The sequence below is a fragment of the Malaya genurostris genome, chromosome 2, assembly GCF_030247185.1.
Source record: "Malaya genurostris strain Urasoe2022 chromosome 2, Malgen_1.1, whole genome shotgun sequence".
In the NCBI taxonomy this organism is placed as follows: Eukaryota; Metazoa; Arthropoda; class Insecta; order Diptera; family Culicidae; genus Malaya; species Malaya genurostris.
The window spans coordinates 116,850,404-117,094,196 of NC_080571.1; the positions used below are offsets into that span (position 1 = coordinate 116,850,404).

The following is a 243,793-nucleotide window of genomic DNA, read 5'->3' on the forward strand; positions in this document are numbered from 1 at the left end:
TAAAATAAAACCGAGTTAATTGCGGAAACCGTGCAAAAGAACCGCGTGGAAAATTTGACGTAATAATTCCAAAAACCGTTGATTTGAGTATTTGTTTGTTTTGTTGTTGATAAAATGTAACTGTTTTTTCACAATGAAAACGAAAATCTGAAAACCAGCCTGTGGTTACGAGAAGGTCTAGTCATACTTGATAAAACACATTGGATGACAAATTAAAATTAGAACACACAGGAAACACGTTGTACGATAATCAAAAAAATCTAAATGGCTCATGCCTTATGTTTAATGATTTCGGTTTTCAAAAAAAAAAAACGATAATACGTACAATTTAAAACGTTCGACTAAAGAAGTACTAATAATACCATCCATAAACACTTTCACTGCAAATAAAGCTTGAGAATAAGTTCTTTTCAATTCCGAAGTTTCGATGTGTAGTAAACACTAACGATCTTAATAGTCATATTTTTAATTACACTGAGTGGAAAGAAATGAGTATTGGATGAAGATCTATGCACGCAGCGACAGAATTAAAGGGGAAGAATTCATAGAGATGAATATGGATCAAATTAGAAATGGTATTACTATGGCTATGGCTGAAGAAACTCATTTAATTGGTGTAAATCATAATACTACTAGAGTTATATTATTCAATAGATTAGTAAATCCGACTATTTCTTCAACGCTACGAAATTCTCGATAATATCAATGACGATGCTGATATCATACACAACAACTGAGCGGAAGAGACGTTGTCGTGTAATTTACATCAGGGCTGAAGATCTGATGACTAATTAATCATTTTATGGAACGACAGTCAATGATCTCGTGAATTATTGAGTGAATGATTTCATTTAATTTTTAAACAATTTAAAGCTCTAATAATCGTTTTCTTACAGACAACCTGTTCCCTTTTTAAAAATTTTCTCAAAAAACAAATGACAGTGCTTTCTAAACTCTCATCAGAAACCGTGGTAATTGCGAAAACCGCGTAAATAAAAACCGCGTTAATTCCGGAATCCGTGTAAAAAAAACCGTGTATAAAAATACCGTGCGAAAAAATGCCGTGTAAAAAGGGATCTTAGTGTATAGAAATACGGATTAGTTTTTGTTTGTTTTGATTATAAAGGCTTTAACCTTAAGGTCACTCACCACCTCGGAACAGAAAAACTTGTTGACCCTATGTTCGGGTGTTGAGATTCGAACCTATGTAGGTTGCACGAATGGCTTTGACTAGCCCATTACGCTATACCCGTCCCCAAATACGCATTATTTTTTGTGATTGAGTGCAGAGGGCTTGCGACACGTATTATTCGATAGTATAACAGGCACTTTAGCTTGATGAGTGGATGTCAAAAATAACTTCGGTTTGTCAAAATTCTTTAAAAGATTTACAATATGGTAACTAAACATTGTCATATTTGATATTGAACTTATTATTATTATATGTTTATTATTGAGGCCTAATTTCAACCTCTATTTGTCATACGCCGGAGTCTATATCGTGCTTCATAAGGGCGCAGTTTCATTTTCAGCGAGCAAATGTTATTCGTTTTTATGTCAATCAGGTTATGTATGGCATTACCCACCCGCTTTTTTTACACTGGTTTGTTTCTTATGCGAATCAACAATTATGACTATTGATTAAAGCTCTGCGAAGTCATTAATAATGTTGTCTTGAAAAATCGTGTGAAAAGTCGTGTATATTCAAGCCGTGCAAAAAAAAAATGGGTGTGGAAACAAAATTGGGTTGAGTGAAATTTGGTCTACCAGCAATAATAAAGGGTGATTTTTAAGAGGAATACGATTTGATTCACGAAAAACAAACACAAAAATTTTTGAAAATTGATGAAATCTTTATTGGAATCAATAAAACGATCAAAATGTTTTAAGGTGATTTCATACAAATGTTGGCCGCGGCTACGCTTTAGATGACCCATGCGCAAGGTCCAATTTTGGCACACTCTCTCCAACATTTCGGCCGGTATTTCACGAATAATGCCACCGGCCCATAATCCACACGAAACAGTGACTTTTTTTTGGATGCATTATTGGTAGCTCTTGCAATGCTTCTGGCTGGCCTTAACTCCAGATGCGGCAATTTTGCTTGTTGATGTATTCATTCAATCAGAAATGAGCTACGTCGCTAAACATATTTTTTCGATAAAAAAGTGAATCTTTCTCCAACTTTGCAGCGCCCATTCATGATTAAGACTAAACAACGATTTTTGATTAAAATATAGACCAAACTAAACAAGTTTGTCTATGACACAAGACACGATTCACACTTGATCTGCCAAAAACAGTGTTGCGAAAAGATACTAGCAAAAAATCACCTTTTAGTTAGGAGGCTGGACCCCCTTGGGATGACTTCGTGGTATAATCAAAGTCGATTCGTACGGAAACCAGCTAACATGACATACAAACTCTACTAGTACACACTCTTAATTACGATTTGAATGTTTGTTTCATCCGAAAATATGCAATAATTTTTGATAGGACTATAAGACCTTGGAATTGACCCAATAACGGAATAACGGTTTAGAATCCAGTTTATAAAATTTTTTACGGTACCTTTCTATATGAGAAAGGCAAAACACAAAACTCTGTAAACAGAACGGTTAAATTTTATGACTTCTACCCGGTGAACGACCAAAATGGTTAAAGCCGGGGTAAAATAAATTATATAAAAAAAAACCTTTTAGTTGTAAGAAGTTCTAATCGATTTAATTATAAAATTGTTTTGAATTCTAAAACATCATAATATGTCATATTCAAACGATTATGTTGCCAAAAATATTTCAAGAATATTCTGTGAAATTTTCAAGCCAATAGGAACAATACTTAGCAAGTTATGGGCCTTTATTTTATACTGCGAAGAAGTTAATGCTCGGCGCACAGACCCAAGATTTCTGCTTTTATTTGCTTAAAAACTTGACAAAACATTCTTAAATTGTTTCATTATAACCAACAATAAAAGAAAAATATGATTTGTTGAAAATGTTAGACCCTACGGGCTCCTTTGAGTAATAAATTGTTTCCATTGAGTTTATAGACAAAAATCTTCAAAGTCGTTTTTCTCGAAAGTCCGCGTCCATCGTCATTCAAAAACTACTGCACCAATTTTTTTTTCAAATTGTAAAAAACCAGATCTCAACGTTTTCCTTTTTGTTGTTTGTTACTTTGGGGAGGTTTAACAGCTTTTTCGTGAAAAATCGTAGATTTCACTTTGAACAACCACAAAAAAACTCAAACAGAAACGTTGGAGTCTAGAAAAACAGCTACTCTAACTATGCTGCTTTGATTTGTTCACTTCTGATTAGTCTGCGCAGAGATACAATGGACACCGCAAATCATGACTTTTAAAAACTGTCCTCAAAAATACCTCTTCATCGACTTATTTCTTAATCTTTTTCCACGAAAAAAATTACAAAATGTTGTTCGAATGATGCTTTTTATTATGCTCAATGTTTGAATTTATTTTGTTGAACTATAAATCTGAAAAAAAATCGCAAAAACGATGATTTTTTCCATCATTTAGACCCTAGTACTCCTTAAGTACTAAAAAACAATTGCGAAGCGGTTGAATTGTGTTTCATTTTACTTCCGATTATCGATCCATCACGCAACTAATCTACAGCTTGCTGGATAGTAATTACTATGAGGTATCAAGGTTTTGACGAAGCTACCGCAGAGACAGGATTCGAATGCATGCAGGATAGTTTAATTAGCAAAACGACTTCCCCGGGTAGAAGAAAGCTACGGGTTCGAGTCCAGTAGGTTTTCGCAGTTTTCATATCATAGTTGTATTTGCATGTCATTTTTTCAATCTGTTTGTCTCGTTAGATATTAATAAAATTGAAAAAAATGCATAAATCAAGGAAAAAATATTCGTGATTTCCGGTGAAACGACTCACGTATGAAAACGTTTTATCATTTGAACACTAGAAGTTTATATATTTTTTTGCTTATTTCGGTAATAGTTTATCGTATTATCATATTGAGCCAACTTATTGAACAATTCCTCATTTAATCTAATAGTTTTTCATGTCTGCGAAATGCTGTCAATTGTGTGTGAAACAAATCATAAATTCATACCTTCATCACTCTGTCACATTTGACAGTTTACCCTATTACGTTTTTTTTTAACAACAGGATAAGCGAAGGGTTTGTTTATTTTATTCGGTGTTGAATTGACCATTTCGGAATCTGTCAGAACCAACTCCGGTGGATCAGTCAATGCCAATACGGTGTTTACATATGTTGTGCGAATAGTGTCTAAACAAGTTCAAAGTAAATATAATCCGTATCAAAATCGCATCTATCCACACTGATACGTGCTAATTGGATATCGAATCAACAGAAATGGTCCGGCTGGTACCGGGACGGCATACTAAAGAGAGTAGTGCAAACCGACAGCAACAGCGGCAGCATCCTCATCTGCGCAAAACTCGACTTTGTGTTGCTTCGCTTCTTCGGTTCTGGCTGCTATACAACACTGGCAATGGGTGGATGATGATATCCCACATGACGCTACAGGGCGGGTGGGATCGGACGGGGTGGAGCACATCAGCAACAGCAGCAGCAGAAGTATATGCGATTTGTTTGTTATGAACCAGCGGAGAGACGACAAAAATCATCAGTCGCCGCCGTGGGATCAAGGAATAAAGACGTCGGCCGTTATATTGGATTGCGTCGCCCCTTTTTCTCGGTTGCGTTCGGTTTTCCAATCATTTCCACTATATCGCTCTCTCGTGGGCACTCGATAGCACTTATATTTTTTTTTGGCCACCGGCAGACCGCGAACGGATTGACGAACGTACAAACGGACGGATTGTCGGTAGTGGCGCTGTGGTCCGAAGCCAATCACACCGGCACTGGTGCGTCAGTCCAGATTCTGCGGTCATTGGCGACGGTTGATGCGTACGGGTCATCCACCATTCGGCGAAAATTGGTCGCGTCCAAAATCAACGATCAACGTGCGACTTTGATGTTGGCGCGCGGTCATCGCGAAACACGAACTGGGACAGAGTTTAGTTACTAATGGCCCAACTGGTGAAAAGTTCTTCCGCTCCGAACGATACAAACGAGACACGACTGCGGTACCGTAAAATCGATTCTTCCGGTCGTTTGGTCCATTAAAACCATCCACACCGACAAATCGAAGCTACTCTAAAAGAAATCGATCATAAAAAAAACGTTGCCGCCTCGATTCGAACAGCTACCGGCCTAAGCAATTAAAAACTGAAACGTGAAATCACAAATCGTAGAACAAAAATTGATGCACGGTAAGAAGTGAATAACGATCCAGATGAAACAGTGAGAGCGGAATCAATTAAGAATATCTGTTCCCATAAATTATGAGATTATGGTAATTGAGTGTTTAGTGTGTAAACGATGCATGTTTATTCTGTGTTGATACGCCCGTTTATTGAATCATAATTACATAGCTCCGGCTTTGGCCGATCGCTCGTCGAGTCTAGTGAAGTCAGTGCGAATACACGGTGCCATCGTTGGTGGAAGAAGATAGAGGGCAGGTAAAAAAAACGTAATAAATTGTGCATCAGAACAGCTTCTAGGGCCACTTTTTGTACGATCAGCCAACGACAGCCTCTAGGAGCCATCCGCTGCCACCGGGACTGTCTACTGGGATGGAAGCATAATAGTCGAAAAATGTGTAAGTCTTTTTTTTTGTTTGCAAATGAGTTGTAATAGCCTGTAGCTCGTTCACAAGAATAAATGCTGTAATGATGTTTTCTGGTGCAGAAGTTATTCTCATAAATTGAATACAATTCAACGAACAATCGCTCTTGCGGAAGGAAAAGCTGCATCAACTGCACTGAATGATCTTGTTGGACTTTATCGTGGGATGGATTTTTTTTCCTTGTTGCTATGCAGTTACAAATTGATAGGTGGAGTGCACATAGCTATCCAAGGATAGTTAGTTCCTTTTAAGCGTTTGTTCGATCGATCAGTAAAACGAGTTGATTACTTTCGGTCATTAGGCGGGCAATGGCATGATAGAAAAATTTGAATTCATTTGCAAGTAAAACAAATCAATATTGTAGTTTTACGAATTTCACTAGACAATATCGAATGGTAAGAATGTTGGGTATAATAAATAATCGAAAAAGATAATGAATATATCAGCCACTTTTGCGAGAAAACGTAATTGAATTCAAGAATAACTAAAGATGTGTAATTGTGAATTTCTATTAAGTGTACTGCATCCTTTTTATTTTGATTTTGTTAATTGTAAGTGGCTTTATCTTTTAAACGTGGAGGAGAGGAGAGAAAAAAATACAAAAGAATAAACATGCTTTTTTTCCACTTTGTGGTGCACTTTCTGTTTTTTCTGACTTTACTTCGAAAACTAACAGAGTAATTTCACACCAAACCGCCCAGAAATGGCAAAATTCTGGCACGACCCTCTTGGATATGCATGAGACTTTACATGTAATGATAGGTATAGCAAATGAAGTATTTTTCAATGGTCTAGAGATTTTCTTCACTCAAGATCAATTTTTGAAAAGGGCGTATGTGTTTTTAGCCAGATTATTTTCAAACAATTATAACTAGATATCTATAGATTTTACAACAAATATGTCTAAGAAGTAGTTGTAGGTAATCAATTTAAATTTCTAGAAAAAATACACTGATAAAAATATCTTCCATTTTATCGTGAAATCGAAAATAAAATTTATTTTTGAAAATTTTCAATTATTTTAAGTATATTTTAAAATTTAATTTAACAAAAAAAGTTAAGTTACAAGAGATTTAATGAATGTTATAGAAAATTGGAGAGATGATAAAAACTTTCTAACAATTTTCAAAAAAACATATTTTGTTAGTAATAAATGTATCTCAGAAATGAAATATTATTTTCCAAGCTACGTTCAATGAAAAAATTTCATGAGAATACGTCCTTTTTCAAATTAGTCTGGGTTCTCCATGGCCAAGTTTATTATTTTTGTAATTCTCATGAAATTTTGAATAAACTATTCTTTGACATCAAGACGATGCGAGCTTCTGTTTTCGAGGTAGAGATAGAAATTATTTTGTATCATTCTGCTGAAACGCGTTCCACGGAGTGGTTTCTTGAGTCGACCGAATAGGAAAAAGTCTCAGGGAGCCAAATCAGGTGAATTCGGTGGTTGCTGAATGGGTTTCGTTCGGTTTTTAGCCAAATGTTCACGGATAACGATTGGGTGATGGTATGTTATCGTGTTGCAAGAACCACGAGTTGTTTTTCCACAAATCTGGTCTTTTTCGAAGTATTGCTTCACACAAATGTCTCATAACGCCAAAATGATACTACTTGTTGACGATCTGGTCTTATGGAAGAAATTCATGATACACAACACCCTTGTAATCAATGAAAACTGTGAGCATCGCATTCTTTTACGACTGAAAACGACGTGGTTTTTTCTGTTGCTGCTCACAGACTCACGGCCTCTTCTGAAACGTTCGTGCCACTGATAAACGACTATTTTCTTCAGAGTATCGTTCCCGAAAACTTTTCTAACATTTGCAATGTCGTCGCACCATTGAAACTGTTTTTAACGTACCGATGCGTACCGGTTTTGCATCATTTTATATAAAAGTTTGAAAGTTTTGATACTCATCGCCTAATAAGTTCGGAACCGAGAGTTGGATGGGGACAATGAGAACTCTAATTTGAATCATGATTAGTAAAAATTGCTGAGGAATCAAAATGATAAATAATATAAATCCCAAAGTAGTATCCACTAAGTAACATGTTCTGCACACTAGATGAATTTACCAGTAGGTTTATAAAAATTTGCACCTGGCTTCACCACTAAAAATACTCATGAAAATTAAAATTTTTCACTTATTGCGCTGTGATACCGAAACCGGAAGTCGAGGTGGTCAAAAGGTGAGATAACACATGGATCAATAAGTCCCGAGACTAAAGCAGAGATGGCGCTCGTAGTAAACCAGTAACCACGTCTTTCTAGAGTACTAACCTTTGCTTGAAATGGGTCAAAATTTTAAGTCGATCCGACCAGAAACAGCTGAGTTATCGAGGTTGGAGTAAAGTCGTTTTGTAGTTTATTTAAAAAATGGAAAAAAAACCGAGTTTCGTGTTTTGATAAAACATTGTTTTTTAATGGGTAAAAACACCGTGCAAGCGAAACAATGGATTGAAAAATGTTATCCGGACTCTTGTCCATCAAAAGCAACGATTTGTCGGTGGTTCGCCGAGTTTAAACGTGGTCGTACCGACACAAATGACGCGGAACGCTCGGGTAGACCTGTGGAAGCCGTTACACCGGAAAATGTGAGTGAAGTGACAAAAATTATAATGAAAGATCGTAAAGTGCAGCTCCGTGAGATTGCTGAGATGACACAGATATCATATGGAAGTGTATTTACTATCCTTCATGAAAAATTGAGCATGAAAACGGTTTTTTCCAAGTGGGTGCCGCGATTGCTTTCGATGGAACAAAATGCACTCGGCCACAAGTCGATGAAAACAATGGCGAAATTGAACGAATTGGGCCTTGATCTGCTTCCCCACCCCCCATACTTGCCTGATTCAGCCCCCACTGACTACTGGTTCTTTGCTGATCTTAAAAAAATGCTCCAGGGAAAAAGATTTGGCTCAAATGAGGAGGTCATCGCTGAAACTGAAACTGAAACTTATTTTGAAGCGAAAGATAATTTTTTTCATAAGCATGGTATTGAAAAAGTGGAAAAACGTTGGAACCATTGTATCACCCTAAAAGGTGATTATGTTGATGAATAAAAAAAAAATTTTGCAAAAAAATGTTGTTTCCATTGTTAGTCTCGGGACTTATTGATCCATGTGTTAATTAAGTGCTCACATGTTCCTATCCCATGCTTCCCCGTGTGTCTATGATGACATTTGGTCAATACAACGGTGTTGACTGGGTGCTATCGGCTTCTGTGTTAGTAGCAGAATTAGAGGGTGCGAATTGGTTCATAGGTAATAATTCATTTGAAACGGAAAAAAATATTGAAAATTCGCATTCCTTGCAATTCATAAATAAGCATTTTGCATATCATTTTTATATAATTTGACGGGTAGAAATTTGAAGTTTTTCAGAATTGGCGAAGTGAGAACTATTGCTACGTTCGGTTTTAATGTGGAAACAGTGGAATATATAAATATTTACTTTACCGTCTGCGATGTAGGCGATCAGGATAAAATTCGATCTATGTGGTGTCATTATTTTCAAAACACACAAGGATTAATTTCTGTGGTTGAAACGAAGCCTTTTCAAACAAAAACCATCCCAAAGCCCCTTTCTTTTTCTCACACGGAACGACCGAAATTAGCTCTGCGCCTAATTCGTATTACTGTTTTTGAATTAGTTGATTCTAACAACAAAATTTCCAAAATAACTATAAAATTAGTTAAAATGTAGAATTTACTGTGCTGAAAAAAACTCTTATTTTTAGAGAATGTGTTTAGTTGGCGAATATTCTGGACACAAACCAGCAATATTTCAATCCAACACGAAATTCTCATTGACAACTAATTTCGTTATTAAAATCAGAAACTTTGATTCTATTTATCTATCACCGTCATTACTGAAGGACAGCAGTGTCAAAGCAAAACAATCCATTAAAAAGCTAAAAGGGACAGTCTTGTTGAAACTGCTCGCAAATTGTTTAGATGTTTTTCGCATGTGTTACGTAAACTGTTAGTGGAAAGTGTATTTATTCAGAATTTGTGCGCACTTGAAGCGATTGTGCGTAATAATGTTTTTACGCGGAACAGTGATGTGAATTTCGAATGTTTCACTCTAATTGTGATGAAGGTTTTTTGTATCTTCAAACCTTCCGAGCTGCGCCGTCCGGTGTACTATTTGTATTCGGTTTTTGTTTTCCGAGTGCTCAAAGTTTTCAGTGAGAATGAAGAAACAGTGATTTAGAAGAAAAAAAAAATTCAAAAAGATGTTTACGTTTCGTTTATGTCTTTTTCTCCAACACAACATCGTATTTATACCTGCCAATATAGAAAAGACAACCGCGTCTGAATTTTTTTCGGCAGTAGTGTGCCATCTAGTGGCTAGTAGTCATTAAGGTGTTACCGTTTCGGTGACAGGGCGCCATATAGCTGCAGATTGCAGAAGCCAATTCAACCATTCATATTGGTTGAAAACAACATTATATTTCTTTAATTCAACTAAAAAATTAGTTGACTGGATATGAAGTGTGCCTTAGCTAAGAAATGACAGTACGTTTAATTTGTGAATTCAACTAAAAAAAATAGTCATTTCAACAAATATTTTATTATTATTAAGGGAATGAGAATAAAAAATCTAAATCAGCAAAAGTAAGATTTTTTTAGTTGTCTCAAAAAATAACTAACTAAAATCAGCAAATCAACTAAATTTTTCGCGAAAATGCTGATTTCGGTCGTTCCGTGCATAGGGCGAAGTATTTCTTACACACTATTTGTGTAATTAATAACTATTAACTGTCGTATTAACTAATTAAAATTATAATATCGATCTGGGTTCCTTTGACACCATTTATTTTTTAATAATTTTTCTGCTATCAAATATCCTTTTCCCGTGACACTTGTGGAGTGCTTAGTAGTATATACGGTTTCTAGTAACAACAAGTGTTGGACTAACATACTTTCCTATCCCTAAACGGACCTACCACCGGACCTGGCCGACGCTGGTCATTGACCAAATGAACTCTGGGGTTATCAAAAGTTGCACATTGAAGGTTGATATTCCTTTCCCAGGTTTGATCTTCCAGAATTTTTCTGTGCAAGATCAGCTGATCCCGATCAGTAACGGAGTAGCAACCAGGGGTGGCCGCCCAAGCTCAAGCTGAATATCGGAACTGGAAGTCGGATCTGGATCAACTTTTTAGGCACTATTCAAAGAATTTGAAAATCTGTTATTTTTTCAAAAATTGGTTAAAAAGTTTTTGAGAAAATTGAGTGCGCATTTCCTCATACATTTCCACATATTATCTTGTTTTATTCAATATTATAATATACACGGAACGACCGAAATTAGCTCTGCGCCTAATTCGTATTACTGTTTTTGAATTAGTTGATTTTAACAACAAAATTTCCAAAATAACTATAAAATTAGTTAAAATTGAGAATTTACTTTGCTGAAAAAACTCTTAGTTTTAGAGAATGTGTTTAGTTGGTGAATATCCTGGACTCAAACCAGCAATATTTCAATCCAACACGAAATTCTCATTGACAACTACTTTTGTTATTAAAATCAGAAAATTTGTTTCTATTTATCTATCACCATCATTACTGAAGGACAGCACAAAAAAACCAAAACTGAAATGGGTATTATTAACAAGTTTATTAGCCAAAAACTCATGAGAAGTGTCAAAGCAAAACAATCCATTAAAAAGCTAAAAAGGATAGTCTTATTGAAACTGCTTGAACATTGTTTTGATGTTTTTCGCATGTGTTCGATATATCTTTATTTAAATTTCTAAACCGATATGTAAAAATGTCGTAAACTGTTAGTGGAAATCGTATTTATTCAGAATTTGTGCGCACTTGAAGCGATTGTGCGTAATAATGTTTTTACGCGGAACAGTGAAGTGAATTTCGAATGTTTCACTCTAATTGTGATGAAGTTTTTTTGTATCTTCAAACCTTCCGAGCTGCGCCGTCCGGTGTACTATTTGTATTCGGTTTTTGTTTTCCGAGTGCTCAAAGTTTTCAGTGAGAATGAAGAAACAGTGATCTAGAAGAAAAAAAATTCAAAAAGATGTTTACGTTTCGTTTATGTCTTTTTCTCCAACACAACATCGTATTTATACCTGCCAATATAGAAAAGACAACCGCGTCGGCAGTAGTGTGCCATCTAGTGGCTAGTAGTCATTAAGGTGTTACCGTTTCGGTGACAGGGCGCCATATAGCTGCAGATTGCAGAAGCCAATTCAACCATTCATATTGGTTGAAAACAACATTATATTTCTTTAATTCAACTAAAAAATTAGTTGACTGGATATGAAGTGTGCCTTAGCTAAGAAATGACAGTACGTTTAATTTGTGAATTCAACTAAAAAAAATAGTCATTTCAACAAATATTTTATTATTATTAAGGGAATGAGAATAAAAAATCTAAATCAGCAAAAGTAAGATTTTTTTAGTTTTCTCAAAAAATAACTAACTAAAATCAGCAAATCAACAAAATTTTTCGCGAAAATGCTGATTTCGGTCGTTCCGTGTAATTTTTAGGCACACTGCTTAAGCTCTAAGATGAAAAGATAATTTAAATCAAAATACAAGGACATAAAACGGGTCTGAGAATTGAGCTCGACAAGCCTTTCGAAGTTTTCAATCACCAGAGGATTCAAGATATCGCATCGGATTAGCAATCGATATGAGAGATCCCAGAATCGATTTTTCAATGGTAAGACGCCCGCGAGCACTTCGAGACTCATCGTGTGAGTCGACTGAATGCAACCTAAGGCAATACGCAAACAACGATACTGAATTCTTTCCAGTTTAATGAAATGGGTGTTCGCGGCGGATCGGAAGCAGAAGCATCCATATTCCATTACGGACAATACCGTTGTTTGATAAAGCCTGATCAGATCTCCTGGGTGGGCACCCCACCAAGTTCCGGTTATTGTACGAATAAAATTGATTCTCTGCTGGCATTTTTGTTTCAGATACCTAATGTGACATCCTCAGGTGCCTTTGGAGTCGAATCAGACCCCGAGATATTTAAATGTGAAGACCTGAGCTATGGTTTCACCTCCTAGTTGAAGCTGTAGTTGTGCTGGTTCTCGTTTCCTTGAAAATACAACCAGCTCAGTTTTCTCCGTAGTGAACTCGATGCCCATTTGAAGAGCCCATGTCGACAAGTTGTCGAGGTTATCTTGCAATGGTCCTTGGAGATCTGCAGCTTTGGGTCCTATAATAGACACAACGCTGTCGTCGGCAAGTTGTCTTAGCGTGCAAGATGTGTTGATACATTCATCAATGTTGTTGACACATATTTCCTAGTAATTCGGTTTTCACAGTGATTGCATAGTCTTCTTGTATGAGAAAGGCAAAATTGGATAAAAGTTAGGTTTTTGCCTTTCTCATTTAGAAAGGTTATACAATCACTGTGAAAACCGACTTTTGAACCGAGGCTCGGAGGGCCGAGTGTCATATACCATTCGTCGAGTACGCAATCTGTGTGTGTAACGTTTTTTTGCACTAACTTTTCTCGGAGATGACTCAACCGAATTTCACAAACTTAGATTCAACTGAAAGGTCTTGTGGTCCCATACAAAATTCCTGAATATTATTTGAATCCGACTTCCGGTTCCGGAGTTATGGGGTAAAATGTGCAAAAAAAAAAAGAAAATATGTGTTCTAACTTTTCTCATAGACTAACTTTCGACCGATTTTCACAAACTTAGGTTCAAATGAAATGTTCTGTGGTCTCATATGTAATTCCTGAATTTAATCCGGATCGGGAAGTATAGGGTAAAGTGTATTTAGACGGTCAAACAAACCGATTTCGGTAATTGTTTTAAGAATCGAAGAAAATTATTTTGGAGAATACCACAGTATTATATATGATAGTATGATTGATATGAGAAAGGCATCATTACACCACTCGGTGGATTAAAACAGGTTTTTAAAAGACAGTCTAAATCAATTTGAAAAAAAATAAAAATGCAAAATGGCTTCTTGTGATAAATTCTACATGTAAAGAAAGTTTCATTAAAATCTGAGAGCCTCCAAATGCGATTTGGCGTGAAGTTCGTCCAGTTTTTTCTTAATATCAAAAACGATTGTCATGAGAAGCTAAATTGGTAGGTTTCATGACGGTAACGGATTGCTTTCCGTGTTGTTTTACTCTTTTGTTGTTTCTTGTATCTCTCATATGGATCAACGTGAAGTCGTACATCGCGAATTGCATGCCATGATTCTAGACTTTGGGTGTAATGGAATTGTCATATATTATTTGTTGGATTTCATTTCAAGCATCTCAGATAGGATGGATTTTAGAAAATTTTAAGAATTTACGCCCGTAATTCAAAATCGAATTTGATGGTGATTGAGCCAGACCGGTTTTATTAAAAACAGCTCAACTTAATTGTACACTCTTAGAAAAAATGAAATTTACACTTGACGTAAATTCAAGTATGCCGTAATTTCTTCGGTGATGACACAATATTACATCTACTAACATGTAAATATAAATTTTGCGCCTGTATCGTTGTAAACTTCAGTTAAATTAACTGTGAAGTTAATGATATTTCTTATCTTTACATGCTATGTATTATGAATGTAAGTGAATCGCGACGCTCCTTTTATGTGCATCTAAGAAGATGCAACATTTTTTAAGTGTGTAGTTGACAAGAACTGTACCTTTTAAAAATGTACATTTTTAGAAGCAATAGTTGACTTTTAGAGCTGATAATGAACCTATTCTGTTTTATATAAAACAAATCCCAAAATTTGTCACAATCTTATTTTATTTTTTTGTACTTTAAAATATTGATTGATTTGATTTTTTGTGGCAATTGCATAGGTATACTTCACATGGCTAAACGGAATAAACCGAATAACCAACAAAATTTCAACAAGCAACTATCGTTTCGATTGATCGCTTCATCGTTAAATTTAACAAGGATATAAATTCCGACTATCAGAGGTGATAAATTTGGTTCCACACATCATCGGTGGACAGATTATAATCTACACACGAATGTTACCCATCGTGTTTTCATTCCATTAACATACACTTTATTGTTTTACGACAGGCAATTTACGTTTTGCTTTCATTAGTCCATTACCAGTTGCGCGATTGGAGTGGAAATTATTGCCACTACGGAAGCGATTTGGAGAGCAATGCATTCGTGTGGAAAAAAATATGTATTCTATTTTTCTACATAGACTGAACGACGGATACAGTTACCAATGTTTCAGCTGCAAAATGGGGTAGAATTCTCCGTAGGCAACTGAATGACGTATTTTAATATCCAAATTGAGCAGCAGCTGCGACGAAGGCTGATAAACAATTTCTGCTTTGCCTGAGTAACAGAATGTGACCAACATGTTACCAGCTCTGAAAATAGTCGAAAATGAAAATGATTGACGATAGTTAGAGACTATTTTCTTCAGAGTATCGTTCCCGAAAACTTTTCTAACATTTGCAATGTCGTCGCACCATTGAAACTGTTTTTAACGTACCGATGCGTACCGGTTTTGCATCATTTTATATAAAAGTTTGAAAGTTTTGATACTCATCGCCTAATAAGTTCGGAACCGAGAGTTGGATGGGGACAATGAGAACTCTAATTTGAATCATGATTAGTAAAAATTGCTGAGGAATCAAAATGATAAATAATATAAATCCCAAAGTAGTATCCACTAAGTAACATGTTCTGCACACTAGATGAATTTACCAGTAGGTTTATAAAAATTTGCACCTGGCTTCACCACTAAAAATACTCATGAAAATTAAAATTTTTCACTTATTGCGCTGTGATACCGAAACCGGAAGTCGAGGTGGTCAAAAGGTGAGATAACACATGGATCAATAAGTCCCGAGACTAAAGCAGAGATGGCGCTCGTAGTAAACCAGTAACCACGTCTTTCTAGAGTACTAACCTTTGCTTGAAATGGGTCAAAATTTTAAGTCGATCCGACCAGAAACAGCTGAGTTATCGAGGTTGGAGTAAAGTCGTTTTGTAGTTTATTTAAAAAATGGAAAAAAAACCGAGTTTCGTGTTTTGATAAAACATTGTTTTTTAATGGGTAAAAACACCGTGCAAGCGAAACAATGGATTGAAAAATGTTATCCGGACTCTTGTCCATCAAAAGCAACGATTTGTCGGTGGTTCGCCGAGTTTAAACGTGGTCGTACCGACACAAATGACGCGGAACGCTCGGGTAGACCTGTGGAAGCCGTTACACCGGAAAATGTGAGTGAAGTGACAAAAATTATAATGAAAGATCGTAAAGTGCAGCTCCGTGAGATTGCTGAGATGACACAGATATCATATGGAAGTGTATTTACTATCCTTCATGAAAAATTGAGCATGAAAACGGTTTTTTCCAAGTGGGTGCCGCGATTGCTTTCGATGGAACAAAATGCACTCGGCCACAAGTCGATGAAAACAATGGCGAAATTGAACGAATTGGGCCTTGATCTGCTTCCCCACCCCCCATACTTGCCTGATTCAGCCCCCACTGACTACTGGTTCTTTGCTGATCTTAAAAAAATGCTCCAGGGAAAAAGATTTGGCTCAAATGAGGAGGTCATCGCTGAAACTGAAACTGAAACTTATTTTGAAGCGAAAGATAATTTTTTTCATAAGCATGGTATTGAAAAAGTGGAAAAACGTTGGAACCATTGTATCACCCTAAAAGGTGATTATGTTGATGAATAAAAAAAAAATTTTGCAAAAAAATGTTGTTTCCATTGTTAGTCTCGGGACTTATTGATCCATGTGTTAATTAAGTGCTCACATGTTCCTATCCCATGCTTCCCCGTGTGTCTATGATGACATTTGGTCAATACAACGGTGTTGACTGGGTGCTATCGGCTTCTGTGTTAGTAGCAGAATTAGAGGGTGCGAATTGGTTCATAGGTAATAATTCATTTGAAACGGAAAAAAATATTGAAAATTCGCATTCCTTGCAATTCATAAATAAGCATTTTGCATATCATTTTTATATAATTTGACGGGTAGAAATTTGAAGTTTTTCAGAATTGGCGAAGTGAGAACTATTGCTACGTTCGGTTTTAATGTGGAAACAGTGGAATATATAAATATTTACTTTACCGTCTGCGATGTAGGCGATCAGGATAAAATTCGATCTATGTGGTGTCATTATTTTCAAAACACACAAGGATTAATTTCTGTGGTTGAAACGAAGCCTTTTCAAACAAAAACCATCCCAAAGCCCCTTTCTTTTTCTCACACGGAACGACCGAAATTAGCTCTGCGCCTAATTCGTATTACTGTTTTTGAATTAGTTGATTCTAACAACAAAATTTCCAAAATAACTATAAAATTAGTTAAAATGTAGAATTTACTGTGCTGAAAAAAACTCTTATTTTTAGAGAATGTGTTTAGTTGGCGAATATTCTGGACACAAACCAGCAATATTTCAATCCAACACGAAATTCTCATTGACAACTAATTTCGTTATTAAAATCAGAAACTTTGATTCTATTTATCTATCACCGTCATTACTGAAGGACAGCAGTGTCAAAGCAAAACAATCCATTAAAAAGCTAAAAGGGACAGTCTTGTTGAAACTGCTCGCAAATTGTTTAGATGTTTTTCGCATGTGTTACGTAAACTGTTAGTGGAAAGTGTATTTATTCAGAATTTGTGCGCACTTGAAGCGATTGTGCGTAATAATGTTTTTACGCGGAACAGTGATGTGAATTTCGAATGTTTCACTCTAATTGTGATGAAGGTTTTTTGTATCTTCAAACCTTCCGAGCTGCGCCGTCCGGTGTACTATTTGTATTCGGTTTTTGTTTTCCGAGTGCTCAAAGTTTTCAGTGAGAATGAAGAAACAGTGATTTAGAAGAAAAAAAAAAATTCAAAAAGATGTTTACGTTTCGTTTATGTCTTTTTCTCCAACACAACATCGTATTTATACCTGCCAATATAGAAAAGACAACCGCGTCTGAATTTTTTTCGGCAGTAGTGTGCCATCTAGTGGCTAGTAGTCATTAAGGTGTTACCGTTTCGGTGACAGGGCGCCATATAGCTGCAGATTGCAGAAGCCAATTCAACCATTCATATTGGTTGAAAACAACATTATATTTCTTTAATTCAACTAAAAAATTAGTTGACTGGATATGAAGTGTGCCTTAGCTAAGAAATGACAGTACGTTTAATTTGTGAATTCAACTAAAAAAAATAGTCATTTCAACAAATATTTTATTATTATTAAGGGAATGAGAATAAAAAATCTAAATCAGCAAAAGTAAGATTTTTTTAGTTGTCTCAAAAAATAACTAACTAAAATCAGCAAATCAACTAAATTTTTCGCGAAAATGCTGATTTCGGTCGTTCCGTGCATAGGGCGAAGTATTTCTTACACACTATTTGTGTAATTAATAACTATTAACTGTCGTATTAACTAATTAAAATTATAATATCGATCTGGGTTCCTTTGACACCATTTATTTTTTAATAATTTTTCTGCTATCAAATATCCTTTTCCCGTGACACTTGTGGAGTGCTTAGTAGTATATACGGTTTCTAGTAACAACAAGTGTTGGACTAACATACTTTCCTATCCCTAAACGGACCTACCACCGGACCTGGCCGACGCTGGTCATTGACCAAATGAACTCTGGGGTTATCAAAAGTTGCACATTGAAGGTTGATATTCCTTTCCCAGGTTTGATCTTCCAGAATTTTTCTGTGCAAGATCAGCTGATCCCGATCAGTAACGGAGTAGCAACCAGGGGTGGCCGCCCAAGCTCAAGCTGAATATCGGAACTGGAAGTCGGATCTGGATCAACTTTTTAGGCACTATTCAAAGAATTTGAAAATCTGTTATTTTTTCAAAAATTGGTTAAAAAGTTTTTGAGAAAATTGAGTGCGCATTTCCTCATACATTTCCACATATTATCTTGTTTTATTCAATATTATAATATACACGGAACGACCGAAATTAGCTCTGCGCCTAATTCGTATTACTGTTTTTGAATTAGTTGATTTTAACAACAAAATTTCCAAAATAACTATAAAATTAGTTAAAATTGAGAATTTACTTTGCTGAAAAAACTCTTAGTTTTAGAGAATGTGTTTAGTTGGTGAATATCCTGGACTCAAACCAGCAATATTTCAATCCAACACGAAATTCTCATTGACAACTACTTTTGTTATTAAAATCAGAAAATTTGTTTCTATTTATCTATCACCATCATTACTGAAGGACAGCACAAAAAAACCAAAACTGAAATGGGTATTATTAACAAGTTTATTAGCCAAAAACTCATGAGAAGTGTCAAAGCAAAACAATCCATTAAAAAGCTAAAAAGGATAGTCTTATTGAAACTGCTTGAACATTGTTTTGATGTTTTTCGCATGTGTTCGATATATCTTTATTTAAATTTCTAAACCGATATGTAAAAATGTCGTAAACTGTTAGTGGAAATCGTATTTATTCAGAATTTGTGCGCACTTGAAGCGATTGTGCGTAATAATGTTTTTACGCGGAACAGTGAAGTGAATTTCGAATGTTTCACTCTAATTGTGATGAAGTTTTTTTGTATCTTCAAACCTTCCGAGCTGCGCCGTCCGGTGTACTATTTGTATTCGGTTTTTGTTTTCCGAGTGCTCAAAGTTTTCAGTGAGAATGAAGAAACAGTGATCTAGAAGAAAAAAAATTCAAAAAGATGTTTACGTTTCGTTTATGTCTTTTTCTCCAACACAACATCGTATTTATACCTGCCAATATAGAAAAGACAACCGCGTCGGCAGTAGTGTGCCATCTAGTGGCTAGTAGTCATTAAGGTGTTACCGTTTCGGTGACAGGGCGCCATATAGCTGCAGATTGCAGAAGCCAATTCAACCATTCATATTGGTTGAAAACAACATTATATTTCTTTAATTCAACTAAAAAATTAGTTGACTGGATATGAAGTGTGCCTTAGCTAAGAAATGACAGTACGTTTAATTTGTGAATTCAACTAAAAAAAATAGTCATTTCAACAAATATTTTATTATTATTAAGGGAATGAGAATAAAAAATCTAAATCAGCAAAAGTAAGATTTTTTTAGTTTTCTCAAAAAATAACTAACTAAAATCAGCAAATCAACAAAATTTTTCGCGAAAATGCTGATTTCGGTCGTTCCGTGTAATTTTTAGGCACACTGCTTAAGCTCTAAGATGAAAAGATAATTTAAATCAAAATACAAGGACATAAAACGGGTCTGAGAATTGAGCTCGACAAGCCTTTCGAAGTTTTCAATCACCAGAGGATTCAAGATATCGCATCGGATTAGCAATCGATATGAGAGATCCCAGAATCGATTTTTCAATGGTAAGACGCCCGCGAGCACTTCGAGACTCATCGTGTGAGTCGACTGAATGCAACCTAAGGCAATACGCAAACAACGATACTGAATTCTTTCCAGTTTAATGAAATGGGTGTTCGCGGCGGATCGGAAGCAGAAGCATCCATATTCCATTACGGACAATACCGTTGTTTGATAAAGCCTGATCAGATCTCCTGGGTGGGCACCCCACCAAGTTCCGGTTATTGTACGAATAAAATTGATTCTCTGCTGGCATTTTTGTTTCAGATACCTAATGTGACATCCTCAGGTGCCTTTGGAGTCGAATCAGACCCCGAGATATTTAAATGTGAAGACCTGAGCTATGGTTTCACCTCCTAGTTGAAGCTGTAGTTGTGCTGGTTCTCGTTTCCTTGAAAATACAACCAGCTCAGTTTTCTCCGTAGTGAACTCGATGCCCATTTGAAGAGCCCATGTCGACAAGTTGTCGAGGTTATCTTGCAATGGTCCTTGGAGATCTGCAGCTTTGGGTCCTATAATAGACACAACGCTGTCGTCGGCAAGTTGTCTTAGCGTGCAAGATGTGTTGATACATTCATCAATGTTGTTGACACATATTTCCTAGTAATTCGGTTTTCACAGTGATTGCATAGTCTTCTTGTATGAGAAAGGCAAAATTGGATAAAAGTTAGGTTTTTGCCTTTCTCATTTAGAAAGGTTATACAATCACTGTGAAAACCGACTTTTGAACCGAGGCTCGGAGGGCCGAGTGTCATATACCATTCGTCGAGTACGCAATCTGTGTGTGTAACGTTTTTTTGCACTAACTTTTCTCGGAGATGACTCAACCGAATTTCACAAACTTAGATTCAACTGAAAGGTCTTGTGGTCCCATACAAAATTCCTGAATATTATTTGAATCCGACTTCCGGTTCCGGAGTTATGGGGTAAAATGTGCAAAAAAAAAAAGAAAATATGTGTTCTAACTTTTCTCATAGACTAACTTTCGACCGATTTTCACAAACTTAGGTTCAAATGAAATGTTCTGTGGTCTCATATGTAATTCCTGAATTTAATCCGGATCGGGAAGTATAGGGTAAAGTGTATTTAGACGGTCAAACAAACCGATTTCGGTAATTGTTTTAAGAATCGAAGAAAATTATTTTGGAGAATACCACAGTATTATATATGATAGTATGATTGATATGAGAAAGGCATCATTACACCACTCGGTGGATTAAAACAGGTTTTTAAAAGACAGTCTAAATCAATTTGAAAAAAAATAAAAATGCAAAATGGCTTCTTGTGATAAATTCTACATGTAAAGAAAGTTTCATTAAAATCTGAGAGCCTCCAAATGCGATTTGGCGTGAAGTTCGTCCAGTTTTTTCTTAATATCAAAAACGATTGTCATGAGAAGCTAAATTGGTAGGTTTCATGACGGTAACGGATTGCTTTCCGTGTTGTTTTACTCTTTTGTTGTTTCTTGTATCTCTCATATGGATCAACGTGAAGTCGTACATCGCGAATTGCATGCCATGATTCTAGACTTTGGGTGTAATGGAATTGTCATATATTATTTGTTGGATTTCATTTCAAGCATCTCAGATAGGATGGATTTTAGAAAATTTTAAGAATTTACGCCCGTAATTCAAAATCGAATTTGATGGTGATTGAGCCAGACCGGTTTTATTAAAAACAGCTCAACTTAATTGTACACTCTTAGAAAAAATGAAATTTACACTTGACGTAAATTCAAGTATGCCGTAATTTCTTCGGTGATGACACAATATTACATCTACTAACATGTAAATATAAATTTTGCGCCTGTATCGTTGTAAACTTCAGTTAAATTAACTGTGAAGTTAATGATATTTCTTATCTTTACATGCTATGTATTATGAATGTAAGTGAATCGCGACGCTCCTTTTATGTGCATCTAAGAAGATGCAACATTTTTTAAGTGTGTAGTTGACAAGAACTGTACCTTTTAAAAATGTACATTTTTAGAAGCAATAGTTGACTTTTAGAGCTGATAATGAACCTATTCTGTTTTATATAAAACAAATCCCAAAATTTGTCACAATCTTATTTTATTTTTTTGTACTTTAAAATATTGATTGATTTGATTTTTTGTGGCAATTGCATAGGTATACTTCACATGGCTAAACGGAATAAACCGAATAACCAACAAAATTTCAACAAGCAACTATCGTTTCGATTGATCGCTTCATCGTTAAATTTAACAAGGATATAAATTCCGACTATCAGAGGTGATAAATTTGGTTCCACACATCATCGGTGGACAGATTATAATCTACACACGAATGTTACCCATCGTGTTTTCATTCCATTAACATACACTTTATTGTTTTACGACAGGCAATTTACGTTTTGCTTTCATTAGTCCATTACCAGTTGCGCGATTGGAGTGGAAATTATTGCCACTACGGAAGCGATTTGGAGAGCAATGCATTCGTGTGGAAAAAAATATGTATTCTATTTTTCTACATAGACTGAACGACGGATACAGTTACCAATGTTTCAGCTGCAAAATGGGGTAGAATTCTCCGTAGGCAACTGAATGACGTATTTTAATATCCAAATTGAGCAGCAGCTGCGACGAAGGCTGATAAACAATTTCTGCTTTGCCTGAGTAACAGAATGTGACCAACATGTTACCAGCTCTGAAAATAGTCGAAAATGAAAATGATTGACGATAGTTAGAGAATGTAATAATCTGAAGTCCAATATCATCCAACAAATGGAAAAGAGTCATTAATTGAAACAGGTGGGAAATTAAGTCGTGAAAATATTGAAACCTGACAATTCTTTTATTTAAGAAAGCTGTGTGATTTTCTTCTATTATCGATTGATATTTCCTTTGCGGTGTTTGAATTCAAGTATGTTTGCATTTCAAAGTCACCAAATCTATAATCAATCTGATAAAGTGTGGAAACCGAGAGCTTCTGAAATCGAACGCGAATAAATTGCCATTACTAGGTAGGAAACGGAAACATGTATTTACCAGTTTTCATGCAGAAGGATTCACGGAAATCCAATGCCATTGTATGAGTAGAGTGCGAGAATGCGAAATCGGCACTTTATTGGTCTCCTAGGGATTTATTTATGGCTATCATCGACCAGCTTCGATTGAGCCCGTGTCTTTTTTTCCTGCCTCAGTTGGCTTCAGTTGCTGCCGATCGTTTTAATGGTTCCGCGGATGATCGAAATGGGGCATTCGGATGTACATGAAAACGCTGTCGGAAACCTTTTTCTATTTGAACTTACAACATCTATCAAATTCAAATTGGTGGGTCGTGAATTCAGATAACGAGACAAGCTTGTTTTCCTTGAATTGAAAAATGTTTAGTAATTGACGAGTTAGATTTGCTATGGTTTTTTTTAGTTGGGCCATTTTTCCTTTCTATAGAATCACTGTAGAAACCACGTACAACCAAGCGTTAATTTACGAGGTGTTCGATTCACGTTGTTCTTTTTACAAACCAAATTTCAAATACGAAAAAGCTCGATAGTATTTATTATCTGTCTCTGAAAAGCAACAGGAATCAAGTGGCGGAAAATCATAGCCAAGCCAAGCGTTCGTAGAAAGTCACAATTTCCGGATTGTGTTCTTTTTCTAATTTCAATTACCAGATGTTTTCAATGTTTCAAATTTGATTTGTCTGTCTTACTGAATAGTATCTCTGTGCAACAAAATGCTTTGTTTTTTATACAAATCTCCGAAAACATTTCTTCTTATCTATCAGAAATAGAATTTCTAAGAATGTTCAAGAATATCCAAATTAAAAAAATTACTGATGACCTAATTCGTCAATGAGTCCCCGGTCTGACAGACAGATGACGTCACTAATAAAAATTCTCTCTAGCGTTCAAAAGAGACATCGTTCAAATATCATTTGTCGAAACTACATAACATTCGATCAATTAGGATGTTAGTTATTATGCTTTTAGTTGCGCTACTTTTAGAAAATGAGAGAAAATGGAGAAAAAAGAATTTCGTGTGAGCAGCCCACCTGGGTTCGATCCCCAACCCCGCACATAGGTTCAGAAAGCTTTTCTGTGAATGACCTTGAGATTAAAACCTGTGACTTGCATTCTCAGCAATACTACTGTGGTGTTCTTGAAAAAATGGCTCATTGAATGGAAACAGGGAAGTTTATTCGGGCTTAGTTACGAGCCAAAACCAGAGTTTTTTCAAAGTTATTTGCAGCATCAGTCTAAATGACGGTTTGAAATTTTAAACACATTTCACTCTCTAGTTTCGGAGTACTCTTTATTTGTGCTTTTTGTTTGTGGTCGTCAAATGGTGAGATAACTAAGTCCTCACAAGTCCCTATCTCATACCTCCCCGAGCGTCTATGATGACATTTGGTCAATAGAACGACGTCGACTGGGTGCTGTCGCCTTCTGCGTTAGTAGCAGAATGAGAGGGTGCGAAATGGCTTGTAGGTAGAAGCCCATCCTAAAGTGCTATGTTTATCATAGTATATTACAGCATATAATTCTGTTGTTTATTACATCATGTATTATTATTATTTATTATTATTATTATTATTATTATTATTATTATTATTATTATTAGAAGAGCGTAACTTACACTGCGACATTAACTGTTATATTGTATAATAGCTTATTGTTTCATATATTATCGTCTTACACTATTTTATGTTGTTATATACTATGTTGTATGGTATTATACTGCATTGCATTATATCATATTATATTGTATTATATTATATTATATTTTATTATATTATATTATATTATATTATATTATATTAAATTGTATTCTATTATATTATGTAATATTGTATTGCATTAAGTTGTATTATATTATATTATAGGGTTTATTATTAGTAGTACTACGTACCTCTGTGCGAAATATAAATTTGTTTTCCTTATAAGTTATCATTTTTAAAGTAACCTTTAAACTGGTTCCTGTTTCATGCCTACACGTGTTTCTGTGATGACAATTGGTCGAGAGAATGCGTTGATGGCAGAATGAGAGGATGAGAAATGACATATAAATTGAAGTAATATAATATCATAGCATATCGCAACATATCATTTTATTGACTCTATTATTTATTATATAATTCATTGTACTATATTTTATTGTTTTTTATTATTATTTTCATTACTATATTTATTGTTATTATTATTAATTCGTCATCAATAATAATGAAATATATTTTTTTATAGATGTGGATATTATTTTTGTTATTAGAAAAGAAATATTCTACTTCCTGCAGTATTGCGAAGATAGAAGAGCATAACTGACACTCTACATTAAATTTATTTTTCTATATTGTTTTATAATATATTATATTATATTGTATGACATTGTATTATATTATATTAAATGAAATTAAAATCTATTATATTATGTTATATTATATTATTTTGTAATCTACTATATCATTTTATGTTATATTAATTTCATTACACTTTGTTTCATTGTATTTATCAATATAAAACATTTTGCACGGGGGCGTAAAGGGGAGGGAGCATCAGGGCATCGGACGATTTGATGACTAGACGAGGGATTGTGGATAGCCAGCCCAAGTCACTTGAAGGAAACTTGTTTCCTTCTGAAGGTTTGAAATGAGTCTGACGCGCCCTTCTCAAACAAACCATCAGGCGGGTTCAAGCATGTATAGCGATATGCTTCATCCATGCACTGGATATTATGGTTGGAAGAGCATCTTTTATTCCCGCGGAATACGAGTAAGAGACTCTACTTACATATCCGCCCAACCCTTTTTGTTCGCTTTTCGGTAACAGCTATAGTAAGAAGGTGAATGGATGAGTCATATCGGGGCTACTGTAAGTCTACCCGCATCCACTGGCAAATCCTTGAACTGATGGTGGCTTCACTTCACATCACATCACTCTTTATTTGTGCCTTTTGTTTGTTGAAATCAATTGAACCATCTCAGAGAAAAGTGAGTGAGCTCCGTGTTGGAGATTTTGAATTATATTTCTGGTACATTTGGCACCGCACTCGGCCATCTCGGAGAAAAGTTAGCGCATATTTTTGTCACATACAAACACATACGTCTGCAGCCATTTTCTCACTTCGTCGAGCATAATCGGTTCAAAAATCGGTTTTCACAGCGGTTGAATAGCCTTTCTATATGAGAAAGGCAAAAACTGAGCAAGCAAAAATTAAAAGGAACTGTACTTGCTATTTTTCATTAGTACTTGATTAGTACTTAATTCCATGAACTGAAATTCGTATTTTTACCATATACACCATATTCGTCAGATTTAGCCATTGTGTTTTGTTCTCATATTTGAAAATTAAACTGGTTGGGAAAGGATTTTCATCTTCGCTGAGATTGAAACGTTTTTAGTTTAAAAATGTTGAAACGTTGTTGGATCAATTATATTCGTCTTCAAAGAGAGTATATTGAGGAATAAAATCAAATCAATTTCTTATGCCACCTAGTGGTGTGATAATGCCTTTGTCTTGTCATTCACGCACTCTTATCAAAACAATTTTTTTTATTAGGACAATTTCTAACACGAATTCGGGCTCATTTTTGATACAAATTCATCCAGATCGATTTGGGTAGATAACAAAAGTATGCTTCAGCGCTTACGTTGCATATTCGGCACTTACGGTTGCATCACACACACACATTTTGCGTACTCGACGACGGTTCCACTGTATGAGAAAGGCAAAAAATTCAAATTTGTTGTCGAATAGAGCTTCCGAGTCCAAAGTGACAGGTCGACATGTTAAAAAAGTGCACTCGACTTTGTGAAAGAACGCATAACCGATTTTCTTTAATTCAGATTCTAATGAAAGGTCCTACGGTCTCATTGTCTGCTATTGAATTTGATCCTGATCCGACTTCCGGTTCCAAAGTAACGAGGTAAAATGTAAAAAACAGTGGACTCCGGATTTACAAAGTGGACGATTTTCTGAAAGACTACTCAACCAATTCTAACAAATTGTTGTTCAAATAGAAGGTCTTACAATACCATAGAACCCTACCAAATTTCATCTGAATACGACTTCTGGTTCCGGAATCAGGCTGATAAATATAAAAATTTCATGTTCAAGAGCATGTTTTCATGCATAACATTAAAAAATCGATAAAAATACTTTCAACTAGCCGTATATATGTTTCATTAAACAGGTTTGGTTAGTTGATGACCAAATTCAATAATTTTGGATGAACGGAGAATCACTTCAATTTCTCAGATACGACTGAATCGATTTCCTCAAGCTGAGATTCAAATGAACGGTATTATGTTCCCATAAGTATGTATAGAATGTTGTCCGAATCCGACGCCCGATTGCGGGGTTAAGGGTTAAGTACGTATGAAATTGCAACTCGTCAATTAGAGTGATAATGCAAAAAAGGAAACATTTTTCAAAACTTGGTTCAAAATTGTTTCAATTTATAGGTTGTGTTAGTTATTTTTCAGAAAACACGTCAAGATTGTTTGTTTCAATTATAGCGGTTTTAACCTTAAGGTCATTCACCTCTTCGGACCAGGAAAGCTTTCTGACCCTATGTGCGGGGTTGGGGATCGAACCCAGGCGGGCTGCGTGAAAGACATCGTAATCAGGAATCAGAACAAATCGCTATAATTGAAACGATTCCAATTTACAGGTCTGTTACTTTCCAATTCCAATTTAAAGGTAGTTACTGGACACACTAACAGAAATAGTGGTCAAAAACTCCAAAAAGAAACTCATTCCATTTTCTCAGCGACGATACAACCGATTTTTACAAACATTTACCCAAATAAAAGGTATTCCGGATTTACAAAGTGACCCAAGTAGCACACGTTATTACACTTCAATGACAGTAACTTATATGACACAAATTCATGGAACAAGTTGAAGACTTTGAAACATGCATTATAACTGCTATGTAACCAGCAGAGCGTAAGAGGCGGAACTTGTGCGACTTACCAAGGGTTGCCAAACAACTTCTCAGTAAAGAATATTTGATTTGATTCAGCGCGCACATCAGTCACAATGAAACAAGTTTATGTCAAGTTACAATTTGTTGATATTTTCCCATTCAACATTTACGACCAAAAATTGGCATCCGATAATAAGAGCTAAAATATAGAATTCAATATTTTTTAAACTCACTATATCTACTAAAAATCTAAGTACTTACTCTTACTCTTTCAGTCGTAGGCCACGCGGGTCTCTGCTGTATACAGGAGGCGTTTCCATTCAACTCGGTTCATGACTGTTCGTCGCCAGCCTCGGTAGCTGCGAAGGGTGCGCAGGTCGTCCTCAATTTGATCGATCCATCTTGCCCGCTGCGCGACTCTTCTTCTTATACCGGTCGGATCATTATCGAGAATCATTTTAACCGGGTTGTTCTCCGACATTCTAGCAACATGCCCGGACCACGAGAACGAGGGTTGGTCCTCCCAGCAACTGGTGCAGTTCATGGTTCATTCGCCTTCTCCACGTACCGTCTTCCATCCGCACTCCGCCGAAGATGGTTCGCAACACCTTCCGTTCAAAAACACCTAGTGCGCGTTGATATTCCGCAAGCATTGTCCAGGACTCGTGCCCGTAGAGGATAACCGGTCTAATCAGCGTTTTGTAGATAGTTAACTTCGTACGACGTCGAATTTTGCTCGATCAAAGCGTCCTGCGCAGTCCAAAGTAAGCACGATTTCCTGACAATATGCGTCTTTGAATTTCTCTGCTGGTGTCATTATCGGCAGTCACCAGTGAGCCCAAGTACACGAACTGGTCGACCATTTCGATTTCATCACCACCAATCAGAACTCGTAATGGGTGGTTGACGTTATCTTCTCTCCAGCCCCTGCCTTTCATGTACTTTGTCTTTGACACATTGATGTCTAGTCCGATCCGCTTGGTCTCAGCTTTTAGTCCGATGTACGTATCTTCCATCTTCTGAAAGTTGCGTGCTATAATATCAATATCATCAGCGAAACCAAGTAGCTGGACGGACTTTCTGAAAATCGTGCCACTCGTGTCTATCCTCGCTCTTCTTATCACACCCTCCAAAGCAATGTTGAAAAGCAGACAGGAAAGGCCATCACCTTGCCGTAGCCCTCTGCGAGTTTCGAAGGGACTCGAGTTTATCCCCGATACTCGAACAACGCACATCACTCGATCCATCGTAACCTTAACTAATCCTGGTTTGTCCTGGAATCCGTAGTCGTGCATGATTTTCCATAGCTGATCTCGATCGATTGTGTCGTAGGCTGATTTGAAATCGATGAATAAGTGATACGTGAGCACATTGTATTCGCGGCACTTTTGCAACACCTGGCGGATGGCGAACAATTGGTCCGTGGTAGCACGTTCGCCCATAAATCCTGCCTGATATTGTCCCACGAATTCGTTTGCAATCGGTGAAAGTCGACGGCATAAGATTTGGGAGAGTACCTTGTAGGCGGCGTTCAGCAGAGTTATCGCGCGGTAATTGTAGCAATCCAGCTTATCGCCCTTTTTGTAGATGAGGCACACGATTCCTTCCATTCATTCCTCCGGTAAAATCTCGTCCACCCAGATCTTGGTAACGACCCAAAGCAGTGCTTTCACTTTCACCGTGTTTTAGTAGCTCGCTTGGTAGTTGGTTAACGCCAGCGGCCTTATTATTTTTCAACCGGCTTATCTCCTCCTCGACTTCTTGGAGGTCTGGGATCGGCAGTCTATCGTCCTCCGCACGCGTTCCCAAATTGGTTACCGCGCCGTCACTTTCGTATTCCGCCACATCGCCACATCGCTCGTCGAAATACTGCTGCCACCTATCGATCACCTCACAGTCGTTCGTGAGAAGATCCCCGTTGGTGTCCTTGCACATATCGGCGTGTGGCACATGGCCTATGCGCGAACGGTTCACCTTCTCGTAGAACTTCCTTGTGTCATTAGCACGGAACAGCTGTTCCATCGCTTCGCGATCTTGGTTTTCCTGTTGACGCTTTTTTCTACGGGATACCGCGTTTAGTCTGTTCCGCGCCTGTCTGTATCGCTCCTCGTTTGCTCTCGTCCGGTGTTGTAGCATGCTCGCCCAAGCTGCATTCTTCTCGGCCACTAACTGTTCACATTCGTCATCGAACCAGTCGTTCCTTACGTTCGGAGCCGCCGTACCTAGCGTTGCTGATGCAGTGCTACCTATGGCAGAACGGATGTCTCTCCAGCCATCTTCAAAAGTAGTTGCACCAAGCTGCTCTTCCGTTAGTACTGCCACTGCCAACTACTGCGCGTAATCTTGGTCTACTCCAGCATTCAGGAGCCGCGCGATGTTAAACCGCGACATTCGGTTTCGACGTTTGGTAGCCACCGTCGAAAGTTTTGAGCGCATGCATACAGCAACCAAGTAGTGGTCCGAATCTATATTCGCACTGCGGTAGGTGCGAACATTGTTGATGTCCAGGTAGCTTTGTGGATATTCTTGCGGGGAAAGAAGGTGCTTCTACTACCATTCCTCGGGAGGCCGCAAAGTTGACACACCGTTGGCCGTTGTTATTCGATGCGGCATGCAGGCTGTTCGGCCCGATTACCGGTCGGTACATTGCCTTCCTTCGTACCTGGGCATTCATGTCACCGATGACAATTTTTACGTCTCAGCGTGGGCAGCCGTCATAGGCTGGTTCTAGCTGCACGTAGAACGCTTCTTTCTCGTCATCGGGTCTCCCTTCATGTGGGCAGTGCACGTTAATGATGCTGTATTTGAAAAAACGGCCTTTAATTATCAACTTACACATTTTAGCGTTGATCGGTTGCCACCCAATCACTCGCTGACGCATCTTGCCCAGCACTATAAAGCCAGTTCCCAGCTCGTTCGTTGTGCCACAACTTTGGTAGAAGGTAGCCGCTCGATGTCCGCTTTTCCACACCTCCTGTCCCATCCAACAAAGCTCCTGCAGCGCTACGACGTCGAAGTAGCGAGGATTTAGTGCGTCATATATTATCCTGTCGCAGCCTGCGAAACCTAGCGACTTGCAGTTCCATGATCCAAGTTTCCAATCGTAGTCCTTATTTCGTCGCGTGGGTCTATGCCGATTGTTCCGGGTCGTATTCTCTCCTGTATTATTCGTAATAAATGTTTTATGGGCGGCTTATTAGGCCTACGCCAACCCCCTGTCTCGCCGGAGGATCATCGTGCTTGCTCTGTTTAACGTCCCAACTAGCATTAGGACGATCCCGTTGGTGGGGTTGCCTCCTTGGATTTAGCTGGACGGGATGCAGCATTTCATACTCAACCGCTGGATACCAGAACAGACGCTGTTTGAAGCCGCTCCTAACATGGAGTACAGACGCTCCGACATCCTCTAAAGAGGACGCCCTTCCCTGTCTGCATACGATTAATATTATTGTCCGGGATAATGTACGGAAGCTTTCAACCGACACTGTAATTGTATTTCTTTGTTGCATCACAACGAATACGGTAACCGATATAAAATCATTACTTAACTTTGTTTTATAGCGTGTCAATTTTTCATTATCAAATTTTGTTACGGTGACCAGTTGGTTACTAAAAACAGTCAATGCGAGCACGACGTAAGAGTTAGATTACCGAAAAGTTACGTTGGAACTTATTGTAACTTAGTATAATGAGATGTCAATTCGTAACATTATTTTGACTCCATTGTCACCAGCATAATACGACTTGCTTCGTCGTGTTTGTCATGCGACCATTATGCAGCATCTGTTTCATTTTTATTTTTTATGAACAAGTTACATGTGCTACCTGGGGAAGTGTGTTTTGAGAATTTCAAACCTTCATTAGAAGCCCCCTTAACGCACATGAAATATTTTTCGCTTCTATAAAAATCGTTGTCGATTCTTCAATTATTATTAAATCGATGTGTTTTTTTACTGAATGTTAAAAAACTTATTTCCAAGGCGACAAATGTGTTCCTGAACGAAGACAAAAAAAAAGAACTGTCAATCGACGTATAGAAAATAGAACACATAATAAATGTGTTATGTGCAACGTCAACTTGTGCTAAACAAGTACACGAAATCGTTTCGTAGAATACCATAACTAACTATATATTTTACTATTCTGATAATCAAAACAATTAAAGTAATAAATTAGATTACGATATAATGAACCGAACTCTTCGTTTATTAATTTCTGAGGACCATCGGGAAAAATATTTCCCATATGAAATTATAGAAAACTTATGCACCCTGCTTTGTTTTTCTGGTGATATTTTCTTACTTTACACCCACAATAGCTAAAATATTGTATTGTAAATAATTGTTTCGTCCTGAACATCTTATGGTCGTGAAAGGGTTAACAAAGCGGGAAAAACTCTTCTAATTTTGGCTCAAAGCTATTTCAATTGGTAGGTAATACTAGTTTGGGCCCCACCGAACTCTCCAGTTTCTATTCACTGAACAGCTTTTTGAAAAACTTTACATCGTTATTTATGAGAACATAGGAACAAAATAATTGGTTCCTGATATGGGTTTGCTCGTATAATAATTATCATGAAATTCCCTAAATAATTGTTTTTAGATATTACGAAAAGCAAAAGAAACTTCTTTAAACACTCCTCAAGTTACAGTTCCGGCTGTAACAATATTTCGACTTTCTCTACCATACTAACTTTCTCATTTCTCATTATACACCGAGGTCTCGTTTTACACGGTGGATACGTATCGCGTAACTTCGGAAATCCGCGTAAAAAAGCCAAAATGTCTTAGAAATGCATGAAACGTCGAGAACAGATGTAATAAGAAAAAAAAAAGTTTTTAAAAAAATTGCAAATTTTCCAAGTGTTAGAGAGTTGACTTTCGGGATAGCGCCAGATCTCGTCGTTTTAAACCAAGAAAACCGCTTAGCTTCGGAAATCCGCGTAACCTCGGAAATTCGCATAAAAAATAGCGTAGCTTCGGAAATCCGCGTAATAAAAACTGGATAGAAAAAATTGCCTGAAAGTGCGTAGTTTCATATTGTTAATACCAAAATCATAACTGATGATTCACGGAGCTCTTGATTTATAACTAGCCTACGCATATTTCATGATTTTAAAAATTATTTATAGAAAACTACAGAACTTCGGATGTACGCAAAAAGTGCTATTATTACTTAGATATATTAGCTCACCAGCTTAAAATATCAAATAGTTGTCTGTAGATAGACTATGTACATAAATTAAGCATAATTTTATCAATTAGATTTCCAATAACTTCCGTTCAATATCGAAAATGTCCTGTACTTGGATTGTCGAGTGAACTGAACTCGAGCCGAACACCTCGCCAGCAAAACATAGTAACACATTCTATCAAATCAAGTGAAAGTAAATTTTCAAATCTATTTCACTAGTCATCCGGATTAATTCCTAACAGAGTCTGTCATGCAAAAATACTTCCCATAGTTGAAAGGATCAGAGAAGAATTTCAATCAACTCGCCAGAACCAGGTTCTTCGTGATGCCTAAAAGACAAGTAGCTCGTAAGGATAGAAAATCCTCATCACGAAATCGATTGTCAATCATGTCCGAGATCTCCCGTTGTAGTGAATTACTGCTGCTGACAAGAACCTAATTGCTTGGTTCTCTTGCGTGTGGTTTTCTGTTGATTATCGTATCAATCTTTTGAACAGCCTGGTATCAAAAGTCTGACAAAAAACAATATTTCCTTCGAATATAGGATTTTACTTCGAATAGTTGCGTCCTTTAAGGCTAGCTTGTGGTTGTCACTCACAGGACTTGATGAATGGGTGGATGAGTTGATGGATGACATAAGAAGAACTCTCATTTTGAGGGTCTAAAGTTTGCTGTACAGTGCATACTCATAAATGTGTTGCTTCAAATAAACGATTATTTTTTATCGTTAGGAAAACCAACTACTGTAAACTTGATCGGCTGTTTTCGCGGCCCGGCTCATGATGTTAGTACGGTCTTCTGTAACAAATGTACGTTCAAACATGTCGAGAAGCGTTGTTTCGAAAACTTTTACCATTAAATTTATGTGCTAGGTTGTTTTAGGGCCAACGGTCCGATGTGAAGTGTTGTGAACATGATTTATGCAAATACGACCGAAAAGGCGATAGTGTGGAAATAATACTGCAAATCGGAAAGGTCAACTGGAAAAATGACTCCTTTTGCGTCCCAGTCTTCGGCATCCGAAGAAACGCATCGGGGGGTTTGGGCGGTTAAACGGTTAAACATTTCGGACTAAGACAGTAAAAGAATCTCATGCCACTTTTGACGAAATAAAAACTTGCTGCATTGATTATTGATTTTTGAAGCCAGCGGAAATCTATTGTACTAGTTTTGGAATGACACGATTTGTATGAATACGACTGAACCGATTTTTAACGCGAGACATGTTTTGATTTTCAACAGTGAACGTTAAACGATAAAAATTATAAAAAATAAAGGACTTCCGTTGGAAGATTGATAGCACTCTTCACTCTGCTCCAGTCAAAGCAAGCAAGCCGTGTGTTTTCCAGCGCAAAATGAATTTAACCAAGGATAATCCCACTTAGTTCTAGCTTCGATTTCGTTAGAAGCAACAATAACGAAACAGCAACGAAGGACAACGAGTTGCGATGTCAAAGCAAAACAGTAATGGATTGCAATCTGTAAATACAGATAACGGCCTATCAGTCAGAACCACGCAAGCATCGTGATAAAAAGTCAATTCGTTGAGCTAGTCGATTTTTCGCGAAAGAGAAAAATCAAAAAAGCTTCAATTATTAATGTTTGTTCAAAATTATTTATCAAACTATTTAGTAACTTTATCCAGTAAAATGTCGGGGATTTACTTTATCCATCCCCGGTCTGGCAGACAAATGACGTCACTAATAAAAAAATTAAAGGATTGTATGCAAGACACGACCTAGCACGATTACACATAAAATGAAATAATTCTAAGGTATCCATAATAAATACAAAAATAAAGATGATAGTGGATGCACTTAACAGTGACAAATCACAAACTTACTCTACTTTTAGTGTTTAGATTTTTTGCGAAAGATCAAATTGACAGTTAGATTCTTTCAAAACATTTGATTCTACTCTAATTGATGCTTTCCAAAAATTTTTACGTTCCAAATTTTTGAAAAATATCCTTTAAATGAAAGTGAATTTTGATGATTTCAAAGTTTCTCAAAAGACCAATTTTGGATAAGAACAACCTCAAGATATGAATCTGGACAAATGAAACGATTTTATATTATATTTTCAAGACAGAGAACGTACAAACTTATTCATTTTATAAACAGCGACTAGAGAATATTTTATATATTTTGATTGAAAAATGTGAATAACCGTCAACCAATAAACTCAGTAATAGTATAATTTTATTGATCCTTCGCTAAAAAGCGTCGATAATCTTCGGAAAGTGTCTGAAATTGGAATGGCAGCAATAAAAGAAGAAAATATGTGACATATTTTGTTATTTTCACTTTTGCATATTAAGGAACCAATGCATACGCAACCAAATTCCTTTTTTTTTTTTTTTTTTTTTTTTTTTTAAATAACTATTTATTGGAATATGAGTTAAAATTAAATTATTAAGATTTAAATTGGGTGTTCAGCCACAAGTGGTGACTTTTCAGCCCTGTTATATATATATATATATATATATATATATATATATATATATATATATATATATATATATATATATATATATATATATATATATATATATATATATATATATATATATATATATATGATTTGGTTATTACCATGAAGACATCATTTGCTTCCGCAATTCTGAGATTTTTGTGTAGGGAAAATTCTAAACCTACTTGTATTGTGTAATGGGGAAAAGGAACTTATATACGAACTTACTAACTAATACAGAGAGCGAATCGATTCAATTGAAGATTGCATCGATTTTTGTCGGAATTTGCTTATAATATTATGTGACATTACATCTAATGGTTCTATATTTGTGAGTCTGTGTAACTCATTTGTACTAAACCAGGGAGGACGCTTCAGAATCATTTTCAGAATTTTATTCTGAATCCTTTGAAGCGTTTTCTTCCTGGTGGAACAACAGCTTGACCAAATTGGTACCGCATAAAGCATGGCTGGTCTGAAAATTTGTTTATAAATTAACAATTTGTTTTTTAGACAGAGCTTAGAGTTTCTGTTTATAAGAGGATATAAACATTTAATATATTTATTACACTTTGCCTGGATTCCTTCAATGTGATCCTTGAAAGTGAGTTTTTTGTCATACGTTAAACCTAAGTATTTAGCTTGATCAGACCATGTCAATTCCAAGCCATTCAATTTGAGAATGTGATTATTGTTTGGTTTTAGAAAAGAAGCTCTTGGCTTGTGAGGAAAGATAATTAATTGCGTTTTTGCTGCATTTGGTTTAATTTTCCATTTTGACAGATAATCACTGAAAATATTTAAACTTCTTTGTAGGCGACTGCAGATCACTCTTAGATTTCTACCCGTGGCTAACAGACTTGTGTCGTCACAGAATAGCGATTTCTGACAACCAACGGGTAGATTTGGAAGATCAGAAGTGAAAATATTATACAAGATTGGAGCTACACTCGAACCCTGCGGAACACCGGCTCGTACGGGTAGCAATTCAGATTTACAATTCTGATAGCTCACCTGAAGAGTACGATCAGTTAAATAATTTTGAATCATTTTGATCAAATACATAGGAAACTGGAAATCAGACATTTTTGCTATTAAACCTTTGTGCCAAACACTGTCGAATGCTTTTTCTATGTCTAGAAAAGCAACTCCAGTGGATAACCCAGAAGATTTATTTGATTTTATCATGTTCGTTACTCTGACAAGTTGATGAGTAGTTGAATGTTCATGACGAAATCCAAACTGCTCTGGTAAAAAAATTGAATTCTCATTTATATGAGTCATCATTCTTAACAAGATAATTTTTTCAAAAAGTTTACTGATAGAAGAAAGTAAACTAATTGGGCGATAACTTGATGTTTCTGCTGGGTTTTTATCAGGTTTTAGGATAGGAATTACTTTAGCGTTTTTCCATCTTTTTGGGAAGTAAGCTAATGAAAAACACTTGTTGAAAATTTTAACCAGGAGTCTCAAGGCAACATCGGGAAGATTTTTAATAAGAATATTAAAAATTCCATCATTACCAGGAGCCTTCATGTTTTTAAGTTTTCTAATAATTGATTTAATTTCATCAAAATTCGTCTCAATAATGTCATCGTGTGATAACACTTGGGTTGAAATATGATCATATTTCAGTGAGACTTCATTTTCAATAGGACTCACAACGTTCAAATTAAAATTGTGGACACTCTCGAACTGCTGAGCAAGTTTTTGAGCTTTTTCGCCATTTGTAAGAAGTATTTGATTTCCTTCCTTGAGAGCAGGAATAGGTTTCTGAGGTTTCTTAAGAACCTTAGAAAGTTTCCAGAAAGGTTTAGAATATGGTTTAATTTGTTCAACTTCTTTAGCGAAATTTTCATTTCGCAAAAGAGTAAATCTATGTTTAATTTCTTTTTGTAAATCCTTAACTATGTTTTTCATAGCAGGATCACGAGAACGTTGATATTGTCGTCGACGAACATTCTTCAACCGAATGAGCAGTTGAAGATTGTCATCGATGATAGGAGAATTTAATTTAGTTTGAGCTTTGGGAACTGAAAGATTTCTAGCTTCGATAATATAATGATTCAAATTATCAATTGCTGTGTCGATATCCGCAGAATTTTCTAAAATAGTTTCATGATCCACATGATTTTCAATGTGAGATCTGTAATCCAACCAATTTGCTCTATGATAGTTGAAAATAGAACTAATTGGATTAATTATAGCTTCGTTGGAAAGTCTGAATGTTACAGGAAGATGATCTGAGTCAAAATCAGCATGAGTAATCGGTTCACTACAAATGTGACTTTGATCTGTTAGAACCAGATCAATTGTAGACGGGTTTTTCACGGAAGAGAAACAAGTAGGATTACTGGGATGAAGAACTGTAAAGTAACCAGCTGAGAGTTGATTATGAAGTATTTTACCATTACTGTTATTTTGCCTACAATTCCACTGGACATGCTTAGCATTTAAGTCCCCTATTACGAAAAATTTCGATCGATATCTTGTAAGTTTTTGCAAATCGCCTTTAAAGAAATTTAATTGTTCGCCGGTGCATTGGAATGGCAAATATGCTCCAGCGATGAAATAAATTCCATGAATGGTTTCAACTTCGATTCCCAAGCTTTCAATAACTTTAGTATTGAAAGAAGGTAAAATTCGATGTTTAATTTGCCGTTGGACAAAAATGGCAACTCCACCACCAATTCCAGTAAACCTGTCAAATCGATGAACCACATAATGTGGATTACTTTTCAATTTTACATTTGGTTTAAGAAAAGTTTCTGTCACAATGGCAATATGAATTTTGTGAACTTTGAGAAAATTATAAAATTCATCTTCACTTGATTTCAAAGATCGAGCATTCCAATTTAAAATATTCAAATAATTATTTAACATCACTGTTAAATTTTAAATTCATTATAATATTATTTGCAAATTTCCATCCGATTTGAAATGCTTCAAAAAGTGATGAAGTCGAATTCATTTGGATGATCATTTGAAAAAGTTGATCTTGTAGGTAGATCATTTTATTTTCAGTTATATCGCCTAAATCGACTTCATTTAAAGAAGCGAATGGCATTGAAGGAATATTTGTAGGTAGACTGCCATTAGAAGAAGATGATTTGGCCGGTCTACCTATTAATAAATTGTTTTCGTTAGAAGAAGAACTGCAAGGCGGTCCTGTGTTTTGATTATTTACATTAGAAGAAATAGGAGATAGATTTCTACCTAATATACCAGCATAACTGACATTAGAAGAAGATGATGACGAGGTCGATCTACCTGTCAATAAATTGTTTTCGTTAGAAGACGAATTGGCAGGTGCCTTAGAAGAATTTTCAGGTATGTTCTGTAAATTTAAGGTCGTTGATTTGACTTGTTGTCTAAGCGAACGAGCGTTTAAAATTTTTTCCCTGACAGGACATTTCAAATAATTGGATTTATGATTTCCATTGCAATTTGAACATGAAAATTTATCAGTGGTTTCATTCATTGGACAAGCGTCTTTCGAATGCGATTTACCACAATTCAAACACCGTATATCCATATGACAATTTTTGGTTCCATGACCGAAGCCTTGGCAACGACGACATTGCGTTAAGTTTGCAATACGATTATGCCGTTTATAATGTTCCCAATGAATTTTAATGTGGGAAATGAAACGTACTTTTTCTAAAGTTTTCAAATTGTTTACATCACTTCGATTGAAGTGTATTAGGTAAAGTTCATGGGAAATTCCAGAGCGTGGTTTAGAAGTACCATTCGCTCTTTTTTTCATAAGTATTACTTGGGAAGGGGCAAAACCAAGCAATTCTTTTAGTTCATTTTTAATTTCATCAATACTTTGATCATTTGATAATCCTTTCAAGACAGCCTTGAAGGGTCTGTCTGATTTTATATCATATGAATAAAATTTATGAAGTTTCTCGGACAAATATCGAATAAGACGTTCATAATCTTCCAATCCATCCACCAAGACTCGACATTCTCCTCTTCGTCCGATTTGAAATGAGACTTTTACTTCCGGGAGAAAAGTAGAAAGCTCAGTACGGAATGCTTTGAAGTCGGAAATCATCACCGTCACTGGTGGCATAGATTGATGTTTCTTCCCAGAACGACAAGCGTCCATTTTGGGAATTTTTGAAGAATTTTCTTCTATGTCGCTACAATCGGATTCAGGAAGAATCTCGTAAATATTGTTAGACGGCATAGGATCAACGGAAGGGAAATCCGTCCGTTGTCTTTTATTTTTACATTCAGATTCTATAAGATCGTGAATGCTATTAGAAAAATGTTGAATAACGGATTGTGATTTATTCCGTATTGAATTATTTTTAGCCTTAGGCTTGTTGCCTTTCCGGTTGGACGCAGGCATTTTTGAAATTAATGAAATTTTAAATTAAATTAACTAGGCTAAATTAGTCTTCGATTAGACTCCTAGCTAGCCTTAAAAAAGGCTGATTAATTTCTTAGTCACTCTAATATCACTCTTTGTATCACTTAGTCACTCTAATATCACTCTTTGTATCACTTAGTTAGTGATTCAGGTAGCCTTGAAAAAGACTGAAGCCTTGAATCAATGAAACTCTAGGTAGCCAGAAAAAAAATTCCAGGAGCCAAGAGCTATACGCGTGCGGTGCGAACGACTGTTCAACACCGACTGAACCAAATTCCTTAATTTTGCTCACTAACCTAACTAACTTGATATTATTAATACATGAACAAACATTTCCATAGTTACAACGCTTGTAGTGATAAGACGCTTGTTGTTTTGATGTAAATGATAATTGAACTAAAACTGGCGGTGATCCGAGTTCAGCGAGGATTCAAATGATACATGTAATATCGCAGATCAGCTTATCTTGAGTTTATCTTTGATACTATATTTTATTGCGTCTGGTAATTCTATATATGTGAGTCTGAGCAACTTATTTGCACTAAGTTCCGAACCTTTTGAAGTATGGGACATTTTGTTCAAATTGATACTGCATAACGGTTTGCAGTGCATTGCATTGTTTTTGTTACACTTAGTCTGGATCCCTTCTATGAGATTCTTGGAGGCAAGATTAGACCAAAATCTTATGGTTCATAAGACTGAATCAATTTCTAACTATTCAATCAGGTTTCACGATTATTGTTTGGTGCAATAATAGGGTCTGAAGATATGCTGTCCCGGGTTGGCGGTTCAATGCATAGGACGCTGGTCTTACAAGCCAGTTGTCGTATGTCCGAGCCCCGACCTGGAAGGATTCTTAGTGTCAATAGGATCCATAGTACTAGCCATGCAATGATTCTGTACACTAATAATCGGCTGCGAAGTATGTAGAAACAGAAAGGCCAAATTCTATAAAAGGAATGTAATGCCAAGAAAAAAAGATATGTTGAGAGATAGTTCATTGTGCTTAGCCACATTCAATGAAAAAGAATTATCTATGATTTTCATCATAACACAACTTTATATCGAACATATTTGCGCGCCATCGTGATGTTCGTATTTAAATGGAGATTTCAGTATGCACACTGCCGGTTGACAAATGAAAACATTTTTAAACTTTTTCGAATCAAGTTAAATGAGAAAAAATCATCAATAAATCAAAAAGATACAAGCGCTTCAAATTAGGTTCGAAAAACCTATCGCCGATAGTTCTAAATTGTCCAGCTAGTTACCGGAGATTCAAAATAAACAGCTAACTTGTATTCAATACCAGTGAATACCATAAAACTTTTCATGAAGCAAAAAAAGTCTCAATTTCATGTGTTATCTAAGAATGTCCATAAGATGCAATGCATTTTCAGTTGTAGCAACGGAAATATATATAAAGTACCATCACTTTCCTTTCGTAATGTAGTTGGGATCGAAATAATGTTATAACCCAAAAAAACCAAATCACCAGATCTCCAAAGTAGACAGTGACTTTCACAAACCTCATTTGATAAAGCCTTTTAAGATTAATTAAAATTCATCATAAATTGTCATTACCACTTATCGGGCCCTTTCCTTCTTGCGACCCGTATACCGACGCGTTTCTACAGTCAATGAATTCTTCTGACTGTTTTTGCGCACGAATTGCCATCGTCATCGACTACTATGAAGATCAGCTTATCGTAATCGTCGGATTTACACATCCAAATGAAATCATTGCAATAAATTAAAATTTTAATTTCAATTAGCGTCACAATCGATCCAGCAAGACGGCGGCTGCTCCCGCATATGGGACCCAGGAACAGCTGCGCAGATCCCTCGAAGTTGTGTCGTGATTGTGATCTCTTGTGCTGAAAATTCTTCACATACAAACAAAATTTGAAAGTTTCATCCAGTAACTTTTGTATGGGATTGGAATATGATACTGAACCATCCTAATGATCATAGGATGGTCACGAGTGCTAAAGTTTGCATAAATCTTCAGGAAACTTTCTGTTAAAGTTTTTTTACCTTTACAAATAATTTGTTTGTCAAAATCCTTCAATCAAAAATGTATCGCCGGGTTCTTAACGGATGTTATGAGAGAAAGGTTTGTATGCGTGTTCGTTTATCTAAGTTACATTATCAGGTGCGTACCCACAAAAAAATTTGGGGTTGTGTTTTCATAATATAGGGGAGACCGTGGTTAAATCGGACACATTTTAGACATTGAAAAAAACATCCATTACAAGTGGATTTTTAACCAAGTCATCTCTACCATGTATTTTCAAGCGCGTTTACAAAGTCAATCCATGAATCGAGATAATAGCAGGTTTATAAGATATTTATGCTGTCCAGTTTAACCACGTGTCAGGTCTAGTCCCTGTTTGCCCTAATAATCTCTTGACTTTCGGGAGAGTGTGTATATGCGCCTGGACAGAATAACTGAACCAATTTTCAAAACCTAGGATTCATAAGATGGATCGTATGATCCCATAGTACGCCATTAAACTTCATCCAGATGAAACATTCGGGTCCGGAAGTATAAAGTGAAGTTAGAAACAGTCATTTAGACCGACGATGAAAAAACGCAAAAATTTGGTTCAAAACAGTTTCTTGCTTGGGAGTTTTCCTAAATATTGAAGGTGCCTTTGATAACGTGTCTTTCAATTCAGTTTTGGAAGCAGCCCGTGGTCATGGCATACCTTCAAGTATCACAAATTGGATACACGCAATGCTTAGTAATCGACTTCTTTGTTCATCGCTTCGGCAAGCAGAGATTAGAAAGCTGAGTGTCTGTGGGTGTTCTCAAGGTGGTGTACTATCCCCACTTTTATGGAACCTAGTCGCTGATGGTTTGTTAAGGAAACTCAATAACCTTGGGTTTCCGACTTATAGTTTTGCCGACGATTATCATATATTGCTGACCGGTATAAGCATTAACACTCTCTTTGATTTAATGCAGCAAGCCCTGCGATCTGTTGAACAATGGTGTTGTCAGGTTGGATTATCTGTAAATACGGGTAAAACATCAATGGTGATTTCCACTCATCGTAGGATAATCACAACAGCTCGTCCGTTACAGTTCTTCGGTTGATCAAGTTAAATACATAGGAATTATTCTTGATTCAAAACTGAATTGGTCTGCTCACATTGACTTCAGGATTAAAAGAGCTTGCATGGCTTTCGGCCAAAACAGACGAGCTTTTGGAAAATCATGGGGATTCAAACCCAGATATATTCATTGGGTCTACACAACTATCGTTAGACCAGTTTTAGCATATGGATGTCTTGTATGATGGCAGAAAGGAGAAGTCGCGACAGTTCAGTCAAAGCTAAATCATCTTCAAAGAATGGTCCTAATAGCGATGACAGGAGCATTCACGACCACTCCTACTGCTGCTCTAGAGGCGCTACTGTGCATTAAACCACTACACGTGTTCCTAAAACAAGAAGCATTATCTTGTGCATTCCGTCTTAAGGATACAGGGCTTTGGAACAGTAATCCTATAGACTATGCTACTAGCCACACTCGCTTGTGGTCTCAAATGGTTACCTGGGATGAGTATTTACTCGCTCCTAGTGACCTAACTCTCACATGCAGTTTTCCTTTTAAAACATTCAATGTGAGCTATCCTCTTCGTGAGTGATGGTTGTCTGGTTATTTGGAACGACAACTTGATGAACACATAGTTTGTTATACAGACGGTTCTCTGTTGAATGGTCGTGCTGGTACTGGTGTCTACTGTCGTGAAATGAGACTAGAGCAGTCTCATTCACTTGGTAGATACTGTACTGTGTTCCAAGCAGAAATCTACGCGATTCTGTGTGGAATGCAATCGGCACTTCAGCAGAGAATCTGTGGTAAACGAATTTATTTTTGTTCCGACAGTCAGGCAGCTTTTAAAGCACTCAGTTCGAATGATTCACGGTCGAATCTAGTGATCGCTTGTCGAACTCAAATTGAAGACCTCAGCATTTCAAATGCTGTTTACTTCTTATGGGTACCCGGCTATTCTGGTATTACTGGAAATGAATGGGCTGATGAGTTGGCTAGAGCTGGTGCAACGAATAATTTCGTTGGTCCTGAACCAGCTTCATCATTTTCAACTAGTTGGATAAAGCACAAGATTCGTTCTTGGGCTGCATCCAAACATGCCAGCTACTAGCGCAGCTTGCAAACTTGCGCTTATACAAAAGCATTTTTACCAGATTTAAATCTGAAAATGTCTACTGCATTTTTTTGAAAGTGTCTACTACATTTTTCCAAGCATCATTGCAGTATTCTGGTCAGAGCTCTGACTGGACATTGCAAACTCAATTATCACATGGCTACTATTCAACGTGCTTAGTATTATTCGTGTGATTTCTGTGAATGCGATTACGGTACTTCATATCATTTGATATGTAACTGTCCCGCATTGACGCAACTACGTATCCGGGTTTTTGGTTCTCCATACATGGTTGAGTCTGTGTATGCGGAGCTAAAATTAAAGGATATTCTCTCGTTTCTCACCCAATGTAGTAAGGAGCTATAGTCAGAAGGGTTCATCGTTCTTCCTGGAGTGAATGAATCCTTTCTGTATTTACCTTAAATAGGGTTTAGCAGATTATTTGGCATCCTTTATGGGGTACCGAATTTACTTCTGCTCGTACATACTGCGAATCGTTCTGCATTCTTCCGTGAGTGCAGAATGGTGTCGCTTTTGTAAGATCTTTAAATCCTCTCGGGGGTTGGAGGTTTTATTAACTGTGCATCGTTCATTAGAAAGAACACACATAGTAACAAACCAAAATAGGTTATACAGCAGACTGTTCGGGACCTCGCAGAGGTTCAGAATTTACTTCTGCTTCCACTAAATGTGATCCCCAGCAGATTGTTCAGCATCCCTTAGGGGTGCAGAATTTACTTCTGCTTTTTTGTGTTTTCGTGTCGTCAATTTTCCCCATCCTCCTAGTCCAAACCTTACCATTTCCCTTCAATCCTTCCCTCTTATATATCGGGAAAATGATGCTAAAAACAAATTGATAGCAAGGCACAAATCTCCAAATATCAAGGGGAATGTGCCATTTGAGCCAATTTGTTCTGATTCCTGATTCCAGTCTAGCCCCTGTCTGCCCTAATAATCTCTTGAGTTTTAGGAGGGTGAAGTTAGAAACAGTCATTTAGACCGACGATTAAAAAACGCAAAAATTTGGTTCCAAACAGTTTCAATTCATTAGTTCTGATGGTTGATACACAAACAAACTTTTTTTGTTAATTTTTTTATAAACATTACGAATAGGCATAGAATTCACTCAAACTATAGACAAAAATTCTGAGGCCCTGAGAGCCAAGTGTCATATACCAAGTGTTTCAATTGATGGTCGGTGACCAAACAAGCTTCTTTCAGCTATACCGATACTCGGTTTTTGGTCTCAGATGTTCCAGATATAATGATCGATACCTTTAAATTGTACCGCACTTCGATTTCTCAAAAATGGCTGCATCAATATGAAAAATTTAGAATTAAATGAAAGGCCTTAGAATTTTTTGTCAGACTGTTTTATTTTTACTGTCTTTGGCTACTTCGATTCCAAGATTCCGGTTCCGAAAGTAACGGATATAGTGGTGAAAAATTCAAAATTGACTGCAATTCGTTTTCTACGAGACGGCAAGCCGAATGTCATAAGCTAAAATTCAAATTAAAGGACTCATATTACTGTGGGCAAAAAATAGCAAGACTTTTGAGTTACATTTCGCGCGAAAACCTTATTCGTCGAAATTTTTTTTTTCTAGGTTGGTATGACTGCCAGTGACATCTGTGCCAAGTGTCACGTCAAAATTTTCATTAGTGTTTAGTATACGTCTGTCTTTCTGAAGAATTAAAAGTGCAATCGGCGATTTTGACATTGTGTGAAATTATTCAGCAAAGAGGTTTTATTAAATTTTGTGTGCGGAATTAAATTTATTGTAGCGAAACATTCAAAATGTTACAAAAGGCTTTCGGTGATAATTATATGTCGCGAGCAGCTATTTTTGATGAGTACAAGTTGAACAACTTTTGCCGGGAGCGCATTGACGATGAATCACATCCAGGACGGCCATCAACATCAACTGATGATGAACACGTCAATAAAATCAAAGAATTAGAGCTCAAGAATCGAAGATTAACAATCAGAGACCTCACTGGGATCGTTGGAATATCTGATCCAGTAAAAACCATTTTGAAAGATCATTTGGGCATAAGAAAATATTTTTCAAAGTTGGGCTAAAAACATTTCCAGTTCATGTTAGTTGATGGCCATAAGAACCATTTTCGGTTATACTGGTCCCTGAATTCCGATTCCGGAAGTACCGTATATAATGTTCAAAAACTCCAAAGTCTAACTCACTTCTTCGAAATCTTATAGACTCTTAATCGATTTCCATATACTACGGTTTAAATGGATGGTCTTATGGATTCATTAAACATTCGTCAATTTTGCATTTCCTATAGCATTGGCAACATAATTTAGTCGCCAATATGACTTACTTTACTATGGGGCGCCTTTTCTAAATTTACCCTCTGAGAGAGTGATAAGTTTTTGATCGTGTTGCATCTAACGTATCAACATATTTTTTGCTATATGACATCGGAAATATGATCATCAATTTATGATAACATTTTCAGTTTTATGACATAATCCCAAATAATTCAAGATTAAAGTTTTCTGAAACATTTAGTATCAACGTATGTCTTACAGAAGACAACTCATGACGCCATTTCATTTATGCCTGTGTAGGTATAAAATGGTAGCACTTGATAAATTTAGTTCATTCTAGCCTGCGCTTGAGTTCAGAGCTCAGTTCCAGTTTCAGTACCAAGAACTCAGTTCAGTATTGAATAAATTCGCACAAAAAGCAGTTCTACTGTGGGACGTTCGCTGAGCCAGTTTCGCTTCAAATAAGAACGATTGCATCATCCTGCTGCTGGTCATTTACATTGGAGCAAAATACAACGAAAAGTGAACAACGATGGAAAACATCATACAAAACCAGCCCGTCTTATGGCTCCAAATGTTTGCGAAAGAACTATTTAGATTACATCTTTGCAAATCAAAGTTAAAAATTAGTACAAAACATGAATGATTTGATTAGGTTCGCGAACTTCACACAAAACGAGTGCAAATAAAACCTTAAATATAATTAAGAATTATTCATGTACATGTAACAATTGTAGACATAGCAAGCAAACAATTCATGGAAATATAAAAAATGGTGTTATAATTAAATATCCAAGTATCTCAAGAACAGCTACTTTTAGAAGAAAGGATATCATGAACAAATTTATTTCCTTTAACCTGTAGAATAATATTCTACTGTTTAAATGATTATCTTTCAACGAAAACTTGAAATTTCGAATATATCTGTAAATTGTTTTAGCTGTAACTTATTCATTTTTCAAAAGGCACGGATGGGATAGCCATCAATATGTAGGTTTCAATAACAGCTTTAAAATAAAAATTATCAAAAAAATAAAATTAAAACCATGCTTTTATTTTATTTAACTTTTCGGAATATTTCTTAATTATTGAGAAAAAAATCGAAATTTTTTTTTCAGTGTATATTTTTTTTGAGTGCCCTACTGATTCCCTAAAACTTCTTCCTGGACGCCATTTCTATACGATGAACGGTTTCCGAATTACAACGAGACTCGTAAACTGTTTTAGCAGTAACTTCTTTATTTTTCAAAAGGCACGGATGGGAGAGCCATCAATCTGTAGGTTTTAATAACAGCTTTAAAAAAAAATTATCAAAAAAAAAAATTAAAACCATGCTCTTTTTTTATTTAACTTTTTCGGATTATTTTGTAATTATTGAGAAAAAAATCAAAAATTTTTTTCAGTGTATATTTTTTTTAGAGTGCCCAAACGATTCCCTACAACTTCTTTCTGAACGCCATTTTTGTACAATTAACGGTTTCCGAGTTACAACGATTTGAAAAAGGCAATTCTGGTGAAAGGCAAAAATACATACGCCCTTTTTAAAAATAAGTCATGAGTCGGATTGACCTCTCCATCGGTTCAAAACTTATGGTTTGCCATACTGAAGCCATATGCAAAGTTTCATACAAATCGGAAAAGTTCGATTCTGATTTTGTCACTTTTTCGTTTACTCATTCCTGGAATTGCTCATTTGGGAAAACACTTTTTAACAGCGATTTGCGTTTTCAGTGTGCAGTAGTGGAAGTCGTCAAATCTCTCAAAATGCCTATATATGGGCCCGGAACAGTAATAAAAATAAAAATCAATCTTCGCATTTTCATTTTGAAGTGCTTATAGATGCTAACATTTTACAGGGTTGTGTGCAAAACTCGACCGATGGCGATGACAATAAAAATGCAGTAATTGAAACATTAGTGAAATTTCTATCATATTTGGTATTGGACTTTTTTTTATTATATATCTTGTATCTAGTCCAACTCGAACCTATATTTGTCATTCGCCGGAATGAATATCATCCATGGTTGGCGGTTCAATGTATAGGGCACTGGTCTTACAAGCCAGCTTCGGTATGTTCGAGCCCCGACCTGGAAGGATTCCTAGTGTCAGTAGGATCGTAGCACCAGCCATGCAATGGTTCTGTACACTCTGAATCGGCTGCGAAGTCTGTTGAAACAGAAGGTCAAATTCCACTACAGGAATGTAATACCTAGGCTTTGCTAGGAATGAATATCGTGCTATATATCGGCACAGTTTGACTTTAACGATGCAATATTACTCGCGGAACACGTCAATCCGGTTATGTCTCTGACATTACCCATACGCCTTTTTCGATTATGACGTAACATCAAAGTATTTAGGATATATGACATTATCTATACATTTTTATTATTAAATCGATTTAAACTGTTTTCAACTACAACTACAATTTCATTTGCACTCAAAAATGCTCAAAAAAATACGTATATTCACTGAAATTTCAATTCTACGTCTAACATTTTTCGACATATACATTGCCATTCTTCCTAACCACAATTTGTGAGGGACAAAAATGTGAAAGTAAACGTAATTTTTGTATATCATTTATTTTACCCCGGCTTTAACCATTTGGGTCGTTCACCGGGGCGTAAATTTTTAATGATTATTAATGAAACTGAATGCTTTCAAAAATTATTCCATGAAAACTGAAACACCGAAGAATATTCATGCAAAAAACACATGCGGATTGATGAATAATGTATCATCTCACTGCTAGGTGGATTAACCACGTTTTCAATTAGAGTGCAAATGCAAAGTATTTTGAAGAAACCCACAGTGATGTTTACGAGAAGCAATGTGATAAGGACATCATTCAATTGTAGTACTATTTACTGAAACGAAGGGTTGTTTCTCATGTAAGGCTGCGAAAGAATTCTATTCGGCCCTTATTTTATAATCTCAATGGACTGAACTTGTCTCATCTTTTTTCCGGTATCGCCACGAACTTTTGTTTTTTCCTATTTTTTTTATCCAAACCACAAGAAAAATTACAAGAATTTCTAGTCAAAATCTCAAATTATCTGATGCTCGTACTATACCTGCTTGTCCAAACCTGTCGCAGCTCGCTTCAGTCGCACCGACCAGAGATGCCTGGTCATTTTTTCAAAAATATGTGATCAAGCCAAAAACCTGGCGAGCAAAAAAAAGGTCTCACTACCAACACGCTCTGTACCTGTGCTAAACTGTGCTCGATTTCAAAAATCTGTGAAAATCTGTGATTTATTCCAGAATCTGTGAATCATTTTCAGAAATCTGTGAAAATCTGTGCAGAAAATTGAAAATCTGTGACACAGATTAATCTGTGAACCTGGCATCCCTGGCACCGACGACATCACACTCACCGAACCCTGCTGCACCATGCCGATTCGCTCACGTATAGTGCACTTTGCATACAGCGCGCGTACACAAAAAATCAAATATTTTAAAATCCCTATTTGAGCACAAAATCATTTTTGCTGATTATTATGAAAACCAATAATATATGCAACATTTTAGCATTGAAAAGAAACAAAAATCACGTGAAGAAGGAACTTTAATATCAATTTCTTTGGAGAATTTAAGTAAAAAGTTTAGTAAAATTGAATATTTTTAAACAATTTTATCTTCGTTCTATGACAAAAATAGTTGTTTATCCATTTGCAGAGTATTGTATGATTCGAAAAACAACTTAAGTTTCAGGAAGCATTACAATGAAAAGGTATATTAATATTTATGTAACTAAAAATAGTATAAAAAATTCGAATATTGACATAATATTTCACGAACATGTTCGTAGATACTAATACTACAGCACACTTATTAAAAAATCGGTTACCTCGTGAAAAATTGAGGGGACACTTCAGAAATTTTTACTCTTTGTTTCTTGGGTGGTACCGGTTAACCCGTATAGTTTATTCGCACAGTATACTAAAATGCTAGTCCCTCGATTGAAATTCAATAACTTTTAAAAAAATTTCACCAACTTGAGTTCGATCTTAAATAATCTTCCAAAAACACTACTGATCTTTGACTGCAAATTTTTTAGTTACCAGTTACCATCTCAAAGTAAAATTTATCAGGCTAAGTTCGATGCGAGCTTGTGTTTTAACGGAATTCGCAGCAGATCCCTAAGTTTACAAGAAAAATACATGGCTGGTGCTACGATCCTACACATACAAATAATCCTTTCTGCCTGGAGCTAAAAGTTAGTTACTAAAAAGCAACCGGCTATTAGACGTTTTATACGGATTCATTTGTCTTATTGATTCGACGAAAAATCTGACATCGAAAAGCTGCTTAATGATATAATTTTTTTCAACTTCCATAATAGTATTCCATGTTGATTGCAGTGTTGCTTCATGTTGAAAGTGAAGTAGCAAATAATTTTCTAACGGCTCAGAACATGTGCTATAATTTCAGAGCACATTCACGAGTCAATGTCAAAGTTGGAAAAGCTAATATGATGAACAGGTAGTGAAATAATTTAATAGCAAAACAAAAACATGCACACTGACACAACACCTCTCCTGGTCCTAGTCTCTTCGAAGGAAGCAGGCCAAGTGCGACCACCGCCAGTTGGCTGCTTGTGAAGTTGAGGGTCTTTTTTCCAGCTGGATGCTTCAGGATGCGTTCAGGCGAGAATTGTTAAATCACATTTGTGGCAGAGATTTGCTCTGAATACAGCTCAGCTACGGTGTTTAACCGGCAACCAACTTTGCAAACTGCGTTTATATGGTATTTGTTTTCGAATAATATCATGTTGAGGTACAAGGGGACAATTAATTCAACAAGATGAATTCTCAGTCTAGTTCCATGTGTGATCTTGATTTGCATGATAGAGTTTTGGGATGTATTGTTAAGTCATATCTGGCAGCTATTGATTAATTTCAAACCATAAACAGGACTGTTTGTAAATATGCTATTGAACTAAATTTTGAGTAAGTATTCATTCGCATAAAAATGGTGGATGTGAGCGCAGTCCAACATTTTTAATATGGGGATTTATCAGTAACGCTATCAATACAAATGTGTAATTTTCACTCGTTTATATTTTATGTGTGATGCATTTTTGGCACTGCAAAATACTTGTCTTATTTGCACTGGTCTTCCCTCACATTACGAGTTGATCAAACATTACCCACTGAAACAACTAAACAGTTTGTAAGGGATAACATTGGGATAGGTTTTTAGGGCACTTCGCTTACAATAATTAGCAGTTCGTCGTTCCACGGGAATGTTTAGGGACTTCATTTCAATGGATAGTAGCTATGAGTCAGTCGCAGCGAAAGCCGTCGCAATATAGTTTGGTTCCAACAGAGATGGCCATTTTGCTGCGTATTGGTAATTGAATTTGGCATTTCCAATCTTCCTACTCAATAGGTTTTCTTATTGAAAACCCTGATAGTCCCTCTTGTATCTCTGGTTTACCTAATGATCCTTCCTGAATCTTTTATATTTTTATATATCTATTTATTATATCTTGACTTTAACTACTGCGAGTTGCCGGGGAATTTTCTGGGTATATTTTTTAGTGCTCGATCGATTTATATCAGAATAATTTTCAACTAACGACTTTATAACCAGATTATCTTAAGTTTGCTGATCGCGCACATAAAAAAAATCACTACTGATTTTATCACGAAAGGTAATAGCCAAGAAACATATGTGAGAAAGTGAAATGAGCTCTATTTCATTACATTTGATTACTATTGTCGGTACTTCTGAAACTACAAAATTTTTCGCGATTCTCTGTACCGAATTCGGACATGGATTAAATTCAGTGAATCATTTATGGGAATCACTCTGTAATTCCGGAACCGAAAGTCGGAATCAAATGAAATTCAGGAACTTCGTATGTGATCATAAGCCCTTTCATTCGAATCAAAGTTTGTGAAATTCGGCTCAGGCATCTTCGAGAAAAGTGCGTGACAATATTTGTCACACGCACACACAGAGATTTGCTCAATTCGTCGAGCTGAGTCGAATGGTATATGACATTCAGTCCTCCGGGCCTCGAGTTAAAAGTCGGTTTTCGCAGTGGTTGTATAGCCTTTCTATATGAGAGAGGTAAGAACATGCTCAATCTCAAAGCATCTAAAATCTGAAACTTGAACTTCTCGTTACGACTACCGAAAAGCAAATGAGAGTTGCGACCTGAGCGTTTGAGGTTTTAACCACGCAGAAGGTGCCCTCTCCGTCGCTGCTGGTTGATGGTTTAACTCCCACGACGTCTGCTTCCATCGAACGCACGAAAAGAAATGATCGATTTTCACCACGGTTCCCCTTTTATACGCATTCAGTTGAAGATATGTGCCTGACTACTTCAAAATCGTCGTCCTTGCGCGAAAAACTCAAGCGAAGGTAAAGAGTTTCCCACATTGTTTTCAAATTTTGAGAAAACTTAATTTTTGAGTTGTTTGTGGTTATCTCACACTGTTCAAAATATTATCCTAAATTGCTGATCATATTTTTGATGAAATGGTCAAAGAATTATGTTGCTACCATTAATACAAGTCGAGATATTCACGATTAAGTTCTGCCCATTCTTCCATATGGCTAATTTTGAAAAGGCACCCCATAGTAAAGTAAGTCGTACTCACGGCAAAAGCTTACGGTTGGCACGACTAAAACTAAATCCACAGCACTGGTTGACAGAGCTTAAAATTGTCATGCATTCTCAATGAAAGAAACCATTCCAACAGTCTCATTTTCAATGTTTTACTGTCTCATTCGTAAATGACCGACACCAGAACAAAAGAAAAGAGACGAACAAGGGGAGAGTCGCTTAACACAAACTATATTGTGCCTCTAAAAACATCCGTGATATACTGTGAGTCTAAGTGTGCCACGCTGTGCTCCATGAAACAGCTACTTGTCAAAACTGTGCCCTTTGTGTGCCGCAACTGTGCCACTGCATGAAAACGAAAGTGGCAATATTGATAAATGCACCAACGCATTGTGTTAATGTGTGATTGGCACGTTGTTCTAAGCGTCCTCCCCTTGGAGACGAAGCATTCTCGTTTCTCATCGAAAAAATGAGAGAGTATAATTGCCAACGTCACTCTTTCCTCTGTGACAAGACGAAATCAAACTAACGTCTCCAGGTAGTAACAGCAGAATTTCAATTGTCATTCTTCCATCGATGTATTGAAAATATGTGACGCTTGGCTATAAAAAGTGACTAAAATATGGCAAATCGAAGACATTACATCTCAACTTCTTTGGAAACCAAAACTACTACAAATTCGAGCACCAACAGGTAAAAGTTATTGTGAAACCTTCTTCTGTCATTTTCAATTCTCACAGCTTCGGTTGAATATTGACACTGCACATTATGAGATTTTCACTGAAAACTGCAAATGACTGAAAGTGCAAATGAAAGAAAAAACACAATTTTGAAACCACTGTCACGCTATTTTTTAGCCAATGAAAACGATTTTTATTAGCACTGCTGGTTGATACGAAAATAACATTCACAGAAACCACAGCACAACAGCTCAACTTCGTTTATTTCCAACTGACTTACTTACCTTACCTAACAGCTATAGGCCTGGGGTGTCCTTTGCTGTATCAAGCATACACACCAAAAATTTTGGAATTTTATCGATGACCTTTTTTGCAATATGACGCAATCTATCGAAACCTAATCTGAAAAATAACTCAATTTTCAATGCCACAACATGTAAAGAAATTATTTTTTTTAGTTTCCTAAAATTGGAGTAACAGCGTTTTAATATTACCGCCTTTGAAGTAATTTTACTGAAAATTTGTTTAAAACAAGTAATCGTATAGCCTTCAATGTTTACTTGTGTAAAATTACATTTCTCAATACCTGAAAATACGTTATCGTGTACCTAAAATTCTTCTTTGAGAGAACAACAAATTTCTCTTCGCGCGGGTGTCTAATTGGATTTATTGGAGAAATTTTTCTCAGCTAAACGGACAAAAATCGTTCATTTCTCGAAGAGCAATAAAAAGTTTGGTGTATTAGACAGTTATTCATCGGATTACGATATATTTAAGTTTTTGTGCTGTTCTTTGGGAGAAAAGATTAAGGACGTTATTATTCAAAAAGAGGTAATGTAGAGGTAATGTAAATTGAGCGAAATTACATCATCATTTTATTTATATATTCCTTCCAGATGGGCACTAAAATTGATAGCGTTACTACTGACTGTTCAGGTCCAGTACTCGTTGCTGTAGATTGCGGAAATAATATGTGGATGCATTATGTATTTGCGGAGCAAGTGTGCTTAAGCGAAGGAACCGAATTATTGATTGTCGCCATTATGGATTTGATGTCTATTCATTACGTACATAATTTCATGTATATAAAACAAACATCGAAGTTCATGGAGTTCATCCAGGAATACTTTCTTAAGATTCTCCCCATAAGTGGATCTAAATCAAATGCAACACGCAAGGGACAGCAGCAGCGAGTAGTTAAGCGCCTAATAGAGGCTATCTCGAATCATACGTTGGATTCCTAAGCAATATCAGTATATAGGTGTCATGTTCTATCTATATAAGTCTACATACATTCCGAAGAATCGTTCTTGTTAAACCTTGTAATTTATTCTGTAAAGGTGAAAATGTTTCATTAATTGAACTGGTAATTCAATAAATACAATTTGCTAATGAATAGCAATGTATTATAATTTAAAATAATCGTTATTTCTTTAGTGCATAAAAACCATGAATTTTAATGCAAGATCTCGTAAACTTATGTCCCATTGTGTAAAATTAGTACTTATTTTAATTTTACACGACAAAAATCAATTCATGGTAAAATTACAGGTTTGTAAAATTATGTGCCAAGTAAAATTAATAACACATTTAAAAATGGGTTATTTTTGACGCTCGAATATGTCAGTCACAGATGATTTAAATTTACACGATTTTTTATAAGTGTGTACGTCTCCACGTAACTCGGTCCATGGCTGCTCGTCGCCAGCCACTCAAGGCCCGGATGCTTCTGAGATCACCCTCCACTTGATCGATCCACCTCGCTCGCTGCGCTCCTCTTCTTCTTTCCAACTGACATTTACTGCTTTTTTTCTTCCCCTTGATAGAACAAAGGCAGGAATAGCACCAAACAGTAACTGAGGTAAATTAAGATCAATGTATCACTATAATCGAACAATTCTAAAACGAATTCACAGATCAGCGACGACGGGTAGTAAGTAAACTTCGGTAATTATAACAAGTAATAACAGCGATAAATATATCACAAATTAAAAAGTACAAGGATCAGCCTCATGGGGTTGTTCGAACCTTTTATGTGGAACAAGACAACCAAAATTTCTAATGATCTATAATTAAACAGTTCAATCAATCGTCACACTTTTGAATCCTCAATTGCACGAGAATCGGCTTGAATTGATATTGATTAGGAACCAACACCGAACATTGTTTGTTTTATAGCCGACGAAATTACACCAGTATCCCAAATGTATGCAAATATATCTTTTGCATGTGTTCAAGTTTTGTATGCAAGCAGTTATTTTTATAGCGTTAAGTTTCTCTACCATTTTGCGATTTCGGTTGAAGCGATAAACTTTTTCTCATTATCAATCGAGTTCATCTTATATAAATTGAAAATTAATCTTAAGCACTCAAAATTTACCCTGGGGTAGTTGTCAATTTCTCAGGCAAAAAGACAAAACATGGAATTTCATCCGAGCTTGCATGTTTTCTGTCTTGTTGTCTAGCAACAACCTATCTCCAGTATGCTACGCGTAGGTCTGAAACGTTAGCTATAATTTCGCTTCTATTTATATTCCGCCTGGTTCCAACAGCTTTTGCATCGATTAACCAATCAGAGGGATGCTTTCCCTTTGATATATCTCTTACTCCTTCAAAACCGTCCTCTATGGCAGGAAAATCCGACATGCCGGAGATTTTTAGCAGACAAAATAGGACACTGCTCGCTACTAATCAAAATTTCAATCATTTATAATTGAAAATACGTGGCTTGATACATTCAAATCTTAGAAATATATCCAATCAAATAATGAAATAATAATAATAATTGATACAATATAAACAGAGCTGTAATTTCTACTTGTATTTATCCTTGAGATTCTGATTTGCACCCCTATATAGAAAATAAAGATGTGTTCCTCATCAAAACGGTTTTTAGTAGGAACAAAATAAGCGTTGCCAACGCACCTATACGATACAATACAGATCACTATGTGGTGTGAATAAAATTCTTACTAATTTGGCATTCCTTATTGCTATTGCGTAGTGAAAACTATAATATCAATGTGGTTACAATCCAAATTTTGTATATTCATAAAACCTTCATCTTACATTCATTTTATTGCGATTCGAACAACTGGTTGCGAAATCGAACACGCATGCGTGCAAATTAACACAAACTACCAATTTACCATAATTTTCACATTGACACGCGCTATCTTCAATTTTAAATTACTGTTGTCACTAACTTTCACACGAAAATCAATTAGCACTCATGTCTGATCTTGCTCGTATGTGATTTTCTTCCACGATGCTCAAAGTTGATCGAATGACACAATGAGTGATCTTACATGAATTCTAGCTCAATATTACTACCGATTTTGTATGACAGAAGATTAATAACGATGTTGATCGATGTGATTTGATCAACTGATAATCACTGATCAACTGATCTTAAAATGATCAGATCAGTAGTGATTTCTTTATGACAAGCGATTTTCTTGGTAGTAACGATTTTATCCAAAAACACCCTCCGAAAAAAAAATCCTGGGTACGCGCCTGATTGAAGTTTAAGTTTATAGGTCAGTTTATGCGCAAATAAACTTTCTTGTTATTCTAGATTCAATGAAGTTTTTCATAGATTCGCTTAGTAATATTTGTGAAAATAAGAGTAATATGAGAACGCCATCTGTACATCATTAGGTGAATGAAATTGTTTCAATGGAGATTTTATCAATTTATCAATTTATGGAACTTTTCAACCACGAAATAAATTTACTGTGTGTTGACCCAGGTTGGCGATTCAATGCATAGGGCTCTGGTCAGGCAAGTTAGTTGTCATATGCTCGACTTGGAAGAGTTCTCAGTGTCAGTAGCATCTGTACGCTATGGATCGGCTGTCGTGTATGTTGAATCAGAAGTAAAATGTATTTTGTTTATATATGCAAATAACGTTGGTCCATGACTCAGGCAGGTGTTAACTCATTCGAATTCCGATGACCCATTTCATACACAGAGCAAATCGTGTTCCAAGGTCACCGCTCTATCGACTAGCCCCGCCTCAATGTAATGTTTGCGTGAAATGGATTCAGCCATTACATAAAGTTTTCGATCTCTAGCAAATGGCAAGCAATCGAAGTGTAGTTAGTTTATGTTTTTCTGTTTTGTATATACAATTAACATTTTCCGATCTTACCCACACTCCAGTTTGCATACAATGTCCTATTGCTTACCAATTGTATCCAAATATTCAGTCAGGACATAGAACGTTATTGCCTACATCTTAATACTTTTCCTATAGACGCTCCTAAACAAAACACTATTAATGAGAGTAGAAAAATTATTCATACCCAAACAGTTACTTTTATTCATAAACCGTATTTAGCATTATGCGTCGCATTATTTAAGGATGCGATGAAAAATGCTAATCTATGAACAATGCAAAAGAATGATACAGATGTTTTTTATCAAAACAAGTAAACTTAAAGTCTAGATAAATTCAAAACCGCATTAACGAGTTCAAATATACTTCTGCAATAGGTCTTCAAGCTGTTTCAAATGAGAAATGAAATACAAAATAATTTCTCATCCTTTCATTCTGACAATAACGCAGAAGGCGATAGCACCCAGTCGACGTCGTTCGATTGACCAAATGTCATCATATGTTAGACACACGGGGAGGCATGCGACAGGAACTTGTGAAAACTTGGGCTGTTGACCATCTGACGAATTATCTTAACTTTTTAGTTAAAATTTGACCGGCGAGCAATTAGACTGTCGGTATCGATAGCATGGTTATTTTTGATAGCTCGATAATTATTTTCTGACGCTAAAAAAAATCTGGAAAAACCATTTAAATTTCCAACCTTTGGTAAAAATTATTTATGTGTAATTTTCTATTTTACTTTCAGTATGGCATCTATAATTTTCTATTTTACTTTCAGTATGGCATCTATGGCAAAAATTTTAATATATGTCAGACGGAGTAAATTTTTCTCAAAACAAAGTTTTCACGAAATAAGTTTTTCTCGAAGTTACACTTTGTTACACTTTGTTGCAATGATTATACCACTTGTTATCGTTTCATTTTCAGTGCCAAATAAACCCAAGTATCTACCCACCCGTCAAACCTTGAATTGGGCCGTAGTTTTAGTTAAATTTAACTTCTCGATAAAAATAATTATCGAAATGTCGAACTTTAATCACAAGTTCAAATCCTTCGCGAAATGTTTCACAGCCTTAATTATCTCATATTTTGAAGATTTTGTTATTTTAAAATCATGTATTTAAAGTATCTGTAGCAAATCTCGGAATCTTGATATTTCTCCAACAATTGACCCAGGCGGTAATATCCAGTGTGCTAATAGTCGTGTAGTAATGAATTAGAAATTTTTGATTGAGCCGTACATGATAAATGCCTCTTTTCTAAATGATTAAGTTATTGAATTTACCCCAATAAAGTAAAAATTACAGTTCCTTGGTCATTGATCATCACTGTTTTAATTAAAGTTTTCCAATCCTCTAACACTCAAATAGAAACAGATTTGAGGGACACGTGTTTACTTTTGCAAATCATAAATTTCTATTAATCTAAAAATCGTAAATGTCTACGTTCCAATTACGCAACTGATTTAACGCAACCAAGTGCAATAAAACGCGCACTCGTTACCACTTTACACGTTTTCTTGAACTATCAACTAGCATAAATACGACGATCCATAGCCATAGCCGCAACGAAACTATTATAATTAGATATGATTGGCGAAAGAACCGATTTGATGTATTTGGTTTACGACGGAATTCATTTGCGGCGACGTCTGACGCATATTTCCCTCAACAAGTGCCGGTGTGGAAAGATTCATAGCCCTAAAACCCGGACTCATTACTTGTGAGCGGTGTGTGTGTGTGTGCGTGTGTTGTAACGATGTAACGGAAAGTCAGAGCTGAAATGGCTCCCATTGGACATCATCCGCTATAAATCTTTCAAACACCAGGCAATCCGGCTCGAATTTCCACAAGACTGCTCACTCGCTAGGGGCTCTTGGGACAGGTCCCTGCGACGCTGGTTTGCTTCCACTTCGGAGCACTCATTCGGGCGGACAGGATGTACTTGTAAACGACAAACAAGTGCGAATAAGGAGATATAGATGAACCTGGACAGGCACCATTCTTCATCAAGCCATTCCGTCCTGATATTATAAAAATCGCAGCCGAGATTCATCAAGTGTCAGCTGCTGGCTGATGCTGACTTGAGTCGTGTTTCCGAATCTTGTTGTTGGATTTAATCAGACAGGTCCATCAGATGGCATGGGGTGGTTCGAAGTTGATAATTCAATTGGCTATGGGTTTTAGCGAAACATAGCACTTTACGGCTAAGTCAACAATCTTAGCCAATTTACTAACGTGTGTGGTCATTTTCTTGTTCTATCACGGCTAAAAATGACTACGCCCCGCAAATGTCAAGTTAAAACTCCTCCCCCATAAATCATAGCTCGTCATCATACCTCTTGACCAACGTGCCAGTAATCATGTAATTATGGAATGCTCTCAGTACCACGCATCTTTTCGCACTTTACAGATCATGATATAATTGCGAACGTTTGGTCTTCCTTCTCTTTTTCTTCTGTCTCTCCGTTGCACGCCTCGGCGATGTTGCAAAAAAAAAACCCATTCTGTAGAATTATTAGTAAGGCACGAGCTGACAGTTTACCGGTGGTACGACCACCATCGTGGTGTGGAATTGCCTTCGGGTCATTTTCAGTCGTGAGTACCGTTCAGTAGAGTTCCCCTGGCAATTCCCGAGAGTGCTGAATGCATCGATTATCGAATATATTTATCTGTGACCGTTAGTTTTGTCGTATTTGCAACCGAGGCTTACGTTTGTAGAAGGCTTGAGTAGACATTCTGATCTAGAACTTGTATGATGGAAACTACCATCCAGTAACATAAACATAAAAACGTGGAAGAAGCAAGGCGGAGAAGGTTTGAGCAGAAACTGCGCAACTGAAATATCTTACGGATTATGCTTTTTGCTATGTTGACTGGTTTTTCTTGGCGAACGATGCGATTCTGTTGGTTCCATGTCCCAATGGGGACAGTCTTGATCTGGCGCAACAGCAAAAAAACCAGCAATCGATCTAGCGTCAGAACGGCAGAAATCAGACAAAATGCCATATATTACTAAAACACTTTCTTCTCTGTCTGCCACGTTATGTCTTACCATTTCCGATTGTGGTTGATGCTTTGATTGTAGGAGATGCTATCTGGGGGTAGCAAGGCGTTAGCAGTAACGAGTTCATTCATCTCGCACGATGACATTTGTCTTTCTGGATTTCGGTGTTTGAAAAAACCTAAACAAATAAACTGCTCTAACTTGAGAATTGTGATAGATATAACCAAATTTGTTTTCTATACAATTTTAGATGTTAAAAGCAAAAGTTTTGTCAAAATAAATGATACATGAATTTTTTGCTTTTCTCATATAGAAAGGCTATGCTATCGATGTGAAGACCAACTTTTTAACCGACACCCTGAGGGTGAGAATTTCCAGGAATCTGAAGGAAAGTTGTAAGATTTCTAATATTCCCCATATTCATCTTCAATATGACAAACCATTTTTTCACAGTTTTCATATCACTCTGAATCTGTTACTCCCTGCGAATTTCTCGTTAACTCGAACAAATCTCGATGAATATTCGATTAGGTAATAAGTGAAAAACAAAAAAAAAAGTTTATCTCTCTTGTTTAACTTTCTTTTTCAGTTATCACGGACTGGCGCGTATCCATATTTTTTTGGAGGGAGTTTCAGAACATGATGATTAATTTCCATACGCATAGAAATTTGAATATTGACTTAAATATTGACATTATCAGATTTGAATGAGTCTTTTTGGACGTGCAGAATTGTCATATTTGATTCTTTGTTATTCCAAAATTTATCTAGACTGTCTTTTGAAAAGGGCTAAACTCTTTTAACCATTTTTATTCAAATAGTTGACGAAAAATGATAACGAATGCAAACAAGTATTATACTGTAGATTTTCACAAAATTAGCCGAATTTTTTAATGAAAATTCAGAAAAACTTCTATATCGAGTCCTGCATTGGAAAAAAATAACATTAAAAATTTAAAATCAATCAACAAAAGTATACATTTTTCATAAAAAAATGTAACAATGTTTTTTTATCGAAAACTAAACTAAACTGAAAGTCATTATTATCCAACAATTTGATGAATCTCAATGTGAGAGGAAATTTCAAAGAATACTGGTTGCCCGATATTTGCAAAAAGTATCAGTAATGATGAAGAAAAAGTTTTATAAAGGTTTGAATAAAAGTTTGGTTCAACATAGATAATTATGTTCCCTGCCAACCTTCCATATATTGTAAGATTAGCGATTTGAAGGGAAAAACCCTTTTTTTTTAATTTAAAGATATTTTATTCAGGCCTATTTGCGTACAAGCTTTACGTGGCCGATTTAGCTGAGTTTTTAAATAATTTTTTTTTTGTATTGGATCTCGTTGTCACCCTTCCATTTTCCTCCTGCGAGCATTGAGGGGCAGTTTGTTCACGGTTCATCTCGTCAATCATTGCCGCATCGGTGGTATTGTTGTTGTACATTGTTTGCAGTTGCTGGTTGGTTGGATGGTAAGTTGTTAACTGCAGCTGGTGTACTTTGTTCTATAGGGGATACGTTGGATGGTTTCGTTGAAGGGGATGCTTCACTGTTGTTGGTGACTGTTACAGGTGTGCTGGGATTGCTTGGGGTTGGTGTGAAGGAAGCACCGTTGTCCTTTGGTTTAGTTGTCTCCTTGTCCAATTTATCACATGGCTTACCGTAGTGAACAGCTTTTTGGCAATATTGACATGTGGCCATCTGATTGTCATAGGTAACAAGTGATTTGCACGAGATTCTTGTATCCTGACCGAATGTCACATAAGAAGGTATAGACCTCCTCAAGCGCATGCGTAACAAACGTACACCATTTAGAATACCGGGGAAAAAAATCTTCCACTTTTCTTTTTCGATAGAGAGAATCTCTCCGTATTGGGACATAGTTTTGCGAATATAAGGATCGTTGACGCTTGAGGGAAGATCATGCACACGCACTTCTATAGCACTATCTTCCATATATACTGGAATGTTGTACTTGATATTTTCATGCGCCACATAGTACACATTATTATTGTCTTTAGCGAATTGAATTGCATCCAACTCTTTATAGAACTGGATATAAACAACATTATTGGTCTTATTGCATTGAAGTAAATGTACACGTTTAATGTCAAGATGCAATTGCTCCTTAAGCAAACCTTCAAGTTCTCGTATCGAAGATCGAATTTTGCACTGTCTGAAGTCAACAACAATTGTATTCTTTCGTGTCGGCGGTAGTTTTTGTTCGTTTGGTTCACTCATTTCGAGGTCGTTCTATTGTTCACTACACAATACTGTACTTGGTACGTGAAATTTCCGAAATCGAAAAAAAAATTTTGATGCCAGAAGGCTTAGAATTGCATGCAACGTCGAGATTCATTGTCATCTCGAAATTTTTTTTTTAAATCGACTTCTTGGGACTTAGAGAAAATATCAATGTTTTCTAAGTCACAGAAAGTTGATTTTTTCAAAAAAAAATTCGGCATACATATACATATATATATATATATATATATATATATATATATATATATATATATATATATATATATATATATATATATATATATATAGCTTCGAAAAGTGCACACACAGAGACATTTTCCGATCTCGTCGAACTAAGTCGAATGGTATATAACACTATGGGTCTCCGAGGCTCCGTTCGAAAGTCGGTTTTCCAGCAATTCTTATACCTTTCTATAGGGAAAGGCAAAACTTATTCTAACAAAAACTTTTTGTTAGCCAGCACTAATACTTTCTGCAAATATCGGGCAACTAGCAACAGGGTATTCGGCGAAATTTTCTCTTCAATTGAGTTCATCGGAATCTTGGATGATAATGACTTTCATTTTAGTTAGGTTTTTAATAAAAAGACACTGGATAAAAGAATCGGCTTGGACAAGAAATAGTTTATGCTTTATTTTTTTCAATGTGCTCATCTTGCAATGCATGATCAATTGGCAGGGAACTTAATCACCTATCTTGGGACAACATTTTATCATAATCAATAATGATTTTGTTTTGTAAATTGATTTCAAATTTTGAAAGTAAATTTTTTTCAGTGTAGGACTCAATGAATTTTTTTTTCAGATTTATATTAAAAAATTTGACTGATTTTTTAAAAAATCACTAGTAAAACACTTTTCTGTAGGGCTTATAATTTTCGACAATAGCTCTTTGAAACAAATTGGTTAAATAGTTCAGCCCTATTCAAAAGACAGTCTGGATCAATCTTGGGAAAAAAATAAAGTATGCAAAGTGACTGTTTGACAGGAAGTTCCATTCAAATCAGAGAGAGTGCTGCTAACATTTGTTTGAGTTGGCGCAAAATTCGTCATATTTATAGCTTCATAACATAATTAATTTTTCAAGTTTCGGGAGGGGTTTGAACCGCCAAAACCGCCCTTGTATACGCGCCTGATCACGGAATATTCCTGCATTTTGCGATGATATCTTTTGTACAGATGAAAAGATGATGGTTTTAGTGGTCGTTCTTTGCAAATAGTTAGCAAGAAGGATTGGTAAGAGCACCTTAATAATCGAAAGAGAAAGTAAACAAAGAGATTTTGTTATTTGCACTTAGGACCTAATCTAATGTTCATTGAGAAATGTGTCCCCTCTCAGAATTCAATGAATATGCAAAATATCTGGACATGCAGACTTTGTCACAAAAAGCTACTTTATTTTATTAAAACTGATTTAGACAGAAAAGGACCAACCTTTTTTTTACCTGGAAAACCCGACTTACGAACAGAGCACAGGAGACCCCTAGTGTTGTATACCATTCGACAAGATTGAAAAATTTTACAGTGTGTGCACATTTCAAACGTTTTTTAACGCTCTGTTTTCTTGGAGATTGTTCTACCGGTTTTAACAAGCTAAGGATCGTTTGAAATCTACTGTTGAGTAATTGACCAAGTTTGAAGATCACTTTGCTATCACTTCTGCTTTTAGAGATTTAATACATAAGAGAGCTCAGGGTGGCGGAAATGGTAAACGCGTATGCACGGATTGCATAAGAATTCTTTTTCCAAAAAATCATTTGTTCTGTGAGTTTCTCATTCATTTCCGATAAAAATATTTTGTAAATTTACATCTATTGTCATTTGGGGCAGGCAATTGAACATAAAGTTACTGTACAATTCTGTACGTTTTGTTATTTAATACACGGATAAAAATTTATTACCGGTATCATGATTTTTTAATCATGCAATCATGAACCATGCCTTCTCATGAAATTTCATAAGCAAAATGATTGATATCATGAAAATTTTCATGAAAGATGTGTTATTGTGCATGATACCAACAATTTTGCTCATGGAATCATGACCAGTGGTGGTAAATTGCGAACCGAACGCCGATGCTTCTTCAAGTTTACTCAAAAATGTTCACCGAGCGTAAGCATGCGATAGGTTCGAAAACTATTCCCTCGTTTAATGCGAAGGTGTTCTGTGCTCGGTGTTCGGCGAAGCAATCTTTTTCGAACTGTTCGGTTGGCGGACCATCGGCGAGGGTCGAGTAAACTGCGTCCGATACGATGCTTTGTTGATTTCAAGTCTCGCATCCTGGTCAATGCACACGTGATCAGCACAAAAAAAATTCTTTTGCTCGATTGATAAAACGATCAAAAGCAATTCAAATGGTATTATTTTGGACATTATCAGTGTGCGTAGGGTGGTTCGATATGGAAAATAGTAAGTTTTGGATCTTTTGCAAATTTTACGGTTTTGGTTATAGAATCTATAACAATAAGAATTGAATATTTTGGAACATTTCAGCAATCGTAGAGTGGCTCAATATGAAAAGGGATTTTTTTTTATTCTTGCAAATTCGATGTTTAATAAACTGGTGAGTCAATAGCAAAGAAAATTAAGTAATTTCAGCTACTTGCAACGAGTTTTTCTATTTGAAAAATTGTAAAATTTTTGACTAATACCAATTCGATGGTTTGTTGATTGTTGGATCAATAGCAGTTCGAATTGAATAATTTTGAGCATTTTCGGTGAGTGTAGGATGGCGCAATATGAAAACTTGTAAGTATTTTGACTTTTGCTGATGAAATGTTTCATTCAATAGTGAATTGATAACAATTACAAATTGCTCATTTTTGAAATTTTCAGCGATCGTAGGGGGGTTTAATATAAAAATTTGAAAATATTTTGATTTTTTGTATTTTAATGTTCAATAGATAAGCGAATCAGTAGCAGGTAGAATTGGATGATTTTGGACGTTTCTAGCGAGCGAGCGACGTTTGTTAATTTTGGATATTCTCAGCGAGCGCTGGATGGCTTAATATAGAAATTGTAATTTTTAAACTATTTACAATTTCATGCCAGCGGTAAAGCGGGAACCGAGCACCTTTATACATATTTGTTTAGAAATGTTTTCCTAGCAAAAATATGCAAAAGCTGTTCATTCGGTTTATGGTAAAGTTCGCTTGCTGTTCGGCGGAGCAATATGTACCAAACCATTCAGTTGGCAGACCATCGTCGAAGCTCAATTGAGCTCTATTCGATGCGTAGTTTTATTATTTATGGTTCGATGAAATGCCTACCTACAGCATCAATACTAAATTCTATTTCAGTTGATGAGCAAAGCAATAGCGCGTTAAAAATTACAATTAAAATCACAGACACTTCGACGATTTGCATGTTTAAATCCGATGGTTCACCACCACTATTATTTATATATTAATCAATACAGCATCCGATTTGAAAAATAGTTCACAATTTCTCATATGAAGCTGCCTTACCACCGAATAAAATGCTTAAAATTCTAATATTCCAATTGCTATCTATTAAACATTGAATTAGCAAAAGGTAACGTATTCCCAATTTTTTTATATTAAGCCATTCCCGCCCACAAGATATGTATAAAATTATTCTATTCGAATTTAATTCATTCATCAATCAATAAACCATCGGATCTGCAAATTCAAATACTAACATTTTTCAAATAGGACCACACAACGATCGCTGTAAATTGGAAATCCTATTGGAACTGCTATTGATTCATCAAATAATAGGACATTTAATCGACATTAGTCAAAAATTTTAAAATTTTCCAAATAGCACCACCCTACGCTCGTCGAAAATGTCCAAAATTATCAAATTTACATTGATTCACTATTAAATGGAACATGAAATCAGCAAAAGTCTAAATATATGCAAATTTTCATATTGCACCACCCTATGCTCGATAAAAATGTAAAAAATTATTTCCAGAATCAACAGACCATCCAATTAGTCTAAGATACAATTTTTGTCGATTTTTCAAATAGAACCACCCTACGGTCGCTGAAAATGTTCAAAATTGTTAAATTTTAATTGCTTTTGAATCAATATTTAATAAAACATCAAATTAGTAAAAATCAGAAATTTACAAATTTTCATATTGCGCCACCCCCGCTCGCTGAAAATGCAAAAAAATAATACAATTCGAACTGCTATTTATTCACTAATCAATAAAGCATCGAAATGAGATTAGTCGAAAAATTTTCTACCCTACGCTCGTTGTAAATGCCCAAAATTACTCAATTTTAATTGCTATTGACTCATCAATTTATTCAATATCGAATTTGCAAATGTAAAAACATTTTCAATTTATCATATTGAGCCACCCTACGCTCGCTGGAAATGTACAAAATTACCATACTCTGCTAAGCTACCCAAAAACTGAAACGTCCAGCCGCAGCTGACAAAGTTCGGTTCATCCGAAGCAACAGCCTATAGTACTCGAATCGGATGTTCATGAACATAGTAACGATAGGCTCACAAACTAAAGCATCGGTTCTTTCACTATCAGCATCGCTTCTTGGTTCGGCGATGCTTGCTTGAACGATGGTATCGGCAAATTCATACTCGCGATGGTGGTTCGCTTTTTGGTTCGGAACGAACACGTTTTGCGTGTTCGGAATCGATGCTTTACCACCACTGATCATGACTTATTATTCACGATAGACATGATTCATGATTTCATGATTTTTAATCCTGGTAACGGAAATGGATTTTTACCCGTGTAGCAAATATAAGCATTAAATGAAAGATACAGTTCTATTGATTGAAAATTCAGTTTTGCATCGATGGTGGTTTTTAATCAAACTTTCTATTCAACCCATGTTACTATTGATTCACATTACTATTGATTTCACATTCTTTTCCATGTTACTATTTATTCACATATCGTGTAAATTTCATTATTTCTTTCTGTGTAACCAAAGTGGCTTTTTATGATAAAGTCTATATGTCGAGAAAGTTTAATTAAAATTTTAGGGAGTGCGGCCAAATCCGAACACGATTTGGCGCGAAATTCGTCCATTAGAATCTCTTACTGAAAATGAAACACTGATTAGCTATATTTAAAATCAATTTACAAAAAAAAAATACCAGTTACATAAAATTGTGTCCCAAGGTAGTTAATTAATTTCCCTGTCAACCTTTCATATGTGGGAAGAGAGGCATTTTTAAAAAATATTTCCTATCAAAAACTTTTTCTCATCCAATACTGATACTTTCTGTTAATATAGAGTAACTAACAACTTGTATTTGTAGTTATTTTCTCACAAATTCTGTTTTATTGAATCTTGGATGAGAATGACTTCCAGTTTAGTTTAGTTTTGGATGAAAAGACACTAGATAAAGAAATAAGTTTGGAAAAAAAATAGTTCTTGTTGGAAAACTTTTTTTCTTTCAAAATGCCCATCTTACAATGTATGAACGGTTGGTAGGAATCACCTATCTTGGGACAACTTTTTGTCAATATAGAAAATATTTCTTTGTGGAAATTGATTGAAAATTTTTAAAGTCAATTTTTTCAGAATAGGACTCGAGAAAGTTTTTGTGCAGTGTTTTTATTCAAAAACTTAACTGATTCTATAAAAATCACTGATACAACATGTTTTTGTAGGATTTGTCATTTTTGGGCAATAACTGTTTGAAAACCTATTTTCACTTGGAGCTGTTAGCGGAATATATTCAATAGTGTCACTATTTATGTACCATTTAATTCCACTATTTCACTGTCACGTTATTACACTTTCACAAAGTCGTTATACTTTAATGAAGCATAACAAACGTTACAATACAGATACGCGTATTTCGGAATGTTATTTACATCCTTCTTCAGGGTATCGGTTTTATAAAACCGCTTCATTAAAGTATAGTGACTTTGTGAAAGTGTAATAACGTGACAGTGAAATAGTGGAATTAAATGGTACATAAATAGTGACACTATTGTTTGAAAAACCTTTTTCAATCCACCTAGTGATGTAATGATGCCTTTCCCATATTACTTATATTTTCAAAAATATCATTAGAAGATTCTGTGAAGATTTTTTTTCCAATCTTGAATAAAATAAGAAACTTTCTTAGGGTATAAACTAACATAACCTTTTCAATTTGTAAACAGTTATATAAATATAAAGTTATATAAATATAAATTTTGATGTGGCCACCCTGTACACTATACGAAATTGAACAAAGCACGCTGCGAACAAAGCCGAACGTAAATCGTCATTTTGGATAAGGATGAAATTGCACAGTATATTTACATACAACGAGTTTTTGAATAATTTGAATTTGAATCATGATTCGTGAAAATCGGTTTAACCGTTACTGAAAAATAAAAGTGAGTTCCGTTGTTGGAGATTTTCTTCACTATTATCGTTGCTTTCGGAAGCGGAAACCGAGAACTAATAGTCCCAAAGTAATTTTATATATTCACTAACTAACAAGATCTGCAATATATGAATTAACCAGTAAGTTATAAAAAATGTGCACCTCGTTTCGCTATCGCTTATAAAAAAAAAATACTCATGAAATTGAAGATTTTCATAAATCGCACTGTATTACCAGAACCGAAAGTCGGATCTCTATCAACATTTCGGAGTCTTTTAATGGAATTTAAAGACCTTTTAATTGCTTCTTAGTTAGTGAAAATCGGTTAAGAAATTTTCGAGAAAATTGAATGCGCATTTTTTAATAAGTTTGCACATATTTCCTAGTAATTACGGAACCGGAAGTCGGTCCCAAATGAAATTCTAAAAAAATGTATGAGTCCATAAGACCATAAGACCTGAGAAACATGTGTGACTATTTTTTTCTTTTTTTTGTGCATATCACCCTGTAGTTCTGAAATCGGAAGTCGGATCAAAATGAAACTCAAGAGCTTTGTATGTGACCTTGAGACCTTTCATTTGAATCTAAGAATTAACACACAAATACACACAGAGACATTTAGTGATCTCGACGAACTGAGTCGAATATCGACGACGAACTGAGTCGAGTATATGACACTCGGCCCTCCGGTCCTCGGTTGTGAAGTTGGGTTTCACAGCGATTGCATAGCCTTTTTATATGAGAAAGACAAAAAAATGGTTAAAAAAGTTTGTCCCTTTTCGAAAGTTAGTCAATTTTGGAAAAACAAAGCACGCAAAATGGCCAAAGTCTACATGTCCGAAAAGTTTGATTCAAATCCGAGAAAGTGTGTCCAACTGCGAATACGCCTTGGCTCGAAATTCGCCGTGAATAACAAGGGGAAGCACACAGTTCGAAAAAGTGTTGTGCTTTTACATCTTATACGATGCACATAAATGGAGGGTCGTATTTCACACAAATAAACATTCAAGAACATGTAAAATTTTATGATTTGAAAATTACTTGGATTGAAATCGAATGAAATAAAAAACAAAAGATCGATAGCAGCAGCGCGACTTGAACCAAGAACCATCAGATCACAAAGCACATCAGTTAATCGACTGAACCACAGAAACCCATAATTTATACATATAAACTCATACAGTGACACTTGATAGCCGAGTGCAAATTACATTCGGAGCATGTAAAATTCTGTACGAGTGGAATATTACGTCATTTGGGATATTTAGTAGTTATGAATTGTTTCATTTGTAGAATTATGTCACCTGTAAAATTCATAATTTTGTCTGTGCATTATTATTCCACTAGTTAAATTAGGAATAGGTTTTTAAGGAACATTTGTTATTCTAACGAACACTTCTTGTACAAACAGGATATTTTTGTCCAGTGTCTTTGATAAATATTACTAAGCGATTTTTTGAAAAACTTTTATTTTAATCTTGAATAAAAACGAAAAAAGCGTACACTATCGTAACCCTTCCAATTTATAAAAAGTTTTGATCCGATTTTTCGTTTTCTTTTGCATTTTTGCTATTCATGACGGTATGCATTTTAAACACAAACCGTTCCGAAACCGGAAATCGCATCCGAACAAAAGTCAATAGCAGTCTATGACACAATGAAACCTTTTATATGAGTCTTGGTTTGTGAATATCTACTCAGCCATCACCGAGAAAATGTTGAGAATAAAGTTTTTGAGTTTTTTACCACTATTTCCGGAAATTCCGGAAACAGAAACCAGCAACCAACACAACTTACAAATTGAAAAAATTACGAGCAAAAATTAAAGGATTTTTTCTTTTGCATTGTCGCTCTAGATGACGGATCACAATTTCATACACACTTAACTCTGTATATCCGGAACCGGAGTTCGGATCCGAACAAAATTCTATGCTTACCTATGAAAAATCAATGTATTTGTTCATCAACTAACCAAACCTGTTCAATTGAAGAATTATATGGCTATTTGAATATATTTGACTCGATTTTTCCATGCCATGTATAAGAACACTCCTGGAAATTAATTTTTTATACTTATAAGGCTGTACTTCCCGAACCGTAAGTCGTTTCCGGTAAGTTTCGGAAGGATTGTATGCGATTGTAAGACCTTTCATTTGAACCTAAGCTTGTGAAAATTAGATGAGCGGTCTTTAAGTGCTCGAGTGCACTTTTTATCATTTTGCACATTTTACCCCATAACTCCGGAACATGGATCCATATGAAATTTAATAGAATGTTATGGGACTACAACACCTTCAAGTTGAATCTAAGTTGAAGAAAATCAGTTAAGAAGTCTCTGAAAAAAACGAGTGCATTTTTCATTTTTTTGTACATTTTACCCCGTTTGAATCTAAGGTTTTGAATATCGATCCAGCCATCTTCGAGAAAATCGTGTACACATCTTTATTATATGCACACATATATACACAGACATTTTGCGTACTCGACAAACTGAGTCGAATGGTAATACTCGGTTGTATCACCATTCGACTCACTTCGGTACACATGTAGAATTAATATGATACTATGGTTTTGCTCAAGAAAGTATGTTGATGCATTAAGGCGTTTAAGAGTTATGCAATGTTTTTGAGATTTTTGAAGGTATTTTTAAGACTAATTTAAATAAGTTAAAAAAATAACACCCTTCCAATTTTTTCTTAAATTTTTATTTATATTATGACCTTTCCGGTACCACATAGGATACATTTTCATCGATCTGGCATCTAATGAATATTGATATTTGAAGCTTGACTAGTTTTTGATGAAAAAATAATCATAACTTTTTACTGGTAGCTCATATGAAAAAGCTTGGTTAAGCAAAATTATGCGCAATAATTAGTACAATAACTCTTCTGAAGAAAACTTTTCCGTAGAGCATTTCACAAAAAAGTTAGAACAAAAATAATTGATTTTTCAGGAGCCACCCTACTTTTACTCGGGAAAATTGATGTAACTCGATCAAATGAAAAGCTAGAGAGGTGATTTTTTCAGCAAAGTTGCTCAAAATAAAATATCCTACAACTTTATTGTACAACAAAATCATTTTTGAGTTCAATAAGGAAAGTTAGATTTCAGATTTCTATCTTAATGTGGACCACCCTAGTAACATTTTTCTTCAAAAGGTGCGCCATTTGATTACAAACAACTTTTGTGAAGACACCAACTACAAAAAAACTAATATTTAATAGTGAAAATATTTTTGTCACGCTAATTTTCCGTTTCGGACCATAGTGCATTAAATCTCTTGCTAGTAGTTTTAGTGTTTGCATAGTAGGAGAAAATAATAATTATTGATTGAACTTGATCCAGTACTTGGGTAGTCTTCTAAGCTTATCAATCCAATCTTGTTGAAATCAAGTACATGAAAGATGAATGCAGAAGTAATTGGAATTCTAGGTTAAATTCATGAGAGATTAAATTTATAAATAAATGAGCCAAAATGACCAAAAATTCTTTGCTTCATGGGGTATGACGAATTTATTTCACGATTTTTAAGCTGTTTTTGTTATACACGATGATTAATCAATTAGCTGGTATCTGCATGTGGATGGTGATGAACTATAAAAAAAGATATAACATTTTTTTCCGTTTTCACCCGGCGAGCATCCGACAACGGTCATTACATCAACCCGGGACCGGTCATCTGTTTCCAGCAGTTAACTCATTCTCTTCTCTTTCGTTTTTTCGCCTCCCCGCAGCGTAGTGATTAATCAATGCACGTCAATTTTCTCAGAAAATTTAATTCCACCTTGCACGCCAAAATAATGGTTTCTCTTGCGGGGGAGCGCACATTAGAATGAACGAACCGCGTACCAGTCGGGGTGATTTGGTTAACTGGAAATGGATCGCAAACTGCAACTCCATTGAATCCGTTGTCGGCTGTCGAAGGATTAAATCGAATTTAAAGGCTCGGAGAAGTGATTCATGCTACTTGTTGCTTGAGTTAGATCTCAGCACTGGCACGTTTCAGAGCACACCGCAGTCACCGTCAATCTTCGTCAGTGAAAAGGAACAGTTGCTCGATTCACCTGGGGTGCATTCACATGTCGGAACGTACCGTGGATGGTTGAGCTTGATGTACAACTTTTGGAGGAACAATTGCTGATTTTTATTGTTGAGATCACGTGTCAGATGCGGAGAAGCGAACGAAGTTTTCTACTAAAGTTTTTTTTATGAGATTGAGTTAGTTTTTATCTTGTTAGATTCTGCCCTCCGTTTAAGTTATAACTAAGCAAATTTGGTGAAAGGTAGCAGCAAATAATTAAATCACAAAGCAGAAATAGTGTTAGTGCTAGTTTTGGAGTGACACAATATTTGAACTGCTCTGCCGAGAGTCCAAAGTCCACAGATCTTCAAATTATAGTTTCAGTATAGTTTTTCTGTAACAATGCAGTTATTTACTAGCTGATTTCAACAATTTGCGCAGTCAGAGGCTTGATTTATTGAACATCAGTTTGTTTCAGAACAGATCGGAACAGATTTGCTTTACAGATAGAATGCAGAACGATTCGCAATATTTACGAGAAGATGTAAATTCGGTACCCTAAATGAGATAACAAACAATTTTCTAAAACATTTTGTGGTCAATACAGATAAGATTCTTTCGTTTCAGGAAGAACGATGAAACCCTCTGACTATAGCTCCTTACCACATTGGGTGAGAAACAATAGAATATCGTTCAATTTCGGCTCTCCGTACACAGATTCAACCAAGTATGGATACCAAAAACCTGGATACGTAGTTGCGTTAATGCGGATTAGTTATATATCAGATGATATGAAGTACCATAATTGCCATTCACTCAAATCATACGAATGATAGTAGTAGACATGTGGTAGATGAATTTTCAACGTCCTGTCAGAGCTATGTCTAGAATACTGCAATGAAGCTTGAATAAATGCAGTAAATATTTTGACGTTTTAAAATTCAAATCTGGTAAAAAGACTTTATCCTGAGCGAATGCTAGCAAACTTCGCCGGTAGATAGCATGTAAATTGTAGTATTTTATTAATTGTTTGTGAGATGTTTTTAAATAATGTCGGCTTAGTAGATATAACAATGGGGAAGGCTTGTTCGCGGTAAAATCTGGACACAAAAAACTACAAGGATCAGCCCCATGGGGTTGTTCGAGCCGTCGATGTGGAACAAGGCAACCAAAATTTCTAATGATCTACAATCAAAAAGTTCAATCAATCCGAACCAACACCGAACATCATTTGTCTTGATTTGCATTTGTTTTATAACCGACGAAATTACACCATTATCTCAAATGCATGCAATTATATCTTTGTACATACTTGCGATTTCGATAAAGCTCTCTTCGCCAAGCTTGTGTTCAAGTTTTTTATGCAAGCAGTTTTTTTAGCGTTAAGTTTCTCTACCAATCTGCGATTTCGGTTGAAGCGATAAACTATTTCTCATTATCAATCGAGATCATCCAGAATTTATCCAGGGGTAGTTGTCAATTTCTCATGGGGAAACGACTTAACATGGAATTCCGAGCTTGCATGACACAAGATCAGAGCATACCAATTAAGGGCTTAGGCCAGTGTGTTTTAAAGGACTATTTTCACGCTTCAAATCTGATTTTCTTAGAAATGGTGACGAATATCAAAAAACCCAACAGACAATCTCTTAGAAATTTAGTTTAGATTATTCTGTGAAAATTTCACAATGATTGTTTGAGTTTAGCGGTCGGGAAAGTCTTTTTTCTGAAGGAAAAGTTGCATAACTGAAAACGGCAACTTTCAACTTGTTCATTGAATATCTCGCCTTCAAAAGCATTGATCAAAAATCTATCCTGACAATGTCTAGATAATTTAGTTTAGATGCGATTAGTGCATAAAAACATACATGTTGTCGCGATAAAAATTAAGTGAATGTTATTTTTGTAATGGTAAGTACGTTTCTATGGCGGCACCATTTTTCTGCTCTTGTATCCTGGAACGTAACGAAACATGAGAGAGAAATAAAATCGGCTCATCAAGGCAGCCAAACAAGCGGTAGCTTTATTGGATTTTATGTGATATAGTCAAACTTGTAACCGAAAATATCAAAACTTCCTTGGCCACCCGGCCACATCGAGAATCATTTTACACATTTACGAGAGAGCATGGAGAGAAATGTAATACGCACAGCGAGCGACACGGTTTTGCGCTAACAACTGGCATCAGCCCGTAAAACTTCAAATCGTTTTTTGACACGTTTTTGTCTTGCTGTCTAGCAACAACCTACCTCTAGCATGGTAGGAATAGGACTGAAACGTTAGCTTTAATTTCGCTTCTATTTATAGATTCGCGTGCTTCCAACAGCTTCGCTTTTGCATCGATTGACCAATCAGAGCGATGCTCTCTCTTTGATACATCGCTTACTCCTTCAAAACCGTCGTCTATGGCAGGGAAATCCGGTATGCCGGAGATTTTTTGCAGCCAAAATAGGACACTGCTAGCTATTAATCAACATTTCAATGATATACAATTAAAAATACATGGCTATGAACATTCAAATCAATACGTAGAAATATTTCCAATCAATTGGTGACATAATATTAATAATTGATACAAAATTAACTGAGCTGTAATTGTTCAAAACCTGACCACATTTCTACGTGTATTTTTTTTGAGTTTCTAGTTTGCACCGCTATATAGAAAACAAAAATGTGTTCCACATTAAAAATTTTGAAAGAAACAAACTTGCTTTTAGTTCAATCCAAGATGCATTTTTTATTCGTTTAATTGTGCAGACTTTGCCGGTAGAATGGCATGTTTTTTTGTCATCTTAAAACTATCTACAGTTACTTAATTAGACTGCACTAACCCTGGTTGGCGGTTCAATGCATAGGGCGCTGGTCTTACGAGCCAGTTGTCGTATGTTCGAGCCCCGACCTGGAAGGATTCTTAGTGTAGATTCAGTAGGATTTGGCATGGCATCAGCCATGCAATGATTCTGTACGCTATGAATCGGCTGCGGTGTTTGTTCAAACAGAAAGACGAAATTCCACAAAAGGAATGTAATGCCAAGACTTTGTTTCAATTAGGCTGCATTTGGGTCTGTGCAGACTTTTCTGCAGCCGAATTTAGCTGCTTTTGTTTAAGACTTTCGAATTTTTTTAATAGTTGTAGCTTATTGTTTATATATATTTATTTATTTATTGATTTAGGAGTAAGGGAAAAGCCTACTTGAGCTGAGATTCTTTCATTTCCCTTCTCCAACAGGCATAAAACCTTCTCATATTTTGTACACTGACGCTACTATATTAATAACGCTATTGAAATAGTAAAATTAATAAATTTAGCAGGAAAAGAATCTGATAAAAAGGTTTTTGACAGTTTTGCGAGATGATTGAAGATCGAACTCGTTAGAGCAACTGTTGAATAAGCGGCACATACTGGAGCCTGGTTCATTGAAACCGAAGTTATTTCTAGAGCGAGGAACTCGGAGCAATTAAGTTTAGCATTCAGTAATACTTATAAATCCTTGATTGATGACCGTTTTAGGACCGTTTGCGAAAAAGTCTAATCATACGTGATCGTTGTTCTTTTGCGAGAGAGGTAGATGACGGAACATTTTGAAGTGTTCAACACCGTCCTGTTAACGTTGCACCAATTAAAGAATAAATTTAATTGAGACTGAAAGAAATCGGTGTCATCAGGATTCTTAATGAGACGAAATAGCTTGAAATCATCGCACTTCAACGAAACTTTAAAATCATATTAGAAATATGAACGGCCCCAGATGACTTCCTTGTGAAACTCCGGAACTTGCGATGAATGATGAAGTAACACAGTCACCTATTTTCACTGACATAGTGGGACCCGCCAGGTATGATTCAAGCCAATTAAGGAATGATCCGCTGCATCCTAACTTATCAGGCTTGGGAACTGCTATCTGGTGATTGATCTTATCGAGAGCTGCGTAAAAATCCGTGTGAATAGCATCTACTCGATGTTGTGATTGCAATGAGCAAGTAATGTAAAACGTATATGACACAAAAGAGAGAGGAGTTCTCTCTTTACGAGAGTCCAATACCGCTATATAGGTCGCAATTCCGGGCAATTAGGTGGACTTTATTTCATTCCAAAAGATCTTTGGCGTTGTGACAAGATGCCGAATCAGCTCAAAATAGCGATAATCATCATGGCAGCGTAGGAATGGTAACAATCACTTCTTTAGTAATTCTTGGCAGTATACTTCTTTGTTTTCCGTTCCGGTAACGATGAATCTTTGGCTTAGTCGACACAGCTCCATATTGCCTGCCAAACCAAATATTTTTTAGTAAACTAGACCTTCTCCTTTGTCCTTGAATGCTTCTACTCCGCTCCGTTGTATGATACTATAAAAATGAATTGTATTTCATGGCCCTTAACAAAATATATACAGTCTGGCAATTATCGGCGCTGTGTGGAGTTTACCAAGAGAGAATCGCCAGTTGACAATTATCGCAGAAAATCGAATCGATGATTCGAATTGATGATTCTCATACTAGGTTACAATATTTCAAAATCCTTGTGTGGAGCATTCACATACGTTTTCATAGATACAACTTATACAAAGGTTATATGCACATAGTTAGAGTATGCGGCAATAGTAAAATGATTCTATCGCAATTATTCACTGACCGTATAGAATCGGATCTAAAAACGAGAAAAAGCGACCGTTTGTTGCTTCAGAGAGAATCCCCACAGCAGCGTGCTAACCCATGATGCTCAGACGGGTCATCGAGAGAAATTCGCTCTCGCACTGGTGTCCATTCTATGTTAAATGAACCATGCCGGTTTTTTGTTGCTGAGATGATATCCGTCTCTATTTGACGGCATTGTTTGAATCGTGTAAAGAGTTGCTAGAGAACGTTCTTTGATACGATAAAAGCCATCCTTGCTTGCAGAAAAATCAAGCTTTTTTGCAACTTTGCTTACTTTATCCAGATTTTCATTGCGACTGCTCACAATTGCTTTTCGCACTTGCTCTTCTTTTGATGCCATCTTCGGTCTAAAAGCTCTTAGCATCTCCGAACATTGATTTTACAAACTTAACAGACATACGTTCTTCAATCTGCGAAATATATCACGTATTGATGAAGTGTTTCCAGAGACATACGTATTTAGGAGTGTCCAAATTTTGTCGCGAACAAATCTCATTGCGCGCCCTGAATATTGAGGTTGTCGCCCTAAGACGTTTTGTTTCCTTGTGAAGATTTAGAGGGGTGAATGTACTTGCGTCGCTCATGAGTGGTTGATTGAGGCATGCGAATCGGATGTTTTTCGTTCGATCAGTTTATCTGTACAATCGTTCTTCGTTTTTCTACAATGATAAAAGCGCTCCCGGGTGAACTGCGAGTAGTAAGATCGTTCTTATAAAGATATTTAATACGAGTGTTGTTACTTATGTATTTAGCTTAAAAATTAAAACAGTATTATATTTGATCGGATATGGCCCTCCACGCAATTTATTCTTCACGGAAGTGAACACATACAAGTCGTTAGGTGCCAAGTCAGGGCTATACGGCGGGTGGCCTATCGATTCGACGTTTTGGGTGCTCAAATATTCGGTTGTTTGAGCCGATGTGTGAGAGCTTAACATACATTATCGTGGTGAAGAATGATTTTGGGTCTTGCGTTTTTTTTTTTTAAATAATTATTTATTGGAATATGAGTTAAAATTAAATTATTAAGATTCAAATTGGGTGTTCAGCCACAAGTGGTGACTTTTCAGCCCTATTATATATATGATTTGGTTATTACCATGAGGACATTATTTGTTTCCGCAATTCTGAGATTTTTGTGTAGGGAAAATTCTAAACCTACTTGTATTGTGTAATGGGGAAAAGGAACTTATATACTAACTTACTAACTAATACAGAGAGCGAATCGATTCAATTGAAGATTGCATCGATTTTTGTCGGAATTTGCTTATAATATTATGTGACATTACATCTAATGGTTCTATATTTGTGAGTCTGTGTAACTCATTTGTACTAAACCAGGGAGGACGCTTCAGAATCATTTTCAGAATTTTATTCTGAATCCTTTGAAGCGTTTTCTTCCTGGTGGAACAACAGCTTGACCAAATTGGTACCGCAAAAAGCATGGCTGGTCTGAAAATTTGTTTATAAATTAACAATTTGTTTTTTAGACAGAGCTTAGAATTTCTGTTTATAAGAGGATATAAACATTTAATATATTTATTACACTTTGCCTGGATTCCTTCAATGTGATCCTTGAAAGTGAGTTTTTTGTCATACGTTAAACCTAAGTATTTAGCTTGATCAGACCATGTCAATTCCAAGCCATTCAATTTTAGAATGTGATTATTGTTTGGTTTGAGAAATAAAGCTCTTGGCTTATGAGGAAAAATAATTAATTGCGTTTTTGCTGCATTTGGTTTAATTTTCCATTTTGACAGATAATCACTGAAAATATTTAAACTTCTTTGTAGGCGACTGCAGATCACTCTTAGATTTCTACCTGTGGCTAACAGACTTGTGTCGTCACAGAATAGCGATTTCTGACAACCAACGGGTAGATTTGGAAGATCAGAAGTGAAAATATTATACAAGATTGGAGCTACACTCGAACCCTGCGGAACACCGGCTCGTACGGGTAGCAATTCAGATTTACAATTCTGATAGCTAACCTGAAGAGTACGATCAGTTAAATAATTTTGAATCATTTTGATCAAATAAATAGGAAACTGGAAATCAGACATTTTTGCTATTAAACCTTTGTGCCAAACACTGTCGAATGCTTTTTCTATGTCTAGAAGAGCAACTCCAGTGGATAACCCAGAAGATTTATTTGATTTTATCATGTTCGTTACTCTGACAAGTTGATGAGTAGTTGAATGTTCATGACGAAATCCAAACTGCTCTGGTAAAAAAATTGAAATCTCATTTATATGAGTCATCATTCTCAACAAGATAATTTTTTCAAAAAGTTTACTGATAGAAGAAAGTAAGCTAATTGGTCGATAACTTGATGTTTCTGCTGGGTTTTTATCAGGTTTCAGGATAGGAATTACTTTAGCGTTTTTCCATCTTTTCGGGAAGTAAGCTAATGAAAAACACTTGTTGAAAATTTTAACCAGGAGTCTCAAGGCAACATCGGGAAGATTTTTAATAAGAATATTAAAAATTCCATCATTACCAGGAGCCTTCATGTTTTTGAGTTTCCTAATAATTGATTTAATTTCATCAAAATTCGTCTCAATAATGTCATCGTGTGATAACACTTGGGTTGAAATATGATCATATTTCAGTGAGACTTCATTTTCAATAGGACTCACAACGTTCAAATTAAAATTGTGGACACTCTCGAACTGCTGAGCAAGTTTTTGAGCTTTTTCGCCATTTGTAAGAAGTATTTGATTTCCTTCCTTGAGAGCAGGAATTGGTTTCTGAGGTTTCTTAAGAACCTTAGAAAGTTTCCAGAAAGGTTTAGAATATGGTTTAATTTGTTCAACTTCTTTAGCGAAATTTTCATTTCGCAAAAGAGTAAATCTATGTTTAATTTCTTTTTGTAAATCCTTAACTATGTTTTTCATAGCAGGATCACGAGAACGTTGATATTGTCGGCGACGAACATTCTTCAACCGAATGAGCAGTTGAAGATTGTCATCGATGATAGGAGAATTTAATTTAGTTTGAGCTTTGGGAACTGAAAGATTTCTAGCTTCGATAATATAATGATTCAAATTATCAATTGCTGTGTCGATGTCCGCAGAATTTTCAATGTGAGATCTGTAATCCAACCAATTAGCTCTATGATAGTTGAAAATAGAACTAATTGGATTAATTATAGCTTCGTTGGAAAGTCTGAATGTTACAGGAAGATGATCCGAGTCAAAATCAGCATGTATAATCGGTTCACTACAAATGTGACTTTGATCCGTTAGAACCAGATCAATTGTAGACGGGTTTTTCACGGAAGAGAAACAGGTCGGATTACTGGGATGAAGAACTGTGAAGTAACCAGCTGAAAGTTGATTATGAAGTATTTTACCATTACTGTTATTTTGCCTACAATTCCACTGGACATGCTTAGCATTTAAGTCCCCTATTACGAAAAATTTCGATCGATATCTTGTAAGTTTTTGCAAATCGCCTTTAAAGAAATTTAATTGTTCGCCGGTGCATTGGAATGGCAAATATGCTCCAGCGATGAAATAAATTCCATGAATGGTTTCAACTTCGATTCCCAAGCCTTCAATAAGTATTGAAAGTATTGAAAGAAGGTAAAATTCGATGTTTAATTTGCCGTTGGACAAAAATGGCAACTCCACCACCCATTCCAGTAAACCTGTCAAATCGATGAACCACATAATGTGGATTACTTTTCAATTTGACATTTGGTTTAAGAAAAGTTTCTGTCACAATGGCAATATGGATTTTGTGAACTTCGAGAAAATTATAAAATTCATCTTCACTCGATTTCAAAGATCGAGCATTCCAATTTAAAATATTCAAATATTTATTTAACATCACTGTTAAATTTTAAATTCATTATAATATTATTTGCAAATTGCCATCCGATTTGAAATGCTTCAAAAAGTGATGAAGTCGAATTCATTTGGATGATCATTTGAAAAAGTTGATCTTGTAGGTAGATCATTTTATTTTCAGTTATATCGCCTAAATCGTCTTCATTTAAAGAAGCGAATGGCATTGAAGGAATATTGGTAGGTAGACTGCCATTAGAAGAAGGTGATTTGGCCGGTCTACCTATTAATAAATTGTTTTCGTTAGAATTATTTACATTAGAAGAAATAGGTGGTAGTTTTCTACCTAATATACCAGCATAACTGACATTAGAAGAAGATGATGACGAGGTCGATCTACCTGTCAATAAATTGTTTTCGTTAGAAGACGAATTGGCAGGCGTACCTGTTTTTTTGTTTTAAATTCGAAGAAATAGGTCCCTTAGAAAAATTAGGCGTGGCATTTGTAACGGCCTTTTGATTTTCAGGTATGTTCTGTAAATTTAAGGTCGTTGATTTGACTTGTTGTCTAAGCGAACGAGCGTTTAAAATTTTTTCCCTGACAGGACATTTCAAATAATTGGATTTATGATTTCCATTGCAATTTGAACATGAAAATTTATCAGTGGTTTCATTCACTGGACAAGCGTCTTTCGAATGCGATTTACCACAATTCAAACACCGTATATCCATATGACAATTTTTGGTTCCATGACCGAAGCCTTGGCAACGACGACATTGCGTTAAGTTTGCAATACGATTATGCCGTTTATAATGTTCCCAATGAATTTTAATGTGGGAAATGAAACGTACTTTTTCTAAAGTTTTCAAATTGTTTACATCACTTCGATTGAAGTGTATTAGGTAAAGTTCATGCGAAATTCCAGAGCGTGGTTTAGAAGTACCATTCGCTCTTTTTTTCATAAGTATTACTTGGGAAGGGGAAAAACCAAGTAATTCTTTTAGTTCATTTTTAATTTCATCAATACTTTGATCATTTGATAATCCTTTCAAGACAGCCTTGGAGGGTCTGTCTGATTTTATATCATATGAATAAAATTTATGAAGTTTCTCGGACAAATATCGAATAAGACGTTCGTAATCTTCCAATCCATCCACCAAGACTCGACATTCTCCTCTTCGTCCGATTTGAAATGAGACTTTCACTTTCGGGAGAAAAGTAGAAAGCTCAGTACGGAATGCTTTGAAGTCGGAAATCATCACCGTCACTGGTGGCATAGATTGTTGTTTCTTCCCAGAACGACAAGCGTCCATTTTGGGAATTTTTGAAGAATTTTCTTCTATGTCGCTACAATCGGATTCAGGAAGAATCTCGTAAATATTGTTAGACGGCATAGGATCAGCGGAAGGGAAATCCGTCCGTTGTCTTTTATTTTTACATTCATTTATTCCGTATTGAATTATTTTTAGCCTTAGGCTTGTTGCTTTTCCGGTTGGACGCAGGCATTTTTGAAATAAATGAAATTTTAAATTAAATTAACTAGGCTAAATTAGTCTTCGATTAGACTCCTAGCTAGCCTTAAAAAAGGCTGATTAATTTCTTAGTCACTCTAATATCACTCTTTGTATCACCTAGTCACTCTAATATCACTCTTTGTATCACTTAGTCACTTAGATAGTGATTCAGGTAGTCTTGAAAAAGACTGAAGCCTTGAATCAATGAAACTCTAGGTAGCCAGAAAAAAATTCCAGGAGCCAAGAGCTATACGCGTGCGGTGCGAACGACTGTTCAACACCGACTGAGGGTCTTGCGTTTGTTTTCCTCATTTCACGATAAACTTCTGATAAACAAATGGTGGTATACCAATCAGAATTGACGGTCTTACGATCCTTTAAAGACACGGTAGCGATATGTCCATTTATACAGAAAAAACAAGCCATCATTTTGTTTCAAGTGCTTCGAGCGCCAAAATTTTTTGTTGGATTTGGTTCTTCTTGGAACACCCATACAGTCGACTGCTGTTTAGTTTCGAGCTCATATGAGTAAATCCATGTTTTGTCACCTGTGTAGATGTTATACACTAAATTTAAGGCACCACGATTGAATTTTTCAGCATTTTTTGGTACCAATCGACACGAGTCTTTTTTTGAGCGATGTGAACAAATTTTTTTCACGACTAAGTGCTGTAAGTAAACCTCGATGGCTGGTGCTACACTGCCCAAAGTCGAACTAAGTTGATTGGAGCCCTCTTGTCTTGATAATCCACGACGAAAATCGTAGTAAATCATTGCACGATAGTGTTCAGGATTCAATTCCATTTTTAGTTCTGAAGATGGTAATGCTTAAAAATGTTAAACTTTATGATGGAAACGTCAAATCCACCGGGCAACACTTAGTGGCTAAGGCTAAATACATCAGTAACAACAGATTTTGAGTTAGCACTGTTTCTGTTAAGTAACATGAAATAAAACGCAGTTCAAACGATAATGACATACGTGTATAACTAGGCCATACTACAATAATATTTAAACTGCAAAGTATACCCATATTCTATGATTCCGGTTAGGAAGCGGATAGCGACTTAAATTCGCATCGTGGAACGCGTGATTATGCTATTGATGGTGATATTATGTCACTTACGATTGTCAATTAAAAGGGTGACGAGAAAAATTGAATGTGCGAAAAGATGGTTGTACTCACGGCAGCCGGCTGTGTGGAGTTCTAAGAATTATGATATTTTTGTCTTTTTCAGATAGAAAGGCTATGCATTCGTTGTGAAAACTGACTTTACAACCGAGGCCCGAAGCGCAGAGTGTCATATACCATTTGACTCAGTTCGTCGGGATCACAAAATGTCTGTCTGTGTGTATGTATGTATGTATGTAAATAATAAACTTAGATTCAAATAAAAATAAAATAAATAATAAACTTAGATTCAAATGATAAATAATCATAAGTTTCATTTGGATCTGACCTCCGGTTCCGGAATTGCAGGGTGATATGCACCAAAAAAAAAAGAAAAAAATGATCACACACGTTTCTCAGAGATGAATGAACCGATTTTCTCAAACTTGATTTCAGATGAAAGGTCTTATGGCCTAATACAATTTTCTTGAATTTCATTTATATCAGACTTCCGGTTCCGGAATTACATGGAAATATGTGCAAATTTATGAGTAAATTCGCACTCAATTTTCTCGGAAATTTCCTAACCGATATTCACAAACTAAGAAGCAAATAAAAGGTCTTAGGATTCTTTAAAAAGTCCCCGAAAAGTTTATCCAGATCTGACTTCCGGTTCCGGTAGTACTCGCCGGTACGTGCGGCTTTGTTCCGTTCGCAGCGTGCTTTGTTCAATTTCGTATAGCGTGCAGAGTTGCCACATTTAAATTTATATTTTTTAGGTGAAAAAAATGTCAATTTCTATATCTTTTAATTAGTTTGTACCTACATGGTAGTGTTATTACAAAATCATGATAACGATGCTTTTCTATAAAAGTACATTTTTTTATATTTTTTTTTATCCAGGCCAATTCGCGTACAAGCTTTACGTGGCCAATTAAGCCATGTTTTTATTAGATAAAATAATTTGTTTACCGTTGGATCTCGTTGTCACCCTTTTTTAGGGGGAGAGTAGCTTCCATTTTTATCTTGCGATGATTGAGGGGCACTTTGTTTGTTGCTCGTCTTGTCCTCCATTGCCGCATCGGTGGTATCGTTGCTGGTTTCCGTTTTTGTCGTGAATACGACTTACTTTACTATGGGGTGCCTTTTCAAAATTTACCCTCTGAAAGAGTGATAAGTTTTTGATCGTGAATATCTCTTGATGTATCTCACGAATCAATATAATTTTTGCTACACGCCATCGGAAATATGTTCACAATTTTATGATAAAATTATCAGTTGTGTGACATAATCTTAAATAATTCAAAATTAAACTTTTCTGAAATTATTGGTATAAACAAGTATCAAAGAGGATAATTCATAAGGCGCGTTTGCCTTTCTCGTATTTTGAAAGCACATAGCTCAGTGATATGTAGAAGGATTTATATAATCTAACTACCAATAGAATCGAAAATTTTCAACTTGAACGTGTATTGCAACAACATTGAAGTTTTTCAATAGTACACTATTGAAAACCTGTCTCATTTGACCCATGTCAACACCAGCCAATCAGAACGCGTTCTGAGGAAGAGAACAAAATATCTGCTGCTGTACAACAAATCGTTCGAGAAAAATGTTCCGAAAAGTTATGAATATCGTTGTGAGTTCCTCAATTTGGTCCTTCTGAATGCTAGAAACGAAATGAAATGATCGACATTAAAATTCTGTATGCGGCTATTTTTATAGCCTTTAGGGCCGCGCATTGGTAAAAAAGCTACAAACGAAATCACGTAAAAAGAAGGCTCTTAACAAAAATTGGATTAGTTTGGATTCTATCGCCACTGCGAGCAGATGTATTTTGTGTCGTTTGCAAAGCTAGTTTCGCTTCCGACAAGAGCGATTACGTCACAGCTGCCAGTCATTTGCATTGATGAAAAAACAACGGTGGAGAGCATTACACAAAATCAGCCGTTCTAATGGCTCAAAAGTTTTCTAAAGAACTATTAATATTTGTTGTTCGCAAATCAAAGATAAATATCCTCAGTTTAGTGAAAATCTAGAACAGCTTGGTTAGATTTATGAAATTCACAGTAATCGAGATCAAGTGAAGCTTTCTTTGTTTTTGCGAAAAATGTTCCAGAGTTTAATGTCGTAAAGAATTTCGCAATCTGACCCCTTTGAATGCTAGAAACGAATCCCTATAGCATGTTGATAATTTTGTTCAATAAATTAGACCTATTGTATCATTGGTCAACCCAGCGAATTAATGTTTTCTTTATTGAAAGATTATAATCGGTTGTAAACGCTACATCTACACCAACCATATCAGTATCGCACCCACGTACAACAGTTTAGCCTGGAATTAGATGACGGAAGTCAGCGGCATCCATCGGAATTCGAATTCAACTCATCACTCTCCATCACAAACGCTTTCATAAAAGGTTCTTTTCAGAACCACCATTATTTTATCATAAGGATACTATACTGGTTATTTCATAATATTTGTTTTTCAGAATGTTAAATTTAACTAATCTGTACTTTAGTTTAGGTGCATCGTTTCAAATTCTACATACAATTTCATACAATTGATCAACTAATTGGTATTCGGAAGTGTTAAGGAACATGTCAGTTGTCTTCGTATTCAAGACATCCAGTTATGTCTCTGACATTACCCACCCGCCTTTTTTCTTCGTTTTTCTTGTAATTCGCAGTTTTGGGTTCGTTGTTAGTTGCTGTAGACGCGCCTTGTTGTCCATTAATTGCAGTTGCTGGTTGGTTTGATGGTGGAACAGGAGTACTGCGCTCACTAGCTTCCGTTGTTGGGCGGTTGTCCTTGTTTTTGTTTGAAGATGTCCTTTTCGCAGTTTCAGTGCAAGGTTTGCCGTAGTGTGCAGGTTGTTCACAAAACTGACATGTAACCAGTTGATTTTCATACGTAATCAGCGTTTTACACGGAAGTATCCCGTCTTGATCACAAATGATGTAAGATGGAATTGCTTTACGTAGTTGCATACGTACCACTCGCACGCCACTCCGGATACCCGGAAAAAAATTCCGCCATACTTCCCTTTCGATGGAAAGAACTTCACCGCGCAGCGACATACTTTCCCGAACAAACTGATCGCTGGTCTGCGGGGGAAGGTCATGCACGCGTACTTCTATGGCATTGTCCACCAAGTACACAGGGATTTTATATTTAACATTGTCATGATCAACACTGTGCACCCCGTTATAAACCGAAGCAAATGCAATTGCATCTCTTTCACGTTTGAACATAATGTACACACAGTTAGACGCCTTGTTGAATTGAATGCATTCGTTCTTTAAGTAAGATTTGTTGCTCTAACTTTGCAGCGCTTGAAATCTATACAAATTGAATTTAATCTTGTAGGCCAAGGTTCAGGCTTTGTTTAGTCGAATTTGCCCATTTCGTACACTCTATTGTTCACTACACTGTATTGTCTTTGTTTCTATCGTCTCGACCGTAAGCAATTTTCGACTGTGTCGGATGAGATGCGAACACGAACTGTGCAAGTACACTTTTTGCCGTTCTCATACAGAAAGTTTATGTAATCACTTGAAAAATTAACTAGTGAAAATTGGCCCAGAGGGCTAAGTGTTCTATATCACGTAAAGTGTGTTTAAAATTGCACACCGTCATTTAGAGCGACGATGCAAAAAAGGTCCATTTTTTCTAGATTTGGCTTAAAACTGATTCAATTTGTAGGCTATATTAGTAACTTACTAAACGAACCGACTTCGGCTATACTGGTTACAAGCTATCGGTTCCAGAAGTACCGAAAATAGTGGTGAAAAATCTGTTTTAATCCACCTAGTGGTGTAATGATGCCTTTCGCATATCAATCATGCTATCAGTATTATATTCTTCAAAATATTTTTTTTCGATTCTTAAAACAATAACCGGAATCGGTTTGTTTGACCGTCTGCTGATAAAAACTATCAATTGGAGAAGATTTGAGTTCGATTTAGAAAACTTTTTACGGTTTTTCGCCCTTTTCAGTGATGGTTTAAAATTTTTAACACACTTTACCCTATATTTCCGCATCCGGAAGTCGGATCCGGATGAAATTCAGGAGTTACGTATGGGACTACAAGACTTTTCATTTGAACCTAAGTTTGTGAAAATCGGTTGCGCCATCTATGAGAAAAGTTAGAAAACATATTTTCATTTTTTTGCACATTTTACCCCATAACTCCGGAACCGAAAGTCGGATCCAAATAATATTCAGGAATTTTTCATAGGCCTTGTAAACTTTTCATTTGAACCTAAGTTTGTGAAAATCGGTTCAGCCATCTCTGAGAAAAGTTGGTGCACCTATTTTCATAATTTTTTGCACATTTTACCCCATAATTCCGAAACAGGAAGTCGGATCCAAATAATATTCAGGACCTTTCATTTGAATCTAAGTTTTTTGAAAATCGGTTCAGCCATCTCCGAGAAAAGTTAGTGCAAAAAACGTTACATACACACACACACACACACACACACACACACACACACACACACACACACACACACACACACACACACACACACACACACACACACACACACACACACACACACACACACACACACACACACACACACACACACACACACACACACACACACACACACACACACACACACACACACACACACACATACACACACACACACATGTTGCGTACTCGACGAACTGAGTCGAATGGGCCTCGGTTCAAAAGTCGGTTTTTCACAGTGATTGTATAACCTTTCTATATGAGAAAGGCAAAAAGTTTGAAACGAGACTCACACAATTTTCTCAGATATGATTTGAGCGATTCCCTCAAACAGGTTCAAATAAAAATTCCCATAGACTCATAGGTTGCTGTTTAATTTCGTCCGGGTCCGACTTCTGGTTCTAGAAATAAAGTGTGTTCAATCATTTAGTGCGACGATGCGTATAAAGAAAAATTCTTATTAACTTGACATAACTGTTTACAAATGTAAAAGATTATGTTAATTTATACCAAAGAAAGTTTCTATTCAAAATTCTTTACAGAATTTTCTAATGATATTTTTGAAAATATAATATATGAGAAAGGCATCATTACATCACTAGGTGGATCAAAAAAGACTTTTGTTTCAATTATAGTGAAACCACCTTAAGGTCATTCGCTGAAGAGGAATTCCGAAAGACTCGGTACTCGCTGAGAGTAGGTCATAATAGTAAGCTATAGTGAAAAATCTTCTTTTTCGTCTGGTGTTAAAACTAATGCTCTATTTTTATACCTCTACTGCAATTTCTTGCAAAAGTTGTTGCCTAAAGGTAGTTTTTCGGTTGATATCACCAAAAAACGCATGATATGAAGATAAACAATTTACAATGTAAGTTTTCCTAAGAAAATGGTCCAAAAAGCTTTCTATATTTTGTTGTCTCATTCACACAATTTAAAAAGGCCACCCTACACACTTCGTAACTTTATATTATTTGATTTAAGCTTTCCGAAAAGTATATGTATGTGCCTTTTGGTCTGCGACCCTCCTTCCTATTAGTAGTTAAAGTTAGTGTATATAAAAGTTTAAATGTTAAATTACTTTTTAGGGAAAGGCCAAACCGTCCACAGTCTTCAACGAAAATGTGTAATTTTACGATTTTAGTAATTGTCTCGAACATAGTAGACACTAAAAATAATTGCGAAAAAAGTTATGTACAAAAAATTGATTTTAAGTGGTTTTAAACGAAAATGCTTCATATATCCGAAACTTTCTGTGTTAGACCTATAGCTTCTTCGGCAAAGTATTTTCTCGTTAGAAGTTCTAAAACTTTGTAGAAGACATCGTTTTTCTATCTCTTAACTGAAAAAAGTTGTTGAAATGAACTTTTATCGTAGTAGGCTTTGCACATTTTTATTGTGATTAAATCACTAGATATATTTTTGTAAATGAGTTCCCCAAAGGAACTATATATATCGGATCAACGGTTTAACAGCTAGAGAATTAAGTTCACGTTTTTGTCGATTCAAACCACTGTGCACCGTGCACACTATACAATTTCAACGCATTCTCAGTAGCCGGCTAAGGCTAATATTGATTAACTAACTACCCTTTGCTGTGATGCATGTGTAAATGCAGAGGATTTTTCGGTTTGTAGTAGCACATCGAACAAACCATCCTTCCCTACCCAAGTAGATCTGTACTCGGACGTGACTGGTGTCGGTATAAATCAGTTGTTCCAGTATATACGAGGTCTGTTCAAAAAGTACCCGGAATTCTAATTTTTCTAAAAAAATATTTATTTATTCGTCTACATCTATATGGCCCCCTTCAAAGTAATTCCCCCTAGATATAATACACTTATGCCAGCGTTTTTTCCAGTCTTCGAAACACCCCTGATAGTCACTTTTTGTAATGCTCTGTAGCACTCTCAGCGATTGTGCCTTTATCTCTTCAATCGATGAAAAACGCTGCCCTTTCATGGGTCTCTTCAACTTTGGGAACAGGAAAAAATCACACGGAGCGATATCTGGTGAATTAGGAGGTTGGGGCATGATTAAAGTCTTGTTTTTAGCCAAAAAATCACGAATAAGCCAGAAAAGTTTTGGAACGAATTTTGCTGCCACTCGTTTCATGCCCAAAACATTTGAAAAAATATGATGGCATGAGCCAACTAATATGTCAACTTCATCAGCAACTTCTCTAATAGTGATTCGGCGATCATCCATAATCATTTTTCCACTTTTCCCACATTTTCATCGATTATTGACGTGCTGGGTCGACCGGAGTGTTCGTCGTCTTCAACGTCTTCGCGGCCATCTTGGAAACGCTTATACCACTCGTAAACACTTGTTTTTTTCATAGCAGACTCACCGTAGGCTCTCTGTAACATTTCGCACACTTGGTTACACTTTATTTCATTTTTCACGCAAAATTTAATACAAATTCTTTGACTCTTCAATTCTTCCAATTTCACCATACATTAGGGACATATGTACCAACACAATAAAAAAAAATTTTTGACCACCGGACTCTCCAGACGCGCGCAATTAAAAAATTCCGGGAACTTTTTCAACAGACCTCGTATGTGGTTCCAGCAAAACCGTTTTACTAACTCAATTGATCATGATCATTAACGGAGTAGCGACACTTGGGCAGCCTCCAATGCTAGTGCTTATACTGCGTATTTCAGTGCATGTGTCATTGCTCGATTGTTGTATATTCATTGCTGACGGACCATGATAATCAATCTCATTTAGGAAAATAACAAAAGATTTAGTTGTATTGCGATCGTGAGCTTTTCCGTCTCTTTGTAAAAGGTGTCAAAATGATGAACTGTTTGTGTTGAATTTTTTAAATTGATCCTAAATAAGTTTGTTAGTTTAAAATTAAAATTTGTGCTGTAGAAAATTTCCCACATATTTCCCCTATACAAACAATGAAACTTTCAAATATAATTTTTGTTTAGTTTCACTGGCTCTCAAATGAGATCCAATATTTTCGAAGAGCGCTCGTAGGAAATGAACAACTATTAGCTTCAGTTGCGAACCATTGAAGTGCAAATGTGTTATTCAACCTTCTTTTGGTTCCAAATTAAACATCACCACATTGCCGAGTAGCCGCGTGAAAGCCGAACCTTCCGAACATTTTCTCCTTTGCGATGACAGATTTCTTGGAACTGTTTCGTCACTGGCAGTGGGCACACGTTCTCTCATCCATCTGCTCCTCAGAGTCACGCAAATTAGTACCGATCGTAAATTCGCTGCTGTCGTTTATGACACTCGGCTGACAAATTCAGAATATGTCAAGTGCTTAATCTTGGTTCCCTTTTACAAACTGGCTGTTTACGCCGGGTAACGACCCTGCCGTCCTCGCCGCGACCCGCCATGTGCGATTGACGCCATTTAGTAAAACGCGAAACGTTATGACCGACAAAACACAAGCAATTTCTGTCAGATGTACTTCGGAGACCGTGGGTTTCGGTCCGGAATGGCACGGTGAATGTAACCGCATCAACAGCAGCCACGGTGATTTACATTTTTCCATTACATTTCAATTAAACGGACACGCAAAGTTTGTGTTTTTCACTTTGAAGTTTTTTTTTCTAATTGAACGATTCTGTTCCGAATACTAGTTTATAGAAGTAATGTGTTGAAAAGCGTCTATAGTTTGTGAAGTTGATGTGATTTGATTCGATACTTTGCGATTTTTGTTTCACTTCCGAGAAGGTTCCTCATTGATCTACGTTTCTGCATTGATTATTCTGAGTTGGAAAATAGATGTATTTAGACTTGCACGTTCGCATACTCGAATTAACGAGTCGAATAAAATAACTTTGCACAAAATACTGCGATAGTGAGAGGCACAGTTTTCAGCAAATTAAAAGCAGAATGTAACGTTCAGTGCATTCCAAGTGATGAATTGTCAATCCATTAGTCCAGCGGTCGCAGCGGTTTGGTTGATAGCACAGCAATTATTCCATGTCTCCAAGCCACAGGACAATAGTCCTCGGGACCAACGGGGGCGACGGCGGTACTCGTTGCCAAAGGGTGTCACTGTCCTCAATTTCTGGTCCATTTCCCCATTGTCAATTGATATCCACCTTCTGCCCAACTTGGTGAAAGCATCTGACAGCGATATTACTCTTCCCGTAGTGCGTCAACATCGGGGAAGCCGGCACTGCGCAGCGGCTGGTGGCACGGCACAATGCGAACATTCCGCCGCAAGAGTGTCGTTTTGGCGTAGTGGCGCGACGGTCAAATCGCAGCTTGGGGTTTGTCCGATGTCAAGATGTCTAGATGGCAGTTTGTTTTATTGTAAATTTTTGCGCTTCCTTTCGTTTATTCCTGGCCAAATGAGATTCGTATGGTGAGTATTTAGCGTTTTGTTGCCAGTCGTTGTCTGTCGAGCCAGAGAGGACAGGCGACGTGTTGTTGGGACGCAACTGCATATACGCGAAATATTTGGGTGAATATCAACAGCTAACACCTTAAGCCGGCCGACAGTATCGTGTTTCACTTGTTCACGCCAACTCTTTACACGGTTTCACCAGCAAGAAATCAGTGATTGTTGCCCACAATGCGTCGCATTATCATCATACATTACGCCATCGTTAATTCAGTTAGGGACATATCCTCTTTGCATATATTCAGCGGAGTCGGAAAATAAATCATCATCGGGTAATTTATCAGCAATCAAAGAGAATGGGCTCGAATTCAACACATTCCAACCTCAAAGAGTCTATGTTGGGGCTGCAAAAAATCCATAAATAGCTTCGCTCTACTAATTTCTTATCAATTAGACTGATTTAAAAACCTAACAGAACTACACTAAGGTTTTTTTATGCGGTACGTACATTCGCATAAAAAACTACTGTGTAAAGTGTATTTTATTTTCTGGTTACTGCAACGGTTTGTTGTGTAATATGGGGTCGGTGTTCAAAATATGTACACGATTCTAACGAGTATTAATCATTAAGGGGCAGGCACGTATCCAGAGAGGGGGAAGAAAACGAGCTGCGACCATGCCATTTTAGGGCAAGATTCTGCAGATGTGAAATACACAGAAAGAAATAATGAAATTTACACGACATGTAAATCAATAGCGACATGTAATAGACATGGGTTGAATCGAGATTTTGATTGAAAACCTTCATCGATGCAAAACTGAATTGGATTGCATTGAACTTTCAATGAATATAACTGTATCTTTCAATTAACGCTTAGTTTGCAATTAAATTCTATTGAAACCTACAGAATTGTAAAGTAACTTTATGTTTAATTACCTGCTCTAAATATGTGCATGAAAATAGATGTAAATTCCCAAAATATTTTTATCTGTGTATATTCTGCCACTGGATCCCGCACATATACCTATTGAGAACAAAAAAGACGAACGCAAGTGCGCTCCGAATACATGTTTGGCTGAATTCATTATTATACGCCAGATTTCGGTTTTCTGGGAGTACAGCACCACAAAACAGTAAAAATTTAGTATTAGCATGCATTAATGAAGCGATTGAACACCGAAATCACTGTGAAATAATCTTACATGAAGAACATGAGCATCGCTACCATAGGTAAAATCAACGGTTTAGGATTCCCTGTTCACATGATTTGGCTACCTCGAACTATTATCTGGCCTTAAACCTCACATACTAAAGTCTCTATTTTTACTAAACGATATTAAAATTTACCAAACTTACGGTCATCTATCAATGATCTGACGGATTATCGGCAAATGCTTTGTAAAAGTTACGAAACATTTACTGACACGGCCTCTAAACTCTAAAATGACATTTCTTTTGTCGAATTATACCTATTTCAAATCGTTCGCCGAGTGATTTAAGTAAATTAATCGAAATAATAAAGAATAACAGTAACCAATACTATACATGCATAAGAAATACACGTTTGTCAAATAACACAATTTTCGAAAGTGAAGATGTGAATATTTCTAGAGAAACCCCATGAGGTTGTTCGAGCCATTGATGTGGAACAAGGTAACCAAATTTCTAATGATCTTCAATCAAACAGTTCAATCAATCGGCACACTTTTGAATCCATAATTGCACGAGAGTCTGCTTAAATTGATCTTGATTAGGAACCAACACCGATCATTGTTTGTTTTATAGCCGACGAAATTACACCAATATCCCAAATGTATGCAATTATATCTTTGTACATACTTGCGATACGGATTTTGATGTTTAAGGTCTGAGGACCAGGGCTTGCATATTGAAGCAACGAATATGAACGAAAGGGTTTCACCATCTGTGTTATTCACACACATTCGTATGTCAGGTAGAATTCACAGCGCAACCCAAGCCAGGAGAGCTGCTTTGTTCGTTCATTAGTTCATGAATATGCCCGCTTGCTGAGACCTATGCTTCATGAGGTTAGCATTTGATGAATGGTTCTCATATTGTAGATGCCTATGAGGAAACTAGTTTCATAACTTTTAGTTCCGATGAATATTAATTTAAAGAACATTGCTTTTAGTGTTTCTAGGATATATACACAGTGTAAACTGCCAAGAAACAAATTGATCGTTTTGAAAATGGGCTCAAATGCAAAATTTCTGCTATAAAATGTTTAAAGTCTGTTTGAAATGTGATCAAATTTGGTCTTGGAATGCGAACATTATGTTAAAAATGATTTCTGTAAACCTACTTTTTAAAAATAAACCGTAAACATTGCCTATATGGCGTTGCTTCGCGTCTTGTAGCACACCGTGAGGCAAGGTCTTCTTTCTCGTACAATACTAACGAGAGTGAACCCTTCATTTCATTACATTGTCATGGATTGCTTAGTTCATGTGTTAACTGAGAATGAGAGCACAGACAATTTACTTGGCAAGGGGAATTGGTCTGCTCAGTAGCATATACTCTCACGCATCCAGTTTCTCTCTAATATAGGTCTCTCATTCAGCTATGTCAAGCAAAGTGTTCACAGCAGATATTTTTTGTTGCTTCGTTCGTTTGAGGATTCACAATACAAGCCCTGCTGAGGACAGAGGGTCGCGTGTTGAGTTTTAAATCGACCACGTGGCTCGCTCAATTCCCTTAGCGCATCATATTTCTTTTGTACTCTCTCGTATATGAGCAAACTGTACCGGGTCGCCACATTTCACAGAATATTCTCAATCAAATTTCGAAGACATTGTCAGGTGGGTTTTTCTATATTCTGCACCGTTTCCAAGAAAATTTAATTTGAAACGGGAAAATAGCAAAAAACCTACCACTTTACGGTACTGTCCTCAGCCCTTAAGTAAGGGCGCCAAACGAACAGCATACAGGTTTCCATTTTCCGATATTTAAATTTGAGTTCAATATCATGAAGTCAAATTATAAAACGACTATAAGAAAAGAAAGTGATTAAAGTTTTTTATAATTCGTTGTTTTCCTAAAATTCCAGAAATGTGAGTTGTATCTTCTTGATAGATATAATTATTGCTTTCACAATGCACTGAGACAACAGGATCAGCACACCTCAGCTGCCACTTCAAATTAAGACCGTTAACTCAAACACCAAAACTGTTCAGCTCTCTACTTTTTAGAACGATTCCATTCAAATTAGAAGGTTGTTTTCTGTTTTCTTTCGGCTAAATTTTTCATAAGCATTTCCAGTGGTATACTTTTGAATGATTTTTTGGACGGGATTTTGTGTAAATTTTTCTCGAAACGACCTCCACATTTCGTCAATTGCTTCAAATTGCAAGTTCGTCTTCAATTGGCCCAAACGCGATTTGAATTATATCAACTCAGAGTATTCCGAAATTTCAAATTATTTTCATTTGAGTAACTATGAACAGTTTCGTCCAATGTACTCAAACCATCCCGTTTGTTTCTGTTTTTAAATTTCATCGATTGAACCGAGATTTGGGAACTCATCGACATGTTTTACCTATTCGAATGATTCACTCTCTTGCTCATAAACCGTCAAACTGATTTTGTTGTGTTTTGCTTGAATCATTTGGGACTTTTAAGAGCAGGAAAAAACTGCTGTGTGCCTGATTTGGGGAAAAATGTTGAGTTCGAATCACAAACAATTGTTAGATGATTCATTTTTACAGAACACTTTACCATTCTACTCCACGAATCTCGAGCAATCATGAGGGTCGTTCGATTATTCTAATTTAAGAGTATTCGAAATAATTTCCATCCAAAGATAATTTTTGAGCTGTGAGAAATTCACAGGAACAGCTACAGGTACAGAAATAAAAGGAACAAGTACAGAAGCTAAGTTCAGAAAAAAATAAAGAAGGTACAGGAACAAGTGCAGAAAGTACAAAACCAAGTACAGAAATAAGGGAAACAAGTATAGGAAGTACTGGCACAACTGAATGCCGAAGTGTGCAGGGGTCCGCTAGTTGATAACTAAAAAGACTAACGCAAGCGCACTCCGAATACATGTTTGACAGGATTCATTATTATACGCTAGAGAACAGAATGATTACCCGACAAGGGACAGATGTCGGTACAAGTGCTTCGAGGCGGCACGAGTGTCTCGTAGTGAAGCTCAATGGGCCGGAAAGATGTTGGTTTTCTGGGAGTATGTCATCTCAAAACAGTAAAAATTAGTATTAGCGTGCATTAATGAAGCGATTGAACACCGAAATCGCTGTGAAATGATCTTCCATGAAGAACATGAGCATCGCTACCATAGGTAAAATCAACGGTTTAGGATTCCTTGTTCACATGATTTGGCTACCTCGAACTATTATACTTAAAACTCTATTTTTGCTCAACGATATGAAAATTTTTCAATCTTACGGTCATCAATCTGAGCTGACGGATTATCGGCGAATGCTTTGTAAAAGTTACGAAGCATTTACTGACGCGGTTTTTAAACTCTAAAATTTCTAAACTACTAACATTTCTTTTGACGAACTCAGCAAAAGCTTTACCTATTTTAAGTAAATTATTATTATTAATGTCATTTATTTATCCCCGGCTTTAACCTTTTAAGTAAATTAATCAAAATAATGAAGAATAACAGTAACCAATTCTTTACATTCAGAAGAAATACACATTTGTCAAATAACATAATTTTCGAAGGTAAAGATGTGAATATTTTGTCATTTATAGAGGAAAAATTGTGGTGCAAAATGATTACTGTGGACCAAAATAGATAATAGACCAATTCCACCGCTAATGACAGATTTTTTTGAAATTTGGTTTTTGTATTGTTTTGATTTGGCTCAAATTTTGCATAAGCGGTATTCGTGGCCAAACGAAATAAATTGCATCATTAATTTGTCCTTTTTACTCTATCCTTACTTTTGGGAAGGGACTAAGCAAAAATGCTTTGAAAATGTTCAATAATATATGTTTCAGAAACGGTGGGACCGATCGCAATGTTCTAGATAATAATAAGAACTATGTTACAAAATTTAGAGCTGTTGATTAATTTTTTTTTGTTTGACTTTCGTTTTTAAAAGAACATCTTAAATTCAAATATTTCAAAAAAACATGGTGTCTAAAGTAAAATACTGTCAAATTTCTAGAATAGAGAAATATTATTTTGAACAGTTACATATTTTCAAAATAATGTAAAGTTTTGAAAATCATGACAAAAATTTTTTGTGCATTTTCCAACAAAATTTTATGATACAACGCAAAATGAAAAAGATAACATTTAAAATTTTGCTATATGCTACGGTTCTCGAGGTACGGTGGTTTGAAAAAAATATCGGGAAATTTTTTTGTAACGAATTTGGATGATCTTTAAATCTTTGCGCATGTAAAAGTACCGCATCAGACTCGCCTAACAACCTATTCCAGGTATCATCCAAAACATACTCCTTAACGTTTGACGATATCTGGCGAAGGGGGCACTCGCCCCGGGCGCAACGTTTTAAGGGGGCGACAATCTAATCCTTGGGACCTTTTTTAAGTCCTTTCATTTGGATCTAAGCTTGTGAAAATCGGTTTAGCCATCTCCGAGAAAAGTTAGTGTAGAAAATCCTTAATCCATTTCTTCGCGTTTCGCCTTCGGCTCATCATTGCTTAAAGCAGTTCAAATTGAACTGCAATCTCGTGCCTAGTAGTTCAACTTAAGCCGCTAAGCAGACGCAAAGCTTGCACTATTTAGGCAACCCTTAAATAATATAATACAGGTGTTATATTATTTCTGACCTCTCAGGCGTAAACGAATGACGGCTTATTACTGGCCGTCGTCAGAAATAATATCTATTTGAATCTAAAAGTGTGACAATCGATTGAACATTCCATGATATGTCGAAGTAAGTTCCACTTTAGAGTTTCCGGTTATTTAAGGCCGAGAGCAGAGCCGGTATCCAGGAACCAGCATAACCCAAACCGATTCGTATGGCCATACGACGAATAAATTGCAATAGTTTTGAGTCCAACTCTAAAGCTTTTCATTTTCTATATCGGTTTGAATTTTAAAAATTCATCATCCTGTAATTTCGGAATCGGAAGTCAGAATTGGATAAAATTAATTAATTTTGTCTTTGTTGATCTGGCTTTTTTTGAGAAAACGATTGAGTTTTGAGATACTGGAACCGGAATTCGAAAATCGGAGTAACCGAAGTCAGATAAATTCATTTGATCTTGATTCATCTTCAGTGAAATTATTTGTCACACACGCATTTTCTGATCTCGACGAACTGATGCGAATGGTATATGGGTGTTATGTTCTTCCAACATTTATTGCTGCAAGTAGTTTAAATCAGTATGTCGATGTCGATACCTCCGTTAAAAATGGACGGATTTTAACAATCTATGGCTGACAGCGAATTGGAACCATAGAACCAAAAATTTCGGTTTCAAGCCCATTGTATGCAGATGACAGTCGTGCCACCGTGATGGTTCGAACTCGACAGGTACTCGATTTTATCATAAAATCGTAGCTAGTTATAGTGATTTTGATGTGGAACACATCTTTATTTTGTATATAGGGGTGCAAATCAGAAACTCAAGAAAAAGTACACGTGGTCAGGTTTTAAACACTTACTCAGTCTATTTTGCATCAATTATTAAAATTATTTCATCATTTGATTGGAAATATTTCTATGTTTCGATTTGAATGTATGGAGCCACGTATTCTCAATTATATATGATTGAAATTTTGATTGGTAGCAAACAGTGTCCTATTTTGTCTACTAAAAATCTCCGGCATATCGGATTTCCCTGCCATAGACGATGGTTTTGAAGGAGTAAACGATATATCAAAGGGAAAGCATCGCTCTGATTGGTCAATCGATGCACAAACGAAGCGAATCTATAAATAAAAGCGAAATTCTACCTAACATTTCAGTCCTACGCGTAGCATGCTAGAGGTGGGTTGTTGCTAGCCAGCAAGACAAAAAGTGCTGTAAAAAGATTTGAAGCTTTAATTGGTATGCTCTGATCTTGTATCATGCAAGTTCGAATGAAATTCCATGTTATGCCGCTTCGCCTGAGAAATTGACAACTACCGCAGAGTAAATTTTGAGTGCTTAAGATTAATTTCAAATTTATATAAGATGAACTCGATTGATAATGAGAAAAAGTTTATCGCTTCAACAGAAATCGCAGAATGGTAGAGAAACTTAGCGCTATAAATATAACTGCTTGCATACAAAACTTGAACACAAGCTTGGCGAAGAGAAGCTTGAATATCGAAATTAATATCGCAAGTATGTACAAAGATATAATTACAGACATTTGTTATATTGGTGTAATTTCGTCGGCTATAAAACAAATACTAATGATAAACAATGTTCGGTGTTGGTTCCTAGTCAAGATCAATCTAAGCAGGCTCTCGTGTAATTGCGGATTCAAAACTGTGACGATTGATTGAACTGTTTGATTGTAGATCATTCGAAATTTTGGTTGCCTTGTTCTACATCAATGGTTCGGACAACCCCATGGGGCTGATCCTTGTAGTTTTTTGAAGAGATTACATTTTGGAAGCGGGACAGGCACAGGAACGGAGCCTTCCTGGGTTCGATTCCCAACACTGCCAATACTGAACATAGGGTACAGAATGTTTTCGGATCCGAACAAAGTAAAACCAATACATTTTTAAGAACACTGCATAACTCAAACTTAGGTAATAATTATTGAATTTGCTTACAATCCGGCTGTGTTTGTGTTAACAATTCTTTTCGATCCTATGTTCAAATAGTTTTGATAGTTTAAGTCACACTAATAAGTAGAATAAAGTATCCATCGCATCGTTTCTTGAACTTCTCTCATTCATTAAGTTATAACGAAAATAAATACACTGTCGTCTTTTTTGCCTTTCTCATATAGGAAGGTTATGTAATTACTGTGAAAACCGACTTTTTAGCCGAGGCCCGGAGGGCCGAATGTCATATACCATTCGAATCAGCTCGAAGAACTGAGCAAATGTCTGTGTACGTGTGTCTATGCAACAAAACTATACACTTTCGATTTTCTCGGTTATGGCTGGACCGATTTTCACAAACTTAGATTCAAATAAAAGTTCTCTTGATCCCATAGGGTGCCATTGAATTTTACCCGGATCGGACTTCCGGTTCTGTAGTACCGGGGTAAAATGTGCACAAAATAGGAGGAAAAGTGCAGTCGCTTTTCTCAGAGACCGCCCAACCGATTTTCTTCAACTAAGATTTAAATTAAAGGCCTTACAGTCACATAAATTGCTATTGAATTTTATTCAGATCCGACTTCCGGTTCGGGAGTTACAGGGTAAAATGTGCAAAGTGAACTAAAGACGTGCAATCGATTTTCTCAGAGACCGCTTATCCAATTTTTACTAGCGTAGGTTCTAATGAAAGGTTTTACAACCCCATATAATTCAACTCAATTTCATCCGGATACGACTTCCGGTTCCGGAATTACGGACTACACTCAAATAGCCGTATAGTTCTTGAATTGGACAGATGTGATTAGTTGATGACCAAATACATTGATTTTGGGTATACCGGATCTTCGTACCAGATTCCGGAAGTATCGAAAAACAGTGATCGTGTACTCCAAACCGAAAAACTCCATATTTTTAGAAACGGCTGAACCGATTTTCATAATCTTAGATTCGATTGAATAGTCTTGGTCCTATAGTCTGTTTATGAATTGGATAATATGGATCGATCTTTCGGCTCGAGAGTAACAGGGTAAAATTAGCAAAAATATGAATGATCTTAGAGATGACTGGACCGATTTTGATCACACTAGTCGCAAATGAAAGGTCTCCCCGTCACCCAGAACGCTAATGGTTTTTAGATCGGTTGTTTACTTTTTGAGTTATACGAAGTTTTATGTCAAAATTTTCAGTTTTTTGACAGTATATGTCACATTTGACCTTGAAAACAGAATATGTTTCCAGACTTGGATTTCGCACGGTAATAGCAAAATAGACTAAGCTGTAAGTGTTTAAAACCTGACCACATTTCTACGTGTACTTTTCTTGAGTTTCTGATTTGCACCCCTATATACAAAATAAAAATGTGTTCCACATCAAAATCACTATAACTAGCTACGTTTTTGTGATAAAATCGAGTACCAGTCGAGATCGAACCATCACGGTGGCACAACTGTCATCTGCATACAATGGGCTTGAAAACGAAATTTTTGGTTCTTTGGTTCCAATTCGCTGTCAGATTTAACGGTTTAAGCAATGTTCATATCCTTTCTCATGCGATAACACCAGCATAAGTGAACTGATTCGTAAGAATTTTTTTTATTCAACAATATAATTTGCAAGGTAGAAGATTCGTAAGAATGTAATCAAACTACAATAAGCAGCGTTTCATTCCCTGTTTGACGGAATGTCAAATTATCGGTTCTATAGAGAACTCGTAACTAGAATTATATTTATTATTGAATACAACGAAATTTTAACGGGTTCCGATTGTATTCGTACTTCGAAAACTATAAGAATCAGCACGATGGGGTTGTTCGAGCTATTTTCAAACAAACAGTTAAATCAATCGCCATACTACTTCATTTTGAATAAGTGGCTTGATACATTCAAATCGGTACGTAGAAATATTTCCAATCAAAAGTGAAAAGAATATTAGTAATCGATATAAAATTGACTGAGCTGTAAGTGTTGTAAGTGAGTTAATTTCTTTAATCACATACTGTGTACTTCAAAATTATGTAATCATAGCTTAACATATTGTTGAAAACAACGCCCTCATAACAAAGAGAGTTAGCTTCAGGAACTAGCATCCATAGCAGGGAGTTGGAGCGGACACGAGATTTTAATTTAATTCAATAGAAAATCATTTTCCTTTAGGCTGTCTTCCTATACACATTTTCAATGTAATATATCACAATCAAAACTTTTCGCCTTCTATTCATTTCCAGATCATCAACCGTTCGGAAGACGCTACCGCTTGCCAACCCACGCCGCCCATTGATGCAATGCCGGTAAGCGCTGTTATGAAACAATGCTGCCACTTCTCACCTGGGCATACTTACGCAAATACGTTGCGTTTCATCACCATCTGGAGTCTGGAGCATACCAATCTGTCACAGCTTTCACGCAACTTTCTGGGAACGCCAAGCATGAATACGGATTCCAACATGCTGCCACCGAACGAGACCATCAATGTCGGAATGACGACGCCTCCGATATTGGGGGAGTAAGACCTGGTGGTTCAGTTCATCATAGCCAGCAACTTAGCGTGGGGCAAGGTATCAAACTACCCCTGGAGGGGGGCGGGACCGAGATCGTAAATCTAAATCACCGCAACGCAAACGATAGCAGCACTTTTATTATGCGATTTAGTGATAACAGTAGCAGTTTGTTGATAACCGAGCAAAGTGCTGTCATCGAGGTGAGTGGAGTGGCTGGTGTCGGCATTTCTTGTGGCCGCGTGCCCGCACTGGTCTGTGGTGATCCGGGGGCGGCATCCAGCGGCGGGGTGGCGGGTGTTGTGCGACCTTCTGGTCCCACTGGGGCAGGTGATGCGCTGAGTATGAGCATCACCCCGGCACTTTCGCAGGTAGGCAAACAACTTTTTGATCGCCGCGAAAGCGCCGATTTTATATCAAATCGTTAAATTTTACAGGTCTTATTAGCGCCCACATCGACCAGCGGAACTGGTGCCGTCATATCCGCTGCTGTCGCGGCCACCAAAGTCGGAACGGCAAACGAAAACGTGACGAGCGAAGAGATAAATTCCTTTTATTTTTATGAGGTAAGTTTGCTTTATTTTCAGATTTTCTACAGGATATTTTTCTGCATGTTGGCAAACAATGACGCCGTTCCGCACTCATCCGATGTGAGTGTGTGCGAAATGTATGAGAGTACAGTCACTGAACAGTTTTGTCGTGAACAGCAAAGTGAAAATGTGCTTACTTTTATCCCCTTTAAGTGGCTCATTAAATCGTTATTAAATGTGTTATCAATTTATGAAGTCATTTCTTAGAAGTACATTCCCAACCGAGTTTGTAGGGTTGCGAGCCTAGAGAACCATAATCCGGTGTAATAAAAATATCTCAAAAGAGTTGAAAATCTGTTCGCCATTTAATAAAACATGCCACTCTTTCTTAAGCTAACATAGAAATGATTACATTCCCAAAACAACAGCCTTAAAAGCTTACTTATTTTCTTCGACAAAGTAATCAAAAATGAACAAATCCGATTTGACTATTTCTTGCATCGCACATCGTAAATCACTTTCTTAAGCGACTCTTGCAAATATGACTTTTCAAAAGTACATTTCACTAGCACAAAGCACCGTAAGTTTCGTTCACGGGCTCGTCCATAGCATAGCAACAAAAACAATAGGCTCTTTTAGTATTACCGGCTTTCAACGAAAAAAAAGCAAACAAAGATAAATGGGAAAAGGTTTCCCCGAGTTTTCGTTGTTCCTATTTACTGCATAGATGCTGCTGACAGCGACAGTTTTGAGAATCACTCACAATTGAACTCTAGAGATATGGAGAAAGTTTTCTGCGTGTACACATCCCTCGTGCTCGTGCTCCATCATGAGTGCGAAAAGTGATAGAATACGGAAAATGGCACAGGCGCTTGGAAAATTGTCAAATTCTGCTTCTGACAAAATTCATGCTATTAGTTTTCCGGTTGTACTTAAGACCAAATAACATAACTGGAGTTTATGAATTTAGTTGTTTGTCATTTGATCGGTTGACTTTTTCATAATATTTACACTCTTACCAGGCGGTACCTAATTTTGGGTCGAAACCTACCCAAATTCAATTAAAGTGCATCTCCGAAATTTTTAGGCAAATGTAAGATTTCTCAAAGTGTTGTCATTGCAACTTTGGCAATGATCGCTACCTATTTTTTTATGACCAAGTCAAAGTTTGAGTAGATAACGATTCAGTTACTAACCACTAATTTTGGTTAGCTCATCGACAAGGCACGATTTCTCCTCAAAACAAAAAAAAAAAGGGTAAAGAGTAAACTCGATTTTCGGTGTAGGTGCTACTATGACTTAATTGTTTGTGGGACGGGTTTTGGCGATAGACCTACACAGAAATTGTTCACAAGAACCCGTTCCATTCAACTTTGTTTGATTGTTTGTTTGAATATTTATGAGGATGCAGCGTGCTTCATATGGTGGTAAAGGGAATGCTGTCCAGTTTAATTTACGAATTGAATATAAAAGAAATTGTTTTTGAATAGATTCGATGCGTTCTTCGTAAATAATATTGTATGGATTCCATACTAGGCTGTAATATTCCAAAATAGGTCTGACATATGTAGTGTATACTAGTTTTATTGTGTATGGGTCCTGAAAGTTATGACTGAAGCGTTTAATAAAGCCCAGCATGCTATTTCCTTTATTGATTATGGTATTGTAGTGTTCCACAAAAGTGAGCTTGGAGTCTAAGATTACACCTAAATCTCGTACAATTTTACATTTTTCTACAAGTTGATTTCCTAGATGTTTGTTTGTAGATATAGTTTCATTTTTCCTACTGAAAGTTATTGAGTTTTTTTACATTGAGTTGGAGTAGACTTTTGCAACACCAAATGTGGAATAGATTGATTTCGTTCTGGAGTATTACAGTGTCGTTGATATTTTTAATTTCCATGAAAAGTTTCATGTCGTTTGCATATATAAACACTTTCAGATTTTTGAGTATGAAGGAAATGTCGTTTATATGTAAAATGAAAAGGAAGCGGACTACATGTACACGATTCGTTAAGTATGATTTGAGCCATTCCAGAAGAGTATGTTTTATGCCATATTTTTGTAGTTTGTGTAAAAGTAATGGTATGTCAATACGGTTGAAAGCTTTGCTAAAGTCAGTGTAAAGAGTTTCTACGTAGTTGCCGGCGTCCATTGCATTCAGTGTGAATGTAATAAATTCTAAGAGATTTGTTGTAGTTGAGCGGCCCTTAAAAAAGCCATGTTGTTTGTTTGTTATTACATTTTTAAGTTGATGAAAAAGTTTTTCGTTTACAATTTTTTCAAATAATTTTGGAATGCATGAGATAATGGCTATTCCACGGTAGTTCCGAATGTTACATTTTGCACCAGATTTAAATATTGGTACAAGAAAAGAAGATTTCCATGCTTTAGAAAAAGTACATTTATTAAGTGATAAGTTAAAAAGTAGTTGTAGTGGTACTGTAAGTTCTTCAGCAAGATTTTTTTTTAAATGTTGGTGGTATACTGTCAGGTCCAGGCCCTTTTGAGGCGTCTAAGTTTTTCAGTGCTGTCGAAATGCCATGTTCTGATAGATAGTTTACAGAGATGGAGTTGGAAAATGCAGGTATGAAAGAGAAGTATTCACGGTCACGGTCAGTTTCTGAATAAGATGTATATACTTCTTGGAAAAAATTTGCAAAGTGATTGCAGATTTCTGTACTATTTTTCCCTACATGTTCGTCGAGGTGCATTTGAGATGGAAAATTGTTGCTTTTTAGTTTACTTTTTGTGTAGTTAAAAAAGTTCTTAGGGCAAGTCTTTATTTCGTTTTCAATTTTGCGGTTGTATTCTTCGTGTGCTGTGTTAATGGCTATTTTGAGTTGATTGCATAGATTTAAGTAATTTTGAAGATGAGCATCACTTTTTTCTTGTTTGTAAGTTTTGTGTGCTTTTTGTTTCCTATTTTTCAAATTTTTTAGTAGTGAATTGAACCATACAGGTAATTTGCTGTTATGATTTTTTCTTCTTCTTTTCATGGGCAAAGTTTCGGCTAATATTTTGTTTATAATGTGACAGAATTTGTTTACATCGACGTCGACATTTCCTTCTGTACTCAGTATGTTCCGCCAATTTATTATACTTAGTCTACACTTGACTTCTTCAAAGTCAATTTTATTGTATTCCGGCACTTCCTCATATTCCAAGTCGTAGGGAAGGGATGCATTGTGTGTAAATAATGAATATTCAATTGCGGTGTGAAATGCTTCATTTTTCCATAATGGCAGGTTTGATGCATTCACACAAAAGTCTTCTGTGCAATTTGTGAAAAGAAGGTCTAAATATGCGTTACGTTGATTTTTTACGGAGTTTACTTGATGTAGGCCAAAATTAGAAATTTTGTCCAAAAAGTAGTGCAATGTTCCGTTTTCTCCTACGACTGGAAGTAAGATTGATTCATTTTCAATGTCAGAAATGAAGTCCGCATTACGTTGATTGAAGTCGCCAAAAATATGAAGCTTTACTTCAGGTTCCATATTTGAAATAATTGTGTCTAAAGAATGAAAGAATAATTCAAAAGAGAATTTGTTCGCATTTTCGGGTGAGAAGTAGACAGAGCAGTAAATATGTTCTTCTCCCAATATTGACACTTTGGCCCATACATGCTCAAATTCTTTATATTTAGGAGTAATAATTTCTTCAGAAGTAAAGCAAGAGTTTATGGCTATGAGGACTCCACCTCCAGATTTTTTCTGACAGAGAGATAAATTTCGGTCGTGCCGGAATACGTTAAAATTATTTCCAAAGACTTCTTCGCTTCTAACACTTTCATCCCAGCTGCTTTCAGTTTCAAGGATTACGTCGAAAGAGGAGGTCATTAAATTTTGATGAATTTCTTTCATTTTGGCCGGGCTTTTCATGCGGTTGAAATTTTGGCAATAGACAAAAATTTCAGTCACATTTTGTCTATGAAGCGAAGAAGTTTTTGAGAATTCTGGAATACTTACATTACTAATTCCTGTTTCTATTCCTTCGTCAAAGGGCGTCGTTATTTCCGAAAATTCGGCCTTGTAAAATTGTGTTCGGCTTCCCGGATTAGTTGGAGTCGGCGGATACGTTCACTTGTCAAAAATTTCCCATAAGAGTCCAGGTCGGCCAGCGCTTCCTTAGGTTTCATTCCATATTCCTGATGCACTTCGATGAAGATTCGTAGGAGGTGGTCAGGTGTTGTTGGAAGGCCTTCTGATGCTAATAGCATTTTTATACTAGTTGGTATCATACCCTCGATGCATACTGTAGGTTGTTGATTTTTCATGTATGACAAATACAGACGGACGACGTGCATTATTTTCGGGTCACGAAGCCTTGCTTTTAAGAAGCGTTCGTCGCCATTTGCAGATTGTGAAGTAAGACGTACAATTGGAGGACGCATTGGATCAATTTCGAATTGGCTGTCTGTATTCATGTCCTGTGATATTGCAGATGTATTTATGTTCTGTGATATTGAAGATGTGTTCACATAGTTAGTGGATGGTGCAGCTTCGATGTCATTACTTCCTAAGACCGGAGTAGTGTTGTTTTGAATACTTCTTGTTCCTTTGTAAGGGTTGATTGTTTCACCTTTTTGAAAATTTATGAATTTTGAGGCAATATCTGCACCTGGATGCCCGGAGAATTGAACCCGTGCAGCTGCTAGTAAGTCCTTGTCCAAGGGTAAGGTATATTGTAATGACATATTATTGTTATTGTTGTGGCAGGTATTGTTACTATTAGTGTTCAAGTTGCTGTTGTAATGCACATTATTGTCGTTGTTGTTGTTGTTGTTGTTGTTGTTGTTGTTGTTGTTGCTGCTGCTGTTGTTGTTGCTGTTGCTACAGACAGACTCTCATAGTAACACAAATTTTTATATAAAATGGGAATTTGACGATTCGTTTGGCTCCCTAAGAAGTATTCGCCGGTCTGTTACTATGAGAGTCTGTGGTGTAGTTAACTTACCTAGTGTGCGAACCAAAATCTCATTATCTTTTACCAGCTGAATATTGATTCCCAAAATATGTCGGTAATGTCTCGATGCAGAATCAAGCTTTAGTGATATCAGCTTACCGTGAGTTTCATTTTGAATTGCTAGACGTACTCGCTCAGCTGCTTTACATAGATGCAACTTTATATTCGTCGGATTGATAGTTGTATGCAAAGATTCGGAAATTGGATCAAGTAACAGTTTGAGTCCCTCCCACTCAAAGCAGTTAGCGATCATTTTTGGTTTTCTGATGAAGGCCTCTGTAGAACGCATTAAATCGTTTTTCAAAGCGACTTCCGGGTGTTGTGTGCAAAAATGTCGTACAAAATTTCCAGCGTCCCAGTTTTTTTTAAGTTGAGAATAGCGACAACCGCTCATGGAATCAATCGAACAAAATAAATTACAGTTTTCTTCGTGCACTAATCCACGGGCTATTTTTTGCAAATGATGTATATCGTTTTGCCGTACTAGCTTTCTTCATTTTATAATCCTTTTATTTTATACGCAAACACTAAAAAAAGTTTTGATAGGCATGCAATTAATATGAACGATATTGACAACTTGTTGAAATCGAGAGTGAACACAAAACGAATGTCAGTGTTTTAAAAGGGGCGAAACTCGCACAAGTAAACAAACTAAACTATTGTAATCATTGAAAAAAGGATTCAAAGAATGAAATTCTAGTACAAATATCCGAATTCTATGAAATTTTTTATTTTTGCGAAACGAAAATATTTATTTTCCTAACCAAGCAGAGCGACAATTCAATCACCATGGAAAAAGACCGAATCTTATTTTTCGTGAAATTCACGAGGGAGAATCATTATAATTCATCCATGTAGAATTTCAATAAACAAACCGAAAAATAAGAAAAACTTTATTTTGTCGAAACATGCGATTGAAATCGAAGTGAGTTTATCAAATCTCAAACTTCTAGTGAAGTTTTTCTTTATATAATATTGATAAAGTTTCGCCTTTCTTTAAAATCGTCATGTTTTTTATGGGTGACTTGCTGAGCATATCGTTGTTGCTTCACGGATATAAGAATGCTCTCTTCTATTTTTTAATGTGGAACACATTTTTGTTTTCTATATAGGCGTGCAAACTAGAAACTCAAGAAAAATACACGTAGAAATGTGGTCAGGTTTTGAACAATTACAGCTCAGTCAATTTTCCATAAATTATTAATATTATGTCACCATTTGATTGGAAATATTTCTACGTATTGATTTGAATGTTCATAGCCATGTAATTGTAAATGTATATCATTGAAATGTTGATTAATAGCTAGCAGTGTCCTAATTTGTCTGCAAAAAATCTCCGGCATACTGGATTTCCCTGCCATAGTCGACGGTTTTGAAGGAGTCAGCGATATATCAAAGGGAAAGCTTTGGTCAATCGATGCTAAAGCGCAGCTGCTGGAAACACGCGAATCCAAGCGCGAATCTATAAATATTAGCAAAATTATAGCTAACGTTTCAGTCCAATGAGTAGCATGCTAGAGGATGGTTGTTGCTAGACAGCAAGACAAAAAGTGCCATAAAACGATTTGAAGCTTTAATTGGTATGCTCTGATCTTGTGTCATGCAAGTTCGGATGAAATTCCATGTTATGTCGTTTCGCCTGAGAAATTGACAACTACCCCAGGGTTAATTTGGAGTTCATTCGATTAATTTCCAATTTATATAAGATGAACTCGATTGATAATAAGAAACTCGCTTCAACCGAAATCGCAGAATGGTTGCAATGGTAGAGAAACGCTATAAAAATAACTGCTTGCATACAAAACTTGAACACGAGTCTGGCGAAGAGAAGCTTAATAATCGATATTCGTATCGTGTACAAACAAATAATTGCATACATTTTGGCTATTGGTTTAAATAAAGTTTATATTCTGGGTTTATATAAATTCAATATTCTGGGTTTGCGTGTTCGGTTTTGGTTCCTAATAAAGTTCAATCTAAGCAGACTCTTATGCATTTGCGAATTCAAAAGTGTGACGATTGATTGAACTGTTTGATTGTAGATCATTAGAAATTTTGATTGCCTTGTTCCAGATCAATAACTCGAACAACCCCATGGGGCTGATCCTTGTAGTTTTGTCGTGAATACGACTTACTTTACTATGGGGTGCCTTTTCAAAATTAGCCATATGGAAGAATGGGCAGAACTTAATCGTGAATATCTCGACTTGTATTAATGGCAGCAACATAATTCTTTCACTATTTCATCAAAAATATGATCAGGAATTTAGAATAATATTTTGAACAGTGTGAGATAACCATAAACAACACAAAAAATAAGTTTTCTCAAAATTTGAAAACAATGCGGAAAACTCTTTACTTTTGCTTGGGTTTTTCGCGCAAGGACGACGATTTTGAGGTAGTCAGGCACATATTTTCAACCGAATGCGTAAAAAAGGGGAACCGTGGTGAAAATCGATCATTTCTTTTCGTGCGTTCGATGGAAGCAGACGTCGTGGGAGTTAAACCTTGAACCAGCAGCGACGGAGAGTGCACCTTCTGCGTGGTTTAAACCTCAAACGCTCAGGTCGCAATTCTCATTTGCTTTTCGGTAGTCGTAACGAGAAGTTCTAGTTTCAGATTTTTGTTTCGCAATATAGGTTTAGAATTCAGAGCTTGTGTGCTGAAACTGGATTCTGGAACTGTATGTTATTCCGGAACTGATTTCGATTTCGAGTTTCATAATAGCAGTTCTAGAATTGAAACTGGATTCTGAGTCTGTTATTGGTTCTAAATTTAGTTCTTGAACTCAGGGTTCAGTTCTTTATTCCAGACTTCTTCTATTCGGTTCTTTTTAGAACCATAATAAAACTCCTAAAAAATTATGCGGAATTTTACTTTACTGTACTCTATACAACCCATTCTGGTAGTCATGGCGAAAATCGTCTTCAAGTTTCAGAGCTTAGTTCCGGAATATGGGTTTAGAATTCATAGTCTGCGTGCTGAACTAACTCAACTCGTCACTTACTATCACGAACGCTTTCATAAAAAGTTCTTTTCAGAGCCACCATTATTTTATTTTAAAGAACTATACTGCTTATTTCATAATATTAAATTGCGTTTCAGAATGTTTAATGTAACTAATCTGTAATTTAGTCTAGGCGCATCGTTTAAATTTCTAGTAATGAAAGAGGGGAAAGTTGCACAAGTCAAACAATCGATCAATCACCAATTCGAATTCGGAAGCATAAATAAGGCGTGTCATATTCGTATTCACGACATCCAGTTATGTCTCTGACATTACACACCTGTACTTTTTTGTTTGTCTCGTTTTAACGCGCATATAGTAAAAGCTGTGGCTTCGACCACGTGGGACATATTGTCAACATCAGCTGATGTACAATTCAACACGTGACCGACTGTTGCCGCGCCTATCATAGTACCCAAGTGTGGCTTTCATTTTCATAGTTTCAAAATATTTTCCTTCGTTCGAGAAGTAATCGGAAAAAGTGTATTTTTTATTTCAGCAGGGAATAGAAGAATGAGAGAGAGAGAACAAAATGCGTCACATGTCTTTGACTGAGTATACTTCTACTTGGTCATAGAACTATCGAGTATCTCATTTGACAGACACTTTGAGCGAACCGATTACAGTTGACGATGATTTTAGTCAGTCTGTCAAGGTCATTTGACATGACTGACAATTTGCAGCTCTGAATTTGAAACTAAATCCGTCTAAAGCACTAGAAGAAATGAACGATTTTCAATCAAAGTTTACCTTTTAATCGGAACTGCTATGTGCCTGACTAACTCGAAACCGTCGTCCGGGTGTGAAAACGGCAAGCAAGCGTGATGAATTTTCCTCATTATTTCCAAAAGTTTTAGAAATCTTTGTTTTTCAATTATTTATGGTTTTCTCACGCTGCTGAAAAATTAATTACAAATTCCTGATCATATTTCCGATAGTTTGTAGAAAAACTACAAGGATCAGCCCCATGGGGTTGTTCGAGCCGTTGATGTGGAACAAGGCAACCAAAATTTCCAATGATTGACATTTTCAATAAATCGTCACACTTTTGAATCCGCAAATGCGCAAGAGTCTGCTTAGATTGATCCTTATTAGGAATCAACACCGAACACGCGAACCCAGAATATAGACTCTATTTATCGTGATTTGTATTTGTTTCGTAGCCGACGAAATTACATCAATAGCCCAAATGTATACAATTAAATGTTTGTACACGATACGGAAATCGATGTTTAAGCTTCTCTTCACCAAGCTTGTGTTCAAGTTTTGTATGCAAGCAGTTATTTTTATAGCGTTTCTCTACCATTACTACCATTTTGCGATTTCGGTTGAAGCGATAAAATATTTCTTATTATCAATCGAGTTCATCTTATATAAATTAGAAATTGGTCTTATGCACTCAAAATTTACCCTGGGGTAGTTGTCAATTTCTCAGGCGAAACGACATAACGACATAAACGACAAACGATTTCATCCAATCTTGCATGACACAAGATCAGAGCATACCAATAAAAGCTTCAAATCGTTTATGGCTCTTTTTATTTAGCTGTGTAGCAACAACCTACCTCTAGCAAGCTACGCATAAGACTGAAACGTTAGTTATAATTTCGCTTCTATTTGTAGATTCGCGTGCTTCGAAGAGCTTTGCTTTTGCTTCGATTGACCAATCAGTTCCCTTTGATATATCGCTTACTCCTTCAAAACCGTCGACTATGGCAGGGAAATCCGGTGTGCCGGAGATTTTTTGCAGACCAAATAGGACACTGCTAGCTAATAATCAACATTTCAATGATATACAATTCAAAATACATGGCTATGAACATTCAAATCAATACGTAGAAATATTTCCAATCAAATGGAGACATAATATTAATCATTGATACAAAATTGACTGAACTGTAATTGTTCAAAGCCTGACCACATTTCTACGTGTATTTTTCTTGAGTTTCTAGTTTGCACCGCTATATAGAAAACAAAAATGTGTTCCACATTACAAATTATGTTGTTGGGTTAAATACATCAAGAGATATTCGCGATAAAGTTCTGCCCATTCTTGTACAGGGTAAATTTTGAAAAGGCGCCCCGATACTTAATCTTCTCTTCGCCAAGCTTGTGTTCAAGTTTTGTACGCAAGCATTTATTTTTATAGCGTTAAGTTTGTGTACCATTCTGCGATTTCGGTTGAAGCGATAAACTTTTTCTCATTATCAATCGAGTTCATCTTATATAAATTAGAAATTGATCTTAAGCACTCAAAATTTACCCTGGGGTAGTTGTCAATTTCTCAGGCAAAACGACATAACATGGAATTTCATCCGAGCCAGCATGACAAAAGATCAGAGCATACCAATTAAAGCTTCAAATCTTTTCATGGCACTTGCTGTCTAGCAACAACCTACCTAGGAATGTCGTAATATCGATCGATTAATCGAGTAATTGATTATTAACCCAGATAATCGTGTAATATTTATTCGCTTGGCTTGAAAATAATATTCGATTATTGAGCTAATCGAACAATTAAAAAACCTGTTTTAATCCACCTAGTGGTGTAATGATGCCTTTCTCATATCAATCATACTATCATATAAAATACCGTGGTATTCTTCAAAATAATTCTCTGCGATTCTTGAAAGAATAAACAAAATCGGTTTGTTTGACCGTCTACTGATAAAAACTATCAATTGGGAAAGATTTGAGGTCGGTTTTTAAGGTTTTTCCCCATTTTCAGTGATGGTATACAATTTTTAACCCACTTTACCCTATATTTCCGGATCCGGAAGTCGGATCCGCATGAAATTCAGGAATTACGCATGGGACCACAGGACCTTTCATTTGAATCTAAGTTTGTGAAAATCGGTCGCGCCATCTATGAAAAAAGTTAGAACACATATTTTCTTTTTTTTTGGAAATTTTACCCCATAACTCCCGAACCGGAAGTCGGATCCAAATAACGTTCAGAAATTTTTTATGGGACTTCAAGACATGTCATTTGAACCTAAGTTTGTGAAAATCGGTTCAGTCATCTCTGAGAAAAGTTAGTGCATTAATTTTCAAAATTTTTTGCACATTTTACCCCATAATTTCGGAACCGGAAGTAGGATCCAAATAATATTCAGGAATTTTGTATGGGACTACAAGACCTTTCATTTGAATCTAAGTTTGTGAAAATCGGTCGCGCCATCTATGAGAAAAGTTAGAACACATATTTTCTTTATTTTGCACATTTTACCCCATAACTCCCGAAACGGAAGTCGGATTCAAATAATATTCAGGATTTTTTTATGGGACCTCAAGGCCTTTCATTTGAACCTAAGTTTGTGAAAATCGGTTCAGCCATCTCTGAAAAAAGTTAGTGCACTTATTTTCACAATTTTTTGCACATTTTACCCCATAATTCCGGAACCGGAAGTCGGATCCAAAGAATATTCAGGAATTTTGTATGGGACCACAAGACCTTTCATTTGAATCTAAGTTTGTGAAAATCGGTTCAGCCATCTCCGAGAAAAGTTAGTGCAAAAAAACGACATACACACATACGCACATACACACACACACATACACAAACACACATACACACACACAGACATTTTGCGTACTCGACGAACTGAGTCGAATGGTATATGACACTCGGGCCTCCGGGCCTCCGGGCCTCGGCTCAAAAGTCGGTTTTCACAGTGATTGCATAACCTTTCTATATGAGGAAGTCAAGAATCTTATAGTAATAATCGAATAAATAATCGAGTAATCGATTATTAACCCAGATAATCGAATAAATTTCAATCGATTAGTTTCAAAATTATACTCGATTATTAAATAATCGAGTAATTCGAAATTTCCGACATCCCTAAACCTACCTCTGGCATGCTACGCGTAGGACTGAGACGTTAGCTATAATTTCGCTTCTATTTATAGATTCGCGTGCTTCCAACAGCTTCGCCTTTGCATCGATTGACCAATCAGAGCGCTGCTTTATCTTTGGTATATCGCTTACTCCTTCAAAACCGTCGTCTATGGCAGGGAAATCCGGTATGCTGGCGATTTTTAGCAGACAAAACATATTAATATATTAACAGAACATATTAATATAACTTTCTCCACGTCATCGGAGATATAATCAGCAATTTGTGATATAATGTTCAGTAGTATGATAACCTCTAATAGCTCGAAATTAATTTTTCCTAAAATGCTTTATAAGTTAAGAAGGTGAAAAGGTGAATCGAGTACCAGAATTCTGAAGTTTAAAGCCGATTTTCAGAACTTGATACTAAGCTAGGATTTCTGAACAAACAATTTGGATCTAAGATCAAGATTTTGATTCTACACCTTAGATCACACTTTGAAAAAAACGTGTAAATTTACGTCTTTATGCACATTACGACACTCCTTGTAATTTACTTAAATTTACATTTAAAAGCATGTAAACTAAATCATATCACTTCACTGTTAATTTAGCTGAAGTTTACATCAATACAGACACAAAATATATTATTACATGTTAATAGATGTAATATTCTGGACTTGGATCTCAATTTTTAAACTGAATACTGCAGCTGAAATTGAGGTTCGACAAGATTTCTGTTAGGAAAAACAGGTTCAAAATATAGTTGTATTTCCTGAATTTAGTTTTAAATTCCGTTCCAGAGATCAGGAACAAAATTCTAGACCCAAATTCAGGTCTATGATTTGGTTCCAAAATTCAGTTCCATAATTTTAGAAGTGTAACTGAATTCAGCAACTAGTTTCTAAAGATTTTTGAACTAAATTCCGGATCTGAATTTCTGAGCTGATTTCTGGATACTGAATCCCAATTGGAAAACTGGACCGAACTTCTGTAAGTAAAATTCAGCTGTGGATCCGAAACCAGGTCTACAGTACAGTGCTAGGATTCAGGTTCCGGACTCAGATCCAAAACACAGTGATCAGTTCTAGTTTTTTTTTATCAGGAAAGCCGTTTGCCGAATTCAGGTACAGAATTCAGTTCTAGTATAAAAAACTAAGTCCTTGAATTTAGTTCCAGCATTCGGCTCAAAAATTCGGTTCCAGAATTCATATTCTCTAACATCAATGAAACCTAACGATAAATTTAATTCGTATTCACGTCATCCGGTTCTGTTACCTACATTACCCACCCGTCATTTTATTATCTGGAACGGCCCTTGTTTGAATATTCAGAATTGTCACAAACTCAATACAATCAGGAGATAGAATTTCGAGAGTATCCTACTACGCTTTGCTGATCGGGAAGGCAACCGCCTTGGGTCAAATGCCAACAAATTTTTAGTTCATATATTGTTTTCTTCGTGTATAGATAGTGCATAGAAGCGTCCTTAGTATTCAAGTCAACAAAAAGTTTTCTACGTTGCATTTTCGTTATCATTACGTTGCGAAACTAACCGATAGCTATCTGAATCTGAAGCCTGGGTTGGCGGCTCAATGCATACAGAGCTGGTCTTACAGGCCAGTTGACATATGTTCGAGCCCCGACCTGGAAGGATTCATAGTGTCAGTAGGATCCTTAGTACTAGCCATGCAATAATTCTGTACTCTAAGAATCGGCTGCGAAGTATGTTGAAACAGAAAAGCCAAATTCCACAAAGGGAATTTAATGCCAAGACTTTGCTAGCAATCTGAATCAGTGCAGAAATTGTATGTTATAATCTTGTAATATCTGTGTTACAACTATGTGAATTCACAGTAACGATATGAACAGAAGGACTTATATTCAGCTAGTAGATAAAAGCATAGCTGTGCTTAAATATATGTTTGAATTAAAAAACGATAACGATGTTGTATTTGGAAACCTGAAGAACTATTTGGTAACTAATTATGCTGTGTAGTCTTCTTGTAGTCATTAGCTTTTTCAGAATCGAACATAGCTAAGCTGCGTGAAAAGCAATCATCTTACCCATCATATTATGTGATTGTGCCATAACTTCGTGTACTTCAACAAGAAATATACTATTTAACCAATACAGATATGTACATTCTGATGAATAAGCAATATTCCCTCAATTGGGAAGTAAAAGGAAACCACAATGCACCTGAATTTGCCTAATCACTCGATGTCACGAAATAATTGCTACCGCTAGTATCAGTTTAAATAACCACTAGGCAGTCACGCGATTCAGGTGGAAACTCGAAAATAATACCTCCATTCATCAGCGAACGCAGAAGTTATCTGGCATGGTAAGGATCTGCGCTACCTCCACCGAACATCCATTGAAGCCAAATAAACCGATCGATGACGGCGGCGGTAAACGACACGGCTGTAGGTAATCGAATGTTCCGCACCGCAGCCGGTGGGTTAATTGGTTCTGATGTTTCATACTCATTGAATTGAATCGCTGTCTGACTACCATCAGCATAAATTACGCTCATCTCAAGGCATGCAACGCAAAGGTTCGGTAACATGCCCTACCACGAAGAGCGCTGGTTGTCATGCCATCCTATGATGCGATACGACTCTGGCAGCCACCCGGCCGGTCGACTTACCAAACATACTTTGCTTCATGCTATTTTTCCTGCAACGCGGCAGTCCTAAGAGGACTCAGGAAGGTTCGTACGTTCTTTAAGTTTTGCATACGGCGTTCAACCATAACCAACCAAGAAGTTTAATCGAAGGGGACAGCGATCTACGGTGCGAAAAGTTGGTCATGTGCACGCGGTGTGACGGCTGCTGTTTACGGGAAATTGACAAGAAAATCCGTTGAGTTTGTCACGTGCAGAAAAAACAAACAATTCATTTTCAATAAGGAATCTGTTATTGCGAAACAAAATGTGAAAAATATTGCGATTTTGAATAGGCTGACAGTGTAGGACAGCGATGGGGAAATTTCTTTTCGAGCCTCGTGTTACGATATTTTGTAATAGGAATAGGTATTATTTCGTCATCGCAATACCATGATTGAGTTTATTGCACATGAATATGTTGGGTACAATAAACATTGTATACGTCGAAAATTAAAATTCCGAGTTCGCCCGAAATGCTCTGCAGGAATTCTGATAGAAGATGGTCGAATAATTTGCCAAATTTTACTAGGTGTGGAAGGAGTTCTTTGAATGTGACAAATGCTGTTAGCCATGTATAACAACCACAAGCCCCGAAAAGTTAGGAAGGTCTGGAAGACGACAAAATTTTGAAGAAAGAGTAGATGAAATTGCTTGAGGAAGATGGCGAAAGTGTTGCACAGAGTTAGATGGGTAGTCTTAAGCCCTAGGTGCGGGATTTAGCCTTAAAGAGGAGCTAGAATAAATCAGCATTGCAAATACTTGTCTAATATGTGTTTATTTATTCTGACAGAGTTTCAAAAATATTCGATTTAAGATGAATTTTTATTGATCATTTTTACCTGTTACATTGTTTTCGAATGCAGTCTTTCGTTAAAATCAAACCAGTTAGAATTTTAAATATGTAGGACGTTAAAGTATAAGCATTTATCTTTCATACTTAACATAAAATATTTTCATCACCATTCGACTCAGTTTGTTGAGAGAAGTATTGTCTGTTTGTGTATGTGCAAGTGACAAAAAAGTTCTTTTGATTTTTGTACAGATTGGACTTACATTTCCGAAATTACAGAGAGATATGCCAAATAAGCCACCAAAATGAGCAGTCACTTTACTCACACACCTAGAAAAAATCGTGTAAATTTGTCTTCAGAGACCGAATATGAGCGTCTAAAATGACTTAATTTTACAGCAAATCTTATATTTAATGCATTCTGACATATTTTTAAATGCTAAAACATGTAGATTTACACGTTTGCTTGAAAGGCAAGGTATGTTTGACGTATATTTATATTATTCTTGTAATATTCAGTCGTTTCACGGATTTCGTTCTTCTGAATTTTGTCATATGTGGATTTGCGTTATCTGTAAATTTCATAGTTTTTGCTGTGCAGTGATGGCTAAAGTGGCTCACCGGAGTGTGATGGAAATTGAGTTAGCTGAGTTGTTACATTTGACATTTTCAAAATTGCAGTATTCGTCAGTTGGAGCCCAAAACTTGGCTTAAGCTATACCGGCTCCAGAATAAATATAAAAATCTTTTATGTTGTGGCAATTTCATTTGTTATGGTATGTGTTTAATTTAATGATAAACACGGTTTTCCTTAAACTACAGAGTATTGTACACAGATGATATGATTTGTTGTTCCAATATAGATAATAATTATTTTATAATATGCTGTAGTAACAAAAAAAATGCAGGTGGTTAAAATAATTAAAAAGAACTTCTGCTGAACCTTATGACATGAATTAACTATGACTATTACCGTTGTAGTATAGTTTTATAAGGTTTTATTTAATAATGCTTCAACCACCTACTATAATGAATAAGTGAATTCAAAAGTTTTATTTCGCGTCTACCCAACTGTATTACTCTAATCCACATTTAAAATAGCTCTACCTTCTATGGAACATAACATCTACTGTTTCCAACCAAATATACAATACATTGTGGTCCATCATACGCATTATTCAATGTTAATATTATACTCATTGCTTCCCGTGTATATTTCTGTATAAAACGTTCATTTCGACCTAAGTACCAATGAGAGTTTCTCTTTGTTTACTTTTCTCTCGATTAATGAGAAATATTCCTGTATTTTTCGGTAATTTATTTAGTGCAGATAAAAAGATGATAGCATTTGTTATTAGTTTCGGCAAATATTTTGAAAGAAGGATTGCTAAGAATACCGTAATAATAGAAAGAGATAGTAAACAAAGAGAATTTCTTATTGTTACTTCGGTCGAAATGAACATTTTATACAGATTTAATTTATGAATAGTGCGGACCATTGCAGATTCTTGGATTCTTGGATTCGTTCGGTTTAATAATTATCAGTTCGTAAAGGTACTGGCACTGTAGGTAAAATATATTATTTTGTCCCAGCTCTACATCATACACGAGAAAATTTTTCATTTGTCACAAACCAATAAAATAAACTACTGACGTTTGTAATTGCATGTAAATGCATGACTAACTCAAATACAGCTATAGCTGTGACAGTGACAGATCATCTCTAGAATACAATCAAATTCACTAGAATTACGTTCATCAATAGAGTTGAAATCAAGGTTAAATTAATGAAACGAGAGCAACGCAAAACGTTTATAATGTTTTACCTTTCTCATAAAGAAAGGCTATGCAATCACTGTGAAAACCGACTTTTTAACTGGGGCCCGAAGGGCCGAATGTCATACACCATTTGATAAATATCTCTCTCTCTCTCTCTGTGTCATAAAAATATGCACTTACTTCTCTCGGAGATGGCTATACCGATTTTTACAAACAAAGATTCAAATGAAAGGTCTCATGGTCCCATTGTCATCCCGAACCGACTTCCGGTTCCGGAGATATAGGATGATATGAACCAAAATAATGAAAAAATATGCACTCACTTTTTTCAGAAATGGCTGAACCGGTTTTCACAAACTAAGATTCAATTAAAAGGTCTTGTAGTCCCAAAGCCTGCTATTGAATTTCATTTGGATCTGACTTCCGGTTCCGGAGTTACATGGTAATATGTGAAAAGTAGAAAGTGTGCATTCAATTTTCTTTGAAACAGCTCAACCGATTTTTACAAACTAAGATTCAAATGAAAGGTCTTATAGTTTCCTAAAAATTTCTAGAACATTTTATACCGATCTGACTTCCGGTTCCGGAGCTAAAGCGTGATAAATGGAAAATTACCATTTCATTAGTATTTGTTCACAAACGATGGTCAAAAACAGGTACGAATCCTATAAAACTGTCAGATAAATTCTTCTAGTTTGCAGAGCTTGTTAGTTTGTGGGCACAAAAGCTTAATTTGGCACTACTGCCCCCCCCCCCCTTTCCTGTTCCGGAAGCACCGAGAGTGGGGCATAAAAACTTTAAAAATAGAACTCACTTCGATTTCTCAGTCAATTTTCAATTTGTTGTGGATACTACTTCCGGTTTCTGAACTACATGGTAAACAGGAATAAAGATTGCATCGATTTTTGTCGGAATTTGCTTATGATATTATGTGACATTACATCTAATGGTTCTATATTTGTGAGTCTGTGTAACTCATTTGTACTAAACCAGGGAGGACGCTTCAAAATCATTTTCAGAATTTTATTCTGAATCCTTTGAAGCGTTTTCTTCCTGGTGAAACAACAACTTGACCAAATTGGTACTGCATAAAGCATGGCTAGTCTGAAAATTTGTTTATAAATTTGTTTTTTAGACGAAGCTTAGAATTTCTGTTTATAAGAGGATATAAACATTTAATATATTCATTACACATTGCCTGGATTCCTCCAATGTGATCCTTGAACGTGAGTTTTTTGTCATAGGTTAAACCTAAGTATTTAGCTTGATCAGACCATGTCAATTCCAAGCCATTCAATTTGAAAATGTGATTATTGTTTGGTTTAAGAAAAGAAGCTCTTGGCCTATGAGGAAAGATAAATAATTGCGTTTTTGCTGCATTTGGTTTAATTTTCCATTTTGGCAGATAATCACTGAAAATATTTAAACTTCTTTGTAGGCAACTGCAGATCACTCTTAGATTGCTACCTGTGGCTAACAGACTTGTGTCGTCACAGAATAGCGATTTCTGCCAACCAACGGGTAGATTTGGAAGATCAGAAGTGAAAATATTATACAAGATTGGAGCTGCGCTCGAACCCTGCGGAACACCGGCTCGTACGGATAGCAATTCAGATTTACAATTCTGATAGCTAACCTGAAGAGTACGATCAGTTAAATAATTTTGAATCATTTTGATCAAATAAATAGGAAACTGGAAATCAGACATTTTTGCTATTAAACCTTTGTGTCAAACAATGTCGAATGCTTTTTCTATGTTTAGAAGAGCAATTCAAGTGGATAACCCAGAAGATTTATTTGCTTTTATCATGTTCGTTACTCTGACAAGTTGATGAGTAGTTGAATGTTCATGACGAAATCCAAACTGCTCTCGTAAAAAATTGCGTTCTCATTTATATGAGACATCATTCTCAACAAGATCATTTTTTCAAAAAGTTTACTGATAGAAGAAAGTAAGCTAATTGGTCGATAACTTGATGTTTCTGCTGGGTTTTTATCAGGTTTGAGGATGGGAATTACTTTAGCGCTTTTCCATCTCTTGAAAAGCACTTGTTGAAAAATTTTATCAAAAGCCTCAAGGCAACATCGGGAAGGTTTTTAATAAGAATATTAAAAATTCCATCATTACCAGGAGCCTTAATGTTTTTAAGTTTCCTAACGATTGACATAATTTCATCAAAATTCGTCTCAATAATGTCATTTGGTGATAACACTTGGGTTGAAATATGATCACATTTCAGTGAGACTTCATTTTCAATAGGACTCACAACGTTCAAATTAAAATTGTGTACACTCTCGAACTACTGAGCAAGTTTTTGAGCTTTTTCGCCATTTGTAAGAAGTATTTGATTTCCTTCCTTGAGAGCAGGAATTGGTTTCTGAGGTTTCTTAAGAACCTTAGAAAGTTTCCAGAAAGGTTTAGAATATGGTTTTATTTGTTCAACTTCTTTTGCAAAATTTTCATTTCGCAAAAGAGTAAATCTATGTTTAATTTCTTTTTGTAAATCCTTAACTATGTTTTTCATACCAGAATCACGAGAACGTTGATATTGTCGGCGACGAACATTCTTCAACCGAATGAGCAGTTGAAGATTGTCATCGATGATAGGAGAATTTAATTTAGTTTGAGCTTTGGGAACTGAAAGATTTTTAGCTTCGATAATATAATAATTCAAATTATCTATTGCTGTGTCGCTGTCCGCAGAATTTTCTAAAATAGTTTCATGATCCATCCATTCATCTTCGTTGGAAAGTCTGAATGTTACTGGAAGACGATCTGAGTCAAAGTCAGCATGTGTAATCGGTTCACTACAAATGTGACTTTGATCTGTTAGAACCAGATCAATTGTAGACGGGTTTTTCACTGAAGAGAAGCAAATCGGATTACTGGGATGAAGAACTGTGAAGTAACCAGCTGAGAGTTGGTTATGAAGAATTTTACCGTTACTGTTATTTTGTCTAGAATTGCACTGGACATGCTTTGCATTTAAATCCCCTATTACAAAAAATTTCGTTCGATATCTTGTGAATTTTTGCAAATCGCCTTCAAAGAAATTTAATAGTCCGCCGGTGCATTGGAATGGCAAATATGCTCCAGCGATTAAATAATTCCCATGAATGGTTTCAACTTCGAGTTCCAAGCTTTCAATAACTTTAGTATTGAAAGAAGGTAAAATTCGATGTTTAATTTGCTGTTTGACAAAAATGGCAACTCCACCCCCCATTCCAGTAAACCTGTCAAATCGATGAACCACATAATGTGGATTACTTTTCAATATGACATTTGATTTAAGAAAAGTTTCTGTCACAATGGCAATATGAATATTGTGAACTTTGAGAAAATTATAAAATTCATCTTCACTCGATTTCAAAGATTGAGAATTCCTATTTAAAATATTCAAATAATTATTTAAATTCATTATAATATTATTTGTAAATTGCCATCCGATTTGAAATGCTTCAAAAAGTGATGAAGTCGAATTCATTCGGATGATCATTTGAAAAAGTTGATCTTGTAGGTAGATCATTTTATTTTCCGTTATATCGCCTAAATCGACTTCGTTTAATGAAGCGAATGGCATTGAAGGAATATTAGTAGGTAGATGTCTACCTGTTACACTAGTATAACTACCATTAGAAGAAGATGATTTGGCCGATCTACCTATTAATAAATTGTTTTCGTTAGATGATGAACTGGATGGCGTTCCTGTGTTATTCAATGAAAAGTTATTTTTGTGAACTCCACAGTAATATTTTTGATGTTATGAGCAAGGATGGCTTCTCTTGTATCAAAGAACGCTCACCAGCAACTCTTCACATGATTGAATCAGTGCCATCAAAAAGAGAGACGGATATCATCGCAACAACAAAAACCCTGCATGGCTCATTTAAGATAGAATAGACACCAGTGCGAGAGCGAATTTCTCTCGATAACATTTGTGAGAATCAAATGTTAGCACGCAGCTGTGAGCAGTGCGGTAAAATTTCATTTTCAATCGAATAAAGTAAGATGAAAATGAAATTCATGGTCGCTGACAGTCAGCATATCCTTACTAACTCTAACTAACTGACTTTTGCTGCCATTTTCAAGTGAAGCTCCCGGAATTTATCGTCAGTTGATTAATCGTTGATAGTCATTTGAAGTTTTGCTTGCTCAGTTTCGACTGCCAAGTACAGGCCCGTACCCAGGATTTCGTTTCGGGAGGGGCCCAAAGATAAAAAATAATGTTACTGAAGATTGCTTATGTACCTAATTCTCGGTGTGCCTTTTACGGGTGTTTTTAACGGACACTTTAAACTTTTCCACTGAAACTGTTATTGTGTTACATTTCTTCACTGTCTTGTTATTTCTGCAACACATGTCTTAGACCTTCTAAATAATTATATATTTGTTTCTGATTTCGGGAGGGGCCCGGGCCCCTCGGCCCCCCCCTCTGGGTACGTGACTGGCCAAGTACTCTACCTGCTTCAATGCCTTCGCTCTTGGTAGTAAGCAAATTCGAACGGATAAAAATATAAGTAAAGTATTAAAAATGAAAACTGAAGGAGGAAATAATCCTGAGCCTCGATTGAAGAGAAACGAGTGATGACTGAATGCTGCCCGTTCGGGCCGTCAGCAAACATTGTGTGTGTGTCAGAGAGTGAAGTTTACTGCATTAGAGAGATCGTCAATGTCTTCCACATTCAGTTTCAATTGAATTGAATGAAGTTTTACAGCACTGGCTGTGAGGATCCTCTCTGAAGCAACAAACGGTCGCTTATTCTCGTTTCGCGATCCGATTCTATACAGTCAGTTGATAATTGCGATAGAATCATTTTACTATTGCCGCTTATTCTAACTATGTGCATATAACCTTAGTATAGTTGTGTCTATGAAAATGTATGTGAATTCCCCAAACAAGGGTTTTGAAATATTGCAACCTAGTATGAGAATCATCAAGTTCAATCATCGATTCGATTTTCTGCGATGTCAACTTGCGATTCTCTCTTGGGAAATTCCACACAGCAACGATCATTATCAGACTGTAATTTTTTTAAGGGCCGTGAAATACTCAGAGTATAAAGTGGAGCGAAGAAATGTAAAAAAATTCTCTCGCGGTTTATGCATTGAGAGATTCGAGTTCTTGTAGCATCTTCAACCGGATTGAAAATATTGTATACAATATAGATAGCAATATAGCAGCTTCTGTCAAATTTTCGGCAATCACCAACACTGGTTATGAGTAATATGAGAAAGGCATCATTACACCACTAGGTGGATTAAAACAGGTTTTTATTCCTTTTGACATTTTGACATAAATAGAATCTCAGCGGACTTTGTATATAAATTCAATTTGTATTTCTAGTATTATTATTGCCAGTGTTTATTTGTTTCTTGTTTTCCGCTGAGACTAGTTGCGTCCACTACCTGGGGGCTTCAAATTGAAGCTTTTTGGTGTGGGGAAGTGTGGTGGGCAAAAAAAACATTGTCGATAAAACAGTTGGATGAGCACACTCAAATTATTCTGAACAGTATTTTACTGCAAAACTATAACACACGTACAAACTTTTTTTGATTATCCACGGGAGAGAAAAAATCTCTGGTTTATAAGGTATAAAACTGATACTTAACATAGTTGTACCATTACACAGATAAGATCATAGATAAAATGAAAAAAAAAAATTCTTGATTCAAATGCAAAACATGATTGAGTCAACAAATACATTGCCAATAACATCAAGTCAACATTTGTTGACCTATAATAAAGGGTTAATTTATTCAAACAATAAAATCAGCCGAAACGAATTATTTTTTCGTTAGTCAGGATCAGAGGTTTAATTTCTTCAAATCAAACAGATATATATATATATATATATATATATATATATATATATATATATATATATATAAGTATTGACGGCTTTCTCAGTCCCAAATCACTAGGCAAACGATTTAATCCTTAAATTGCGAAACGTCGGGCAATTTAAGGATTCAATCGTTTGCCTAGTGATTTGGGACTGAGAAAGCCGTCAATACTTATATAAATTCATCTTCCAGTCGTTACAACCATCATACACAAACAGATATAATTGTTGGAGTAGAAGGAAGAAATTGGTTCAAAACAATCATATTATGGCTTGAAATTAACAGAAATCATATATAAAAATCTACTAACTGTTTCGTTATTTTGAACAAGTTCCATTTCTCTGCGTGAACTAAATTACAATTTCAAGATTGCTGTGAAACTATCCGATCATTCTTTGGATCATCCAGAATACCATGGCCGTGAGATTGTTGGTCACACCAAAAGCATTCGAATTTCTTGGAACTCATCGAACTCGTAGCTTCGTTATCCTCTACAATATCCGTTCGTGTGCTCAATTAGTGCCTGCTATTTTGCGACAACATTTTTCTCACCAACGGTACTCTTCCAGTAAGGGCTCACGTTGTTTAAATTAATATACTCACTGATTCTGATTAACTCTCGCACTGTCGACGCTTTCCGGGAAATTTTCGCACTATTTCCCATAGTTCGGTTGGCTTGTCACGTTTCCCAGCCCCTGAAAGCCGATACTGGCTGATAATTAAGTAAAGTAATCATTTGTATCGATCGAATTCCGTGAAAATATCCGCATGGAATTGTTCCGACTGCAATCTGTTCGAACGGCAACGACTCCGTATGCTAAGGAAAGCAAAATGCCTTCATTTTTGTCGCAAATCGAACAAACATTGCGCATAACTGCAGGACGGTACGTGATTTCTATCTGAAATACTAATTAACACGTTTCATCGGTGCAGTGTGCTGGTCATCTTCCCAGAAACCTTGTTGTTTCAGTGCAACGACTATCAATCCATGGCTCCCGACAGCAACACTTTTGTCGTCCGGTTGTTTGAGTTAGCCATAAATGGAACGCAGGATTTAACCTGTTGCTTCTCTTGGAGTGCGATGATACCCCCTGAAAGAATGCACTCCGTTACGTGTGCTGTGGTGCGGATGTCGGTTGTGACTTTTTTTTTTCGAACCATTCTTATTTCTGCTCAATCAACGGCGATGATTTCTGCTGCAGGTATGCAATCGGATGCTGCCGGATCCTGGTGGGGGATCGGACGAGGGGTTCGAACTGTTGCACAGATACAGAACTACACCTGATCACCGGTGCAATGTTTATTTATTTTTCTTTTCACACCAAATCGGCAGCTTCTCATCATAGTTCGGTTTTTATGCTGCATTTACTACGAGATAGGGTACAGAAACCTGTTGTGACTTATTCGAAGTGGCACGCCATGCTTCGTTATAAGTGGATGTCAACTGTCAAATGACAGAAACCAAATTACAAACTTACAACAATTTACTAAACTCGTATTTAGCCGGTAATAGGGACAACCTCAAGCAGGAATAGATTGGATCAGTTTCTTCTGGAACTCATGTTTTTCTTACTTGGCTTTAATGAAGTGTTTCAGAGATTAGTTAATTATATCTGCGGATGATTAAATTTGTCGGTACGTGCGAGACAGCGACAGAAATCGAATAAAAACTGGTGCAACAAAAATTAGTTCGCTCGCAGCAATAGATGAGGGCAACAGACTTGAGCTGCTCCGGGCCTGCGAGTCATTCAACTGTAGAATGGTGATCCTGAAGCGTCGATTTCTCGACATAGTTACTGATTGAATCTCTGTCTGGCTGAGTCCATATCCGTGCATGAATTTGCGCAGTGCTGGATGGTGTGAATAAAAAAAAAACCTTGCTTGTTTACAAGTTTAGTATTATCAATCAGTGGTCTGCATTTAAGAGTTTAAGTAGAGCTTGAGGAACCAAATGATAACATCAATATATATAAAGCATTGTACAGTGGAAAAAATCTATGAAATCCCGCAAAGAATTCTGTAACTCATGGACTAATTGAGATAGGTCAACAAACTAAAGCATTTCTTATGAAAAAAATGTCCAAAGAATTCAATGGAATGGTTTACAATGGCCGCACGAATAGCAATCGTTTTACCCCAAATGTACAGCAGTTTTGTGATTTCCTAAAAACATTCGCTCAGTAACCTGAAAAGAAGTTGCGTGCGGTATTCTGGAATAGATTACTTTCATGTAAAGAAGTCTGCAGAATCGATTAGAAGAACCCACACTGGCCGCACGAAACGTTTTGGTGGCTATTTTACCCCAATTCCTGCATTATGTGAAATTTTCATCTAAATCATCCTTAAGTCCTAAGCGAACCACGTTGAAAGTATACGAAAACTATCTTATATTATGTAAAAAAGTCTGTAAAATCGAATGGAAGAACCTACACTGGACGCACGAAACGTTTTGATGACTATTTTACCCCATTTCCTCAATTTTATGGTATTTTATTGTAAATCTTTCTTAAATCATGGTAAAACTTATTGGAAGTTTACTAAATCTAGCTTATCTTATGTAAAAAAGTTTGTAGAACCGAATGGAAGAACCCATACTTGCCAAAACGTTTTGATGACTATTTTACCGAGATTTAAGGACGATTTACCAATACGTTTCGTGCGGCCGGTGTACACTCTTCCATTCGATTCTCCCGACGTTTTTACATAAAATCAAGCTATTTCAGTAGACCGCACTCGATTTCTTTTCAAGTTACAGAACAAATACTACAGAAAACCCTAAAACTGCTGGGCATTTGGGGTAAAACGAGCAGGATGGTGATTCGTGCGGTCCTTATATGCCATTCCATTGAATTTCTTGGATTTTTTTTTACATTAGAAACACTCTTGTTTGTTGCCTTTTTTCCGTGGTTCCCGATTTCTTTGCGGGTTTCCTGGTTTTTTCCCATTGTGCATTGTGAGGGCAATATCCGCTATTCATTGATTTTCATTCGAATTGGAGGTTTGAAAAGAAAAACAAATAAAAATGTCTTTTAATTTTCTTAGTGATGTCGTGGGATGGCGATTCAATGCATAAGGCACTGGTCTTACAAGGCAGCTGGAATCATTCTTAGTGTCAGTAGGATCGTAGTACCTAGTCATACAATTATTCTGGACTCTAAGAATCTGAAAGTGTGTAAGAAAGATGGCGCAAGTGGTACACATGATTTCATGGGTAAAATATTCCTGTATTTATCATATCTGAAAATTTCTTTTGTTGAAACGACTTTGATTAATTAGAGTATCCAATCAACTGAAGCTCAGAGGTGTATAACTTCGATTGAACCTTATCTTTAGAATGATATGCAAGCACAGATAATGGAATTAGTCATGCTTAATTTCATTTTCAGTGATTATTTTCACACGTTGCATACGATATTGCTCTGGCCTGAAGAGCAATACGTATTTCCCGACTTTCCTCTGAATTTCTCTCTGAGGAATAAAAATTCATTCCATAGCCAATGAGGCTGTTTATATGCAGAGCTAGAAAATGTACCCGCCAACACGTGAAGACATCTTCGCCATTGTCGATATATCATCGGTCTAATCGGAAATGCAAATTCATAGAAGTATCACCAAGTTGAAGCTGTACACGAACAATCGGATAACATCTCAATCTGCATACCATGTCTTTGCGAGGAGCTCTCCGGTGATTGAAGCAAAAGTAAAAAAAAAACCAAGCCAATCATATGCCGTATTTGGCAGCAAGTCTAAGCATGCAGCCTACGCTCCAGTGTGGAGAAATTTTGGTGACGTACCGTGCTTCCTTACACTTGGGACCCATTTCAGTCGGTGCGAAGAACGATGAGCTACCTGGCAAAAGGATCAGTTACTTGTTTATGTTACCAATATGGTAAAGTTGATTGCGTTTGATGTACAGGCAGATGATGACAGTGATGATAAATAGCACTCCAAACAAATCATTCAAGCTTTTCCAGTGGAGCGTAGGTTCAGCCAAACAGCATAACAAATGAATTGACGATGTTTGTTCGCTTGTGCAATGCAACGAATCAATGCATATTCAAAGACTAACAAAAACTGAGCATTCTTCAGAATAAATCCTCTGTTCGCCGGCCTATATCCCCGATGGTGATTCATTTTACATATCAATCTTTCAAGATATGGTTTCAAGATAATTCCATGGAACTTGTGATATGTATTGATTACCATATTGGGAACAGATGTTTTCTGATCGTTGCATCTTCATGCCTTCTTTGAATTTCAATCAGGTTTATAAATTTAATTTATCACTTCGAGCATCCGTGATTCAATGTTCAATCAATTTTCAATGAGAATGATTCATATTTTAGTAAAAATTCGACTAGACTTTATTTATTGTTTCGAAAAAAATTATTTTATCTTTAACATTATTGTTAAAGAGAATTTCGCGCCAAATCGTATTCGGAGTTGACAATCCTCCTTCCAGATTTTAATGAAACTCCCTGGATTTTGAATATCTTTTCAAAAGGGCCACATTGTTTTTACCAATGTGTTTCTAATGGCTATTGTCGAACAATGTCCCACCCGCCATAGAAGTGTACAAATGCAACTGCTCACAAAATCAGTCAAATTTCAAATTTGGAAAAATGTAATGCATTTTCTCCTTTTTGCCTTTCTCATATAAAAAGGCTATGTAATCACTGTGAAAACCGACTTTTTAACCGAGGCCTGGAGGGCCGAATTTCATATACCATTCGACTCAGCTGGATGAACTAAGCAAATGTCTCTCTCTGTGTGTATGTGTGTATGTATGTATGTATGTAACAAAAATATGCACTCACTTTTCTCGGAGATGAATGAACTAAGATTCAAATAAAAGGTCTCATGGACCCATAGCCTGCTATTGAATTTCATCCTAATCCGACTTCCGGTTCCGGAGATATAGGATGCGGGGATATGCACAAAAAAATTGAAAAAATATGCACTCACTTTTTTCATAGATGGCTGAACCGATTTTCACGAACTAAGATTCAAATAAAAGTTCTTATGGTCCCATACACTACTATTGAATTTCATTTGGATCTGAATTCCGGTTCCGGAGTTACAGAGTAATATGTTAGAATTAGAGAAAAAGTGAGATTCAAATAAAAGGTCTTATAGTTTCCAAAAATTTCTAGAACATTTTATCCAGATCTTCCGGTTCCGAAGCTAAAGCGTGATATGTGTAAAATTACCAAGTTCATTAGTATTTTTTCATAAACGATGGTCAAAACAGGTACAAATCCCATAAAACTGTCTGATAAATTCTTCTAGTTAGCAGAGCTTGTTTGTTTGTGGGTATAAAAGAATAATGCGGCTCTACTGGTCCTCCCTTTTCCTGTTCCGGAAGCTCCGAAAGTGGTGAAGAAAAACTTTTTTTTTCGATTATAGAGGTTTTAACCTTAAGTTCGTTCGCCTCTTCGGGCCAGAAAAACTTTCTGACCCTATGTGCGGGGGGTTGGGAATCGAACCCAGGTGGGCTGCGTGAAAGGCATCGACTTACCCATTACGCTACACCCGTCTACAGTGGTTTGAATCGACAAAAACGTGAACTTAATTCTCTAGCTGCTAAACCGTTGATCCGATATACATAGTTCCTTTGGAGTACTCATTCACAAAAAGCAAAGCCTACTACGATAAAAGTTCATTTCAACAACTTTTATCCCTTAAGAGATAGAAAAACGATGTCTTCTACAAAGTTTTAGAACTTCTCACGAGAAAAAGCTTTGCCGAGAAAGCTATAGGTCTAACGCAAAAACTTTCGGATATATGAAGCAATTTCGTTTCAAAACACTTAAAATCAATTTTTTGTACATAACTTTTTTCACAATTATTTTCAGTGTCTACTATCTTCAAGACAATTACTAAAAACGTATAATTACACATTTTTGTTGAAGACTGTGCACGGTTTGGCTTTTTCCTTAAAAAGTTATTTAACATTTAAACTTTTATATACACTAACTTTAACTATTCATATGAAGCAGGGTCGCAGACCAAAAGGCACATACATATTTTTTGGAAAGCTTAAATCAAGTAATATAAAGTTACGAAGTGTGTAGCGTGGCCCTTTTAAATTGTGTGAATGAGACAACAAAATATAGAGTGCTTTTTTGACAATTTTCTTAGCAAAAACATTTGCTAAAACGACTATTTTTGGTTTATTAAAAAGAGCTTTGTAGGAAATGTTCAAAAATTGGAATCAGTAGTTAGTGTAGCTTTGGGGCAATAGTGTAATGAATGTATATAATTTCATGATGCATTCTTGTATGCAATTGAACAAACTAAAGAAGCATATTAACACGCTCATTAAATTTAGAAAAGTTTTACTTATTCTTTTATAGAATATTCCTTATCCGTTCTTTTAATTCCAATCCAATTCATTTCAAGGATGATATCTCACACCAGTGTTAGTGATTGCTGAAAATTTGACAGAAGCTGCTCGATTTTTATCTATATTGTATACAACATTTTCAATCCGGTAGCCGTTGATTCTCAGACGGTTCACCGAGAGAAATTCGCTCTCCCACTAGTGTCTATTCTATGTTAAATGTACCATGCCGTTTTTTTTGTTGTTGCGATGATTTCCGATTCTCTTTGATTGCACTGATTTAATCGTGGAAGAGTTGCGAGTGAGCATTCTTTGATACGATAAAAGCCATCCTTGTCTTACACCATTACCAGTACGCCTAAAAACAAAGACGTTCTTATGAATTAAACCATAGACTGAGAAAAATAATGAAATTCACACTATTTCTAAATAAATAGTTATATGAAATGGACATCAGTTGAATAAAAAATTCGGTTCAAAACCATCCTCGATGTAAAACTAAATTGGAATCCAATAATTTCAATGAATATGACCGTTTATTTATATTGACGCTAAGTTTTACTTTTAAAGTATATTGAAATATGAAGCACAGTGAAAATTCTTTATTATATTCTGCTCCAAATATGCACTGTTGGTGTTGGTGAGAGCAGCGCTGTATATTATTTATAAGAACACAAAAGAGCTGGTTGACAATACAAATGCTGGAGCATTTGGTCGATGATAATATTACAATAAAATGCGTGAGTGGCAGTGTTGCATCCAATATCCGTAAACAGAGAATATTCACTGACGGACACAAGCGTTCCAACAGGCATCGTTTCTCTTGCAAGCTCTCTCACTGAGAAGCTGCATGTACTGTCATTACTAATGTATGAGTTTCACTGAGAGAGATATTCCGTCAGTTCAGTCTGATGCTCACTTGGAGACGAATCAACATGACTGAAATCTTAGAATGACGATCAATTTTTAAAATTTCCGTCGTGATCATCAATTGCAGGGACAACGTTTTCTTGGTTTGACTTAGTTCTTAGAAGGAAAATAAAAGTGTGCATTCGCAATGATGTGATGTCAGAAAATGATAATGAAAATCAAAGTGTTATCATTTTCAATTCACTATAAAACTATAAACAGACCGTTTTAAAAACAAACAGAGAATGACCGATCTGTTCTCTCATTCGAAATATTTTACTCTCTGCGTGTTGCCACTCTCGCGTCACTGTTGTTCGCGTTCGCCGTACGCTACCCATGGCATGCATTCGGTCAACGTTAAATGACGATCATTTTGGTTCGTGACGGAACTACTTCGTATGATTTGACGTGTGGATGATGATCACGACTCAGTGCAACTCTGGTGAGTGGTTCAACGTTACATACCGGCGTACTCGGTAAAGTATCAAATCAAATTATGTAAATTATGAGTCCATACATTTTTTAAAAGAGAAATGCCTGAACTTGAGTATAAAAACGTGCACAGACTAAGAATAAAGAATAATAACCAACAAAAACAAGTTGTTTTTGGTTTCAGGGTATTTGTAACTAATCTGTTTCCAAACTGCAATTCTGTTACATTTTCTACTGAAGTCGGTAATGTCTCGCGATTTTTTTGTGATAACGATCACCTATCAACATTAACTTTGAAGAGGAATTCCGATAGACTTGTGGTTCTCCTTGAGAGTAAGTCATAATAGTAAGCTACAGTGAAAATGCTACAAGAATTCGAGTCTCTCAATGCATGAACCTCGAGAGAATTTTTCTACATTTCTTCGCTCCACTTCATACTCTGAGTATTTCATGGCCCTTAAAAAAAAATTTCAGTCTGATAATGATCGCCGCTGTGCGCAATTTACCAAGAGAGAATCGCAAGTTGACTATTATCGCAGAAAATCGAATCGATGATTCGACTTGATGATTCTCATACTAGGTTGCAATATTTAAAAACCTTTGTGTGGAGCATTCACATACATTTTCATAGACACAAATTATACGAAGGTTATATGCACATAGTTAGAATAAGCGGCAATAGTAAAATGATTCTATCGCAATTATCCACTGCCCATACAGAATCGGATCGCGAAACGAGAATAAGCGACCGTTTGTTGCTTCAGAGAGAATCCCCACAGCAGCGTGCTAGCCGTTGATTCTCAGACGGTTCACCGAGAGAAATTCGCTCTCCCACTAGTGTCTATTCTATGTTAAATGTACCATGCCGGTTTTTTTGTTGTTGCGATGATTTCCGATTCTCTTTGATTGCACTGATTTAATCGTGGAAGAGTTGCGAGTGAGCATTCTTTGATACGATAAAAGCCATCCTTGTCTTACACCATTACCAGTACGCCTAAAAACAAAGACGTGAAAATGGCTGGAAAATTCGGAGGATTTTCCGAGTCTTATCAAAAATAGCTCTGAAAAAATAGTGTTTTTGTGATCTTTCACAATTATCTGGAAAAATAATGCGATGACATAATTTTTTTTCAAATAAACCTTATGATGGATACAAAGATTACATTCGGATACATTTTTTGAAAACCTTATAACGATTTTCATAGAAAATCCACGAATTTCAAAAATTTCCACGAAATCGATTATATGAAATTCGTTAATTTTCTATGAAAAGCGTGAAAAGGTTTTCCAAAAATGTTTCCGAATGTGATCCTTGTTGCCAGCATAGGGTTTTTTTGAAGAAAAAAAATTTCAATCCATCGAATTATTTTTTCAAATAATTGTGAAAAATTACAAAAAAGCTCATTTTTTCAGTACTATTTTTTATAAGACTCGGAAAATCCTTCGAATTTTCCCGCCATTTTCACCCTGTGGATAGATAAAAGTATTTCAAAGGTCTGTATGTTTTTGGTTTTGTCAAATTTTTCAAAATTTCTATCGAAAATTTCCTAAAACTACTCGCGCGCATGGTACTTGAACGATGGCCTTAAGTGGTTTCAAACGAAAATGCTTCATATATCCGAAACATTTTGCGTTAGACCTATAGCTTCTTCGGCAAAGTTTTTTCTCGTTAGAAGTTCTAAAACTGTGTAGAAGACATCATTTTTCTATCTCTTAAGGGATAAAAGTTGTTGAAATTAACTTTTATCGTAGTAAGCTTTGCACATTTTTTATTGTGATTTAATCACGAGGTATATTTTTGTGAATGAGTTCTCCAAAGGAACTATGAATATCGGATCAACAGTTTAGCAGCTAGAGAATTAAGTTCACGTTTTTGTCGATTCAAACCACCGTGCCGTCCCCGGACAGAAAAAAAACTTAAAACATAGAACTCACTTCGATTTCTCTACGATGCTTGAACCGATTTTCACATATCTTGATTTGAATTAAAATTCATATTGTCTTTAAAGCTATTGTGAAATTTCATCCGGATCCGACTTCCGGTTCCGCTGTTACAGGGCGATGAGTGCTAAAGTTTTGAAATCGCCATATAGAACCACAATACGTACTACACCGAAAGAAGAAGAAAACACAAAACAAACGATGCGTGCTTTGTTCTATTTCGTACACGCTATGAATAAATCGAAACGCTTACGGATGTCTGCTACTAGTGTGTAATATTGGTAAAAGACGGCGCTGCGGTTGATAAAAAATATAGCTATTTAATGATCAGTACGACCGAAAGAATAAACAAATGTCAATGAATTCAAATTTATTTGAATAAATATGAAATTGTAGCGGTAGTGCAGTAACACCGTGTCCGAGGTGTAGTGATGTCAATAATAATAAAAATAATAATCCTACTACAAGTTTTATGCTGCTGATTCATGCTGTTTAGCTTGACTTACATATGCAGAAGTAACAAAAACGCAGGTTCGCTTCGTTTGTTAGATTTCGTTTAATTGATTTAATCTAAATAGAGCATTAGGCAGTAAGTTTAGCTTTAACTACACGGAACCACCCGCGATCCCATTTCAACCAGAATATTAGTTGATTTTCTGAATTCGATTGGTTAAAATTTGGTACAACTAATCGATTGTTGCTTTAACTAAACTGTCATTTTTGTTTTTCGATTAGCAGAAACGAGGGTTGAAAAACAAAATGCTGTCAATTAGTGAGGACACATACCTTTCAATTTCAACAAATATTTTAGTTGAAATAACTGGTATTGTTGTTTAAATAAAATTCTGTTAGTTGAAAAATAAATCGGTTTTATTTGCGAGTAAATTAGCGAAATTATTAAATTTACCTAAAATGAGTATTGAAAGATGATGCCTTCAAACGGTTGAACTAAAGTTATGCACTGATAATTTTAGTCAATTTATATAAACTTGGGTGCATCGCTGGGAATTAGAATTTTGCGACGGCAATTCAAACGCGCCATTCAATCGCAGCGCGTTCTGTGTGTTTGAAACCCTTCGCTTCTGTTACTTTTATAAATTAAATTCATGTCAAAAAGCGTTTTATTGCTAATGCATGAAATCATCATCGGTAACAAACAGCTGGAAGAAAAACAGCCTGCTGGAAGTAAATCAATGATCGAATTTGAAGCATAAAATTTTTGCGCATACCTGAAAGATTACGAGATGATCATTCATTAACATTTTCTAATTTGTTACCCAATCTTTTTCATCTTAAACAAGGTTAACTTTATCGCAACACCGCTGTTGGATAAACACTTGTTATGGAATCATAAATTTCTCAAATCGAATGGACACAATTTCACCAAACTTTTTATTCATCGATGTTGTTTTCATTGACATTTTGAAGCGACGCGAAAAGATTTCAACTAAAAAAGTTTTTGATTTTGCATTGCGATTATTGTTTTGCTTTCAACTGTCTCCGGCATTTGACAGCATTCAAAACAACATATTTTTCAACTACTTGAATATATGCAAATCAAAAACCATATTGGTTGAATCAAAAAGAAATTAGTTAATGTCGTTTTCGTTTTTAAATTGCACTACACCGGTGTAGCGAAAGCTGCACCTAAACCGTTCGTTTTTACCAATTGCACTACACCAGTGCTACACTGTTTCTGCACCGATACCACTGGTGTAGCACTCATCAAAAGTTTGGTGTAGCTCTGTGCAATGGAATCGTTAATTGTAGTCAATGGTTACTGTTTATGTTTTCGTCATTTTTGTTCGTTTATTCATGCCTCAGTGTAGCACTGCACCGGTGTAGTGCAAATTAAAAACGAAAACGCCATAAATCAACTATCGCAAAAATCAAAAACTGCGATATCGCAATTTTATGATCGAAGGGTTCTCCGTGTAGGTTCAAAACTGTTCCAATTTTTAGGTCATATTTGTTGTTGGCAAACAAACCAACTTCGGCTATACCGGTCATCTGAATCCGGTTTCGGAAGAAAAACTGCAAAAGGGTCCCACTCACTTTCCTTCAAGATGGCCCAATCAATTTTCACAAACTAATAGGTTCAAAAGAAAAGTCTTACAGTTTCATACGGAATTCCGAAATTTGTTGTGGATACTACCTCCGGTTCCGGAACTACAGGGTAAACAGGATTTGAAGAGTTTCACAGTGGTTCAAAAGCCCAAATTCACGCTCTTAATTGATAACTAATTAAAAACGTGGTTTTCGAGGTAGATACTGTTGCTCTTACAAACTGAAATGATAGCAGCATAGTATGTTTGAGAAAGTTGTGTAGTTTTTAATGATAAAACACTTTGTAAACCATAAAAACTCATATAAATTGAAAATATATGTGTTTTCGTACAAAAACTTGTTTTAGGACACCTTTTTCAGAAAATACATTATATCATGAGTTACACTCAAGATACGGTAATAGTACCTTCAGCAAATTTGTTTGAAATAACTATCTGCACAACTTTGTCGAAGTAACTTAGCCCCTACGTTGGCTCTGAGCGAAAATAATATTTTTATCTCACTTTTAGGGGGAATAATCACATCAATAAAATTTGCCAAAAGATGGCGTCTATCACTCTGAGCAGCATTGCTTAAGATACTGTGCCTCAGAAACCACGTTTCTATGAGTTATCAATTAAGAGCGTGAAATTGCGCTTTTGAACCACTGTGAGTTTGTTAGATTAAGTCCGAACAAACTGTCCTATTTCTATTCAATGAACAGTTTTTGCGAATGTGGAATTCGTAATATTTTTGATGTTACGAGTAATATGAGAAAGGCATCATTACACCACTAGGTGAATTAAAACAGGTTTTATTTTAAGCATATTAAATTTAAAGAATGATAATTCCCAAGGGAGAGCTAGAATATGAAGATATAGAACGAAAAGTGAAGACGTGACAAGAGAAGTTGAAAATGAAAACTTCTTGTAGGACTATTGTCGTTTTCGACTATAACAATTTGACAAAAAATATAGTTAAGTTAAGTTAGTCCACAGCCGAAACCAATGTTGGAAAGCTATTGTTTCCAATTTGACCTCTGCATTTTACCTAAAAGAATACCATGTATGCTTCGTGGCAGTTTTTTATTCTTGTCGGAACAGTGCATGAGTGAGTAGGAGAATTGTTTCAAAGAGGTGAAAAATGTGGATTGCTTCCCAAACTGCGGTTATTTCGGTGTAATGTCGAAAAAAAATAACAAAAGAAGTGTTATCCCGAATCAAAAGTTCAGATTGGACTTGAAATAATTCCTCATCTCCCATGTGTTCATGTGTTTTGTTATCGGGGCTCCTTGAACGATTAGACCACACGGGACACGGTTGAATAGTCGATTCCCAACTGCTTCATGATTCACCTGTTGGACTGGCTTGGATTTCCTACAACCGCACACAATTTTTGCTGTTGAGACACTTCTCCCATGGAAGCCATCTCGATAACCACTTGACAGATTGCAATGAAATGTAAACATTACACTGTAAGCTAGTTTTTCCCAAATTTGTTTAATTGTTTACCCAGCCAATAAAGAATCAATGACTGTCCCAGAAATTATGGACGCACTTTGATTTCGTTGTAAATAATTCACAAGTGTTAGATATTTAAATTTTATTCGATATACTGATAATATTAGACTACAACAACAGAATATTATTCTCAACATTTGCTACTTAGCCATTGTAGACTAGCTGGTGCACCTTCTTGCGGACGTTCCTCATTAAATTCCGTACAGACTTCTTGGCGACAAGTTGTGACACATTTTTCCAATCTTTTTCGAACTGTTGAATGGTTTCGGCTGCCGAGACATGTTTCTTAAAATGTGGCTTCTTTAATGCTCAAAATTCCTCACTTGGTCGAAGTTGTGGGCAATTTAGTGGATTCATGTCTTTTGGGACGAAAGTGACATTTTTGATAGTATACCATTCTACCGTTGATTTCGAGTAGTAGCAAGAAGCAAGATCTAGCCAGAAGACAACAGGATCCTTGTGGCTTCGAATCAAGGGTAGAAAACATTCCTTGATGTATATTTCGCTGTTCATAAAAGCAGTGGTGATGAAGGGTTTCGAAATCCTACCGCAGCTACAAATTGCTTGCCATACCATAGTTTTCTTACCAAATTTTTCGACTTTAATCGATGTCTCGGACTGGTTGAACACTTGCACCGTATATTATTGTGGTCCCGGCAAGGATTTGTAATCGAGTTTCACGTAGGTTTCGTCGGTCATGGTTATGCAGTTCAAATTTCCAGCAAGAATCGTATTGTACAGCTTTCGAACCCTCGGCCTGATCGATGCTTCTTGTTTCGGACTACGTTTTGGTTGTTTCTGCTTCTTATAGGTTCGAAGATTCAAATGTTCTTTAGCACGAAGAACATTTGACTTCGAAGTGCCCACTTTTTTGGCCACATCCCGAACTGAAACCTCCTTCTTTTGCTCGAACGCCTTCAGTACACGTTTATCCAACTGAGGGTTAGCAGGACCCTTTTTCCGACTCGTTTTAGGTTTATCACTTACTCCTTCCATTTTTGCTATCTTTCTCAATGATAGTCCGCGTTCTGTGCATCATTTGGACACAATTTTTCGACGTTGTTCTGATGAAAGTCCACTCATTGCGAAACAAACTAATGAAAACGAATAAACAACTGCACAAGTGGTTAGAGAAGAGTGTAAACAACAGGACGCAGCCATAAAAATTGACAGATTCTGAGCCATTGCGAAATGGCAGCGGTTTTTGGTTGCGTCCATACTTTCTGGGACAGTCTTTATATACAAAAGAAAGTGTTCGGCGACACAGTTAAAATTAAAAACATCAAAATGCACTCAAAGGTACGGCAATGTTACTCTTAAATATGACAACGATTCTTCACATTCCGACAAATTGATCAAAGAAATAATTTGAACACTTGGGTGGGAATCTTTACCACATCCACCACATTCACCAGATTTGGCACTTTGATTATCATCTGTTTTCATTGATGAGACAAACACCGGCCGAGTAATTTTATTTACACTTTCGAGGATGGAAAGGTGGAAAATTCTTTTCCGATAACAAAACGTGTTGAAAGCGAGGGTCTATACACCCAAACCTCCATTTACGAACCTTATATATGTATGTATGTATGCTTACACACTCACTCGTTTGCGTATATGTGTATATAATTATACATATAAATGATCGCTTTTACTTCACCAATATTTATATGTATTAAGAAATACAAATATTTGCACACATGCGTACGTATATCAATACATATATACATACATATATAAGTTACGTAAATGGAGGTTTGGGTGTACTTTGAGTAAAACATTCTATGAAATTCGTGTCACTAGTGTTTTAATTATTGTGCTAGTTATTGGAATAGTAGGTAGATAGTATACTGTTTTACCTTTCTCAGAAAGGCTATGCAATTGCTGTAAAACTGATTGTTGAAACAACACACCATTTCAATGCGATCGCCGAGAACGTCAAATGTCTGTAAACGGTTAAAAATCCATAGCCGGTACCATGATTAAGAAATTATGGAAATTATGAAACATGCCTTCTTATCTTATCAGTAATGGGCATGATCCCACAAGAAGACATGTTTTATGATTTCCATAATTTCTTAATCATGGTACCGACAATGAATTTATATCCGTGTGTGTGTGTGTTGACCAAAGTGTAAGCCTGAACTTCAGATAGTTTTTGGATGGATCATCGGTTACGTTGGTAGACCTTTTCCTAGTTTTTCCAACCAGCGACTGGCACCGTTTAAGAAGGTGACAAGCAATTATAAATACACTCTCCTACTCAATGCTTGAGCGAAATAATAGGTATAAAGCGAGAAGACTAGTGTTTGATGGACAGAGAAGATGTTTGGATGTAAGGTATCGGTCGGGTGACGGCCAGGATGTAGACCATGTACAATGTACGTTCTACCATGTCTGACTGGCGTTTTAGAGTAACTATAACAAGACTCAGAGTAACGAAATGGTAGCGCGTCTGCACGGAATGCATAAGAACGCAGGTTCGAGTCATGTCTCTGAGCGTATCTTTTTCCAATAAATCGTCTTTTCTGTAAGTTTTTCATTCATTTGGCTCCTCTCAGTCATTGCAAAACTGACATAAAAGTGATTATATGCAATATTTGCTTTCTAGATAATTATTTAATACCCACGATCTTATTTAGATTTTTTGAAACTAAACAATTTATTAATGTACATTATTCAATTCCCTGAGCCACGTTAGATTGTTTTGTATATGTATATAAATTGAGATTTCCTTCATTACGCAAAAACCTTATTTTACGCGATCATCGCGTAAATTAAATAAAAAAATCGCGTTATTCAAAATAAAACGAGTAAAAAAGTCGCGTAAATTAAGTTCGCGTAAATTGAGGTTTTAGTGTATTTCGATTTGCAGGTTACACTAGTTTACGTTTAGAATCTTAGCACTAGCCATGCAACGGTTCTGTAGGTCAAATTCCACTACAGGAATGTAATACCAAGGCTTTGTTACTTTCAGCAGGCAGAATGCCTAACCGATATGAAAGGAATGCTAGTGTAATGCGATATCTGTGTTCACTCGAAAATGTAAAAGCAGCTATGAAATGTGACAAAGATGGACATTTTTAATTAATTTCTTCTTGATTTTCGATCCTACATTCTGTGAAAATTGTTAACGAATAACAAAAATACATTTACAGCAGTCTTGTTTCAATCAACACCGAGTAGCATTACCTACCTTGAATTCACAACAAGTGAACACTTCAAAACGGCATCTCAACCGAAACAAAATTTTTGTGACTAGTAATTTCTTATGATAATCATTCATTCTGCTCCGAACAAATGCATTGGATTGATAAAAGATAACATCTTTGTAGTATTTTCGTAGTATTTTCAAAAATATTTACAGTGACCATTCGTATTTTGTCCTAATTTGAACAAAAGTGTGGCAGCCCCACTTTACCCTACTGAATTTAAACGTCCTGGTCGTTCAAATAAGGCTGTTATTCCGAAAAGCGTTTCAAAAGTTCATTCCATCGGTATGGAAATTAGGAAAGTGAAGTTGCAGCAGATAGTTGACATCGTAAAAAAAAATCAAAACGAAGTGTATTTATTGAATGGAAAGTGGGTGCCGTCTTTTCTTACAGCACTGATTCACAAGTTGATTGTTACGAAAGCTAAAATCCATGAATTGAAATTCGAATAGCTACTATGTACACCAGGGGTTCCCAAACTATTTTGGGTCATGGACCCCTTTACTAAAATTAACTTAGCCCTCCGACCCCCAACAACAAATTCCTTTGTAAATTCAATTTCTTGCTTTTTTAAATATTGATGTAAAATACTAATCTGCTTTTTTAATATTGATGTAAAATACTAAGATCTAAGACGAAACGTAAAGAACAGTAAAATACTTACCAATTTCTGCGGATGGTCAAATAAGCACAACTTTTTTAGCGTAAATATTTCAAATAACAACTTATATCAAATAATAGGGGGTCTATTTCTAGACCTTGTCGACCCCCATAGTCAGTTTTCGTTTACGTCTACCCCCGGAAAAAGGATATCGACCCCAAGGGGTCTATATCGACCACTTTGGGAACCGCTGATATACACCATATTCGCCAGGTTTGGCCCTCAGCGACTGTTTCTTCTTTAAAAAGTATCTTTCTGGAAAGTGATTCGCATCGTTGAGACTGAAGGGTAAAGAAAATCGTTTTACAAATTTTGTAGAGATGTTTGAACATTTTTGGAACAATGGCATTACTCTTCAAAGAGAGTACATTGATGAATAACATCGAAATTAAATTAAAAACGTCTCTACTTTGATCATAAAATTGATCATAGGCACCTTTTTTCGGGATGGAGAAAGTTTGCAATTTCAAGCTCAGCCTCTAGAGTGCATTTTGCCGCAAATTCATACTTTAGCTAATTCAATCATCTACCTTTTTTCGAATCTGCGTTGATACATAATAAAAGTAAGATGTTGACGGCATCTCGTCATGTCGAAAAAAACAACTTTTCCTTTGACGAGAGATGATGAGAGGTATTTAGGCTGCGACCAAAACCTACCCTTTTCCTTCGAAGACAAATGTAGACTTTAATGGTTTAGAAACGGCCTGTACTTACTTCTTAATTCACCGATGACACGAAAGAGCATCGTATTCAACATGAAAACATTGAAAATCAACTTCGATTTGCCGGTTTGCGGTTTGTGGTCTCGTTATAGGAGAGCGACGCTCACGGGTGGGACGAGGCTCGTAGTGGTTTGGAACAAAGATCAGTATCGGCGGTGACCGAAGCTCCGCAGGATTTATTACGAACAAAGCTTACCAACAGAACGAACGCATATAAAAGACTCTGTCATTCTCCGATTCCACATGACACGGGACTTCCAGCGGTTTCTCCGATGATGAGTACTACACCGGAGTTGAGACGCACTATAAATCGTCGCACATATGCGCTTTTGATGCAGGTTTGGGGGGGAGGCCGTCTGTTGACAAAGACAGCCTTCTGGTTGTGTTTCGCTTCCTTCGAAGGTTTGTGCTGGTTATAATTATGCTACCCAGACGACATCGTAGATGTGTCTAATTTATCACGGAGAAAGATGAAAATGATGCGTTTGTTTGCTGTGGTGTTACTTACTGCGGCTTCTGTTCGGTAAGTTGCTTCCAGAATGAATTAAAATAAAGCTTTCGTGAATGACTAATTAGAGACAAATATCATGAATATGCAACGAGAGTAATTAATTTTATTTTAGTGGCTTTTGGGTAGCTCAGCTCAGCTCATGCTGTTCTTGTCAAAATAAATTAATTTCTCAATGGAGGTCAAATGGGAAATTTAAGCGAAATAAATTACCATTTTTGTCTAAGAAAACTAGTTCACTCCATTGGACAGGAGACGGTCATGTCATGAAATGATACTGAGAAATATGTTGTCACCCTCTTCTCATTCATCTTGGAAAAGATTCAATCCTTTTCGTGAGAGTTGTCATAATTCTGTTTGATTTGTTTATCATATGTTTTTATATTTACGTCTTATTAATTTTTTACACGGAATTGTATTTTCATAAGCATATAGTTTATTTATTTATTCAATCAACAGACAAACTTAAATCCTAATGATTGCCAACCATCGATACATCTCTCACTCGGTAGCAATTTAATTGGAAGAGAAAATATTTAGCAACTTAATAGAGTTACTTTTTTAATTATACAACCTATCAAATCGCACAAAAAATTTAATGGAATACTTGAAGCGATACAGTGAGGCCTGTAACAACCACAATGTAGTCATTTCGCAAACAAGTAGTTGAGAATTTCTCCATTCTCCATGATCACGAAAATTATAGCATTCGGAAGAACGCCAAACGATGGAAACATCAAATCGAAATCATTCTATCAGATGGAGTTAATGTACTTGAAAAGTTAATTCAAATGTAAAAAAGAGGCCGTTTAAAACTAATTAAGAGCGATTTTGTTTTCAAGAAACTTGTTCGGGATGTCAGGGTGTGGATTATGACAAAATGTTAGTTAAGGGCTGAGGACAGTACCGTAAAGTGGTAGGTTTTTTGCTATTTTCCCGTTTCAAATTAAACGGTGCAGAATGTAGAAAAACCCACCTGACAATGTCTTCGAAATTTAGTTGAGAATATTCTGTGAAATTTTCAGAATGATTTATTGAGTTTAGTGGTCGTGTTGTATTTTTTTGACTGAAGAACTGCAGAAAAATGGAACGCTCGGAAATGCATACCTTTACTTGTTCATCGAATATCTCGGCTTTGAAGGCTTGTATCATAATTCTACCGTGACAAAGTCTAGATAATTTAGTTTCAATGCATCCGCCATTTTTGTTTTTCGCTTTGGTTTCCTGATAGCATTCTGAAAAAGGAGAGAGAAATAAAATTGTCTCGACAAGGCTGCCAAACACACAGACATTCAATCTTTGTGCAAGTTGATTATTTTTTCATTGTTCATTGGAATCCATGTGATGTCCAACCCATACGATAGATTAATGTGATAAAACTGCTCATCAAAATAATAAAATGTATGCTGGCAACCCGGTACAGTTTGCTCATATACGAGAGAGTACAAGAGAAATACGATGCGCAAAGGGAATTGAGCGAGCCACGTGGTCGATTTAAAACTCAACACGCGACCCTCTGTCCTCAGACCTTAAGAATTAACTCACCGAATGGTGCTAGTGGTTTTACGATCGGCTGTAGGTTATGCTATATCTCTAAAATTTGATATAGAATAATAATGATTTGAAATAGGAAAGAACATTCGGGAGATCAAAACAATTCAAATAATTCATGCAGTAGATAGTAGTAGAGGCCGGTAGTGTTCAAACCATGCTTTGAAATTCCAGGAACTCAATATCATATTGTTCCTTTGTTTTCTCCCAGATGGCGCTAGTCAACATGTACACTTCAAATCATCTGTAACTTCAAATCAGAATTGTTTAGCAGTGTCGAACAATTTTATAAAAATTTGATTAATATAGACAAGCTCAAAACATTTTCTCTGTGGGGTGCTAGTAGGCTGCTAGAGTATTGACATAAATTTGAATTGATATCTGTAACTTTAACGTTTTAATAGAGTGAAAGCCTGAACTTCATACAAAATATTTCGATTGTATACATATATGGTTGAATATAACGGATTTGTATTTTCTGAACGCGTTCGTTGAATAAATGTGGGTTGACAATATTTGAAGTCAATTTAAAATTCAAGATGGCGATTTCTGGCTTACTAACATTACTTGAAAACTCTTACAAAATGAGTATATCCGACACAGGTTTGTCGTTTGGATCTCAGAATAACAATTTGTTTGTAGCCGTTTGAAAATATTTATTTTTCTTTGAAAATTGTTACAAAGTGAATATTTCCAAAACGAATTTGGTTATCACTTGTAGGCATTTGAAATGTTTCAAAAGCAAGATGGCGACTTCTGGTTTAGTAATATTCATTGAAAATTCTGAAAGCATAAGTATTTTCAAAACAAGGTGGAAGCTGAATTCGAGTGAACCATGTTTGGAGGGTTTTTCAATCCAAGATGCCGACTTCAGGTCTATCAATATCCTTTAAAAATTGTTACAAAATGTGAGTATTTTCAAAACAGATTTAGTTATTAGTCTTCGCCACACAATATTAGAATTTCGTTTCAAAAATAAGATGGCGACATCAGATATATCAATCAGGTACGTACCCAGAGGGGGGGGGGGGTCAAGGTGCCCTGGCCCCTCCCGAAACTGAGCACTTTCTATGATTGGTTTGATGCATTCATTTTTCATACATGTTAGAAAAGTTTATAAAACAAGATATTTTTTTAAATATATAATATATTAAGGCACACTGCTGAAGCTCTAAGATGCCAAGGGCTTTTTCTAATTTTTATTAACAAATAACTTAAAACTAGGATAGTATATTTAGATAATGTAATAACTTTGGCAGATCCAGCCTTCAGCTGGCGATCGGCACCGGCCGGCGTATTGAATGTAACACGTTGGTAAGTATCTATGTTGGCCGCTTTTTTCTGTCCGTGTGGGTTCGCGGGGAACAACCCCAGGCTACGAATACCAGGCGGGTGGCCCGTTCTTTTCATAGAATACAGCGGCCGTCCGTGGGCAATGATGATGATGATGTTACGGAAGAAAATGAAAAAAATATAGAGAAGTAAATATTACGGAGAACAGAGTAATGGGAACAAAATGACTAAGAACGACGAAGATCTAATTAGTTGACATCGAGATGGTGAAAAACGTGGGAGGGGTAAGCAGAAAATTTAGTGACAGCAGAAAGATCTTGTTAGTTCCAATGAAAATGGTGGACAGACGAGGGATTGGGAGATTCGGGCGGATGTTAGTGTCGAACCTGTGGGTGAAGTTTATTCTTAGCATCAGTCGAGGAGCAGGGGTAACTTTCAGAGCAAGATACAATAGATTACACTTGTATATTAACGTGTTTAAGGAAATTATATATGAGCAACATATATGAAATATCCCGACTCGCCAACACATCTCGAACCGGAACATCAGGTGGTCTACCTCGGGCCCTGAGGGAGTCCTTTAAAACAGACCTGGCGTCACAATCCTCCACACATGACCATACGACATGCTCGATGTCCTGATAACCGTTTCCACAGGTGCAGAGACCGCTCTCCATGACCCCAATACGCCGAAGATGTGCGTTGAATGTGTAGTGATTAGACATGAGCCGAGACATAACACGATTGAAATCGCGACTCACGTTCATCCTCCTGAACCAAGGTTTCGTCGATACCCTAGGGATAATGGAGTGTAGCCATCGTCCCAGTTCGTCATTACTCCATGAAGTTTGTCAACTTTCAAGTGCTCTTCGACGAGAAATACTGAAAAATTCATTGAAGCAGATTGGTCTTTCATAAATATCACCTTCTAATGCGCCCACTTTAACAAACGAGTCTGCCTTTTCATTTCCCGGAATGGAACAATGCGAAGGGACCCAGACTAACGGTATTGAATAAGACCGTACAGATAAAGTTCGCAAGTGGTCCCGTATTTTCCCCAGGAAATATGGGGGATACTTTCCTCGCTTCATTGCCCGGAGAGCTTCTATTGAGCTTAGACTGTCCGTGACAATGAAGTAATGGTCTTTGGGCAAGGTTTCAATGATCTCGAGGGTGTACTGAATAGACTGAGAGATCCCAGAATCGATTTTTCAACGGTAAGACGCCCGCAAGCACTTCGAGACTCATCGTATGAGTCGACTGCATGCAACCTAAGGCAATACGCAAACAACGATACTGAATTCTTTCCAGTTTAATGAAATGGGTGTTCGCGGCGGATCGGAAGCAGAAGCATCCATATTCCATTACGGACAATATCGTTGTTTGGTAAAGCCTGATCAAGTCTCCTGGGTGGGCACCCCACCAAGTTCCGGTTATTGTGCGAAGAAAATTGATTCTCTGCTGGCAGAGATATCAGATATCTAATGTGACATCCCCAGGTGCCTTTGGAGTCGAACCAGACCCCGAGATATTTGAATGTGAAGACCTGAGCTATGGTTTCACCCCCTAGTTGAAGCTGTAGTTGTGCTGGTTCTCGCTTCCTTGAAAATACAACCAGCTCAGTTTTCTCCGTAGAGAAGTCGATACCAAGTTGAAGAGCCCACGTGGACAAGTTGTGGAGTGTATCTTGTAATGGTCCTTGCAGATCGGCAGTTTTGAATCCTATAATGGGCACAACGCTGTCGTCGGCAAGTTGTCTTAGCGTGCAAGATGTGTTGATATATTCATCGATATCTTTTACGTAAAAATTGTATAAAAGGGGGCTTAAGCATGAGCCCTGAGGAAGATCCATGTAGCTAAATCGTATTGTCGACAAATCACCATGTGCGAAATACATGTGTTTCTCGGACAATAAATAAAATAAAAAGGTGTTCAAAACCGGCGAAAGACCATGCTGGTGCAGCTACTTAGATAGGATATTTATAGAAACTGAGTCAAAAGCCCCCTTGATGTCTAGAAATACTGATGCCATTTGTTCTTTACGAGCAAATGCCATTTGAATTTCTGTTGAGAGCAACGCAAGATAATCGTTCGTTCCTTTACCCCTGCGGAAACCAAATTGTGTATCTGAAAGGAAGCCATTAGTTTCGACCCAATTGTCTAGACGGAAGAGAATCATTTTTTCGAACAATTTCCGGATACAGGAAAGCATAGCAATCGGCCGATACGAATTGTGATCAGAGGCTGGTTTCCCAGGTTTTTGAATGGCGATAACTCTCACTTGTCTCCAGTCGTGTGGAACAATATTACCCTCGAGGAACTTGTTGAATCAATTCAGCAAGCGTCTTTTGGCGGTGTCAGGCAGATTCTTCAACAAGTTGAATTTAATTCTGTCTAACCCCGGGGCCTTATTGTTACATGACAAGAGCGCAAGTGAGAACTCTACCATCGAAAACGGTGTTTCGTTTGTATTTGATGTCGCGGCGCGGGAGATCTTCTGTTCCGGAGCAGAGTCTGGACATATTTTTTTTAGCGAAATCTAATATCCAACGGCTGGAATATTCGTCGCTTTCGTTCGTGGTGTTTTGGTTTCGCATTCGTCGGGCTGTGTTCAAAAGAGTGCTTATCGATGTTTCTTTTGTTAATCCGTCAACAAACCGTCGCCAGTAACCTAGTTTCTTTGCTTTAACTAAGTTCTTCATTTGCTTATCTAGCGCTGCGTAATTTCTATAATTATCAGGTGTTCCATATTTTCTGAACTTTTTGAATGCTAAAGATCTTTCAGCGTTCAGTGATGAGCACTCTTTGTCCCACCACGGATTGGGAGGAAGGATGTTAGTTTTCACGCCGGGTACACGTTTCGTCTGAGCTTGAATCGCGGAGTCGAGAATCAAGCCAGCCAAAAGTGTGTACTCTTCCTACGGAGCAAGTTCTTGTGTTGTTTCCAGTTTCTCAGACATCGAATTTGTGTAATATTTCCAATCAATATTTCGTGTGAGGTCATACGAAACATTGATTGTCTCCGATGGTCTTAATCCGTTGGCGATTGAAATTACGATAGGTAGATGATCGCTACCGTGGGGATCGGGGATTACCTTCCACTTGCAATCCAACCGTAGCGATGTCGAGCAAAGGGATAAATCCAGCGCACTTGGTCTTGCTGGTGGTGCAGGAAACCGTGTCATTTCTCCCGTATTCAATATTGTCATATTGAAGTTGTCGCAAATATCATGGATCATAGCTGATCTGTTATCGTCATGAAGACAACCCCATCCCGTACCGTGTGAATTAAAGTCTCCTAAAACCAACGTTGGTGCGGGAAGGAGCTCTATGATATCACTGAGCCGCTGATGCCCAACCGAGGCTCTAGGGGGAATGTAGATGGAAGCAATACAAAGGTCCTTGCCTTTGATTGTAACATGACATGCGACAACTTCAATACCTGGTATCGAGGGGAGGTTAATTCGATAAAAGGAATAGCACTTTTTGATTCCCAAAAGTACTCCTCCATTGGGGGTTTCTCGATCCAAACGAATAATATTAAAATTGTGGAAGTTGAGAGATATTTCAGAAGTTAACCAAGTTTCGCACAATGCAAATGCATCGCAATTCGTGGTATATAATAGATGTTTGAAGGAATCAATTTTTGGGATGAAACTTCTGCAATTGCATTGTAAAACAGTGATCAAATCCTTGACCTCATTGGATAAATTAGCCATCGAAGGATACAATCGCTGAAAGAAGGGGCCATTTTACAGTCAACTGTTTCAAAAACGTCTCAGATACGGGTACAAAGGTCATCAAAAGACCTTTCAAGGGGTCAGAGATATTGAAAGTTTTAAAAATCCAGTCCACTATATCAGAGAATTTAATAAATCCAGCATTTGGTTGATTCTTTGACTGGTCTTTAGGGGCAATTGAGTTTTTGTTTGTCTTAGAAAGTGTTGGAAACTCCTTATCAGATCTCAGTTTTTCTAGATCAGGAGCTATTCTTTGCTTCGGTGTTTTACTAACACTACCATTAGCGGTTACTTTTGGAGGCCCCTCAAGGGCCACCTTCGAACCCTTACTAGGTAGCTTATGAGAGGAAATATTTCTCCTTTTCCTGTTGCTACGAGGGATGGCCGAAGATGTGCCTTCAAGAGGGTCTTCTGAATCGCACTCGTCTGTTGACAAGCAAGCATAGGGATTTGTAGATGGGCTTGGTGGTGTAGCGCTCTTTAGCATTTCTGCAAATGTGCGCTTGGAGCGTTCCCTTAAAGAGTGCTTTGGCTAATCTCCACGCAATTTGTAGGTGGGACATGCTGAGAGATCATGCGGACCCTCACTGTAGTAGAGACACTTTTCAATGTCTCTTCCGCAAGAGCCATCCGCATGACGCTCTCCACACTTCGAACAACGGAGCCGATTCGCACAATGGGAGGCGGTGTGTCCTAATTGCTGGCAATTAGTATAGTTCATAACCCGCGGCACGAAGAGACGTACGGGTAGACGAACCCTGTCTAGAAGGACATAATTTGGCAAAGCCGAACCAGCGAAGGTCACACGATACGAGTTCGATTGAGGATAAGATTTTGACCCATCCTCGGCGATCGATACTGAATGCAAGCGTTTGCAATCCAGTATCTTCAGATTCTTGAGTAGGGGGTTTTTGAAACCACCTACCCCGTGCTCAAGAATATCTGCGCCAGTCAAACTTGCATCTGTGACCACGCCGTCTATTTCGACTTCGCGGGCTGGTACGTATACGCGATACTCCCGCGTAAAGAGCTCATTTCGAACGATCTCATTAGCCTGCTTTAAGCTGGTCAACGTGACCCTGAGTTTGTCGGAGCGCATTTTTGCAATTTGTGTGACAGTCGGGTAATGTGACGTCAGGTTCGTAGATAATGTCAATAAATTCAATGCTTTATCTTTTGATTTGGTCCGGAAGTACACTACATATGGACCGGTCGATAGTGAGGGTTCATCGGAATATTCCTTAATCCGGGGGGTTTTATTACTGTTATCAACAGGCGGGTTTGGATCTGTCTTCATTTCATCGTCTGGAGGGGGAGGACTCATTGTGCTTACTGTAGCACGAGGTTATATTTTGGCAAGTATGGGAAACTATAAGAGGGATGCAACAATAAACTGTAATCAGGGAAGAATAAAAAAACAATACTTAGCTTGTTGTACAGTGGTAAGGAACGGTCGCCAAGACCTGCTCTTGGTCGATTGCCACTTCAATTGATGCCAAAAAACCTCTACGAGGAAAAGCACAAAGCACCAGCTAACGGTTCGGTGCGACGGTGCAAAAAACCTCACCGAGGAAAAGGCACAAATAAACTGTTTATAGTTTGTATCGACTAACGGTATCACTTCATTTCAATGTTCGATCACAATCGACATAGGCACTAAAATGATATATATATATATATATATATATATATATATATATATATATATATATATATATATATATATATATATATATATATATATATATATATATATATATATATATATATATATTTATCACAGTTTCTAATGTATTTGTAAACAATAAAGCATCAGCGCCCAGCGGGCGCTGGCTAACGGTACCACACACAGAGCTTCTTTACACAAGCTCACTATCGACCTTGGGGACGGATTAATTCGAATTATCACTCGACAGCACTGATGCAGACAATAGAATACGGAATGACCTTGATAGCGTAATAAAACGATTCACCGCACTGTTGGAGAAACGTGAAATTGCGTCCGATTGGCCCGATAGTTACAGTAGAACTGATAATTTATTTTTCTTTTAATAATATCTTTGGGAGACAAAGACCGGATAAACATGATAGGGCTAGTGCTTCTTCAAATTACACCGTGAAATTTTGGTTTAGATTTCGTGGTGATCGAAACTACAGTACCAATGGTTTTGGTTTCGTGGTGATCGAAGCTACAGTATCAATGAAGCCCGCAGCGACAGGCCTTCCGACAAAAGGACAAAGTCAAAACTAATTGAAATGCTGCTGGATGACTGGACAGTGAATTTGCGCGAACTAACAGATGCTAAAAACAATTATTTTTGAGCGCAAATACCACAGTTTAAGCAAGATTCTACATATGAAGAAGATATTCTGCTGCTGGGTACTGCATATGCATATTGAGGGCTGAAATGACGAACGCGAGCACACTTCGGAAGCATGTTTGGCTATGCTGATGCAGGCTCAGTTGGTTACTGTTAACGAAATTTGGATCCATTAATATACGCCAGAGACCAGAATGATTACCCGACAAAGGACTAAAGTCGGCACGAGTGCACCTAAGCGGCCCAAAGAGGCTAAGTGGAACGGAAAGGTCATGAAGTTGGTTCTGTGGAATTGTCATGATATCGTTTCCGTAGACTACATCAGAAAAGACAAAAAAAAAACACCGACAATCAGTATTAGTGTGCATTGTTGGACCAACTGAAGATTTAAAAAATCGTTTGTTTTCGTGACAATGCGTAACCATCGCGTGTGTTCCATTTTGAAGTCTTTGACCCCTACTTCTAAAACCTGAATCCCGAAAACCGCCAAAGTAAGTTTGCATGGTCGCGCAGTAATTAAAGCCGGGGTTAAATGAAAAGCCATAAAAAATAAGTTCGTATGACCTTCAACTAATATGACTTAAATTTGGAAAAATTTTGAAGATTTTTTCTGTTCTTCACGAGTTGAAACAAGGGAGCTATCTAGGACCACGTCTTCTTATGCTATATGTGAATTATCTATGCAGTGAACTGTCGTCAAATGAAGTAATGTATGTGTAGGAGAATTTTGGTTTTCTACAAATGGACATTGAGAGGGTCTTATACATATCCAATCGAAAAGGAATCTATTTTATTTTTGTTATTGCAAGAGCCCAAGCAGTTTTTGAAATCATCAAACTCCAGATTTTAACTATGTACACCCAAACCTCCGTTTACGTAAACTTTTTTTACGTTACCTCTTTTTACGCAACTTTTTTTACGAACAAAATCCCAAATAACGTAAACTTTTTTTACGAACCTACTGCGTAAAAAGAGGTTTTTGCACACAATGAAAATCATTTCCCGCTCATTTATATTCCATGGAAATTACTACAATATGGATATTTTCGGAAGGATTTTGATGAGTAAATGTCGGAAAACGAAGTTTGAGGTGGTTCTGAATTCCAAGATGACGACTTCCGGTTTATTGATATTCCTTGAAAAGACTTATAACAGTTCGGCTGAAAAGTTCGTATCGTTTAATAGAAACACACATTTTTTGCCAAAATTCGTTTTTATTATTCAACATAATTGCCATCAGAGGCAATACAGCGATTATAGCGATCTTCCAACTTTTCGATACCATTTTTGTAGTACGATTTGTCCTTTGCCTCAAAATAGGCCTCAGTTTCAGCGATTACCTCTTCATTGGTTCTAAATTTTTTACCAGCGAGCATTCTCTTGAGGTCTGAGAACAGAAAAAAGTCACTGGGGGCCACATCTGGAAAATACGGTGGATGAGGGAGCAATTCGAAGCCCAATTCGTTCAATTTCAGCATGGTTCTCATCGACTTGTGACACGGTGCATTGTCTTGATGAAACAAAACTTTTTTCTTCTTCAAATGAGGCCGTTTTTTTTTTAATTTCGTCCTTCAAACGCTCTAATAACGCTATATAATAGTCACTGTTGGTGGTTTTTCCCTTTTCAAGGTAGTCGATGAAAATTATACCATGCGAATCCCAAAATACAGACGCCATAACCTTACCGGCCGATTGTTGAGTTTTTCCACGCTTTGGGTTCGGTTCATCGCGTGCAGTCCACTCAGTTGACTGTCGATTGGACTCCGGAGTGAAGTGATGGAGCCATGTTTCGTCCATTGTTATATATCGACGAAAAAAAACGGTTTTATTTCGATATAACAGCTCCAAACACTGCTCAGAATCATCAATTCGTTGTTGTTTTTGATCGATTGTGAGCTCACGCGGCACCCATTTTGCACAAAGCTTTCTCATATCCAAATATTCGTGAATAATATGTCCAACACGTTCCTTTGATATCTTTAGGGTGTCAGCTATCTCGATCAACTTCACTTTACGGTCATTGAAAATCATTTTGTGGATTTTTTCACGTTTGCATCGGTAACAGCCTCTTTTGGACGTCCACTGCGTTCATCGTCTTCGGTGCTCATATGACCAGTACGAAATTTTGCAAACCCGGTGCAGAGTCTGGATAACACTCATCAAGCCATTTTTTGGTATCGGCGGCAGTTTTTTTCACCAAAAAGTAGTGTTTCATCAACACACGAAATTCCTTTTTTTCCGGTTTTTTTCACAATAACGAAAGTAGCTTCGTTCAAAATGCAATATCTCACAAACTAATAATCAGACAGCTGTCAAATTTATACACGTATCTTTAGAAGGATGGTACTAACTGAAAATGGTATGGATTTAATTCTAGTGGCGCCCTCTCATAGAAACGATACGAACTTTTCAGCCGATTTGTTAATATAGGTATTTTTGAAACGGGTTTGATGGGTATATGTCGAGAGTTTCCATTCATTGATATTTTAATTTGTTAGCGTTCTTTTTACATTAATTTGAAGTAAATTTTCGTGCGTACCGATAGATTGACCGAACTATTATTTTAAACGTTTATGAAAAAATTTATCGTTTACCCACTTTTATAGAATCTCTCATTATGAATGTTGATATGTTTGGTGGATGAATGAAGTCACTGATTCTTTTTTTTTGTGAAATCAGGTAATTTCTCGGGTTACGTTTATTTCAGTGGTTTCACATAATGGAAAACGTTCGGCATATTTTTTGCTGTGATTTTTCTGAAACGTAACTCTCTTACGCAGACTACCACTTTATTGCAAGGCTTCAGGAAGAAATCCTGCAAACCTTGCCGCATAAAAAATCTACAGCAAAAGCTCACATCGGCTCACGTCGAATAAAAGCGGATCATTTTGGTCGGTAGATTTTATTCGCCGTAAACCTCTTAACTGGGTAAATACGGTCTGGAGATTGTTTTCATTACATAGAAATGCTTTTCGCACCAACATACATACACATGTGCCCGTGTGACATCGACAGCCGGCGGTGATTCTGACACCAACATCAATCCGGAACAATGGACTTCAACGACCTAGCGGAATGGAAGTACCTTGTTCCGATAGCCGATAGTTTCCCATACGTCATGGACTGATTCTGCACAGCCTCAACGACTCCTGGGTATCGAACAGAAACCGGTCGCGTGGGAAACAACCGACAAACACCCACAAAATCTTTGCAAATATTTCACATCCTGCTGTGGGAGCTAGTCAAAGTCGCTCCACCAGATGAGGCTTTTGTTTGGGGGCTGGCAATGGAACACCATCATCCATACAAATAGCTGCCAAATCGCCGGCTACCGAGCAGAAAAGGCGGCGAGTTTTTCTTCCGGTTTTCATTTGCTGCGGCGATTTATGACTGCCTTGTATTCGAGGACGTCTACGCGGCGGCAACTTTTATTGTGCGTACCGGAGAAGGCCGGAATGTGCTATCGTTATGGGAATTCGAGCCGAATCCGACTTGGTGCGAAGACGCGGGTGGGCCGGTCGGTTTCTATGGCAGGAGAAAATGGGCAAAATGAATACAAATCCTGTGGCTGGACCGGCGAACGAAATCCAATAGTGATGAGTTTAATGAACCCACAAATGTTTCCGTGTGCTTCTTCTACCAGCCATGGGAACGTGTCCTAATTCAATTCATCAATCGATATTGCTGTGTGCGCTGTGTTTATTTTAGTTCCGTAGTGAGCGGATCTGTCTGCCAGTAAACGGTGACACACGGGGAGGATCCTCATTAGCAGGACAGGGCAGTTACAAAGTCGTAATTTAATTTCGTTCACCATGGCAATGCCACGGTGTACATAATTAAAAGCATGTTAATAGCAGATTCTCGAGATCAATTGCCGCAATATTTCCTCCCGGGCATGGCGTCGAATGTCGTCTCCGGTTGAGTCAACATTCGATGCTCGATGCCAGTACGCGTATAACCAGCGAATAATTCTAGGTTGCGAGTGATACATTGCACGTTTTCAGCTTTGCGATCTTCCCAATCGGTCGCTCGTTTGGCAGCAGGACGTAGGACGGCCACAACAGAAGTAACAGGATGGGAGCTGATCGTGCAAATTGCTGATCGTGTTGCGATATAAAGCTTTACACAGTTGAACCGGGGGGCGTTTTCTGTTTGTAAAATGAAAGGTAATTATGATGTAAAATTTCATCCGATTGCAATCTCCGACATGTTGGCAAATTCGATTTCATTTGTATAGCCGTAGGAGAGTTGTTTATTGTACAAGTGGGAGTATCTAACGTTAAGTAGTGGAATCAATAAAACTAGTTTGAGAGGTAATTGAGAAACTATCAAAACCAGTCTTAGTGGCTCATTATCGCTGACTGAAACTTCAAAGAAAATTGTTAAGCACAATGAGAGTACAATCACTAACCTTGAAACTACATTCTCAAGCGTTACTTGATGTGCGATTTCGAAAGGCAGACGTAGTTATGTTCAGCGTACAATTTCACGAGCAAGTAACTAATAAGCATCAAAAAGATGCTGTAAAGTTGCTTAATATACATACACCAAATTGCCATTACATGTGAAGTTAATACAAAAGCACTAAGGGTGAAAAAACACGGAAATAGATTGTTCAATTTCTGTTGCTTGTACATCTATCAATATAGTAAAGGCTGACTAAAATTAAATTGGTACACACAAAAGACCTGTAACTCACACGGAAAGATATCTCTCACTACTGTCATGATTAGAAAATCGTGAAGCTAATCATTTTAACTTCTCGTGAAACCATGAGCAATAAGTCTTCTCCCATGAAAATTAATCATGGTCCGAAACGGCGTTACTTGAACAATGCATTTCTTTCAAAGCAGGATATCACTTTGAACCCTCTGCCTCAAATGATGTGATAGATTGCTTTATGTTTACTTGAAGCAGCTCCTGAAGCATGTTCATTTAATAATCGTGTTGTTTTTCCCACCGGCTGATAGAGAATTAAACATAACATGAAAATAAAGATGATGAACCGTAAATTGACATTACATTTTGTTTGAATGTATTCTTACATATTTGATTTGACCGTTGTTGCTGGATTAATACTCCGAGAGCTAGCGGAAATCAAAAAATAAACTCAATTGTGAACTTAGAACATCATCTAATGAAAATCAGAAAAATATTTTGCTCAACCACTTTGATTAATTTGTTTCATAGATATAACAACACAAGCTGTTTTGATACACCTAAATATTTTAAACAAGACGATTTTGCAAACGATGTTTCGAAAACATAAAAGGAAAAATCAATTCGCGGTATTTGCGAGAATTTGACATAAAGTCTCTTTTTAAGAGGTTTGATTCACACGTGTTTTTTCATGCAGATCGTTTAAGTGTTCAAATTCTGAAACACAAAATCAAAGCTGGAGCAATGAACGCAAGTAAACACGTTATTTTGGGCGTCGTCGTTTTTCAAAAACATAATATTTTAATTGTTAATGATTCTGATTAGAAGAAATTTATCGTGCATTTCACTGTTTAACTCTTCAAACGTATATCATTTGAGACATTAGTTAAAAGCGCCCAAAAAATTCAAAAAATTCGTTCATCATACCATTCTTTTGAATCATATTTTAAATTTTTATATTTTTAAACATAACGCCTGAATTTATATTGCAAAAATTACCATCGTAACAGAAACATGCCTGAAGTTATACCCAAAATCGTCAAGTGTGTTACGTTTAAATTTCAGCGAAATCAGTGTAAATTCAGTATATATTATATTCTCCAAACCATGACTCGTTTTGCTTATTTCTAGAATCCGAATTACGCCCGTGCATGATTCGATAAGTTTAAAAAGGACGAGTGTGTAATGTCAGAGATATAACTGGATGTCGTGAATACGAAAAAAACCGACACGATTTCTTTATACTTTCGGATTCGAATTGATAGCTGATTATTTTTACCTAGAATTCTTATCCTAATATAATACTAATATAGTCACAACGATTTTAGTTTAATAAAATATTCCTCTTATTTTATAAATATCATATTATTTGAACCAAACGATTAATTGCTATAAATTATAAAATAAGCTGAAATTTTTATACATTTTATTGTTGATTTCGTAACCTAAACAGGGTCAATTATTGAATTGAAACTACAATTGTATGTATGAAATGATAAAGTAATTTCATGTAAGAAAGGTCACGATAAGCAAGAATGTCTCGAACTGGGACATTTGGTAGTCTACCTTGGGTACGCAGGGAACTTATTAGTTGAGATCTGACATCACGATACTCCACGCATGCCCAAGCGACATGATCAATATCGCGATAACCTTCACCACAAGCACAATGATTAGTCTCGGAAAGTACAATACGAAGGAGATGTGCATCTAACGTGTAGTGATTGGACATGAGTCTGGACATCACACGAATGAAATCTCTACTCATATCCAGTCGCTTGAACCAAGCCTTTGTCGATATTTTAGGAATAATTGAGTGCATCCCAGATCATCTCTATCCCAAGAAGCTTGCCAGCTGGCAAGTGATCTTTGGCGAGACGCGCTAGAGAATTCGTTGAAAGCAAACGGTTTCTCAGAAAGCGTGACTTTGTTCCTATGCTTGTGATTGATCGGTAATACACGCTTTCTAGTCATCCTGGCAAGGATCTTCTGCATCTTTGAAAAGTTAACGTTGCATCTTCTGACTACATCTTGGATCCAGAAAAATTCAAAGCTTTTTTGAATCCCTTTTAATAACGCAGCCTATCTGAACTCGCATTCAGACTGAAGTATTTGAAGTCGGATGGCAATTTGTGAATAATATTATAATGAATTAAAAATTCAACAGTGATGTTAAATAATTATTGGAAAATTTGGAATTGAAATTCTTGAACTTTGAAATCAAGTGATGAATTGTTTTACAATTGTGACAGAAACATTCCTTAAAGCAAATGTCAAATTGATCTGATAGGTTTACTGGAATGGGTGGTGGAACTTTTATTTTTGTCCACCGGCAAATCAATCATCAAACTTTACTTTAAATTTCAATACTAAAGTTGTTGAAATTTTTCGTTATAGGGGACCTAAATGCAAAACATGTTCAGTGGAATTGTGAGCAAAATAATCGGAATGAAAAAATACTTCATAATCAATTCTCTGCTGGTTATTTTTTAGTTTAATTTCCCAGTTGTCATAAATGTTTCTTCTCAATGAGAAACCCCTCTACTATTTGATTCTATCAGATCGAAGCCACATTCGTAGTACTGATATTAACTCAGATCATCTACATGTGACATTCAGAGTTTCTAACGAAGCTATAATTAAATGATGTTTTCTTTGAATTTTTATATAATTTTATGTTCCAAATATCTATAATAAATACATATATTTACAGTTTCCCTTGAAAAAGGCCATCAAAAACGGCCGAAATGTCGGGCAATTCCACAAATAAATCGTTTGCCAGTTGAAAAGTGACTGAGAAAGCCGTGAACAATCATTAAATTATGACCGAAGCCATAAGTAATGTTCGCAATACCATTATGTTGTTTATAATGTTCCAAACGAATTGTAATGTGGAATATAAAACGTACTTTTTTTAAAATTCTTAAATTGTTTACCTCGATTGAAGCTTATTAGAAAAAGGGTAGATTCCAGAGCAATGTAATTCGCTCCTTTTTTCGTAAATACTCCGAAAAACGACGAAAAAAAATTATGCGACGAAAAAAATTATGAAGTTTTCCAGTCAACAGCGTTCCTGATCTTCCAATCCATAAACCAAAATTCCACAACTTTCACTTACGGAAGGAAAGTAGAAATCTCAGTACGAAATGCTCTGAAATCGGAAATCATCACCGTCATCGGAAGTTTAGTTTGTTGTTTCTTCCCCGAACGACAAGCGCAGCTCATGTCAAAGATCTTGATCTGTTACAAAGAATTAATATTTTCTGGGGCATTTTGGTTATAAATTGAATAACTAAATTGACCATCTTAAACAACATGCATACGTATGTCTTTCTCATATTAGTCAATTAAAAATACCCATGGTTTTTAACCAACCATAGTAAGTGTCTGTTTAAATAGCGAGCAAAGCGTGTCGTGAGTTCACAGAACTCAATCGTACAATATTTCATCCTTCTATGTGTTGGTTTGGTATACGCTTTTTGCAATGCGTGCTTTATTTTAGCACTGAATTTCAACTCAAAGCTCGTTCATACCAGATATTTTAGAATACTTCAACTTTGAGTTTTTTTTTTGATATCTCGTACTGCAAGAAACTTTATCATAAATTGATGAACATATTTCTGATAGTATAAAGAAGAAACTGTGTCGATTTTTAAATAAATCTAATGTAAAGAAAAGGTCGTACATTCCCACAGTATATTTCTGAATTTAATCCCCATTCGATCTCCAGTTTCGAAATTATAGTGGAAATAAATTCTTTCTGAGTTGACTGATCTAATTTACTCAAAATTCATTTTATATAACGTTAACGGTTTTATAGTTCCGGATTTACAAAGTGAAAATCCAAACCATACAAACTCATTTTAGTTCCCCCGGTCTCCGATTTCGTTAGCAGCAGGAGTGATTACCAAAAGACTAATAACCAAAAGGAACTAATATCGATTTTTCAGATATGATTTTTAGAATCAATGTCACCTTGCTGACTTTTTAGAAAGACTTAGTGTTGTCACTTAAGCTCTTGAGTTATATATAACCACCGAAGTTAACACCAGTACAAGTGTATCGATAGTTTTGTTGGCATCATTATTTTTAAGTCATTCTACAAAATGATATGAATCCTGTAACCAACCGCTTTCTTCAACAACCGTTACTGACAGGGTTCATAAATCATTCGAACATTTTTTCATGCTATATTGTGAGGGAACTTAGATTCCCATACCGTTTTTTGATATGCCTAATAGTAACAAACCATTTTTACATCAATCACTACAGCGGAGAATATTTATTCAGTGTCGAAGGGCTTTCTCTACCCATGAAATGTGAGTAAAGCAGAACGGCTGTAACATCTAACATAAATGTTTATCAAGGCGTATGCAAGCACTAGTTCTGTGTATGGTGATTGTAGATATCAAACTGTGATTAGAATTCCACTCGCGTACAATGCACAAATATGTTACAACGATCGTGCTCGTCTTGGCATCAGTGAGAGGCCAATCTGGAATTTTCTTACATCATGCAGACCGACCGGACAAACGACGGGGTTCCCACTTTTACACTTGTTTGTCCCGCGCCAATCGACGGTAGCTTTTCTCGGGAGTCGCGAATAATGAACCTTTCTACTCCGGGTTTACTATTCCGGTCAGCTTCTTGTCTCTTCCTTTTTAATTGAATGAGCACATGCACTTGGCTCGGGGAACGTGTGAAATATGTTGTAATGGGTATCGTTGGAAATGTTTCTAGCAGAATCAAGTTGACTCAGAAGTTGCCTTCTCGGTATGATACTTGTACAGAAAAGAAGAAAAACCGGAGGTTGGCGATTTTCGATTCCAGATTAGGATGGATCGTCAATATTCTAAGAACTATCCTCGCTTCACGATGTCAGCTTGGAATAGTTTGACGCAAGAATAGAGTTATTTATTAAAAAGAAAAACTATTTCACATTTTTGTTTTTCTACTCAAATCTTACCGCATACCGTAATGAATAATTCAAGCAGGTTCAATTAGATCGGGAAGCTCTGGGATTTTTTTCTGACGTTCAGTTCTATCAAATTTACGGTTTCATGATCTGCTTATGCAATCTTCTAGGTCTATAAGTAAATTTTCACCGACCTAAAAACCTAAAAATTAAAACCAGTTAATTAAAGCATCGGTCTAAATCAGTGGTTCCCTAACTTTTCTGGTCGAATGCCCATTTTGAATATATTATTCGTTCTACTGCCCACCAAGTAGAAAAAAAATATTTAAATTCTCCGGCAATCGAATCATCATTTTACAGTTAACGTTTGAAAATTATTCATCCATTCAAGATCCTATCGATCAAACATAGAGTAAACAAAATTGAAGTCAATATAAACACAACGAAATAGATCGACTGGTAGGGGAATGGTTCGAAAAGTTTTTGCATACAAAATTGGAGAACAAGAGATCGACTAAAATGTGAACAACACCGGTCGTGCACAATCAGTAACTTTTCGAGTCATTTATGGTTTCGGTTCAACTTGTGTAAGAGACAAAAACAAAACCATTTGAAATCAAACAGTTTATTTTCGACCCACAAGGTTCCACAGAGAAAATAAAGACAAAAATTTAATTTTGGGATGTAAATGATTGTTTATTACGTCTGTTAGTATTTGGTTCTATGATTGTTAGGAAAACTCGCAAATCCTCTCACTCAATAATAACTAAGCGATATCTAGATCTGGATTCTGGTCCTGAACACTAGATCTGGTTACCGAACAAGGTTTCTGGATCCGAATACTGAATCTTAATCTAGATTCTGGACCACAATGCTGTTTTCCGATTTTTGAGAGAGTTTCTGTAACTTAACTGTGAACTCTGACTGTGAACGTATGCCTTGATTCTTGACCATTGGACTGTGAATTAAGACTGGATTCTGGACCTGACTTCTCAAGGATTCCTTAGTTCTAAACTTGAACCTGACTTATTGACAGAGATTCTTAACCTAGATCAGGATTCTGAACCCCAGGGCCTGACAAGTTGTCTGGATCTTGATACTGAATCTGGACATGGATTTTGAACCAGAAGCAGAAATCTGCACTTGGATTCTGAGCATAAATTGGGATTTTAGACTTGAACCTAATTTCTTAACTTGAACTACTGACGTAGATTTTGTGTCCAAATCTGGAGCAGGATTCTGGACCTGAATTCAGGATTCTAAACAAGATTTTTTATTCTGACAATTTGACAGAGATCTGGGACATGCTCCAGAATCGTATATCTGATACTTGATTCTGATTTTGAATTCGGAACCTGAACCTGGATTCAGGAACATAACTCTCGGCTTGGATTCTAGGTACAAATTTTTAGCCTGATTAAAAACTTTTATTCTGGATTTAAGTTCTGTACCTGCATTATGGATGAAGATTCTGACCTTGGATCTGTATTCTGAGCCTGAACCTATATTCTTTGCTTGGAGTCAGAACCTGAACTTGAATAGTTTAACTTGACCTAACCTCTGAATATGAATTTGAGATCTGAGTGTAGAATCTGAATTCTGAGCATAAATTCGGGACTTTGATTCGGAACTGATATGAATTCTTAACCAGGTCCCAGATTCTGGATCAAAATTCTTGACATAGTTTTTACCTGTACCTGGATTCTGGATCTGAATTCTGGAAAACAATTTTCAACGTGAACTTGGACTTTGGTTCTGAGCCAGAATCCTGAATCCTGGTTTGGCTTCAGGACCGGAACTTCTGACAGAGTTTTTGAACCTGAAACTAGGTTCTGAACCTTGACCTGAATTCACCTGAATCTTGAACCTAGTTTAGAACATGGACCTGGATTCCTGAGCGAAAATTGAGTTCCAAATTTCGGGTATGAATTTTGTATCTGAGTTCTAGACTTGAACTTCTGACAGGGATTCATAAATTTCCGTGACCTAAATTATGAATATGGACCTGGATTTCAGTTTTAGACATGAATTCTTATCTTAGTCCTGGATTCTGGATCTGAATTTCTGAGAAAATTTTGGATCTGTCCCATAATAATGATCCGGGAAGCAGGATTCTGGACCTGGAGATTTTCCACTAGAATTCTGAAAATTTAACAGAGATCCGAGGCATACACCTGACTCATGGATGTGGACCTGGATTCTCTGAGTTCTGAACCTGAACCTGAATTTTCTTTCTGTATTTGGTATGGATTGAATTTGGAAAAAAGACATGATTTGAATTTCTAATGAAACATTTAAACTTTTTCCACTCATTCTTATTTGACCAATTTTTGGCCGTAACACCACTTAAGCATTCATCTTCTCACTTTCATTTTCATATTCTCAAATCTCACAAGCACTCAATGATTTTCTAATCACATCATTCTTACAACTAATAGATTAGCTTGATTCTGGATTGTAATTGGCAATGATACATTGAAAAGATTTCCACATGCACTTAGGGCCTACCTCAGAAAGTTTTTTTAACTAGCTAAGCCCACTTTTTGCGACTCCAAGGCCACTTGTTGTCAATTTTAAGTTTACTACCCACTAAAAATGAGCTACAGCCCACCAATGGGCTGTAGGGACCACTTTGGGAATCACTGTTCTAAATGACAGTTTGAAATTTTAAACAAACTTCTCTCTGTAGTTCCGGATTACCTTTTATTTGGGACTTTTGATAGTGTCGGTTGAGCCATCCAGGACAAACGTAAGTGAGCAAATGGTGTAATGATACCGGAAATCTGTTAAAAATCTGTTGAACTGCAGATGTTCAAAATCAAAAATATTCATCCATAGCTCGAATAATTTTTATTTTCGCAATGTCTGTCTGTGTGTGTGTGTGTGTGTGTGTGTGTGTGTGTGTGTGTGTGTGTGTGTGTGTGTGTGTGTGTGTGTGTGTGTGTGTGTGTGTGTGTGTGTGTGTGTGTGTGTGTGTGTGTGTGTGTGTGTGTGTGTGTGTGTGTGTGTGTGTGTGTGTGTGTGTGTGTGTGTGTGTGTGTGTGTGTGTGTGTGTGTGTGTGTGTGTGTGTGCATGTGTGTGTGTGTGTGTGTGTGTGTGTGTGTGTGTGTGTGTGTGTGTGTGTGTGTGTGTGTGTGTGTGTGTGTATGTGTGTGTGTGTGCATGTGTGTGTGTGTGTGTGTAAATGTCAAATAATCTCACTAAGTTTTCTCGGAGATGGCTAAACCGATTTTGACAAACTTAGATTCAAATGAAAGGCCTCATGTTCCCATACGGAATTCCTGAATTTCACCCGGATCCGACTTCCGGTTCCGGAGTTATAGGGTAAAGTGTGTTCAATATAGTACATTGTCACCGGCGAAACAAAACACGTAAAAAATCGATATTTCCAATCTTAGGGTCAAATGAACGGACTTAAAATCCTACCGAAAATAACTGCATATTTTCGGATTCAACAAAATTTAAACTATCGTTTAGAGTACGATGTCGAAATCGAATAAAATCTTCAAATTTTGAATAAAAATTAGTAGAGTTTGTACGTCATGTTAGTTGGTGGCCAAACGAACCGACTTCGATCATACCGGTTCTCGGGTTCCGGTGCCAGAAATGCACATTTACTTAAGAATGACCTACGCGAGCAAAGCACTGTTTCATTCTGTATGCTATACAAGTGCATAAACAATCCCTTGGTTTCTTTCAAAAATCGAAGCTAAGCAATTTGAATACCACAATATTATGTATGAGAAAAGCATCATTACACCACTAGGTGGATTAAAACAGGTTTTTCGTGTCGATAATAATATATATTTTTGATGATTTGTTGCCGAAACTTGAATTAAAAAGCCGAAACAAAGCCGTCTACCTAAACCTAAATTCCGATACAGCGATTCTACATTATGTCATTATTTTTGAAAATTTTTAAATTTACTCTTTTGCGAAAGGAAAAACTCATTCAAGAAGTTGAACAAATTAAACCATATTCTTAACCTATCCGGAAACCATTAAGGATTCTTAAGAAACCTGCTAATTCCTGCTCTCAAGGAAGGAAATCAAATACTTCGAGAGTGTCCACAATTTTAATGTGAACGTTGTGAGTCCTACTGAAAATTAAGTCTCACTGAAATATGATCATATTTCAAATCAAGTGTTATTACAAGATGACATTACTGAGAAGAATTTTGATGAAACTAAGTCAGTTATTAGGAAAGTTAAAAACATGAAGGCTCCTGGTAATGATGGAATCTTTAATATTCTTATTAAAAATCTTCCCAATGTTGCCTTGAGGTTTTTGGTAAAACTTTTCAACAAGTGTTTCAAGAGATGGAAAAACGCTAAAGTAATTCCCATCCTCAAACCTGATAAAAACCCAGCAGAAACATCAACAAATTATTAATTAATTAGTTGTTTGACGTAAAGCCGCCATAACTAAGTTCAGTTGACTGAGCGGAAACATATATTGGAGAAGCCAAATAAATGAAAAACTAACTGAAAAGATGATTTTTTGGAAAAAGATACGAATCGTTAAAAACAATTGCGGTATGATTTTCCGTAACAATCGGCTTCTGGTAGGAAAGGGCCGACAATCAATACTACCTTCATAGGGGTCTGTCGCTGACGATGTCCAGCCAGCGACTGGCACCATAAAAGAAGGTGACAAGCAATTATAAATACACTCTCCTACTCAATGCTTGATCGGAGAAATAGGGTATAAAGCGAGAAGACTAGTGTTTGATGGACAGAGAAGATGTTTGGATATAAGGTATCGGTCGGGTGACGGCCAGGATGTTAGACCATGTTCGATGTATACGCTATTGTGTCTGACTGGCGTTTTCAAGTGACTAAAACAAGATTCAGAGTGTCGAAATGGTAGCGCGTATGCACGGAATGCATAAGAACGCAGGTTCGAGTCCTGTCTCTGAGCGTATCTTTTTCCAAAAAATCATCTTTTCTGTTAGTTTTTCATTCATTTGGCTTCTCCAATATATGTTTCCGCCCAGTCATTGCAAAAACAGAAACATCGACCAATTAGTTTGCTTTCTTCTATCAGTAATCTTTTTGAAAAAAATATCTTGTTGATAATGATGGCTCTTATAAATGAGAATTCAATTTTTTTACCAGAGCAGTTTGGATTTCGTCATGGACATTCAACTGCTCATCAACTTGTAAAAGTAACGACCATGATAAAATCAAATAAATCTTCTGGGTTATCCACTGGAGTTGCTCTTCTAGACATAGAAAAAGCATTCCACAGTGTTTTGCACAAACGTTTAATAGCAAAAATGTCCGACTTCCAGTTTCCTATTTATTTGATCCAAACGATTCAAAATTATTTAATTGATCGTACTCTTCAGGTTAACTATCAGAATTGTAAATTTGATTTGTTACCCGTACGAGCAGGTTTTTCGCAGGGTTCGAGCGTAGCTCCAATCTGGTATAGGGGAAGGTGTTCGGTTGCTGGCACCCCTCCGTAACTTTTGACAGAAAGCATTCCGACAAATGTCACGTGTGTTTAATAGCAGCACGTTCTTTTTGTACCGAATACCGAAGCAAACGTATGCTTGTACTTTTTGCTGCGCTCAAAACAAATTTTAATTGCGTGAAAATCAACACAAAAGTATTTCTGACTTTCTTTTATGGTACCATAAGTTGAAGAGTATCAATCGGAAAGGTGAGTGGATTGAATATTTATAAGGTGAAATCAATTTTTTTCGTGATTTAATACCAGATGCTATCAATATTTTCGCAACCAAAGATTTGTTTTGTCATTTTCAAAATGTCTACCGATTTCGGTTTCCGGCACCCCATTTTATTGGACAAATCGTGAAAAATTGTCAGTGATATGAAGGCTGCTGCATAGCAAGCCGAAGTTTTTGCTAAACATTTAGCTGCTCATACAGCAGATGCTCCGGCTAAGAAAAAAACGTGGAAGACCGGCCAAATCAACACCAAAGGCGCCACCATCTAAATCATCGGCCAAGAGAGCCAAGGCGAAGTCACCATCACACAATGAAGACTTTTGTCCAGAACGCTTCCGAAAAGAATAAATTCCGGGTTTCCTTTGAATAATTGCATTCCTTACTTATATTTTTTCGAAATTTCTTGGGGTGCCGGTAACCGAAAACCTTTTTTGAAATGACCAAAATTTATCACTTTACTAAATTGATAATAAAATGTTTTCAATCGAATGAATCAACTTAGTTTCTTAATCAGTTGTTAGCTAGGGACTTTCCATTGATGTATAGATGTCCGCAAAATGTGCACTAAGTCAGACGTTATGAGCTTAAAATAAAAGGGTAACCGAACACTCTCCCTTAATATTTTCACTTCTGATCTTCCAAATCTACTCGTTGGTTATCAGAAATCGCTATTCTGTGACGGCACAGGTCTGTTAGCCACAGGTAGAAATCTCAGAGCTATCTGCAGTCGCCACGTATGACAAAAAAAAACTCTTTTTCAAGGATCACATTGAAGGAATCCAGGCAAAGTATAATAAATATATTAAATGTATATATCCTCTTATAAACAGAGATTCTAAGGTCTTTCTAAATTGTTAATTTACAAACAAATTTTTAAACCAGGCATGCTTTATGTTGTACCAATTTGGTCAAGTTGCACAGAAAGAAATAATGAAATTTACACGACATGTAAATCAATAGTAACATGGAATAGACATGGGTTGAATCGAAATTTTGATTGAAAGCTTTCATCGGTGCAAAACTAAATCGGATTGCATTGAATTTTCAATGAATATAACCGTATATTTCAATTATCGCTTAGTTTGCGATTAAATTATATTGAAACCTACAGAATTGTAAAGTTACTTTATGTTTAATTATCTGCTCCAAATATGTGCATAAAAATAGATGTAAATTCACAAAATATTTTTATCTGTGTGTTGTTCCACCAGGAAGAAAACGCATCAAAGGATTCAGAGTACAAATTTGATTTTTAAAAACGTCCTCCCTGGTTTAGTACAAATGAGTTACACAGACTCACAAATATAGAACCATTAGATGTAATGTCACATAATATTATAAGCAAATTCCGACAAAAATCGATGCAACCTTCAATTGAATCGATTCGCTCTCTGTATTAGTTAGTGATTTAGTATATGAGCTACAGGTACACAGATAAAAATATTTTGTGAATTTAAATCTATTTTCATGCACGTATTTGGAGTATGCAATTAACCATAAAGTTACATTACAATTCAGTACGTTTCAATATAATTTAGTCGCAAAACTAATCGTTAAATCAATTAATACAGTTCTATTAATTGATTATTCAATGCAAAAGAATTTAGTTTTGCATCGATGATGGTTTTCAAGCAAACTTTCGATTCCCATCCCACGTCTATTTCACGTTACTATTGATTTACATGTCGTATATATTTCATTATTTCTTTCTGTGTAGGTTTACAATTTTCCCTACACAAAAATCACATAATTGTGGAAGCAATTGATGTCTTCCTGGTAACAACCCTGAGAAGTCACCCAATTTAAATCTTAATAATTTAATTTTAACTCATATTTCAATAAATAATGCAATTAAAAAAATTGTTTTCTGTGATATCACCGTAACCGTAAATCAATTTCAACAAAAAAAAACTACAAGGATCAGCCGCATGGGGTTGTTCGAGCCATTGATGTGGAACAAGGCAACCAAAATTTCTGATGATCTGCAACAGGGGTTCCCAAACTATTTTTTGTCATGGACCCCTTTACTAAAATTAATTTAGGCCTCAGATCCCCATCAACAAATTCCTTTGAAAATTCTATTTCTTGCTTTTTAATATTGATGTAAAATACTCATCAATTTTTGCGGATGGTCAAATTAACACAACTATTTTAGCGTAAATATTTCAAATAACAACTTATATCAAACAATAAGTTGTCGATTTCTAGACCTCGTCGACCCCCGCAAAAAGGATATCGAGCCCAAGGGGTCTATATCGACCAGTTTGGGAATCCCTGATCTACAATCAAACAGTTCAATCAATCGTCACACTTTAGAATCCGCAATTGAACGAGAGTCTGCTTAGATTGATCTTTTAGGAACCAACACCGAACATTGTTTGTCTTGATTTGTATTTGTTTTATAGCCGACGTAATTACACCAATATCCCAAATGTATGCAATTATATCTTTTTACATACTTGTGATACGGATTTTGATATTTAAGTGTTCAAGTTTTGTATGCAAGCAGTTATATTTATATCGTTAAGTTTTTCTACTATTCTGCGATTTCGGTTAAAGCGATAAACTTTTAATCATTATCAATCGAGTTCATCTTATATAAATTAGAAATGAATCTTAAGCACTCTAAATTTACCCTGAGGTAGGCGAAACGACATAACATGGAATTCAAACCGTTGTCTATGGCAGGGAAATCCGGTATGCCGGAGATTTTTAGCAGACAAAATAGGGCCAATCAAAATTTCAATCATATATAATTGAAAATACGTGGCTTGATACATTCAAATCGAAAGTTAGAAATATTTCCAATCAAATGATGAAATAATACTAATAATTGATACAAAATAGAATGAGCTGTAAGAGTTTAAAACCTGACCACATTTCTACGTGTATTATTCTTTCAGTTTCGGATTGGAACCCCTATATAGCAAATAAAGATGTGTTCCACATAAAAATCGTTTTGGGCGATCTACAATTTTTCATATAATAGAATGATTGTGTTTTACAAATTCAACAAAGCGTGTGCGATTCTGGGCTTTCTGATTCTTCGAAATAAAATTATTTTTACGTCTCCAACATCAATCGAAAAATATCGGCTTCTGTTTGCTCACGTGGGAAGCTATATAATACCTTAATACCCGTTGCATCGTTTGTGTCTTTCGGGTTCTACGGTACTCCAACACTAACTACTGCCTTTTCTCAACATCAGTTTAAAGCTTTAAGAGAAATGAAAACAATTATGACAAGGCGTCATACACCCGGGAGCTCATAGCAATTAATCAAAAAGCTGCAGCGAATCGAAGCGTCCACAAGTCTCGACAAAGTTTTCGGAGTGAGGATGAGAAGCGAACAAATAAAAACTGCATTTTCCTCTCGATGGTAGCTCAATACTTTTTGAATGGGTAAAATCAGGAGCAATTAGATAGATTAGAGTTAGAACGTCTAGGCGGTTCTAGGGTTGCGGTGCCTCTTTGCAGGCGGCTGAAGTTGGTTAAAACACTCGACATTACCTTGAATACGACCGGATATTTGAAAGCTTTCAAAAAGTTACCAATAATCTTCAACCTCCCACCCTCTTAGCTTGTACACTAGTGCAATTGTGAACCTAATTGGATGTTAATTTTCTCCAGTCCTATTGGGTTTAAACTCCCGCAGAGATGTATTATTCAACTTCATAGGTCCCTCAATGCAACGGAGTCACTTGAGGCTCTTGGGATGGCGTTGCTGCTTCAAAAGAAGAGCAAACATTGCCAGTTGATTACAGGATCGATGTTCTTTGTAATTAAATTAAATGTGAACGCATTACCATGTCCAAGAGGTTTGAATTTACTAGTAATGAAAAAGACATTAGATAGACTAGATTTATCTTTTCTTGTATGCTGCTGTACGGCAAGTCGGAATACCGCGGCACGCTCACAGTGTTTTCTCGCTCAGGTTAATTTTTCAAATCTTTATTCATTAGCGAAGTCATTTTCTTTCGCGGTTGATTGAGTGTGGCTGTTAATCATTTGTTTGCTTTAACTGGTAAATTGAATTTAGCCATCTGGGGTCGATATCTTTTAATGCAAAAGAAAAACTACAAGGAACAGCATTACGGAATTGTTCGAACTGGTGATGTGGAACAAATCAAAATCAATCAAAAGAATTTCGAATAATTAATAATCGATTTCCTTTAATAAATAGTTACAATATGAGGGTATAATATAAAAATATCTAATGCAATGTACACTGGTCTTATAAGCCAATATGTCGTATGATCGAACCCTTTTCTGGAAGGATTCTCAGTGTCAGTAGGATCGTAGCACTAGCCATGCGACGGTTATTTACGCTTAGAATCGGTTGTCTATTGAAACAGAAGGTCAATCTCGCCCCGGGTGCAACGTTTTTAGGACGGCGGCAAACCAATCCTTGGAACCCTTTTTTTTTTGCTCGCCCAAGTCATCTTTCCGGAGATGGAGTTCAACCTTGTTTTTTTTTTTTGCTCACTAAATCAACGATAGGGGCGACTAAACCCTCTCCCACCTTTGGACACGTGTCTGTAGGTAACATTTAGAATATTGAAACTGTTGAATCATGTGAAATAACATTACAATTTACTTACAATTTACTGAACAGAACTAATGATTTGTTCATGAATTGAATAGAACAATCAATTCTCTTGAATAATATTTATACTCATTTTCCTTCAAAATTAGTTACCACTTTTCGTTTCGATAGGATATGGCATCGTACTGAATTTGATCAAGGTATTCAATGTCGTTGTAGGGTCATTTCTAATCATTTCATAATTTAGACATTTCTAGTAGATTTTGCAAATAAGTCACTTCGATATGTTAGAATTGGGATGCCAAAACTCTTGCTACGCTTTTTATCACCTATAACATAAAAAAGGTTACACATAGCGCTTCGTAACACAAGAAAACCTACGGAAGAGTAACGGATGTAACGCCTTGTATCTTTTAAAAATTTTACACATGACACGTTTTGTAATACCTAAAACTTGCAAAAAGTTACGCATGTAACGATTTTTTGTTTCAAATATAGAGGTTTTAACTTTAAGGTCATTCGACTCTTCGAGCCAGAAAAACTTTCTGACTCTATGTGCGGGGTTGGGAATCGAACCCAGGCGGGTTACGTGAGATGACTTACCCATCACGCTACACCAGTCCCCTTATGTAACGATTTGTAATGCCTATAACATGCAAAATATTAACGCATATAATGCTCCTTAATGCCCTAAACTTATTAAAAGTAACACATCTAACACTTCCTAACGCCTGTAATTCACAAAAGAGTAACGCGCGCCTACAACTCACAAAAAATTAACGCATGTGCCGCTTCGTAACGCCAAAAACGTATAGAGAGTAACACATTTAACGATTCGTAACACCTGTAACTTACAAAAAGTAACGCTTCGAGAAAAATGTAACTTACAAAAGGTAACGCTTCGTAACGCCCAAACTTACAAAAAAGTTACGCATGTAACGCTTCGTAATGCCTATGGCTTACAAAAAAACGTTTCTTAACACCTATAACTTACAAAAACATAACGCATTTAACATTTCGTAACGCCTATAATTTATAAAAAAATAATACATAAAACGTAGTGGCGAATAGGTCATTTCACCGAATAGGTCATTTCGCCGAAAAGTTCATTTCGCCGAAAGGGTCATTTCGTCGAAAAGGGCATATCGCCAAAAGGGCAATTTCGAATACATCATGTTATTAATTTTTGTGTAATTATGTCTCCTGGATAACTGATGTGGCTCAGCCACATAACCGAAGCCAAGAAATTTGTACCGATTGTCGCTGTGGACGAAGCATGGTTTGCTTGTTTGTCAAGGGAAACTTGATTTAGGCTAAGTTTCCACAGTGGCAGTTTGTAAAAACTTTGTATTCAAAAACCGGATAAATACATTTGTTTTGGAAGAACCGGTTAAGTTTTGTCCGGTTTTTGCATTCAAAATTATTTTGTCCGGTTTTTGCAGAACAGATGTTTTTAAACGATTCTTGCATTACAGAATTCATGTCCGGTTTTTGCTCTCAATGTTTTTACCCGATTTTTGCGTTCAAAAATACTTAAACGGGTTTTCCAAACTAAGCTGCACTTATCCGATTTTTGTTTTCAGTCATCCAATTGTAGGTCAACAAAACGGGCGTTAACGATATCATCTTTCATTTGCCTTTACTTTAAATCAATTCCAATTTCGATATTAAGACGATTTCAGGATTGGGCTAAATTACCATTTCGGCGAAATGGCTTTCGGAGGAACGGCTTTCGGTGAAATGACTTTCGGCAAAATGACCCTGATCCCCTATAACGTCCTTTAAAGTTACGAATTGTAACTCGTTTACCGCCGGAATTTTCACAATATAACTCATATGATTTGTAATCCTCAATTTAGGAAAATTATCGTATGCAACGCTTTCTAGCTTCTTTAACTTAACGTAACGCTTTCCACCTGACGATAATAAGGAGTTTATCGAAAATAAGCTATCCACATACATGCGTCCAATGTATTTGTGATGTTTTTTTTTTTATGCTCAGATCACAGCATGCTGTGCTTTTGGCTGTCAGCTTTCGTTTGTTTACTTGTTTGTGCGGTTGAAATTTTGCGTTTTCAAAATGTCGCGTATTGAAAAGGAAGTGAAAATTAAGGTTCTGGACACATGGCTAAGTGAGAATACTATGTTATACTATGCCAAAATTGACGAAGCGGTTTGGAATTCATCATGCCATTTTTAAAACCATCATTAATAAGTTCGGGGAACACTATTCTTTGGATGAGCTACCAGGAAAAGGCAGAAAACTCGGTTCTTCCAACCCGGAACTGGACCAGAAAGTCATCTAATCATGAAAGTCATCTAATCATGAAGAACAAATCAATGTCAATACGTGATTTGGCAAAAAAGCAGGAACGAGCGTCGGAATGATCCAGCGTATCAAGAGGTGAAATCACCTGAAGACCTGCAAGAAGCAGAAAATCTCGAAACAAAGTGTAGAACAGAAGAAGTGAACAGCAACAAGGACCCGGAAATTGTATTCGCGTCTTTTGCAGTGTCTGGATGCATGCGTTTTGATGAACGAACGTTCGATCAAAAGTTCGAAAATTCGGGAAGGAATAACTAAAATTTCATCCGGTTTTCATTACGCACAAGTTTAACTTCGTACAATAAAGGATCGATTTTTAGTTTGAATAAAATATCGTTTTGTATCATAATTTGAAATAAAATTTTGTGGATAGCTTATTTTCGATACAGTTATCGAGTGAAACGCTTCGCCAAAGGGAACATTTTTTTCCATATTGGGGACGGGTATAGCGTGATGGATAAGTCGATGCCTTTCACGAAACTCGCCTGGGCTTGATTCCGAACCCCGCATATAGGGTCACAAAGTTTTTCTAGCACGAAGAGGTGAATGACCTTAAGGTTAAGACCTATGTAATCAGAACCAAAAAAAAATCCGACGACTTAAACGTTTGTGACAAACTTGGGCTGAAACAAAAGGTCATAAGATCTCATGCGGAAATCTTGAATAACATCTCGATCCTACTTCAGTTTCCGGAATTCCAGGGTTATAAATGTTTAAAATTTCAAACCGTCATTCAGGGTGACATTGCAAAAAGAGATAATCTCTTTAAAATTGTACTTCAAACTATTCCAATTTATAGGACATGTTAGTTTCTCACCACTCGAACCGACTTCGGTTATAACGTTTTTTCAGCTTCCGATATGTCGGAAATAGATAAAAAAAGGTCATGATGATTTTCGCTAAGTTTTCTCCAAGATGGCGAAACCTCTTCCATTTTCACAAACTTCATTTCAAATGAAAGGTCCTACGGCACCTTACAGAATTCCTGAATTTTGTCCGAGTCCGCATGTGATTCCTGGTTTGCGTGTGCTGCTATTTTCACACGTACGAGTTGTACGTTTCTATCATCTAGTTGTATGAACAAGTTTCAATGAGAGCTCCACTTGGGGCGCTATGCTCGCGAAAAAGCATGCAGCTTATGATTTGTTTATAAAATGTAAACTTTGATTTCGCTGTAAATAATTCATAAGTGTTAGATATTCAAATTTTATTCGATATACTGATAATATTAGACTACAACAACAGAATATTATTCTCAACATTTGCTACTTAGCCATTGTAGACTAGCTGGCGCACCTTCTTGCGAACGTTCCTCATTAAATTCCGTACAGACTTCTTGGCGACAAGTTTTGACACTTTTTTCTAATCTTTTTCGAACTGTTGAATGGTTTCGGCTGCCGAGACATGTTTACTAAGATGTAATTGCGTTAATGCCCAAAATTCCTCAATTGGTCGAAGTTGTGGGCAATTTGAAAGATTCATGTCTTTTGGGACGAAAGTGACATTTTTGGTAGTATACCATTCTACCGTTTAATTCGAGTAGTGGCAAGAAACAAGATCTGGCTAGAAGACAACAGGATCCTTGTGGCTTCGAATCATGGGTAGAAGTCGTTTTTGTAAACATTCCTTGATGTATATTTCGCTGTTTATTGAAGCAGTGGTGATGAAAGGTTTCGAAATCTTACCGCAGTTACAAATTGCTTGCCAGACCATAGCTTTCTTACCAAATTATTCGACTTCAATCGATGTCTCGGACTGGTTTAACACTTGCCCTTCTCGCACCGTATAATATTGTGGTCTCGGCAAGGATTTTTAATCGAGTTTCACGTACGTTTATCCAACTGAGGGTTAGCATGACCTTTTTTTCGACCCGTTTTAGGTTTATTCTCAAAGGTTTATCCTTCCTGATTGCATTTCGCACGGCTTTTTTACTTACTCCTTCCATTTTTGCTATCTTTCTCAGTGACAGTCCGCGTTCTGTGCACCATTTGTACACAATTTCGACGTTGTTCTGCTGAAAGTCCACGCATTTCGAAACAAACTAATGAAAACGAATAAACAACTGTACAAGTGGTTAGAGAAGAGTTTAAACAACAGGATGCAGCCATAAAAATTGACAGATTCTGAACCATTGCGAAACGGCAGCGGTTTTTGGTTGCGTCCATACTTTCCGTCAAGAATGTATCTACAGGAAAACATTGGTAATATACGTGGAACAACTCTTTCCTTATGCCAATTTTCAAAAATTAAAAAAAGCAGACATATGCAACTATCGGGGGATTACCATTCTTTCTTGTATTCCGAAGCTCTTTGAAGCGATAGTTAACGGCAAACTGTTCAGTCAAATAAAAAATAGAATTACTCACATGCAGCATGGATTTTTCCAAAAACGTTCCACTACTACTAATTTACTTGAATTCTTCCACTATACCTTGACCGCTATGGACAAGGGAAATCACTTTGAAGCTCTTTATACAGATTCTCAGTGTCAGTAGGATCGTAGCACTAGCCATGCGACGGTTATTTACGCTTAGAATCGGTTGTCTATTGAAACAGAAGGTCAATCTCGCCCCGGGTGCAACGTTTTTAGGACGGCGGCAAACCAATCCTTGGAACCCTTTTTTTTTTGCTCGCCCAAGTCATCTTTCCGGAGATGGAGTTCAACCTTGTTTTTTTTTTTTGCTCACTAAATCAACGATAGGGGCGACTAAACCCTCTCCCACCTTTGGACACGTGTCTGTAGGTAACATTTAGAATATTGAAACTGTTGAATCATGTGAAATAACATTACAATTTACTTACAATTTACTGAACAGAACTAATGATTTGTTCATGAATTGAATAGAACAATCAATTCTCTTGAATAATATTTATACTCATTTTCCTTCAAAATTAGTTACCACTTTTCGTTTCGATAGGATATGGCATCGTACTGAATTTGATCAAGGTATTCAATGTCGTTGTAGGGTCATTTCTAATCATTTCATAATTTAGACATTTCTAGTAGATTTTGCAAATAAGTCACTTCGATATGTTAGAATTGGGATGCCAAAACTCTTGCTACGCTTTTTATCACCTATAACATAAAAAAGGTTACACATAGCGCTTCGTAACACAAGAAAACCTACGGAAGAGTAACGGATGTAACGCCTTGTATCTTTTAAAAATTTTACACATGACACGTTTTGTAATACCTAAAACTTGCAAAAAGTTACGCATGTAACGATTTTTTGTTTCAAATATAGAGGTTTTAACTTTAAGGTCATTCGACTCTTCGAGCCAGAAAAACTTTCTGACTCTATGTGCGGGGTTGGGAATCGAACCCAGGCGGGTTACGTGAGATGACTTACCCATCACGCTACACCAGTCCCCTTATGTAACGATTTGTAATGCCTATAACATGCAAAATATTAACGCATATAATGCTCCTTAATGCCTTAAACTTATTAAAAGTAACACATCTAACACTTCCTAACGCCTGTAATTCACAAAAGAGTAACGCGCGCCTACAACTCACAAAAAATTAACGCATGTGCCGCTTCGTAACGCCAAAAACGTATAGAGAGTAACACATTTAACGATTCGTAACACCTGTAACTTACAAAAAGTAACGCTTCGAAAAAAATGTAACTTACAAAAGGTAACGCTTCGTAACGCCCAAACTTACAAAAAAGTTACGCATGTAACGCTTCGTAATGCCTATGGCTTACAAAAAAACGTTTCTTAACACCTATAACTTACAAAAACATAACGCATTTAACATTTCGTAACGCCTATAATTTATAAAAAAATAATACATAAAACGTAGTGGCGAATAGGTCATTTCACCGAATAGGTCATTTCGCCGAAAAGTTCATTTCGCCGAAAGGGTCATTTCGTCGAAAAGGGCATATCGCCAAAAGGGCAATTTCGAATACATCATGTTATTAATTTTTGTGTAATTATGTCTCCTGGATAACTGATGTGGCTCAGCCACATAACCGAAGCCAAGAAATTTGTACCGATTGTCGCTGTGGACGAAGCATGGTTTGCTTGTTTGTCAAGGGAAACTTGATTTAGGCTAAGTTTCCACAGTGGCAGTTTGTAAAAACTTTGTATTCAAAAACCGGATAAATACATTTGTTTTGGAAGAACCGGTTAAGTTTTGTCCGGTTTTTGCATTCAAAATTATTTTGTCCGGTTTTTGCAGAACAGATGTTTTTAAACGATTCTTGCATTACAGAATTCATGTCCGGTTTTTGCTCTCAATGTTTTTACCCGATTTTTGCGTTCAAAAATACTTAAACGGGTTTTCCAAACTAAGCTGCACTTATCCGATTTTTGTTTTCAGTCATCCAATTGTAGGTCAACAAAACGGGCGTTAACGATATCATCTTTCATTTGCCTTTACTTTAAATCAATTCCAATTTCGATATTAAGACGATTTCAGGATTCGGCTAAATTACCATTTCGGCGAAATGGCTTTCGGAGGAACGGCTTTCGGTGAAATGACTTTCGGCAAAATGACCCTGATCCCCTATAACGTCCTTTAAAGTTACGAATTGTAACTCGTTTACCGCCGGAATTTTCACAATATAACTCATATGATTTGTAATCCTCAATTTAGGAAAATTATCGTATGCAACGCTTTCTAGCTTCTTTAACTTAACGTAACGCTTTCCACCTGACGATAATAAGGAGTTTATCGAAAATAAGCTATCCACATACATGCGTCCAATGTATTTGTGATGTTTTTTTTTTTATGCTCAGATCACAGCATGCTGTGCTTTTGGCTTTCGTTTGTTTATTTGTTTGTGCGGTTGAAATTTTGCGTTTTCAAAATGTCGCGTATTGAAAAGGAAGTGAAAATTAAGGTTCTGGACACATGGCTAAGTGAGAATACTATGTTATACTATGCCAAAATTGACGAAGCGGTTTGGAATTCATCATGCCATTTTTAAAACCATCATTAATAAGTTCGGGGAACACTATTCTTTGGATGAGCTACCAGGAAAAGGCAGAAAACTCGGTTCTTCCAACCCGGAACTGGACCAGAAAGTCATCTAATCATGAAAGTCATCTAATCATGAAGAACAAATCAATGTCAATACGTGATTTGGCAAAAAAGCAGGAACGAGCGTCGGAATGATCCAGCGTATCAAGAGGTGAAATCACCTGAAGACCTGCAAGAAGCAGAAAATCTCGAAACAAAGTGTAGAACAGAAGAAGTGAACAGCAACAAGGACCCGGAAATTGTATTCGCGTCTTTTGCAGTGTCTGGATGCATGCGTTTTGATGAACGAACGTTCGATCAAAAGTTCGAAAATTCGGGAAGGAATAACTAAAATTTCATCCGGTTTTCATTACGCACAAGTTTAACTTCGTACAATAAAGGATCGATTTTTAGTTTGAATAAAATATCGTTTTGTATCATAATTTGAAATAAAATTTTGTGGATAGCTTATTTTCGATACAGTTATCGAGTGAAACGCTTCGCCAAAGGGAACATTTTTTTCCATATTGGGGACGGGTATAGCGTGATGGATAAGTCGATGCCTTTCACGAAACTCGCCTGGGCTTGATTCCGAACCCCGCATATAGGGTCACAAAGTTTTTCTAGCACGAAGAGGTGAATGACCTTAAGGTTAAGACCTATGTAATCAGAACCAAAAAAAAATCCGACGACTTAAACGTTTGTGACAAACTTGGGCTGAAACAAAAGGTCATAAGATCTCATGCGGAAATCTTGAATAACATCTCGATCCTACTTCAGTTTCCGGAATTCCAGGGTTATAAATGTTTAAAATTTCAAACCGTCATTCAGGGTGACATTGCAAAAAGAGATAATCTCTTTAAAATTGTACTTCAAACTATTCCAATTTATAGGACATGTTAGTTTCTCACCACTCGAACCGACTTCGGTTATAACGTTTTTTCAGCTTCCGATATGTCGGAAATAGATAAAAAAAGGTCATGATGATTTTCGCTAAGTTTTCTCCAAGATGGCGAAACCTCTTCCATTTTCACAAACTTCATTTCAAATGAAAGGTCCTACGGCACCTTACAGAATTCCTGAATTTTGTCCGAGTCCGCATGTGATTCCTGGTTTGCGTGTGCTGCTATTTTCACACGTACGAGTTGTACGTTTCTATCATCTAGTTGTATGAACAAGTTTCAATGAGAGCTCCACTTGGGGCGCTATGCTCGCGAAAAAGCATGCAGCTTATGATTTGTTTATAAAATGTAAACTTTGATTTCGCTGTAAATAATTCATAAGTGTTAGATATTCAAATTTTATTCGATATACTGATAATATTAGACTACAACAACAGAATATTATTCTCAACATTTGCTACTTAGCCATTGTAGACTAGCTGGCGCACCTTCTTGCGAACGTTCCTCATTAAATTCCGTACAGACTTCTTGGCGACAAGTTTTGACACTTTTTTCTAATCTTTTTCGAACTGTTGAATGGTTTCGGCTGCCGAGACATGTTTACTAAGATGTAATTGCGTTAATGCCCAAAATTCCTCAATTGGTCGAAGTTGTGGGCAATTTGAAAGATTCATGTCTTTTGGGACGAAAGTGACATTTTTGGTAGTATACCATTCTACCGTTTAATTCGAGTAGTGGCAAGAAACAAGATCTGGCTAGAAGACAACAGGATCCTTGTGGCTTCGAATCATGGGTAGAAGTCGTTTTTGTAAACATTCCTTGATGTATATTTCGCTGTTTATTGAAGCAGTGGTGATGAAAGGTTTCGAAATCTTACCGCAGTTACAAATTGCTTGCCAGACCATAGCTTTCTTACCAAATTATTCGACTTCAATCGATGTCTCGGACTGGTTTAACACTTGCCCTTCTCGCACCGTATAATATTGTGGTCTCGGCAAGGATTTTTAATCGAGTTTCACGTACGTTTATCCAACTGAGGGTTAGCATGACCTTTTTTTCGACCCGTTTTAGGTTTATTCTCAAAGGTTTATCCTTCCTGATTGCATTTCGCACGGCTTTTTTACTTACTCCTTCCATTTTTGCTATCTTTCTCAGTGACAGTCCGCGTTCTGTGCACCATTTGTACACAATTTCGACGTTGTTCTGCTGAAAGTCCACGCATTTCGAAACAAACTAATGAAAACGAATAAACAACTGTACAAGTGGTTAGAGAAGAGTTTAAACAACAGGATGCAGCCATAAAAATTGACAGATTCTGAACCATTGCGAAACGGCAGCGGTTTTTGGTTGCGTCCATACTTTCTGGGACAGTCTTTATAGACTCAATCTATAAATATAATACTTCTAAAATAGTCATCAGTATTTTTTTGTATTAATAGGGATGTTGCAAATCGATCCACAAATACTGCACCTTTCCAACAATTCTTTAATTATGTAAGAAACAAATTGAAATCAAAAAACTTTCCGTCAAGAATGTATCTACAGGAAAACATTGGTAATATACGTGGAACAACTCTTTCCTTATGCCAATTTTCAAAAATTAAAAAAAGCAGACATATGCAACTATCGGGGGATTACCATTCTTTCTTGTATTCCGAAGCTCTTTGAAGCGATAGTTAACGGCAAACTGTTCAGTCAAATAAAAAATAGAATTACTCACATGCAGCATGGATTTTTCCAAAAACGTTCCACTACTACTAATTTACTTGAATTCTTCCACTATACCTTGACCGCTATGGACAAGGGAAATCACTTTGAAGCTCTTTATACAGATTTCAGCAAAGCATTCGATCATGTTGATATACTCGATTTAAATTACAAAAATTGGGAATCTTACCAGATCTTCTTAAATGGTTGGAAACTTATCTAACAAATCGTCAACAAATTGTAAAATTCAAGAGTAAAAAGTCGAGCCCCATTCACATCAGTACCGGGGTCCCTCAGGGATCTCATTTAGGTCCTCTTTTATTTATCTAGTTTGTTAACGACATTTTTTTTGTTGCGAAAAAAAATTAAAGTTCTGATATACGCAGGCGATATAAAACTATTTTTTTAAATAAAGAAGAGTTAGGATGCCAAGGTTTACCAAGAAGAATTTTTTTCTATTTATACATGGAATAACAAAAGTCTTCTCCATTCAGTAATAGCCGTTTAACCGAGAAGGTTGTGTATAGAAGCGTACAGTTTAATAACGCTGGTTAGTTTACACGCGTTAAATACGACAACGGTTGAACTACAGGTAGAGACCTGTTGGCAGCAGCCGTTAAAACGTAAAATCGTGCTGCATAAGAGAGCCCTAGTGCTGGGCCAAGCTGGTGAAGGAAACAACAAAGGGCGTTTCCCAAGCTCTACCCAGGCCACAATATACAGCCACAAGTGCTGAGCAGGAGAGTGCAAAGGCACATTGAAGAAGAAGAGTGCAAAGGCACACCGGTGCGAAGGCACTTCGGTGCAGAAGCATATCGGTGCGGAGCACAAGGAAGAAGGAGACAAGACAACTCGGTCTTTCCACTGCCATACAACACGCAGGTATACACCAGTGCCCTGCTCTGGTTACAGCTGGCGAAGACAAAAGTAAATCGGAATTCGAGTGGTGCTGGATGTCAGGTAGCAGTAGCATCACATCCAACAATCAGCATCCAACAAGAACATCTAGAGCAACGAGGATCTACACGGCAGTGCAACGGAGATAGACAACAATTTCAAGGTAGAAGTTTTTTCTTTTCCTTTTGATTGAGTACTGTGTGGTGTTGGTTTCAAATTTTATTTTAAAGTTTAGTTAAAAATTTTAATGTAATGGATGAATCCATGGACGTAAATCCTAGCATGAATCCGATACCCCCACGAACGAAAAAATATCAGGAGAGCTCTTCTGGGCCTTGGATAGTCTTTTTTAGACGTATATCAAAGCCATTAAACATTTACCAAATTAATAAAGGTTTGACATCACGATACTCTTCAATCAAAGAGATCATAAAAGTAAATAACGATAAAATTCGTGTTGTGGTAAATAATTTGAAACACGCGAATGATATTGTCTCTTCGGAACATTTCAATAAAGAGTATAAAGTTTACATACCCTCCAAAGATGTCGAAATTGACGGTGTTGTTACCGAAGCGAGTCTTTCGGTAGATGATTTACTCAAGCATGGTGTTGGTCGTTTCAAGAACTCTATGCTTGAGGGTGTGAAAATACTGGAGTGCAAACAACTGTACTCAGTAGTTTATGAAGAGGGAAAAAAAGTTTATCGCCCATCAGACTCGTTTCGAGTGACATTTGCCGGATCTGCGTTGCCGTCCCATGTCTATGTCGATAAAATTCGCCTCCCTGTTCGGCTTTTTGTTCCAAATGTAATGAATTGTACGAACTGCAAAAAATTCGGACACACAGCTACTTACTGTAGCAATAAACCAAAATGTATTAAGTGTGAAGGACCTCATAAAGATAATGATTGCAACAAGGAAATTGAAAAATGTATTTATTGTGGGGAAAGTCCTCATGAGGATATTTCAGTATGCACTGCATTTAAAGTGCACAAAGACAAAATTAAGCTTTCTTTAAAAGCACGGTCTAAGCGCACATATGCAGAAATGCTTAAAACGGTCATTGATGTCCCCCCTTTGGAAACCGAAAACGGGTTTTCAAATCTAGAGGAAACAGAGGACTCTGACTCTGACGAAAATAGTGAAGGTAATTCGTTTATCACTACCCAAGGGTCAGTTAAGAGAAAGAAGTCTTCCTCCAAATTACCAAAAAAGACACCTAAAGTTTCATCTTCAAAAAAAGATCCCCGTGTTAAACAAAAAAAGTCAAAACCAAAGACTGTGCCTCCTGGTTTGTCAAATTCACAAACCAATCCAAGATCTAGCACAGAAAAAGGTAATAATCCTGTGGGCTCCATTTCACAGCCACCAACAGGATTACTGAAGTTTTCGGAAATTGTTGAATGGATTTTCTCAGCATTCAATATATCTGAACCCTTAAAGACCCTCATAATGGCATTCCTTCCAATAGCTAGAAATTTTTTGAAGCAGTTATCAGCTCAATGGCCAATTGTCTCAGGTTTTGTATCTTTTGATGGATAATTTATCACCCGCCGCAAATGATACAATCACTGTCCTGCAGTGGAATTGTCGAAGCATCATGCCAAAACTTGATTCATTTGAAATTTTATTGCATAGTCAAAAATGTGATGTATTTGCTTTATGCGAAACATGGCTTACTTCAAACATAGCTTTAAATTTTAATGATTTTAACATTATACGTCTCGATAGAGACTCTCCGTATGGTGGAGTGCTTTTGGGAATTAAGAAATGCTGTTCCTTTTATAGATTAAACATCCCTTCAACTTCTAGTATAGAAGTTGTTGCTTGCCAAATAAACATTAAAGGCAAAGATATTTGCATAGCTTCGGTTTATATTCCTCCAAAAGCACAAGTTGGACAGCGACAGCTTAATGAAATGGTTGAAGCCCTTCCTGCTCCACGATTGATTCTGGGGGATTTAAATTCGCACGGAATGATGTGTGGTTCCGTTTACAATGATAGCAGATCATCTTTAATACAAAACATTTGTGACAATTTTAGCATGACGGTATTAAATATGGGTAGCATGACACGGATCCCAAGACCTCCTGCACGCCCAAGTGCATTAGATCTATCTCTTTGCTCAACATCAATTCGACTAGATTGCACCTGGAAAATATTGCCTGATTTACACGGTAGCGATCATTTACCAATCATCATCTCAATTAGCTGTAACAAATGTATTGCTAATTCAGCTAGTATTCCATATGATTTGACAAGAAATATCGACTGGATTAAATACCAAAGTAGAATCTCTAGTATTTTGAATTCAATGGAAGAGCTCCCTCCACTTGAAGAATATGACTTCCTCGTTTGTTCGATTCTGGAGGCCGCAGAACAATCCCAAACTAAACGCTTTCCTGGGCCAACGACTAACAGAAGGCCTCCCAACCCCTGGTGGGACAAAGAGTGCTCAGAGGCTAAACTCGCAAAACAAAATGCTTGCAAGACGTTTCTAAAACGGGGAGGAGGAACTCCTCAGAATTTTGAAAAACTTATGGTTTTAGAAACCAAGTACAAGAGCATACTTCGAGCCAAAAAATGTAGCTATTGGAGACATTTTGTCGAAGGTTTGTCAAGAGATACCTCAATGAGCACTCTTTGGAACACGGCCAGACGAATGAGGAATCGTAACGTGGGCAATGAGAGTGATGAATACTCGAACCGATGGATATTTGACTTTGCTAGGAAAGTTTGTCCAGATTCTGTTCCTACGCAGAGCATTATACGGGAATCTACTCCAAATAATGGTTTTATTAATAACCCATTTTCAATGATGGAATTTTCTATAGCACTCTTGTCTTGTAACAATAACGCCCCTGGGTTGGACAGAATTAAATTCAACTTGGTGAAGAATCTGCCCGACCTCGCAAAAAGACGTTTGTTGGAATTGTTCAACAAGTTTCTTGAGCAAAATATTGTTCCACCTGACTGGAGACAAGTGAAAGTTATCGCCATTCAAAAGCCGGGGAAACCAGCTTCCAATCACAACTCATATAGACCCATTGCGATGTTGTCCTGCATCAGAAAATTGTTCGAAAAAATTATTCTACGACGTCTCGACACTTGGGTCGAGACGAACGGTTTGTTGTCAGATACTCAGTTTGGCTTCCGTAGAAATAAAGGGACGAATGATTGCCTTGCATTACTTTCGTCTGACATCCAAATTGCCTTCGCTCAAAAGCAACAAATGGCATCTGTATTTTTAGACATTAAAGGAGCATTTGATTCAGTTTCCATTGATGTTCTTTCAGACAAGCTCCACCAACATGGACTTCCAGCGGTTATAAATAATTATTTGCACAACCTTTTGTCAGAGAAACACATGCATTTTTCACATGGCGATTTGGCAACACTCAGAAATAGTTACATGGGTCTCCCGCAAGGCTCATGCCTCAGTCCGCTCCTCTATAATTTTTACGTAAATGACATTGACAGCTGTCTAGTAACCCCATGTACACTAAGACAATTGGCAGATGATGGCGTGGTTTCAGTTACTGGACCCAAAGCTATTGATCTGCATAAACCATTGCAAGATACCTTAGATAACTTGTCCGATTGGGCTGTTCATCTTGGTATCGAATTCTCTGCGGAGAAAACAGAGCTGGTCGTCTTTTCAAGAAAGCATGATCCCGCGCAGCTTCAGCTTCATATGATGGGAAGAATGATCCAACAGGTTTTGACTTTCAAATACCTTGGGGTGTGGTTTGATTCCAAATGCACGTGGGGAGGACACATTAGGTTTCTGATAACAAAATGCCAACAAAGAGTAAATTTTCTTCGAACAATAACAGGATCTTGGTGGGGTGCTCATCCGGAAGATCTAATAAAATTGTATCAGACAACGATACTTTCAGTGATGGAATATGGATGCGTTTGCTTTCGTTCCGCTGCAAACTCTCATATTATCAAACTGGAGCGAATTCAGTATCGTTGTTTGCGAATTGCTTTAGGGTGCATGCATTCGACACATACAATGAGTCTTGAAGTTCTGGCGGGAGTTCTTCCATTAAAAGATCGATTTTGGGAGCTGTCATCACGCCTGCTAATAAGATGTGAGGTGCTGAATCCCATGGTAATTAATAATTTCGAACGACTAGTCGAGCTTCGATCTCAAACAAAATTTATGACAGTATATTTTAACCATATGTCACAGGAAATCAACCCTTCAAGATATATTCCTATCCGTGTCAGCATCCTAAGTGCCCCTGACTCAACTTTATTTTTCGATACATCCATGCAGCGTGAAGTGCGTGGAATCCCGGATCATCTACGCTCGACGGAAATCCCAAAAATATTTTCAAGTAAGTTCAGGCATATTGACTCTGAGAAAATGTTTTATACGGACGGATCGCGAATTGAAGAAGCGACAGGGTTTGGTATGTTCAACAATAATGTTTCGGCCTCATTTAGGCTTCAAGAACCTGCATCTGTTTATATAGCAGAGCTAGCAGCAGTTCATTATAGTTTGAGTGTAATCGTCACATTATCTCCAAACCATTATTTCCTCTTCACAGATAGTCTGAGTGCAATTGAAGCCATTCGCTCAAACGCTGCTGGCAAAAATGAACCGTTTTTCCTGGGCAAAATAAAACAGTGCCTGAACGACATATTGAACAATAATTATCTAATCACTATAGTCTGGGTCCCGGCTCATTGCTCCATTCCAGGCAATGAAAGAGCCGATAGTTTTGCCAAACGTGGTGCTATTGAAGGTGAAATTTATGAGCGACCGATTGCTTTCAACGAATTTTATAGCGCGACTCGCCAAAGAACACTTGCCAGCTGGCAAGCTTCTTGGGATAGAGATGATCTAGGTCGGTGGATGCACTCAATTATTCCTAAAATATCGACAAAGGCATGGTTCAAGGGGCTGGATGTGAGTAGGGATTTCATTCGTGTGATGTCCAGACTCATGTCCAATCACTACACGTTAGATGCACATCTCCTTCGAATTGGGCTCTCCGAGACTAATCATTGTGCTTGCGGAGAAGGTTATCGGGATATTGATCATGTCGTTTGGACATGCGTGGAGTATCGTGATGTCAGATCTCAACTAATAAATTCTTTGCGTACCCAAGGTAGACTATCCAATATCCCAGTTCGAGACATTCTTGCTTGTCGTGACCTTTCATACATGAAACTTATTTATCATTTCATAAAAATAATTGGAGTTTCAATTTAATAAAGGCCCCTTTTAAGACTTAGTTCTGATCCCAGCTGCGTCCATGAGTTCAACCAATAGCTAAATTAGAATAAAAATTATGTAATGATACAAACAAACTCGAAACAGTTTATGAAATTATCAACAAAATGTCTGAAAATAACAGCTTATTTTATAATTTATAGAAGTTAATCGTTTGGTTCAAATAATATTTCCGAGTAGATTTCATAATTAATGACGAGTTACCTAAGATGATATTTAAGCTATAAGAGAATATGTTTTAATAAATTCAAAACGTTGTGACTATGTTAGAATTAAATTAGGATAAGAATATTATGTAAAAGTGATGCTACGGCGAAGAAAAACTTATGTAAACTGCCTTAAGAAATAAACGTATTTATGGAAAAAAAAAAAAAGTCTTCTTAACTAAATGTGAAAAATGCAATAGAATAACGTTCGGTAAAAAACGAAATACACCAGACTCTATACTCACTATTGGAAACAGTCAAACAGTTAAAAAATGCAAATGAATTAGGGACTTAGGAATAATACTAGATTCCTAAATCACTTTTGTTGATCAGTATAGTACAATCATAAACAAAGCCAATAACATGCTGGGATTCATATAACGTTTTTGTTACTGTTTTCACGATCCATATACAATTAAAACATCATACATTTCCTATGTTCGGTCAGTACTAGAAAACTGTAGCTTAGATTGGTCACCTTACATAATCACATGGGAAGATCGAAAATAATCAATTTTTATTATTTGCACTTCGTAAATTAGGTTGGACAAGACTTCCTCTGCCGTCCTATAAACCCCGCTGTATGCTGATCAGTATTCAAACATTTGAAAAACGCAGAGAATTTTCAATGGTCTCATTTGTAAACGACATTGTCTCGAATCGCATAAATTCCAGTAAACTACTGTCCAAACTAATTTTTTACAACATACCAACTCGGCCTTCGAAATCGAAATATTTTTATTGCAAACCACCAAAGAACAAACTATGCAAAAAATTGACCAATAAATCAATACAACAAGCATTCAGAAGCTGTCGATTTCAAAATGACAAAAAAAAACAAACTGATACAATATTTCAATTCTGTTCGGTAAGCTAATTATTATTATCTAACTCATACTAAATTATACATTATTAAGAGATCTATTTAGAATAGATTACTAATTTTAAATGATTATTGTAATTAATTCTCTGGTCTACTCTTGATAATTTCATAATAATTTCAACTCGAAGAAGGCAGAAAAACGAATGACAGTTCAACACTGGCTGTTATTTTTTTCTTAAAGATTGTTCGAAGTTGAAGAGACTAATCGCTCGCATTCGCCCTCTAGGGATGCAAAGTGCTGGTCGGAAGTAAAGAATGATTTGCAGTAATTATTGTAATCTTTACCCGTATTAAGTCAACATCCTTTTCTTTTCCTTCTCTCTCTCTCTCTTCACAGACTGAACAGTTTGCAGTATTATGGGCCCTTTTCACCGTAATAGTTCTGGGGAACTCGGCCGTACTAGTAACGATGCTGTTGAACAAAAACCGCAAATCTCGGATGAACTTTTTCATCAAGCAGCTCGCAATAGCAGGTAGGTGAGTTGGTGGGTGGTTTTGGCGGTAAACAAAACGGCCTCCAGCGGGTTGAGTTGGATATTTTGACCTATATTTATTTCATAATCATGATTCTCTGATGCTCCACAAAATGTTGTCCATTTTTTCTCCTTTTAGCCATATGAGACCAACAATGGTGCGTGCCAGAATGTTTATTTGAATTTTCCCCTTTAAGAAATTTACCCTTCGCAAGCAGACAAGCCGAACCGGGACGCCAACCGATAGGACAGCAATATATAGGTCAAACCGAGATGATTGAAAAAGTTTGTCATATTTTGTCCTTCTGTCGTTTGTTTTGTTTTGTTTGTCGGATCAGTCTGGAAACAATAAAAGTAAACCGCCTCGTTCGACCCTAAGTATAAAATAGGCACAAACAATACGACTGAAATACTCTTCTAGTAGTGCTTCCGTTTTTTCCTCAGGGCACTAGCTCTAACAGCTGTGCATCCGTGAGTAAGGAGATTTATCAGTCGGATAGAATATGAAACGTTGAAAGGATGCAAAATATAATATCCGGTGATTTCCCACGCTATAACTGATCCAAAGCAGTTTGCTGTCTTAAAGTATAGACAGATTTGACTGTAAATAAATAGAACTTTGTTCTAGAATAACGTATCCTTTCACCGATGAGCCTTCCACGGGCAAAATTCCGATTCTAGAAATGAGCAAAACGAGTCATGATTTGGGGAAAAGAGCATATTTTCATGTTATGATAATACACCATGATTAAAAGTTCTCGGATGATGATCCATTTGGACTGATTTCGCTGAAATTTAAGCGTAACGCATTTGTCGTTGATGGGTAAAACTTCAGGCGTTGACTTCTGCTACGATGGTAACCTTTATAACATAAATTCAGGCTTTATGTTTTAAAATTTGAAAATTTTCAATATGAATTAAATGGAGTGGTATGATGAACGAATTTTTTGGGCGTTTTTGATTAATGTCTCAAATGATATACGTTTGAAGAGCCAAACAGTGAAAAGCACGACAAATTTCTTCTAATCAGAATCATTAACAATTAAAATATGTTTTTAACGACGACGCCTAAAATAACGTGTTCACTTGCGCTAATTGCTTTAGTTTTGATTTTTTGTTTCAGAATCTAATCACTTAAACGAACTGCATGAAAAAATACGAGTGAATCAACCCTCTTAAAAACAAACTCTATGTCGAATTCTTGCAAATACCACGGAATGATTTTGCTTTTTTTTTTTCTTCGAAAGATCATTTGCAAAATCGTCTTATTTAAAATATCTAGGTGAATCAAAACAAATTTTTCAAGGTGGTTGAAAAACTTTTTTTTCCTATTTTCGTTAGATGGTTCATAGTCGAATTCATTTTTCGGTTTACGCTAGCTCTCGGAATATTATTCTAACAACAGTCACATCAAATATGTTAAAATACATTTAGATATATTCATACAAAATGTAACGTGTTTAGTCTCTAATAATGTAAATTTTCGGTTCATTATCTTTATGTAAACATTTTCAGTAGTTCTTGCTTTTCGATATCTACTTTTTGCCTTAATCTATTAAGGTGAAATGTAGCGTCATAAAATGCGCGCAAAATTTTATCCGCTTCAGTTGAACGAACCGTCACACAAAGCATACCAAGAAAAACGGACACATAGAAACAAGCACTTTTTTCAATGACTGAGCGCAGTGGGTTTACCTCTCGTTATATTGGCTTGTAAAAAAGACTGGACGTAATGAATTTTTGAATCCTTCACGCTTTGAATATATGCTAATTCAATCGTTATTGTTAGTGATTACTCTTACACTAGAGCTATAAATCATGAGTAATTATGAATGACTAACATTAGGTTGTATGTATATAAGGGTGAGACAAATTTTTTTTTTTAATAACTGTTTATTGGAATGTGAGAGTTAAAATTAAATTATTAAGATTAAAATTGGGTGTTCAGCCACAAGTGGTGACTTTTCAGGCCTATTATATATATATGATTTGGTTATTACCATGAGGACATCATTTTCTTTCGCAATTCTGAGATTTTTGTGTGGGGAAAATTCTAAACCTACTTGTATTGTGTAATGGGGAAAAGGAACTTATATACAAACTTACTAACTAATACAGAGAGTGAATCGATTCAATTGAAGATTGCATCGATTTTTATCGGAATTTGCTTATAACATTATGTGACATTACATCTAATGGTTCTATATTTGTGAGTCTGTGTAACTCATTTGTACTAAACCAGGGAGGACGCTTCAAAATCATTTTCAGAATTTTATTCTGAATCCTTTGAAGCGTTTCTTCCTGGTGAAACAACAACTTGACCAAATTGGTACTGCATAAAGCATGGCTAGACTGAAAATTTGTTTATGAATTTGAAGCTTAGAATTTCTGTTTATAAGAGGATATAAACATTTAATATATTCATTACACTTTGCCTGGATTCCTCCAATGTGATCCTTGAAAGTGAGTTTTTTGTCATACGTTAAACCTAAGTATTTAGCTTGATCAGACCATGTCAATTCCGAGCCATTCAATTTGAGAATGTGATTATTGTTTGGTTTAAGAAAAGAAGCTCTTGGCTTATGAGGAAAGATAATTAATTGCGTTTTTGCTGCATTTGGTTTAATTTTCCATTTTGACAGATAATCACTGAAAATATTTAAACTTCTTTGTAGGCGACTGCAGATCACTCTTAGATTTCTACCTGTGGCTAACAGACTTGTGTCGTCACAGAATAGCGATTTCTGACAACCAACGGGTAGATTTGGAAGATCAGAAGTGAAAATATTATACAAGATTGGAGCTACGCTCGAACCCTGCGGAACACCGGCTCGTACGGGTAGCAATTCAGATTTACAATTCTGACAGCTAACCTGAAGAGTACGATCAGTTCAATAATTTTGAATCATTTTGATCAAATAATTAGGAAACTGGAAATCAGACATTTTTACTATTAAACCTTTGTGCCAAACACTGTCGAATGCTTTTTCTATGTCTAGAAGAGCAACTCCAGTGGATAACCCAGAAGATTTATTTGCTTTTATCATGTTCATTACTCTGACAAGTTGATGAGTAGTTGAATGTTCACGACGAAATCCAAACTGCTCTGGTAAAAAAATTGAATTCTCATTTATATGAGACATCATTCTCATAAAGATAATTTTTTCAAAAAGTTTATTGATAGAAGAAAGTAAGCTAATTGGTCGATAACTTGATATTTCTGCTGAATTTTTATCAGGTTTCAGGATAGGAATTACTTTAGCGTTTTTCCATCTTTTTGGGAAGTAAGCTAATGAAAAACGCTTGTGAAAATATTAACCAGGAGTCTCAAGGCAACATCGGGAAGATTTTTAATAAGAATATTAAAAATTCCATCATCACCAGGAGCCTTCATGTTTTTAAGTTTCCTAATAATTGATTTAATTTCATCAAAATTCGTCTCAATAATGTCATCTTGTGATAACACTTGGGTTGAAATATGCTCATATTTCAGTGAGACTTCATTTTCAATAGAACTCACAACGTTCAAATTAAAATTGTGTACACTCTCGAACTGCTGAGCAAGTTTTTGAGCTTTTTCGCCATTTGTAAAAAGCATTTGATTTCCTTCCTTGAGAGCAGGAATTGGTTTCTGAGGTTTCTTCAGAACCTTAGAAAGTTTCCAGAAAGGTTTAGAATATGGTTTAATTTGTTCAACTTCTTTAGCGAAATTTTCATTTCGCAAAAGAGTAAATCTATGTTTAATTTATTTTTGTAAATCCTTAATTATGATTTTCATAGCAGGATCACGAGAACGTTGATATTGTCGTCGACGAACATTCTTCAACCGAATGAGCAGTTGAAGATTGTCATCGATGATAGGAGAATTTAATTTAGTTTGAGCTTTGGGAACTGAAAGATTTCTAGCTTCGATAATGTAATGATTCAAATTATCAATCGCTGTGTAAATGTCCGCAGAATTTTCTAAAATAGTTTCATGATCCACATGATTTTCAATGTGAGATCTGTAATCCAACCAATTAGCTCTATGAAAGTTGAATATAGAACTAATTGGATTAATTATAGCTTCGTTGGAAAGTCTGAATGTTACTGAAATATGATCTGAGTCAAAGTCAGCATGTGTAATCGGTTCACTACAAATGTGACTTTGATCTGTTAGAACCAGATCAATTGTAGACGGGGTTTTCACGGAAGAGAAACATGTCGGATTACTGGGATGAAGAACTGTGAAGTAACCAGCTGAGAGTTGATTATGAAGTATTTTACCATTACTGTTATTTTGCCAACAATTCCACTGGACATGCTTAGCATTTAAGTCCCCTATTACGAAAAATTTCGATCGATATCTTGTAAGTTTTTGCAAATCGCCTTTAAAGAAATTTAATTGTTCGCCGGTGCATTGGAATGGCAAATATGCTCCAGCGATGAAATAAATTCCATGAATGGTTTCAACTTCGATTCCCAAGCTTTCAATAACTTTAGTATGGAAAGAAGGTAGAATTCGATGTTTAATTTGCCGTTGGACAAAAATGGCAACTCCACCACCCATTCCAGTAAACCTGTCAAATCGATGAGCCACATAAAGTAAATTATTTTTCAATTTGACATTTGGTTTAAGAATAGTTTCTGTCACCATGGCAATATGGATTTTGTGAACTTATAAAATTCATCTTTACTCAATTTCAAAGATCGAGCATTCCAATTTAAAATATTCAAATAATTATTTAACATCACTGTTAAATTTTAAATTCATTATAATATAATTTGCGAATTGCCATCCGATTTGAAATGCTTCACAAAGTGACGAAGTCGAATTCATTCGGATGATCATTTGAAAAAGTTGATCCTGTAGGCAGATCATTTTATTTTCATTTATATCGCCTAAATCGACTTCATTTAACCCTCAGGGTACGGACTGGGTTACCGTAACCCGAGCGAAATTTGAAAGAAGCGCCATACGAAGAGAAGTCGGCGAGGAGGGTCCGGACCAGGGGGGGAAGAAACTTATAGGTACACACTATTAGAGGCCCAAGCGGCAGAGTCAGTATCCGCTTTGTGTCCGAGCTAGACGCATATAAACATTGTGCTCGGGTGTGGTACACCCAGTCCGTATCGAACGTTACAAAATCCAAAATTTTCAAAAAAATTAAGTTTTAATTTTCGTCTGTTTGCCGCTGAGGAATAAAAAGGTAAGTAAGAATACGTACTCTATACTTAATTTTGTAGATTCTAACCTCAAAATAACGCGTTGTACATGGTGTAAGCGAAGTATTGTAGTAGATCTCAATCACTTGAACGTACGTCTTATATCGAAATCTTTGCTGCTCGTAGTGAATTATAACTCATTAAATTTTGTTTCTTGTAATGATACTACTTGTAATGATACTACTCAACAATATCTGAGAAACAATTTTTTTACGCTCAAAGTAATTAATTTTAACCTTTATCATCATAAATCAACGAAACAACGTTTTTTCGCTAACTCGAAAAAACGCGTATTTTCATTTTTCAAAAAAAATATAGTTTTTGGAATAAATCAAAAAACCGTTATGGACATTTGTAAGCACTACTTTTCACTTTTCAAATGCGAGTTATACAATGTTAATATTTTTTTTTTCAAAAAGTTACAGCATTTTGAAAAAAAAAACGTTTTTTACAAAAAAAAATTCAAGACCCGTTCACATTTTTCATTATAATTTTTTTTCAATCATTTAAATGATTAATCTGACAACTCTATTATATTTTTGAGACAATTTCACACAAAATAAAAAAAAATTATTCAAATTGACAAAGTACAGCTCGATATACACCCAATCAAAGTCGCCGGGTTAGGCTAACCCTGTCCGTACTGAACGTAACTTTTTTATAGTCCGTACCCTGAGGGTTAAAGATGCGAATGGCATTGAAGGAATATTGGTAGGTAAACTGCCATTAGAAGATGAGGTAGGTAGACTGCCATATGGCCGATCTACCTATTAATAAATTGTTTTCGTTAGAAGATGAACTGCAAGGCGGTCCTGTGTTTTGATTATTTACATTAGAAGAATTAAGTGGTAGATTTCTGCCTGTTATACTGGCATAAGTGACATTAGAAGAAGATGATGACGAGGTCGATCTACCTGTCAATAAATTGTTTTCGTTAGAATACGAATTGGCAGGCGTACCTGTTTTTTGTTTTAAATTCGAAGAAATCAGTGCCTTAGAAGAATTAGGCGTGGCATTTGTAACGGTTTTTTTTTATTTTCAGGTATGTTCTGTAAATTTAAGGTCGTTGATTTGACTTGTTGTCTAAGCGAACGAGCGTTTAAAATTTTTTCCCTGACAGGACATTTCAAATAATTGGATTTATGATTTTCATCGCAATTTGAACATGAAAATTTATCAGTGGTTTCATTCATTGGACAAACGTCTTTCGAATGCGATTTACCACAATTCAACAACGAAGCCTTGGCAACGACGACATTGCGTTAAGTTTGCAATACGATTATGTGGGACAAAATATTGATTTCAGCTCCACCAAACTTTTCGTGTTCCTTTTAGGTCCCAGAAGCACCATGCAAAATTTTAGCTCGATCGGAGAAACTATATTTTCGCGCCCGAGGTTCAAAGTTTGTATGGGATTTAGTATGAAAAAACCGACTTTTCACAAAAAAATCGGCCGAAGATCACCCTATAGAATCAAAAAATCAATACATATGTTATTTTCGAATGAAATTTAACGAGGATGAAAACTTTCGAAGGCCGCAAAACAATCCGACATTTGTATAGAAAGTTATTAAAGCAAAACCAGCACAAGGTCCGAGCAATGGCTCATTCCTCAATATATCTAGGACCACTGTTTTTGCTCACGATATAATGCCATGTCTTCACAAAAGTTTCTCAGTTTATAATGAAAAATTTTTAAAGTGACAAGCCATGTTCCAAAAGTCACTGTAAAGACACACGAAAAATCTAACTTTTTAATTTGAAGAAATAGGTTTTTGGAATCTTCTACAATATTGTATAAAAATTAAAATCCAATAACTTTGCCGAAGATATAAACTCTCTATCTCTTATAGTTTAGAAGATGTAGACGATACAATTTTGTGCAAACAAAAACTTAATTTACGTGACTTTTTGTGTCAATACAGTAAAGTTTGGAGCATGGCTTATCACTTAAAAAGAATCTTCATTCTAAGCTGAGTAACTATCGTATTGAATATTGAAAGAAAGCCAAATCTAAATATTACGACCGCTTGCAGCAGTGGTGCTATATATATATATATATATTTAGGAATTATCCATTATTCGGACCTTGCGTTGATTTTTTTTAATTTTTTTCACAAATATCGGATTGTTTAGTTTTCTTCCTCGTTAAATTTCCTACGAAAACTATACATTTACCGATTTTCAGAGTGCATAGGTTGATCTCCAGCCGATTTTTTTTGTAAAAAGTGAATTTCTCCATATTAAATCCCATACAAACTTTAAACCTCGGGCGCGAAAATATAGTTCCTCCGATCGAGCTAAAATTTTGCACGGTGCTTACGAGACCCAGAAGGAACACGAAAAGTTTGGTGGAGCGAGAAAATAAACCTTTTCATCTTTTTCCCATACAACCTTGTCCCACCCTAATATATATGTATTGAATAACTTGCTAACCATGTATATGCCTGAGCTTAGTAGCAAGCATGGATTCTTCTCCAAAAGAACGATTGAAGACAAGAGAACATTCAAGCATTTTCGATATCTTTGCAGTAGTTCACCAGGCCCTTCCCGCCGATGAGATAGAATTTACGTAAAAGTGTTTACTTGACTCGCATGAGTTCATCTCACCATGCAGTTAAAATTATTTAGTGAATCTTTTCTCAAGCACATATTTGGGGCACGAAATTAAATATAAAGTTATTTCGTAGTTCATTATTATTAAATCGATTTTTAAAGGAAAATCAAGCGTTGATTCATTGCATTCATAATAACTGAAAAACCAGTGAATTCCAATAAGTTTTCCATGCTGACTGACTCGAAGCTGACTCTAAATTTTTATCACATTGTTCGTATCACAGGTTAATGAACGATAATACTTGGCTTGTAAGCATTTCATTCAGTAACTTGTCAATGATGAAGTTATAGTTTTGTTATAAAAATTGCTGCAATCTAAAATTATACCTGTTATATGATATAACACAGCAAAGCATTATTGCTTCAGCAACATCAATGCATTGAACTCAACAGAATTGGACATTATTAGCATTATGAGTGACAGTTACTTAGAAAATAAACGATTTCTTACAATACCCATTTTATTGTGTTCAACTCGTTTTTATTTCAACACAAAACCCAATGCTGCATAAATTCGCGTCATTATTTTATATGTAATTTTTGCTCACGATATAATGCCACCGTGCCCACCGTGCATTTCTCACACCAACTCAATACGAAACAGCAGTGCGCAAGCAATAAAAACAATGCGGAAAAATTTATGTAAACTTTTTCAAATTTCGGTTGTTTTAGCTAATATTTTATAGATTTGAGTTGCATTTTCAGATTCTTTGTGAAATCCTGCTACAAACACTACTTTTCAGTTCTAAAATCATCCCCGTTGAACTGAACAGTTACCGTTTATACATTTCAATACTTAAGTGTTTTTGGTTTTTCGAAAATCGGTCTAGTTTTTGAACAATTGATCAAAAACGCGATTTTTGCATTCCGCTTCATTTCACCTTACCGCATTTTCGGACCATGATTAATTTTCATGGGAGAAGACTTTTTGCTCATGGTTTCATGAGAAAAAAAATTGGCTTCATGATTTTATAATCATGACATCAGTAACGGAATTATTTCCGTGTCTGCTTCGGTGGAATATGTTTCAAAACTACTGTTTTTTTCTTCGAGCTGCTCGTTTGTAGGGTAAAGTGTTTATTATATGCCTTCCTTAAGAAAACATTGAGATATTTCTAAATGTACTGATATATTTTTTGCGACATTGCGCCCCGCAACAATGATGCAATATGCTCCTTGGAATGTCGATATAGAAGAAAAACCGATGAATAAGATATTTTGTGCATCAGAAATCAATTGCATAATCAATTAATTACCATTGGAAACGAATATTTTTGATTCTCCCAACGGTACATTTTGTTTTAATAACCGTTAAAAATCTTTAAAACAATATTTTAACTCAAAGCATGCTGTTGAATCGAAAGTGGGGCATAATGTCCGTAGAGTGATTGATATTCATATATCAAAAATAAGTCTTTGTTTCTCTGGATTTTTAGACATTAGCACTGCTAAAAGTAAATTACTAAGTAGTAATCGACCATTAGACGTTTTACACGGTTGAAATGCTTGTTTAGACGTTCAATTTTGTTAGTTTTTGAGCGCTTGTTGAACGACATATTGCACGAAATATTCGTTCAATTTGCTGGAACGGTTTGTTGTTTTTTTTTCTCTTGCAAAAATAGTGTGAAAATTAAGTGTTACCTTTACATAGAAAGAAAATTTGTTGTTTTTCTACGTGAAGTAGAAGTATTGTGCAGGTATGTATTGTTAGTTTAAACAAATAATTGGAAAAAGCTTCAGGAATTCTGCAGTAAAACTAGTCCAACGGGGCTCCAACTCCTCATGTTAAAAATGGCTCAACAATGGACCTCTGTCGGCCGGGTTTGTTGAATGAAAAAAATGGCATTCGGTTCAACGGTCTGTTTCAAAATCGGCAAACGAAGGTCCCGTGTTGGCCTCCCGTTGAACGATTGATTGGACTTTCATTGGACCAATGATCCAACGTATTGGACCCATGAAGGACCACCGTTGAACGTTTTTTTTCTAAGTGGGGAAGCAAAACCTTAAATCTAAAAGCTGCCTAACGATATTTTCAGTTATTTGCAAATTTTCCAGCAAACGACTGCTGTCAAACTTGCATAGCAGAAATATACTTTCACCTAAATAGAAGTAATAGAACACCTCTCGATGAATGAAATAATTATCCAAGTTCAAAACTAATGTCATCTACACATAAACTGTATTCTACTATAGTATTCTAAGTTCATTGGCAAAATGAATATAGGTAGTCGTGTTTGTACCTGTTTGAAGCGATTTTTAATTTCAATTATAGAGGTTTCTACCCGTTGCTGTAACAAAATGTATCAATAGTAATATAAAAGGTCTGTTAGCTTACAACTTCAATCATTATTCAACTTTCTCTTTCTTAGAGAGGTTGTGTCTTGTTGTTATTGGTGTGATTTTTATAAGCTATAATTAGTGAGAGTTTTATAAGTGTTTTTTAAATCCGCTGAAATTTTTCATAAATAAATACAATTTGCGAAAGCTTCAGTGAATTGGAACGCATTGGACTAGTTCCTGGATTGGTTTGTGAATTTGCTAAACCAGGATACGTGGATCTTTTTTGATGGTGAAATGTTTGATTTCTTTTTCGTAAATTTCTACGACTTCCAGTTAAAATGATTATTCTTCACTGTCATATTTTAGTTCACCATTTTTTAATGTATTGTACGAAAGTTCATCGGCAAAACCAAGGTGTAGGTAGTAATGTTTGTACCTATTTGAAGCGTTTGTGTATGGTTTCTTCTTGTCATATAACAACTATATCGATAATGATATGAAGATTCTGTTGGTTGTTACAGTCATTCTTCAACTTTCTCCTTGTTATCAGTGTGATTTCTACAAGCCATCATCAGTGTGATTTCTATAAGTGTTCTCTCAAATCCTTCATAAATCTCCACATATGGCCAATGCTATCTCAACAATTCCGAAATCTCTACAATTTCTTCCGCAGCGTGTGTATTTATCCTATGCCTTTTTACCTTTGGTGTTGATTCAATTATGAGTCGATTAACCTTTCCGTGTGGCTCAAGCCAAGGATTCAAGGAATGAAATCCTCAAGAGTTGGTGAAGCTGTGTTAGTTTGGCATGTCTCTGCCCATTTGACCTGGATCGCGTATGGCAATTTTTGCACCATTTCCTTAATTAATCAGTGGTCGTGCAAGTATTTATTTTGCACACTAGGTTGTCTAGTGCGTCTGCCATTTCACAGGTCACGGATTTTCTTTCCGTATCCATGCTATTGCTTATAGGAGCTCGTTGTAAATTCGGGTCTTTCAAATATTTCCTCTAATCTTTCGATGATTCGCTGTACGTTATCAGCAATCATTATGAGCTGCTGTACTCGCTTATATGCCTAGTCCCCAGGACTTGATCTATATGATTCAGGTTTTCTAATTTCGAGAATCGACCTTCCTCTGTTGTTGCTATACGTGCTTAAATTTAGGCCACGTATTCGCGGGTTCGTTGAAGCGGGGTAATTGCATCAGTGCCTACCGTTTTAAATAACGCATGGATCAATAAGTCCAGAGACTAACAATGGAAACAACATTTTTTTTGCAATTTTTTTTATTCATCAACATAATCACCTTTTAGGGTGATAGAATGGTTCCAATTATTCGATACCATGTCTATACTTTCGCTTCGAAATAAGCTTCAGTTTCAGCGATGACCTCCTAATTTGAGATAAATCTTTTTCCCTGGAGCATTTTTTTAAGATCCGCAAAGAGCCAGTAGTCACTAGGGGCTAAATCTGGCGAGTATGGGGGGGTGGGAAAGCAGATCAAACGATTTCTAGCTTCGATAATATAATGATTCAAATAATCAATTGCTGTGTCGATGTCCGCAGAATTTTCTAAAATAGTTTCATGATCCATATAATTTTCAATGTGGGTCTGTAATCCAACCAATTAGCCCTATGATAGTTGAATATAGAACTAATTGGATTAATTAAAGATTCATTGGAAAGTCGGAATGTTACTGGAAGATGATCTGAGTCAAAGTCAGCATGTGTAATCGGTTCACTACAAATGTGACTTTGATCTGTTAGAACCAGATTGTAGACCGGTTTTTCACGGAAGAGAAACAAGTCAGATTACTGGGATGAAGAACTGTGAAGTAATCAGCTGAGAGTTGATTATGAAGTATTTTACCATTACTGTTATTTTACCTACAATTCCACTTGACATGCTTAGCATTTAAGTCCCCTATTACGAAAAATTTCGGTCGATATCTTGTGAGTTTTTGCAAATCGCCTTTAAAGAAATTTAATTGTTCGCCGGTGCATTGGAATGGGAAATATTTTAAAACGATGAAATAAATTCCATTAATGGTTTCAACTTCGATTCCCAAGGTTTTAATAACTTTAGTATTCGATGTTTAATTTGCCGTTGGACAAAAATGGCAACTCCACCACCCATTCCAGTAAACCTGTAAAATCGATGAACCACATAAAGTGGATTACTTTTCAATTTGACATTTGGTTTAAGAAAAGTTTCTGTCACAATGGCAATATGAATTTTGTGAACTTTGAGAAAATTATAAAATTCATCTTCACTCGATTTCAAAGAACGAACATTCCAATTTAAAATATTCAAATAATTATTTAACATCACTGTTAAATTTTAAATTCATTATAATATTATTTGCAAATTGCCATCCGATTTGAAATGCTTCAAAAAGTGATGAAGTCGAATTCATTCGGATGATCATTTGAAAAAGTTGATCTAGTAGGTAGATCATTTTATTTTCAGTTATATCGCCTAAATCGACTTCATTTAAAGAAGCGAATGGCATTGAAGGAATATTTGTAGGTAGACTGCCATTAGAAGAAGATGATTTGGCCGGTCTACCTATTAATAAATTGTTTTCGTTAGAAGATGGACTGCGAGGCGGTCCTGTGTTTTGATTATTTACATTGGAAGAAATAGGTGGTAGATTTCTACCTAATATACCAGCATAACTGACATTAGAAGAAGATGATGACGAGGTCGATCTACTTGTCAATAAATTGTTTTCGTTAGAAGACGAATTGGCAGGCGTACCTGTTTTTGTTTTAAATTCGAAGAAATAAGTGCCTTAGAAGAATTAGGCGTGACATTTGTAACGGTTTTTTGATTTTCAGGTATGTTCTGTAAATTTAAAGTCGTTGATTTGACTTGTTGTCCAAGCGAACGAGCGTTTAAATTTTATTTGGATTTATGATTTCCATTGCAATTTGAACATGAAAATTTATCAGTGGCTTCATTCATTGGACAAACGTCTTTCGAATGCGATTTACCACAATTCAAACACCGTATATCCATATGACAATTTTTGGTTCCATGGCCGAAGTTTTGGCAACGACGACATTGCGTTAAGTTTGCAATACGATTATGCCGTTTATAATGTTCCCAATGGATTTTAATGTGGGAAATGCAACGTACTTTTTCTAAAGTTTTCAAACTGTTTCACTTCGATTGAAGTGTATTAGATAAAGTTCATGGGAAATTCCAGAGAGTGGTTTAGAAGCACCATTCACTCTATTTTTCATAAGTATTATTTAGGAAGGGGCAAAACCAAGCAATTCTGTTAGTTCATTTTTAAATTCATCAGTACTTTGATCATTTGATAAGCATTTCAAGACAGCCTTGAAGGGTCTGTCTGATTTTATATCATATGAATAAAATTTATGAAGTTTCTCGGACAAATGTCGAATAAGACGTTCGTAATCTTCCAATCCATCAACCAAGACTCGACATTCTCCTCTTCGTCCGATTTGAAATGAGACTTTTACTTCCGGGAGAAAAGTAGAAAGCTCAGAACGGAATGCTTTGAAGTCGGAAATCATCACCGTCACTGGTGGCATAGATTGATGTTTCTTCCCAGAACGACAAGCGTCTATTTTGGGAATTTTTGAAGAATTTTCTTCTATGTCGCCACAATCGGATTCATGAAGAATCTCGTAAATATTGTTAGACGGCATAGAATCAACGGAAGGGAAATCCGTCCGTTGTCTTTTATTTTTACATTCAGATTATATATGATCGTGAATGTTATTAGAAAATGTTGAATAACGGATTGTGAATTATTCCGTATTGAATTATTTTTAGTCTTAGGCCTGTTGCTTTTCCGGTTGGACGCAGGCATTTTTGAAATGAATGAAATTTGAAATTAAATTAACTAGGCTCTTCGATTAGACTCCTAGTTTGGAAAAGTCTTGATAAAGACTGATTTTGTGGTGGTCTTAATAAAGATTGATTAGTTCGAAGAATAGTTCTTTGAATAGCTAGCCTTAAAAAAAGGCTGATTAATTTCTTAGTCACTCTTTGTATAGCCTTGAGAAAGGCCGACTAATTGTTAGTCTTTAAAGAGACTGTTAGTGATTCAGGTAGCTTTGAGAAAGACTGAAGCCTTGAATCAATGAAACTGTAGGTAGCCAGAAAAACTTTCCAGGAGCCAAGAGCTGTTCAACACCGTCTTTGCAGGCGACCAAGTTGTTTTTGCCATTCGTGTTTTCAACAAAGTTGAATTTGGACATTTTGTTTCATTTCCTGTGAATATGTACGAATGCTTCCGCCTTTTGTGCTGGGAGTCTTATCCTTTAGTGATGTCGCTGGAGTCCTCTGAAGGAGTCCTTCCGTCAGGTCTTGTCTGATGTGAGTTCTTCTGGTGCGCGAGTTCTACTTCTCTCTGGAGTGTCACCAATGTTTCAGCGAGAAACTCTTTTATCTTAGAGTATCTTAGTATTTCACTAGCTCCTGCGCTTTTGGAGCTGCTGATATTTTTCTTTTACGTCTACGGAGTCTGGCAGGCTTCGTGGTCCTTTCAAACAGAGCTACTGCCTCCAAAATAAATTCGATATTCTAGGTCGGATAATTCACAGGATACAATTTGGTTAGCCTCTTTCAAATCTTTTAAGGAATTTTATTTCTATTTACTTCTAAGACTTATACGACTTTTGAAAATTCAATGTAATTCAATGGGTTTAATGGGTTATACGATTGGCACGAACAGGTTTTTTACCTGTAGCTAGCGTTGTCCTCGTCTCGTTAGCTCGCACCAACTATATCGATAATGATATAGAAGGTCTGTTGGTTGTAAACTGCAATCATTCTTCAACTTTCTTTTTCTTAGAGACGTTGTGTCTCGTTGTTATTAGTGCGACTTCTATAAGCTATCATCAGTGTGATTTCTATAAGTGTTTTTTTCAAATGATTCATGCAAGGAGACGACACATCCTATAGTAGGGGATTGGTTCTCCTTCCCCTCCAAGATGTCTTTCAACCTGTGCTAGCAGATGACTGTGATTTAATCCAATTAATAACTTTGGCTGTGCGTCAACGTATGAGTTGATCGACATATTGTTCAGGTGTTTAAATCGCTTCATTAACTTATCGACTGACTGCTTTGGCAGTTGCAGATCCTTTACGGTTCGCACTCCTTTCAATGCGTAAGCTTTGAGATGCACCGCTTACCCACAGGCAAACCCGCCTGCTTTCATTTTCATTCCTTGTGACGTTCTGACTCTACTTTAACGTGAGTGGCTCGACGTTGCCCTTGAGTTCAAGATTATTGGCCAAGGATTCATCTAATAACGTGAGAGATGATCCAGTGTCAAGAAACGCGTAGGTATCAACTCGATTTGTCCCGTTTTTTAATGTAACGGGTTCCACCTGGTACAGGATTTCTGACGTATTCCCATTATTGTGGTTCATCGTTTTTCGATCATAATTTGCGACTCTTTATGAAAAATCGAGTTGTGCATGGCTTTGCGCCCATCAATGCCACAAGGCTGCCTCGTCCGACACTTTCCTGCCGTATGGTTCTTGTTTAGACAACAAAAACGTAAACTAGTGTCTTTCTTCGATGGATGAGTTTTCATTTAATTCATGTTGCACACTATCTTGTCGAGTGCGTCTGCCATTTCACAGGTCACGGAACTACTTTCTTTTCGTATCCGTGTTATTGTTTGTAGGAGCTCGTTGTAAATTAGTTCGGGTCTCCCAAATATTTCCTCTCTCGATGATTCGCGGTACGTTATCAGTATTCATCATGAGCTGCTGTACTCGCTTATATGCCTGTCCCTCCAGATTTTGTTGACCTTCCTCTGTTGTTACTTCGAAAGTTTTGAATCAATCGGATCTAGCGATTTCTCATTATCTTGATTTATAGTCCTATATTGAGCGTTTTTCTAATGGATAACTTCGATTGTACGAAAGTCCATCGATAAAAGACTATAGTCGTGTTTGTACCTGTTTGATGCGTAATAACAATTCAATTTATAAAACCACGCAGTATGTGTTGTCATGATCCACACAGAGAACCCGCAGATCACAAAATTACAATATTGCAATTGTTGTTTCACGCCCTGGTTGTTTCAACTGAAATGTTGTTGATTTAACTAACATATGTGTAGATTTTGTCATAACCATTCAGGTAACCGAAATTCTTGTATTCAAATGCTGTCACTTGGCGGAGAACGAAGACAGCAAAAGGCAGAACAAAAAAAACTTCATTTCACCAGAAGCGTTTCATATTGAAAATTTTCAATGGTAAATGAACGTCATTTATGTTAGCTACGTAGTGGTCGTTTTATGTAAGTGAAAGTATGCAGAAGAATATAACAGTTAATTGTAAAACAAGTTTTCCATGTGTTAAATAGATATTCCTACAGTATAAATGTTTTAATTTCATCTGAGAGTAATGTATTCTAGGACAGTTCATGTCAATGTTATTAAAACCGCTTAACGCTTAAAAATTTGCTGCTTAAGTGAAGTGGTACTATTTTTATTTTCTTGAAAGTGTATCTGTATCTGCGAGCCATTCTGCAAGTGAAAGAAAATATTCCTAATTCCCTGTGACCATTTTTCTGGTGAGTTCCCTTTTGAGAATTGTAATCTTTAGGTTCATTTCTATATCCTTTGTGAGTTTAGTGATAAAGATATAAGCAGTTAATTAGGTAAAATTTCCGTGTTCAAGCAGTGAACGATTAGCTGCCCCGAAGAGGCTAACAGTAAAAAATATTTATTGCAATTGGCGTTTTAAGTTCAAATAACTGAATAATTGGTTGAAACAACTGAGACATTTTTTTGCTTTCATGTATACAAATAACTTTGCTGGGATTGTGTCTTTGCTCGATTACACGAGTGACATCTCATTGAAACGTTTCATTGTTCGCTCAGGGTGTTTGGCATTGCTCAACTGAAACGTTTCATTACTTGTTGGGTGTCGTTGCTAAGCTGCCAGCACGATAAATAAAAAATGGCAGATTAGTTAAAACAACAGTCGATTAGTTGTACCAAATTTTAACCAATCAAAATCAGAAAAACAACTAATATTTTAGTTGTTCTGTGATCGCTGGCTTTTCCGTGCATATATGACAATTCTTCCGTTAAGTGGTAAATTGCTCTTGTTATCTATCTGTACAGTGTAAATGTTTATGTTGTAGGGTTCTTTCTGAGTTTTTTTTCAACTAGCTTTTTAATGTAATTGAAAGTATCGGCTCCTTGTTTTCTAGAAATTTATGTCATTGATTTAATGAGTTATCTGGGTATTGATATAATAATTGTAAATTGCATTCCTTCCATTGTTCAATCAAATATCTATTGTTTCTCTTTGTCACTACAAGACATGATTTCGGAGCTCATAAGTTTAAGTTTTTTTAAATTCCGATTGCTGTTCTTCTGAATAACGCCATGTTCGGTTCATATAAAAGACATGACCATTGTAATTTTTATTACCTTTACTAATTTTATTGAAGTAGCCTAAGGTATTTCCCTCATGTGAATGATTCTAGTTAAATAATTATATTTAATTACCTTCTAAATTTCTTATTTCCTAAAAACTCTCCGCCATACGGAGAGTCTCTATCGAGACGTATCGACTAAAACGCGGATCTTGTCTTTATAAACTTTTACTATCTCTCTGGTAGCGGAGACTCGTAATGTCTAGTCTCTAGATATCTGGAATTAATTCAATGGCTTCAATTTGCTTTTACTACATTCTATGCGAGTTGGGAACCGTTAATTTTTGCCTAGTAGCAAAGATGGATCTCCTGATTTCTAATCCATTACATAAATCTGCTTAAATTGGTCTCAACTGAATTATATAAAACGAAAATATACTTTGGTTAAAATAAAATAAAATCTCAGATCTGCTAGTCGGTTTCTGCTTTCCACGGGTACCTCTGTACCTTTGCACCCCTTCGTCGCCCAATCTCTGTGTCTCAGCACTTCTATGCGTTCGCACCTTTGTGTCTATTCACATCTATTTGAGTTGAGTATTTGAGTTATTTGGGCATTGAATGCATCATTGTTAATGGTTATTTGAAGCGCAATAACAATTTTGTAATAGTAATATAAAATGTCTGTTGGTTGAAAACTGCAATTATTAATCATCTTTCTCTTTCGTTGTTATCAGTGTGATTTATATAACCTCTACATCAGTGTGATTTCTATAAAAGATAGCCTTTTCAACCGGTGTTATAAGCCAACAGTCACCCAGACGAAGGGGTTGCATCGGTTTCGGCTTGTCTTGAAGTTTAGACAGTTTCCAAAAAGGCTTAGATTAGTTATCTAGCTTGCTGAGAATTCCCTGTTTTTGATATCATTTATTCTTTATATAATGATATTAGAGAGATTATTAGCTGAAATTTTCTTTTCCCTGAATCCTATTCTTTTGGTACCTTCGATAAATATTTCTTAACATAATCAATGTTTTAGCGGTAGAATCAATGGTGATAGATTTACGGAACATTGGTATTTCTTTTAAGTTTAGTTCACGAGCTCTGGCGATGGCACGTCCACATCATTGAAAACGGAACCCCACATCATTCCGTGCGAATTGAAATCTCCCAGAATCATTGGCCATTGAGCTGATAACTGTTCAAAAAAAGTTCTAGCTATTGGAAGGAATGCCATTATGATGGTCTTTAGAGGTTCAGAAATATTGAATGCTGCGAAAATCCATTCTTCAATTTCCGAAAACTTCAGTAATCCTAATGGTGGCTGTGAAACGGAGCCCACTGGATTATTGTCTATTCTTGTGATAGCTCCTGGATTGGTTTGTGAATTTGACAAACCAGGAGGCACAGTTTTTGGTTTTAAATTTGGCTTTTTAGATTTAACACGGGGATCTTTTTTTGAAGGTGTAATTTTAGGTGCCTTTTTTTGTATTTTGTGGTTTGGTAATCTCCTCTTAACAGACCCTTGAGGAGTGACAAACGAGGTATCTTAACTAATTCCGTCAGAGTCAGATTCCTCTGGCTCCGCAAGATTTGAAAACCCGTTTTCGGTTTCCAAAGGTGGGACATAAATGATCGTTTTGAGCATTTCTGCATATGTGCGCTTAGACCGTGCTTTTGTAGAAAGCTTATATTTGTCTTTACGCAACTTAAATGCAGCGCATACTGAAAGATCATCATGAGGACTCTCCCCACAATAAACACATTTTCTTTATCGCAGAGATTATCCTTATAGGGCCCTTGACATTTTATACATTTAGAATTATTACTACAATAAGTAGCTGTATGTCCGACATTTTTTACAGTTCGTGCAATTCATAACATGCGGTACGAAAAGCCGAACAGGAAGACGGATTATATCGATATAGACATGGCTAGGCAACGCAGATCCGGCGAATGTTACTCGAAACGAATCTGAGGGTCGATTCCAACCAATTGTTCAATAGTATGCTAATAAAATACTGAAACGACGTTATACCGCTGACAGACATGTGATTTCCGCACAATGATTTCTGTACAACGTTGTAAGCGTACAACGATGAGGTGACAGACATGTTTTGCGCACAGAATGAATGTAGTGTGAAACGAAAAAACTCAAAATTTAGCTTAATTTCCCAGCTCCGATGATCGATAATATTGAAACCAAAAATTTTTGTGGTTTGAAGATTATTACTAGCAACTAATTTATGACAGATATAATCTTGTCGCTCTGTCTTAGCTATTAAACTATTTGTGTGTAAGTGTTCATTGGATGACAGTATCACTCATATCATTGTTTAAATGTAATTAGTATTAGAGAAAATTAGATGTTCATAATTTTGATGTTCTACCGTAACATTCACTGATAAAAATAAAAAAACAAATGAAAATATGAAATGGAGGAAATATGAAAGGCTTTTAGAACTAATTTTCGGTACACGAGCACTATTTTTTTGCAACGACGCTGATTTCTACCAAAATGGTGATGAATCACTAAATTTTGTTTGTAAATCTTACCGACTTTTGCCAAATCCGAATGAATTTCAAGGTGTTCAGTCATAATTCCTTTTTCACCCGCATATTCAGGATAAAAATAAGAGCGCATAAACTATTAAGATTGAGTCTCAAAATAGTAAATAAATCTAAGATATTATGTAACCATCAGAAACGGCATGGCACACACATATTTCAGAAAAATTCTGTCAACGTAACAGTTTATTCATCACGAAATTTTCATAAAAAGGATTATGTTCATCATAAAACTGAATTTAAAACCTTCTCGAATTTTAAATCATTCCGAAATAGATTTGACATAGGTTTGATGCTATTATATAACAGCAAAGTGCTACAGAAATCTTATGAAAAACGGTCTACTACACTGGAATATAATCTGATAATGGTTTTATTAGGATTTTGAGAAGTTATGCTATATTTATGAAGTAACACTGAAAACTATTACAAGTATTTCTTAAATTGAATATGTAACTTGGTATGTTTTCTGCTTCAAATTACTCACACTGAAAAACATGATTCGATGTTCTCTCTATTCATACCTCAAAATAAGACTCTTTCTAAACAATTTAAAAACAAGTTTTCTTTCCATCGAACGGCATTCAACCCGATGACACAAGACGAAGTAATAAGAAGATTTAGAGTTTCCAGAAGTGAATATAGGGGACCAATGTTATAAATGGAATTTCGATAGGTCATCAAGAAACAGGATGATTACACAATTGGTTTATTCATGTATTGGATATTTATCGTTTATTATTACCACATGTGCATTCAAAATATGAATCATTATGTTTTTAAGCCCATTTCAACAATAATCTTACTTGTTATTGAATAGAAAACAATTACTCAATAGTGCTGATTTTTTGTACAAATATGAATAAATTGTTTTCTCTATTTGTATTTCAAAACTTCACCTAATTAATGAATATTTCTTAGCTTGACTGCTTTTTGAAAATATGCTACAAAGTTTATAAGTTTTATGCTGCTTGTTAGCATTTTACCGAGATTTTTTTTTTCAAAATATGACGATGATTGTTTATTATTTGATGCTCAGAAGAAGGAAATACTGTTTCATGAGTTCACCATCGCTCGCCAATGGCGCTGGTAGCAGTAAACAGTGATGTGATTTTGCGCTGTACAACGATGAATGACCGTAGTACGGAAATCACCGTTGTATCATGATGCTCGCGTGATACCACCGTGATTCAGGGTGACAGACATGTGATTTCATGGTGTACAGTGATACCGATATCACATGTCTGTCATAAGCATTACCATACATTTTGAAGCTAAATGTTTTCGAATCGATTGTTAATTAAATTATATAAATCCATCCACAGATCACTGGCTTATTAGCGTTCAAAATTATGACAAAAAATCTAACGCGACTATTTCCTAATTTTTAATTGACACCCGGCCACGTATAGTGAAGAGTAAGGTAAAAAATATGGATTTAAACAACCACGAATATTTTTTTAAGTCAGCAGTCAGCAGTCAAACAATATGATGCTTTGAGTAATACTTATTGTATCAAAATTTCATGAGTACCGAATTATCTCTTATTTCTTTGAATATGAAAATAACCAAGTTATGATTGAGTACACAGTAATACCAGATTGTTAGATTAATTTATGATTACATCCCACCTAGTTGACATGTTGGAAACTTTTGACAGAATCATTTTACCGGTATACGCTTCCCTTTAGTTCAAAAAATCAAACCTGTCTTGATTCGAACATGGTTTCAAATGTTTGCTTGGAATCTTATTAGTAAATCTAATATTACTGGCTTAGTTTTGGGTAATGGATAAATAGCTGTGCAATTCAAGAGTGAAACTACGTTTAAAGCAATGAAAATCGGTACCAATGCCCTAATTGTATTAAATTCTACTGCACACAACAATGAAATAAAATTCCCACTTCCGCTTCAATGAATTTATCTTTCAACTTCCAACAAGTAACTCGTCTTCCAGTCATGCACTCGCATCGACCGCGAACCGCATCGTACGCGACCCGAAGAATTAAGACAACAAAAGCCATAAATCGGAATGCCAATAAAACTACAAATCAGCAATCATTGCTGGTTAAAGTGGAAGATAAAGGTTACTCTTCTTGTCTACTAGTGGGGGGAAACTGCAATTTCAGAAAAGAAAAGAAAAGAAAAGAACGACTCCGACTAACAATTGATGTGTGTTTGCACTAGAAAAAGAAAAAGGAACTTATCCATACAAAAGCTTTGAGAACTGTCATCATGTGTTGCTATAATTCACCAATCGGGATATAGAAAGTAATTCGAAAAACTCAACATTGTCCTAACATAGCATCCCGGATTTATTTTACTTTTCTTGAAGCTTTTCACATATTGTCCAAAGCATAAACAATGAAAAGATTCGTAAATTTGTTTCTATGAAACTGGAATGCTTGTGTCACGAAAATGTATTGACTGATAAAATTGAGCAATTACAAGTGCATTCTTCACTTCCAATGGTTCAGTTTAAGTAACTTGACCTTACTCGTTTCCTACCAACATTGTCATGTTCTTTCTTGTCCGTTGTTTATGAGAGAAACACACGGTCGATTTATGACATATGATTTAAGGACACGGATGGTTATCAAGTAGAACTATAAATTCGTTTAAAAGACCGAATCGATCTGCAACAATTTACTACGCGATTGGCGAACATATGTCGGCTTGTGATGTAATCTATGTCGATAGAGCTTACGTCTGAATAAACAATATTATAGCAAAATTAATTTTGACGTAATCACAAATACGAAAAATTAACACTACATTTTAATCAATAGCATCACCTTGAGTGACTTTGAAAGAAATGTATTTCCCAATTAGGGAGACCTGGAAAGATTCTTAGTAATACTAGTCATGCAATGATTCTGTACGCTAAGAATCGGCTGCGAAGTCTGTTTAAATAGAAAAGCCAAAACCCACAAAAGGAATGTAATGCCAGGACTTTACTTTGCTTTGGGTGTGAGCGATGAAGCGGGCCGCATCTTCTTTTTTGAAATAGGTCTCTCATAGTAACCCAAGTAGCACCTGTAACTTGTTCATGAAAAAAAAAAGAAAATAAATCCTATGCTGCATAATGGTCGCATGATAGACACAACTAAAAAATTCGGATTGTGATAGTGACATTGAAGTCAAAATAATGTTACAAATTCACATCTCATCATACTAAGGTCCAATAAGTTCCGACTTAACTTTTCGGTAATTTAACTCTTACCGCATGCTCGCAACTGTTGTTGGTCGCCAACCGGGCACCGAAACTAAATTTAACAAAAAAAATTCACACACTGCAAGACTATGTTAAGTAATGATTTCATATAGTTTACCGTATTCGTTGTGATACAACAAAGAAAAACAAATACAGTGTCGATTGAAAGTTTCCGTATATTTTCACGGACAATAATATGACATCAATAAGCCAAAAATAAGCTCTCAATTCAGAAAACAATTGGTTGAGCCGGAATTTTGAAGAATTTTTACCGGTATTTGAGCGACACAAACTTTGTTTTTGTTTTTTGGAAAGTATCTTCTTTCTACCGGAGAATACTTGAACGCTTTGTCACGATAGTGTATGGTTGGAAAAACTTTTGCAAATGGAAGCCATTATAATCAATTAATACAATATTCATTAGCTATCACAAAATGCATTTTTGTTCAAATCAAATATTCGTTGCAGACAACCAGTTTGGCAGCCCTCGATAATTCGCACAAGTTTCGCCTCCTTCGCTTTTCAGGTTATATAGCAGTTATCATGCACGTTACTCTGCCTTCAACTTATTCTATGAATTTGTTTTACAGTCATTGAAGTATAATAACGTGTTCTACTTGGGAACTTGCCATCTACACTGAAAAATAATTTTGTTGATTCTGTCTTACCAATGAAAATTTGTGAGGATTAAAAAACAAAATTATTATATTTGACAGTAACTACTAAAATTGTCCCGGGTTGGCGGTTCAATGCATAAGGCACTCGTCTTACAAACCAGTTGTCGTATGTTCGAGCCCCGACCGGGAAGGATTCGTAGTGTCAGTAGAATCGTAGCACAAGCCGTGCCGTGCAATGGTTTTGTACACTCTGAATCGGCTGCGAAGTCTGTTGAAACAGAAGGTCAAATTCTACTACAGGAATGTAATACCAAGGCTTTTACTAAAATTGTCTTCGTACAACAAAAATTACTTTTGCAGTGCGCAGGAAATTTTTTCTCGGGTTTTCATTTTTGTGTTATGTAAGTTATTTTAACAAAAAAATGGGTAACTCACGGAAAGTAGTTTGAGAAATTGAAGTGAGTTCTACTTTTCGAGTTATTCTCCACCACCTTTGGAACAGGAAATGCGGAACCAGTAGTGCTGGATTAAGCTTATATGCTCACAAACTCACAAGTTCTGCAAACTAGAAGAATTTATCAGTCAGTTTTATGGGATTGGCACCTGTGTTTGACCATTGTTTGTGAAAAAATACTCATGAAATAGGAAATTTTCGCTTATCACGCTTTAGTTCCGGAACCGGAATTCTGACTGATAAAATGTTATAAAAGTTGTTTAGACTATAAGGCCTCCCTTTAAATCTTGATGTGTGAAAATAGGTTAAACCGTTTCCGAGAAAATTGAGTGCACATTTTCTCTCTAAAAATTGAAATTTAATAGCAGGCTTTGGGATCATGAGACATTTCATTTGAATCTAAGTTCATGAAAATCGGTTCAGCCATCTCCGAGAAAAGTGAGTGCAGTTCATCGAGCTGAGTCGAATGGTATATGACATTCGGCCCTCCGGACCTGGGTTGAAAGTTCGGTTTTCACAGTGATTGCATCGCCTTTCTATATGAAAAAGGCAAAAAAACCTCCAAAAACCTGTTTTCATCCACCTAGTGGTTTAATGACGCCTTTCTCATATCAATCATACTATCATATATAAGACTGTGGTATTTATCAAAATAATTTTCTTCGATTCTTAAAAGAATAACCGAAATCGGTTTGTTTGACCGTCTACTGATAAAAACTATAAATTGGAGAAGTTTTGAGGTCGACTTAGAAATTTTTTTACGGTTTTTCGCCCTTTTCAGTGATGGTATAACACACTTCACCGTACATATCCGGATCCTGATGAAATTCAGGAATTCCGTATGGGGCCACAGGACCTTTCATTTGAACTTAAGCTTGTGAAAATCGGTCTATGAGAAAAGTTAGAACACTTATTTTAATTTTTTTGCACATTTTACCCCATAACTACGAAACTGGAAGTCAGATCCAAATAATATTCAGGAATTTTGTATGGGACCACAAGACCTTTCATTTGAATTGTTAAAATCGGTTCAGCCATCTCCGAGAGAAGCTAGTGCAAAAACCTGTTTTAATCCACCTAGTGGTGTAATGATGCCTTTCTCATGTACATATAATATTGTGGTATTCTATTCAAATTTTCTCTTCGATTTTTGAAAGAAACCAAGTGATTGTTTATGCATAACATACAGAATAAAACAGTGCTTTGATTGCGTAAGCCATCCTTAAGAGAACGAAATGGGTTCACTATTATATGCACTTCCGGCACCGGAACCCGAGAACCGGTATAATCGAAGTCGGTTAGTACGGCCACCAACTAACATGACACACAAACTCTTCTAGTACACACCCTATAATTCCGGAACCGAAAGTCAGATCCGGATCAAATTCAGGAATTCCGTATGGGACCGGAAGACCTTTCATTTGAATTTAAGTTTGTGGAAATCGGTCAAACCATCGCTGAGAAAAGTGAGTGAGATCCATTTTGGTATATATGACCACTATTTCCGGTACTTCCGGAACCGGATACCGGGAACCAGGATAGCCGGAATCGGTTTGTTTAGTTGCCTACTGATAATGACTATCGATTTGTATAGTTTTGAGACCAGTTTAGAAGATTTTTTACGTTTTTTGTTTCGCCGGTTTAAGTGACGGTGTACAATATTGAACACACTTTACCCTATAATTCCGGAGCCGGAAGTCGGATCCAGATGAAATTCAGGAATTCCGTATGGGACCACGAGACCTTTCATTTGAATCCTAGTTTGTCAAAATCGGTTCAGCCATCTCCGAGAAAACCTAGTGAGATTATTTGACACATACACACACACATTGCTCAGCTCGATGAACTGAGTCGAATGGTATATGACACTTGGCCCTCCGGGTTGTGTGAATTTCATAACTTTAACTGCTTCGCTTCTAGAATTGTGACGGAGTATTTAAACTAATGATTGACTTATTGGCGACAAATATTTTCTACCACAATAGCAACATACATAATTGTGGAATTGAAGAAAATATTGATATTGAACACTGCTCGGAGCATTTTTCTCGAACGACAAGCAGTCAAATGCTGGTTTTATTCGCACTAGTTTGTGTGGGAATTTCACACTGCGTAAAGTTCACAAGGCTCTTCAAGTTATTCTGGATTTGCCCTTAATTACTGATCTGTATCTTCGATTTGCAAAGGAGCAATCTTTGAAGTACTTTAGATTTATTTGTGATCATCTCATACAACTGAAAATGTTATCATAAAATGATGATCATATTTCCGATGGTATGTAGCAAAAATTATGTTAATACGTTAGATACAATAAGAGATATTGGCGATCGAAAACTTATCACTCTCTTAGAGAGCTAATTTTGAAAAGGCGCTCCATAGTAAAGTAAGTCGTATTCACGACAAAATGAATATTTTCGTTCATAAATAGACCGTGATTTTGATATAATACTATTTTTTCAGAACTGGAAAAAGGCTATAGTGTTTCCATTCTAGTAGCACGTGTCGTTGTTCTTTATCTTATACTGATCTTGCTTTTTTTGTCAACGGTGTTTTCATAAGTCTTCTGATAACGACAGCGTTACTGAAAAACGCTTATTTTATATTGTGCAAAAAGTCATAAGGTTCTACATTTGCTACGGTTAACAACTGTGAAATTTTTTGACTCATTTTGATAAATTTTGTATATCCAACAATAAGAGAAATTGTCTATGCAGTAGAAATGGTCGGGTAAGCAATTTCTTGTTCTCAAACCCGACCAGTATCCGATCGAAAATGAAAAAATACTCGTTCTCGACCCGTTGAGATAAAAATTTTCTTCCAAACCCGAACCCGACCCACTAAAAAATAAAAATCTTTGCCCGTGCCGGACCTGAACCCGAAAAACTTTTGTAGTCGGGTTTAAATATCCGAAACCCGACAAAATTTTTATACCCGAACCCGACCCGTGCCCGTTTAAAATGGAAAAATCGTACCCGTCGGGTTCGGTGAAAATACCCGAAACCGGACTATTTCTACTATGCAGCTCTTTGAGTAACGTTCAAATACATATGGTTTACGAAATTACACAAAAACTTATAAAATCAATTATGAAGCTTTTCAAAAAAAAAAACGGTTGCTATCTTTCTTACGATTTACAATTAATATTCAGTCATATATGAGAAAATGAAATGAACTCCGTTTTATAGAATTCAACCACTATTTCCTGTACTTCCGGAAACGGAAACTGGGGACCGCCATAATGGAATTCGGTTCATTTCACCCCCAACTAATATGAACTTTAAATTAAAACAATTTTCATTTGCCGTTTCAACCTTCCGAGCGAACGGACGTGATTTGGATTTACTGCGAAAGCATTGAAAACCAGTTGTGTGTGTGTGATAAAGTGGTCGGACGATATTGTGTGATAGACAATAGTGCTTTTTCCTCTGATAGGTTTTTTTTTTCGTATTATATAATAGAACAGTGCCTTATTGCGAGCGGTCGATCGAAACGGTACCGTTAGCCGATTATTGTTTCGCCGATCAAGGCCAAGTGTGAGGATTATAAACAAGCGGCCATTGTGTGAGGATTATAAATAAGTGTGCCTTTTCCTCTCGGAGGTTTTTTGCACATCATCAAAGCGGCGATACGCCGATCGACGAAGTCCAGCTTGGTGTCCCCCGTTGGATCTTTGTTAAGTACCTTTACTTCGTTTATTTTTATTTCTTTATTTGACCATTATATTTCCCCCCGAATCATTTGTTTTTGCGCGGAAGTAGTTCCGCTATGTCTAATTTAAAACCTGCCCCCCCCGCTCCCGATGTTCAAATGGAGACTTCCCTTGTCAGTAAAAAGTCCCGCATAAAGAGCTATCCTGATGGGCTCGCACTACCGGCCGGGCCTTACGCGGTCTATTTCCGGACCAAATCAAAGGAAAAAAAACTGAATATTTTAAAAATATCGCGGGACCTGAATTCGCGATATAATACCATAAAAAGTATAGATAGAATACGGCCAGACAAGCTCAGGGTCCTGTTTACCAGCTCAAAACAGGCTAATGAGCTTGTTCAAAATGATCCTTTTACGCTGGAGTACCGCGTCTACGTGCCAGCTCGTGAAGTCGAAATCGACGGTGTGGTCACCGATTCGAGTTTGACTTGCGAGGATATTCTTAAGTACGGGGCGGGTTGTTTTAAAGACCCCTCACTTAAGAATGTCAAGATACTGGATTGCAAGCGATTGCATTCAGTATCGATCGCCGGGGATGGAACAAAGTCTTATCCCCAATCAGACTCTTATCGTGTGACCTTCGCCGGCTCGGCATTGCCCAACTACATCCTCTTGGACCGGATTCGTTTGCCTGTTCGTTTATTTGTACCCCGGATAATGAATTGTACCAATTGCAAACAACTGGGGCATACAGCTACCCATTGCAGCAATAAGCCACGTTGTGCTAACTGTGGGGAAGCTCATGCGGACGGCTCTTGCGGTAAGGATGCTGAAAAGTGTCTCTACTGTAAGGAGGGTCCGCATGACCTCTCTGACTGTCCCGCTTACAAACTGCGAGGAGATCGGATGAAGCGTTCCCTGAAGGAACACTCCAAGCGTTCCTTTGCCGAGATGGTTAAGAGTGCCACCCCTCCTAAACAGGCAACGAATCCATATGCCTGCTTGTCAACTGACGAGAGCGATTCTGACGACCCTTTGGAAGGTCCATCTTCAGCGGTCCCTCGTAGCTGTAGGAAAAGAATGAATAAATCTTCTCATAAGCTACCTAGTAAGGGTTCGAAGGTGTCTTCCGAAGGGCTTCGAAAAGTTACAGCTAACGGGAATCGGGAAAAATCACCGAAGCAAAAAGCTCCTGGTCTCGGAAAACTCAATTCCGAGATGGAATTCCCACCGCTTCCAGGGACTAAAAAATCCCCAAGCGTCCCTGAAAATCCACCAGAGAACCAACTAGGTGCTGGACTTATAAAGTTCTCTGATGTTGTGGACTGGATTTTTACAACTTTCAATATTTCAGACCCTCTTAGAAGCATTTTAATTGCTTTCATGCCAACAGTAAAAACATATTTGAAGCAGTTGACTGCAAATTGGCCCCTTCTTTCAGCGATTGTATCTTTCGATGGCTAAATCATCCACCGAGGTCACGGATCTAATCACTGTTTTACAGTGGAATTGCAGAAGTATTATCCCAAAAATAGATTCATTTAAATTTCTAGTAAACAATCTGAAATGTGACGCATTTGCATTGTGCGAAACTTGGCTAACTTCTGAAATATTCTTAAACTTTCACGATTTTAACATTATTCGTCTGGATCGAGATAATCCCTATGGAGGAGTACTTTTGGGGATCAAAAAGTGCTATTCTTTCTATCGCATTAACCTCCCCTCGATACCAGGTATTGAAGTTGTCGCATGTCATGTTACAATCAAAGGTAAGGACCTTTGCATTGCTTCCATCTACATTCCCCCAAGAGCCTCGGTTGGGCATCGGTGGCTCAGTGATATCGTAGAGCTCCTTCCTGCACCGACGTTGGTTTTAGGAGACTTTAACTCACACGGTACGGGATGGGGCTGTCTTCACGATGATAACAGATCAACTATGATCCATGATATCTGCGACAACTTCAATATGGCAATCTTGAATACGGGAGAAATGACACGGATTCCTGCACCACCAGCAAGACCAAGTGCGCTGGATTTATCCCTTTGCTCGACATCGCTACGGTTGGATTGCACGTGGGAGGTAATTCCTGATCCCCACGGTAGCGATCATCTACCGATCGTAATATCAATCACCAGCGGCTCAAAACCATCGAAGACAATCAATGTTTCGTATGATCTCACACGAAATATTGATTGGAATAGCTATGCGACCTCGATATCTGAGAAACTTGAAAGAACTCAACAACTTCCTCCGGAGGAAGAGTACACGTTTTTGGCTGGCTTGATTCTCGACACCGCGACTCAAGCTCAGACGAAACGTGTACCCGGCGCGAAAACTAACATCCGTCCTCCCAACCCGTGGTGGGACAAAGAGTGCACAAATTTAAACGCGGAGAGAGCCTCCGCGTATAAAATATTCAGAAAAAATGGAACACCTGATAATTACCGGAATTACGCGGCGTTAGACGTTAAAACTAAGAACTTGATTAGAGCCAAGAAACGCGGTTACTGGCGTCGGTTTATAGACGGCTTAACGAAAGAAACATCTATGAGCACTCTTTGGAACACAGCCCGACGAATGCGCAATCATAACACCACGAATGAAAGCGAGGAATATTCCAACCGCTGGATATTCGATTTCGCTAAAAAAGTATGCCCAGACTCTGTTCCGGAACAGAAGATCACCCGCGCCGCGACACCAAATACAAACGAAACACCGTTTTCGATGGTAGAGCTCTCACTTGCACTCTTGTCATGTAACAATAAAGCCCCGGGATTAGACAGAATAAAATTCAACTTGTTGAAAAATCTGCCAGACCCCGCCAAAAGGCGCTTGTTGAGTTTATTCAATAAGTTCCTTGAGGACAACATTGTTCCACATGACTGGAGACAAGTGAAAGTGATCGCCATTCAAAAACCAGGAAAATCAGCCTCCGATCACAATTCGTATCGGCCGATTGCTATGCTTTCCTGTATCCGGAAATTGTTCGAAAAAATGATTCTCTTCCGTCTAGACAATTGGGTCGAAACTAATGGCTTACTTTCAGATACACAATTTGGTTTCCGCAGGGGTAAAGGAACGAACGATTGTCTTGCGTTGCTCTCAACAGAAATTCAAATGGCATTTGCTCGTAAAGAACAAATGGCGTCAGTTTTCCTAGACATTAAGGGGGCTTTTGACTCAGTTTCTATAAATATCTTATCTGAGAAGCTGCATCAGCATGGTCTTTCGCCAGTTTTGAACAACTTTTTACATAATCTATTGTCTGAGAAACACATGTATTTCGCGCATGGTGATTTGTCGACAATACGATTCAGTTACATGGGTCTTCCTCAGGGCTCATGCTTAAGCCCCCTTCTATACAATTTTTACGTAAACGACATCGATAAATGTATCAACACATCTTGCACGCTAAGACAACTTGCCGATGACAGCGTTGTGTCTATTATAGGACCCAAAGCTGGCGATCTGCAAGGGCCGTTACAAGATACTCTTGCCAACTTATCCACATGGGCTCTTCAAATGGGTATCGAGTTCTCTACGGAGAAAACTGAGCTGGTTGTATTTTCGAGAAAGCGAGAACCAGCACAATTACAGCTTCAACTAGGGGGTGAAACCATAGCTCAGGTCTTCACATTTAAATATCTCGGGGTCTGGTTCGACTCCAAAGGCACCTGGGGATGTCACATTAGGTATCTGAAAAGAAAATGCCAACAAAGAATCAACTTTCTTCGTACAATAACCGGGTCGTGGTGGGGTGCCCATCCAGGAGACCTGATCAGGCTGTACCAAACAACGATATTGTCCGTGATGGAATACGGATGCTTTTGCTTCCGATCCGCGGCGAACACTCATTTCATCATGCTGGAAAGAATTCAGTATCGTTGTTTGCGTATTGCCTTGGGTTGCATGCAATCGACTCATACGATGAGCCTCGAAGTGCTGGCGGGTGTTCTCCCATTGAAAAACCGGTTCTGGGATCTCTCATATCGTTTGCTCATTCGATGCGACATTTTGAATCCTCTGGTGATTGAAAATTTCGAAAGGTTAGTTGAGCTTAATTCTCAAACCCGTTTTATGTCCTTGTATTTTGATTACATGGCTCAGAATATTAATCCTTCTTCGTTTGTTTCCAACCGTGCTCATTTCTTGGATACTTCTGATTCTACTGTGTTTTTCGACACATCCATGAGAGAAGAAATTCGTGGAATTCCGGATCACGTGCGCCCTCAAGTGGCCCCAAATATTTTTTATAATAAATTTAGAACAGTCAACTGTGAAAAGGTGTTTTACACTGACGGATCAAACATTAACAAGTCCACAGGCTTCGGCATCTTCAATCAAAACATCACCGCTTCTTACAAACTCAGTGATCCGGCTTCAGTTTACGTCGCAGAATTAGCTGCTATTCAGTACACCCTCGAGATCATTGAAACCTTGCCCAAAGACCATTACTTCATTGTCACGGACAGTCTAAGCTCAATAGAAGCTCTCCGGGCAATGAAGCCAGGAAAGTGTCCCCCATATTTCCTGGGGAAAATACGGGAACATTTGAGTACTTTATCTGAACGGTCTTATTTAATATCGTTAGTCTGGGTCCCTTCGCATTGTTCCATTCCGGGCAATGAAAAGGCAGACTCATTGGCTAAAGTGGGCGCATTAGAAGGTGATATTTATGAAAGACCAATCTGCTTCAATGAATTTTTCAGTATCTCTCGTCAGAAAACTCTCGAAAGTTGGCAAACTTCATGGAGCAATGACGAACTGGGACGATGGCTACACTCCATTATCCCTAAGGTATCGACGAAACCTTGGTTCAAGGGGATGAACGTGAGTCGTGATTTCATTCGCGTTATGTCACGACTCATGTCAAATCACTATACATTCAACGCACATCTCCGGCGTATCGGGATCGTGGAGAACGGGCTCTGCACCTGTGGCGACGGTTATCAGGACATCGAGCATGTCGTGTGGTCGTGCGTAGAGTATCGCGACGCCAGGTCGAAGCTACTGGAATCCCTCAGGGCCCGAGGTAGACCGCCTGAGGTTCCGGTTCGGGATGTGTTGGCGAGTCGGGATAGTTCATATATGCTTCTCATATACCAGTTTCTCAAACACATTAATATACAAGTGTAATCTGTTACATCTGGCTTAGAAAGTTCCTCCTATTTATCGACGTTGTTTCAACTGTGGCTAAGAATTATTTCTCAACTGCAGGTTCGACACTAACTTCCGCCGATTATCCCGATTCCTCATCTGTCCACCATCTTCATCGGAACTAACAAGATCTTTTTGCTGTCACTAACCTTCGCTTCCCCCCTCCCCGTCTTTTCACCATCTCGATGTCAACTAATTAGATCTCTGTCGTTTTAGTCATTTCATTCCCATATCCCCATTTTACTTCGTTTTCCGCAATATTTACTTCGCTATCTTTTTTTTTCATTTTCTTCTGTAACAACACCATCATCGCCCACGGAAACTTATCAACAGCATGCGGGCCACCCGCCGGGTATTCGTAACCTGGGGGTGTTTCCCGCGGACCCACACGGACCGAAGAATGCGGCCAACATGAATATTCACCAACGCCATATGGAAGACTCTCATGAAATATTCAGATCACCGGCCGATCACCACATGAAGGCTGGATCTGCCAAAGTCAACCACTGCGACCCAAATATGACATTACTTAATGATACAACCCTAGTTTTAAGTTAGTCGTAAATTTTAAATTAGTAAAAGCCCTTGGCATCTTAGAGCTTAAGCAGTGTGCCTTAAACATTATATTCTTGAATAAAAAAAAAAAAAAAAACAATTTTAGTTCCAATTTAGAAGAGTTTGTAGGATTTCTGCATCTTCGAACTCCGATCCAAATTAAATTCAGAGCATTTATATAGAACTATAATACCTTTCTTTCGAATCTAGGTTTGTAAAAATGGGTTCAGTCTTCTTAGAGAAAATTGAGTGATTGTCACACATACAGGTTTTTTTAAGGTTTTGCGATTCACAGAGATTGGATATTCTTCCTATATGAGAAAGGTAAAAATGTGACAAGAAATTTTTTTGCTGCTGTTATCTCTCGTTAACAAAGACAACTGCCCTAATTGTGGATTCATACAATAGGTACAATATTTATACAAACCACAACCAAATTAATTCAAGAACTTCTAACTCCATCATTACATTAAATCTGTGGGTAAATTCGATTTACCAGTATGGACGATTGACAATCAACTGAAATTTCATTCTCGCGCTGATTCCCTGCTCCTGGTTTCTATCGAAACGTTCTATCCAAATGCGAACTTCCGTTGTTTATTGGATAGCTCTTTTGACAACGGTTCCCACAGCCAATACATGCATTTTTTCTACATCCTGCTTGATGGTTCAACGATAAATGCCGATAATTTTATACCATTACTCTAGCAATTATCTGCTCACAGGCTAAAAGACTCCATGCTAAAATTAATTTAATATTACTTTCTCATGAAAATACGGAATGCATTTAGGTACTTGAACTTTTTAATTGAACCACACTACGGTTCGTGCACACACGGGTGATAGTTTTCCGTTAAATGCAAATTGATTTTCCGAACTCTTTGATGGAGGTTTGGATGGTGATTCGTTTGCCCTGGGGGACCGGATTTGCGGAGTTACGAGCAATTGCATTGTAATGAATTCATCAAACACCGGTGGGGGGTTTGGATGTTGATCGATGTGCTCGTTTAGAAAGGATATTTACCCTGTTACAACGTGTTTTTTCCCGTGCAACGGATTAACCTGTTTGAAAAGTAGTTCTCATCCGTTTGTTTGCATGTTTGCTTTCAGATCTTTGCGTGGGACTGCTGAGTGTACTGACGGATATAATTTGGCGGATGACGGTCTCGTGGAGAGCCGGAAATGCCGCGTGCAAGGCGATTCGATTCGCTCAAGCTAGCGTGACCTACGCTTCCACCTATGTCCTGGTGGCCCTCAGCATCGATCGGTACGACGCAATCACACATCCAATGAATTTCTCCGGGTGCTGTAAGTGCCTTTGTTACCGCTGTCTCTGATTGAGTCAGCGAGCCAGTAGTTCATTTTTAATATACGATTTAATTGAACTGTATGCTTGAACGGATATTTACAGGGAACCGTGCCCGTCGACTAGTCGCTGCAGCTTGGAGTTTGAGTGCACTTTTCTCGCTTCCAATTTTCTATTTGTACGAGGAACGGTCAATACAGGGTAAGTTCATTCCGGGCTTCACTGAGCGGAAGCAATTGCGAATCCTTCAGAGCCATTTCCTTCAACCCACGCTGCCGTTTGTACTTTTGCAGGACGCAAGCAGTGCTGGATTGATTTGGTTGAACCGTGGCGGTGGCAGGTCTACATGTGCTGGGTGGCCACCTCGCTCTTTGTCCTACCAGCGTTGATCATTTCAGCGTGTTATGCAATCATCGTCAAGACGATTTGGGCCAAGGGAGCCATCCTGGGACCAACCGGTACGAGAGGATATCTGCTTCAAGTGCAATTACCGCCCGATTGAGTGCTAATTTTGCTCTCTTTTCAATCTCGTTGCAGACCGAACCCGCAACGGGATGGCAGATTTGGCGAGCAGAAGAGCAAGCTCCAGAGGCATTATTCCAAAGGCAAAAGTGAAAACGGTCAAGATGACCATCGTGATAGTGATAGTATTCGTGCTGTGCTGGTCACCGTATATCGTGTTCGATCTGCTACAGGTGTTTGAGCAGATTCCGCAAACGCAGACCAACATCGCGATAGCGTCCTTCATCCAAAGCTTGGCACCGCTCAATTCGGCTGCCAATCCGCTGATTTACTGTTTGTTTTCGACACAAGTCTGTCGCATGATCAAGTGAGCGTTGAAAACACGATATCTAAACTGATTGAATAGAGGGAATACAAGTTAAATAATAAGAGTAGAGAATAGCAACAGAAACAATAGAAGATCTGAAACGTCTGATAACGAGAAACGACCTCAAAACAAAAACAACACAAGAATAGAATTACAAGAAAAATACCAACACCAGGAGTACAGAAACAAAAGAAAAAACAGCAAGATTAAAAAGAAATAAAAGAAGAGAAACAATCGTAGGAAAAAATCGACTGAATAACAGAAATATTATTTAAAACTGAGACAACATAAAAAACATGTTTTAATCCACCTAGTGGTGTAATGATGCCTTTCTCATATCAATCATACTATCATATATAATACTGTGGTATTCTTCAAAATTATTTTCTTCGATTCTTGAAAGAATAAACGAAGTCGGTTTGTTTGACCGTTTACTGATAAAAACTATCAATTGGAAAAGATTTGAGGTCGATTTAGAAATTTTTCTAAGGGTTTTCCCCATTTTAAGTGATGATATACAATTTTTAACACACTTTACCCTATATTCCCGGATCCGGAAGTCGGATCCGCCTGAAATTAAGAAATTACGCTTGGGACCACAGGACCTTTCATTTGAACCTAAGTTTGTGAAAATCGGTCGCGCCATCTATGAGAAAAGTTAAAACACATATTTTCTTTTTTTGTACATTAATAACTCCCGAACCGGAAGTCGGATCCAAATAATATTCAGGAGAATTTTTTATGGGACCTCAAGACCTTTCATTTGAATCTAAGTTTGTGAAAATCGGTTTAGCCATCTCCGAGAAAAGTTAGTGCAAAAAAACGTAACATACACACATACGCACATACACACACAGACATTTTGACTTTCTTTGGGTATAATCAAGCATTTCATTTTGTAAATAGTTGTGTCAAATTATTATAGATTTAAATGTGGCAACCCTGCATGCTATACAAATTTGAACTAGGCACGCTGTTTGCTAGGCGTACTCATCGCCGTATAATAAAGAATGTGGATGAAATTGCACAGTATCTTTTAAGACACTGAGAGCTTTAATTTTAATCATGATTTGTGAAAATCGGTTTAACCGTTGCTGAGAAGTCGAAGTGAGTTCCGGTTTTGGAGCTTTTCTTCTCTATTACCGGTGCGTTCGAAAGCTGAAGCCGGAGACTAGTAGTCTCAAAGTAGATTTATATATCCACTAACTAACAAGGTCTGCCAACTAGATGAATTTACGAGAATGGTTCGCAAAAATTTGCACTTTGTTTCGCCATCACCTATGAAAAACGTGCTTAATCCACCTAGCAGTGAGATGATACCTTTTTTCATCAATCCGCATATGTTTTTTGCATGAATATTCTTCGGTGTTTCAGTTTTCATGATATTATTCTAATGTCCGTCGTTTTATGTGGCAATTTGAGATTTTAATCACTCATTACTCTGTAATGTCGAAACTGCAAATCGCATCGAATTTGAATCTACAAGTGTAACAATCGATTAAACATTCCATGATATGCCGAAGTAATTTCCACTTTAGAGTTTAGGGTAATTTAAGATACTTTTAGATCCGGTATTCAGGAACCAGCATAACCCAAACCGATTCGTATGGCCATATGACGAATAAATTGCAATAGTTTTGATTCCAACTTTGACGCTTTTCGGGATGGTCATCTTCTATATCGCTTCACTTAAAAATTCATCATTCTACAATTTCAGAATCGGAAGTCAGAATTGGATAAAATGGGATTTATTTTAATTTAAACTTTTGTTTCTGAAATTCGATTTGGCTTTTTTAAGAAAACGATTCGATACTGGAACCGAAAATCAATGTAGACATATTCGAGGAATCGTAGTGCGAATAAAACTTTTGAGTGCCTTCCGAAACGAAAACTGAATACAACCAAAAATGAAATAAGTTTATTTGGTTATCGACTATCCAAATCTGCTAACCCGATAAACCTGATTAGTTTATGTGAAATAGACATTTTTATACTAAGCACCCTGTATCTCCGAAACCGGAAGTTGGATCTGACTGAAAAACAAGATGTTTTATAGAATCTTAAAACATTTCATTTAAATCTTAGATGATTCATTTGATTCTTTGATCGGTTCAGCCATCTACGCGAAAAATGAGTCACACAATTTTTATTTCGTTTCACCTATCATCCTGTAGCTCCGGAACCAGAGGTCGGGAACCTTGTTTGGGAGCATACGACTTTCCATATGAATCTGAGTTTGTAGAAAACGGTTGGGTCATCTCTGAAAAAAATTGAGTGAAATTATTTGTCACACACGCATTTGCTGATCTCGACGAACTGATTCGAATGGTATATGGCTGTTATGCTCTTCCAGCATTTTTTGCTGTAAGTAGTTTAAATCATTATAATTATGGAACTCCTTTCAACTCGAAAATTCTGCCATCATCTAGTTTACATATGGCATATTCGAACGATTATGTTGCCAAAAACGAACCGTGCTAAAATCGGTCCGAGGCAAATTGTCATGAAAAAGGATGCTGTACACAGTCTTTTGGGTACTGAGAAACAGATGTATGTAACAGTATAAAAAATCGTGTTTTATGTTGCTCCCAAGTATTTCTTTGCCAGACAGCGCTTAAAACTTCTACTGCTGGAATAGGGGAAAAAGTCGCTTACACAAAAATTTCGATATCTTCGTTAAAAATGGACGGATTTTAACAATCCATGGCATGTTGGAAAGGTATTACCGTGCGAAATCTAAGTCTGAAAATATATTCTGTTTTCAAGGTCAATTGTGACAGATACTGTCGAAAAACTGAAAAAGTAAACATCCGATCTCAAAACCATTCAATAGCGTTCTGGGTGACGGGGAGACCTTTCATTTGCGACTAGTTTGATCAAAATCGGTCCAGCCATCTCTGAGATCTCGACCTCTTAATTGACAACACACATACAGACACACACACATACACACACGGACAGTTGTTCAGTTCGTCGAGCTGAATCGATTGGCATATGACATTCGGCCCTTTTTCTAAAGTTTGAGCGAATTCTATACCAATTTTTTATATTTATAGAAAAAGGTAAAAATACTCATAGGATATTGAAAATTTTTCACTTATCGCGCTGCAATTCCGGAACCGAAAGTCGGGTCTACATCAACTTTGCTGGAATTTTTTTTAAGAATTTCAAGATCTTTTATTTGCATCATTGTTTGTAAAAATCGGTAAAAAAAATTTCCGAGAAAATTGAGTGCGCATTTTTTCTTAGATTTGCTTGTTGTCTGCTTTGATTGTCTTGTAATTCCGGGCCCAGAAGTCGGATCGGAATAAAATTCAATAGAAATCAATGGGACCTCAAGACCTTTCATTTGTATCTGAGTTTGTGAATATCGACTCAGCCATCTCTGAGAAAATCGAGTGACATTATTTGACTCATACACATATAAATACATACAAACACACACAGACATTTTGTGATCTCGACTAGAGATGGTCGGGTATCGGGTATTTTACCCGAAACCCGACCCGTACCCGTACCCGACGGGTTTTTGGTCGGGTACGGGTAAAAAATTTTATTTTCAATCGGGTACGGGTCGGGTACGGGTAAAAAAAATTTACTGCTTACTCGGGTACGGGTCGGGTCGGGTAAAAAAATTTACTTCTCACTCGGGTACGGGTCGGGTACGGGTAAAATTTTTTTTCTGATCGATTAACCGACCATTTGTACTTTACATAAATATGTTTACACGTTGACGAGATTTTTTTTTTTGCAAAACAGTTGTTCCGAAAAATAAACAATTTGATTCAAGGGGTTTTGACATTCGCACCTAGAACTAGACCTGAAAACTGGCATCTTTTTCAGAAAAAAACATTTCTTTTCTTCATTTAAAAAAAAACGATCAATCATAGTTACGTGAAAAGTTATGTGAATATTTTCCACCCTACTTTTTTATAACATATTTAATAAGACACACTGCCTTAGCTCTGAGATGTTGCGGCCAGACCCTACTTTTCACGTAGGTTTTAATGGACTGCCATTTTAAAGCTGTTTAATGCACAATCCAGTAAAAATTATTTGATTAATATATAAAATGTAGTGTAGTACTCATATCACATTCAGATAACAGAAAACGGTTATTTTAAATATTGGTTGGAGATTTTCAAAATTTACATATAAATCATTAGGATTCTACCCATAAAAACATGAACAGTCGAAAGAGAAAGTAAACAAAGAAAATCTGTCAATTGTTTTTAGGCCCTTTTGAAATGTTGACGTCGAGTTAGTTCACGTTTCTTTTCACTGAAAATCTCGATGCGTGACAGTCGCAAAAGTACGGGTGAAAATCTTTTCATGCGAAATGCTCAAATTATCACCGTGTTCACTCGTTGAGGGTTCCAAAGGAGGTGGAACAGAAGTTCAATGGCTGTAAAAACCACCAGCTCCCGTTAACATCGTTGGTGTGGGTTTGTGAGGCTTACAAAACGGGCATATTTGACAGATTAATTTAAATCAAAATCATAATTCATTTTGCTTTGTAGTAAAAAAAATGTAACCAAAAAAAATTTCTCACAAATGTTCAAACTACTTACACTTGAAGGACTCACAGTTCACCATTTCCAAAATTGAATTTTTCACACCGGGAATACACGTGAATTATTTGATGTTTGGTCAATTCACGTAAACGAACCGATGATACTCTATTAATTTTAGGGGATGTTCGTGATTTTTTAAGTGATTCTAATGTGAATTTTTATTTGTGTGTCAAGATAATGAGCACGCTTACTTGTGGTTCTAAAGAATTGGATCAAAAGTCACACTGTTTCGTAAAAACCATACCTACCCAGAATTGAATACAACGGGTATTACGACATTTTGGATAAATATGCTTCTCGAAAAATTTGAGTAGATATTACTCCCTTTTGTTGACATTTGTAAATGAGTATAAAGTACCAAAGACATTGGAAATCTATTCATGCTTCACAGTGTATTTATGTGTTTAAATGTAAACAAGCATTTTAATGTATTTTACTTACAAACTAGAGCCTGATACGCTCTATCTAACTCGCTATCTAAAACACTTTATTTTTTCCATCCTGAATTTTGGTAAACTTTTTACTACTCATTCGGGTCGGGTACGGGTACAGGTAATTTTTAATCGGGTACGGGTCGGGTAAGGGTAAATTTTTCTATTTTTTATCGGGTACGGGTCGGGTACGGGTAATTTTTTTTATTATTGATCGGGTACGGGTCGGGTACGGGTAATTTTTTAAATTTTTAATCGGGTACGGGTCGGGTACGGGTAATTTTTTTTGCTGATCACTCGGGTACGGGTCGGGTTCGGGTATAAGAATTTCTATACCCGACCATCTCTAATCTCGACGAACTAAGGGACCGTTCATAAACCACGCAGACTCACTGGGTGGAAGGTGGGGGGTCTGACAAAAGTCTACGTTTGTCTACGAGGGGGGAGGAGGGTTTTTTCTAAAGTCTACGTTGTCTCATATTTTTTTTATTTTTCAAGCAATTTACTTAGTTTACTTAGCCGGCCGCGCGTTTCCTTCGATTGATCAAAAAGACTAACTAAAAACATCGTCGACTGTAATCTGTACTGTGGAAGTGATTATCAAATGAGATACTCCGTAGTTCTATGACCAAGTAGAAATATACTCAAAGACAGACAACTCTATTGTTTTTTCTTTCATTTTTCTATTCCCTATCGAAGTGAAAAAATAAAAGAAAGTACGAACATAAACATAAATTGAAAAAACTCATTATTCTTTGCAAAAAGTCATCGGACTTTAAATTTATTGGAGTGAATGAATAAATTTCAATTTTTATGTTTTCCGATTATTATTTAGTCACATCGTAATCAAGCAGTGAAATGAGAAATGAAGATAATGTCAATTGCTTCTGCAATCCATGAGCGACGAGTGAAATGTCCAGAGAATTTTAGAAATCGGCAAAGGACCGCTGTTAGTAGGGTGACAAAATCTATCACTCATGTATAGCCGATCACGAATAAGAAAAAGCAATTAATTATGAAAATACCAAATCGCGAGGAAGTCTAAAAAGTTATTCATATTTTTGTTCTGACGTGAAGTAATTGTCAGTGTGGTTTCTTCCAACCAAAAACTAATAAAAATACATCCCAGAGCTCTGCAGAGGTTGAAATCGAACCAACCAACTATTTCTACCCATAAAATTGTTGATTTTAATTTGCAATAATTATGGTTTCTGCTTTACCGGTCTGTGGAATAAGAACGGCTGTTATATACCACCCGACGTTTCGACGACTGGTTCTAGTCTTTTTTAAGGGAAACTGTAAGTTTTTTGCTTATGAAATATATTACAAAAACAATAAAACTGTGTGTTAACTCACTATTTTTTCGTTTCTCGTCTAAAAATCGTATGCCCATGAATAGTTGTTCACATAATATGTGATTTTAAACACATTTGTTTTCTTTTCGTTCATCCAGAGAAGCTGTTTGAGATTTATTGTATATCTTTACCTCTTGAATATCTTGAATAACTAAGACTTTATGACAACAGTACTGGATCAGATTTTATTTAACTTTATCACAGAATTTAAACTATAATAAGAAGACTTAGTAACCTTTCAATGAAAAATGGTTTAAAAAATTGTTTTGTGACATTTTTTAGGAGGGGGGGGGGGGGGGGGTTAATAAGAAAGTCTACGACAGTCTATGAGGGGGAAGGGGGTTTTAAAAAATACCAGGGGTTTTAAAAAATACCAGTTTTCGAAATGATTGCATAGCCTTTCTATATGAGAAAGGTAAAACAAATAACAGAAGAAAAGAAGAAAATGAGCAAAAAAAAAATCGAATCAACTAGAGATCAGAAACAACAAAAGAACAGAAACAACAAAAGAGGAACAGGGGCAGAAGCTGTTTCAATCCACCTAGTGCGTAATAGTGCCTTTCTAATATCTTTCATATTTTCATAACCATTACTGACCATTTCCTAAAAATACTTTTCATTTGCTTCAGAAAAACATAAATTTTATTTAATTTCACTATTCATTTTTCTTATGTGTAGTGTTGGATATAATATAATGCATATTTTTGGAATGAAAATAACCAGTGTATGCCGGAGAAGGAATGTTCTAAGTCGCATCAAAATCCAAGGTGGCGACTTTCGATTCATTTATGTTTCTCAAAACCCTTAACATCATTTTTCTGCATCTACTGATCGAACCCGTTCTAAAAATACCCATATCGTTATGGTTTGTAACGAATATTGATATACCGGATTTCGGATCGAATACACAACCTCCTTTTACGAACCTTATATATGTATGTATGTATGCTTACACACTCACTCGTCTGCATATATGTGTAAATATTTTTACATATAAATGATCGCCTTTACTTCACCAATATTTATATGTATTAAGGAATACAAATATTTGCACACATGTGTACGTATATTAATACATATATACATATACAGGGTGATTTTTTAAGAGCTTGAGAACTTTTTTAAACAATAAAACGCATAAAATTTGCAAAATCTCATCGGTTCTTTATTTTAAACGTTAGATTGGTACATGACATTTACTTTTTGAAGATAATTTCATTTAAATGTTGACCGCGGCTGCGTCTTAGGTGGTCCATTCGGAAAGTCCAATTTTGGGCAACTTTTTCGAGCATTTCGGCCGGAATAGCCCGAATTTCTTCGGAAATGTTGTCTTCCAAAGCTGGAATAGTTACTGGCTTATTTCTGTAGACTTTAGACTTGACGTAGCCCCACAAAAAATAGTCTAAAGGCGTCAAATCGCATGATCTTGGTGGCCAACTTACCGGTCCATTTCTTGAGATGAATTGTTCTCCGAAGTTTTCCCTCAAAATGGCCATAGAATCGCGAGCTGTGTGGCATGTAGCGCCATCTTGTTGAAACCACATGTCAACCAAGTTCAGTTCTTCTATTTTTGGCAACAAAAAGTTTGTTAGCATCGAACGATAGCGATCGCCATTCACTGTAACGTTGCGTCCAACAGCATCTTTGAAAAAATACGGTCCAATGATTCCACCAGCGTACAAACCACACCAAACAGTGCATTTTTCGGGATGCATGGGCAGTTCTTGAACGGCTTCTGGTTGCTCTTCACTCCAAATGCGGCAATTTTGCTTATTTACGTAGCCATTCAACCAGAATTATGTAGACCATAAATCGGGCGTAAAGCGCGAAACACATTTCGAACCGAACACTGATTTTGGTAATAAAATTCAATGATTTGCAAGCGTTGCTCGTTAGTAAGTCTATTCATGATGAAATGTCAGAGCATACTGAGCAAATAATAATGCATGAAAATCATAACCTCAAAAAATCTGAGCAAATACTAATGCATGAAAATCCTAACCTCAAAAAAATCACCTTTTATATGGATCTTGGATTTTAAACAATTTCAAACATCGTTTTCGACATTCATTATTCAAATTCGTTGCACAAATACCCATAATGTGATGGTTTGTATCGAATATCGAGTCGCCCTTTTGGATTTTTAAACGACTTCGAACATCCTTTTCCATCTTGTTGTCAAAGTAAATGTTTCCATGTTTTGCAAAACCTTCTTCCTACGATGTCGGTTCGTAAAAGAAGTTTACGTTATTTGGGATTTGCTTTGAAAAAAGAGTTACGTAAATGCAGGTAACATAAAAAAAAGTTTACGTGTACGGAAGTTTGGATGTATTAGAAAATCTTCCCTTTTTCTTTTCTAATGCCACGATATAGTAACAGACACAGATACTAGTATTTAGATATGCTATTTGCATCTTCATCAGTGTTTCAGTTTTTTTTTCAGTTACTTTTTAACCTACAAATTGATATAGAAAACTGTGAAGAATCACTCTGAATAGCGGTTTAAAATTGTAAACACTCTTCACCCTGGCCAACTCTAAAAAAAATTACTGGCATGTTTTTGATTTTTTTTTGCACATTTTTCCGTGTGATATCGGAACTGGAAGTTGGGTATGGATAAAATTGATTAGCTATTATTTCCTTTCATAAAACATTTCATATGAACTGAAAGATAGTTCAGCAATCTCCTAGAAAATGAAGAGCATGTATCTGCTCTCACATACACAGGCATCTGCGATCTCGATGAAGTGATTTGAATAGTACTCTGGCAGGCACAAATCTCCAAATAACTAGGGGAACGTGCCACTTGAGCCAATTAGTTCTGATGAGGTCTTCTTTATGCGGTTTTTACATGGCTTGATTTACGCGGATTTCCGAAGATTCGCGGCTTTCTTTATGCGAATTTTCGAAGTTAGGAGTTAGGTTAGACGGATTTTTTACTGGGGTTTCTGAACATGCGAATTTTTTTACGGGAATTTTCGCAGAAACGCGATTTTTCTACGCTGATTCCCGAAGTTAGGCGTTTTTTTTACACATATTTTTGAAATTAGGAGGTTTTTTCGAAGACTTGCAATGTTAAGTTAAGTAAATTTTCAAGTGAATTTTCGAAACTAGGCGGTTTTTACGCGGATTTTCGAAGTTAGGTATTTTTTACGAGCATATCTAAAGTTCAAGAGTTTTTTACGCGGATTTCGAAGATTAGCGAAGTTAGGCGGTTTTTACACGGAATCTCGAAATTGGGCGGTTTTTTATGAGGATTTCCGAGGTTAGGTATTTTTTACGCGGATTTTCGTAGTCAGGCGGTAGTTTTAACGCGGATTTTCGAAGTTCGGCAGTTTTTACGCAGATTTCCAAAGTTAAACATTTTTTTACGAGGATTTCCGAAGTTAGGCGTTTTTAACGAGTATATCTGAAGTTAAACAGTTTTTTACGCAGATTTCCGAAATTAGGCGGTTTTTTACGCGGATTTCAGAACTTAGGTGGTATTTTACACAGATTTTCGAAATTAGGAGGTTTTTTTCGAAGATCTTCGAAGCTAGACGATTTTTAAATGAATTTTCGAAAAAAGGCGTTTTTTAACGCAGATTTTCGAAGTTATGCGTTTTTTACTAGTATATTTAAAGTTAGGCAGTTTTTTACACGGATCTTCGAAGTTAAGCGGTTTTTTACTTGGGTTTCCGAATATATACGGCTTTTTAACGGGAATTTCCAAAGTTACGCGGATTTCCGAAGCTAGGCGGTTGGGATTTTACACGGAATTTCGAAATTGGGTGTTTTTTTTACGAGGATTTCCGAAGTTAGGCGTTTCTTTCACGCGGTTTTTAGAAGTTGGGTGGTTTTTTTTTACGCGGAATTTTGAAGTTAGGCGGTTTTTTATGTGGGTTTCCGTAGATACGCGGATTTCCGAAGTTACGCGTTTTTTCACCGGTTTTCTCCTCCGCATAGAAAAAGACCTCAGTTTTTGTGATACTCGGCCCTTCGAGTAATAGTTTTCCTAGTGATTGCGTTTCCTTTCCCTGTAAAAATCGCAAAACAGACGAAGAAAATAACTAGGGAGACGTTCCACTTGAGCCAATTAGTTCTGATGAGGTCTTTTCTATGCGGTTTTTTACACGGCTTGCTTCACGCGGATTTCCGAAGATTTGCGGCTTTCTTTATGCGGATTTTCGAAGTTAGGCGATTTTTCACGAGGATTTTCGAAGTTTTTTACACGGACTTCGAGGTTAGACGGATTTTTTACTTGGAACATATGCGAATTTTTTTTACGGGAATTTTCCCAGAACCGCGATTTTTGTACGCGGATTCCCGAAGTTAGGCGTTTTTTTACACATATTTTTGAAATTAGGAGGTTTTTTCGAAGACTTGCAATGTTAGGTTAAGTAAATTTTTAAGTGAATTTTCGAAACTAGGCGGGTTTTACGCGGATTTTCGAAGTTAGGCATTTTTTTACGAGTATATCTAAAGTTTAAGAGTTTTTTACGCGGATTTCGAAGATTAGCGAAGTTAGGCGGTTTTTACACGGAATCTCGAAATTGGGCGGTTTTTTATGAGGATTTCCGAGGTTAGGTACTTTTTACGCGGATTTTCGTAGTCAGGCGGTAGTTTTAACGCGGATTTTCGAAGTTTGGCAGTTTTTACGCAGATTTCCAAAGTTAAACGTTTTTTTACGAGGATTTCCGAAGTTAGGCGTTTTTAACGAGTAAATCTGAAGTTAAACAGTTTTTTACGCAGATTTCCGAAATTAGGCGGTTTTTACGCGGATTTTCGAAGTTATGCGCTTTTTATGACTATATCTAAAGTTGGGCAGTTTTTGACACGGATTTTCGAAGTTGAGCGGTTATTTACTTGGGTTTCCGAAGATATACGGCTTTTTACGGAATTTCAAAAGTTACGCGGATTTCCAAAGTTAGGCGGTTAGAATTTTACACGGAATTTCGGAGTTGGGCGGTTTTTTAACGAGGATTTCCGAAGTTAGGTGTTTTTTTTCAACGCAGATTTTCGAAGTTGGGCGGTTTTTTATACGCGGATTTTTGAAGTTAGACGGTTTATTTAAAGTAGGTTTCCGAAGATACGCGGATTTCCAAAAATACGCGTTTTTTCACCGGTTTTCTCCTCCGCATAGAAAACAACCTCAGTTTTTATGACACTCGGCTCTTCGAGTAATAGTTTTCCTAGTGATTGCGTTTACTTTCCCTGTAAAAATCACAAAACAGACGAAGAAAAACAACTGAATAACAGATACAACATTATTTTAACAGAATCAACAATAGATACAAAAGAATAGCAGAAAATGAGCAACCACAGAAACAAAAAAAAGTATTGATTACCAATAGCTACTAGAAAAAAAGATTACATAGAAAAACTACAGTAAACAAACACGAACAATAGAAGCAAAAAGACAAACAGATGATCAGAAATAATTTAAAAGCAGAAAGAACATCAATAAAAATGCACAGAACTGCGAGAGTAACATAATGAAAGCAGCAGAATAGTTTAACAAACTTAATAAAAGAAACATCTATAGGACAGAAACAATATTAGAACAATATAAATAGCAGAAATGAAACAAAATAAACAGAAGTTGTAGTAAAATAGACGCCAAAGAATAGACTACTCAAAATATATAGACAAATACGGAACAAGCGTAACAATGGAAACATCCGAAAAGTCTAAACTTCAAAAGAGGAACAACAGAAGAACAAATGCAGCAATAGAAAAGAAACAGCAAAAAAAGAGATATACCACAAAAAATACACATGAACAAAAACGAATGGAAACGAACAGAAACGAACAAAAACGAACAAAACAAACAGAACAAACCAAAACGGACCAACAAAAAAGAAAATTTAAGATCAGACAAAAAAAACTACAAAAACATGAAACAACTTGGTTTATCTCTCAATTCATTTACAGACGATTGCCTCCATTCCGTTGGTTGCTGGATTCCAAGTGGTGCTGCAAGGGAGCAAACGGAGGTTCACGGCGGCCAATGCGGAACGGCATCATTCTCAACGGTGGTCCGAGATTGCAGAATCACAACAGTAGCGACTCGATGAGAACGCTGACCACATCGTTGACGGTTTCTCAGCGGTCCTGCATCCGGCCGTCCCGAGTCGTCATCGTCGAGCGGCCGAAGGTGGTTGTGGCCATGTCTGAAGTTTGAGCGCATTTCTGTCTCTAGTTTCTAAGTATCATCTTATATATGTATTTGCTGAGTGTCAGTCTGAGCTGTCTGATAGGGTATAAATATTTATTGGCTTGTAAATAGGAGTGTTTGACATACATAAGTGTAACTACAGGAACATTTTAAAATAATCTATTTGTATGAACAAGAGACTATTAATGATATTGTATTCAATGAAAATAAATCAAATAAACGTGCTGTGACTAATTCGAAATGGTTTCGAAAAGTTAGTAGACAATGTGTTTGGAGAAAATGACACTTAAATAGAAGTGTACATCTTGCTTGATTATAATGACAAATTAGGTGAACGTGAAGTTAGGAACGTGAGTAACGAACCTATTTGAATAATTCGACGAACGAAAATTGCTGGGCAATTAGCCAAACCAAAACCAACTGCTGATGCGAAAATATGAGACGAAATAAAAAAAATGTGAACAATTTGGTTTAGTGTACTCAAGCTTTGACCTTCTTGCGAACGAAGCAAAACAAAATATTTGTATCGAAATAACACGGAAAGGTTGAGAGCGCGAGGTCAAGAATTACTGTTTGCGAATATGACATTCAAAAAAGCTGCTAAATAGTTTTTTTTATGAACTGCTCCAAAACAATTCGTTTGTGTTCAGTTCTTTAATTTGGATTTGCATATGCATGTCAGTCAGTCTTGAGATGTCGAATTTTCAACCAGAAATGCTTGGTGTCAGTGTGCTATAGCGAAAAAAAATAGAATTGCCGTATTTTTGAGACCATGTTTTCCGTGCCCAAAAAATGTACGACGGTACCAAAGAACAGGCTAACAAGTATGAGAAACAACAGCACTTAGCAAAGCTAAATGGAGAAACACGAAACATCGGCAGCATGTTTTCAACCACAATCTGGTGCATAATTGATCTTGGGGGTCCCATGTCTCACAATTGCTGCCCCGCAACATGTCAAAGCATATATATGTGTGTGTGTATGAATGTAAATACGTTCCGTTCATGTTTTATTTTTGAACATTGAATCGTGATCGGAACTTGAAATCGTGCAAAACCTGAAACCAGTGTACAATAAATATGCAAACTTTTAAACTGTTGTTTTATTTAATTTTCTAAGGGCATATTCAGGGGTGTTCTAGTTCTAGATGCATAATTTATGTCAGTTACAAAATTTAAATCTGGATTTTATAACAAGAAAAACTGGCAGCCCCAGCAGTGTTTTACTCATGTTTCAAATATACAAAAAATAGAACGGCATCGTAGACCAGTTTTAAATTTGACAGAAGAACTGGTCGAATTAATAAAACAAGAACGGCTTGCTGGGGATACGTTTGTTCCAGTTTCTGTTCTATTATCATTAGATCTTCTATATAGAACTCCTAGCTGCTGAATTGGCTCTAAGCTTATAAATTGCCCGTAACTCAAACGGCAAAATGAGTAAAGGAAGAAAAAATGTAGTTCATTAGCGGCTAACTTATCCTATAGAGTGTGACATCAAGGAAATAACGGGATTAAGATTCTACTCGAAAACAATACAACAGACTAAAACCTCTTCTCAATCCACCTAGTGGTGTGATAGTGCCTTTCTCTAGGCATTCAAACAGTCTCATTGATGCATATTTGTGTCGTTAGAATAATTACTGACATGTGTGGACTGATTTTTGAGACAAATTTATTCAGATTGTTTCGGTGAATTCAGAAAAGCGTGACTCAACGCTGACGTCGCATATTCGACAACATTCTCGAAACCAAAAGTATCAGCAATTAATACATTTGAACTTGATCATTGGTAACTTTCTTAAAAAGTGCGGATAGAAGAAAAATACAGGGTTGTGTGCGAGATCGTGTCATTAAAAAAGCAATTTTGAAACTCTCTCATAAACAGATTTAAATTTGAAAAATAGGGAAATAATTGTTCTCTAATCTAGGATTCTAAAGCTAATTTTAGGAAGTCGGAACCTTCAATTACGAATATATCATCGTCAACTGCGTTCAAGAAGTATTTATAATAATATTCTTTGTCACATACTTTATGTTTCGTCTTTGACTTCTCAGTACATAACAGTTTATGTTGAACCGTTATGTGACCTGCTACTTGCAGAACACTTATCATATTTGCACCGAAGTGTAAGACACGTCAGGTAATACATATGCACTTTGGTGCAGATATAATAAGTGTCCTGAAAGTAGCAGAAACTTTATGTCTGTCTAGCTGTTTATGTTGAACTGCTGGGTCACATAACAGATCAACACAAACTGTTATGTACTGACGAGTCGAAGAAAGACGAAACATAAAGTATGCGAAAATGGTTATGTGCCCTATGCACAAAAATAGATTAACCCCTAAAATGAATATTCTTTGTTTTTTGCGAACTTCGGCTTCCGTTCGTAAACAGAGATTTCGGTTTACGACAACCGCTATCGGTCATTGCCGTTTCAACCTTCCGAGTGAACGGACGTGATTTGTATTTACTACGAAAGCGTTGAAAACCAGTGCCGTGTGTGATAAAGTGACCGGACGATCAAAACTAGATCGCTATTGTGTAATAGACAATAGTGCTTTTTCCTGTGAGAGGTTTTATGCACATTATATACTGAAGCAGTGTATTGTTGTGAGTGGACGATCGAAACAGTACCGTTAGACGGTGATTGTTCGATCGATCAAAACAGGCCCAGCGGTGTACGTGATATCACTGTGCGGATTACAAAAGAGTGTGCTTTTTCCTCTCGGAGGTTTTTTGCACACCATCGCAGCGGCGATACGCCGATCGACGAGGGCTAGGCCTTGGTGGCCCCCGCTGGATTTAAGTTAAGTAATAAGTAATCGACGGTGTGGTCACCGATTCGAGTTTGACTTGCGAGGACGTTCTTAAGTACGGGGTGGGCTGTTTTAAGGATCCATCACTTAAGAATGTCAAGATACTGGATTGCAAGCGATTGCATTCAGTATCGATCGCCGGGGATGGAACAAAGTCCTATCCCCAATCAGACTCTTATCGTGTGACCTTCGCCGGTTCTGCTTTGCCCAACTACATCCTCTTGGACCGGGTTCGTTTGCCTGTTCGCCTATTCGTACCCCGAGTAATGAACTGTACTAATTGCAAACAACTAGGGCATACAGCTACCCATTGCAGCAATAAGCCACGTTGTGCTAACTGTGGGGAAGCTCATGCGGACGGCTCTTGCGGTAAGGATGCTGAAAAGTGTCTCTACTGTAAGGAGGGTCCGCATGACCTCTCTGATTGTCCCGCTTACAAACTGCGAGGTGATCGAATGAAGCGTTCCCTAAAAAAGCACTCCAAGCGTTCTTTCGCAGAGATGCTTAAAAGTGCCACCCCTCCTAAACAGACAACGAACCCATATGCCTGCTTGTCAACTGACGAGAGCGATTCTGACGACCCTTTGGAAGGTCCATCTTCGGCGGTCCCTCATAGCTGTAGGAAAAGAATAAATAAATCCTCTCATAAGCTACCTAGTAAGGGTTCGAAGGTGTCTTCCGAAGGGCTTCGAAAAGTTACAGCTAACGGGAATCGGGACACAACACCGAAGCAAAAAGCTCCTGGTCTCGGAAAACTCAATTCCGAGATGGAATTCCCACGACTTCCCGGGACTACAAAATCCCCAAGCGTCCCAGAAAATCTACCAGAGAACCAACTAGGTGCTGAACTTATCAAGTTCTCTGATGTTGTGGACTGGATTTTTACAACTTTCAATATTTCAGACCCTCTTAGAAGCATTTTAATTGCTTTCATGCCAACAGTAAAAACATATTTGAAGCAGTTGACTGCAAATTGGCCCCTTCTCTCAGCGATTGTATCCTTCGATGGCTAAATCATCCACCGAGGTCAC

At 36.7% G+C, this 243,793-nt stretch overlaps 1 protein-coding gene across 2 annotated transcripts; it reads left to right on the forward strand.

Moving 5' to 3' along the window:
• Positions 1-4,653: 4,653 nt before the first annotated feature.
• LOC131431532 (cardioacceleratory peptide receptor) lies at positions 4,654-241,019 on the forward strand. 2 transcript variants are annotated; one of them, XM_058597315.1, is made up of 10 exons: positions 4,654-5,674; positions 84,630-84,747; positions 103,267-103,907; positions 103,974-104,102; positions 191,459-191,594; positions 226,401-226,598; positions 226,702-226,797; positions 226,890-227,054; positions 227,134-227,425; positions 239,699-241,019. In XM_058597315.1, the coding sequence occupies exons 3-10, from the start codon at positions 103,350-103,352 to the stop codon at positions 239,946-239,948; spliced, it is 1,824 nt and encodes a 607-aa protein (XP_058453298.1). In that variant the 5' UTR covers positions 4,654-5,674; positions 84,630-84,747; positions 103,267-103,349; the 3' UTR covers positions 239,949-241,019. The 2 variants fall into 2 exon arrangements, with proteins under 2 accessions (XP_058453298.1, XP_058453297.1); XM_058597314.1 differs by lacking the exon at positions 84,630-84,747.
• Positions 241,020-243,793: the final 2,774 nt, after the last annotated feature.

Excerpts from the sequence above, each read along its gene's own strand:
- LOC131431532 (XM_058597315.1), top strand. The coding sequence starts at position 103,350 with ATGCTGCCACTTCTCACCTGGGCATACTTACGCAAATACGTTGCGTTT. Across the intron at positions 191,595-226,400 it reads CAAGCAGCTCGCAATAGCAG|ATCTTTGCGTGGGACTGCTG; the intron begins GTAGGTGAGTTG and ends GTTTGCTTTCAG. Across the intron at positions 227,426-239,698 it reads CAAGTCTGTCGCATGATCAA|ACGATTGCCTCCATTCCGTT; the intron begins GTGAGCGTTGAA and ends ATTCATTTACAG.